At 39.5% G+C, this 288,358-nt stretch overlaps 2 protein-coding genes and 1 long non-coding RNA gene across 4 annotated transcripts in view; all 3 read left to right on the forward strand.

Annotated features, from left to right (window-relative positions):
* Positions 1-18,964: 18,964 nt before the first annotated feature.
* Positions 18,965-134,927, forward strand: VPS41 (VPS41 subunit of HOPS complex). Of its 2 annotated transcripts, none has more exons than XM_082754220.1 (29): positions 18,965-18,991; positions 23,092-23,130; positions 38,750-38,857; positions 41,705-41,782; positions 59,978-60,052; positions 65,770-65,832; positions 67,053-67,118; positions 76,442-76,561; positions 79,802-79,948; positions 81,133-81,199; positions 89,305-89,402; positions 91,762-91,891; positions 93,605-93,720; positions 95,335-95,391; positions 98,102-98,163; positions 98,908-98,989; positions 107,836-107,928; positions 108,418-108,545; positions 109,377-109,521; positions 110,805-110,846; positions 110,998-111,048; positions 112,254-112,391; positions 115,273-115,327; positions 116,518-116,658; positions 118,126-118,262; positions 124,841-124,940; positions 125,749-125,793; positions 126,112-126,191; positions 127,685-134,927. In XM_082754220.1, the coding sequence occupies exons 1-29, from the start codon at positions 18,971-18,973 to the stop codon at positions 127,763-127,765; spliced, it is 2,565 nt and encodes an 854-aa protein (XP_082610346.1). In that variant the 5' UTR covers positions 18,965-18,970; the 3' UTR covers positions 127,766-134,927. The 2 variants fall into 2 exon arrangements, with proteins under 2 accessions (XP_082610346.1, XP_082610345.1); XM_082754219.1 differs by lacking the exon at positions 18,965-18,991 and adding an exon at positions 19,482-19,575.
* Positions 134,928-153,170: 18,243 nt separating this feature from the next.
* On the forward strand, positions 153,171-155,684 carry LOC309875106. Its single transcript, XR_014316982.1, has 3 exons — positions 153,171-153,211; positions 153,857-153,924; positions 155,425-155,684. It is a non-coding gene; the product is annotated as an uncharacterized lncRNA (long non-coding RNA).
* An 882-nt stretch (positions 155,685-156,566) lies between these two features.
* The window catches only part of AMPH (amphiphysin), a gene marked incomplete at its 5' end in the record, with an annotated part of 132,346 nt that continues 554 nt past the window's right edge, over positions 156,567-288,358 (forward strand). The window contains 22 exons of the mRNA XM_082754800.1: positions 156,567-156,635; positions 213,832-213,912; positions 224,593-224,647; positions 231,724-231,818; positions 234,126-234,221; positions 235,748-235,855; positions 236,241-236,326; positions 238,048-238,123; positions 239,036-239,118; positions 241,954-242,092; positions 247,784-247,912; positions 254,072-254,179; positions 262,342-262,365; positions 263,979-264,002; positions 266,649-266,681; positions 268,098-268,148; positions 270,252-270,368; positions 277,625-277,681; positions 281,364-281,510; positions 283,415-283,681; positions 285,471-285,572; positions 288,318-288,358. The exon at positions 288,318-288,358 is cut by the window's right edge and continues 554 nt beyond it. Coding sequence (XP_082610926.1) covers positions 156,567-156,635; positions 213,832-213,912; positions 224,593-224,647; positions 231,724-231,818; positions 234,126-234,221; positions 235,748-235,855; positions 236,241-236,326; positions 238,048-238,123; positions 239,036-239,118; positions 241,954-242,092; positions 247,784-247,912; positions 254,072-254,179; positions 262,342-262,365; positions 263,979-264,002; positions 266,649-266,681; positions 268,098-268,148; positions 270,252-270,368; positions 277,625-277,681; positions 281,364-281,510; positions 283,415-283,681; positions 285,471-285,572; positions 288,318-288,358 — 1,988 coding nt within the window. The remainder of the gene's footprint in view (positions 156,636-213,831; positions 213,913-224,592; positions 224,648-231,723; positions 231,819-234,125; positions 234,222-235,747; positions 235,856-236,240; positions 236,327-238,047; positions 238,124-239,035; positions 239,119-241,953; positions 242,093-247,783; positions 247,913-254,071; positions 254,180-262,341; positions 262,366-263,978; positions 264,003-266,648; positions 266,682-268,097; positions 268,149-270,251; positions 270,369-277,624; positions 277,682-281,363; positions 281,511-283,414; positions 283,682-285,470; positions 285,573-288,317) is intronic.

Raw genomic sequence — 288,358 nt, forward strand, 5'->3', positions numbered from 1 at the left:
ACAGTGTATTTTTAACAGGCATCTCCATTAGGGTATTGACTAAGTGGCTCCCAAGTCTTCTGTCACAAGTCACTGAAACAACAAGATAGGTAAAATAGTTATTGATGTGTTCTACTGCCTGGGTAGCTAACACTATTCCCAACTATTTTTGGAAGTAGGAGGAAAAGGAGTATTAAAAAAAAAAAAAATAGAGTCACTTCAGAATCTATCTGCAGTCAATTAGAGCTACTTTCCAGTCCCCAAAAATTACTGTGGTGCACAAATGCAGTTTCCTGGCTATCAGACCTTCACAACTCATTGAATTCCTTAAAAGGGACTGAAGCTGCAGTGCCTGTGCCTTTGGGATGAATGATTTTTGAGGAATAATAGCGAATACATCAGAGTTCCTATAAACATTAATGTTTCCATGGAGTAAGGTCTCTTAAGGATGAGTCTCCGGAGGTATGAATTAAAGCAGGAGCTAGGCCAGCCACAGCTAAGAAGGGATAGAATAAAAGATTAAAACCATGCATAGGGGGACAACTCGAACACAGAGTGGATGGCCACTGTTGCTTACAATACACAAGCTCAAGAAAAGAAAAAGTGGTGTGATAGGATAACATTTCAAACACAGAGTGACTTTTTAAGGGAGTATGTAATTCAACTATGGAGGATTTATAAGTTAATTAAATGTTTTTTGTTTCTTTGTTTACCTTTATGCATATAATAGGACCCCTTTATATGTACCTTATTTTTACACTAGTTTGCTAAGCAACCACTGTGTGAAACGCCTGTAGTGTAAATGAGTATGACAACGATCATGTTCTTCAGGAAGGCAAAACGGCCTACAGGCCCCCACAAATGCAATTGCTGAGTCTCACAATCACTGTTTTTCCTTGAAATTCCAGTTCCATAAGTCTTTATTGCATGGTAATCTCAGTTTTCATCTAAAATCTTTAATTTCTAGTGCTTGTATACGTAGGGCAAGGAAAAAATATGAATTCATTGTGCAACATGGCCTAAAAAAATAAATAAAGCAGAGACAAAGTAAGTACTTTTCATTTCTGTAATTTAAACCAGTCTTATACTCCTGGCTCATGATTTCTGAACACTCTGGGGACTTGTAATTTTGCTCCTGCTTCAGACTTATCAGTACAGTGAATATATCCTATATGCAGAACTTTGTCAGAAAAAAAAAATATGAAACACATTTCCAGAAACTGGTTACAAAAAATACTGTGTTTTCTCTTTCAGATCTTCAAGTGTTGTCAAATTCACCAAGTACTCACGACTTATGTGAAAATCTGGTCTAGGATGCCTTGATGAAGAGCTTTGTGTATAACTATCCTCAGTTTTACTGTGTACCTTAAATACCAACAATCTTCCAACAGGCCAAGAAACACATAGATATTCAGTCTGAGCAGAAGCACAGAACTGTTCATTTAGAACCTGCAATGGTCTAGTGGACTTGTGGGCAGGCGGAGGGACAGGGAGAGGAACTCAGTCCTCGTTTCCTTAGCAAGATCTGTAACCTGTGTTGACAGCACTGCTAATATTAGTGGTCTGAAAGATGGGTTGCTAATGACTGAATTTTAAACACAGATGCTTTGTAAATCTCCTGGAGTAGAAATGAACTCTGACATGGCTCAGAAAAAAAGTCTGAAAGGGGTATGCCAGGGTTTTTGTTTGTTTGCATAACTTAAAACTTTGTAAGAAAACAAGGTTGAAGAGGACAGGCTTGGCATCATCTAAGAAACAGCAAGCCATGGCCCATCTTCTGACTGCTTTACAGGTGATTAAAAAAAAATAAAAATCAACATTTGATGTAGCAGAAAATAAAGAAGAACAGACGGTCTTTTGTAAAATTTCTCTTCCAGTACTGTCCTTGGTCAAAAGAAAGGGTTAAAAGAAATTGCAGTCTGGTTACTGTCCAAGACACCTCAACTGAAAGGTGGTATTTGTGATCACAATCAGTTGTGAACCAGTTAAAAACTTTAAATCTAATCACACCAGCTGCTTGGGAAAGATTTCACTAATACAAAAGCACAACACAAGTACAGTAAAATAGTATGTCCCTTGACTTTATATTGCTGGTTTGACAGGAGTGTTTTAGTATGAGCAGAAATACAGCAAAAGCAACAATTCAAAACCCGAAAGCATTACAGAAGTCTTAGAGTGAAAACATTAGGAGTTTGTTTTCTAATTCTTACCAGCATTAGTGAAATGTATTTTTTTCTGAATTGCAGGATTTTAACCTTCCTGAATGTAGAATTTATTTTATTTTGTTAAATTATTTGTGATTTTTTATTGACTTTCGGTGATTTTTTTTTTTTCATTCATGATCTTTAAGAGATCAAGTTTCTATGCTTGTGAGATAAAGTAATTATTTTTACCAAGGAAAGAGGTAAATGGCAGAGTGAAAAAATTTAATATTCTCTTTCTAAAGGAAGGACAACTATCTGATATAATTGCTTCTTACCTCTGTACCAGCTTAACAACAATAATCAGAATTTTAAATTAATTTATTTATTTTTCCTCCATTCTAGAATTAGCAGAAAACACTCTTATCTGCGGTATACCAGTTCTGTATTTAGTACAGAGTATACCACAGAAAAAGAAGATTATAAAATGGGTGTCTGAAGTCATATTGCAAGTGGATAGAAAGTTTTGTTGGCAACTCAGAAAAAAAATCATGATCTTTCCTGTCCTTTGAACAATACCTATTTATTTAGCTCTAAAACAGTCTTAGTTTAAGACCACCCAGGCTGCTTCTATAACATAATTGTGAATTATTTTGTAAAAATTGTGAAAATAACATTGTGAATTTCATTTTTTCACTTCTCATTTTCAGAATCTGAATTTTGGCTTTTCTGCTTCTGCTTCTGCATTTGTTTAGAATGTACAGACTACAGTCTGATCAATGCCATCCTACAATAAAACTATGTTTACAGATATAGAGGTATAAGACCCTCCCTTGTTTCACACGACCTTTGATTTTCATAGTTGATCACAACAGTGCAAGCACCAGGCCAGGTACAAGATCTCTAATATTTCATCATTTCTCACTGATTTTGAGTGTACCTCGTAAGGCTCTCAGCTGATATATCCTAAAGCTGCAGTCCGTGAAGGTCCAGCACCTCATGGCAGTACAGATCAATGCACCCAGCTAGCTGCCCAACCCCAGAGTTTTTGCTCAGACATGGCCTGTTAGAATCATGGTATATCACAAGTTGGAAGGGACCCACAAGGATCCAATCACAGCCATGTTTCATGAAGCTTTCTGAGCAATGAGCAGGGAAAGAATATATCTCCTGCTCCTCTGACAAGGAGAGAAAGAATGTCTCTGCCTTATGGGGACAACACTTTCCCCAAAGTCCTTCTGCATCTTGAACAGTGTGGTAAGGGCTCATGTTCCCGTAAAGTATACATTACTCAACATATGATACCACCATCTCACCTGCTGGCAAAAGCCAGCAGAGCTGGCTTGATGCAGAGCACAACAGATGGAGCACAGACTGCTACCAACAGGTGCCAGGACTGTGCTCTGGTTTTGTTGCAACTGAAAGGCAAAATAGAGTCCTCAGTTTAAAAATCTGTCTATAAAATGCTCAGAGATCTATGGGTAAAGAGTTCTGCAGAAATGCCTCTAGATTAATAACAGTGCTATTTTTAATTTAGCTGCCATTAGCTACCATCTGTTTTCATAATTCATCTGCACTGCAGTGTTACCCTAGTGAGACTCTCTGCTAGTCAGTATTGCTGCAGAGCTGTTCCTTCTCTCCAATCTAAAATGTCAAAGGGCCGAGATAATATGGCACTGGCAAAGGTACTTAAAATAAATTAACGACTGATGAATGCATTTTAGAAGCATTTCTATTTGTAATTCTGTAATTACAGCATTCTGTAAACTGCTGCATTTCTATGCCTTGAGTGCAATTGATAAAATTGCATTTTGCAATGGTGGAGAAAAGAATGCAGTGCTAAGAATGTTTTCTCAAAATCTACTTTAAGCAATTGAATTGGAAACTTTTGAGTGGGAGGAGAGAAGGGAGTCACAGAGAGCAAGAGATTTAATACATCTTTTAATTGTTTTCAGTCTTCTGTTTATTTTGTTTTAAAATTTAACAAGTTAAGCAGTAGTCAAAGCGAAACTGGATGGGGGTTGTTCCTTATTGACTTCAGTTGGCTTTAGATCAGACCCAAAGACTTGCCTTGCTGGTCTTACTTGGCTGATGAGTAGAAAATAAAAATAAATAAATAATTAAATGCCATGGCATGAGTTGGATGTAGGGCAGAGATTCTGGTCACTGATCAGCAAAAGCAAAAATCTTCTTGGGACTTTCATGTCTGACTGTTTCTGTGCTGAAGCACACACACCTGGGTTATGTTACTCTGGAACATAGTATTCCCTGTCCTTGTCAGACCTTGGCTGGAAGCTGGTGGAGGGAAGGGGTCCAAAGTGTCAGAAAGAAGCATCTCAGCACTCAGGTGGAAGGAGGCAGGCTGGATCCTCCAGAAGACCAGGAGATGGGGGATTTTTCTGCCATCAGAAAAGCAAAGAGAAATAGTTTTGTGGGCTGAAGTGACTTATGATTTTGCCTACATTTTCTTTTTATTTGTAAACCAAACTAAAAATACTGAAAAAAATTTGGCTACAGCACAAAACATTTCTCTGGCTCCTGAGCTCCCCAGCCCCCTCTCTTCAACCTCTTATGAATACACAGTTTTGTTCTGTGACAAAAAGATATTGATATAAAGGTCTTTAGAATAGCTATTCCTTAACATCTATTTCAGGAAATGTCCAAGTTTAGAAAAGCTATAGGGCTGTCTTCCTCTGAGGTCCAACTCCATGAGGTGCCAATGTCCCTTAACTGCTCAGCATGTCAGAAGGAGGCTCTTCATATGCATCTGCATTGCTCAGTCTCTGTTTAATGTACCGCCAAGGCACAGAAACAGCCTATAATTCCTGAGAAGCTGAAACAACAGAAGCTTCCTGTGGTCCTGTATTAATGCTTCAGAGGGAAAACCTGCAGGTGGATGTTCACTCATTGCAGATTCTCATTCTCCAGCATGTGCCTGTATCAGTTATCCTATATACCTTTGTCGGCTGGAGATTTCCTGCTATTGAACTTGACCTTGAAAGGTACTTTGAACACTGTTTTGCTTGGAAGAAAGGTCTTAGAAAAACACATAGATGTTAATCTCAGTAAACTTGTATCTTAGATATTCATTCACTAGCAGACATGATTTTGTGCTTTAGAAGAAAACGTCCAGTCAAAGGATAATCGTGTTGTTTATTATGAATTGCTGTGATTGGTTTGATACCGGAAGTAGTACTCTTTACATGAGAAGAAATAAATCAAGTAGGATACAGCAGAACAGCAGGAAAAAGAAAATCATTAGGTCTTCTGTTAATTGTTATGACTACTGCTATCATGGAATCTGTGATCACCTGGCTGACATCACCATGTGTTTGCAGCAGATGCAGTATAAATGGGAGGGAGACAGCCTGAGACAGAAAAACAGAGTTTGCTAGGACAATGCTGCAGAGTGCTTTGGAGTCTTCACCTTTCTAATGATAAGGGTCTTCGATTTGCATTTCCTGAGCCAGGTCTGTTACAAGACCAGAATCTTAATTTCTGAACCATTAATCATAACGCACCTACATTGTTTTGTCAGTATTGAAGGGAAGTGGCACTTGACACAGAAAGCACAGTAAGGATTCCAGAATTATTGTTTTCTGTAAACTTTAAGGAGCGTGAGGTTCACTGAGATATCTGCTGATTATGACATGCTTTCTCATCTATTTACTTGCCTAGGAGAACCTGTTCCACTACACCAGATATAATTATATTTTTATAAATCAAGAACTGTCATTACCAGTTTTTCCTTTCCTCAATCTAATGACGTGTCCACCGCACTATGAAAAAGAACAATACTGTACACTTTGCTAACAAAGCTATTCTGCTGCTGATGTGAACATTAGAGATACTTTCTTCCTGTCTGATGATTTATTCAAGCTCTAAAAAATTAAGCAACCTAAAGGGCCTGTAGAGTAAAAAACGAATCCAGAGAGTATTCTATTATATTCTGCTCCAATGCAATGTCAATTGACATTGATCTGAATGTTTCTAGTACTTCTTAATAGCATTGGATCATGTTCCTAAGCATAGAATGAAGTGTCAAAATCTTACATACAAACAATTCTGAAACAGAAATTTGAAGTGGAGAGGGCTGGCCCCTAGTCTGAACAACCTCAACTTGCAGAAAGAGTATGGCTCTAAAGTTGGAATGTCACATTCCAACATTTCTTCATGGAGCCTGGAATGTCCCCCTGTACTTCAGTCAGCTCAGATCTACCCAAAAGAAATGTAGTTCTTATACCATTAGTGAAACAAATGATTATAGAAATTGTGCATATTTAGAAGCAACATCCCCCACTTTGGAAAAGTTCCCCAAACTCATGAAATAAAATCAAAAAGAAAATTAAACATGAGAAAAAGAAAACAAACAAACAAACAAACAAAAAAATAACAAGCTTATAGCAGTTATGCCAGGAAAGGACCTCAACGATCAAGTCCAGCTTCATGATATCACCTACTATTATACCATGTTTTTCAATGCTTCTCATTGTTTCTTAATCCCATTTATACATTCATCTTCATTCTGCAATACTATTTCTGGACTTAGCTTGATTATTAATTAAAAGTGGGCCCAGGGCACTTAAGAGAATGACTACTTTTGCATGAGTGATCAAGTTAATGACATAAGTTCAAAAAAAGAGTGTATCCAAATACATGTGGGATAGGGAGTATAACATGTAGGAGGGGAGTGCTGAGTGCTGAGGGATGGAGGAAGAATGCACAGAGGGATCTGGTAACTTGGGAGTGGGATGAGAGAGAAGACTGAAATTTTACAAGCTTGCTGGAGTTATGCCCAGCAACTGGGCAAAAGCTGTCTAAGATTTTCCAAACAAAATAGGTGACAGGCATAGAAAAGAAAGTGATCATGATTTGCCATTTATTATAAAATCTTGCTTTTGGCTTGGTAATCAATTACAAAAGATAGCAAGAGAGATTTTATTGTAGGGTTTTTCAATAGCATCAGCAGTTTCAAACAGTGTTCATCATCCTGTTCTGGCCAGAGCTCGAGACATAATAAAACATCTAAGGCTGAGTTTTGATGTACAGTCTACATCTGGTTAGAGGGTATACATTCAAACACATTGACTCATCTTAGATCTGGAAGCAGGGCTCCAGGAAAAATAGCACTGGGCTAATTCCAACAGTTCTTGAACAGTCAAAGTCCTGATGTAAGTAAACTGGGCTCCTGAGAATTTACACTGCTTTGAGATGCAACCTAATGACTTAGCAGGAGTGGAGGAAAGAATTCCTTCTTGAGAGTGACTAGGTGGCATAGGGCTTATTAGATGTAAATTGTTTCGTATGCTCTTTGCATATTTTCTATTCTCAAAGTGAACAAATAAGAAAATTGAAGACTTAAATGATTTTTCATCACAAGAAGTCTAATAAAAATAAATTTAAAAGTTTCCACTAATCTCCAGGCTTCTCAAGTTGTTGAGAAAGATACATACATGTTCTTATGCTATTAATTCTTTTTAAAAGATACCTGAGCTGAAGCAGAAAGAAGCTAAATGACATACACAAGATGATGCAGGGAATATATGGCACGGCAAGAATGCAATGTGTATGTCTTGGATCTTTGACTGTAACCAGTGTGTGGATATTTCTGCTTTGCCAACAGCTAATTCTTTCCGCTCCCAATTATATATATACACACACATACATCCCAAAAACGTGATACGTTACAGAAAAAATGTGCTGAAGACAAGTAATGCCCCATCACAGTTAATAACCTTTGAAAGCTTTAATGTGAACAATAGCATGTGTCTGTTCTGCAGATTTTTCATTAAAGTACATAGACCAATTTTGAGGAAAAAAATTAAAAAGAGATTTGAGGAAGTAATAACCCAGAGGTTAAAAAAATATTGATTAGGAAAAATATTTTCTTCATAAAGATAATATTTCTCTTTTAGCAAAAAGAAGCTGCTTAGTCTCCAGAAAAAGCAAACAAAGTATGTTCTGAAGGCACCCATTTCATTTGTTGTGGGCTTTGTTGAATAATGAGCAGAACTGTCATTTGTCTTACAACCTTCCCTCACCTTACCCATCACACTGAAAGATTTAAAATTCTTCTGGAAAGTCTGTGCCACTTCGTTTATTATATTGAAAAAAAAAATTAAACACCAACTTTTAATTACTTTTTTAGCATTTTTTTTCCCCAATCTAACTGCCTGCCCTTTGGTGCCTAATATCTTCTTAGAAGATATGACCTGGAAATTTAGTATGGATTGCCACAGACTACATTTACTTCTAATGAGACATAGTTTCTCCTGATCTTTTTCATCTATCTTCAGAGAAGAAAGATAAAAAAAAAAGCTTGTTTCTGTCAGAGTTCGTTCTTTGGTGTCAAGGAAACATGCTGGGTTTTTCCTTCTCTATCTTCTAAGTTTTCACCTTGATCTTGTAAAATATTACAAATAATCCAAATGCATATATTGCTCTGCTGTTTTGTAAATTCAAACTGAATAGTCAAATAGTCAAAGATAATGATAATGATTACCTGAGATTATTTTTCCATCTTTGAGAAATGCATTGGGTGGTACATTTCCAAATTTCAGAAGACTGGTGGGTGACTTGCAGAGTAAGGCAAATGCAAATTATGAAAGCTGAATCAAGGGCCTTCTGAGGACTTCAAAGGGCTTTGGATCGGGCCTCAAGTTCTTGGGACTTTTCATCTCTAGATATCAAAATACTTCACAACAATCAGTACATTTCATTACTTCAATTTCATTGATGGGGAAACTGAGGTATAGAGGAGTGAAACGATTCTCCCCCCATCATTTAGTGAGCCAGTGGCACATCACAGGAGAGCATGCAGCTCCCATGATTTTCTCTTGCCACCATCTCAATCAAGTTTTCTCACAACTCCCTTACGAAGTAATAGTTAGGCTTGTTACTCAAATAATTTTGACCTCCATCTGATTAAACTCCAAAGTATCAGATTATGTAGAGCTTGACGGAGGAGATCTGTACACCGATCCCTCAGGACTACTGCTAGATGTGCTAGAAAACCTCCAACACCCCATCATGCTGTGCCTGCCACCACAAGCTCTCCTCACGGCAGCTCACTTGCATCTTTTCCTATCACCCTTTGATCCTGCCATCTCTTACTACTACCAGCTACTTCAAGGGACTAGATGGCATCCAAATGAGATCCAGTGTTGATTTAGAAGTCTGTTCTTTCAGACAGAAATTGTATCCCTTCATCTTCGTTCAAAAATAGGTAGCATGCTGTCGTCACAGCCACAATATAAATCGCTAATTATAATGAGGCAGACGCCCATAAAATAAATAACAAGGTCTTAGATTGCCCCGGTCCTGTTTCTTCTAAATCATATCATCTGTTGTACATGTTGGGGGCTGGACTGTCTGCATGATGTTAAATAGTTAAAGGGGAAGCCTGGCACTTTGTCACAGAGGAGCATTCTTAATAGCTGCTGTTTAACACATACCAGGGGAAAAAACAGTTCCGAGTGCCCATTGGATGCAACAGCAGTTAGCTAATAAATACTATTCCCAAGTGATTCACATACAATGAAGTAACCAAAAAGAGCCATGTTAATTTCTATCCTGTTTTCAAGCAAGAGAATAAAATCAATATTTGCTTAATGGAAAAAGGCAATACTCGAGGCAGCCCATGCAGGGAGGAAGGGCTGTCCTGTAGCCAAAGCATAAGGCTGGCAGTCAGGGCACAGAGATTTTCCTTTCAAATTGCTTAAAATGAGTGAGTATTGCTCTTTGACTCACTTTCCCTACCTGACTAATGGAAAGTTGTTCTTTGTGGAGGCTGCATGAGGCAAAGAGACGATTACACTTTTCAAGCACTATGGGTATTTGCTGGCCTGGCAGCAAACACTGCGGAGAAAAGTGTTGCAGGTGACCTGTCACTATGTGCTGACAGCAAACCAGGCACCAGTAGAATTGAGGCCGCTTCTTAACATTGTACTAAAAATCTACTTAAATGAAGTGGGAAGGCGAGAACAGGTGCTCTGCTTCTGCTCTGCCCACTTAGATTGCAGCAGGTATAGCCCCTCGATATCTGACCCAACAGGTCATAAAAGTGTTATTATCCACAAAATACCTTCTTGGGGGCTAAAGAATGAGAAGAATGGAAACAATTTATTTCAGATTCAAAAAATTGCTTTTGGGGAGGATATCATCCTATTATTGCTGCGTGGCAGCTGTATTTATCCATATCCATCGTTGAGAGCAATCATCTTGTTAACATTTTTATACTATAACCACAAGCTGCAGGAATGCTGTGGATTCCTCTGAAAGCTGTGTGGCCTTTTTTTCTATGGGATACTCATATCTTTTAAAACCTTCAGAGGTGAATCACTTCCTTTGTAAGGATCATTGACTTCAGCATGACTGTTAACATTTCATTAGTTCTGTTTCCGTGTCAGGGGTTGGTGGATTGTACAGCATTTTTTAAATCCAGACCCTTTGGATAACACAGTGTCAACAGGCTTACATTTGAATTTACTTAAACCTGTTGATACATTATGAGAGCTAGCTATGTTTCCTACATCAACATAAATCTCATTGACATTGTATTTGACTAAAAAGTTATTCCACTCCAGGGTGGAAGGAGGTAAGAGGAAATACTTAAATAGCCCATATATTACCTCAGGCACCACTCACAGGCACTACCCTGCACCCCAGGGAGGTGGATTTTGACTCTGACATTGCTTCATAATCAAGGATTGTCCCAGGGTGAACTGTCAGACTTCAGCTATGTGGTCTGGGGTCAGATCCTGAGGGGATGTAAGAGGATCGGAAGAGATGGTAAGGAAAACATAGCTGTGCAAAGGTGCAGGCTGATAGAGGCAGCTAAAGATGTAATGAAAGAAAGAATGAATTTTAAGAGTTGCTTTTTTTTTTTTTTTTTAACTAGTTTATGATTAGAACATCAGAAAACAGAACACACAGAGAAGATTGTACTTTCAGTAAATGGAGAGGTTGTCTCATAGGTACAAGAATGTGTGATTAAAAGGCCTGATGGTGATAAACTGATGTTTATAACTCATTCTCAGTTATGCTGAGGTCACTTTTATTTAGTTTCCTCTCAGTGTAAAAAGGGTCTGAAATGTAAATGGTTATTTGTGTGAATGTCATAAACAACTAGAAAAAGGGGGGAGTTCACTGAGACAATCAAAGGGTTATTCTGCTGGTCAGGATCCATTCTGCACCTCTGCTCAAACAGGGTAGCACATAGGTGTGGTGGTAGTGCCAGTCTAGAGGCCTACTAGATTCCCTTTGGTGCTCACAGGGCTGTGCAGGCACAGGGGACATTCAATTTAATACTTTGGGCTGCAGGAAAGTTAATCAAACTTCCCTCATGAGTGAAATTGCAGAATCTGTCCCCAGGGAAGATAGTTCAGTTATGTTGTCATACCTGGGAATGAAGGCAGCCTTACATAGTCAGAACATGTGAGCCAGCCGTGTGCCTCTAATTTCATATTCTCATAACTACTGAATGTTCAGACCTCACTTTAATCGGCAATATGGAATATCCGAGTGAAGCCTTAACCCCTTTTTGATGAACAGAAAAACTCATTGAATTCAGTAGAACCGGAATTTTATGTCAGAGTTGTCAAATGACAGTACCTGTAGTTACCTGCTTGGCAGGAGTATAATTGTGACTTTATATATTTATTTTGCTGTTTCTCCTCCATTTTCATGTTTTTAGTTATTTCTTTCCTTCTGCTCCCTGGATCTCAGTTAAACAGTATCACGAAATATATATACAAAGATGGCAAAGTTGAAAATTCACTTCAGAATGTTAGCGTAATGGCTATAACCAGAATATTATGCATGAAAAGCATACAGTTTTCCTGAGGTAGGAACTCTGATAACCTCATCAATCACTTCCTGTGAATTATATACACTACTTAAGTAAGTAGAAAACTAAGTATTTTTCCTTGAGGTTAAGTGTATGTCAAGAAGAAGAAGAAAAGTGTTTTTCACTGTAAATACAAAATAGATTTTCCAGTGATCTATTTAACATTGACTCCATTACAAACCTTCAATAACAGCAGATCAGAAGAAGTGAGGAAAAATAATTATCAGAAATAACACTTGTGAAGAAAAGGAATAGGAGAGAGTTTTACCAGGCTTGGGTGATTTGACTCCTGAGAGTTAAAGGCAAGATGCAACGCAGCTATAAGGGAAATTGAACTTTCTGTATCCAATGATACAGATGCCAATATTTAAAATATGTATTTCTTATACATTAATTATCTGAAGAACAATGGTGAGCTTTTCAAAAGAAGAAAATGTTGGTCTAAATCTTTTTCTACTGAAATCAATAACAAAGTTCCTATCAACTTCACTGGCAACAGGGATAAACAGCTACTTCTAAAAATATTGCTTTATAGGGCCTTTTTTGTGTGTGTGGAGGGAGAAGGCTATTTTTAAAATACGTATAATTTGGTAGGTTATACACCTTTAAATGGTAAAAAATATGAGAAGCTCAAAAGTATCATTTTTGTTTCAGGTGGAAAAGACTTATAAAAGAACTACAAAACTTTAATGGGGAGATATGGCATAAATAAAGTGATTTACTGTCTGCAAGACACAGCAAGAGAAGCAGCGCAAGGCAAATATAAGAGAAACTTCATAGTTCAATGACAATTCATTCATTCAATATATATATATATAAATATACCATATTATATTTTCTTCAGGATTTAATCTGATAAAAATTTTACTATTTAGGTAGCGATCTGCTCCTTCAATGTTTTTTTCAAAATTCTTGTCTAAGGTACTTGAACAAATGTTGCTACTGCTGACCCTTTTTGTGTTCATTTATGTCTCCCTCTTGAACATGACAAAACTCAGCACAGACAGAAACACTATTTCCACATCATTTCAGGTACTTAAAATAGGAAACTTACAAAAAAGGAATGGACTCAAGCCAGGCTGCACCAGTTACCTTGGGACCTGGGATTCTCTTGCTGGTGCAACCCGTAGCAAGAATATAGATAGAAGCGTCTCATCACTTCAGTAATACCAAGGAGTTCATTATGCCACATAATATATGACAAACAGTTGATCATACTGAATGTGATAAACAGTTCTGCTAAAGTCACACCATAAGCTAGATACATTCTAAAAGAGTATTGCAACCATGACTGAAGTTTTGGATATTGGGATTCTGGATTTTCAATTTCAAATTCCAGAAATGTTAATAAAATTAAAAAATCCTAGGTTCGAGATCTAGGATTATACATAGATGACCTAATCTGTATTTTATTTTATGAATTGGTCTCACTTGTAAAGATGGACAGCAGCTCTTGGCACAGAAAGGAAGTCCAATTTCCAAAATCTAATAAAACCTAAATAAGAACATTGGGATTAAATTTAAGCTAGTTCTAGAGACTCTTGGACCAAGCAGTATCTTAAGATTGCTAAAAACATTATGCATTAATTTTAAATTAGATCACTCTGAGTGTTTTCTTTGGTGAAAATGCTCATTACTCAAATTACATTTATGTTTGACAATAGAATATGTCTCTTATTAGAAACAAATGCAAATGCTGCTTTAAAAAAGATGAAACCAATGAATAATCAGCTAGGAGGAACATATAAATGAGAAGTAGGAGCTATAAAAAGAACACTTAGGACTCCACAACAAGATAAAAAACCCACAAAATATCCTTGAGGCAGAGTGAAAGCATCCATTATAAGTTTATACCTATAGGGTTTCATTTTTATGTTTTGTTTCAAAAAGAAAAAAGCAGTGGGAGTAACTGTAAATTTAAAGCTAAAATTCATAAAAATGCATATTATGGGAAGCAGAAAAAAAAAAATCAATGTTAGTAGAATTAAAGATAAGGACTGTTTTATTAGGAAGGAGAAAGAATCCTAAAAATGGAATTACAGGTAGAGTCATGGTATGACTTTGATGAGAATTGATGGTAGAGTTATTCACAACAATAAAATAAATGCAAGAGGGATGAGCATCTTGCATTAGTTCAACATTAATACAGTCATTCCAATAGGCACAAATCAAGAAAGATGTTAACAGTTCGGAGATATAGCAGACAGCAGTCACAAAAGTGATTTGCAGGATGTAAAACATCTTTTGTGAAAGACTAAGTGTCACCTTTATATTTAATTTTACAAATAATTAAGAAATGATTTCATATTAGGCTATGAGTACTCTCATGGGGAACAAAAAGCTGATAACAGTGAACTTTTGAAAGCTGCTGATGGGTGATGACATAATGAACATAACGGAGTGGGTCAAAGCTGACACTAGACAAAATTAAATTTAAATAGGGATAAAGAAAAATCATTATGTACCAGGTCCTGCAATATTAGAACTAAAGGGCACTTGCCAAAACTGATTGGATCCACAGGAGATCTGTAGCAGAGAAATTTAAAACAGAAAAACAAAACAAAACAAAATAAAACCTTCAAGCAGCAGGCGGAGAACTTCTGGGCTTCATTGCCTCAGGAGACTATGGAGGCAAGCAGTGTCAGCACATCCCCAAGAGACAAATTAATGGACGGTGGGTTCATTAACAGAAGTAGTCAGGGATGGCCCTTCTACCATCCATAATGACATGCTGGGGTAAAACAAGGGGAGTGGAGCTCAGCAGTTGGGCTCAAGTGCATTCCTGAATAGTACCTCTTATTGCTACTATTGGAGACCAAGTACTAAGCTAGGTGGACCACCGCAGTGACCTGGTAAGACATTTTTTTTGCATTCTTTATTCTTCTAGCAGTGCGTACAACTGCCCTTGAATGACTTATCGAAGTGCAGGGAGGTCTGCATAATTGGAAATGTTATGTCAAGGATATGTTTTATTTTTAAAAAATTAGCACAAAGAGAGGAATAAATTCAGGTAAATCTCATGGCCCATGTTAGGGAGGAGTTCAGATTAAATCATAGGGGTATTCCCATCTGGCTTCATAATCTATAGATCTATGAAATTTTCTTGTAGTATAATCATTTTTCAATTTCAGACTTGCCCCTTCTTGCCCAGACCCTTAATATTTTTAACTATAAGGTTTTTAAGAGGGTCCCTTACTACCTCTCCCTTTATATATACTGCTTGTTTATCTTTAATAAATGGATAATTGTACTGGCTTTATGTTGTTTACTGTTCTTCACACTTTTTCATCTTCTCTGTGTGCTCTACCCAGCACAAGAAGGTATCTTTCAATAAAGATTGCCTGAGAGTGGAGATGAAGAAAGGGAGCAGAAGAAACACAGGCAGGGAGAAAGGGTCAGAGGAAGAAAGAAAAGTCTAAGGGAAATGTTATTCCTGAAGGATTTTAAAATAATTCTCTATAATTTTGAAAAGTCTTTAAATGTCAGGGAACAGAGATCAACCATTTTAAAGAATTTGTAGTAATCTTTCTAATATCCTTACCACTCTCATTTTTATAAAAATGGCAGATTATTTACGTTTAATTATATTTGACACAGTGGTAGGACATAGAGGTAATGTGTACTTCCATTTCTTACCTTGCCTTTTTGGTGATATGGCAAATTGCACAGAGGTAATCTTTAGCTCCAACTAAAGAAGACAGTTACTATGATGTTCACATGGTGCTACTATGTTTAACAAAAAGGTATTTATTTATTCTTGTTAATGACTATGCTATGAAGATTTGCATATGAGTTTAGCTTTATAAGCATGGCTAATCAACTTCAAGTCATTAAAATATATTTATATGTTTTTTGCTTTATAATTAAAAGGGTTTTTGTAGTCATTGGTCTGATACTAATTTCATGAGGAAATTTCATAAAATAAATTTTAGATGTGGACTAAAAAGAAAAAAGTAAACATTTGCAAAACAATATAATGCTAGCAGGTGAAATAGGATCTTTTTTAAAGTACAAAGGGAAGCTATGGTACAAATTGAAAGTAGTTTCACATAAATAATTCTTTGATAGCGAGGGAAAAAAAAGAAAAGCCTCTGCAAGTTTCTTTGAAAAAACAAACAAACAGAAAGAGGAAAGCCTTTGAACTTCTATTGTTCTGACAACAATATTAGCTATGTTTTATCTAGCACAGTGTTTTTAAATGCTATTAAATTACAGACAACACCGCTTTATTCTTCTTTTTTTTTACTGAATAAGTGGTGGTGAGAGTGGAAAGAGATAACTCAGCTGAATATTTTGTTGGATGAATCAGTCCTACTTGAGAGCAACTGAGAGCTCTTGGAGCCTGAAATACAATCTTTACCAAATGGCATGGATACTTGCTACTTGTTATGTTTCGCAGTAGTCAGGGAGAAAGTGTGTTAAAGCAAGAAATAAAAATTCAAGCCAGCATTTGAAATCTGAGTAATGGTCAAGGTCCAAGTTTCAATGATAATTCCAATTTCTGTGGCAAAAGATAAATCAAAAACTCCTGACAGACTTGAATTTTAGAAAGCTTGATGGGGGTGTCAGCATTCTTTTTTACGTGTCCTGAAGTCCTGTCAACTGCATTAAAGAAGGCACTATGAACATTAAAATCATCATGGTATGGCTGAAATTGTTACTTAAAAAGACTTACGAAAAGTGTTATTTTAGGTGAATCAAGTTAAAGCTAAATTATGAGGTACAGCCAGACTATCGCTTGAGATGGATCTGAGCACAAATGCTCCACCTAAACTTAAAAGTGTTCATAGTCTTACCAGGGGACCCAAACCTCCCCCCACTTGTACAGTCTCTCATTTGTACAACCAATTTCACCAAAACTTCAGATCTATATGCTGGCAGGCAGTGACAGAGAACAACTTTTATGGCTAGGCTGGAACATTCACTTCCCTTAGGTGGTACTGTATTTTTCCATTTATGCTGAACTATTTTTAAGTGTTTTCTCTCTGACGGTTGACTGGGATGTTCTCAGGTCCAAGCCTGTCAGATGCTGAGTGTTTTGTGGGAAGTGCTGAAAGATTTTCAGACTCATAAATGTCATTGCAATCTGATGGCTGTCAGCACTTTTGGGGGATGGGTGTGGTAGGGGTAGCAGAATCGGATGTTAACATATTAAATTTTTCTGACACAATAAAAACCTATAATCATGGCACATTGAATTCATACCTTAAGCCTAAACAAGAAAAAATACAGTTTTGCCAGACATAAGGAGCATGCTGTAAGTAAATCACATTGTTTACACCACTTATTCTATATGCAGTGGAAACAAAAACAGCTGTTCTTTGACTGCTCTGTTTGGAACAAATGTGTCCCGTTAGGTGTTATAATAGCCAAGTTTACAGGATCTGCCATCCCTCCCTTACATTCTGTTTTTCTTGGCAATTATAAAGTCAGTTATTAATGCTTATTACATTTTAAAACATACTACAAAATGTCTTTGTTTAGGAAAAACAAAAATCCACAAAAATGAAAACCAAACCCCCTAATATTTTTTTTTCCTAAATGAGGAAAAAACAAACAAACAAACAAACAAACAAAACAAACAAACAAACAAACAAACAAAAACAGCAGGCAAAGTTTCCTTTCACTAGCTATACTCTGTCTTCAAGTACCAGATAAGACACATCCTGGCTCCATTGACAGCAACACGACTAAGATTCAAGGAGGTCAGAATGGGACTGGAATGAGTTTTCTATGTATAGATAACACAGATATCAGCAAACGTCTCTCACAGTCTCTTACAGAAGTTTATTAAGCCTCTTCTTGAAATTAGCTACGTTTCTTGCCAGCAAGGTTCTTCTGAGGACCCCACCTGTCTGATACATGGGAATCTACTTCTCATTTCCAGCTGAAATGCATCAGCTGTTTTCAAGCTGGCGACTATTTCATCTTGTACCTTTCATTTTAATAGCTCATTTTCTTCTTCAGCTCCCTATTATTTCTAGACTGGAGAAACCAATAAAACAGGCCCTAAATTTCTGTGATCATTTCAGATGTGCCCCCTTTCATCTTGAATTCATCTTTTTGGACCACAGGTGGCTTGAAATTCAGTTTTTCCCAGATGAGGTCTCAACAATATTTTGTACTATGGCAGCCAAACATCTTCTTTGTGGAGTCCCTTGGTGTGTATGACCAGGATGGCATTTATAAATTTCTTTGCTAGGGTATCCTGATAGGCCATAGACATCTGGTAATGGTTGAAAAAAGTAGTCATGATAGTTATATGTTCTTGTATTAATACTTTTGACTTGACAGCTCTCCCTCAGCCCAGTGTCAGCCCCTCAGTTTGTCTTTAAGGGACAGTTGCATTTCCTTTGTCAAAACCCAGGCTATTCCTATTTTTTTTCAGAAGCATAGAATGATATACCTGACTTCCAGTGCCATGGTAATACTCTCTGAATTTAATTTGCAATTCATGGCCTTATGGTCATTGGGTTCCAGCATAGCAGTCTAGATTTCACTTTAGTAGCCAAACTAAGCCATGTTTTAAATTCATTGACTGCAGCAGTAAGGACTTTGTACACAGTAGTTCCAGCTTAGATTTGAGCCCTCTCCACTGACAGAACTTGAGTGATACAAAGTGCAGCCTACTGCTTTTTAGCATTGGTTATGTTTTTAACATGTTGAAAAAGTAGCTTGGAAGTAAGCAAGGCATTTGGATCTGTTTTAAAAGAGAAAACACAGCAGCTCTTAGAACTGCAGAAAGAGATGCTGGCTTTGTAAGGCCCTTCTGGCCCTACAGCCCAAGCTCAGGCGGGCACCAATAAACGCGCCTTGCCCTCACGGACTGGCCGACACACTTGGGACCGGCCCTCGGCATCGTGTGGCTTAACAAGACGGACAGAAAGACGTCTTGTTAAGAAAGACGGACAGAATGCAGCAAAAACCTCCCCAAACTACATTTCCCAGGGTGCCTCCGCCCCACCGCCTTCCTGTCCCTCACATGACCGCCGCCGGCCGCGCCATGGCGGAAGCCGCGGAGAAGGTAGCGAGGGGCGGGCAGGGCGCTGCCCCGCCGCGGAGCCGGGGCAGGAGCCCCCGGGGAGCGGGGAGCGGGGCCGGGGAGGCCCCTGGAAGCGGCGGGGCAGGGTCCCCGAGGGGCCAGGGGGCGGCGGTCCGAGCCTTGCTGCGCCTGGGGTAGAGAGGGAGAGAAGGTGGAGGAGGGGGGAAGGTGTTTGGGTAGTCCCCGGGGGCTGGGTGTGAGGGTGGGTGGGTGGAAGGCAGCTGGCAGCCTCGTCGAGTCAAGGTTAGGGGGGTAAAGGGAGGGAAGGGTCCTTCTCAGCCCCAAAAGGGGCCCTAGATGGGGCTGAGAACCCTAAAAGGGGTAAGAAACTCGCTTGTGCCTTGTGGTGCAGGGAATGTGGGCGAGTGCATTTCAGCAGGGGAATCTTCCCAGGCAAACAGGGACAGTTTGGAACTTGTGATCCCCACCTCTCTGAAGTGAGTGGCCTCATAAAGCTCCCCTTTTCCAGATGGCTCCTTCCCAGGAAGACAAAATGCAAGCTAGCAATGAAGTTCCTCACTACTGTGAATACTTTCTCAGTTTCCTTTCCTTTTATTTTTGACAAGGTAACTTCTGTCTCTCTTAAAAGCCTTAGTGTGGCCGATCTTTAAAAATCTTCCAGGGAAGTTTCTCTTGTTTGGGAAAAGGCATTTGGTTTACGCATTTTCCGCTGTCAGGGGTTTTGTTTTAGGGGCTGGCTTCTCTTGGGGAGGCTTCATTGCCTGATATGGTGAATTTTTAACTGTAACAACACTGAAGAGAGCTCTCAGGATAAAACCAACCCTGATAAATCTTCTTACCTTCTACAATAACATAAGAGATTAAAGCAGTCTGTGTTTTGCAAACTTTCATTATTGTATCTTACTCGTTTCTGTTGATTTTCCGTGTAGAATATGCACAGGTGTACTGGAAGGAAGGTGTATATCGCTGTGTAGGTGGATGTTGGCACAGTTTCTTGGAAATCCAAGTTCATAATTTTCCCTTCCCAGCAGATCTAAGTTATGAGACTAAAAATATACTTGGTAACATCTGGTTTTGTAAGTGAAGGGAAAACTCTATACCCGTTTTATTAGATAGGAAAATCTATTGAAAGCTTATGTTGGATCTACTAAATGAGAGATTATAAGGGTCAGAGGTTACTTTGCATTTCTGTGGTGTCCTCATCCGTGTTGCCTTTCTCTATTCTTAGGCTGCTTGAGCACGAGCATTTGCCAGCTGACTGGAGTGCACCACTGATTTTCCCTTAGAGTATGAGACCTACCAGTGACAGTCATTCCTACATGATTTGAGATTCTGGCTATCTACAAATCCCTGTTGAGGGATTTCCTTTCCACAATTACAAGACTACTAAAAAGTAGAAGTGGAGTATAATCCTCTTGGTTCGTGCATTTGGTGGGAGGGGGAAGTAACCTGACAAAACCCCAGGGTAGTCGTAACTGCAGTTTGCTGTTCCAGTTTGCCTGTGCGAGTGGGAGAAGTCAAGCAGAAAGCTTTTCACAGAAAGTTGCTAGCGAAGTGAGTTGGTAGGTACGAGTCAATCCTAAATGCGTTCAGCTAAGTTGTTGTCAAGGAACAAATAGGAGGAAATTCTTCACTATGAGGGTGGTGAGGCCCTGGCCCAGGTTGCCCAGAGAAGCTGTGAATGCCCCATCCCTGGAGGTGCTCAAGGCCAGGCTGGATGGGGCTTTGGGCAACCTGGTCTGGTGGGAGGTGTCCCTACCCATGGCAGGGGGATTGGAACTGGGTAATCTTTAAGATCCCTTCCAAACTACTCTGTGATTTGTTTCCTATGCCAAGACTCCCTTTGAATTACTGAATGTCATTTTCCCTAGTTAATCATAAAGGCCACTAACTATTTTCTTGAATTTCAGTGCCAGTTATGAAACTTTGTAGCCACAATCGCAGTAGCTTTCAAATACAGCAGCGTTAACAGTATTTTAATATGGGACTGGTAGCAGTCCCAGATCAAAACACATTCATCATCTGAATCAACTTCTGGTGTGCCCTGATTTCGTAGGCCAATATTTTCCAAGGATGTCCTTTAACATAACAACTTAAAACAAGAAAGATTACACTAAATCTTAAGTGACTGGTGGATATAAGGATCAACAAGTGTAACAGTGGGCTTTGTTATTCCACTTGGGGTGTGTCTGTCTGTCTGGTGTTTACGTAGTGAACTCACCCTCTTGTCACTTTCTTCCCCTGCATGTGTTTTCCTGAATAGTCAAAACAATTAGGAACTGGGGAAAAAAATAAGTGTTATAGCAGCACTACTAGCAAGTCCTGTGTAACAGCAAAAATGTCACTTTTAGTTATTGCATGTTTTTTGGGGGGGGGAATAGATCTTTTTTTTTTTTTTTTCCCAAACAAATTCTTCTTTTGTTATCAACTATGAGAATTGTGTTAGAATATCAACATGGTATATCTAATGGTTTTGATGTATAAAGCGGTTGAGTATGCAACTCTTAGTGTCCCTGAAAAAAAAATAAAAAATTCTGTTAGGAATCTGGTGATCTTTTGCATTGGACTTTGTGTGTTATTGCTTGTCCTATAGGCCAGCAATGTTGCATCATGATATTTTAGTTCTTGTGTCATTTGGTTGTTATTGTTGAGTAGAATTTAAGATGCAGAGATTCTATATGACAAAATTGCTGTTTCCTGAGAAGTAACTGTGTTTAGTGAGTGGAGACAGTGAGAATGACAAAGAACTAGTGCTACACAAAACGTCAAACCCAGACTTGAAAAGATGCTTAGGTTTTAATCCCTCTTCATCTGTCCTTGACTCCCATATCCTTTCCAATTGGTGTTTCCCTATTCAAGTCATAAATACAGACTAGGCAAATAACCCTTCTGTGGGATACATGTTTTAGAGGTGGACATCACTGTGTTAAGTATGATGCAGGAAATGAGAGGGCAGCAGTCATGGTAACATCTTGTTTCAGGTAGGAAATAAAAATAGTGCTTGTCTTCTCCCCCATCCACATCTCTTCTGATCAGTTGTGATGGTCACTAAAGGCAAACCTCCTGTAATGCACTCGAGGCATTTGCATGCATTTGCTTTCTGCCTAGAGGTCACAAGCAGTGCCTTTTATAAATAAGGAAAATAAATAAAGGTAGCAAACTAAAGATGACACTGGTCAGTGGTGCATTAAATTTTCTTCCCCTTTCATTTCTCCTTAAGCCGTTGGTAATTGTCTCTTTTTTTTGCCTTCTCTTATGAAATTCCCTACCTATTTATTTTATTGTCCAGATATTATCTCATAGGCTTATAGGAAGTTGCTGCCTCCTCTCCCGCTCATTCTTTACTTATATCATATTTTGTTGTTAAAATGCTTACATTCACTGTCAGCGTATTAGCTGTAACCTTTTATTGCTATTGATAATGATAAATACGTTAAGTAAATCTTCATTTTGCTGACCTCTTTGAGGAGGCATTGCATCAGCAGATTTTATCAGTGGACAGGTGAGAGATTAGCAGAAGTCGACTTAAATTTTTTTGTAGGACAGTAAGATTCACTGTCTTGCCAGAGAGTGATGTTTTAAAGGTGCCGTTGCTTCAAAGGCAAGAGAAAGGCACTTGGTTTGCATTGATGTAAGATGGGAAGGAGAAAGTCATTCAATGCTGATTTCTATGGATAATGTCTTGAAGTTAATTTTAAAGTAAGTGAACTAATAGTTGAATACAAGAGCTAGTTGCTAGATAACCAGAGAATGCTGTTCTGCCGTGTGAGTCAAGGCATGAGGAGACATTGCAAAACTTACTGCTGCTTCTTAGGGGAGGGAAACTTCACAGATGATGCTGTTCACGCTCCCTTTTAGCCAGGTAACCAACTATAGTCACATAGTCAGCTGGTGCCACTGAGTGTCAGTGTGGCACTAGATTACATGTGCATGAATTGGGGATGAATGCAAAGGATAATTTCTGACGTGTTCAGAATCACTCTGAACTTTGAGTTGCTCCCAGTTTCCTCATGCCTCTTAATAAAGGTGTAAAAAGTACTTAGAAGGGGAACTGTTGCTCAGTTGTCAGCGTTATGTATGCACTTACCTAATTTTCTGTATTTTTTTTGCATTGTTTTCAGGAAAGTGGGTATAATGAAGAATCAACAGATGAATCTGAGGTAAGCCTGCTTAAAGTCCTTGGTATCTGAATCAGTATTAGTGCTGCTACTTTGTTGGTGTGAAAAAATACCATGCTTTTTGGTTTTTTTTTGGTATCTGCTTACTTAAAAGTTGTGCTGGTACTATATAGCAAGGGTGTTAAGCTGCACTTCAGGTATTTAAAAGGAGCTGTGATTTGCTAGTAAGTTCTTCCTTGTATTTAAAAAAAAAATACACAATCACCAAATTGTAGTAAAATGAATTAGGCTGAGAGAAAGATTCATGTGTATGCACTTTTGTTTGAAAATGAAACAAATGAAAAATTAATTGACAGTGTAATTATATATTCAGTGGTAATACATTAAAGTAGTTCCTGTGTTATTTAATAACTTCAAGGCCTGTATTTAATCATGCTCTGTAAAGTCTCTGTTCTTGAGATTGCATTTTGTCAAGAACTGTCTTGTGTTCGAGAGAGGTCTGTCTACCTGCTGGAAAAAGTGGACTAGGGTGAGGAGAGAAAGAGAACTACAGAGAACTCAAGAATTTGTCTGGGGGCAATACTGTAGTAACTCCAAAGCTGCAATCATTGAAGGGATCATAAGATATTTGACATGAGATACATGACTTCAGCGTGTTCTAGGGTGACTATAGGAAGGAAGAAGTTGAGCAGCTTCAGTTGAGACCACCAGCAAGAACAGATTTTAGAGCATGTTATTAGCTTGACTGAGCATTTTCACCCATTATGTATATAAATGAAAGTAGCTCCTAGGCTTCCAGAACTTTAAAGGATTTGCTGGTAGGAAGATTTTCTGTGCTTTTTCTAATGCCAAATCTTCATGCTTTCTATTTAAGTTCAAAGGAGGTTTAAATCCTAATTTCCAGAATGGTGGATTCTGCAGAGGCTGTGGTGGTGGCTTTTGAAAGAATCCTTGTGCAGAGGACAGTAGCTTTGATTGTGGGATAACTTATTCCTCTGCCTTTCATGAGTGGCTGTGGTGGCACTGTAGGGCGTTCCTAGTGATCAGCAAGGATTTCTTTGGCGTATTTCTTTTCCTGCGTGTTGCTGTTTGGGACAGCTGCTGGGACCAGACTCTTTTTGCCCAGCATGAAATGGTTTTGTTCTAGAGCTATGTTGGATGTGGGGGGGGGGGCTTAATGAGGTGAAATACACATTAACAGTGACTGGGCCAAGTACTCAGCATTTTGTAGAAAAATAATCTCCCAAGGGCTGATGTTCGCAGGATAGTGAGCATGGCTACCTGTCAAGATTTTTCTTCTTGAAAGTCGATTGCAAGGAGGAGCTTGGTTTAGTAGTACTTTAATAGCTTTTCAACACAGCCCATTACAAATTAAGTATTTACAGTGGTATTAGTATAATTAGGTTGCCAGATCACTGGCATTTTTTCTTTGTTTTCACTTCAAGAAATAATAGGCATCATACAGCTTTTGCAATATCAAAGGTGGTATAAAAACAGCGGTAGAACCACCAAGTCTGAATGTTGTTAGTGTGTGCTTATATTGTTTGAAGCACGGACAGAGATAAGATTGAACTGGTGGCTTTGCTCTTACTTCTTGTGATTGTAAAATTGTATGATGTTTTTTTTGGGTGGCTCATAGTTTGAATAATTGGGGATGAATCCTATGGTGATGGTACTAGAATCTGGGACTAATCCTTGCTGTCAGTGTTGTATGTGATCTATTTAAAATAGTATTTATGGCATAGATTTTGTTGAAGTCTTGCCATCACAATAATAAAGATTTTTACATATACAATTGGTTGCACTTAACTTCATTTAAATGCTTTCCATACAATTGAAAATTACTGCTGTTGGTTTCAGTAAATATGTGATGCGTATAAGTTATACTACAAGAATATTTTCTACTATGGAGGAAGATAAATTTTAAGTAACTTCTTTTGAGTAAATCACATCCCTGTCTGAACTGGATGCATAAGCAAAATATGGAATGTTTTTTTCAGTGCTTTTTATACTGCTTTGCCATTGCCTTAGTACAGAGTCAAACATGCAGTGATTCTTTTCGATGCAGCAACTCCTTTAGTGTGATTCCTTTATTAGCTCTTAGTAAATAACATGCTAATCCTAAGTTGCTACTTGCTTGATTTGATTTGAATGAAATGGTCTTTAACAAATGCCAGGATGCTCATTAGCACAGGCTGGAGGTAAAGCTTTACAATAGGCCTCAAATGGGAGAGTCTGTAAAAATGACTGTTTTGAATGTACATCAGCTAAGAGTCCCCTTTTTGTAAGTTTGGTTGCAACTTTTGCTTCTCAGGAAGTTGAGTTCTTAAGCCTGTTTAAATGGTTTTAATACTCGCCAGCTGTTTGCCAGAATGTGTAAAGTTCAGAGGTGTTAATTAGCAGAGGTGATGCGTATGTTCAGATGTTAAACAACTATCAGGATCCTCACACTGAGAAGCCTGATCATGTCAGCACTTACCAGGAAAGATCTACAGCATTTCTGTAACTACAGTACAACTTAGACTTTATTTCATATACTTACGTCTGATATGGGATTTTATAAACTTTATTTTCGTTTAGACAGACTCATATGATGAGGAAGCATCATATATTTTAATTCTGTATTTTAATTCTCAAGAGAAAAAACTGTATTTCTGCTGTGCTCTTGAAGCACAATCATTTTCTCTTTGTATCTTCTCCTTGTTTGTTTTTCCTCTTTGGTTAGTTTGTTTCAAATCATGCTTATTAAGTATACTTGCTTTACTTCCAACCCCATCATCAAATGGGCTGCATTTGGGGCTGAGCCTGAGCAGCTTTGTTTGGTTGAAAATTCCTAGCATAATTAGGTTTCATTAGCTTACTTAATTTTATTTTACAGCACCTGGAGCTGCATGTTTTGACTGTCACATATGATGAGACCTTAAAAACAGATAATAAAGAAATCTGACTTTTGCCTGTTCATAAACTGTGGAGAAAAAAAAATCTGCATAAATTATGTGTAGCCTGAGTCTGAATTTCTGTTTTGAAAATATTTTTCTTTTTTTGTAATGTGTCTGTTTCTTTAACATATTACTTTTCTTAGCTGAGCTGTTTTCTGTCAGGCAGATCCTTCTTAGATGTTGCCAGTGAAGCAGCAGAAGATGATGCTAATCAAACTAAGGAAGTACTTGAGATTTCTTCAGTAGCAGTGCAACATACTGGTAAAGTGAGATGCACAATAGTATTTTTCTTGTACTGAAGTTGCTGCTGCTACTTAGGCTGTAATTTGGTTTTAGAAGGCTTTTATTTTAATGAGAGAATTGTATTATATTACATAATGGACCATGATGGAGTGAATTAAAGACAATTTTATTTTACATGAAAACAAGTCTTTTTTTTTTTTTTTTAAACTTAAAATAAGGAATAGTTAGATTACAATAGCCCATACAGCACTATGTAAGGTGAAGTTAACCCATGAGTCATTTGCATTCTCTGAACAGAGTTCTTGTGTTTGTTAATTCAAACAAAAGCTTTCTAAAGAGTCAACTTTAGTCTTCCTGAAGTTCTTCTCTCTGAACCTCCGTGCTGTTCTGCACTGCATTGATGTATTGTGATGATTTGGTTTGTTGGTGCTGCACGATATGAAACTTAAAATTCACCATCTGACATGGTGAAATCTTATGAGATCAAGCAGATTTTATTTTTTGTCTTCACTGTATAGATAGAGCACAAAACATTCTCACTGAGAATTAATTTGTATTGATAAAGGCATATCATTTACGTTGCATCCTTGGAAATTGCTGGTCTGCATAAATTAGTAGCAGTTGTTCCATGTGTACCTTGCATGCAGAAGTGTTTTGAATCAGGTCTTTGAGTCCTGGGACCTTTGGCTCCTGTCTCAGCCTCAGACTTGGTGTACTGGCTTAATTATGCTTTTCCTCTTTCCTATCCTACCCCACTTATGAAATGGAGCAGTAGTTTCTTACCTCTGACAAGTTTCTTAGCTCATGAAACACTTGTTGTCAGTATGAGATTCTGATGAAATGAAATTTGGGAAGTATCAAAAACCAGAACCTTCCAACTTGATGAGGGAATTGAAGTTAACTTCCTGAAGTTTGGTTAGTCAGTCTTTAATGTTTTCTCTTCGTTTTTAATTTACTGGAGTAGATTGCCCTGGTCCAGTACTTATTTCCTTTACAGGAAGGACCTTTGCAAAAAGAAGTGTCAGTGGAATCATAAAACTAGTTCTTGTGCCTGTAAAACGATTCTATGATTATGTAAAGAATTACACTTGATTTTTGTATGGGCTGCACTGCATGGAGGGTAAACTCTTTGATTTGGATTCTTGACCTATTAAAGGAAACTACCAACTAAAATGGCAGATGCTTATGTTCTGCAAACAGTTTTGAAGAATAATAATTTGTTTTCTCAGAATTAAAATGCTGTGTAAATATGCGTATTTCTCTTTTTTTATTAGGTACTTCTGTTTGTTACGGTTCATGTCTCTCTTCTGTATAGCATTGTATGTTTCAGTTCTAGCACTTCCATTTTTATGTTCCCTAGTCTCAGTTTTCTGGCCTGTTTTCTGATCTTTGATCACTGCTACGTTGTGAAAGGGATATATTTGTTCATTAAATTTATTCTGTTAGCTATTTAAACACTATTAATGTATTAATAAATTCTAGGAGAATTTGTAGTGGGGAAGTATTTTAGAAATTCTTGTTTAACACAGTGTTCAAACAGTTTATGTTGGCTTACAACTGTCCCTCACCTTTACACTTTTTCCACTGAAATTGGTGGTGTTTTTGTTCTTTAAGGTTTTAAAAACTGTGATCTGAACTTGAGCGTAGTTAGGAAATACGTAAACGTTAACAGGAGGACAACTAAAAAGCCTTGATGTTTTCTTTTCCTTTTCAGTGCACGCCAGATCTAAGTCTTGTAGGCTAGGTCTGGATTAGGTCAAAGCAATTAAATCATTTCAAGTAAATAAAGCATCTGGTTAAAAAGGCTCCTTGTCATACTCTGTTTCCATCAAAATGCTCTCTTAACATGGAGGGTTGACCATTGGGCTGGAAGAGGTGAGCTCTTCTGCGGCTAGTAGTTTTTGAAGGAGCATCACCATTGCAACAGAAAATGAATGAGAAGTAGACTTGGCTACTGTAGCTCAGCCCAACCTGCATTTTTTTGTTTTCTGTCTGACCTTTGGTAAATCATTTCATGTCATCATCCTTCCTGTATTTATCATTGAATAGCTTTACATTATAGTTGCCATTTTTCTCTTCCTGTTGTTTTAAAAATATAAAATGGGAGGAAAATGCGCAAGAACGTTTCACATACCTGAGCAATCTGGAGAGAGATTGCTTCTCCCCGCATGGCTTTAAGTGAAATTGGCCTTTTAAGTAGGGAGAACGGAAGGAAAAGAGATATAAATTCTAAATAGAAAGTTATCCTCCTTATTAATGAGAAAATGTATCATGCAAATAATTTATCAATTTGAGTCAGTAGGATGAGCGTGGTGAATTATTTATTGAAGTTTAAATGGAATCTTTTCATACATTAATTTGAAAAACAAGTTTGCAGTGACTAGTAACTAACATTATAATATACATCGTTAGAGGATTGACTTGCAGGAAAAAAATGGATTATTGCTAAGTTCTTTTAATATCTTCTGGTTTTCAGTGAAAACTAGATACTTCCTTTAATGAGCTATTAATATTAACCAGAAGTGCCTGTTCTGTCTGTGTGTTGTGGAATACATAAAAAGTCAAAATGCTGCTGAGCATGTTACATAAATTAAATGCAATTGCAAAACTAGTGTGTTAACGGAGTATGCAGATGTGGCCTTTCCAAAATACTAAATGCATTCATCTGGGCGGAATAACACTTTGAGTGGAAAATTGAAAGTAGTGGGAAAACTCAGCTATTTCCTTTCAGCTTTCACTGTAGCGAGTGGGTAGAAGTAACTTTAAAAACTACTGTTCCCAAAACTGCACTGAAGGGTTTTCATGTGCAGTACATCACATGGTGGCAACCGGACTGCTCAAGTGGTGTTCATGGAGGAAACAAATGTTTGCCCAAGTTCCTTACTCAGCAAACGGAAAGTACAAGTAGAAATGTGTAGTTCCATTGAGATTTGAACTGCTTGGATTTTTCACTGCTGGAGTTGGCTTGAGACGTGGAAGATAAAACAGCCTGTCCTGTGCTGCCTCTGTGTACGGCGCAGTTGAAGCGGATGGACTGACCCTGTACTTTTGAGCACTGAAGTGGATTTAAAAGTTTTCGCGTACTCTTTGCTATGCACAAAATTACCAGTAAAATAAAAGAAACTTACAGGAGTTGTATTGAAACCAAATCACATGCTATATAGGCTTTACTACTTTTTTTTTTTTGTACATGTGATTTATGATGATTGCTCATCTGCAGTGTGTCATCTGCGTTATTTCTGCTTCACAAATTGGCTGATGCCCAGCTCCTTCAAACCTGTGCAAATGAATCCTCAGTTGGTGTTCCACAAATACAGTGTGACATTCTGCGTATCACAACGTTTTTGAGAAGAAATAAAATGCTCTCTGCTTTGCCTTTCATCTGTGTGTTATTTCATACTCTGAATGCAGCCCGTTTTGATACATATTCACTGGCAGAAGTATCATCGTAATTCCTTGCTCCTGGTGGATATCTGCATTTTCCCAAAGAGGCTGAGGGATTAAGTAAATCCCTGTAGAAAATGCATGGGGAGAACAGAAAACAGCTGTGTGAAATTTCAACATCGTAATCCATGTTTGCCAATTTTACAGCCAGATACTGGCAAGCTATTTGTGTATCTATTTGTGTAAGAGGAATCATAAAGGAACTGGATGGAAGGTTATTCACTCCACTTCTTTCACTGAGCTAGCATTACTGTATTTTCACCAGAGAACTAGAGGAAAATGTTTGTTAGCACCTCAAGGTACAAGCGTGACTTCATAGTTTAGAAATTTCAGTCTTTGTGTCTTTTTGTTTTGTGTAGCAATGGTTATGGAAGAGAAAGTAATTGTACAGCCAGGCAGCTGGATTTATGTATTTATTCTGAGTGATTTTAGCATTTATTCCAAACTAATTATCACAGAACCTGTGTTTAAATACTGTCAAAAGTGCACAGGCTGCTGCATTTTGCACTGTCACACAAGTGTTCCGCAAAAGTGAATAGCCAAGGTTTTATAAAGATAATTATGTACCCCTTGCCCACCTTAGTAATTTTTTTCTTTATTGATATTACTAACCAGTTTATCACTTCAGATCAGTAATTGTATAATTTGGCTCTTTTTTTTTAAAGGAAACTGTCTTTTCAGGTTTTGTTTGATTCAGCTTTTTGTGGGAACAAACTTTTCAGTATTGGAGTTCCAGAGTAAAAGAGGTTTGCATTTTCTCAGTCACTTTTAGCCTCCATGAAGTCTGGTTAAGCACACAGTATTTAAATTTGGCACAATAAATACGACGACAACGTGCAATGAAATCTTGTTCTAGTTCCTTTATTACCTAACAAACTGAGCTTTTGGGGGTTAAAGGCCTTACTCTGAGTTTTTCTTAGCATCCTTCTAGTGTTAGAGAGTTGATTGCACTGAGAGACATTGAGTCAGGATCCTAATCCTGAAAATAGCACGGGTAGTCTCTTTATCACCGAGACAGGAACAGGAGTCTGGAAATCATATCCTAGGGATGGAGAGAGTGAAGATGAAGCTTTACTATGCAATAGGTGTATATCTTCTAGTATAATTCTCTTTGTTGGCTCAATGTCACTTGTTTTTTCAGCACAAGTGGATATAGGTCCCCAAACAGCGAAGGATGGAGAGCTCTCTTCTGGTTTTGCTTTTGTGTTTGTTTCCTTTTTCTGTTAAAAAGAGGTAAAACGTAGAAATGAGCAGCTGGGAAGGTGATATTCGAGATGCTTCCTTGCAAATAAAGTGAAATGTTGCATCATTTCAGGACACAGGGATCTGTTTGAAAAGCAAATGTAGCCAGATCTACTTGAAGATCTTTAATTTATAACTTTGAGGTGTTACCTTCCTAGGAGTGAATGGGCTTCTGATTGGCAGTTTGTGTTTCTTTGTTATACCAAGTAGAGACACACTTCCGCTTTTACAATAATGAAACACAAATGTTAGAAACTATTTGTGTTGTGAATTTTCAGCTCTTTTTATTAGAAATAATGATTTTCCTTTAACAATTCTTCACAATAACTGGGACCTAAATACTGATTTTGAGAAGAAACCTGAGTTTGGGTATGGGCTTTTATCAGCAGTCCTGGCAATCGGGGGAGGTCCCAATCGACTGGCGGCTAGCAAACGTGACGCCCATCTACAAGAAGGGCCGGAGGGCAGACCCGGGAAACTACAGGCCTGTCAGTTTGACCTCAGTGCCAGGAAAGCTCATGGAGCAGATCCTCTTGAGAGTCATCATGCAGCACTTGCAGGGCAAGCAGGCGATCAGGCCCAGTCAGCATGGCTTTATGAAAGGCAGGTCATGCCTGACGAACCTGATCTCCTTCTATGACAAAGTGACGCGCTGGGTGGATGAGGGAAAGGCTGTGGATGTGGTCTGCCTTGACTTCAGCAAGGCTTTTGACACCGTCTCCCACAGCATTCTCCTCAAGAAACTGGCTGCCCTAGGCTTGGACTGGCACACGCTTCGTTGGGTTAGAAACTGGCTGGATAGCCGGGCCCAAAGAGTCGTGGTGAATGGAGCCAAGTCCGGTTGGAGGCCAGTCACTAGTGGTGTCCCCCAGGGCTCGGTGCTGGGGCCGGTCCTCTTTAATATCTTCATCGATGATCTGGACGAGGGCATCGAGTGCACCCTCAGTAAGTTCGCAGATGACACCAAGTTAGGTGCGTGTGTCGATCTGCTTGAGGGTAGGAAAGCTCTGCAGGAGGATCTGGATAGGCTGCACCGATGGGCTGAGGTCAACTGCATGAAGTTCAACAAGGCCAAGTGCCGGGTCCTGCACCTGGGGCGCAATAACCCCAAGCAGAGCTACAGGCTGGGAGAGGAATGGTTGGAGAGCTGCCAGGCAGAGAAGGACCTGGGAGTGATGGTGGATAGTCGGCTGAATATGAGCCAGCAGTGTGCTCAGGTGGCCAAGAAGGCCAACAGCATCCTGGCTTGTATCAGAAACAGTGTGACCAGCAGGGCTAGGGAGGTGATCGTCCCCCTGTACTCAGCGCTTGTGAGGCCGCACCTCGAGTACTGTGTTCAGTTTTGGGCCCCTCGCTACAAGAAGGACATGGAGGTGCTTGAGCGGGTACAGAGAAGAGCAACGACGCTGGTGAGGGGCCTGGAGAACAAGTCCTACGAGGAGCAGCTGAGGGAGCTGGGCTTGTTCAGCCTGGAGAAGAGGAGGCTCAGGGGCAACCTTATCACTCTCTATGGGTACCTCAAGGGAGGCTGTAGCGAGGTGGGGGTTGGCCTGTTCTCCCACGTGCCTGGTGACAGGACGAGGGGGAATGGGCTTAAGTTGCGCCAGGGGAGTTTTAGGTTAGATGTTAGGAAGAACTTCTTCACTGAAAGGGTTGTGAGGCACTGGAACAGGCTGCCCAGGGAAGTGGTGGAGTCACCATCCCTGGAAGTCTTCAAAAGACGTTTAGATGTAGAGCTTAGGGAAATGGTTTAGTGGGGACTGTTAGCGTTAGGTCAGAGGTTGGACTCGATGATCTTGAGGTCTCTTCCAACCTAGAAAATTCTGTGATTCTGTGATTCTGTGATTTTATGACTCCCATGACAGGAGTGGTGAAAATGTTTTTTTTGTGGGAGCCTTCCTTCAAATATTGTGGTGACAGAAACAAATACTAAAGAAGTCGGATGTTCCAACGGAAGAAGCCCGACTTATAAGACTTTCCAGACCAAACCTCCTTCCTCTTCCCATTTCTGACCAGAACTGGTCATGATTTTCAAATAAAGCGATCTTTCCAAATCATGAAGAAGAACAGGGCTTTGCTGGTATACATGCTGAGTGCCACCTGTGTTAATATCAGGTTGATTGGATTTACTGTAGGGAAAAAAAGCATGTTGGATTTTGGGGTAGAGGAAAGTGAACAACTTTCTAGAAATATTATTCGATCCCTTTTGATATCAAATAGATTATGCACCAATTCAGATCTAATATATGGATTCAAAGTTTTTACCTCTTACCTCTTGTCTTTAAAGTACAGGTAATAACTGGATACCAGCAGGCATAAAGTGAGAGTAGCATTTATGAAGACTGTTTTGTGCCCAGTAAATGGGAATATAATGGAGGAGGAAGGAAAAAGTTGATTTATCCCCATCACAATTATAACCAAGGTATTATCATACTTAAAATGATGAACATGATAAAACAAAACCCAAACCATTTGAAGAGGTCATCTGGGCTGGAAGTTGAAGGGATATACAAACTGTGTAAAATTACGATGTTATTCCATAAATCCATCAACAGACATTAGCGATTTGTTACAACTTGTCTTTTAATAATTTTGAAAACTGTTTTAAGAATATTAAACCTCGTGTGTGTGGTACATCATGTGCTGCTCCTGTGTGATGTGCTGACTTGCAGCAGTTTTTTGCTGGATTATTTAGTTCACTAGCCATCTTCCCATGTCTTGCAAATGGGTGGTTAGGGGAGGCTGGGTTTCCTTGGACTCATGAGGGCTCAGGACTCTGCTGTCTTAAAAGTGGTGCACTGGTGTAAATGCCCACTGATGGTGCACCTCTCAGAGACCTTCCAAAATTAAACTTGAAAATAAAAATCTAGCCCTCCAGTTAAGACAGCACTTCCATAAAAAGCTAACAGTTGGACATTTTTCTCTTCTGGATCAAGTCAAGAAGTTATTGAGAGAGCCTTGATTTATCTGCAAAGGTAATTGGTGATCTTGATAACGGAGTGCTGCTGGAAATGTTGCTGCACTTTGTGCTTCTTTACATTTAGAGAATTAAGTAATTCTCCATGGAGACTGTGCTCTGGGACTAAAAGTCTTTTTACGTATTTTATTTGTTTTTGTATTTCTTTAATAAATGAACCTACCATCAGTAACGAAAGAAGGATGCGTTTATTTTTTGCATAACAGAGGATGCTCTATGAACCTTAATTTCAATCCCAAAATAAATTGCATTAATTTCTTTGGTTCAACTCAAGATTTTTGCATAGTTCATCAATTAATTAATTCTGAAACTGTAACTAGTTTAATTTTTTTTTCTTCTGAGTGATAATTGTTTTTAGAAGGAAAAAATAATTTCTTAGTTGGTTCTACATGGCTTTCCACAGATCTGGCCTGCATTAAATGTCAAGAAATGTTGTTTTTGTACTTCGGCAGCAGAGCATTTTTAATGGCTTTTAAGCTGGGAGAAACTGAGCCAATTTAACAGTTTTCTTACAGTTTCTCAAACAGAGATGAATTTGAAATAAAGTATGAAAATGAGCTGGTGTTTTTCCTTTTTTCTCTTTTTTTTTTTCTTCCTTCATTTCTTCAAGACATGACCTCTTAAGACCAGTGACACCAGGGTTTGTTGCAGTAGGATGCGAGCGGAGCTCCCTTGAAATTCCGGGAGTGATTAGCTCAGGTATTTTTCCATTTGTGTTTAAATGCTTTGCAGGGTCAAAACTTGAAAGCATAAAGAACGCTGGGATGACCACCTCTGGTAATTGGGGCTCTATCTTGAACTGGACGGACAACATGCGAGCAAAGATGAAGGGCACTTGCCTTATAATGTATGCACCGTTTATTTCCATAAAGGCTTTGAAAAACTTAGAGGACAAATCGTGCAGGAAGGATGACACTTTGCTGTCAATGCCCGTAACATAATTAGAGTATCCACAATCAGTAGAGCATGTAGTTCATGTGACAGACTGTCCTGTGGGCAGATCCGCTGCTACAGGAGCAAATGTGGGCTAATGGAATAACTCCAGGAGCTGCCCACAGCTTCTTGCTGGAAATTGACTTTGCAAGGACCAATTTATGTGGATTGGTTTTCAACTCGTGATTTCACTGCAGTTGTGCCTGCTTCCAAACTAGGAAAGGCAGGGCCAGAATACCTGAAGAAGGCCACGAACTTGCATTTAGTAAGGCAGATGAGCTTCCTTGCAGTGAAACCGGCCTTTGGAGTGCGTATTGCATATTTGTAGTGCCCTTCGGTCAAGTTGGTCTCTTCCTGAGGAGGATGTGGTAGTGAGCTTAATCCCCTTGGGGTGGTAGGAGAAAGAAGGGGAGTTTGTGTTCATTTTGTGTTCATTTCAGGAGCTCAGCAGTGACAAACGAGAGCCCTCAATAGAAAGGGAAGTATATTGGTCTCCCTGGCTGGTTAGAATATGTCATTCAATTGGAAGCGTGCTTTCAGTGGGAAATATTTATGGATACCTGGAGCAAGTTCTTTGTTGTGTGTTTTGAGCAATTTTACTCTTGGCTTCAGCAGTAACAGGCAAAGAGAAAAATAAATGGAAAATGAGTTTCAAATTAGCATTCCTGTGGTTGAAAAGTGGTTATTTATTTTAAACCTACCCAAGGGTAGCTTCCTCTTGTCAGCTCTGTGGTCTTCTTCATTTTCAGAATTGAAAACCGCCATCTGCGCCATCTGTGGAGTACTTTAAACATCTTGTAGAGTATATATTTCTTTTTCTCTCAATACATTTGACAAGAATTTCAGAATTCAGTGGTTTTGTGTTGTGTTTTTTTTTTTTTAGGCAGGCTATATGGAAGGAAGTGTTGAGCAGTGGTACAAGAAGCAGTGCTAGAAAATTTATTTTCAAATGTTTAGATTCCTCTAGGATGGTTTAAAGGACTTCTCTTTAATTAAAAGTGCCATACACTTAGTAAAAATCCATGTTAGTTGAGAAATTGATTTTTATTTTTTTGTTTTCTTTTTTTTTTTTTTTTTTTAAAGGGAAGCTGTGAGTTTTCTTGTCTGGGGTAAATGTCACTCTGTTTATATCGCAGCTTTGCTGCGAGTCAGGACTTGTACAATTCCTCTAGGTTGTCATAGAAACGCAGCTAACTGTCATCTCAACTCAGGCTGCTGATGGTTTTATTTGTAGGTTTTCAGGATTATTAAAATTTAACAAAAATTATTGATTTGCTTTTTATTAACACTGGCTTGTGTTTACCTGAGAAGTTCAGACTGCATAACAGCTTTTCCTGATAGAAAAATACCTTGAAAATGATTAAACTCTGATACTCTGAAGAAGGGATCATCAAATGCATTTAGTGCATAAGGTAGGGTCTGAAGCAATAGGGAAATCTTGCAATTTTGCAAATCACCTTTTTCGTTTCACTTTGTTTACAGCAAAGTTTCCCCTTCCACACGCACATTTCAATTCACCTTTTAGCTTGACTTTTACTTAACATAAAAGATACCTGTCAAGAAAGCATGAAATGGGTACATCATTGTGCCTTATATTTGAAGTTTTCATTTTATTTACTTTTTCTTGAAGCCTGGCAGAATGCTTCAGTGCACTGACTTCTGAAAGTATATGTTTTTTGTATATGCATGTGCAGGCAAAATTACTTAGTTTTCACTCATAAGTAAGACAGGCAAAACTTATTTACAGTAACTTTATCTAATGGTCCATGGATGAATGCTTTTATGCAAAGTACTGAAGAGACTAGAATTAACTTTTCACGTTGGTTGCACATTTGATGTCCAGACTTTGGCAACATGTGGGATCTTATAAAAACTAGATGACTGGAGTTCAATTTTGACTTTTATGAATTTATTCACAGATTACCCATGCATTTCAAGTGTAAGCAATGTATAAAATGCAGTAATGCATTAATTGCTGTAAAATAGACGCATACTCCTTCTGCTCCCTATCCTCCTTTTTCTTTGACATTACCTCCTCCTGCTCCACTGCAGTCATTTATTAAGGATCTGTGGGCACAAGTAATTTGGCTGATTTATATACAGCCCTGTAATTTGACATTGTCATTCTGTCTAGTAACAACTTTGTTCAGTGTTGGGCTTTACTGAATAAAATTGTTTCTTGGTGGACATTTTGACACCCCACTTCAGGCTGCTACGTCATGGACTGCTGACATCCCTATATTAATCTCATTTGTATTCTGTCACAAAACTCTGGAATAACATATTAAAAGATCTTCTCTTTGCAATGTATTTCTATAAGCAGGGTGCCAAATATTGAACGTTTCCATTAGTCTATATGGCTTTTATATGGTTTGTATGAGGACATGTGTTTATTAACGTGCGTAGTGGTAGCACACATGGTAAATGGGAAAGACTGGCTTTGCTACTACTCCAAAGGCAACTTAAAATATTTTTATTAATGCGTCTCTTTTTCCACCTTTACTTTTCAGATCATTAGCTACAATAAGACATTGCACAAATAGACTTCTTTTGCCATAGGCCGGCACAGTGCATTTTCATTTTTTGTTCTAGAAACTTGAAACCAGTGGTTGGTGGGAAGTAAGGGATCTGCTTTCCTAAAGCACTCATTGCTGTATTTTGGTGGCTTAGGAATGAAAGAAATGTTTTGTGTGGAAAATACACTCAACGTTGATGCATTCATTAGAACTGGCAGTGTGTGTAGGAGATTATTAGGAAAGGTGTATACTGTTTCCCAGTGAGAACCAAGGGATATATGTGTGTTTTTTACGTCTAGGCATGTGTAGTATTAACTGAGGCTTATTGAAGGTTATGAAATCTCTCCCTGGCATTGTACCGCTGTAGACCATCTGTTACAGATAGATGCCAATGACCAGAGTCCTATTTTGCACCTTGGATTTCCTTTTCTTAGGAGATAAGCATGTTGGGTGTTGTGTGAGCAATGAGTTTGTTCCTTGTGGTTTTTAGCTCCGTCTCCTCTTTGTTCACAGTATGCCATTGTCTTTGCATCTTTCTAGTGATTGGTGATAATACCTAACATGTTTGGGGGAAAAAAGGAAAGCTTTGGGATTTACTGCAGATGATATAGGTGATCCATAACAACATGCTGTGTCTGGATCCTTTCCCCAGATAGTTTTGCAACAACATATTTATATTTCTTGCTTTGAACATAAACCCACTGGTATGTTTTGTACAATTAACTTATTCCTAGTGGATTCTGTTTATTTTTGTTCACAGTGTTTTGCCCCTACCCTTCCTACAGAGGTGCAGCATCTTGTAAAGGTCCTGAAGTTTTTTGTAACCTGCATGCTTCAGCTTAGAGTTAAATGTGGCTATAGCGGCACACTTTATTTTATCATCCATTTTTCCATATCATAGAATCATCACAGAATCATAGAATAGCTTGGGTTGGAAAGGACTTAACAATCATTCAGTTCCAACCCCCCTGCCATTTATATTTTTCTTATGAATTGGGAATGACTAACTTTATGTAACAAAGTACACATATACATTTTTTCCTGCTTTTTAGATATTAACTAAGTGCCTCTTACAATGCAGCTGAATTGATATGCTGTTAAACAGTCTTTCTTTGCACCCAGAACTTTGGAGTGAAAAGAGTAATCAACAATAAAAAAAAGCACAACCCAAAACTTCTGGAATGAGACAAAAATGTGAAAGTTTGGCTTTTGGTTGTAATGGCTGTTGTTAAGATATGATGGTGATCCATCTTCGCCTGTTGCTGTGTGACAGTTGTGGGGTATCTGTAAATTTCTTTCTATTTAAAATGAACTTCTAATTTTTGTTTTTGTTTGTTCATTCTTTCCTTATGCTTTTAAAAATATAGGAAGATGAGAGTGAAGAAGAGCCTAAGCTGAAGTATGAACGGCTTTCTAATGGAGTGACTGAAATTCTACAGAAGGATGCAGCCAGCTGCATGACAGTGCATGAAAAGGTATCATGCTGTTTTGAGGCAAAGATAGTACTTCTGCTTAGGTTTTATGTATTTTATCCGTGCTTATAATGCACCAGTATATTTCTATGTAGAAGTACTGCCAAATCTAGAGGTGCAGCGCAAGCCAACAATAATATAAACAAAATTCATGGTAAGCCTATGTTGAACAATCCCTCCTTTCTCAGTAGGAAAATGACGTGAGAATTCAAGGTGCCGTAATTTGTTAGATGCAATGTTTACATAAGCTACTGGGAAATGCTCACTAGCTTTTAATTATGGATAGTACCATGAACTACGTTTGAGATAAAGTCCCAAATTCCCTTTATCTCAGAAAAGAAATTGTCATATAATATGTCATATATTATGTTTATTTATATGTCCTGAATCCCTGAAAACTGACTTGATCATTCCAAGGGCCAGCTTAGTATTTATCCAGCTGTGGTAGATGGCTGAGTTTCTGTTAATACAGTGTGAAGGAAAGTAATTACAATGCTTTTTTAATCTTTTTTTTTTTTTTAATGGTTTAATACTATTAAAGTTTCAGATGTACAAGAATGAATGGGAGAATGAGATCGACAATGATGTGTAAATAAATTTTACTGTTTCTTTGTTCTTGCAGTGAAGAAACTTCATCTCTTTCTTTGATTGAAACAATTGTGTTTTCTTTTATAAATATTGGAGACCATTTTTTAAATACTGAAGAATTCTAACGAACATCTGAAAGTATGAGAGTTAATGATTTGTCAAATAACTATTAGTATGTAAAACATAATTGCTGTTTTCTGAATGTATAATCTTTCACAGCCAGTAATAGCTCCTTAACTGTTATTGTTGAGGCATCTATCTCTATTATTTGGCTATATTTTTAGATTGACTTGTGCTGTGTTTCTTTTACTCAAAGGACTGTTGCCATGGCTCAAGAGGCTCTTAAGATGAAGCTTGTATTTTAACTGTGGGAATGAAAACAATAAGTCTTTTTAAAATGTTTTTGGCAACTTAGAATTAAACAGATATTTTGAAAATTGGCAAGTATTTCGTCCTGGGCTGTGACCTGTTTGCATTAACCTTTCTGAGCTTCAGGTAAATTTTGAAAGCCAAGAAATAAACAGGATTTTTCTATAAGGGAATGCGTAGATACTGCTTTAACTGTAGTGTCACAAGGAGTGACAATATAGGAAAGCTGTTTAAGTATCCCAACACTTGTAGTTTTCCAGCAAACTAGATACACTATTTATAAGAAAGATCAATATGGTTAGAAGCTAGGTGCCAGAGTCTTTTAGGAATATGTCTCTTACAGCAGGGAGCTGAAGAATGAAGGTGGGTCATAGGTTTTGTGAGGGTATTCTTTGGTTAGATTTTTTGTTTGTTTTCCTGCTAAAACGGGAAAAGCCCTGCTAAAGACTAATAATTAACAAAATGACATAGTGCTATGTAAAATATGTCCCTGATTAATGCACTTTAACTGTGCTAGGAATCCTTATTCCGACTAATTTCCCCCCAGAATTATTATTATTTCCTTTTCTTTTCACTGCTAAAGCATCATATTTTCACCAGGCTTGCTGTCTGCACTGGATGACTAATCGTCATGGCACCTGGTGCATTCAAGCAGGCCTGTGCAGTGGAATAGTCATACCTAGTTATGTCTGCACACCTGATGTTTTATTAACCAGTATTGATTTTTTTACCCGGGGGACTTTTTTCTTCCTGAAAAAAGGCAACCTTGCAGGAGTGAAAGGCATTGCAGGGGATGAATTTCTAATGAACCCCTTCTTTCCCTTTTTTGGCTCCTTTTAATGTAGCTTCATATTTTAAGTGCCTGAACTGAAATTTCATTTTAAGCAATTCCATTTTGATAAATCCTTTTAAACCTTGACTTTCTGTAAGGTTATTTTTTAAAGATTGTGCTGCCTGACTGACACGCTTAGCAGTGCCTGTAAATTTGAGCATTTCATTATAGGTTGCAATGAAGCATGCTCACATGCAGTGAAATACAGAGAATTGAGGAACCTAGACTATTTAAGTAATGCTGAAAAGGAGGGGGGGAATAAAAGAAACCTCTGTCATAAATCAAACAGAAAAGGAAGAACTTCGGTACTCCTTAGTAGTAGTTCACATGGTTCAATTAACAGCAGATCTCTCAGAATCAATTGCACTCTTGTTTGTATCAAAATAAGTTTGTGATTGTATGTATTTGTGTGGAGATTTCTTTATTTTGTTACCTATTTTTAGAATGAAACCCCTGAGATTGCCAAGGAGAGGCATTATTTATCTTGAGAGTGTTCAACATAGAAGTGTTACTATGTGAAAGAAAGCAAACCCAGTGGTTATCTCTGTGCTTAAATGCAACCAGAGACCTTCTATAATCCATCAGTATTTTACCAGTGGCCTTTTCCTGTGTTTCAATGGTTTGTTTTTGTGTTAATGATGAAGGAAATTTTAAAATAAAGCCCAAAGGAAACCACTGCAATTGAAAGAAAGCTGCGGAAGGGAGTACAGAACTGTTTCAGATCTGTGTCTTAGTCCTTGCTTTCACACTGCATTTTTAATTTGCTGCCACAGTCCATCAGGCAGTGTGTACGGACTGCAGACACACCATTAGTTGTCAGTAGATGAGGGTCCTCATGACTCATTCTGACAGCTAACTTGCACTATCACAGTAATATGGGCTTGAAGCCCTGTTTTATTCTTTAGGTGCTAAAATAAGCTTTGTCTATAGAAGTTATTTTTTTTTTTTCTTCTGAGTGCTGCTAATCATTAATCTGCTAAACATCCTGAAGTTCATTTAGCATTGCTGTAGTTCTGGTTGTGGTGTCTTCTCTTTGTATAATCAATCTCTTTCTTTTACAGTTTTTGGCACTGGGAACACATTATGGCAAAGTTTATTTACTTGATGTCCAGGGGAACATCACACAGAAGTTTGACGTTGTAAGTATGACATTATTTAGAACACATCTACTGGGATGTAAAATGATGTGATGTACTGAGTAATAAATAAATTAATGCTTTTGCTACACCTGAAATTTTGCGAATGCATTTCATGAACTACCCCCCCGCCACCATCATCCCCACCCCCCCCCTCCCCCTCCCCCCCTCCCCCCCATAAAACAAGAGACATTTTGTGGTCCTTGAAAGAAGTTGCACTTGGGTGGTTTTGTGATGAGGACGTCTCAGTTTACATGTAATAAACTTTTGTTGTGAAGACAGAAGAGGAAATACATATTTATAATTGTTAATGGCTATTATTAATTATGGACCCCTGGAGGCTTGTGACTTCCATAAGGTTTGAGCCTGCTCATTAGGTGACTATTGTCAGTTGTTAGTGTGTACACTATCGTCTTATCTACTTGCCACAAGTAATTGAAAATTGATTGATTGCCTTGCTAGTTCAGTTTATCTACTGCAAATATATAACGCTAATATTTTATGTGAATGTTTTGAAGCTTGGACTCTTAAGGGAATGTATTGATTGAAAGAGAAGAGGCAGACATTTTTTTTTATTTTGGTTCCTGATATTAGAGGATGAATGAAATGCTCAATTTAAAATTATTTTTAAGAATGTTAAATGTTTCTTTTAATTGTGCATATTTGTTGATTTTTCTGTTCTTTTATTATTATTTATTATTTTTAATCTTTGATACTTCTTCTTCAATCTCCCCATTTTCCATGGGTTGGGAGGAAGGGGATTAGCAATTTTAAATTTTTATTTTTTATTCCCCATCTGGTGTTGTCACAAAATCTGGTAACCAAGCATCAGTTTTTCATCGCAATGTCAGCCCTTGTCAGAGTATCCATCGCAAGACGTTGGCATGTTTGCAGAGAGAACGTATGTTCTAAAGCTGACACAGCTAGCTGCATGGGAGGGGTGAAAGGTTTTGTTTATATTTTTGAAAAATCTAATTACACAGTTGTTGTGCAAAGGGAAAAAGTAGCAGCCAAAACCCAGCCTCCTAGGCACAACCTTTGGAGGAAATTTTATAGATAGCAACAGTCAGATTAACAGTGACCTTCCTGGGTATTAATAAAAGTCAAGCTAATGATGTTCTCCTATTTCTTTTAGCTTTTTATGTTCCTTGGCCCTGCAGAGGAGATGCTGACTGCATTTCAAAAGAGGAAAGGCTTTTGGTGTCTGTCTTATAGTACCAATTAGGTTTCATGTATACCACTTGCTAAAGATGCAGTTTCTTTCTCTGTAGAGTAATCTGTTTGGGAAAGACCAGAGTAAAGCATACACAAATTCTTTTCTTCTATTGCTGAAGTAAATGACTTGACTCAAAGACTTGCTCAAATGAAGTGGAGATTTTCTCTGGAGACAGGCATTAAATGTCTTAGACATGTATTCATTCCTCTCTAGGTCAGGCACTTGGAAGAGTTCATTTGTAGTACTGTCATCTTTCTTTTAGGTGCATGACCAAGGCCCTCTTCTTCCACACTGGTTCCTAAAGGTGAAATCCTCATCTTTCTGTGTAAAGATGTAGGGCATTGCCTAGGTGTATAGCAAGTCATAAGGGGTCTTAGTGTCTATTGAAAATTGTGAAACAAAATCCCTGCATCCTCTTTATACCATTCACTCTAATCTGCTATTCTTTGCTTTACTTTTCTTTATTATTGAAGTCCTACCAGTGGCTGCTGGGAGGGTGATTTCTTATGATGAAGTTAAGGTTAGGCCATATAAACCACTTTCTACTCTAAAGCTTTTATGTTGTTACATCTTTTCCAGACTTTTCCTGGCTTCAAGCTAAAGATTTTTGTGCTGCGCCACCTTATAGAGATGGCAATGATTTCTTTATTTAACTATATTTTTTAATTAAAAGCTGCTTTTTAAGATGAAGAATAGGAAGAAAATGTTTATTTCTGTCTATTCTTAGTATATCTTTTTTTTTTTTTGTAATGGCACAAGCCCTCTGTGCAACAAATAAATTATAACGTCGATCAGGTGGAAAGGGTGATTTATTTATTTATTTATTTATTTATTTATTTTACAATTTGAAGAAAATTTATTTTGATCAAGAAGCACTTGCCTTTTAAATAAAATCTTTTATTTGGATCTACTGGGTGTTGTTGAACCGAACAGTCTGTCTATGCATTAGAGCATTGCTGTGTGTTGAATCGCAAAGAAAACCTACATTTTTATTGAAAAGAAAGCAAGCTACTTCTTGAACTCTTATAGATGCAAAACATTCTCTTGTAAATTCTCTGTGACGAAGAGTATTTTCTCTGGTTACATGTTCTCTGATTCTTCATTGAGTCTGGAATGAGCAAGTTCCCTCTGAGAAGTGCTTCTACTGCTGAATAGCTAGTGTGATTCTACCTTGAAGTAGCAAATAGGAAAAAGATTTGAAGTCCGAAATAGGAGAAAGATTTCCAGAGAATTTCTGAAAATCAGTAGCGTTTAAAAATTGTTCCAACTAAATAAAATAGTTTCTTCTTAGAGAGTAGGCAACATTACCTCAAACACAGAAATCTTAAATTATTTGAAATAAACAGTATTCCTTGGGAGTGAGTTTTACAAGTTTTGCATTTTGAAAGATTCCATTTAGCAGATGCTTTCTGTCTTACGGGATGGCAGAAGTAACATGAAGCCTTCCATCTAGAAGAAATCAGTTATGTAATTCAAGGAATTGCTCTGCATTTGAGCCTTGCTCAGTTTTTGTTGTTTTTGTTTTGTTTTGTTTTGTTTTTTTTTAAGCCAAGTTGAGAAGATAAATTACTTTTCTATACATCTCAGTCTGTTAAATGTGTAAATAGGGAAAACAAACCTTACAAGTGAAACTTTAAATCACTAAATCCCAAATACTGTCAGTATGTGAAATAAACCAAAATTAAGAGAGTTTTTTTTGTTTGTTTGTTTTTGTTTTTATGGGTGATCTTAAGTGTTCCTTTTACACAGTGGTGTAGATATGTTTCATGTTTGAGTCTTGGTGATTTTGCTTCGGCCATAGTTAAGTAAAACTGTACCATAGAGAGGGAGACATAAGGATATTCCCCTTTCATCCCCCCAAAAAGTTACATATATGTAGAAAATACTACTTCTGTTTTAGTCTTCTCAATTTTCCATTTCTCTCTGTTAATCTCAAATAACCATGTTCAATAATTGAAGTGGGCTTGGAAGTTGAACAAATATGAATTTTGTTTTTATGAGAAGTCAGTTTTGTTTTATATTGTCTCACATTTGGATTTGATCCAAATTGTGACACAGAAATAGAGACTGATCTCAGAGGATTTACAGCATAATTAGTTTATCATGTCTTCAGTTCCTGTGAACTTTGAGAGCGAAAACTGACAGGTATGTTGCAGAATCTCTAACATGGTCAATTTCTGGATGATGACCTTCCTGTTGAAGTCTAAATTAATTTAAAAGCAAAAACAAATAAAAAACATTCTGCAAGAAACACTAAAATATAAAGCCTGGTAGCCATATAAGTTCTGCTACCTTAATACTTTGGTTATTTTTTCAATAAATCTTTTAGAACTTCATCCTGTAATGTCCTTAAAATACCCACATTGTTTTGATGTTGAATTACAAATACTGTTTCTAGTGTTGCAAAGATTTATTTGTGTGCTCTATTTTAACCCATAAAATTCACTGAGACTTCTGTGAAACTAACCTCAATGGCTAAGTCTTCAGAACAATCTTTCTTTCATCCTGCTCTTGAAATACCTGATGCTGGATCTGTACCAGGTGGACTACTAGTCTTTTCAGGTTTGCAACTCCTCTTACCAATAGAAGTGAAAATGTTTGTTTTGAAACTGTGTGGGAGATTCTTGGTTTGGGGAGAATTACAAGACAGGAATTTGTGGGGGTTGCCTTAGGTGGTGCTGGTATCTCAGTGGCCACACTTGCAATTCTTGCATGATCTCCTTTACTCCTTGCTTAGTGTGTTTTTAGCTCTCACCAGTGTAGCTGTCTTTGACAATGTCAGCCACCTAAGATTAACTGATATGCATCCTCAAATAACGTATGTTTGACAAACTGGTGTTCTGTTGTATTAGGGTTCAGTGCATTGAGTGAGATGAAATGTGTCAAACGTACTGAAAATTATTACTAAAAGGAAACAAGAAAGGGGGGGGGAAAGCCTACTAATGCCACTGAAAAGGATGATGCAGGACTGATTCACAGCATGTTAATTCCAAATGCCTTTCCATCTTTCTTTTCCTCTTAGACTGTCTACAATTTATTAATATAATTATTGCTTCGACTGACATGTTGTGGATTAAGGACTTGTAGGTATGAAGAAAGCTGTATAAACATGTTTAGTTAAGTAACAAATCAAAAACCTTCTAAAGGGCAAGAAAACCTGTCCCCGTTCTGGTCTTCTAATAAACATCAAACTTAAAGCAAAAACAGTAAGAAGTCTTGGCTGGTGCCAGTGATACTCTGTCAGGAGTGGAAATGCAGCCTATTTTACAAGTAGGGGACGATTTAAATGTTTAATGCATCAGAGGTGCTTCAAAGATGATGCATGAGCCTAGAAAACAAATGTAAATAGCATTTTAAAGCTTCTATTAGTGCAAAGAAGTTGTAGTAGTCTTTGCATGCAACATTCGTGAGCTGTTCAAGTGTGCTGGAATTTCAGAAAGAGAGAATGAAACAATTAAGTAGAGGTCCATTTTTTGTAGATTTCTTTTTCCCCCAAACTCTTTTTCTGCTTCCCATTGTGTAGTATTAATCATTTCTTTGTGTTTTTTTTTTTTTTTTTTTAATCAGAGTGTCAGTAATCCAAAGTCACCAGGTCCTTCCTGCTACCTTGAAAATTCAAAGGGGAGTTCCTTCAGTTGTAAGGTTATTGTCCTTAGACTTAAGAAAGTTACAGCACTTGCAGCCTCTGGAGCAAGAGTGTTGCTTGCTTAAAGATGAATCAATGGTCTGTTGGTGTTGCCGATACCTCAGAAAGTTGCAAACAAATGTCAGAGGTTTCTGTTGGCTTGACACACTTTTGAAAGAGTTTAATTGCTAACAAGAAAACCATATTTTCTAACGAAGCAGCAGCAGTTGCTGAGCACTGAATGCTGTTGCTGGAATTGATGCAAACTCCACTAACTGTTGAGAGAGATAATGCAGCATCTTTCAATGGGGGAGGTAACTTTTAGCATTTGATTGTATAATGAAGAAGTTGTTTTGAATGGAACTTTACATGAGAGTTTAAGACTAAGATGATATAAATGTCACTTATTTTGACAGGCTACTTAAAATTCCCTGTTTATTACTTTAACTACATCATTTTAGTTGTCACTGTCAGACTATGAAAAAAGACTTAGTCGGGAAATGAAACGAAGCAATGGAATTTAGAGTAAAGATCTGGGTAGCTCTGTGTTAGTATTTGCAGTGTGTCAGTGTGCCTGTTAAATTTGAAGCTGAAATCCTGCTATTTGTTTAAAAAAAAAAAAAAAAAAAAAAAGGCATGCTGCTATAAATGTGGGCTCCAATAAAATGAAGTAGAAAATTCATGTTCTGATAGGAAAGTGTGTTTATGCAGTGTGTTTGTCCTTCCCTTCTGTGGGGCCTATCAGCCATGTTGGTGGTGCCGTCCTATGGCTTCAGGGCTCTAAGTTTAACCCCTAGCTCAGCCCAGTGGGAAAACTGGAGAAAAGTGACATTCTGCAGTGTTTTGCTCTGAAGACTTTGATGTCGACACCCAATTTAATAGCCTTCCTTCTATTTCTGTCTACCTGTATTTTCATTTTAGCTGTAGATTATTTGGAAATTCAGAGCTTTCTACAGTAGTTGTGGGAGTCCAGAGGTTTTCTTTATAGTAGTTGTGGGAGTAACTCTCATGGCCTTTGGGTCTGTAATTTTGGATCTTATAAAGGGTTGGAAAGTGTGTATTATGATGCTTTCCTGTTATTGTGCCTACAAACGACTCCAGGTTGTTTGTAATCTGGAGTGTTTTCAATGGGAACTATGATGCTACTGAATATTAGGACCCTTCCTTAGCAGGTGTCATAGTGTACCCTGCACATGTCTGTCATTTGATGAGGAGTTATCTTGACTGGGTACTGTTGTGGCGTTAGAGCTGTTATTTTGTAGGTCTGTAAAAGTTTCTTGTATGACAAATCACAGAATACTCGGAGTTGGAAAGGACCCATGAGGATCATTGACTCCAAATCCTGGCTCCCCATGGTACTACCTAAAATCAAAATATATGCCTCAGAGCATTGTCCAAATGCTTCTTGAACTCCAGCAGGCTCGGTGCCATGACCACTTCCCTGGGGAGTCTGTTCCAGTGCCTGACCACCCTCTTTGTGAAGAACCTTTTCCAGATATCCAGCCTGACCCTCCCCTGTCCCAGCTCCATGCCGTTCCCTCGGGCCCTGTTGCTGTCCCCAGAGAGCAGAGCTCAGCACCTGCCCCTCCGCTCCCCTCATGAGGGAGCTGCAGGCCGCCATGAGGCCTCCCCTCAGCCTGCTCTGCTCGGGGCTGAGCAAACCAAGGGACCTCAGCTGCTCCTCATATGTCTTCCCTTCTAGACCTTTCACCATCATTGCTGCCCTTCTTCAGACACTCTCTAATAGTTTTATGTCCTTCTTATATTGTGGTACCAAAAACCTCATGCAGTGCTCAAAGTGAGGTTGCGTCAGCTCAGAGTGGGACATTCACTTCACTCAACAAGATTGAAACAAAAAGCCTCTTGTAGAAGTTTTGTACATCACCTTTTATCCACCGTATCCCTCTTACCTTGAATGGAGTGTTGGAAGAATTTTTATTTGAATAAATAGATCAGATTGATTTGGAAAGTATTTGTTATTAATAGATATATTGCTTGGTGTCTGGGTGAAATATGGAATATTCAGTCATGTCATGTACAGTTAATTTTTGTAAGCTCAAAACTGAAGGAAAGATGGCTATTACTTTCAATTATTCTTTCAAGCTTGTAACTTGTAATAGCTGTAGCTTAATGCAGAGTAATGTAGAAAGTTTAATTGGGAGTATAGGCTCGGCTACAGAAGATCTTGGGTGGTCCAGACACTTGTTTTTTAAATGAAGTTAGCTTGTACAAGTCAAACATAGGCTTGTGTAGTCACAAACAGTAATCTGTATGCTGTATATTTAATTTCTATCAAAATTATAAAGCTTGTGTACTTTATCAGCTGTTTCTGGGACTGCAGTCATTTCTTCCTTCTTTGACTTTTCACCAGCAGCTATGTTGTCCTTCTTTTGAAAAGGATGTCAACCCCATCCTTAGGCTGAATGTCTTTCTATAACTTCATTACTCTTAACATGCATGGGGTTTTTTGTTTGTTTGTTTGTTTTCTTGACATAGAAGCATAGGAAGAAGTTTTCTTTTTGTTCTTTAATATCCATCGCTTTTCTTCAGAGTGGATAGGGTATCTTACTGTCTGTCAGTTGTATGTCATGACCAACACTTAAGGTACTATGTTCAGGTACCTTAGAATCCCTCCTCAATGTCACTGATTTTAGAACGAGTTTGTTAATGTCACTCTTTAGTGAGGTACAGGGCTGTTACTAAATACTGTTTTGTCACAGTCATCTAGAGATAGCAAACAAGTCAGTTTCTGTTGATTTAGTAGGATTCTATCCTGCTCTGGGGCTTTCTCAAATAAATTTTTAATATCTGGAAAATTGTAGGTGAAAATACCGCATTATAGGAGAATGATAGACATTTAGAACATTAATTCTATAGCTTTTACTGTACCCTGTTGGTTAACCAAAGGGCAAAGTTTTCAATGTATTTTTTATTTTTTTTCATCAGACCTTGCGGGAGCTCTGAATCTATTTTTGTGAAAGATCAAATAGAAGACCTACTGTAATTCTGCTAAATATATTTACATGTGGCATTTTCAAACAAAATTACTTGTGACATTATGCAGAAACATCAAAAAAAAAAAGTTCTTTTTGTTTGGTTGTTTGTTTTTTTTTTTTCCCAAACTCTTTCACCATCCGGGTTTGGTAATATTTGTCGCTTGAATGTAAACTGCATCTTGTATCTTGTGGTTATTTAGAAAATTTATTTTCTTTGCAACTTTAATGGCTTTTTTTTTTTTGTTTTAAATTTCCTACACACCATAATTTGACAATTAAGCAACAAAGTTTATTTGCTTTTAAGAATAACACAGAAACATAGCTTCTAATTTGAAGGACATAACCGTGCACATAACTGTTAAAGAAACAACCATATACAGTATTATTTTTTCCTATCAGATTTAAACAGAGTATTATTTTACTAGAGTGTAATTGACACCTAAAAGAAACCCTCAGAAGAGTGCCAGTATATTTCAAACAACTGTTAATACAGGGTATTTATATTTTTCTGTTCCTTCCATTGGCTTTGTCCCTGGCAAGACTAGGTTGTTCTCTCTCTTGGAAGAAACCTCAGATTCTCAACCATTGGGGATGTCTGTGCCCTACTAGGAACTTGACCAAGTTTGACCAGGTGATTTTTACTGGCCAAAGGCATATTTTCAGTGCTTTGCCTGTTCCTTTTTCCAGTCATCTCAAAAGCATATTGTGCCACATCTGTCTCATACCCTCCCCAAGTCCTCTTTGTTGATATGCTGCTGGACTACTGGGCCAACTTGCTCTAGAGTTTTTATTACCAGCAATGAAACAGTAAGTTTCAGGTTACACAGATGTGTCTTCTAAATCCTTACAACCTTTAAAAGCATAGGAAGGATATGGGAAAGTTTGCCTTCGAAGAAGCTGGTATACTGCTGATTCCTAGAGCTGTTTTCCTTTTGTTAAATGGCATATTATACCTGAATGACATTTTTGTGTACACCGAAGGCAGGCACTTGCGTGCACGTATAAAAATAATAGCAGTTAGCTTGTCAGAATTATTCACAGTTCTGGCATTAATAAAATATTCTTTGCATTATTAAATGTTTTCGTAGTTAGAAAGTCCAAAGCAACTGAGTTCTGGAGGACAATGTTTTTTATATAAGTTGACATTAATGATAGAGCTGCAGCCCTTTGTTTCTGTTAACAATAAAAATGCAACACTACTTAAAACATAGAATGACATAACAGGGGCATAATATGATGAACAAAACATGAAGGCAAAACTAAGCCTTTTTTTCCCATAGGGGGTAAGATATTGTTGATAATGAACTTTGTAAATCTAATGAAGATGCACATCTAAAGGATGAGACCAACTTGCTTTAAAAGACATGACAGTGTATAGTAGTTTTTGTTGCCCTCCTGATGGACAGCAAAATATGGACAGTCCAGATTTCACTGGTCTTGGGTGTTAATATCCTCATATTGCTTGTTGACAAAAGTAGCTACTTAAAAGCTGATCATCTCTATTGTGACACTGCTGAGGAAGCTAGTTCCACTCACAGTCCTGTGGCACAGAGAAATAAGTAAAAGATTAAGAAATGATAGAAATCTGCTGGTTTTGTGTTTAGCATTGCAACCCCAACTCAGAACAGAAATCTGTAATTGCTACAGGCCTTGGCAGTTCTTGAAGATAGGAGCTTTGAAATGTGAGCAGTATAAAGATGGAAGAATGAATGGATCTGCTTGCGTTTTTGGATCTACATTAAATAAAGTTTATTATAAGCAAGGATATCTACACTTGCTGTTATTGAAATAGAGCCTCTTTATATGCAAATGCCTTGTGAAAGTTGCACAGGATCAATTCATCTTCACATTTAGCTTTCCCTGTCTTACTGCCACAGTAAGAATACTGCATGTGATTTGCCACTTATAGTAAGTTACAGTGCACTTCAAGATTAATGGTTTCTACTTGTGTGAGTACTCTCCTCCCTCTCCCCCCATCTTTTTGATTTGCAGATTTTTTAGGATCCTGTCAAGAATCCAAAACCTGAAATTGATCATTGTTGAGGATCTCTCTGCCAGGTTTGTGAGACTTGCTCAAATGACACAGTTGCAAATAAAAGAAGTTTCTGACTTGGTGTCCGAAGAGAACAGAATACTTTCAGTAGTCAAGAAATGTATTTATTCTTGCGGACAGCTCTGTGCAAGTGTTGATAACGGGATGTTATCAACATGGAAAAATGTCACTTCAGTTTTAGCTATTGGCTGAACTTCAGCATTGATCACCCAGTGTAATATTCAACAATACCAAGGATGTGACTAGCTATGTCTTTTTTTCAGCCAGGAAAGGGAGTTCTTCATTCATATGGGAGATCTTTTCACTGGTTGCAGTAGATACTGGACTGGGATCATCATCTATAGTAGAATGGTTGGCAGGCTAAAATAACTGGGGAAAAAATAGTGCAGTTTTTCATTGCAGGAGCTCATAGAAGGATGAAAACTGTGTAGCTGTGGCAAGGATAATAGCCTTGCAATGGGCATATGGAAAAGCAGGGATGCTGGGCGCCCTGTGGTCATGTCCTCTGTCCTGTGTTATGTCAGGGAGGGGGATTGTCATGGCTGTGGTGAAAACCTTCCTGAAAGTGATGCTGGCAAAACAATGAATGACCCCTGAAAAGGATAGTCAAAAGCCTCATTGCTTCTTTAAAAGTTGGTCAAAGCACCAATAAAATAATCTCTAAAGAAAACCTGTCCTGACAAGAACATGCACTGTATGACCTGGTTGGCCTCTCCCATCAGTCACTTCTTTCAACTGTGGTTTATCAAGAAATGGAGGAAAATCTCAAACTTCCCACTTCTAAATTCTACAAAATCCTGTTAAATGTGTTAATGACAGTGCTGGTGTTTTTCTATTAAAAACAGCCTGTGAAAGTGCCCCAGTAAGTTTGATCCTCAGAGTTCTATATACGTTTTTTGGTATTGTTCTCCAAGGCTCAATTTATAACATGGTAGCCTGTGTGGAAACTCATGTTCCGTGATGAGTTCTCCAAGTTCGCAGTGCTTGGGGAGCCATTCTGAAAAGAAAGCAGTTAGAGAAATCAGTGAGGTGAGCCTCCAGGTGGCCTGGAATAGTCTTCTCCCACCATGTGCTGCGTTTTCTGAGGCACATATACGTAGTTATCACCTGGAGCCCTTACTCGGCTCCCCAACATCAGCCCTTACTTCAGCCCTGCCCGTAAGTGTGTGCTGGGGAATATTGTTCCATATTCTCAGATGCTTTAATACAGAGATAGCAACAGTGAAGTAGAGGCATGCTTAGGACATTTCATCTTTGAGGCCTTGCAGTTACGCAGTGGATGGTGAAGGGGACCTGGGGAGAGAAGGGAAAGGGAGTAATTTGTTTGCCGTGGCACAAAGCTCCCAGAAGGAAACAGCTTTACACGCCAGTGTTTTAAGAGAAATGAGATTCTGTTTTGGATGTGTCAGGAATTAGCTAACAGTTAAATGCGGCTAGGAGGAGGTATAGGCTTTCAATATAGATTTGTTTTCAATCATAGCTTGGTCATTCCTAGACGAGCATTTTGATTATCTAGCAACTACTACAGGTTTAGGGAGATCCCTTGTTAATTTTTCTCTTTGGATGTATTTTTGCTTAGTCCCTGTAGTTGACAAACAAGATTAAGGGATTCACTGATGTGGAAAATATTGAAATCACTGTAGGCTTTTTGGTCTTTCTCACTTCCTTAGACCGTATATTAGAGATTCCTTGTCCTCATATTCCCTTACATTCCGACAAGCTTTTGAGATCTTTCTGTTTTGTAGGCAAGGTTTGCCTTCCCGCAGACAAAATAAAAGTTAATGTTGTTATTGTTCTGTGTCCCAGACCTTGTCACTCTCCCCAGCCTTCCCCCCTCCCTTTTTGTCTAACCAATATAATCTCCCATTTTTCATTTGGAGAATGACAGATTCAAGAGTGTTATAGGAAAAGCACTGGAGCAGGAATCCTCACTTATCAGAATACTACCAGTATTGCTGAACAAAACCTCTTTGGTGTGGATATTAGTACATTTTCATCAAATGAAAATTCATATTGTAAAGTCAGAATATGCTATTTCTATTGGAGACAGTGGCAAACAGCTTGTTCTGTAACTTTTAAAGCTGCCTTTTCAATTTAAACCTTCGTTTTGCTACGTTTCTCAGATGTGCATATGTACATAGATGTATATGTACTTATATGATGTTGTATGTAATCCATGATATAGCATCAAAATTTGCTTTTGTGGATTTTTTTTCACTCTATTGTGTTAGTAAGACTCAACAAATACGCAAACCATGCATAAGTCAGTACAGCACCATAATATTTTTTAAATATTGACGGTGTCTTCAACTGTTTGCTGTATTTCCTGTCACCTCCTCTCACTTCCCAAAATGAAAAGGCCTTAAAAAGTAGAAGTTGTTTTTTGGCCAGTTAGTTAAATTAGGCTTTCTTCTAGGTGGGCTGAGGTTATCATTTCAAATTGGAAAGACACCCCTGGAGAAAGAACGTTCAGTACTTGCCAAGTCCTCTCTTTTTTTTTTTCCCAGTAGTCTTAACAACATTGTTTTTCATTATTCAGTGGTGTATAGAACATCTAATAATATGGGTGCAAAAGCTGAAGAGTTGAGGCTTTATTTAGAGCAAGTTCCTTATTCTGCTAGTGCAAGGCTCGTATATAGAGAGCATCTTTGCTTAAATATGACAATAGCTAAGGCAGTTTGTTTACAAATCAGCATTTGACACCAGACCTCCATGGTAGAAGTAATCGCTTCCATTGGAAAGAAGTATTTCCACCATTTTAATGGTGGAAACAATACAAACAAAAAGGTAGTAACTCATATTCCCGTGGATTAACTTTTTAAAAAGTGGGGTTGTATTGCTGAACACTAGAGTTGTACATGTTTATGTGAATGTTGTGCAGATGGAAACACATGGGTAAGTGTAAAAGGGGAACTTTTAGGAGACAGGTTTGTTTAATTTTCTTATTACAGTTTAAACTCTAGTTTATATAGTTTTCCTGTAGTATGAAGAGCAGCTACAGAATGGTTAGGTAGATAACAATGTAATGCAGCAAAAAAGACTTAGAGATGATTGTGTCCTGTGGGTAAGTATACATGTATATGCATGCATGTGCATAGGTGGGTAATTAAGAATCTTTGGATTAATTTAAGGAAAGTTCTTGAAAATTCTTCTTAAAGAGTGGATGAAAATGCTGCATAAACGGCTTGTGTTAGCGTTGGGAACCTCTTGAAGTAGAACGAGCTTTGCAGCAAGTATGATCGAACACTGCTTTGCTTTTCACACTCTTAATGTGTTTGTTGCTTGCCTGCTAACCATGGCTAAAAGGCATGAAGTCACAGGCAACTATTAAAACGTTTAGATTCCTAGCTTGTAAATATTGCATTTCTCACAGAATTGGAGTGAAATCCAGTCTTATGTTTCTTGTTCATCCAGTTCATATCCATTGGGATGCAGCATTTGTGAAAGAATCAATTATCCATTTGTTAGTCAGAAGAGCTTTACAAATTATACATTAGCAGATTGATTTCTCAGGTTCACTGTTGGGGGACTGATAGTATAAGGTGGGTTGATGATGAGTGTCAGGGGAGAAGGAGTTGCCACAAAGAACACAATTAAAAGAAGCTTTCTGAGTGGCCGTGAATTTAGTCCTAATTGAAGAGCTGACATAATCCATACTAAGTGCATTTATTTCAAGCATTTTTACATTAGGTAATTGATTAGTGCATGAGGTACATTTGTTGGTAGATGCTCGATTTTCCTTTCCTTTAAATTTAGAGTTTTCCAAAAGCCTGTATTTAGATCTGTTTGAGCAAGATCCCTGCTAGCTCTTTTTCCTTCTCCTTAAACTTTTCTTTCTTCCATTAAGGTAACATTTTTTTTGTTCTGTAGTGTCAGCTTGACATTATTGATTTTGAACAGTCAAACTTACTTATGTTGTCGAGAATTCCAAACATGTCTCCATCAGAAAGAAAACTGCAGCTAATGGAAATTCAGCTGAAGACATTTCTTCCTCCTTTGCCAGAACTTCCACACTTTATGAAATTCAGAGGCTGTTCTCAGGTTAATCAGTTCAGTGTATCTCCCTTCCTAACTAGCAGGATCCTCCTTATTGCCGGACTTGAATCATTTCGATTTATAGATACTGTGTGTGTTACTGCTACTTATTCAGTCCTGTAAGTATCCTTGTGACTAAAAGAAGTTGGTGGTGGTTTTTTGGTTTGCTTGTGCTTTTTTTTTTTTTTTTTTTTTTCTTTCTTCCCCCCCCCCTTTTTTTTTTTATTTCCCTTAGTTGGCCTAAAGATAGTGGTCCTGATTAGGTTAAAAAAAAATATTGCCCAAAGTAGTGCTAATTAAATAATTGTTAGCAACTCAGAATTTTATACACAGGTGCCCAGGTTTTTATGGCATAGGATTTGAGATCAGTTCATATTTATTATTGAGTAATACGTGAGTAGGGTTTTCTTAAGTTGTGGATTAACACTTTTTGACCTTACTGTTGCAATTCTTTTTTTTTTTCTTTTTTTTTTTTTTTAATATGATGCCTATAAATTTGGAGGTTTTTCCTCCCCCTTTACTTCTGTCCCTCAAAAAAAAAAAAAAAGTTTAAAACAGCTAGCTGACCAAACCCCAGAGCATTTCCTAGTTCAGACTGTATCAAATGATCAGTCTTCCAGATGGCAGTGGCTTAGTGGCTCTGTGTCCTCTCTGACCTTCAGCGATTCTTCTTATTTTGTCAACCTGTGCAGGTAGATGCTGCAGGAGGGGTGCTTATGCTTTAAAAACCAAACCTATTCCTTTTGATAAACAAATTAAACTCTTCAGTTGGGACAGTTGGAATAAAGTTTAAAAAAAAATGTTTTTTTAGTAACATTTAATTTATATATATATACACACACTATATATATATATTTAATATCATACATATATATTTAATATATAAATAAAATAACTATATTAGAAAAAGGAAAGGGAGGGAAAGCCACAAAATTGTCTGTGCTTCTTTTTTCTGAAATCTCAAAATTATCCACAACCTGTTGATAGGATATAAGTATGACTAATTTTGAAATGGTAAGTACCTTTGCTGGCTGGCATGCAGACATGTATTTATAAAAATAACTAATCTGAATAGATGATTCTAGGAGAAACACCTTGGATTTAGATAGCACACTAATTTTATTGGTGGTCTCTTATTTCTGATTTTCGGGATAGCTTTATGTACATATCTTAAATGGCTTTACTGTGGAATATAATTCTGGAAATTATAGCTTTGTTGTTACTCAATGCCAAACTAGTTCCTGGCACTGGAGTTCTTCACCTTGCTAGAACTTTACTGTAAAATGCATTTAATATTCAGACTTGACCGTTATTGAGTTTGTGGTCTATCATCACTTTCTGAGTTGCATGGCAAGTTCTGACTGGTAAAGTCAGCAAGCAGGCTGGTAACCAACAGTGCCAATTCAGCATGAGCTATGGAAAAAAAAAGTATTTTTTTTTTTAATTTTTTTTTTCCGTGATTGCTTTACTTCGTGTATATCATCTAGCATAGTGTCTTCTGTTGGAAATTAGCTGAAAGTCTTTGTCAGTGAGCAGCTCTGCTTTTAGATGAATTTGTCTTCCCTGAGTGTCCTCTGCGTACAGTACAGACAACAGGGAAAAAATGCTGGGAAGGAAGTGAAAAAAGGAAAAGTTAAAAATAAATGATAGAAGTATTTGGCATTCAGAAGGCTTGAAACAAGTTGCCAGTTATATACAGTGTCATGAAATACCACATCTACTTGATTTCTTCCTAACAAATTTCTACTTAACAAACATTTCTGAAGTATCGTGTGCAATTTTCAATGTGAAAAACGCACATAATGTGAAATAATGTACGTGGTGAAGTTTTGCCTTGCTAGACACCATTTGGTTACCTGAGCACAATCACACATTTAATCTCCAAAGTGTGCTGTGCAGCCTCCAAACAGCAGTGTGATGGATCAAGTCCATCATCCTGCTCTTCTGCCTCATCTTTTATAGATAATTAACACAACCTTCCTTGCCTGCTTACCGCACTTTGTTTTTTGAGCATCAAACTTTATCCAAGCCATTTACCAGCACGGTGGGAACAGTGTGGACCTACAGGCTGAGCTGTTGGCTCTTCTGGCCTGTCTTTTGTTTCTTTTCATCTTGGGCTTTCTTGCCCCTTGAAGGAATGCCACTAAATCTGTTCTTGCTGTCCTGCAAGCACTGACAGCAGGTTTTAGGTGCTGGAGAGATGAGAAGGGTGGGGCTGACTGAACACAGGAACTTAGCGTATGGCCCTGTGTCTGGGTAGTGCTATTTCAGGGTGGACTTTCTGCCTTTCCAGTTGCAGAGTATTAAAAGATGAGAACCTCTGTGAGGAAGTTGTCGCAACGGCAACTTAGATACCACTGAGATACATGCTGTTTTTTTTGTGGGTGCCTGTCTGCCCACCTCCCTTCTCACCCCCCCACCACCCCCCCAGCAGAGACAAAAATCTTCTCTTGCACCTTTCTGAGCAAACCAGAAATTTAGAAAGGCATTTCCAAGGTATTAGCCAGGTGTGGGTGTAGCATCTGAGAATCAGAGCTTTCGTGAGGCCACTGACCACACCAGCAGGCCGGTGGACATGAGTTGTGCCCCTCAGTGGATGCCCCAGCTGTGGCAGGAGGAACAAGCACCAGCTGTCTGCACGATCAGGGCCGTGCTCACTTCTGGCTTTCAAACGCAGCGAGTCAGCATATCCACCCTGCGGCAGATGAAAATACAGCTGGAGCACATAAATCAAGGGAAGTTGGCTTGATGGCTTCCTTGGCAGTGCGCTTTTTGGCAGGCAACACAGGGTGGAAAGCCCGTGTTGTGATAGGCAGCAGCCGCGGTATTTCCATGCAGCGCTCCCTGATGACCAAGAGCGATGTCTTCTGCATGCAAGGAAACAGAAGAGCAAAGGCAGCATCCTTTCCCCAGCTGCAATGCAGCATGCAGTTGTTCAACCTTGATTAGAAAGAAGATTTTAGAGAATGAAAACGTAATTTATGCAAATGCTAGTGTTCTGTGGTTGTTTGTTTGTTTGTTTGTTTGTTTTTTCCCAAGGTGGAGGTGAGGAAAACTTCATTTTCCTGAGTTACATTTTGTGTTTGTGTGAAAGAAAAGGCGAAAAGTTTTGCAAAGACTCTGAGAAGACCTGAGTTTTATCCCCTATAGGATGTTCATCTGAACAGCGTGTTTTCATAAAACTTTTAATGGTGGTGTAATTCCACCTGCCATAGCATCTGTAAGGACTTGTGGTATTTTAGGCACACATCTGTAGCATCTAATGTGACCCCATGACTCTAGCACTCTTCCAGTGATGCTTTCTTTTCATACAAACCTATGATGAATTTCTCTTTTAAGATGCTCAGAATCACAGAGGTGATCTGTTTCATGGTGTCATCTGTTCAAAACTTTGTAAGGGTTTGAAAAGTTATTCTTAAATATCTAAGAGAGATTGACTTGGGTAAGGATCCTTCAGTGATGCTTGAAATGATGATATATTACGGAGGGTGAAATCAGGTTCATAGTACATAAGAAGGTTCTTGATATTTAATATAATTGAAAGTTGTTTTTTTATACGTGAGAGGATATGCACAGCATTACCCAAATAATGTTATGTTAGTCCTCAGTACTTAAGGACAGATGTTTAAGCTAAAGTAAACAGTAACAACTGTCTAACCCTGCAGGATAGAAGTAAAAGAATATCTTAAATGGATAGGAAAAATGAAAATTTATTAAATTGGTGCAGTCTTGAGGCTTTTCTCAATATTTCTCTGAGTACAACTATGTTGCACTTCAATACCTTCTAATACTAGCTTCTGAAAACACTATTAGAGGCAAAAATGAAAGCCAGAGAAGGGATTTGCAGGAAGAAATAATTACCAGTACAGCCATCAGACCAAACCAGAAGAATTTTCAGTTGCTTTGATGCCTGTGTTGTCAGCATGTTTTATGCTGAGTTTTGAGAGCAGGAGAGGTTCTTAATGAGTAGCCGTGGTGCATAGGCTCAGGTGCTCCAGTCCTGGGAGCCTGGCCCTTTGTGGGGGCTCTAGGCCTCTGAGGCAGGTAGCTACAAAAAATGTCAGGGTTCTGGGTCAGGCAAAAGGCTGGAAAGAAGGCTGTGTTTTGGCATTATTGGAAACAGACCTATTCTGTGATTTTTGGATTTGTGCAATTTAACATCGTACAACCTTTCATACATAAATCTCAGAAAGCGTAGAGGTCATTAAAGCATATGATTGCTGCTGCAACTTTAAATGTAACTTTAAAAGTCTTTTTTCTTTTCTTTCTCTAGAGCCCGGTGAAGATAAATCAGATCAGTCTGGATGAAAGTGGAGAACACATGGGTGTTTGCTCAGAAGATGGCAAGGTACAACTAACCCATTTGTGTATCTAACAAGGAAAAAGGCAGCCCTTCGTGTTAAACCTGTGATAATTGTGATACTTGTGGGGTTAATTCTTGCATTTAGCACCACTTTGCCCATCCATTTTGAGAACTGGGCTCGCCTTTGAATACTCAAAATTAAAGTCAAATATATTTTGCGCAAATGTGCTGTAGGAAAAGTAATTACAAGAATGTCAATAATGTAACTGGTATTAAGCTGATTAACAGCTGTGGCAGGAGGACACGTCACCTTAATCATTACTGCTGTGCCAGTTATACTTCAGTGACTAGTCTGCTGTTCCTGCAAGACAGTAGTTTAATGCCTTTCTGCTATAAATCCACAAAATTGGATTTTGTGGGCATGATTTCTGTGGGCTGGTGGTTTTCATTTTCACACACGTTATGAATGTTTCTCTTGAATTATAGAATCTTTTGATAAGCAATCATAGTTTATCAGAAGAATAAAGTGTCTTACAACAGCCACATTAAATAAATGTAAAATCAATATATGTACAGTTTCCTAAAAAACTGGCACCTACTTCCTTGACTGAGGACATACATCATTTGTGCAGTGTATAACTAACAATTATCAGTGCTTCTCTGGAATGTTGAGCTGTGACATTTAGTGGTTTTGGTGATTGATTTTCCACTTATAAGAATGTCTTTTTTGTTTTTAAGTCGATGGCAGTCTTTTCTAATGTTGGTTTGCAATGATAAAATTCTAATGCACAGGGTGTTTTTAAGCTTCTGTTTTGAATATGATGTTCATATACAAATGCAGTGCATTAAAAATAATTTAAATCATTTCTCAATTTCCACCTGACTTCCTGAGTAGAACATTTCTTATAGAGTAGATGTGGGGGGAGGAGGAGTGTTGGTGATCCTAATGGATTTATCCTATTCAGTGTAAGATGTATAAATGAAAACTAAAATTTAATCTTGCAATAGGCAAAATGGGGAAACAACCCCTTTAGACTGTATGAACTTTGATTTTTTCCCTTCCAAACAGGTAGTTTTTTTTCTGCAACAGGCAGAGAGCCACTTTATGTATCCAAGCTTTTTGTTTCTCAGAGATCTCTTGATGTCAGTATCTTGACACAGTAATTGGGATACTAGTGCCTATCAAAGTGGGTTGTAGAATTTTACAGCCTGTGAGAAACACAGCAACAGTATCCTAATTGTCTTAGCAAGATAAGGGAAGGGTCAGTAATTGTGCACAGTAATAAAAAATGTTGAGCTTGCATTGGTGGTTGGGGTGTTTTGAATGGTGAGGGGGAATGAGCACTTGCTGTAAGGACTCCTTAGATATGATCGTGAATTACTGACTTGAAATGTATATGTTGCAGTAAGGCTACAAGCCACGCTTTTTTTTTTCAATATAATACATTAATCTTAAATTATGTATTTGATTGCAGAAATATTCAGAAATTCATTATCCCTGTTCTGATGCGGCTGTGTTTGAAAAGGACAAAATTCTATTACTTTAAATGATGAATCTGCCTTCATTTAGTGAAATAGGTATTGTGGATCCAGTAGGTGACACTGTGCGCTATACAAGACAACCTAAACTTTGTTGCTAAAGCTAATTCAGATAATGCTTTTGACACAGGGTTGCAGTAACAAGTGCAATATGAACCACGCTTGTGTTCATGAAGTCCAGGGACATTGCAACCTCACCACACTGTACACTAAACACTTAAAAGATCTAACTACGTGTTGGACTAACTACAAGATTTAAATCCTCTTTTAACTCTATTGTGTTCTCTTTCTCTCCAGCCCCACTGTGTTTTAGAAGTTAAACTTTTGACTTTACTCAGAAATGTGTGTTTTTATAAAAGAATCCACCCAAGGAGCGGGTGAAAGCACATACCAGTATGTTGTGCTGCTGTATAATAAAAAGGCAGAAATTCCTGGCTAGATAATATAGCACTTCAACGTTCTTGGTCATAGGAAAAGTGTAACTTCACCCTCCATGTATCTCTCTTTCCTTACCTTGGTGAGTGTGCTTGTATTGTAAGAAGTTAAATGCTTGTTCAAGTGGTTGCAAGATTATCATTAACTCAAATAAATAAGCAGAAATAATGAACTGCTTGGAGGGAGGGAAGGGGGAGGAAAAGAAACAAGTTAATTTTGTTAACCGTGTTTCAAACAAACAAGAAGGATATGATAACAGCTGTGCATTTTGAGCTAACTAGGTTGATGTATGTATTTTCTACAAATCACTGAAGATGTGTCCCACAGGCCACTGCAAAAGCTTCTTGCAGTAGGCAGGGAGTGCATTTTCCCATATCAGAGTGAATCCAACATGAGGGAGATGGAAACCATTTGCCTCTCAAAGGAAGGCTTGAAGCCTTTTTCTTGTATCTGTTCTGCTGTATTCTGCATTTCATTTTACTGCTTTTTCTTTCTTTCCACACTCAAATTACATCTAGACTAACGATGTTGACTGAGGTTGGAATAGCAGCAAAGTGCAATTCTCTAATCGTTTTCTTGTCAGGCAGCATCCAGATGCAGTATCAACACCTGGCACATGCATGTCATACACTCCCAGTTGCTTTTGGGAGTCACTTTTTTTTTCCATACTTCAAGTTTTTTTCTTTGAAAATGTTCCTTGCCAGTGGACTCTCTGCAGCTGATCAACATCTCCATGGAAAGCAACAGAAGTCACCCCCCACACACCATTTCGGTATGGGCCAGGTGTTGAAATATGAGGGTATAAGAGGAAAGTGCTGGCACTGGAACAAATAGAAGGGGAAGCACACTTGCAGCTTCAGAGCTGTGTTTTTTTTATTTAGGTTAGATATTTGCTTGTATACTGTCTTGAAGGACCTTGGTCTGACTCCATGTTTTGCAAAAGTTCTCCTATGTCATTACAGTATGGTAATATAATTTGTATCTTCATTGACTTTGAGCTTCTTATACAAAGATGCGTAAAGAATATTGAAACCTCGTGTGTTTACATGTTTTAGTGTCATGTTTACTACAGCAAACTTTACATTAAGATTTATGAAGTATTGAATTCCACATTTTTCAAAAAAAAAAAAAAAAAATGGCTCAGATAGATTATGTGTGCATTTTGTGTTTTAACCACCAAAAGGTTGGCTGCTTCTTCCACCATGTGGAAGCAAAAAAAAAAAAACAAACAAAAAAAAAAAACAGCTCAGTCGGAACCACAGGAGTGGTGAATCTTGGGTATTTAAAATTGGAGAGGGCTGGCAAAATACAGCAGGCTCTCATCATGAAATCGTTTTTCCAGCTACCTAAAAATATCATGAGCTGAGTGGGGATAGAAAGTAGAAATAGATAAATCCAATATAGCTTTGTAATATCAAAAGAATCACTTTCTCTCTGAAGAATAAAAGACATTAAGAAGTAATAAACTGTTATATGGTGTCCCTAGAGTAAACATGATAACATGTATTTTATGCTGAGTTGTTTTATCCTCTTTAGTTAACTGGCTTCATTTTGTTTTCAAACTCTTAAAGAAACATCTTATTGCCGCATTCGATTCATTATTAGGAAAATGTTGAAGGCACCAATGTCAATATTAATTGTTTTTTATTGGAGAGATGTTTTTGAGAATGTTGCTTTCCTGGAATTTCTAGACTTGCGTGTTAACCATTTTTATTAGTTTTCTTCCTCCTTCCTTTCCTTGTATTTTCTCTTTCCTCTGCACCTTATTTTGTTTAGTCTGTTGCACTGGGTACACTGTGCCAACTGATGAAAACAAAAACACAGAAAACAAAATCCTCTAGACATCAGGCCGAAGGTTTTCTAGGCTCACAGCCAGGCCCAACTCAAACATAACCCTTTGGTTGGCTTACATAATCACAGCTTTGCGATGCATCTCACTGTCTGCAAATATTGATTTTCCAATCCTTTGGAGCAGTAGCTCAGCCCCACGCAGCGCATGCTGCAGTATTTGTAAAGCATGTTGTTAGAGACTGTATAGTCACTAATGAGTAATGGACAGAGCTGATAATGCTGCTTCGGAAATGTATCCAGGAGACGAGCTTGAAAGGGAGATGAGGTGCTGTGGGGTGGTTTTAGCTTACCACCACTGCCAAACTTCGAGCCAATCTGAGGATGGCTTAGTTCCTCTTGTAGTTTACCTGGGCTCTAATTTTTAACTCTGTCTCCTTGGTTGTCTGGGTTCTCATCCTCTGATAGCTGAATTGATCTTTTCGCAGAGCCATTAAGCTTTATTTCTGTGGCCCATTACTGGGACTTAGTGGCTTTGTTCTGCAAATCTTTCTCTAGTGATTTTTGATTTATATTTTTGCCTTTTTTTTTTTTTTGTAGCTGTCCTCCCACCCCTTCCAACTCAAGTAGTCGCAGTGGGGCTGGAGAGAAAGAGAACACAATAGAGTTAAAAGAGGATTTAAATCTTGTAGTTAGTCCAACACGTAGTTAGTCCAACTAGCTGAACATGTAGAGCAGAATTACTGAAGGGATTACCTCTCCCAGAAACTAAGGCTGAATGACCAAGCCTGTCCAGGAGCCTTCTAAAGTGGATTTGCTGTCAGATACAGTTTTCCATGGACTTGCTTCCTGGGATGCTGTTTTCCCTCCCTTCTCCCGCCAGCAGCTTCCATCCCTGCTGAGGCTTCTGGCAGTGGGTGCAAACCTCTTAAAATCATCATGTAAAAGCAAACCATTTATTATCCCTGTGGAAATAATAATTAGTATATCAATTACTAATCCCTAGCCATCAGTCTTCAGCCCTACTTTACTCCTGAGCTCTGGAGGAAATCAGCTGTCACCATTTCATGTGAGAATCAGGGAAAGGAATGGAGTGTTGCGTGACAAGACACTAGACCAAAAGAGCGTTGCACCTGCATAAAGTTTGAAGAAACCCTATTGTGGGGTCGTAGCATCTAAGTCTTTTTTTTTTTTTTTGTAATATATATACTTTATACCTCCATACCAATTCTGTAAATAAAGAGAAGAAAACATTTAAAAATCCGTTAATTCTCTTGACAGTACAAAAACACTTTTTTATTCATGTTGAGCCTTCTTGAGAAGAATTAATTCTGATAGATATTCTGATGGTCTACGGTTACAGCTCCAGTGCTGACTGTTAAATGTACTAAGACATCAACATAGATGAGAAGGGAGCAATCTTCAGAGAGACGTTCCCAGTGGTCATGGAATAAAACAAAGTAGCACTGAATGCACCTGGGAGGAGCAGAGGATGCCAAGAAACATATGGGACTTGGTTTTCAGGCTGGTTTTGCTTTATTGTCACAAATTTCTTTTTTCTTATGTAAAGCCTGTATTGCTTGGAGGGGAAAAAATATTCCGGTTCCTTCTCAGAAAGGAAGAGTTTTTAATTTATCTTCCCCTGAATGTTATTATGTTGCTCATACCTTACCTAGATCAGTATCTGTTAAACAGATTTGATCAGCCTAAAGCAAAAGGAACTTGTCATTTCTGTGTTTCTGTTTAGGGGAAAAAAAAAAAAAAAGATTCAAATAAGTCCTTTTGCACTGCTGAAAATATTTAGAGATAAGCCAAAATAGAAGTTGAAGATGTCTCAATTAACTGAATAGTTAAATATGACTTTTTACTTCAGGAAAATGCTGTAGCTGTTGGCATTCACGCTAATCTTCTACTTGTTAGTGTTTTACATTCACCTTTAATTGTCAAGTGGTTATTGGGTACATATTTTTGTTGCTTTTTTTTTTTTTTTTTCAAATTAGGTGCAGGTGTTTGGATTGTATTCAGCGGAAGAGTTTCATGAAACGTTTGACTGTCCTATTAAAGTAAGTGCTTGTTTTAATCTTTAGTAATTGTGTTGTTGTTGTCTTTAATAACAGAAAGGTCACATTGAATCTAAATGAGAGAGGAATACTGCTTCCTTGTAATGTTATTCAAGTCACTAGAAAATAGTTATCTATCTCAATATAAAAGCTTTTGATCTGGTTAGGCAGGAAGAAAGCTGATCTAGGTTTTGTAAGAAGTATTATTGAGTTTTTCAAATACAAAAGGCAAAGTGAAAGAGAAATTGTCCTGTTTCAGCTGTTACCTGTCTCAACTTATTTCTCTCTTTGTAGATGTGTGATATAAATTCCGAGGGTTCTGCTAACTGTGAGGTCAATATTTTGCAACCACTTCATATCCGTTAAGCCTATCCCAGGATAGAGCAATGGGTGGCGATGCTGATGTACTCTCTGTGGAGGGAAGAATTCAGTTTTACTCTGGTAGAGATAAGTGGCTGGCTGGCTGTTGAAAAAATGCCTCTATTAGACATATGGGAGGATCTAGCTTTCTTAGCAAGAAGCATTTCTTATGGGAGAAAAGGTGGTGTGTGCAAGTTACTGTGTTTTGCTGCTTGGGTTCTTCCATATTTGCATCCACACTTGGAGGAGAGAAAAAGAATGAGCTCATGAAGTTTTCACACACATTGGATGCAACTCACTTGGCTCCTACTGCTGTACTACTCTTACAGCTGTATCTCTTGACATGTAACACAAAAGCCCTTTTTTTTGCACTGTGATTCAACACACCAGACCCAGCTATCAGTTGGAACGTGAGCCTGATGCTTGGTGGGGCAAAGTAAGGAGGCTATTTAAGCTGTGTAACAACACACAAGATAGTTGTGTGGCAATGTCAAGCCTTGTCCTCTAGGTAGGTCCCAAAGAAGATTCGCTTAGAGGAATGCTTGCAGTGCTTATAATGGACCTTATTCTGCTGCCTGATATGGAAAAAAGTGGTTGTTCTGCCTATTGTGTCCCTCAGCATCTTGCATGTCACGTGCGCTACAATATGGAGAATTTTCTTTTTGTTCTAGGAAAAATGAGTGGGACTAAGAAACAGACTGAGATATCTGAAAGAACTGGTCTCTACTTTAGAGGCAGAACTCAGCTGTAATGTTTGATATTTGGCAAAGATCTATCCAGTTAAAAAAAAAAAAAAAGATACAATGTACCTTTTAAACTCTTATATGAGTCATAATCATCTTTTTTCTCCTGTTTATACTCAGATTGTTGCTGTTCATCCTCATTTTGTAAGATCTCACTTCAAGCAATTTGTAACAGGAGGAAAAAAGGTAAGCAGTCCCAGTGTAAAGAGCTATCTTTAAGCAGCTTTTAAAAACAGCTCAGAAGGCTTGTATCTGTGATTTTTTAACACCTAGAACAAAGAATTCATCTTTTTCTTTCTCTTCATGCATTGTATTGTACCACACTCTTAATTGAGATTGCAGGAAAAAATTAATGCACTAACTATGTTAAAAACATGTTGCAACAAGTAGAGCTTCAGAATCAAAATACTTCTGGCCTTCCAGCCTGGAAAAAAAAAATCGTTTGTATTTCCTAGGGTAGCCTTTCTACATTCGTTTACATTCATTTTATTTTGTTGAAGTGGGAGCACAAGTTAGACCTTAATACTGGTCTTTTATAATATACATTGTATATGTTGGTCTTTTGTAGTAATTCAGGAGAGCTCTGAATAGAGAAGAGCTCCCACTTTCTTTTTTTTATATACTCGTATCTGTGTAATCAAAGTCTTCTCTTTGAGGAGTTTGCTATTTTACATGCACATTATGACGTTTTATTGGTGTAGGATGTGATTCTGATTTTTCAGAGTACAGATGTTTCCAGGCTCTACAAGTATGATGCATCACATGGCATATTTTCAGTTAAAATTTGATAAGTTTGATTTGGACCAGTTTCTTGAATTCATGGAATTTTCCTGTTGCCTTCTCTAATTAAGGGTAAACAGTCCTCACCTGCAGATACATTAAACTGAATGTAAAACACTTGTGCTCCATACATCTAAATTTTCATAAACAGTTCAGTATGTTTCCAAGAATAGCTGTGGTTTTTGTTTTGTAAATAGCGTGCATGTTTGGCAGCTTTTGCAGGCTGGTTGGAGCTGGTGTTGCCCTTAAAAGAATGCATAGTCAGTGTGTGTCTTTGTCAGCCACCAGTTTGTGAAGCTTTTTAGTGCTGATAGAAGTGGTATGGAAAGAGGGAGGCAGGGAATTAATAGAACAGGGCTCCGTCAGGTGGTAAAAGAGCTTACATTCACCTGATGCTGAACAGAAAAAAACATCAGGGAGTTAACACATTCTCTTTGGTTATCTTTGATTACTTGACAGGTTGTTTTATATTCTGTCCTCTGGGGAATAGTATACTCATTTTTAATGCATTCATTTTTTGCTGAGGAACTTTCCTCTTCAGGAAAACTTTAATTGACATCTTAACATAAGGTATTTAGCATTGAAATAAATGTCCCTTGATGCCTGTAATTTGATTTTATTGATACATAAAACCAACAAATAAAACCTTTTAGCCGTGTGGTAGAAACCACTCCTCTTTTCTCCCTTCCTCCAAAAGGAGTGTATTTACTTGTATAATGGTGACAACAAAGTGCTCTGTAAAGATTCAGGAAATTAAATTTTGCCTACCTGTTTATCAAAGATACCTTTTTTTTTTTTTTTTTTTTTTTTTTTTCCTAAAAAGGCCTTGAAAAACATCTCTGCTCTTTATACCCCTCCTTAAGTCTGAAGCCAATGAGCTGTGTGGGGGGCATCAGGCAGTGGGAATTTGGTCCATGAGAGCCAGGAGCAGGGAGCCTGCAGCACGTCCCCTCGGGCTGTGGCCTGATGCCTGTAAGTTGTGCAGTTGTGCCAGCTCCTTCAGGCAGGAGACGCTCAACTCCTGAGGTCTCTCTGCTTTTCAAGCTTTTGTGTGGACACGGAGATTTCAGCTGCCTAATAGCTGGCAGTGGTGCGAGGCACACTGCTTGTCCTGCCCCACCTGCACAGAGGCGGTGAGGATGGAGCTGCAGTAAGACAGCTATTCAAGATTGTGGTGCTGCTGTGGAAATAAGGCTATCCTCATTTATATCAATCTTAAGAGAAAAGCTTTGCTTAAGGTTCTCATGCTATGCTCCTTGCCCGAGCTGCATTCACAAAAATAGTGTGAGGGATGTGAATTCTGTGCCCAAATGCTGTGGGGTCTATCATTGTTTTTTCTTACTTTGGGAGATGGTGACTTTACGTATATTACCCTTTTAATTTTGTTTTGTTTTTAATCATTTGCTAAGACCTTTAAAGCAGATAAAAGGAACAAGCCAGAAAGGAATTTGGTCGTGTACTCAAACCCCTCTAGTTGCATTATGAACGTTGTCACAGGATACGAGAAGGATGTTCTTGATTTCTTACTTGAATTTCAGGCTGACTTTGCTTTACAGCAAAATAAAACAGAGAAGCCAAACCACATCTGCACTCAGAAATCAAGAACTGTACTCACCTGCTAACTTTAATGCTGTGTTTGGTCTCAAATAAAGAAAGCACTTAAAGATCTGCTTAAATTTATTAATTCTATAGACAAGCATCTGCCTTAGTAGGATCCTTAATTATAGTACTTCTGTGAACAGGGTGGGGAGCTGTAATTGTAAGTTACCACCTCCTTAATTATTTTTTTGAGAAAAATACAGCTCATCATAATAATATGAAATGTATGCACAATAGGCATTCCAGTTCAAAGACCCACTGCAGAGCATTTTCCCAAGTTCATAGCAAGCTATGATGTCTTTAAAAAAAAATAAGTAGAAAAGAGGGTGAGGGAGAGGAGCAAAGCGATGTACTTCGGGGTCACGTGTTACAGCTGCTCGGTTCCAAAGGCAGGTGGGTGTTCGGGAGCAGTGTGAGCCATCGGGTGGTGCTAAGATTTGCTGTGGCTTAGAAGTGCAGCCTGACCTAAAGCTGACTTGAGAACGGTGCTCCCTGGGGTAACTGCTTAAATCATTACAGATTGCTGGAAGTTTAACTCTACCTGGCATATGTTTAACTAGGCACATGCTAGAGTCCTTTAAGAACATTTTTCCTAGACTGGATTATGAACTAATTAAACAATTTAAATTGTTTGCTTATTAAACACTTGTTTTTAAAAGTAAAGAACTTCCATTAAGTGTGTAATAGTACCATTGCCTTCTATTTTGGGCTGGAAAAGCATTTTTTGCTCTGTTTTTTCAATGAATGAGCATTATCTGTGCCTAGAATAAAGGCAGGTATTGCAGAAATGTTGATGGGAACTCAGTGAGAAGCAATAGGTACTATACTCAAAAGAAGCACTTCCTTGCTCCCCTTCCCGTTACCTCTGCAATTAACTTCGGCACCATTGTGGTGGCTTGGCAGAAGATGGTAACCCTGAAATAATAATACTGTATGTTGTAAATAACAGGGCATTCCTGTCCAGAGCAGACAGTAGAGCTTCAAAGCAAGGGAAAAGACAAATACTGTGCTATTGAAGGCCGTAACCTTCTACCTTTTAAAAAAGGGTCTAATCTTAAAAAATAACAGGGTAAAAGTCAACAAAATGAGGGTGGTAAAGCTGAAAACAAGGTGTTCTTTATTTAACTATTAGAATGCTGGTCTTTCCCAACACATCATCTAAATGAACATTATTGCAGAGTCGGAGTATCCATTTTATCCAGAGGGTTAAAGAGGCAGAACCACCAAAGAGAGAAGACTGAAGGCTATTGCAGTTCCAAAGTGAAGGTATTGCTTCTTGTGTAAAGATAACTTCGGAGAGCAGGACAATTGGAGGTTTCCTTCTTGGCAGAGGCATTGAAGACACTCCCTATTTGATGTTAATTAAGATCAATAACTAGACATGACAGATTTTTTAGTAAAGTTCATAGAAGAATGAATTCTCTAGAGTGATTAAGTCACTCTGCTGAATTTGTGCTATTAAAGTTTTGGGGGGATGGGTTCTACTCAGCATGGTGGTTGGGGACCGAGCACAATTCAGCAAATGAATCCTGAAGCCAGTAGGGGAGGAGGACATTCAGCAACTCAGAGGATGCATTCATAGGGTATTCATTTTTCATAATAATTGTTGATTTGAGTATCAGATCTGAAACAATTTCAGCTGGATTTTCAGAGCTAGGGAACCAAGATAGAACTAAAAATTTACCTGTCGACTGCAAGTAGTTACATCTTCATATCTATCTGTATGTGTATCATACATGTATATAAAATATGTATGGTGGAAATATTTAAAAGCATATCTTTAATGCAGTCTGTGTTTCTTTTGCTGGAGAGAATACATTGTAAGAACTGGTTTTCAAATGCAGATACTTATGTCAACATACTGAAGTCCAATTTATCCTCTCAGAATTAGCATCTGAGCATATAGATGCCCATGGTTGAACATCAGACTCTTTTCTTTGTCTGTTATAAAAGCAGAGAGAATTTAGTGTTGCCTGGGGCAAATATCTCATTTAAAAAAAAAAAAACAGATATAAAATTTCAGTGTTAGAAGCCTGGGCTGGACCCACATTGTCTCCTGTCTGAGAGGCAAAACAAGATGATCTAAATTCCTTTTTTACTCCAGGTAAAGCAATGCTGTACACAGAAGAAGAATAGCAATTGCAAACAATGCACAAACAGGAAGAGAAACAGCATTCTTGTGGAACGGCAACTGCTCTTACGGATAGTTGAATTTGTATGTTAAAGTCAAGTCTGCCAGGGAATGTCTCAGATTTTTTTTTTCTTTTAATTGTCTGCTTTTTAGTGTCAGCAGAAGCACTTTGCTTTGTGAGTAAGTAGATGACCTTTACCTCTGAACCCTATGATAGGTACTTCATAATAACTGGTTGGACTACTTTGACAAATTATTAAATTGTCAGGATGCTGTTTGCAGCACAGTCCATTTTTAGAAAGCAGATAGTCAGCTGTTTGGCATTATGTTGGGTGGAAGAGTATCAGACAAGAAAGGCAGATTGCTTTGTAAGCTATAAAATGTCAGTCAGTAAATACTCAAAGGTCTGGTTTAAGTGAAGAAGGAGTAAATACTATGGCAATTTCTGTCCATGCATTGGATAATTTACCATAAACAGGAAGCAAACTGTAGCAGCAAGCAAGCAAGCCACAATAGTACAGGTCTGACATTTGCGTGCTGTGATGTATGGTGCCTAGATGTATCCTGTATTATTCAACAGATGAGACTTGGAGATGTAGTGCTATGAAGTCTGATTTACTTAATAAGCAGCTTATTTTGTCCTTAACTGAGGCTGGGTTTTCACAATGAAGAAGAAGAGAAACATTCATCATGTGCTGTAATGGACTGATTTTGTTTGTGGAAATTGAGAAGAGATCGCCTGTAGTCCTGCGTGTGGGTAGTCTATAGTAGTGTGTTGTGCAAAAGTCTGTGTAAAAAACTTTGTTGTTGTTGCCTGAGGTGGCAAGCAAAGAGGATCTAAATACATGAAATGTGGGAGAACTTGTGGCTCTGCCTGCAAGGCTGCAGGACTTGCTTCCAAGGGTGTTAAGGTCTGTAGCTATTTGTGAATAGGCGACAGCTGGAATCTAGTGCCTGAGTTATTAACAATGTAGCCTACTAGAAGTCCCGTGTCATTATTTTTGAATTGAACTCTTCAAGATTTCTAGCTTCTCTGCCCGTGAACTGTACAGCAGAAGCTCCCGTGTTGCATCTCACCATTGCCATCACTTCCCAGAGCTGTGTCTGCCTCTGCCTTCGTGTTCGGTTTCCCCAGACTCCCAGTGCTGCTTCCCTCTACCCACACTGCAGCCCCTTGTACAACAGTGATTGGTAATGATATTTTGAGAACCTATCTTCAGCTGAAAACTTGAGGGTTACAATATTCTCTGCCTCGTTTGAACTCATCCAGCCCGTTGCAGCTCCACACAGAAGTGATAATTTTTTATTGTGGCTATATATTTTCCTAGGGATGCACGATTAAACAGTAAGTCTTCATGTGGCGTGCTGTTCTGTGCTACTCCCAGATACCTGTTAATCTCGGCTGTGCCTGTAAATGTTGTTTTTATGCTTAAAACAAGAAATATCTATTGTGATCAGTTGCATCCATGGCAGTAGCATTTTAGGTTTTTGTGATCTTGCCTGGCTGAGGAGAGAGCTGGCGAAGCAGGTGCCAAAACCCAGAACAAATGCCACAGGTAGGCATGTAGTCACACTTGGGCAAAGAACAGGACAAGGACAATATTTTTCCTGGTATTTATTTCGTTGAATGTTAAAACTAATCCAGCAGGGCTGCTGTAGGAAAAGGAAGGGTGGCACTTCAGTTACATATTGAAGTCTCAGCCTTTTGCTTCAGCAAAGTCCTACAGCTCTTTACAGAGAAGGCACTGTTGAAACAAAGCAATTGTGTGGAGTAGAAGAGAGATGTTCTTCACACATGATGCTGTGCACAGTGCTACAGGAAAAGTCTTGTACTTTGAAACTTTTAATGGTGTGAGAATAGACATCTTTGATTTCAGCAATTTCCAATTTGGTAGTGGGATGAAGTTAAATTGAATTATTTCACTGTATTGATATGACCAAAACTGCAGTCATTGTCCTCTATTCAGAAGACTGAGAATTTCTGTGCGTAGTTTAAAAGCTGGGATTACATGCAATTAGTGTTAATGCTAATTGCATGATAGGCTCCATTAAACTCAGGCACTAGTCTATTCTCTTTAGTGGATGCACAGTACAAATAGAGTTTTGAGCTCTCAGAGGAGTTTAATCTCATGGTAGTGAAAGATACAGAGAGATGTAGTCACTAATCCAAGAGAATTTTAAAATTATTTTGACTTGTCCTTAAAACTAAAAAGAACCAAGACCTGCACCATCCTCGTCTCACACATTTCCATATGTCTTTTTTCTCAATAATCAGTAGATAAGCATAAGCAGTTAAGACCAACAGAAAAATTAGTAGAGAGATACAGGAAGATTTCAATGTACCATGAAGGAATGTGGGTGGGGACCCTTGCAGTCGAAGTTAATTTTATTTTGTTTTAGCTGTATTATCGTGTTCTGGTACGTGCGAGAGGTGCTGGAAGTGCATTCTAAGCACTACTGGATTGTAACAAAGAACTTGAAAGATTTACCAGAGCAAATCAAAAAGAGGAAAGTATAAACTCTATTGCACAGAATGCAAGAAAGTGATTTTGTGGCTGCTGTTGAAATATAAGTACTGGGAATGCTGACTGCCAAAATAGGGGATTTATGGGAAATAAAGTCCTAAAATATTTTCACCTCCCAAAAAGAGTGGGAGGTGATAGAAGGAACCCCTTCAGGAATGGTGGATTTTTGTTATGTGTCTAGCTGCTATTGAAGTTTTAAATGGCCTTCTGGTGCAGTAAATATTTCATTATAAAGACAGAAAGGAAGACTGAGAAATAAATTAGTCTGCTTATTTTGAGAGGGCTGCGTTCAGTGGATAGCAGTTCCAAAGCAAGTAGCAAAGTTGTATGTTCAGTATTTCAGTTTCCAGGTGTCGCTGTAGGAAATAATAAATAAATCACATATCAGTAAAAGGGAGATAATTCCACTGCAGGTAAAGTAGTAAAGTGTGTTTGGAGATGAAAATGGTTTTGTCTTGAAGCAATAATGTTGCGTATCCTTTCACTTATATTGCACTTTGTGATGTGAGTTGGGGAATTTGGGGTGCTGCAGTTATTCAGATTCACTTTCCATCTTTTACAGGCATGATCAGCCTGGTGTCTTCTATAGTCCTTGGTTTGAGAATTTAATTAAGCATGTGTAAAGTTGAGCATAGGCTGAAGCAGGATTTTGTTTTAATTTTCTCCTCACCACTTTCAGGTCAGTTGTTTTTTTCAGTTTCATACTCAGGTAGAAAGGCATGAAAAAAGCGTGATGTTCACAAGCAAAGAACAGAAACAAAACAGCTGGAAAATGTCATTGCAAGTGTTTCATTGCATGAAACAGCTGGATTCTGTAGGCTAAATAAACATAAATCACACATAAGTCATAAGCAGAACAAAGATTGGTTACTGTAACTTATATCAGCCAGTTTTACTTCACGTCATCCACATCATTTTTCGCAACCTTGTGCAGAAAGTCCAGGTGAAAATGCTATGTATTTGCTGCTGTCTCCACTGGATTGTATTGAAAGAAACATCTGAGTGGCTTCCCCTTAGAAGTTTGTGAACTGGAAGAAACTAATTTTAAAGTCAGAATCAGCATGGTACTCAGTTTTAAGTAACATCCTCAGCTTCTGAGGGGAGCTGATTAGTTTGGGTTTTGTTTCATTGCATAGCCTTTTCACGGGTGGAAAAATCCCTGAGACTGTCTAAAAGAGAGTCCTTCACATGAGCTGTGGGAAAGGCACTGGGTCATTTCAGGTGGGGTTAAGGTGGCCAGGTGTGCTCTGATGTCTGCTGTGTGCTCCATGCAAAAGTGTGAGACAGACCTGGATAGTGACTACTTCAAACTTTTGGAGAAAATCTTTGTCTTTTGGTGCCATCTTGTGGCTGTGGGAGAGATGAGCAGTCAGTATAATTACCATCAAAAGTCCTTTACTTCATTAAAAGATGTTATTTTAAACAGTTCGTGTCTTATCATTGTTTATGCAAATAGAGGTGGAGGAGACAAGCCTGGTGTAAAAAAGCATATATGAACAGTAGCAACATAGTCACTCAAATTAGGTCCTTGCAGTTTGTAATTTTACATTTCTTAATGGTTCTTCTGCATTTTATGAGCTAGGGTTCACATTGTACGCATCTCCATTTGTGTGTATTGTGGCAACAGTTGTCAGGACTGGTACCTTACTCCTGTTCCCCTCCAAGCACTGGGCTTTGCGTTGCTTGAAGTGTCATTTAATCCTGTTAAATAACTCCCTGAAACCACACAGGAACGCTAAAGAAGTTGGACTGTCACACAGACTGTCTGCATGTAGTAGTGCTTTTCTTTGCTGTGCAAGATATTACAAAAAATAGTCTGTGCTTTCTAGATACTGTAAAATCCTTCCATATTTGCAGAACCTGGGATCCCCCATCACACAAGTCTTACAATCAGCAGTGCTTGTTGTGAATGCAGTTGCATGAGTGGGACCGTGCAGCATCTCTAGAGCCCTACTGAAGGCTGTGTAGTTCCATATGGGGCCGAGTGAAAGGCTTCAGGCTTGGAGGTCTTCAATAATTTTGACTAGCACAAGCATAAGAGATGTTTTTTACTATCTCCTGCTTTTTTGGAGAGAAGAAAGCCTATCAACAGATCAGTGGATAGGTGTAAGACAGCCTGGTTTCTTTATTAGGTTTCTTAACTCTTGTCACAAGTGCTGTTAGGTTCTCAAATGCCTTACATGCTTTATCTTTCAAATGGAAAGAAATATATTTACTATTATTTGAAAAAAACTTGATAGGAAGGCTGCTGATTAATGTAATCGTGAAAGTCACTTGATTTTTTAGTATGTAGGATTGTCAGTGTAAATGTACTATATGAAAGTGTTTGATTGTGTTTGCTTTTGTTTTGTCATAGCTGTGTATTTCTCCCTACCCTCAAATGCAAGTGGAGTAAGAGATAAGGAAGGAAAAAACTCCTTTGTTTGCATATAGCACTGTGTCACAGAAATATTTCTTGTTGCACTTCTTCACAGTTGCTGCTATATGAGAGAGGCTGGATGAATAGATGGAAGCCTTCGGTTTTACATGAAGGGGAAGGAAACATAAGAAACATAAAATGGAGAGGACATTTAATTGCTTGGGCCAATAATATGGTAAGTTTTTGTCACCTCTCTTGAATGAGCAGAAATACTGCTGATTTACACTGATATTTGAAATGTTTTTAAAATGGTGTTAATTGCTAAAATATTCCTTTGAAAACTGGTACGTTAGAAGAATCCAGTACATGAAGCACTGAAGTGCTTTACATATGATTTCTTCATAGAGAGCCGTGCTGTTTGCATTTATTGCTGTCTGTTCAGTGTTCTCCATGTGACTTGCAGTTTCTGAAGGAATTTAGAAAAGCAGCTCTACATACATACAAATGCTAGGGGTAGTCACAGCTGTACCCTATTGTATATCGGAGTTTCGGCCAGTGAGATTTGTTGAAGCAAATTGCTTGAGGAAGGAATGCTAATGTGAACTCTTCTTTGTAAGTATAAAATCCTCCTAATCCCTCTTCCCCCCTTTCCCCCCCCCCCCCAAAAAAAAAAAAAAAAAGCCTAAATTTTGAAATTTGTATTGAACTAACAGCATAATACATATTCCTAATGTAGCAGATTATAAAAAATGATAGTAATAATTCCTTATTTTGGTAAGCTACTTGAAAAGGCTAGACTTAAGAGAAAACAAGCCCTTTTTGCTATAAGTGTAATTCATATTTTAAAGGGAACTCCTGCTTTCATGCTGAGTGTTGTATTTCACCTAACAGTGTATATGTAATTGATGGGTCAAGGTCTGTGTTTCAAAGCTCAGCAGAGAGGGATACATTTTTAAGTATGTATCATGTCTAAATTCCAGATTTTTCTTTTAAAATGTGGTGAAGATATTCCTGAAAGCATTTGCTTTCTCCCTTCTTTTTTCCCTCCTGGAAGGAAGCATTTATTAAAATATTTTAAAGCCGTTGTTCTTTTATTCCATTTAAAAACAGCTTGATATGAAATTGTTAGCGGTGTTCTTTGTGTTTATTTGCTCTCCTTTAATGACTATATATTAGCACTATAACTTAAGGAAGTGCTTGATTTTCGTAACATTAACCTTTGGAAGGTTTTGTTTTTTTTTCAGAGCCATACAATTAAAATATATATTCTAGGTGAATCTGCAGGGAATAGATAGGACAGTTGAGGAGAGCTATCCCTAGAGATGATGTGTCACATCAGAACACAGAATACTAATAAAATGTTGAGAGCCATCTGTCAGAGACAAAAAGCCATGGTCAGGGCCTATCTTTCAATGAGAAATGAAATGACACTTGCCCTCCAAAAGATTAATATATTTGGTTATTGGCCTTTTCCCGTCCCTTCCCCCTTTACCTTTTTAAAAATTTCTCCATCCTCAAGCAAGGTATTTGTTCCTTTTTTTTTTTTTTCTTTCAAAGTAAGTCAGAGAAAATCATTTACAGCCTTGCCATTTACTGTCTGTATCTAGTTCTTATTTTCTCATGTGTTTTTGTTTTTTTTATTGCACACTGTCTGCATGCTTGCTAGACATTGGACATTCCAAGATGGGCTTCCAATTAATTAGGCAGGGTCTGATTCTGCTCCCATGCTTGCCACTTTTCTCTCTTCTCCTTCTTCCATGACAAAGAGTACAAGTCTTACGGACTGAGACACCTGAGGACCAAATCCTTAGCAGCATTAACTTGCCTAACTCTCACAAAAACACATTTTAGGCTCCTTCATGACAGGAAATTGAGACTGGAAGTCCTTTCAGTTACAGCGCAAATGGCATGCTTTAACTATAGAGGATTCTACTGTGCTGGTTGGAGAGCCACTTTAAATGTAAGCTTGTCTGCCCCATATAGAATTCAATTTGCTGCCTTGTTGAAAAACAGGAGATGTGATATGGGTCACTAATTTGGAAATCATACTTAAAGACAAAGTGGTGAGATTAATAAAAGACAGCTTTATTAAAATGCAGTTCAAACAAGATTGCAAACGTTATGAGATGAGTTTAGAAAACACAAAGCATAAGCTCCTTCTTTATGCCATCCTGAGATCTGGGCTCTGTATGTTGCAGATGACATGTACAAGTTTTTGTTGCTTTGTTTTTATGTTTCTTTTTGGCTTTTTTGTTTGTTTTGAAACCTTGATGATTGATGACCTTTAACCTAAAAGATGCCAATAGGAGTCTTTCTGTTCACCTCCATACTACTTACTGCTCCTTGTGATTTAAAGATTTACAGAATCACAGAAATTTAAGGAGTTTGATTTTCTTTTTTAAGAAAAGGAGAGGGTGGGGAGGAGGGAAAACCAAGCTTCTAGCTTAGATCTGGCTTAGATCATGACCCTTGTGTTTAGATTCTTTTACTTAAAAACAGTTGAACTGGTATAGCTGGGGACACAGAAACTTGAGGGGTTGAGAGCAGGCATGGCAGAAACAAGCAGGGGAATCTTTTGAATCAGTTTTGTAACTGCAAAAATCCAAACGTGGAATGGCATCCTGGATGCTGACCTTTCAAGGTCCTTTCCATCCCTTTTTTGTGATCATGAGATGTGGTTTTCTGCTCACCAAGCTTAAGGGAAATATCTACTTAAATGCTTGGTTTTATGTTGGCAACTTTTGTTTTTAAATCACAAAGAAAGAAGTTATTATTTAACATGAAATTAATCTCCATTTTGCTACTAGAAAGGTTATAGCTCACATTTTCTAAATGGTATGGAAAAATTCAATCGATGTCTCTTCCCCCTCTCCCTCCCTCTAAAATGACTTTAATCTTCCTGTCTTTAAACTTTTTGTTGTGTTAGTTTGAGATATTTCCTGAGGAGGCAGTGAAAAATCACACCATATAAAACCAAGCATCATTTAAGTATGTTTCCTTTTTTTCTTTCAACATAAGAGTATAAATACATTTTTATAGAAGCACAGATTGTCTTCATTTACCTTAATTTGTTGTTACTTCATCTTTTCGGTTTTTTTCTGAGGTGGAAATTTCTGTTTCTTGATGGGGAATGTTTTGGAAGATGCTTTTGCTTCTCCACTAGTAGCACCAGCCTAAACAAGCTGGTCTGGTTCATGACTGGAATTGCTAATCTGTCACTTGTTGACTCATGAAATCTTTGTATTTAGCATGCATATTTACAATATTTAACTCACTCTAATCTCATCGTTTCTCCTGTCGCCTCCTGGGTGAGATTGGTCTTTGTATCAACAGCTATTTGTGTTGGCACTTTCATCCCTACCCTGCAACTTGTGCCATAAGCTGCTATGACTGTCTTACTGTGCAAAATAAAATGGGCTCTGGTGGGTAAGAGTTTTTCATACTGAATGAAGTTCTCTTGTATTTAAACTTTCAGGGCGTGAAGATACTTGACATGATTTCCAAGCAACGAATTACCAACGTGCCTCGAGATGACATAAGCCTTCGCCCCGATATGTATCCCTGCAGCCTTTGCTGGAAGGATAATTTAACGCTGATTATTGGCTGGGGAAATTCAGTAAAGGTGCAATTACCTGTCTTTGTAATAAATGCTTACTGTTATCAAAGACAAACAGAGGATTATTTCTGAAAAGCAAAGACAATCAAAAAAAAATAGAGTTTGGTTTGACTACAGTCTGCAGAATGCCTGCTGCCATAGAAATGTCATTGGACTGACCCTCGTGAGGAGGAGGAGGAGTGATAAGACACCCAGCGGTCAGACAGATTTCTGTGTGTGAGCATGCAGCAAGTGTAATCCTCAGGGACACTTCTCTCCTCTGTGTCTTCAAGAGCTTTCCTCTTTTGAAAGCTTTTAGAGGGGCTGTTGAATTCATTTCTTTTGATTAGCATTAAGGAAGGACAACTTATCATGAGTTATTTTTGGAGAGACTTATTTTGGGGGCTGAGGAGTTCATCGTTGCTAATACAAACACAGAATTTCAGTCAGCCAAGGGGAAAGAAAAAAGGGGGTGGGGGACAGGTTGCTTCGGACTTTGCTTCGCTTTCAGCAGGGAACTGGCATTTCGAACTTGTGCACAGCAGACTGATTTGTACAGATCAGCACCTGACAGGAGTTTGTTAGAGCCTGTTAGATGTTTTCTAATAACAGCTTGCTACATCATTGCACAGTGGGAAATTAAAGTGCTTGGTAGGAGTAGATGGAGAGGGAGGGTGAAGTGAGGTAGGTGAAGCATAAAAACCTTTTGGAGCATTAAACTTAGAGTTTTACAAATGAGGAGGTTTGTCATAAGTTTGGCATCTGTCTTTCCCCTTGTATTACATGTGCTTCACAACATTTGGGTGTCTGCATTTCTTTATACATATGTGCTCTCCTCCTGTTACTTGGAGTTGCAGTAGCATGTGCTTACTGAAATAGTAAGGTAATGAGACACTAAGTGTGAGAAGATAGCAAAACCAAACTCATATGCTGCTCTAAGAAATGGTAGTGAGCATGTGCTTTCAGATTTCTTTCTGTCTGGTGGCCCATCTTCTCCTCTCCCAGCATATTTATAAGGCTGTGGGCTACAGTCACAACTTTCCTGTTGGGTTTTCTTCCTCAGTGATGCATCATCACTGTTCTAAAGCCAGTGTTTTTCAAAGCAGAGAATTGCCTGTCTAAGAACACCTCAGTAAGAAAGTTTCTGGGGAAAGTTAGCGTAATTTTAGGAATGTGTATTCATCATAATGATCCAAATATCTGTTTCCTAGATTTGCTCAGTAAAGGAGCGGCATGCCAGTGAAATGCGTGACCTTCCAAACCGCTACGTGGAAATAGGTATGGTTGTGTGAACATGTAACTTTTCACAATCAGATAAGCTTTCAAAGGTTTGTTTTCACATTCAGCCTGAAAAGGTGTTAGAGTTCAGAGACAACATGTAACATAAATGTCTCCTCGTTTTTACTTGATGAGGTTGTCATGATGTCCTGCATATTTGTTTATTTTTTGTAATCATAAGGTCTTAAATTCTGTGCTCTCCCAAAATCAGAGAGCCTTGTGTAAAGAAAGAGCGGATGTCTCAACTTTCCTTTCAGGCAGAAAGTTTTACAGAGAACTTGGGTTTTCGTCTTGGTTAAATGATGATGGGGTGTAGTGATATAAGGAGAAAACAGACACGAGCTTAATCAATTACTCGTTGTTTAGCTACCCTGCTCATAACTTTTTTTTTTTTTTCTGAGCATCTCTTCAGTATAGCTCTAGAAAGTTGATTTGAATTTCTTGTTGTTGCTTTTTTTGCTTCTGCATTTTGTACTTTGCTTTCATGTTTCTTCTGGTGATGTGAATAATTTTGTTATTGGTGATTAATGGAAAAGGTCTTGACAAAAAATGTCAAGAAATTCAAACAAAATTTGAGGGGCGGGGGGCAAACAAAAACTATTCTGTTCCCAGAAGAAGCTTCTGATGAGGAAAGATCTATGAAGAGGTAACACTGCCAAGATAAGCAGGCCCTCTGGGACTCTGCAGTGCAGAATAGACAACTGTTTGTAAAGTTTTGTGCTTCCTTGTCTTGACTGTGATGACATGAGACTGTAAACAAGAGTGTTCAAACAAAATCCTGACTCAGGTGAGCATGCTGACCAGAGTGGTACATGACATATGCGTACTGCAGATGCATACTGCTTTATGATTTCAGAAAAGAACTGTTCTAAAGTAGCTTTTGAAAATCAGCGAGGATGTTCTGACATTAAATTCTTTAGGAATTCTGGATACTGAGTGAAGGCATGCCTGACCATTAACTGAGACTTCTTGAAAGCTATTTGTTGGTAAAGAATATATAGTCCCAAAAGAATAATTAACCAATTAACCATGGAATTCTAGGATTTTTGAGAGAATTATGTCAAGGAAAAGTTCAGCCTTGAGTTTTACCTTCAGAACACCTATATAAATCTTTTCTGTACGTCTAAGTAGCTTTTAGGAAATAAATGAGGTGAGTTACATAGTGTTAAGTGAACAGAGGGAACTTCTACAACTTCAGTTGTAGTATGTTAACAGGGAGGGAGCTAGCCTTACAAGACTGTCTATTGGAACTTCATTGAAAAATGATAAAAAGCTGTCATCAAACTATTTAGGTGCAATTTTGAAGGTTAGAGATTTTTGCAGAACTTACTTTTACATATTTTTATGCAATTTTTAGCCTAAATTTCTTCTCTGTATTCTTGAGGACTGCAGTTTTATCTCACTTAGCCTGTTAATGATGTGCTTGACATTTTTATTTCCGGTTTCATGTCAAAGCACTGAAATGGCTCTGCCAAATTCTGCCAGTACTACTCATTGGAACGTGGATTGTATGCTGGGAGGGAAAAGTGAGATATTTGTTCAAGTCTCGATAGACAATACAGTAGCTTTTGATGTAATCACACAGAAGGTCTTTGAGAGTTATGTTATTCCACAGCATCTTTTTCAATTTTACTATAATTTAAACTTTTACTTCTCAAATGCATAGCTGTAAGGTCTGAAATTATTATTGGGCAGACTGACCAGCAGCCTGTATAGTTTTTTTGCAAGAGTATTAATATCCTAAGTGGGTGTGTAAGCTGATTTACTCTCATAATGTAAAGAATTTACACAAGACAAGAATATCTGAAGGATATTCAGCTACCCTGCCATACATATCCTTTTGGCTTATAACATCTTGGCATCAGCTCATCAGGGTAATATGTATGGATCCTATGACAATATGGTGATTTCTCATATCTCAGCAGTTTCAGATTTGTGTTTTTAGAGACATTCTGAAGACCTCAAAGTTCTACAATAACACAATAGCAAACTTTGGTGGCATCAGTAGACTGTAAATATTTCTTCAGTGGCTTGTAGCCCAGTGAATAAGGAAGCAGAGTATCTCCAGCCTTGCAAGTTAGGTCCACAGGATCCTGTGGTGCAAGGATTTTATCTTGACACGCAGCCATATTTGCTCTGAGGCAGAAAGTAAATATGGTACCTACTCAAATTCTAAACCAGATGGCCCATGGTGTGGGAAAGTACCACCACTGAGCAGTTGTGGATGTTGTACTTCAAAGAAGATAATGCTGTGGTAGCACGCAAGAGAAATTAAAAAAAATAGAGAGTTCTCATGCATTGAGATCTGTATGATATTACCAGGTTTATTTGTACATCTTGGTGTATTAATGGTGCTTTTCTTTATTAATCTGTTCTGTTGTCCCTGGTTCCATGTTACAGTTCATTGCTTACATGAGTCTCCATTCAGTGTCAAAGATAAACTCCGGTGAAATGTTTCTATTTAGTTTTAAATGTATGTTAGCTGAGCAGATCCTATCAGTTTAGCTCTGTCAGCTACCACCATGAAGTAGCGTATTGATTAGAAAGTATTGGTATTGAATTACAGGCTTAACGTGGACTAAATGCCATTGTGATCGTTCTTAAAGATTGCTTGACCTCTCTGCTTGCTCCGTCTACATGTACAAAAGCTGTAATGCTGGACAACTTCTGTTCTAAACAGGGAGCCCTACTCAAATGTAGCCTGCTAGAAGGCTGCTTCCTAATGAACTAATTAGCACTTTGCAGCTAATGCAATTCCTTTTCAAAGTGAAACTGTGCATCTTACAAGCATGAAGTAGTCCTCAGGTGACTTTATCAGGCAGCTCAAGTTTATGGATCCTTCGTGAGTTGCTTTACCTATGCTGCAGTTTGGCTCTCTAATGATAGCGGAAAATAAAAATTAACATTGAAAGTCAGTAAAAGACTCGAAGTAGATTAGAGACTTCCTATTCAATTCATGTTAGTGCAGATTTTATCTGAGGAATCTCAGCTTAATTCCAGGCTCCAAGTAGCCAGCAGTGCCTTGAGCACTTGTCTCCCATGTGCATTCCCCCGCATTCCTGACAAAGCAGACTTCTGGTATAAGAATTGCACGTGGATATTCTTGTTACAACACATCTTCATGTTTTGTGAGGGAATAGCTGTACCGCTGCATGCCTAGTTACCATCAAGTACTGAGATCACACACTTTTATCTGAAAAGAAAACATGGGAATATTTATTTCTTGGTTTGTAAAGTGAGATACTGGGATCTACCATAGCAGCTTATTTGTCTTTACATAGACAGAGCTTAAAGCTTGCTTAACAAATAGGGTGAGCAGTAAATCAATGATGAATAAATGTCATCAATTTTATATGCTGATTTATGCAAACATTTAATTGGACTATGTCTGACTACATTCTGAAAAGCAAACTGCCAAAAAAAAAGAAAGGAAAAAAAATCCATTTGTATAACTGAATCCACTTAGACTTCTGTTCGTCATCTTTTGTCATGAGACAAAACTGATCATTTGTAAATTCCTTGATTAAAAAAAAATATTTCAGACTATCAAACTAATTACTATCAAACTATTGGATATTTTCCCTGTTTGTTGATAAAGTCTTTTCAGTTCAGTCTGTAATGGAAAAAAATAGTTTTTCAGAAAATCAACTTCGAAGCTTTGAAACTTAAGGTTCTGACTTTCCGGCTGTCATCAAGGTTTCTATGGGATTTGCTTAAAGGTTGCAGGTGCTTCTGTCTGCAGAACTGTAAAGACAATTGCCATATTTCTGAAGATGATTTTATTGTTGTGGGGGAAAAAATAGGGGTAAGAGGATTTCAGCCCCAGTGTAGCACTGCCATTTCACGAAGCCTGACTGCAAGTAAGACAGCAAGTTGTGGCACTGCTTACAGTACACAAAACATTTGCTAATTTAATTGAAAGAGCAGAATGCCCCAGATAGATGATTACTGGCATGACCAAACAGTTGTTCTGTTTGTTTGTTGTTCTTTTTTTTTCTTGATGTTTCTAATTCGTGTGATACTGTAGTTGAGATAAATTATATTCAGTAGCAAAATTCTCGCTTATTTCCATTTTGTGCTGGTAGCTAGTAAGGCAACAACTTTCAGCTATAGAGGTTTTACAGACTTTTCACCGATTTTAAGCTTTTTTTTTTTTTCTGTCATCATATTAAATTTTACAATATCATTTATAGTGCCCTGATTTATTTCAGTGAAAATGCTCATCCTCTTTGCTCTGTGGCATTTGAGGTTATCTTAAGAATGATTAATTGATCACTATTAATTTTTCTCTTAAAGCCTTTCCAAACTTTCTGCCATCAAAAATAAATTTGAAGATCACACTTTTTCTAATATATTATTTTTAAATGAAGAGTGAAGGCTATGAATTGTGATTTTGGGAGCATAAACTGAGGAATTCTGTTTTTGTAATCATTGTTGTATAGGTCCTACCACTGATAAGCGTCCTACCCTACTGCTCTTCCTACTGAAGGGAACAGTCCATTAAAATGTCATTGCAACATGTATATGGTTAGGTAAATAGTTGCTTAATTTTCACTTATATGGGGAGAAAAATTGCAGGCAATTGTAAGGATACTTGAGCACAAATAAAGGACGCTCACGTGGTTACTTCACTGGTCCTCCCCAGAAATTTCTGTTTCCTTTTGAGTTGTGGCTGACATTTCATTAACTGGGCACATCTTGAGCTTTCTGCTCAGGTTCCTAGTCTACCCTGGAAATCTGAATTTATGAGGACTGTTGTGGAGCCTAGCAGGAGAGAGAAACCATCTGAGTACAGAAAAACTCAAATGCTGATGCAGGTATTAATATATAATGATTTTCAAAGAAAATTATGAATATTAGAAAATTATTAATATTAGATATGTGAGGTTTGTATTCAAGGTTTATGTTGATAACACATCTAAAAGTAGTAGTATTCTTTTATTTCTTTAAAAGTAAACTGTGTATATGTAATTTGCCTGTATGCACCTCAAGACAACTTAAATAATGATAATGTAGGACAAAAGCCTTTGCTGGTCCTGTAATTGGAACTGAATGCATACACTGTGGGGCAAAAATTATATCAAATGCAACTGCGTGAACCTGATAGTAATAGTTAATCGAAGCATGCCATTTAGTATACTATTTGTTTTGCATAAACAACCTAGCTCAGTAAAAACACTGGTGTTGGAGACGCTACCTTTAGAACACTTAAGGGTATGTTATACTGCAGCCAGCAGAAATAACTGCAAAATTTGCAGATGTGCTTGAAGTAGCTGGTGAAAAGGTAGTTTGGGAGTGCATACTGACATCACCCCAGCAGGTAGCAGTGCACCGGAATTCATGGTAGGTTTCTCTCATACATCATATGGAATTAAAAAAATAAAATAAAATAAAATAAAATTCAATAACAAGACTTCTTTTCATCTGCACATTAAGTTTCACGTTCATTCTATGCAGCTTCCTGGCTACTTTCTCAAAAGATAACATGGAAACCTTGGCCCTGTTGAAATTAATGGCAAAACCTTCTGATATCACTGTAAACAAAATTTCACATGCTAAATCTGCAGTGGAGAAGCAGGGACTGTTTTTTTGAGATTTGATTAAACAGAACAGACTTTTTTAGTTTCAGTCTACTGCTTGTGTATCTTTAAAACACAGAGAAAGAAGTTTTATTTGGGTAAACAAGGTAGCATGTACTGTATTGTGTATTTTGTACATTTCATTTAATGAGCAAGGTGGTTTACAGGTTTTGTCTTTGTGCTTCCTAGTAATTTGTTTGACAGTTGTATATAGCTGGTGAACATAAAGTAGATCCACTGTCAGCATATCTTCTGTCCTTTCTTATGACAGGCATAAACATGCATGACAAATGGTAATACCGCTTTCATTTCCATTTACTTCAGTGATACACCTGGTTTAATTGTTTTGGATCTTTTTCAAATTAGCAGCATTTCTGCAATACCTCCGTGTTGGATTTCCCCCCACCTTTTTCACAACACACTGTCCAGAGAATAAGTCAAATTAACCTCGTAGTGTTCTGTACAGCTATAACTGCTGTAATTTTTCAGTAAAACTGTTTTTGATGAGCTGCCTCAAAGGTTTCTGCTAGGTCAAGAAGCACTGTCTGTGCCAGGTGGTCTTTGTTCAAGGCTGTCGTAGCAGAGCTGGAGCATTGTGTTTCCACAAGGCCTCTTGAGGAGGATGAGCTGAGAGAAAGCTGAAAGTGAAACCAAGGAAACTAAACTCTATTAAAAAACAAAGCTTCAAGTGATTTTCTTTTTTGTCTTGCTGAACAGCAGTGCTGCTTTATCCTAAATACACCATTACAGGGGTGTTACAATCGTTTTTAGCAGTGCCTCCCTGGCTAAGGAACTGAAGCTCCAGTGCAGGTCAAACATGGGATTTTTGAAAACTGCCCCTATAATCTTTATAAAGATACCATTCACCACCCTGTTTTTCTCTCCAAATTCAAATGACAATATTTTAGATGCCTCTAAAACCTTCTCTTGTCATTTTTTAAGCTGTCAACAAATATTTCTTTGCTGTCCTTCTACCTACTGCTTTGGATTTCACTTCATTTTAGTTTTCTGTGTTCTTGTGTCTGGCTCACATGTTTTTGTAGAATGCCAAATATTAGGTAGTAAACTGGGAATAAGATTTATTACATAGACGTTCTTAACATGGTTGGTTTAAAGCCACCATTCAGAGCACTATGTTGGTGCAGTACAAGTAATCTCATCAGTCTTGCAGGATAGAACAAAAAAAATTGCATTCAGGATTACAAACATGAACCTATTCTTTCCTAGAATAGATTGTGTTTTACCCTTATGCCATGCTTTGGTCCCCCAGTGATCTCAAAGTGTCAACGGTCATTAAGAGAAAAACAGCATTTGCTTATTCAGGGAAAGACAGATGTCAAATCTTTATTCTATTTGTCAGTATTTTTTTTCTTCTTTTGCAGGATGATGATTATTTCTCTTGTTTCTTCTTATTACCATAGCTGAAGAAAATTAACTCTATATTTACTGTCATTATACTGTATTTTCTATTTTCTTTATTAAAATAATTAGTACCTATTTCAATGAACGATAGGTAATAGTAATGTAGCTTGCTAATTAGAAAGCAAGGAGACATTTATTTTCTACTTATACTTAGATTTTCCTGAAGCCATTTATTGGGAGAAAGTTACGGTGGATCTGATATACCTTATTTTACAAGAATAAGTTTGCTAATACAAATACTAATTAATGAAAACACTTGGTCTTGGTACTTCATCAAATTCCCAATGTTGTGTTTGGGCTCCATGAGAGAGTCACCCAGAAAAAAGAGAGCCCCAGATGTTTAATGCCTGTTCTGTTAAACCCATACATAATAAAAATTAAATAGTTATATCTGTGGAAGACATGTGCTTCAATGGGCCTTTTTGTAAATACAGTTCAAATCTTTTTCTTTTTATCTCAAAATAATCCACACTTAAATTGGTCTTGAAATAAGACAGTTTAGGAAATTACATTTTCAGTTTTAAGAACAAGCAAAGCCACTATTTAACTGTATCTTTTCTTAGTAACGAGTGTATCTGTAAATCTTCTCATGATGATAAATTAATAATGAGCTTTGTGTTTTCATTTATCATACATATCATATCAGATGTAGCAAGATCATATCAGATGTAGCAAGCGTGATTCTCTTAAGGCAACATGACTTGCTGCAAATATGCAAACCTACAAAGATGTTTCATACGTTACCTATTTTACTGAGTTTTGGTGATGTTTTTTTCTTTAGTCCTCCCAGCCCAACCCCCCCAGCGCAGTTACTGAAAGTCTAGCTGACCATTCATTTAATATATTTCATCTCTGGCATGTCCTGGAGCACAAACATTTCTTCTTGCAAGCCTTAATGGAATTTAATCTGTTAAATGTAATTTTTCATCATCTTGCTGATCCAACTGGGAGGACTGTAGGTTTGTTATATGTATCACGTCTTCGTTTCTCTGAACTGATACTGGGTGCCAGTGGTTGTCTCTGAAAAATCAGTTGTGTTTTTTTCTTAGGGAGCAGTTCATACATTTGTTTGCCTAACAACCTGTTTTCTTTCCTGTGTTTCAGTTTTCCAGTTTGACACTGAGTTTTATATCAGTGGGCTCGCACCTCTTTGTGACCAGCTTGTTATACTTTCATATGTAAAGGAGATTTCAGAAAAAACGGTAATTGTTTTTACGTTACAATTTCATCACAGTGCCAAGCCACGTCTGGTGAGTTAGGGCTTGCACCAGTCACACAGATCTGATTACCCATGAAAGAGTTTGTAGTCAGCTTGTAGTGAGCAGTGCTTGAGACTTCTCTGACCTATCAAATCAGGGCAGTGGAGGTCACGCTGAAGACTAATGGATTTACCTTTTAAAAGTCCTGTCTGGGTTCCTTTGTTTCCTGCAGGAAATGGAGAAGGTCCCTAGGTAGTCTTGCTTTTTTTCTTCCTTTTTCCCCTCCCTCTCTCTTTTCCTCTCCTTTTCTCTCATTCTTTCTGCTATTTCTGCACCAAAAGAACTGAAGGATCCTTATAGCCGAAGAAGCACCTTGCTGACACTGCGCCTCAGAAGTAATGAGAGCAGTGAAGCTGATGAACTCAGACAATAGGAGTCATGGTGCTGGGTGGGATGCGTTGGTGCAAGCCAAGTAGCATTGTTGCTCACCTCACCTCCAAGACCTTAGCTGTGTTGCACCAAGATCCGCGCATAGATAGCTAAAAATTAGGATTTGTGTCAGCTGTTCCTACAGTGAGCGGGTGCGCATGGCGGCTGGCTCCGACATTTATTTCATACTGCCGAATGAAAGGCGAGGTAGCAGAGGAAACCCTTGAAGTCGCAGTGTGAGAGTGGCAGATGCTCTTGATCATCTCTTTGATAGCACGTCTGCATTAGGCACCCATCGCCATAGTAACCTCGAGCAACTGGGTGCACAAGTTGCTAGGCGATGAAATGCTGTAGGTTCAAACAAACGCTCGAGCCTGCCGAAATCAATAGGGTTAGCTTCCAGCTCTGCTGCAGGATGTCAGATTATTATTTCTTTATTTATACAAAGGAGAAAAATAATGTCACAGCACAGTTTCCCCAGAGAGCTGGCGTAGTAGTCCTCTAGTGTGTGAGAGTCAGCGAAAGAAAAGGAGGCAAACAAATGGGATGAGAAGGGGGAGGAAAAGGCGGGCTGGAACGCAAGGAAGCAAGGAAATGGGGAAGTTGTCAGTAACGAAGAAGGGAGCTAGTGGAAAGCCAGTAGTGACTGAGAAAGGTGAAACTCATTCTGGCTGCTTTAGGGAAGAAGGATGAAAAGAGCATGTCAGGTAGTACAATGGTAATAGAACATAGGAAAGAAATTTCTCATGCGTTTGCCTTTAATTAGCCTTTTAAGCAAACAGCAAACTGCAAGCTGGACTTTGATAGCCTCCCAGTCCCCTGAGTACCTATAGCAAGGAGACAAAAGGACTTCTTCCCAGCACTGTGCTGTGACCTGGCCTGATGGGAGCCCCCTGCTTACCACCTCAGCTCCGCGGAGCGCAGGCTGGTTGAGCTGATCACTCACTATGGATGCTGCTGGGTTGTGAGGAACACTGTTCTTGCTACGCTTGATTTCACAGCTTTCAAATAACAACTTCTTAGTTGTTACAAATTGCATCTGAGTTGAACTCATGGCTGTGTTTCATTTTTCACTTGCTCTGGAACAGTTAAATCAGGGAAAGACCCAAGTGATGCTGCAGCCAAATGCATAGGCTGGAGCTGTGTAAATCCACTTCTTGTATTGCTCTGTTCTCGCACTCTGTATTTTGCTACTATTCATAGCTAGAAATATGAAATAATGCATTATCTTGGACCTTAACCTAATTAAAAATAAAGCTAGCTGAAGCCAGTGATTTCCCTGTGTTGTCATCTTACCTTAACCACCTACTTTGCACTGCCAAAGTTCACATTACTGAATATCACCAGCACAGCAAAAGTTTTAGTTTATTCTCAACCTAATTTTAGCTCTGTTGCTGTTGGATGCTTAGAAGTGCAAACTTCTTTAAAAAACAAAGAAACAAACAAAACACCTCAAAAAAAGTTAATCTTTGTACTGGAATAACATTGTTTTTTTAGAGCTCTGTCCTCCAGGGCCTGAGCCCAGCTGACAAGTCTCTGAAATTGTTCCATTGTTTATTGAACACAGTGGTTGATGATCATCTTTGATAGCTCTGGAAACTTCTGTGACCAAGAGTAGAAAAATAATGGTCAGACTCGGGGTAGAATTTAGAAATTTAGACCTGTGTCTTGGCTGAATCTCCTTTTCAAGGGAAGCAAGCCAAGAGTTGGGATAACTTTCCTTTGTGTTCCAGATGCAATTACAGCTCCTCAGTAGGTCACGTTTTTACAACTCATGGTTCGAAACTGAGTACCTAGTGCCAAGAGAATACTGATACTGCATCTTTGGGAATGGCTGCAGTTGTTGAATTTCAACCTTATTCATAGGTGACCATCAGCTGGTATTGCTAAGTAAATTGTATAGGATGCAGCTAAGACATTTGTGTTTTTCTAGGAGGTGGAGTGTTGTGCGCGGCCCAGGCTGGACATTGTACAGCCCCTGCCTGAGTCTTGTGAGGAGATTTCTTCTGATGCGCTAACAGTACGAGGATTTCAGGAAAATGAATGTAGAGATTATCATTTAGGTAGGTGTCCTTAATATTGTTTTGTTGTGGTTTTGGAAGTGAATTAAAATGACCTGATTTGGAAATACTTTGAGCCTCCTTTTTCATTTTTGCTATCTCCTTGAATAACAGTCTGGAACTGCTTATGACACTGAAGTGTACACTGAAGTCCACAAGAACAAGTCAGATGAAAAAACACAAACATGCTTTATTTGCAAAGGGGTGTATTTACACATGATTTTCAATGCCATTTATTAAACCACACATAGTGTGGTAGGGAGAAATTTAGATCTTGTGTAATGTGCAGTGTCATGGAAAGAATTATCTTTGATAGAGCCTCAACATGATCTTTAGGAGCTCTTCCATATCATTGGGCAAACCTAGAAGGGCTTCAGGAATACTGAAATGAATGAAACAGTGTCTGGAAAAGCTATGTTAAAGCCCAAGATGGAATAAACATGATTTCAGCAGTAAGATCAGCTTAAAAGGTTCACTTTAGTATTTATTTAGCTTTTCTGTGCTGATAAAGCTTCCAGCATATGACAGACCTTAAAGTGGTAAAATGAGTAGAAACTGGAGTTTGGCTAGTTCAGCCTTGAAGATGGGTTTAATTATGTAACAGGCAAGGAGAATAAACTCTGGCACAGCATATACCAGTTTTTTAAATAAGCCAGTGTGATTTTCTGATATATGTATTGTAGTTCAGGAAGATGCATGGCACAGCTGATGCAGAAATCCTTGGTGAAGATGATATAGCCAGTGTTAAACAGAAACATACCTTCTGGCTTTTAAAATCCATGAATCTGATTATTAAACAACTTCTCTGGCAGCACAGTTCAAATCATAGGCTTGGCAGGCCTCTGTGTTCATCAGTGCCCTTAAGCCACTAGAAATAAACTATATCTCCTCCTGATCTCCAGAACATCTCTGCTGCTATCAGTGGAATTGAGATTACTTTATACCTGTCCAAAAGCAGAACACTGATGCCCACAGTTCTACTTTTATGCTTAATGAATATTCTAGTTAACCTGACAAGTCTAGATTTTTTTAGATGGCTTTAAAACAAGCAGTATTTTGTGGATTGCTTATAGGTTCGGGACTGTATTTGTATGCATGCATAGATACAGCTACAGGCTGGGGGATGGGCTTCTTTCCCATACCCACAAAATATAGTGATTCTTCATGAGTTCTCTGCAAATAGTAATTATTCTGAACAGCAGTCTTCTGTGCTTGGTTTTACCTTTAAGTACATTTTTACTTTGGGCTTACTCAAAAATAAAGACTTATGGTATAAGCAAATGCATTATACATACAACCTTAACTTACAGCATTGCAAATGCATTGCTGTAATGATGTGCTGTGTCCCCAGGGGTTATGGCATCTATCATTTATGTTTTTGATGGCCTTGACCTTGATGGGGAGGATAAGTTTATTGCAGGCTATGTGGTGTAATAGTCCTCTAAAAGTATAATAATGTGTTCTAAACCATCATAAAGTTTACACGTAGTGGATGAATCAGAATTTGCAATAAGCTGTAGTGATTTTTTTTTTAAAGCTATTTTGCCATTTAAACCAGTTCTAATTTATTGGAGAATCCAGCTTCCCAAAGAAGCATGTTCTGCTGGAGTAGCTTTGCTGGCTTCCTTTTCTTAAATTCCCCTCAAGGGTGTACTAAAAAGCAGAGCTTTACTTAAGGAAAATATAATAATAATAAAATCGTGTATGTATTTGCAGAGTATTCGGAAGGTGAATCACTTTTTTATATCATCAGCCCAAGAGACGTGGTTGTGGCTAAAGAGCGGGACCAAGATGACCACATTGACTGGCTTCTGGAAAAGAAGAAATATGAAGTAATTTTTACAACAGTCTTTCCTTCAGACTTACCTGGTTTTGAAGTTGTGGTGGGGTGATGAACTTAGCTAGATCATTTGGATTAAATATTTTCTGTTCCTTCAGTCATTGTCTAAATGATTGTGAGGGCAGGTGATGACCATACATCTCTGCATTGCCTCTGTGGAGAGTTAGACTTCTTACTGGAAAAACTCGTCAGAATTGCACCCAAATGACGTGGATGAATTAAATGCTGTGAATACTGCCCTCAGCATCAGATATGATGTTACTAAACAGCTGTTATTAATTTAGCTGTTATTAAATTATCTGTTACTAAAAATTATTAAAGCTGGTTTTTGACTTTAAAGCAGCAGAACAGTTGACTACTGAGCAGTGTGGGTGTTTTTCTAGATCTCTTCTGACTAAAGAGGGAAGGAAAATGGACATAGTGAGGGATATTAGATTTTCCCATTCTATATTGCTTTCAATATAGAACAAAAATGGTGTTAGGGCATTGCGTGTTGTTCCATGTTACTTACCTTCAACACTGAAGTTTTTAAAAGTAAAATAATATGGGTTCCAAGTGTAGGTGTTGGTGCTGAAAGCAGTATTATTCGCCAAAAAAAAACAGAGCCAATATTGAAAAACAAGGATATATAACTCCCTTTGAAAAAGCAGCTCAGCAGTTAGTTTTCTAAATATTAGTGTTTTTAAGCATTTGTATCTTAACACCTAAAACGATATTAAATTCTTACAGACAATCTCAACATGCACCCAGTGTTCTGGATTCTGCTGTCCTGCAGCCAGTGATTTAAAAACACTTGCTACTGTGCATGAAGTAACTTTCAAATCCTTATTTACGTGTTATTCATTGGATGCCCATTAAAAGAAAAAATTGCTGTTCAGCGCTTGCTCCTTCCGTTACTGCTGTCATGATATTCCTCATGCAGATTTGTTTAAATCCTTGAGGATGATTTTGCATCTGAATAAAAAACTCACATGATGAACACAGTTATGCCGTTTATGTAAATCACAGCATTTGGTCCCTGAAGACTCCAGTAATTTGCAAGTGACAGCTGTGTGCGTGTCTTTGTGAAAGCTATTCAAGGTAGCAGATAGCTTGTGTGTTATGATGTATGTTAAAGGTTTCATTTTGTTTGTAAAAGTGCCAGCTTTGTTTCTATGCACTTGAAGGAGGGAGAGGAACTGCAAATGACACTTAAATATAAATCATACTGATTGGAGAAGGCTTTTGGGGTACAAAAGAGAAAAGCATACCCTTCCCCCAATGTCATCCTGATGATTTTTTTCACAGGTTTTGGTAGTGAAGGGTTCTCATTTGAAAATGATCCAATGGGATTGCATTGTCTGTTTCGTTGTAATCTTGAGATTTGATCCTAATATAGTAATGTGGAGTGAACCCAGATGGAAACAAAAGTAGTTTTCTCTTTGGTTGACTGCTTTTGTTTGAGTATGAATTCAAAGCTGTTCATTCAGCCATGGCATTAAAAATTCTACTGCTTCAAACACCCTGCTCTGAAAAAGAAATAGTTGATTTATGCAGTTCTAGAGCTTTCTGTATTGAAAGTTTGTGTATTTGGCTAGTATCTCAGTTTTCTACTTTTTGAATATAGGAAGCTTTGATGGCAGCTGAGATCAGTCAGAAAACCATAAAAAAGCACAAGATTTTGGTAAGTCTCAAAACTTCTATTCAAAACAAAATATCTGATTTCTTTTAGAGCACTGTGAGATGCTACAAATACATTCCCTGTTCTGTGTCACACCAGACAATAGCTGTCAGGCATACTCTGACTAGCATTCGATTTCCTGGTTTCAGCTGCAGAACAGGAATGTTAGTGTGTGAAACACAAAAGGATGTGGATTTTATGAAGGTGCTATTGACATTAAAAAGAAGAGAATTGCACTTCTCTGATTGCTCATGGGGTTTTTGTTTGCTTTTGCTTTTGTTTTAAATTTTCTGTTGTTTCAAGTAACACAGTATTACAATATTAGAGATTGGGTTGGGGGGTGACACATTTCTCTAACTTTTACCTTGTATGTTTGACAGGGTTTTGGCAGGAGTTTCAAAGGTGCCGTTGGAAGACCTTTTAAATGCTATTGAAATTCAGTTGCAGTTTCACATCTAGCTCTCTCATGTTGCTTTGCAATTCTCATTATTTTACATAGTTAAGCTTCTTTTCCCCTGTATAGTTATTTCCCATGTTTATAGTTCCTTCAGAGCACAAAAAAGGATATTGTTGTTATAGACAAAAGAGTGAGGGAGATAATATAACAGCCACAAAAGCATCACTAATTTTCACTTATTTTATTTTTAAATTGACCTCAGTATGAACACATTGGTATTTTGTTAATACTGGTGTTTCTTTAATGGAAGTGTTCTTTTCAGGTACAAAGTGTTTGAAGAGGTGTTTAATTTTTAGCCAGATTATTTCTACAATATGCACATTGCATATAAATACATCTTAAAAATTCTTTTCTTCTGATGCCGTCCAAAAGTTGAATCAAGTCCTAATGGCATGCCATCACCTATCACAGCTTGCGTGATTTAGCTGCTTCATGACCCTTGCAGAAGATGTAAAAATTCTTAGAGGACATCCTGACAATACATTAGAATATATATATATTTATGCTTTTCTCTTGGTTTGCAAAAATTTATTCCACTAGGTTTCAACTCATTGTGGGTATACACAAGCACAGTCATTGAGTGTTTGGCCCCTAACGCAAAACCTAAGGGAAAAATTGTTGATATCAAGCTCTAAGTAAAGTCTTGGTGGTACAGGGATTTACAACAAATCATGTTCTCAGTGCCTATCAGTGATCAGACCAATGACACCACAGTTGCACCACCTGCCAAGTCAGGTGGATGTCTTGGGCCTTTTATAGTTTGCAGGAATGAGCATGCCCCTCTGTACCTCCCCAGCAGAGTGCACGGATCTTATACAACTGCAGCCCTTTCCTTACACTGTCTTCTCTGCTTGCTGGGAGACTGGCCTACAGGAGAGAGGCTGCCAGCAATCTTCATTCTCAGGAATGGTGAAGTTGAAAATACAGAGATGGTTCATGTAGTAGCATGAAATCCAAAAGTCTGGAGTGTATTTATGGCTTTTCTTTTTTCCAGCTTTGTAATAGATTGACTGATCGAAGCTATTGGATATCTCCATTCACATTCTGCTGTTCTCAGTACTGTCTTTGATTTTGATGATAAAAAAATATGTTCTGTCTGAGAAGACCTTCCCAAATGTCTGTCTTTTCAGGAAACAAGGACTTCTTTCATTTTACAGCCCTCTTTGTGGCTGGAAAAAATGCGTTTTTAGCAATATGACTCTTCCATTATGCAGTGAATACACTGGTCTATGTTGACCTTGACACTACCACGGGGATTACAATATAAGGCATGGTGGTTTGACTTAATGTATTAAATGCCTACCAAATTACTTTACAGTTGACCTATGTGATAAACTCTTGAGAAGATGAATTTAGTATGTTATTACTGAGAACTTTGTGAGATTATTATATATAATTTCTTTACTTTATGAAGCAGCAGGAAAACTTCATTAGGATTGGAGAGCTGGAGTACCTCCCCTGTGAAGACAGAGTTGGGGTTGTTCAGCCTGGGGAAGAGAAGGCTCCAGGGAGAGCTTATAGTGGCCTTTCAGTAGCTAAAGGAGGCCTCACAGGGAAGATGGGGAGGGACTCTTTGTGTAGTGACAGGATAAGAAGTAATGGCTTAAAACTAAAAGAGGCTAGATTTAGATCAGATATAAAGTAAAAATTGTTTACGATGAGGATTGTGAGGCACTGGAACAGGTTTCCCAGAGAAGTTGTAGATATTCTATCCCTGGAAGTGTTTAAGGCCAGGCTAGATGGGGCTTTTGGCAACCTGGTCTAGTGGGAGGTGTCCCTTCCCATGGCAGGGGGGTTGGAACTGGATGATCTTTAAGGTCCCTTCCAACCCAACCCATTCTGTAATTTACATTCTCCACCAACATTTTTCTTGAATGCAAACTTTGTGTTGACAGAGAAGGTGTCTCAGACAGTGGTTGATGTTCTTATTTTTGAGATAAATAATGCAAGTACTGAATGATCAGCTATGTTTTTTGAACCGTCCTTAACATACAGAAGTGGTACACTCTTCTCAGTGTCAATGAGATTATGAAAATTATTTAAAAGAGCATCTTAATTTGAGTCCTTTAGTGATCTAGGCAAACATTTTGTGTTGACTATTCCATGGGCCCTACATCTAAAGAACTGGGGGTATTCACTTAGGGCCTGGTGCTTAACCTAACAACAAGGCCTACAGCTGAAATGGTAGTTATTGTAGCAGTAAAGTACTTGATTTCCAAACTTTTATAACTAACTCCTTATTTTTGCTCCCTTTAGGACATTGGCTTAGCCTATATAAATCACCTAGTAGAGAAAGGAGAGTATGATCTGGCTGCTCGGTAAGATATTAAGAGATCATCTTTGCTGGCTAAAATGTGTCAGTGAGAAAAATTGGAAGCAATTAATGATTTTGAAATATTTTGAAATGTTGATCTTCCTTGTGTTGTGGAGTCTCTAAGGTATCAAAACATATAGATATGTTACTGTGTTCTATATTTTGTTGCCTGTAGTGACCCAAAAGTTACTGGAATCTTAAGTTTAATTGTAATTGGGACATACATGTTTTTGAAAATAAGCCGTGATTTTTTTGAAACCACACTAGATTTTCAACATCGAAGTTTTCTTTGGATGTTGATCTTATTACTGTGTCAATGCATGTAAGATCTTCAGAAGATAATTTGTGTTTCCATGCATGTAACCAAAATGTCAAATTTGGTTATCTGAAGCATAAGAAATCACCTGAGATTTGTATTTTCATATGTATGTGTATGTACATCTTTAAGCACTTAATTTTATTTAGCTGAAACTTAAATTTTTCACTCATTAAGCTAATGCGTTCCTAATCAATAAGACCGAACGCATAGTAAGCAGTCAGGTTCTCCTGAATGCAATGAAATTGTAAGCCCTTACAGGAGGAGTTACCTGGCATACTCTGCTTGAAGCAGTGCTTGCCAAAATTAGTGACCTTTGAAAGAGCTCTGATAAGGGAGAAGAGAGGAGGAAAGAATCATGCAGTAATGCTGTCACATTTGTATTATTCTGTGTATTTATAATTTATTCTCTCCCTTTCATCTTCCTTCCAGAAAGTGCCAGAAAATTCTTGGCAAAAACACAGAACTCTGGGAATTTGAAGTTTACAAGTTTAAAGAAATAGGTCAGCTTAAGGTAAGTTAATTTGTATCTCTGAAGGGAATTATTTGGCATGCTCTGTTTCCTCTATGTTTTGACCGAGTATCTAAAGGTTTGACATGTAATGGCTCTAATGTGGCAGCACAAGACAGCACTGCCTTTAAATTTCCTGGGCCAGACCTCTTGTCATACAGTTGTCATTAAGGTTGATATGTATATGTTAACAAGCCTCCAAACAGGGTTGGAGGCAGACCACACCCAGGTACTCAGCTACCTATTTTTAGCTTTTTGACAGCCCACAAGTAAAAGACCCACCCCCAGGGCCTTTACTTTCACAGATGCTTACAGTTAAATACATCATTTCATTTACTTTCCACTTCCTTCCAATATCTCCTGAAAATTCCTGCCCCAACTCTTAAGGAAAAGAGCCTCTTTGGTGTCAACCTTTCCTGAAAATCCAAGTCTCTTGCAACAGAGACACAGCTGTAATTGCAAAAAAAAAAATGGCAAAGTAATTTAGGGAAAATATATGCTCTGTGCTAGAAATGGTGGCAAAAGAGGAGCAGCCTGCTCTGTCTTGTGTTTTCCCTCCTAGGAAACTAACTACCATAATGGTACATGCTTAGTGTGAGATTCTCAGTTAATAAATTGCCTAGGACATAAGGCTATATAGTGCTGTCACTGCCAAACTGGTAGAAAACATTATGCACACTCCCTTCAGTAACGCATGTACGTTTATTTCTGAATTTTATGTCTTCCTATTCAAACTCAATGAGCCAAAAAGGACATATTATAAAGATCTCACAGCATGCAGTCCATAGCTGGTCTTGAGCTGTTTAATTCTGTTCAAAGAGCGAAAATGTTCCAGCATTACTGTTTTTAGAAATGCCTGGCTTTTGTTTTAGAGTCACACCAGTGCAAGAACAGCCTTGCCTTTTATATGAGTTCTTAGTGGTCTGGTGCACTCTTTGCCACACTGGAAGATGAAATCTCATGTTTCTGTCTCTTTATTTCAATCCAATAAAAGGCCTGAGTGCAGGTGCAGGTGAAATTTTGATACACTGCTTCTTCATCCTCTTGGTTTTATTTTGTTTTTAGATGCAAGCGTCTGGAATGGATGTTTTTCTTGACTCCACTTATGTCATCCAGCAGACTGTAAAATATAAAAATATTTGCAGGTTTGCTGCAAAAACATCTCTGCTAAATTACTGCCTTTCTAAACTGTTGGTTGTTTTCAGCCCATTGAAAGTGGACTTAGAAAAACATAAGATGCAGTACATTATTCAGTTTCAAGCTGCAGTTCTAGAAGATGCTTTGCTTATTTTACTATTGCAATGACAAGTAAGTTTTCCCAAGTTACTAAAGATACCAGACTATAGATACTAAAGATACCAGATACCAGGCTTAACTTAGTTTATCCTTTGTGAGTTCTTGAAATGCCGTGGGTTTCTTTTATGTTATTTGGAATTTTTACCTATTTACTCAACAAGCAGCTACTACACAAAAGTGTAACTGCTGTAATGTCTTTTAGCACTGATGAGGGGACTGTACTTGAGATTTGGAGACAAAGTGTTTTCTAGCATCAAGAAATGAAATTACAAGAACTTTGGATGCTGGGTACTTAGCTTTGGAGCTACACTGTCCCTCTTCAGATTACTTGTGCCTTTAAAAAGGGAATTTTCTTTAAGAATTTTTGCTGCATCTATTAGCTGTAGCCTGAAATCTTATATTTTTCAGTATAATGTGATTTGCCAATAACTAACTTGTAGGTTTAGTTTTGTGTGTGTGTGTTCTGCACTAAAAGGTCCTATTTGACTACCAAAGGCTGCATTTTGGTATCTTGGTGTCTGTTGAGGCTTCAGTTGAATGTACTCTAGCAAACTTTGTTTCAAGATTTTTGAGCCTTGAGTCGATCTGCCCCACTCCTCCCCAAGCAGCTGTGGTTTGGTGGAGTTAACGTGCTTGTGCATGAGTCACTTCAGTGTAACATCCAGGGACTCGGCTCCAACAACTGAGGAAGGTGGATTTGAAGGAAGAGGCCAAACTCTGTGAGTGCTGTTGGTTGTGGCATGAGGCATATGCTGTGTTATTTTGACTCTGCTGTGGCAGCACTGACTTTCAGCAGGGGTGCAGGATGATCAGCTAGCAGCAGGAATGTTTTAATGACCAAAATGTTGGCTAGGGGACACATCAAAAACTTCACCTGACTATGGTGGGCTTAGCACTGAGCAGCGTTATTCAAACAGCCTGTTTCAGCTCACAGGTATCCTCTGAGGAATACGTATTTGTGTTTTGGGCTTCTTGGTGAGATGTTTTAGGCTATCTCATGTCACCTTCTATATGGTTTCTTGTGTATACCCTGCTTTTATTGATCAGAAGTCTGAAAGCACGTCTGAAGAATAAAGAAGGAAAGGAAATGTTTCTGTGTATAGTATCTTCTTTTCATTTAAAGTCACTTTGCCAACATGGCTCAGGAATTGATACAAAGGCATCCCAATTCTGGAGCTTTTTGTCGGTCTGACCTCACTCTTTAACTACTGCATAAAAATAAAATAGGAAGAGTTTGTAACCTCCAGTATGTCTTGGTTCAGCTTTATGCCTAGGCTCAAAAATAGCTTGGATATTTTTCTGTCTTTGCTGGGCAGTTTGGCAACTGCAGGAGGTGGCTGTGATTTTCCTTTGTAGCAGTGGGACTTTGGGCAGGAGTGATTTCCTTCCCACATTATCCTGGCCCCATGTAATGAGGCAGCTGCCCTGCTCTGCAGTGAGCTGTGCTGGCAAACTGGAGCCGAGAGTTGCAGCAAAGCCTGTTGGATGAAGCTGTTTGCCTAGGAGGTGGCAGGAAGACAAAAGTGATATGAAAACAGCAGTTTAGAATTGCCCTCTTCTTCAAGTCTCCAGATGATATTCCAGCTTTCTTACCGTGTGGTTGTTGAAAGAAGGCTTTTTATTTGTGTTTAGGCATTTGGTTCCCTGGGGCAGCTGGCAGGAGCGTGCCCCAAGTTAGCTGTTGAATTCTGTGACAGATGGTGAGAGCTGATGTTGGCAGCATGCTACACTTCAAAGACTGGCCGAGCTCAAACTGTGAGGGAGAGGAGAGATGTCCTGTGAGCAATGAACTTCTAATTTTTGCAAAGTCATTAACAATTCCTTTTTTGTCAATGTTTTCTTTTAACCTCCTTTTTTTCCTGCAGACAGAAGACTATCATGAAATCTGTAACTTAAGCAATTGTTGAGTTAAATATTGGGAGGAATTATTGTGAATAGTCATTGCTGTTTGTAAAACTGGAAGGAAAAAAAACAACAACCTATGTTATAGTGAGCTGTTATTTTTCCAGCTTTGTTCAAGCAACCTCAATAACAAAATGCTACTGTAACATGTACTGTTAGTGGGCAACAGGCAACATCACTGAGTGTTTGGAGGAATTTCATCAGTGCTGGGCCTTCAGCTACAAACCCAGGAGTACCAGCATGGCTGATAGTGATGGGGATTATTTTGGCAAGCTGTAATAGCCTTGGCCTCTTGGTGCATGGAATAATAGTGCTAATAAGATACTGTGCTGAAATTCAATGGCATGAGCTGAGTAATTATAGCAGGTTCTTGCTTCCTGACTGCCAGCATGCAGTTTCTTTACAAGTCCTATAGAGCAACAGATCACACTCATTCAATGTTTCCTTGGAGAGGTATATTCTCAAATTAATTTTTATTTGGATCTGTAAAAATATCTGGTGAAACAGAACTCTTCAAAAATGTAGTGGCCTCACAGTAAGTCACAAATTAGAATACAATACAATATCCAGAGTTGGAAGGGACCCACAAGGGTCTTTGGGTCCAACTCCTGGCACCACACAGTTCTACCCAAAAACTGAGACCATGTGACTGAGAGCATAGTCCAAATGCTGCTTAAACTCTGACAGTCTTGGTGCCATAACTGTGTCACCTGTTCCAGTGCAAGACCACCCTCTCACTGAAGAACCTCTTCCTGATATCCAGTCTGAACCTCCCCTGTTGCAGCTTGACACCATTCCCGTGGGTCCTATCACTGATCACTAAAGAGAACTGATTGGCACCTGCCCCTTCATTCCCCTGTGGTGGTTCCACTCGAGTGGGCAGCCGAGCTCCACCACAACTGCTCTCTCACTCTCCCTCCTCAAAGAGGAACGGGGAGAAAATACAATGAAAAGGGCTCAAAGGTTGAGATAAGGACAAGGAGATCACGCAGTAATTACTGTAACGGGCAAAACAGACTCGGCATAGGGAGACAGTAAGATTTATTGCTCATTACTAAAAAGCTAGAGAAGTGAGAAACAAAGGAAAGAAACCAAAAGCACCTTCTCCCCCCATCCACCCTCTTCCACTCCCTCCCCCCGAGTGGCACAGGGGAACAGGGGAATGGGGGTTATGGTCAGTCTACAGCACTTCTTCTCTGCCGCTCCTTCTCGGTCACTCTCGTCCCCTGTGCTGTGGGGTCCCTCCCACGGGATACAGTCCTTGATGAACTGATCCGGTGTGGGCTTCCCACAGGCAGCAGCTCTTCCAGAACTGCTCCAGATATGGGTCTGTACCACGGGGTCCGTCCCTCAGGAGCAAACTGCTCCAACCTGGCTCCCCTACGGGCAGCAGCTCCTGCCAGGTCACCTGCTCCTGCGTGGGCTCCTCTCCACGGGCTACAGGTCCGGCCCGGAATCTGCTCCGGCAGGGGTCTTCCACAGGCGGCAGCCTCCGTCGGTGCAGGGCCACCTGCTCCACCATGGTCTCGTCCACAGGCTGCAGCGTGGCACTCTGCTCCACCGTGGTACTCCATGGGCTGCAGGGGGACATCCTGCTTCACCATGGTCCTCCACCACAGGCTGCAGGGGACTTCTGCTCCAGCGCCTGGAGCACCTCTCCCCCTCCTTCTTCACTGCCGTTGGCGCCTGCAAGGCTTTTCCTCACTCCTCTCACTCTCCCAGCTCCTGTGTGACACAGCATTTTTTTCCCCTGTCTTAAATATGCTCTCACAGAGGCGTAAAGCAACATCGCTTATTGGCTCTGCTCTGGTCAGCAGTGGGGCCCTTACCAAACATGGGGCAGCTTCTAGATCTTTCTCACAGAAGCCACCCCTATGGCCCCCTGCTACCAAAACCTTGCCACATAAACCCACTACATCCTCCCTGTACAAGGAATGTGTAGACCGCAATGAGGTCTCCCCTCAGCCTCCTCTTTTCCAGGCTGAACAGGCCAAGTGACTTCAGCCGCTCCTCATACATCTTCCCCTCTAGGCCCTTCACCATCTTTATAGCCCTCCTCTGGACACTCTCAAATAGTTCCACGTCCTTTTTGTACTATGGTGCCCAGAACTGCACACAGTACTCGAGGTGAGGCTGCACCACTGCAGAGTAGAGTGGGACAGTCCTTTCCCTCAACCGACTAGCAATGCTATGCCTGATGCACCCCAGGATACAGTTGGCCCTCCTGGCTGCCAGGGCACACTGCTGGCTCATATTCAGCTTGCTATCAACAAAAAACCCCAGATCCCTCTCTGCAGGGCTGCTCTCCAGAGTCTCGTCCCCCAAATGTGTATAAATATCTGAGGGAAGGGTGGCAAGAGGATGGAACTGGTCTCTTCTCAGTTGTGCCCAGTGACAGGACAAAAGGCGGTGGGCACAAACAGAAGCACAGGAGGTACTGGCTGAATATGAGAGGGTACTTCTTTACAGTGGAGGTGACAGAGCACTGGCACAGGCTGTCCAGAGAGGTTGTGGAGTCTCCTTCTCTGGAGATACTCAAAACCCACATGGATGCCATCCTGTGCCATGTGCTTTAGGTAATCCTGCTTGGTAGGGGCATTGGACTTGATCTTCAAAGGTCCCTTCCAACCTCAACCATTCTGTGGTTCATTGATGATTCTACGATGACACCACCACAATCAGGAAACCAGGAGATGCTGTTCATTTCTACCATCCTCCTTGGATAGCCAATAGCTGACCATGTTCCTGATATTCTTAAAACATCTCTTTATTTCTCATGCACATTGCCACTTTCTTGGGCCAATTTCCTTATGCCCAGGCTCTTTTTCACCTTCCCAGGTGATGACTTGGTCCCCCAATTCTTGTTGTGTCCTCCTAAATGGTCTCTTCAGGATATCTCCACTGCTCAGATGTCCAGCTGCACGTCAAGGCTCTGGCTCTGAGGCACAGTTTCCAGACCAAGAGAGAGCTCTTGCCCTGGACCCCAGCCTGGCAGACGTTACTCCTGACAGTGTGGAGCAGCCATTTCATGTCAGCATTTTCTCACAACAGTCGCGTTACCTCTGTTAGTGCTGCCATCAGGGGCACACCAAGTGATGTCACCCCAGAGTCTCTGCCACCCTCCAGCATCACAAAAGGCAGGTGGCTATAAGTGCCCTGAGTGTCCAGCCTGTGTTCAGTCCAGTTGGTGGCACTCAAGAGGTTGAGGTTTCACTGCTGGAACGTGAGAGGTGAAGGTGTTACTGGTGGAACGTGAGACGAGACGTCGAAGTTCTTCTTGTGGCACAAGAGACGTCGAGGTGCTTCTGTGTGGCAGGTGAGGCATACGGGTCCTTCTGCTGGAACCCAAGATGTCGACAACCTTTTGCTGGAACACGAGCCATTGATGTCCTTCTGGGGGCATGTGAGATGCTGAGATCCCTCTGGTTGCAGGCAACGCATCGAGGTTCTTCTGGTGGAGTGCAAGTCATTGAGGTGCTGCTGGTGGGCTGCGAGTCTTTGAGATTCTGCTAGCAACCCCCGAGGGAGGTGCTGAGGACCAGAGACACTTGATACCCACTTGATATCAGAGCAGCGTCCCGGGAACAACAAGCATCTCCACACCGGAGGAGCCGCAGACGCCATGAGCCAGCCACGCCAGGAGCAGCCAGCGGAGGCCCCCGTAGAAGAGAGCTGCGCCATCTGCCAGGGCCCGCTGGCTGATGCAGCTCATGTGGACCCCTGCGGGCACTGCTTTTGCAGAGTGCATCCAGCCCTGGGCTGCACACAGAGCCACCTGTCCGCTCTGCCGCCAGCCCATCATTGCCATCGTGAGGCTGGTGCCGGCCTGCCAGCCCCAGGGAAGGTTCCAGCACAACATGGGGCTGGTGCGGCGGCGACGACAGTGACGGCAGAGCCCCTACAGCTACCGGTCCCGCAGCGTCTCGCCCAGGCGCAGGGACCACAGCCCCGCCATGCCACGACAGCTCGTCCGCAGCTTCTCCTGGCACTGGGAGCAGGATGGGCGCAGGCGGCCCCGGTCCCCACTGAACATCAACCCCGAGGATCCATCTTGGCTGCGCAGGGCTCGGCAGGAGGAGCTGGGGGTTGGTGACCATGGGGGCCGCCAGGCTGGGCCCGGCATTTAAGAAAAAAATAAATCCTAAAAAGCAACCCAGATGGAAGTCATTTTGGGGATGGGAAATTATCATGGTGTTGTAACACTGGGTGTGGGGAGCAGCTATAAAGGTGACCATGCCCTAACAGGAAAAAGGCTGACAGAAGAAGTCTCCTGAACCTGGGGCAGCAGAAAATGCCTGCCGGCCTGAGAAGTGCCGGCCCAGTATCTGTGTGGGCAGACAGACCTTGCCTGGGGCCGGGATGGTGGCATCAGCCACACTTTCAACCAGAATAAATTCCATTTTTAAATTTAATTTCCATTTCACAAAGCCTCTGTCTGCAGACACAAATTGGTTTGGGGATGTCGGCTGCAGCTTGGAGGGGACGGAGGGAAGGGGAATGGCTACATGTGGTGTGCACCTGTGGGAAATGTGGGGATGGGAAGTCATGAGGGGAATGGGAAAGTGTGGGTGGTCAGAGGAGCCATAAAGGTGACCATGCTCTAGTGGGAAAAAGGCTGACAGAAAGTCTCCCGAACCTGGGGCAGAAGAAAATGCCTGTCGGCCTGAAAAGTGCCAGCCTGGGAGCTGTACCACAGGGTGCAGTCCTTCAGGAGCCGCCTGCTCAAGCATGGGTTCCTCTCCACGGAGCAGCACAGGAAGCTTCTCAGACGAAAGGAGCTCTGTTTGGGGTGAAAATCAGGCCTGTTTTATACCATTTATAAATGTTATGCCTAAGAAAGCATAGGACACCACCACTTCAGGAAACCAGGAGATGCTATTTGTTTCTCCCATACTCCTGGGACAGCCAAGAGCTGACGATGTTCCTCATACTTTTTAAACATCTCTTTATTTCTCATGCACATTGCTGCTTTCTTGGGCCAATTTCCTTATGCCCAGGCTCTTTTTCACCTTCGCAACTTGAGGAACAAGTTGTTCCTCAGATTCTTGTTGTTTCCTTATTGATGGTCTCTTCAGGATGTCTCTGGTGCTCAGGTGTCCAGCTGCATGTCAAGGACATCCCTGGCTCCCAGGCTGATTCCAAGCTCCCCGCCTGGACCCCAGCCTGGCAGACGTTGCTCCTGTCAGTGTGGAGCAACCATTTCAGTAAAAGTTTTTCAGCTAACGACTGCTCATACTTTTTTACCATATTTAATATCAAGGCTGGATAAAATGGATTTTGATAACTTTCATCTTCTGAGGGGTCTTGTGTATGTTTTATTTTCTAATGACTGTCAGTAAATATTCACACCTCGGTAAGTCCAGTGGCTGATTAGCCGATTCCACCAACTAGTATCTTACTGCTGTCTTTCTAATGAAAATTCCTTCAGGGTAAGTAATAAGATTCTGATGTGTGCCATCTTAAAGCAAGTAATATTACAATGCTACTTACAAATATGATTATACAATGCTTCCAATGTTTATCAAGTGTTTATTAGTATTTTGTACATGGTTTTATTGTTTGGTTCACAATAATTCTTTTTCATATAATTGAAGTACTGGGATATTACTTATCATGCTCCTTCTTACTCTTTGTTCTCTTTGTTCCTATAGGCAATTAGTCGTTACTTGCCCAGACGGGATCCAGTTTTGAAACCTCTTATCTATGAGATGGTCCTGCATGAGTTTTTGGAGAGTGACTACGAGGTACTGCAGCCTGACATGTCCACATGTAGTAGCTATTGCCAGCCAAATACCCTCAGCAACATAGAATTCCGATTACAAATTCTCCACTGTGTTCAAACAGGTTGCCAGTGGACAACTTCATGATAGCGCAAAAATAAAAAGACAGATTTTGTTTGTTTTCAGAAGAATAAGTAGGATGTTCTTCAGAGCACACAAGTTTTGTGAGATTGTTTACTTATTATGAATACTTCTATTTTTAGTTTGTTTAATACAGCACAAGTGGTCCAGGTGCTGCACAAAGCGTACAGCACCTGAAAGGGACCCAGCTTCATGAATCTTGATAACATTGCCCTAAGAAGGAAAATCTGTGCTCTACACTGTGCAGGTCTCTGGGCACGTAAAAGTTGCTTAGAGGTGAAGCACAGCAGGTATCATCTCAGAGGCTTTGATGTTTTGAAATGTTCCTTAGGCAGTTCTTTCTGTTTCTGTTACAATCTCTTATACTTTTAGGGGTTTGCAACACTGATAAAAGAGTGGCCTGGAGATCTCTACAACAACACAATCATAGTTCAAGCTGTAGTAGATCACCTGAAGAAAGATCCACAGAACAGGACTTTGCTAAGAACACTTGCAGAACTGTGAGTACAATTTCAAACTCCTATTACAAAAAGTAAGCTTGAGATAGTATACTGTAGGTTATAAATAACCTAACTCTCTTAACAGAAATACTTGCTTTTCTGCAGTTTTGCAGTGTATGAAGGCAAAGAGTTGCATATGAGATCGCTTTTGCTACTTTTCTTCCAAAACAAATAGCATACTTCATTGTGCTGTCAGAGGAAGCCTCTTTTGTGAGGCGTGTGTTTCAGAATTATCCACGGGAAAATAAACAGTTGTTTTTTTCCCTCTTTTTCAAAAGTAGTATATGAAGTTTGCTGCATGGCTGGAAATATGTGACTGAAAAATGTGTTAAAACTGGTATGGTTTTAGGCTACTTCTTCCAAGGATAAGTTCTTCATTTTTCTCAGCCACAGTCTTATATTAAGTTCTTTCCATACTGCCTCTTTGAAGAAAGCAAACCTACTACTGTCTGTTCCTCTGTTAAAGCCCATCCCAAAGTTTTAAGAGAATAATGTTTTCTTAGCTCTGAAGTGACTTCCAGTTAGCTTCCAAAAATAGAAAATTTAATGTTTTGTGTAGCTTCCCCTGTGGTTTGAAAACAGAGGATAGTGAAAACTCAGAGAACCACATAACAGCCACATATTTGTGTTCTGTTCTGTAAACAGAATTGAAAATAACATTGCCCAGTGTTAGTTCCCCATCAACAAAAGTGAATCATGGCAACTATTCAAACATTCCTCAAATTAAGCAGCATCCCAATAAGTTTCACATCCTAGGGTATATTTATTTTTTCCCCTCGGGTAATTTTCCTACAATTAGATCAAGTAAATTATAACATTGCTTTTTATCAGGTATACTTATGACCAGCGCTATGGCAGAGCCCTAGAAATTTACCTAACTCTGAGACACAAAGATGTCTTCCAGTTGATCCACAAGCACAATCTCTTCAGTTCCATCAGAGATAAAATTGTTCTGCTCATGGATTTTGATTCAGAGGTACGGTGATTTTAATGATTTTATATTCACTTTCAGCTAGAGATATTTTAACAGATGAAAAATAAATGAGCTAAAGATACTGCTGAGGCAGGAAGTGTGTTTGCTATGTTTGTATACTTTCTGAGATAAGGAGATGTTTGCCTAGACTAATTGACCTAAGGATGAAATTTTATTTTGTATTTCCATACAAATTATTGTTCACAGTGAGAAGAGTGCTGTATCTGAGATTGTTGTGATTCTCAGGTAGACTTTCATGATATTCTTTCTGCGTTTTTGATCAAATAATACTATTAATGAGCCACAGAAAGTAAACAGTTAATTTATTGTGAGGCAGACTTTAAATGTACTTTCCACTTTTCTTTCATTGCAATTGATTAATCTACCTCTCAAACGTTGCAAGATTATTGAGTTAAATCCCCCAAATCAAGAAGTATGCATATTGTATTGAATTCATCCTTCTTTCTTCCCATCTGGCTAAAACCTCAGCAAATGAGCTTTAGTGGAAAAGTGTGAGCTTTGGGGAAAGAACCTATAGGGTCCTTGGGGAAACAATCTGCATATGATCCTTGGGAGAAGACCCAGTAGATTGCTATTACAGTGCAGCTCTTGTTGCAGCACTGGGACTATACCAAAGATGACCATCTCTGGTATGCTCCTTGTAAACTATGTATGACAAATACTGTATAGTTCTTTTTTTAATAAATTAAGGAAAAAAAAAAAAAAAGTTGTATCACAGGCATCTGTGATTTTTTTCTTTTTAATGTGAAGCAAATTTTGCTTTTAAGAGGAAGCAGAAAAGGAACCCTGGTGGCCACTCTGCTTTACATGATCATGTTTGTTTGTGTTGCTGTGTCAGTGTACAGGTAGGCTGGAGGAATCTAGTTGTGAGGCAAGTTATGCTGTGTGTTTCCTATGTGGTCGTCACCCTAAAATCCCCTTTTGCAATGGGGTAAATAGTATTTGTACAGCATTTGCCAGTAGGCTTCTGTGACCCATGATTCAATAGGCATACTTTACCTGCAATGTGAGTGTATAGAATTGATTGGTGATAATGTGGAAACTTAGGAGAGGTGTTCTGGAAGAACATGCGATGTGTTTACCTGTAGTGCTCTGCTGTCAGAGAGTGCTGATGTTATGCAAACTACTCTCTGAATTAATGCTGTTGGAAAGAGTAGGTCTGCAGTGTCCTTTGGATACCAAGAAGTGAACAAGTATAATACTGTATCAAAAGTGAGAAATTGTGCAAACTTATTCCATAACGGGGTTTTCTTTCTTTACTTTAGAAAGCAGTAGACATGCTTTTGGACAATGAAGATAAAATTTCCGTAAGTATAACAAGTTCATGGCATGGTAATTCCAGTGCTTGCTTGCCTTTTCCGTCTTGCTTTCAGTCCAGTGAATGCAATGTTCTTCACAAGTTTGCTGATCTCTTGGTTTTCATTTGGTTTTTTTTTTTTTTTTTTTTTTTTTTTTCAGATCGACAGAGTTGTTGAAGAGTTAGAAAACAGACCCGAACTACAGCATGTGGTACCTGAACTACAGCATTTCTATATTCTGCTAGTTTCACTTTGAGCTGAATATGATCTTTGCAGGATACATCTTTTATAGATACACTGTCAGTGTGCATGTGACACTGAAATTGCATATATAATCCACTTTTTACCATGTCAATAGCATTTTGGCAGTAGTAAAATAATCTTAAAGTGATTAATTTGTGAGAACTTGATAACATACTGCTTACTACTTAACATCGTCTGGGGTATTCCTTATTCACGTTGTGGATGCTTGTCTTCTCTGGTCAATTACTTCTTGTTTGCATCCTTCTTCTTCCCCTACACTAAAACGGCATTGGATGGTGGTTGCAACTCTGAAGAGCATTTTGCTGTTCCAAGCAGTAAACTGCTTGTCTTTCTAGAGCACTAACTTCCATACACTTCAGGATTGTTCTGGTTCGTGCAGAATTACGATATCACAGGAAGCTCCACATTGCTATTCCAACAGCACCAGTTGGAATGTGCTGTCAGTGGAATGCGTAACGTGTAACTGCAGTCTTGGGCTCTATTAGGGAGGGAAGTTTAACTTGCTGCTGTGTGCTGGCTGGGGTTCAGTGCATCGATCTGCTAGAGAGCGTGGGTTTATATTTTAGAGATCTGATTATAGCAAACAGCTTTATGAAGTGTGCAGCCTGCAGCCCAAGTGCTTTACAAAGACTGGCCGTCAGTTTATGGAGAAAGTGTATTAGTTTCAAAGTGTGAGCCTGCTTCCCTTTGGGTAAAAGGAACCATCCAGATTATTCTTATGACTTGTTTGTGCTCATCAAGAGAGAAGGAGCTTTGCCTCACTATTTACAGTATGAGTACTTCAGTTAAAATATTTCATAATCTTTGCTTATCCATAATGGCCAAACATATCTATATAACCAAAATGTTTTGTATGACATATTTCTCCAAAGTTTTCTATTAAATTCAAAATTCAGTAGTTTTCTTGAAAGTTAAAGACATTTACTCGAGTGTTGCTGAAAACCTATTTAACAGAGTTGGTTTACAGAGACTGCTGTGATGAGGGTACTTCAGAAAAATGTAAAATTAGTCTTCTGAATCGGTATTTAATCTCTGTGCATTTTAGTATGTACTATTATATTCCTGAGGAAATTTGGATGACATTTTTATACAGCAGAGTCCAAATAATGTTATAAGAGTTTTTAGTTCCAATTCTTTTTTTCTTATTCCTAGTATTTGCACAAGCTTTTCAAAAGAGATCACCATAAAGGACAACGATATCATGAGAAACAGATCAGTCTTTATGCTGAATACGATCGTCCAAATTTACTACCATTTCTCAGAGACAGCACACACTGTCCACTAGAGAAGGTAAGCCCCCCAAGATGTAAAAACAAGTCTTTCATTTTTATGTCATTTGTAGTCTGGTAAATTTGTAAATGTGTCTGGTACTGCCCTCTACTGCCAAAAGGAGGAATCCCTTGAATTTGTGATCACCTGCAGAAGTGATGCACCCACAGCTGGCTGATAGCTGAGACCTCTTAGCTCAGAAGGCAGAAATTGTGGTTATTTTTAATGCAAAATTCCCAGATTTGCACTTGTTGCATACCTAAAGCATATCCATGCATCAGTACCTGACCTGATTAAACAGTGGGTTGTGGTTGCAAGAAATCAAGGCTTGTTTTGAAGAACCTAAAGCTACTCAGTGTCAGATCTTGAAAAATGAATAACTGTAACTGGACTTTGTGTTCTAAAGTCCTAAGTTGCTTTCCAGTAGTTTACACAATGTAACAGTCACTAAACTATCAGAGCAAAAAGTGTTTTGGCATTGTACTTCTGCTAGTAGACTTGGAATTTTACAAAGTATGGTGTTGCCACCTTCTTTAACCTTTTTATGTTTTCCCCTCCGTGATCTTTCTCATCAGACAAAAGCTAAACAAACTGATGATGGTCATATTTCGACTGTGTGTTTTTTGTTTTTGTTTGTTTTGTTTGTTTTGTTTTTGTTCTTGGTTTTTTGTTTTGTTTTGTTTTGTTTTTTACCCTTCTAGTATTAAGGTGAGCAGAATGGAAATTTGAGTTTTCCTCTTCAGTTGGGTCATTCTTTTATTATTTGTGGTTTTGCTGTTAAGCTCTGCTCTGCTCAGCCATTCTGAAATGTTTCCTCTCTGTGTGCAATATAATGATGATACCAGTGGAATAGTTTAAATGTAGTATCAAATATTGCATTTTACATGGTTAACACTCTAAACAGAACCAGTAGCATTCTTAGCACTTTCTCTTATTTTGCTTGCTTTTTGTAAACTGTCAGTCGTCTTTTCTGCAATAGGAACACTGGAAAATACTGTGTTATCCTTGCAGCCTTGGTCTTTGAAAATATCCAAAAGCCTAGGTTGTCTCAGTGATCTTTCTAGACAATGAGCCTGAGAGGTTTCCAGCTAGAGACTTTTGTCAGTGATGCTTGCTTTTTTAACAGTGATTCTCTCTAGCTTTTGTCTACCGTATAATTTGCATAATCATGGTTTTATGTATCAAAACTTACCTGCACTAATTTTTCTTTTTGATGCAAACTAATTTTAGTTATTCCAGATCCAATCACCTATATTCAGTGATGGGTGATACAGAAAAGTGTAGTGCATAAATGAAGATAGCACACGATATTAGAAAAAGAGTTACTTTAACCTTATGTTAAAACATGAATATGTTTCAGTAAGAAAGAAGCTAAGGAAGAGAGGAAGGATACCAACAAAGTACAAATCTTAACTGAATTTACTTTTGCTGATAATCTATAATTATACTTCTTACCCTATATATCATATAATAATGCTTTTTGCCACATACAAATCTTTGCTCCAAGGAAATAAAAGGGGAAAAATTATTTTCCAGGTGCCCATATCTTCAATTCCTGTTAAGCAGATTCCAGCGCTGTGTAAAAATTGACAAAAGAAAAAAAAAAAAAAAAAAGAATAAAAAAAAACACTTTATAATGAACAAATTCACACTTACTGTTGTCATAAATAAATGATAAACCACGCAAAAATAAATCATTGTTGTTCTATAAAAGTAAGTCACTGTTATTCAAGTTTAGTTTAGCAACTGTTTTATAAAACAAACTGAAAGAGAAGTATGGTTGTTCCCTATTTTCCTCTAGAGGGAGCATGACAGTCAGTAAATGTGCAGCTCCTGGAAATACTGAATACCTGATACTTCGTACTTTAACCTCTAAGCGGAGAGAAAAAAAGATTGTCAGATGTGTTTATAATATATTCATTACTAGTTATGGATAGCTACAAAGCCTCCAAAGTATCTAGTTGAGAAATCATTACCCCTGCTCTGAAGTTCATTGTGTGTTTCTTTAATTTGTGGAGTAACTCATCTGAAACAATTTGAGAATGGAAGGAAGAGTCAATTCCTACCTATATCTTCAGCTGTAGCTGTATCTTATCAACTTACATTTTTTATTTCCAAGTATAACTGTCTTTATTGGTGAACGTTTGTAGCAACGCCATCAATCTTGAGTTTGCTTTCTGCTACAAGATTGGAAACAGACATGGCATCATTTATAGCATATCCAGCCCTTCAGTTACTAAAAACTCTTTGGTAATCAGTTTGGTAATTTTAGTAATTGTGGTTTTGGTCAACTATGCACAAGTTTTGTAACTGCTCATGGCATTGGCTCGGACGTCTTTAAACCAAATTTACAATAAATGCTTTCATTCTTGGATTAGATTGTTTTTTGTTTTGTTGTCTTTGAGGTTGTTCACAAAAAAATTTGAGGTTTCTCTCCCCAAGCCATTCTGGTTACCCTGTGGGTATGTACAGATCTACATTCATTGTGTTAACAATGAATGTCAAGTAGACCTCCATCACTAGAAACCTCATAAGTCCACCTGCAGGAAAAAAGTCTTGCCAGTAGATAACCTTAATGCTTTTGGATTAGCCAACTTCTGGAAGCAGAAAGAAGTTGCCAGTAGATTTAAAGCTAGGGATTGACAAAATCCAGACTCAAATGCGCATCCTGTCTCCAGACTTATTTTAGAGAAAAATCAAAAAATGCTATGGAGTTTCTCCTTTTAATTAATGCCAGAGGACCTGACAGTACTTATTAAGGGAGCTCTATTCCTGTCAAAATGAGTAATGCAACTTCATGGAAAAGTATCCTTTAGTCTCTTGTAGCATTGATGATCAATAAAATATCATGTTACATGGTTCCCTGTTTTCTCTTTCCCTCCTCCCTTCTCTTAAATTCAAGGCTCTAGAGATCTGCCAACAGAGGAACTTTGTAGAAGAGACAGTCTATCTTCTGAGTAAGTAACTTTTGCTGTGATAAAATATAACATGCATTTAATCTTGTTATAAAGTTTAACCTGTGAAAATATGTGAGGTATTGTCTACGGTCATTTAACTTGCTTTCCCAAAGACAAAGCTGGTATATAGTCAATAGAACCAGATAACATGCTTTAGAAAATAAAACAAAGCACTGGATTATTTGTATGATGTCTTACATTCATGTATTGTGTTATTGTGTTTCTGGTTTGTTGTTTTTCTGTTTGTTTGTTTTTTTGTTGCTCTTTTTGTGTTTTTTGTTTGTTTGTTTGTTTTGAAGTTTTGTGTTGGTGTGTTCTGGAGAGAAAGGTTATGGGGGCAGGAATTGTTTATTTTTGTGATGATCTGCAAGATCATCAGTAAAGTAATCCTATCTGTTTGAAGGGAGGGGACAAATAAAACAGATGTTTTGCTCTGTATGCATCTCAGAAGCTTAGTATTATCTTTCGCTGAGGTGGAAGATTTGCTTATGTTGCTTTTTTTGTGTTTTGTTGGTTTTTTTTTTTTTTTTTTTTTTTTTAATAAAGTTAAACTGTTTAAATTTAAATTTAGATTGTTAGCTTCCTCAGCAGGACAAGGTATCTGCATCTAAATGGGAGACATTGTATGACTCTAAGATTTTTATGTGTTAGTCACAAAAAGAATGGAAAACATTTATTATTGACATAATCAATTTTTGTTTAAATAAGAAAGTTCTGTGGACCATTTGAAAACAGAGTAGGATTTACTTAAAGAACAGTTCAGAGTTTATACTACTGCTTCCTCTTTCTGTCATTTTTCATGGGTGTAGGCTGCACTATACTTAGGGCAAGTTAAGTGTGTCCATGGAGGCTCTTAACAGGGGGTAACTCATGTTAGAGTTTACATGCACACATACACACGCACACTCGACCTTATATCAGATGTTGCTGACATTTAGAACCCCTGATATCCTTAAGAAAGTCTCTGGGTCCCAGCCCAGCAAAGTATTTGAGCCCATGTTCAGGTTATACTGACTGCTCTGGGATTAGCATACCTTTCGTCAAATTAGATTAGATTAGGTCTTGAATTCATCTGAGGCAACTTCACACTTACAAAATTTGTATGGAAAGAGCACTACAAGCTTCTTAAGTGCTTATCAATGCTTAGTACTTTAGGATTTATAATCTCTTTACTTATTCTATTCTTCTAGGTAGAATGGGCAATAGCCGCAGTGCCTTGAAGATGATAATGGAAGAACTGCAAGATGTAGATAAAGCTATTGAATTTGCCAAGGAACAAGATGATGGAGAACTTTGGGAAGATCTAATTTTATATTCTATTGACAAACCACGTAAGCAGAATAGTTTCTTAGCAGCCTTGCATTTGTATTTTTTGTGAAATGCTATTGCAGGTAAAGGATTGAATTATCCACACGTGTTAACAAAGGTGTTTATGGATAGCCAGGGAGGTGTTTTGGTTTGTGGAGCATGCCATAGCTGTCCTGGGCACAAAAATGTCCAGTAAGGCAGCATGTAGGCATGCTACAGAATGAGTACTTAGGGATTTAACACTTGACTAAGCTCTGCATAGTTATGTCCTTACATCAAGTTAAGGAGAGAATGGTGCTTTTAATTTGGCAGTATATGAAGCTTTATTTTTAGACACGTTCAAAACATAGTCAGCAGGCTTGATGAGGATGTTGTGTAGTCTGTTTATTACAGCTGCTTCCCTTTGAAATTCTGAAAATGAAGAGCGTACACCTGTCTGCCCCTCAATAAAATAACTATGTTGTTTTGTTTCGGTGGTGCAAAGATAAGATCTGCAATAACAAGAGTATTTTTGCTCTTCATGATATGGATGTCTACTCTACTTTAAAGTTCAGATGGAATCAGAATCTGTCAGAATCTCCTAAACAGCAATCAGTTTTGTTTAGGAGGGAGATTCAGAATTCTTATGACTGGGAAAATAGAAAACTGTTTTAACTATCCTGCTAGTTTTACAACCTCTTCTGGTGCTTTAAATTAAGACTGTGAAATCTCTGTTGGGATCTCTTTATCTAAAGGATCGCATGTCTTATAGAATTAATATCAGAATAAATATCTTTTCATCACTTGACCACTAATTCTGACAAGCAACAGCGAACAAAATCTGTTATTCCTTTAGAATAATAGCCTCTCGTGGCACAGCTTTGTGGCATTCCCACACATACTGTCATCGGTTACCAGGGAGAAGAGACCAGCACCTCCCTCTCCACTTCTGCTGCTCAGAAAGTTGTAGCAAGCAATAAGGTTGCCTCTTAGTCTGTTTTGAAGTTCATCCTTCCAGTGTTCCATTTAGCCAGTTGCACTTCAAAAAATTAGACTTTTGCATCACACTTTTCACTGCTGAGAAACACGTTCCCTAGGAGTTAGGTTAAATACTTACAAATATGTTTTTTAACCCTGTAATTAAGTATGGAATATTCAAATAATGAAGTTAATTTTCTGTTTACACAAGTGCCATTTTTATTGAATTGAAATGTGTTATTTAGTCGTGTTTTTGATGACTTGAGCTGGATACTCTAGTATCTCTTTTCCAGATAGCCTAGGAGTTCTGTGAATTGCCAAACTCTTGTGTCTTCCTCTTCCCCAAAGGCCTATTTTCAAGTGAATAAAACTGCAAGAAAGATGTAAAGGCTATATAAAAGAGGCTTAATGCTATCTCTCAGTATAGAACTATCATAGAAACAATCAAAGCCTCTAGCTGTCACTGAAACATCCTTTGATCAAGTGTTTGCCTGGATTTTTATCTTAATTTACTTGTATCTTGGTTTTCACAGCTTTTATTACTGGTTTGTTGAACAATATTGGAACACATGTTGATCCCATTCTTTTGATCCACCGCATTAAGGAAGGCATGGAGATTCCTAATTTGAGAGACTCTCTAGTGAAAATTCTTCAGGATTACAACTTGCAGGTAAATGTTGCATTCTTACTGTGATAATCATTTTCAAAAAGACAAAAAAAAAAAAAGAAAAGAAAAGAAAAGAAAAAAAAAAACACTTCGCTACCGAGTAGCATGATAAATGGTTATCCTGAAGGCTTGTTCATTTTGTTCGGACGTCTGCCATTACCAATGTGAGTTGGTATGAAACTTTGACAGAAGGGGTAGGAATTAGTCAGAATGAATACTCTTTTCTCTAGATAGCTTCTGGCTCTTCTAAATCTCTTATACTGTTATAAGCCTTGTGGGTAAGTAGAAATGTTGAAACCTTGGATGATATAGGTATTTCTTTTAGATCATGACTTTGAGTATTTCAAAGAAGCATTTTAAGTGTCTTGTTCCCCTACACATCTGTAATGTGCAAGGAGGTACTCCGGATAGACAGGTACACGTCTGTATGTACTGCATGTTGTAGCATTATTTACAGGTTTTTCATTGACTTCATTAGATACTACTATTCTTCCAAAACAATGCTAAATTACATTCTGCGTTTAAACAGTTGCATGTTAATCTTGTTGCTGTCAGTACCCTGCTGCTTGCAGTGCTGATGCCACTGTTGCTGCATTCTGTGGAAATCAAAATGGAACATTTTGTACGTCTGCACACAGTGATTTTGCCTATATGTGGAGTATGTTGGTGGCTTCATACAAGACTAATGAAGTTGGTGACATTTTGGGGAGGAAAGAATCTTTTTTATCTACAGATAGCTTTTAACAAAATTACTTTGGGATTAAAAGGATCTATTTAACCTCTAGAGCAGTATCTAAAATTATTTGCTCTTAGCATTGAAACGCTTTATGGATTTTAAGTTAAATTCATTTTAAAGTAGATTTGGATAGCTCTGGGGCTAAAATTTATACCTCTTAGGAGTAATAGAAATCAGGGAAGCTTAAAGTAAATTGTGCTTGGCTTGCTTGTACAATAGCAAAACAATATAGCAAAAAAAAAAAAAAAAAAGAGAAGGAAGGAAATTAAAGTGACTATTTTTCTTTACAGAAATTAAAGCTATAGCTTAAAATAAGACTGCTCCTGAAGTGTTACAGGAATGTAAAGTGCACCGTTACAAACAGATGGTGTGTCTACACTGAAATTTAAAGATGCAATCGCAGCTCTTGAACATGCTCACCTAAGTATCTTTATGTTGGCAAGCTCAGTTTTTGATAGCAGAACCATTTTTGCATTAAGCATGTGCTTCATGATACGGCTAGACCTTCATATAAATGTCTTAAGCAGCCTTTCCTAGCAGAGGGCAATTCCACCCTCACTTCATCATTACTACTGCTGCCTCATTAGCTGTTTCAAAGCTAGTCTTTGGTGTGTTGGCATGATGCCTGGTCACACCTCTTTGCATCATGTTTTGTAGGTTCCTGCTGTGGAATGTATGTCCTCTATTCTGGCCTGAGACAACTCCTTTCAAATTCCTGATTTGTATTACCTAATGTACCAGCCACTTCAAACTTGTATAGTGATCCAAATTTTTTTGGTTAGGACTTTGTGTGATTTCATCTCTTCAGATCACCAGTTTTGTACATGCGCGAGTCTCATCTTTCCCATTTTCAAAGGCAAAAAGGAAAATCTTGTGCCAAGAACCACAAAGCAGGAGAATAAGTGAAGTTAGAACCCATTGCTTGGTTTGCAAGTCACTGCCAAATGTGAAAACTGTGCTGATCTTGTCATAACATCAGCTCCCAAAAGGTATTGCAGCTGTGCCTTTCTATTATTTAATTGTGACCTCCTTTTGCAAGCCCTGGTAAGATTGTTTTATGCAAAACTGTACTTACGCAAGTATTCAGGTACAAATTTCCTATTATGCTCCTAAATTTCTGTAGCAGTAAACATTTCATTAGATGTGATTTGAAATGTAGGTATGAGCTAAAAGCAGTGCTTTAGACAGACTTTCTCCCTTTGAAAACAATTATTTACATGACAACAAAATTAAGTGAATCAAATTGAATGGCTGCCAAATCATGCCATATGTAGCTTGCACTGTGCATTAGCAAATCCAGTAAGGAAGTCTAGTAATGCAATAAAATTTGTTGTAACTTCTTTTTTAATCCGGCATCTTCCCTGAATAATGTAAGTTTTTATTAAAGTTAGTATATTGCAGATTGATCAGTTCAGTTTAACATTTTATCGCCCATTAGAGGAACTGCTGCAACTGTTTTATGTAGGTATTCTAATATTACTTCCCCTCCACCCCAGTTTTAAAATCTAAAATCAATTCATTTAGATTCATTACCTCTAGGTTTTATGGATTAGCCATTTTACTCAAATGTTTACTCAAATGATACCTACCGTAAGTTCACCTCAGCTCTAAAGTAATGTGGATAACTTACACCTGTGTGAAGGAGCTAATGTTTGCTGCCAAACAAACATGGCACTAAGATAGGATTAGGTATTCTATCGGATAAAAATAAGATGCTAATCATGTGAGACTTTGATCTTAGACCATAAGTTCAAATAAGTATCACTAATTTACTTCTGCTGTGGAGCTACAGCTCTGCTTTACAAGTAGGGGTCTATCAGCTACCTTATTATTTTTATCAGAATGCCCATTTTTATTTTCCCATTTCAGGAAATGCAGTTTTGCACAACCTAAAGCTGAGCATAGGCCTGAGTATTTTCCTAAACAGTGTCAGACTTAAGCACTTCATTCAAGTGTTTTTCTGAACTGGGAATAAAACTACAGATAGTTATTGTCTTTATTTCCCCTTCCCTTCCTAAGGATCATTTTTTATGTTTTCTATTTGTCATCTTCAAAGTTAATGTATTAAAACAACAACAGATAATTGGGTGCCACTGATATTTTATAGTGATTAAGTTTACTGACTGCTGAAACAATAGCAATTTTAGTGTTCTTGTACAGTAACATTGACAAAGTTATGAAGACATAGTAAAAACAAAGTTACAGTTGTCTGCATTTCAACAGGAGTAGTTACTAAGAGTAGTCTAAAACTTTTTTTTTTATTTAACTCCTGCAATCTAGTTCTTCAGTGCCATAAATTTGTAGATAAAATAGGCCATGGACTACTTCCTTTTAATTTATAAACTTCAGAAGATATGTTCTCTTAAGTAGGGATATGCATAATTAGTAGAAATAACATGTACCTAGTTCATTTTTTTAACAGTCAACATTTCCAACATAACTAAATACCATTCAAATCTCTGACAGGCTAACTGTATTGAGCCAAGACATATTGATATCCTGGCAAAAGCTTAATACTTTTCATCTTTATTGTTTGCATTTAAAAGGGCTTTCAAAGGCAAAGAATCAAAACTTAGATATCTCCGTACAATTGAAAAGTTGTCAAGATAAAGTTGTGGTTTTAAGAACTGACTTTTGTATTTCATATATCATATATATCAGAACGCCAGCCAGCTGTATTGTCTTTTTTATCCAACAGTCCTTAAATTCTTTAAATCTGCAAGTTCGTTTTTCCTACTGAAAGTCAGGATTCAGTCAGAATCATTTTTTTTTTACAGTCTTCTGGAGTCAAACTCTATTTAACTGGACCTCCTATATAAGAACACCTTCACTGGGGGAAAAAATAAAACAAAATTACAAAAAAAAAAAAAAAAAAGGTTTTGAGACTCAATAAGTTATAATACTCTTCGTCAACAGTGAAATATTTGAATGTGGGAGGAATGCTTTCTCCTGGGATATCCAACTTGTCTTCAGTCTGTAATGTGTAAACTCTTGTCAAAAGGCATTTCGTAGACACAGATTTTTAGTCTGGTGCCTGTTTTTCTATTTCACATTCCAAGGTATCATTAGTAAGAACAGGTCAGGATCTGCTGATAGTGATTTAGGCTTCTAAATGAGGGATGGACAGCCAGCTTCATGCTCTTGCAGCCCAAAGCTCTGCAGTTTGAAGACCATCCTGAAAATGCAGGTAGTTTGCTACTTGCTTTTAAGTAAGCATGGTATTTGCCTGTTTTGAGCCCCTTGAATGAAATGGATGCATACAGCTTAGGCTTGATCAGCACCAAAAGATATCATTGTTCTGGTGTAATCTACTTTCCACACTTAGTGATGGTACTTTTCTTAGACTCATACATGTCCTCTGTTCCCATTAGGACTTCACCAGTACAATTATTTTTTAAAGATCCCTTAGCCAACAGAGTGAGGTCAGTATTGCTTTTATGTGAAAATTGTAGCAAAATTGATGTTTACTAGGATTTCTGTGGAAAGCAAAAATTCTTTTTTTTTTTTTCTCAATGAAACTAGTGCTATTGGTTTTGTTTTATTTTTCTATATACATCATTTTTGGACAGAAATTAATCAGTATTACAGTGATTTAGTCGTAACAAAGAGTTTCTCTCTCTAATGTGTAGTCAATCTTTGTATTTGCCTTTATTATTCACTTCTCTGGGAATTAAATTGGAAAGGAATATGAAACTGTTCCTGTGTTCAAGTCTCTGCTATCTGATCTCACAGTGGTTTTAACTTAGCAATTAGGAATCTGGGAAACTTTCTTAAAGTAAATCATGTAATCATGCTCCAGGTCTGTAGTTTCTATAGTTGCTCTATCACACTTCTCTCTCACAGAGAAGGCTGATATAAGAAGTCCCTTATCTGTACACTGGTGTGTTAGCCGTAACTCTGTTACATTTTCTGAATTTATAAAATAAGAATCTTTTCAGCTTCTGTCTATACCTGAGTGAAATATGCAAAAAGCTTGTATTGTTGGAAGAGATGCAAACACCTCCCTCATTTCAGAACAATATGCCTAATTTCTGAACCTTTTTTGACAATTTTTAGAAAAAGACTTCAAAATATGTAGGTATTCTAATATTACTTCCCCTCCACCCCAGTTTTAAAATATAAAATCAATTCATAGGTTTTATGGATTAGCCATTTTACTCAAATGTTATTAGTTTAAACATGGATTAAACCTGCAGTAACTCTCTGATGTATAACTGGGGCTGTCCATCCATAATTCTTCCATTCGTATCATTCATGTCTGTCCATTCACAACAGAGGTTATGAACTAACAGACATCATTGATAATCTGATGAACACTGATTGAAAGAGCATCTGGAAAAGCTGTTAGGCTGTTCTGAATACAAATAAGCTGCTGTTCAGACACCTCGGAGGCACTAGGGGGCAGATGGCAGCTTGCGCAGTGGGATGCCTGCTTCTTGGTCATAATGACTAAAAATAACACACTTTTGATTGGTTTGTGACGCATTTTGGAAGCAATTAAGTAATTGTCCTTGAGAAACTTGGGTTTGGTTGAGAGCTAAGCTGAATCAAGGCCTGAATGTATTTCTTGTGCTTCAGGTATACCCTTCTGCATACTGCAATGGTTTCCTTTAAAGATAATATTAGACATATGTAAATCAGGACTTTCTAAATTTTCATGGCTTGTGGTTTTCATTCTGCAGTAGCACCTTCTCTAGCATAGCCAGAAAATCAGATTCTTTACCTCAATAAATGATTTGGTTGCAGATGTTTTCATTAATTTAGTGAAGTAATATATCCACTTAAAACCTCTTCATTCTCTAGCCTTAACATATTGTCCTAATTGTGTTTATGGTCCTATGCTTTTTTAAGGGTAAAATATTTCATTTTCATAATACTTTTTTCCAAAGTCTCCTGTAGTACAAATAATCAGGAGAAACAGATGAACTGTTTATAACACTTTATGACACTTTATAACACTTTTTAACACCTCTTTATAACACTTTTTTTTTTTTTTTTAGATTTGCTCAGATTAAAATTGATTGTGAACCTTTTTGAAAACATTTTTCAGAACAATTACAGTCTTGGAAAACAAATTTCCAAACATCAATTTAGTATGTGGTGGATGGAAGAAAACTTTCACAAGTTTTAATTTGGGTTTGTCATATTTTCATGAACTTTCCTTACTATGCATTGGGAAATAATGCTCTATATAATTTTGATGCCCTTTTTGTGTTTCACAACATTGACAGACAATGACATGTCAATCTAATGTAAAATACTGAATAAGTTTAAAAAAAAAAAAAAAAAAAAAAAGGAATTTAAGACTTTTGCTAAGGAGGAACAAACTCCAGATCTTACATTAATTGCTTGGGCTTTTTTAATATGGTTGACTAAATGACACCTCAGTAGGAAATACAGATGAACAAAATATATTTGGAATTACTGTTTTTTGGAAAGGTTTTATGTTTAGTAAATGCCTTTCCTAAGGTAAGTAGGGAAGGTTTGGGTGGAGAAAGTTTTGAAGTGGTTTAGAGACCATTCCTGAGGGACAATGTAAAAAAACGTCTCTCAGTTTTATTTTCTTAAGAGCAGTTCACTGGAAGACTGTCGTAATTTACAACAGTAGTATGTTTGCAAAGGATTTTATATTTATTTAAATGTGTTTTTTTCATTGAAATAGAGGTGGTCATAGCAGGAGGTTCCTCTTTTCCTCCTTTCCTTTTTGCCTCCACTGCTAAAGATATAATTGCTTGAACATTTCTTGTGCTTTCTATAACAGCAAAACCCCATAGGTGACTTGCCAAAGTAGTTGCTATGCCCATCTACTCAATAACTGCTGTATTTTGTGTTCTTTGCACAATAGATCTTGCTGCGGGAAGGTTGCAAGAAGATACTTGTTGCCGACTCTCTTTCTTTGTTGAAGAAAATGCATCGAACTCAAATGAAGGGTGTTCTAGTGGATGGTGGGTACAGAAGAAACGTGGTGACTTTCAAGGTTTTCAAGTCTTTTACTTGGTTTATAAACCTAAGCCACATGACAGTCCATTTGGAAGCTGACAGAAATGCCTGAGTATTATACCTTATTTGTAGAGTGCAGTAGGGTGCTAGCTGCTTTCCCTTTCACAAAGAAAGCACTTGTATTGCAAAAACAGGACCCAGCATGCAGCTTTTCACTTTCTTAGTCTCAGCATAGCCAGTAATACATTGTGTCCTGAAGTCTGTAACAATGGAAAATGCTGTTCAGTGCCAAAACAGTCAGGTAATAATAAGCTGCAACAAGATAGTTTTTAGAAATAGTTGAAAATGTTTTACAGGGTGCTAATTGTGTACGCAAAAAGTTCTGTGATTCATGCAAGATGTGTGTTAATGCCATGAGGCAAAAGCTTACAGAAACACAGAAGACCGGAGCTTCTGCTAGAAAGCACTGCAGAGAAGTCAGGAACCCATCTTGTGCTGCTTTTTTTTTTTGGAGTTTGCCTTGTGCCTCTACAGCCCTGTTATTAGTCTAGCTCCTGCACTTCTGCCTGCACCAAAATCATAGGAATGAAACATTTTAATAGAAATACTGCTTTAGTACTGCTATTTAATTTTTAATAATCTGTGGTAGGTATCTTAAGGAAATACTTTAAGATCAAGATCCATTTCTGTAATAGCAATATATTAATGCCCGCTTTATTAAAAGGAGAAAAAAAAAGTAAACATGGAGTATGTTAATAAAGTTGTTACAAATGTATACAATTTATTTATTTATTTATTTATTTTTTTCCCCAGAAGAGAATATCTGTGAGTCATGCCTTTCTCCAATACTTCCTTCAGGTAGGATGCTTTTCTGGAAGAGTAAGAAACCCATCTATTTTTATATTCGAAGAGGAGCTACTGTTTGCTGTTATTCATAGAAACGTGTAATACTCTTCCCTTGGTAATCACTGTGTAAATTTCAGTCTCCTGTGCAAACCTTGCTGTTGAATTCCAGTGTGGGAATAGAGTGTAATTTGAACATTTTTGTTGTAGTAATGTAGACATGACTTGATGTATACACCGTGTGTATAATGGAATGGGGGTGTGTACAGCTACAGTCACTGAATTCTTTGTTTCATTGTCCTCTTGTAATGGATTTACTTTTCTTTTTCCCAGATGCATCCAAGTCCTTCAATGTGGTAGTGTTCCACTGCAGACACATGTTTCACAAAGAGTGTCTCCCAGTATCTAACACAGTAAGGAACTAGCTTACTATCTCTGTCACCTTTGCCAAAGACAAAAGGACAAATCATATCTCCTTTTCTCATTTGTGGAGAAGGGCATGGCTCTATCAGGAATTATAATACAATTACAGTAATTATTTATGATGGTACGTTATAATAGAATGTGAATAGGGAAAAGATGTGTTGGGCCACTGCAACCCATGTGCAATTTAAGTATGTGCAATTTAAAAAGAAATTACTGCTGTTTGAGAAGTACATTATCAATTTCTTCAGTCTGAATGGGCAACACAACTTTGAGTCATACAGAAAATATGACATGGTTGAATTTTTATTAGTTCTTTTCTATTGCAACAGCTTAAGTATGTTTAATTAAAGAAAAGAATAAGATATTTTTTCAGGTGATTTTTATTATATGATCCCGATCCCAATTTGTGTTTCAGAAAGCAAATATTTAAATATCTTTGCAATTATTTTTATGCTTAGAATGTTTTTCTTCAGTAGGGAAATATTTTTTTTTCCAATGAAAACAAAGTAATTTCTAGATATAACCATGTTGGAATTTAGAAATGAAAGCATCAGAATAGTACTAAAATCAAAAAGGAAATGGGATTTAAGATTTGCTGATTCTGTTTCTCTCTGAAAATGAGCATCTATTTAAGTCACTTTGAGTCACCACAAAGTGACCAAGCAGAGTGCTTATAGCCATAGCTTGTATACTTAAATTGTTATTATAACTTTAATGAATATTAGATAGCTTGCACAAGAAAGCCCACCAACTATTATCTATTCAAATAATATTTACCACAAATGCGACTATCTCACAAATAATCTAAAATTTATCTAGCAATCACAGTAGGCTGAGACAGGGATGGGACTGGGTAACTCATCAAATGTGATTTTTTAAATGTGACATATTACATAGTATTTATTTTACATATTAATATAAAGGTATCTGTCCATATCTGAAACAAATTCGCCACTGCTACAGTATTTCTTGGCCTTAGACAGCCAGTTGTGTTACTGATACTTGGTTACTGGTGATGTAGGAAAAGGAAAGTAGTACATGCATAAAGCATCACAGAGGGCTAAACGCAGCAGTAAAAATGAGCGCTTATTTGATAGTAAATGGAAAGGTGTTCAGGTGTGACTGTGACTAAGACAACCAGTGGTCAGTGGAGCCAACTAAGTGACTTAGTCTCTTCTTCATCTATGAAGATAATTAGCGACATCTTGAGTCTGTATTTTTCATCTTTGTTGTGGAGAGAATTTGACTTACTCGCCTGGATAGTGGTGGTAATACAAGTGGCATGAGTGGTGTACGGCCCTCTGACTCCAAAACAACCTGTTTTGCCATGCTCCACTACGTCACCTTCCTAAATCTATCCATTAGTAGTATTTGTAGGGAACAGCCTGACAGTGAATAGTGATACTGGGACAAACATTGGCAATTTTCATTCATCTTCCCACATTCTCTAAGAGGCTCTTGATTTCTTTTTTGTTTCCAGGTATCTTCTGTCCAGTTCTGCAACATATGCAGTGCCAAACACCGAGGACCAGGAAGTGCAATCCTGGAGATGAAGAAATAGCAGTCCCCTTGTTCTACATGCCAGTCTGTGACACCAAATCTGTTAGGACCATGCAGAGCTACTGTAGTTTTTGTTTAGTTGTCACTTCTGTATATAATTCTGAATGTGATTTAAAACTGGTTTCTTTAAGTTATCCTGCTTACCAAGTACTTTCTGGAAAGAGGAGATGTGAAAATCTTTACTTAGGAACTCCTTGTTCTATAGTTCATATTCACTGTTCCTCTGCTCAGCTTGTTCATTACTTGACTCTGGAACAGAAAAAGGAAATAAAAAGGGGGAAAAAAAGTTTGGAGATTTGTGTTTGGTATCAGTTAAAGTGCTTCACATATTGGAAACATATCATGGTCATGTAAAGAAAGATGAATCACTGTGAATTCAGCTCACCAAACTACTGTAATCCAGATTTACTCTATTAGTGAACTGTTTAACTTCGGTGAGACCCATGAGGAGTCTTACTGCTTTCCATGGAGCTGCTTCAGGACTTGAAGGACTTGCTGACTGTGTACTGAATCATATATTAAATTAACAAACTTGTTAATTGTTAATTCCATGCATTGAGAACGTACCCTTTTTGCATGGCAACACATTCATTTTGTTATAAACTGGTTATTTACTCAGTCTTCACAGTGCAGTAGTTTATGCAGTTATGTTTTTCTAGTATTAAACCCATCCAGAGACTTTATATTTTAATGTCAGCAGTAGGTCTTTACACTTATAAAGTAAGTGTAAATGTAGTATATGACTTCATTTAAATACAGAAAAAAATGCGACCTTTCAAAAATGAGATATCCAAGATTTTCTTTTGTCCTTAGGAGCTCAAAAGAGGTAAGTTAAATAAGTCTCTTTGGATATGAACAAAAACACATTTATTTTTAATTTCATCATCCAAAAGAAGTGATTTTTCAGAGTACATTATCACAGAATGTAATCTCTTCATAATGTTCTCTGATGAAATTAAGTAACACAAACATCCCTGTGAAAAGTTATTTTCAGAACTCCAAATATTTTTCCTCCATTTAGTCACTGAAGTTTGAAAGTAAACGTACATTGCTTCACCAACTAGTTGTGGAGTTTAAACAAGTAGTTAATATCTGAAGTTTTGAAAGAACACTGTAGTGATACTGCAGTGTATCTGTAAAACTGGAAAACATAATACCTCTAAGTTCTTCCATACCTTATTAGCATGTAGGTACACCTTAATCTATATTAAAAAAAAAATAAAAAAGGATTTCTAGTTTATGTAAATTCACAATACTCTCTTGCTATCCTCCAGGCAGTTGGCTGAGCTTCTCTACCAATCTGATGTGTGATTTTGTCCACAATGTGGTTTTGTATAGTACCAGGCTACAATTTTAAGTGTATTATAAATGCTGTAACTTTGCATAGTTACATATGACAGAACTATCGGTAAAAGGATAGATCCCTCAAAACATAGCAATAATATTGTATGGTGATAATACAAATTGCTGAAGGGAAAACAAAAAATGGTGCAGGTTATTTGTGGACGAGCAATAGATGAAGTAATGGAAGGTTAGGAACTTGGTAGTACAGAGCATGGTCTGCAAACATCAAACTTCACCCACAAGAATTACTGCCTGGCTCTGTAGCCATTCATTTTCAGTGGCTAGTACACATTCTCAGGTATATTGTGCGCTTAACCCTTCTTTGCTATGCTGATCAGCAATGTTGCTTAGGTTCCTTGTAAACAAAATGGTCCAGTAAGCTCAAGGTCTGTTTCGTCATGATATTTGAGCTCTTGCATGCCAGTGAACAAGTTTAAAAACTTTTTTTAAAACCTTTTCCTCGGTAGCCGTAAGCAGCTTTTCCATGTTATACCCTAAGAATGAACTGTGCAGCACCATAAGCTGTCAGCTTACAGGAGGAAAGAAGTCAAATTGCTCTTGCGCAGTTATGCCACAAGGTGTTCTGTAGTTCACTTATGTGATAATTTAAAGCAAGTATGTTGTTTACTTCAGCTTGGCCTTAAATTCCCTGAAGCATTTGAGCAGTTGGTGACAGCTTGCCATCACTGGCAACCATGGTGCATTATACCCTGGCATATTCTTTGCATTATGCAAGTAATTTTAAATCAGTGTGTGAAAATCTAATCAGAATCTTCTCTGAATCCAAAGCTTCTTTCGTTTGGGCTTCAGGGACTACCCTTTTCATGTTCTTGAATTCCAAATCCCCTCTTTAAGCTTTCAGCAAGAAGCACATGTTCCTGACTTTGATTCACTTTTCTTCCTAAGAAACGTTCACATCATAGAAAAAGTCTGAGGCTGGAGTCTAAAATATTCAGCTACCCAAGAGCTTTTCTTTTCGAGAACAGTTCTGCCTAATAAGTAGCTGTAAAGTTGCATAGCCCTTCAGGAAAGCACAGAACAGTACCTACCCAGTTTCACCAGAGCTTATTTAATAGGTCGATCCATTTATCACAGTGCTTGTGCTTCAAACTGAGGTAAACCTAAGGTAAATTTAACGAGGGATTTTTGTTTTTTTCTTCACTGATCCATTCCATTCTGTATGATTTCTTCAGCTGTAACCAATTGTAGCTGCAAGGATATGTGATGGGCCAAGTAGGAATGTATTTGTCTGCCATATCAATGAGACAAAAGTCATAATGAGTCTTAGGATTATTTATTTTTAAATCAAAACAATTGTTTGAAACCCACAATAGGCGTGTGTGATAGGTTTGGTGTCAATATTAGGCCACACTGAAATTTTGTCAGTCCCAGGTGAGGAGTGGCTGTTGTTCTCTCTTTGGGGTTTTATTGGGTGTTCTTTTATGGCTGACAGTGTCTGAAAGGGGACAGGGACAACCTCTGCAGATCTTTTGGGACTTACTGACGTTGAAAAGCATGATTGGTTTTTGCATCTCCTCCTACAGCTGTGTTTGCAGGCTGGAAGCTATGTCTCAGTGGGCTTGAAGCAGCTCCTGAAACATCGATGTATTGAATCAGCTGTGCTTGGTGCGTGGGCAGGAACCTGCTGTCCCGCATTACACGTGTCAGTGGGTCAGTTAATCCTTCGAGGAGTCATGCCACATACAAGGTATGTCCATGTGTCCTCCAGCTGCATCTGACAGGCACGCTCCTCCGGGGAACCTGAAGGCAAGGGCTCTCCTGTGCAGGAACAGGAATAAGTTGTTAGGTCTCTGACAGATGCTTAATGCTTTGTAGGGCTGGGGAGCTGAGCGTTTCAGGCAAGTTTTACCACTGAATTTAGTAGGAGTAGTGTTTCACCACAGAACTGGAGTATATGGAGGGTGCTTAGCTGTACAGCAGCAGCAGCAGGACATGTTCCTACAGCTATTGCTTCGCAGCAACTCTGGTGTCACATCAAAAACTGCTGGTTTTGTAGCTGCCATTTCTGGCCTCCCTAGGCTTTTCTATTCCACACTCAAAATTAAAGGCATATATGGTCCTTGGGTAACTGTGCTTTTTGTATGCCTTAGGTTAGGTAGACCCTTCAGGTTTTAACCTTATGCACAACTATGTCAGTATGCAAGAGGGAAGTCACGTGCTGCTCTTTTGGCTAAGTGACAAAAGGACAGAAGTTGGACAGGTTAACCTGGACTGCTAAGGGCAGCGGCTTAGTGCTGAGGCACAGGAATGAAGGAATTGTCTTGTGTTACAGAGTCAGAGCAACACAGAATGGGTTGTTTCTGTTTTTAGATCCGCATCATGTTTCTAGTTGAAAAACCTATTTGAAATTCATGGACAGTTGCTGCTACTGGCTTGACTACAGAATCAAGTCAAGTACTACTATAAAGCAAAGAAAATTTCCATTTGTCTGCAATGTTTTGTAACTAGTGTTTTTAGTAGGAAATCGTTGCAACATCTTTTTCTAAATTTTGGCTGATAGGTGGGTAGTCACTGTCAATACTCTGTATAGACTGCACAGGCTGGCTTATCAAGTTTTCATCTTTGGAACTTTATTCACTTTCCATTTTAAAGTTAATGGTTATTGAGCTAGAGTCTTCCCATTTCTGATCTGATTTAGCATTCAAGTTTTACGTGTCTCGGTCACCTTGGAAAATACAGTGTCATCTTGGCAGGTTGGTTGGATCAGTCCTTGCATGTGTCATTTGATAGTAGTTTGAAAAGAACTTGCAAGAAAGTTCTTACCTAATGCTGAATGAGGGCCTTTATCTGAGGAAAGGCTCAGTGAGAAGACTTTTCTCTTTCCTGTTGTGGGGTGCACTTTTGACTTCATATCCATGCATCATTACTTTTACCTGTGTTTACAAATACTAGATACAACATCATTCTCTAGAACTTCTCCCCCAAACAGGTTTTCACCAAATACTAGTTTTAAATCAATTGCTGTACTCTCAAAACAATTTAAACAAAACTTCTAAGTAAAGAGTCATTCCCACATCTAGGGAGTAACTCTGTAATTACCTACTTTGGGGACTGAATTTTTACTCCACTGTGCCATGAAAGATTGATTTTGTCTTGGCATTAGAGAAATCCCTAGATGATCCTTTTCTCCAAGACAACACATGCTTTCTTTTACTATAATCAAATATTAAATTATGCTGAAAAGAGGATATCTGAAGTGTCTGAGGTATCAAACACACAGGAAAGCAGAATGTATGAGAAGTTCTAAGAGAAGGCAGTGAGTCATGGTGGAAACAACCTAAATTTAGTCTTAAATTTAATTTCAGGGGGATCATAATAAGCTTTTGCAACAGAGGAGGTCTTAGAGACCTTTATGTGTTCAGGCTGAGACTTTCCCCCAGGAGCTTGCAATCTGAATGGACAAGGTGCCAGTGGCTTCTGCTGCTGAGTTGTGTTCATGAGGAGTTGTGGTGCTGCAGCACAACATAAACAGTTGTGATGGGCTTTTTTTAAAAATCAGATTAAGGGGAAATGTTTTTAGAAATGAGCGACCATCCACATAAAATGCCATGCCTTGCACACAGTAAAGAAGTAGCACTGAAAGGTGAAGGTGGCAATAGTGTTTTTACTCTGCAGGATCTGTTGAACAGGAGCTCTTCGCACATGCTAGCACAAGCATCACTGAAGCATGTTACAGGGTCCATCACCAGCTATTAAGAGTCCTCATCTGGAATTTCTGCAAAGTAATGGAGATCTTTAGTTAAACAGAGTGGAGTTAATTGACCCCTGGAGTACACCACTAGCGACTTGCCTCCATCTGGACTTTGTGCTGCCGATCACGACCCTCTGGGCCTAGCTGTTCAGCCAGTTTTCAGTCTACCTGAAGACTTAATCAACTTCTACTTCATCAGCTTAACCTATGAGTATGTTACAGTAGATAGCCTCAAAAGCCTTGCTAAAGTCAAGATAAACAGTATTTTCTGTTTTCCACTCATCTACCAAGCTAGTTACCTCATTGTGGAAGGCAGTAAGTTTTGTAAAGCATGATTTTCCCTTTGTAAATCCATGCTGACTGTTCCTGATCACCTTCTTCACCTTCATGTGTCTAGAAATGATTTCCATAATTCATTGCTCCACTCAGGGACTGAGGTATGTTGATGAGCCTGCAGTTCCCCAGATTCTATGTTTTGCCCTTCCTACAGATGATGGTATCCCAGAGGATCAGTTAAAATAAAGACTAGGGCCTTGAAAAGTGACATTTGCTTTCTTCCAGCCTTCAGTTACCTCTTCTGATTGTCATGACTGTTAAAAGATAATCAAGAGTGATTTCTTCATGCTGAAGGCTTGTGCTTGGGCATTTTATAACACTGCAGCCCAGTCCAGAGATGAAAACAGTATAAATAACCACTGGGTTAGATCAGGATTCCCAAGGAAAGAGCAGATGTTCCTAAGCACCTGCACTTGGCAGAAATGTTATTCAGTCTTTACAATCTTTATCCACTGAAACAGTGCCAGCTTACTTAGCCTTGGTAAAAACACAGTGCATTTGAGCATGTTTCTGGCAACAGATCTTCCTTTTCTGCCTTTTTCCTCCACAGGAAGCTGCTGCTCTTGTCTTGCTCACTCACATAGCCAACAACTGCGCTTGCAGCTCTCGCTGACTGGGAATTGCAGTGGAAATCCTCTCTTCCTCCATTTTTTGTACCAAGGAACTGTGCCAGGCTGGTCTGTAGATGCGCATCTTTGTATAAACACTTTGTATGTGGTAGAAAGAGGAAAAAAATGGCAGGCACTTTTTTGGAGGAGGGAGGAAGAAAATTTGTTCCTTTAGCAGGATAGCTATAGAGGTTTAGGTACTTATTTCACTTAAAAAACAGTTGTTTTGGTAAGCTATGCATAAAGCAGGGTGTAACACATATGCTAGGGGTCAGAGATCAGAGGTGATGAGCTGAGGGCAGTCATCAGCATATACAAAATCCTCTGCAGCTGTTTTAGAGGTTAATGAAAGTTCTGCTTTTATAGAGTGCTTTTATTCACTGATGCTCTCTTTGGTTTACTTCTCATGATAGGACCCGCTCACCTTTAAAAGACTGAAAAAAAGGCAGCCTGGATGTGCGTTCTCCTTCTTGCTAGTTTGTATTATGAATGAACGCCATAAAATTGATTTGATCTGGAGCTTTTCTTTTTGAGCAGGTTTTGATAGTCTGTAACTGCACAGATGCATGTAGTACAAAATTATTTTAATAGTAGAGCTTCATGGTCATCTATAGGATTCATGGCAGAAGAGGTTTATGAGTGTCATTTACCGTTCTAGGAAGCAGTGAAAAACACTTTAATTAATAATGTGTACTTCCAAAACCACATTAAAACAAAATTATAAACACATTTAAAGAGGTTATACCTTCAGCTGCTCCTGTGAAATATGACTATATTGATGGTTATAGTTGTTTTTACACGCTTGTTTCCGTATGCTGCATTGCAGTGTTATACTGGAAAGGCAAATGCTCTTGGATCTGAAGAATGAAAATTAGTTTTGTTGCACAGTGAGGTTAGGTAAAGAAATTAAATCATCAGGCTTTCTTAAGGAGATTTTGCTGGATATTGAATCCTTCCTCTCTCCTTTTGTGCTCTGCTGCAGCCTGTTCTTTCATGACTGCAACCAGATTTTATGTTGAATTGAATCTAACTATGTCCCTGAATGGGCTGCCTTACTATTCATGCAGTGGCAAGAGAAATGAGATGATTTTATGTATTTTGCTGGGGTTGAATCCCAGCAAATAAAAATTCAAACTGGCCACAGATTTCTAGTATGATGTTGTGCTTATCATTTAATTCTGGTCTAAAGCAAATTTCTTTTTGAGGGGAGGAACCAACACTTTTTTTTTTTTTTTTTTTGACCATTGTGATTGTGGATGCATTGTCTCAAGAGTATTCATAGTAACTGTTGTCAGCACATGATCATATAAGAGAAATAACCTAAAATGGGCTAAGAATATAAAACAGTTAAAAGATGAAATTAAAATCCTCATGGTAACACTTCTGAAATATTCCCAGTCACTGAAACATGAAACATAGAAAGGCAGAGTCCCAAAATATATTCAAGAAAATAGCATGGTGAAAGGGAATTTAAGGTTATAATGAAGTGGGTTCCACCTAAACCAGTATGAAACAAAGTTCCTGGAACTGAAATAAGTCAGAGGTGTTTTAAACCAAAGACTAACATGGAAGTTGGTTACTCTTTGCCCAGAAGACTCCAAATATAAAGTTACAAAAATTATATTTTCAATAAAGCAAAAAGATTTAAATATATTTGAGGAACCGTAAGAAGAAAAAATAACAAAAGGAAACCCCCAAACTTGTAATCAGGGCACATAAAATTCAAAGGAAAACATACTGTGTATCATAGAAATGCTGTTTGAAAGGGATCTCTGTAGTCAGGCTTTCATTTAAGGGTTTGCTGAGAAGAACGTGTTGCTAAGACACCTTGATACCGAGGTTCAAATTCTGTAAAAGAAGTATCAGAGAAAATCTTGAGGGAAAGACAGGCAATATATGTTTAGGAAAATATAGAATCAAAGGAGGGAGATAAATGAATACCATCAACAGGTAACACAGTCATTAATGATTTGAAATTTTATGTCTACATATAAAGCATAGTATTACTATGGTAGCATGGATAGTGAAGAGTCAAGGAGAACAGGAGGAGCAATAACAATGTCAGACTTCAGCCATTCCCAGGTTGGCTGTGAAAGTCGGGATTAGGCATCATGAGAAAAATACTTTTTCAGTGCTGCAAATGACTAACTCTCAAAACACCTAATCAGAGAGCACAAAAGGGGAAGCAGTCCTTGATTTTTGCTCTGGGAACTGCAGAGAACCTGAATGCTACAACTGACAAGCTGCTCAAGAAGAGAGTTCTTAATAGGATCAAAGTCAATATCCTTGTAAGACACAGCAGCAAAAAGAAGAAGTAATCTGTCACAGAAAAGGTTAACTCTTTAAAGAGAGAGAGAAAAAAAAAATTTAAAAAAAATAAAAGCAGCAAATTAAAAGCAGTAAATTGCTTATGAGTGGTACGAAAACTGCCAAATTCATCATAGTGGACTTTTAGAAGCATCTCTCCAAAGCAAGCTTTGATAGGCAGCAGAGAGAAGAGCCTGCCTAGATATAAACAGATCTCCTTCAAAAAATGCAAAATGTGTCAAGGAAAATGGAAGAACATCACATTCCGGCAGTTTGTATCCAGCCACAATAGTATAGGCCAAAAGAGTCAATCAGAGGCAACATGATGAAACTGAAAGCTAAGGCTAAAAATTTTATTGGTAAACTACGGAGGGATAAGGCCACCTGTATAAAATTGAATCAAAAAAGGATTTCAGCAAAGAGTCCCTAGCAGGAAAAGTAAATGAGTTCCTTGAAGATGTATTTATTATGAAAGTGCTCAAGGAAAGCCTAGAGTGGAGCCTTTTTTAACAAAGAAACTTCTGAAGTTAAGCTGTTGATAGGAAATGGGGGGGGGGTTGGGAACAATAAATAGTATCAAACCACATGCATCAGTAGGTATTCACCTAAAATTCTGATGGATCTCAAGACAGAATAATGCTACATGATTACCTGTTGTATGTAAGCTGTGTTATAAGTATTATAAGAGGAATGAAAAGTAGTAAATATGCCACTAATATTTTCTAAAAAGGTCCAAGATGAATCCATAAAAGTAGACCATTCAGTGGAGATATCAATAGAAGCACCATTAAAAAGAGATTAACATATCTATTTTATATCACATACTAGGGAAAAGTGAGCATGGATTATGGAGATTGAAGGTATCCCACACATTTATCTGAGTTTCTGGAAGGACCTGATGAACTTGTCAGTAACTGATTCAGATGTTCAGAAGTGTTTTTACACGTACAGACAAAAACTCATGTTAAAGTCCTTCTACAGGTGCTTTAAAGAGAGAGAGAGAGAGAAAGTTAATTATCAACCTTGAAACAAGAAGCAAAAGTTTTCTATAGAAGATTTATATCAATTTAAAATGAGATATTTTGTGGGATAACAAGGAAGGAACAATTGCTGGTAAAATTTCACAGGGATAAGCACTGAGACTCTGGCTGTTCAACCTAATTATGGATGGTGTGGTAGAGGAGTGGAAGGGGAAAAAAACATATTTGCTAAACACATAAAAGTTTTCAGAATCAACAGAGAAAGTTGACTGAGAACATGTCCTAAAGGATCTTGCCCAGTGACTGGGCAAGATTGTATTCAATTGTCACTTAATCTCATTAACAAAAGAGAAAAAAATAGCAATTCAAAGGCAATGATAGATTTTAAATTAGCTATTGTCACTGAGGAGAGAGACCCAGAAGCCGCTACATTTCTACAAAAATGTCACCCAAACAGCTGGTGGCAGCCAAAAGGCAAGCAGAATGTGGGAAATACTAGGAAAAGTATAGTGCATTAGGAAAAAAATTGCATATTTCTTTGGTGTCTCCACTTGCTGAGTTCTACAAGAAATCCCAATACCCATCGCTTTCATCTCAAAAGGCTGGAATACATTTTAAAAAGGCTTCATGGACCTGATCCAGTGTGGTAAGTTAGTTTAGGAAGGAAAAAGAAACAAAAGGCAAAGTCTTCCCTATTTTTAATGTCATTTTTTGAGATGTGGGAAGCATCTTTCCAAAAATACTATGTTTGTGACCAAAATATTTCTTTGCCAAAACTTACAGCAATTTAGAGATGAAGGAACTTTAAATTACTTAATCCTTTCTGCCACTGAAGAATTACTCCCAACAGGACTAGGATGTTGTCTAGATGTCTTTGTAATTTAGTTTTATGCATGTCCAAGCAGCACCACATCCTACAGGTCCCTTGAAAGTCTGCATGTAAGGTCCAATAGATGTTGCCATTAAAGGCATTACTGAGCTTGTGAATGCCTTTTATTTTCTTTTGCTTCTTGCCTGACACAAAAACAGTTGTTCCAGAAAAGGTTGAGCTCTGCAACTGATATTGCTGTGGACAAGAGATAGCTACAGCATTTACTTCTTCGAACTAGTAGCATCGAGCCTACTTGAGGGAGCCGCCAGGACCCGGCAGCCCTCGTGAGGGAGGCTGACGAGGCGAAGGCGGAGCCAGCAGCGCCCCCTCCCCAGCCGTTCAAAGGCTGCCCCTAGGGAGCGCGGCGACCAGGGCGGGCAAACAGGGCGTGGCGCGGCAGAAGGGAGTGGCGCGGCAGTTCGCGCAGGCAGGGCGCGCAGGAAGGGCAGAGCGCTCCCCCTACACACAAACAACACCTCGTTAACAACAGCCGTAGCTAGGCGATAATGGTCTCCACCAGGCATGGTGCGCTCTCCAGGAAGTCGGTACACACCCAGACCGACTACCCGTTAAAAAATGCAGCCGTTCAGGTCACCGGATGCAAGGAGTGTCTGAGCCTGTTGCTGCCATCGGCGGGAGGCAGAGAAACTGCGTGCGTGAGGTGCGAGCAGGTGGATGACCTGGTCCGCATGGTGGCGGAGCTCAAGGAGGAGGTGGAGAGGTTGAGGGCCATCAGGGAGTGCGAGCGGGAGATAGACTTCTGGAGTAACTCCCAGCAGGGCCTCAAGGGGAGGTACCGAGGTGAGACTCCTCAAATGGGGTGGACCCCCTGCCCTATCCCCGTCGGGCAGAGGGAGGGGATCTGGGAGTTCAGGAGGAATGGAAACAGGTCCCTGCTCGACATTGCAGGCGACGCCCTCCCCTTCCGGCCCTGCATTCCCAGGTGCCCTTACACAACAGGTTTGAGGCCCTGGAGCTCGACAGACCAGTAGCTGAGGAAGAGGTAGCAAGTGTTCCCAGGAGGATGCCTAGGGCGAGGAGGTCGACTCCACACCTCAGGACTGCCTCCACCAAGAAAGACAGGAGGGTTATTGTTGTTGGAGACTCTATTCTTAGGGGAACAGAGGGCCCTATTTGTCGGCCTGACCCTACCCGTAGGGAAGTCTGCTGCCTCCCTGGGGCCAGGGTCAGGGACGTTGCCAGGAAGCTTCCCAACCTGGTACGCCCCTCTGACTATTACCCTCTTTTGATAGTCCAGGCAGGTAGTGATGACATTGAAGGGAGAAGCCTGAAGGCTATCAAACGAGACTTTAGGGGACTGGGACGGTTTGTGGATGGAGCGGGAGTGCAGGTAGTGTTTTTGTCCATCCCTACGGTGGCAGAGAGGGGTTCAGAGAGGACACGGAAAGCCCACCTGTTAAACATGTGGCTCTGGGGCTGGTGCCAACGCAGAAATCTTGGGTTTTTCGATCATGGGGCACTTTACTCAGCACCTGGCCTGATGGCCGCAGACGGGTCCCTATCTTTTAGGGGAAAAAGGATCCTGGGCCAGGAGCTGGCAGGGCTCATTGAGAGGGCTTTAAACTAGGTAGGAAGGGGGATGGGGCTGAGGCTAGGATTGTTGGGGCTGTGCAGGGGGGAACAATGGCAAGGCTGGAGGATAAGGCAATGGCCCAGCTGAAGTGCATCTACACCAATGCACGCAGCATGGGTAACAAACAGGAGGAGCTGGAAGCTATCGTGCAGCAGGCAGGCTACGACTTGGTTGCCATCACGGAGACGTGGTGGGACCAGTCTTATGACTGGAGTACTGCAATGCCTGGCTATAAGCTCTTCAGAAGGGACAGGCAGCACAGAAGGGGTGGTGGTGTGGCTCTCTATATTAGAGAGTCTTTCGAGGTTGTAGAACTCGAGGCTGGGAAGGACAAGGTTGAGTCCCTTTGGGTTAGGATCGGCAGGGACAACAAGGCTAGTGTCCTGGTTGGGGTCTGCTATAGACCACCGAACCAGGATGAGGAGACGGATGAGGAATTCTACAGGCAGCTGACAGAAGTTGTGAAATCTTCAGCGCTTGTTCTCGTGGGGGACTTCAACTTCCCTGACATATCCTGGAAGCACAACACAGCCCTGAGAAAGCAGTCTAGGAGGTTTCTGGAGAGCGTGGAAGATAGCTTCCTGACGCAGCTGGTTAGTGAACCTACCAGGGGTGGTGCCCTGCTAGACCTTCTCTTCACAAACAGAGAAGGACTGGTGGAGGATGTGATTGTCGGGAGCTGTCTTGGGCAGAGTGACCACGAAATGGTGGAGTTCACTATTCTTGGCGAGGCCAGGAAGGGGACCAGTAAAACCGCTGTATTGGACTTTCAGAGGGCTGACTTTGAGCTGCTCAGGACACTGGTTGGTGGAGTCCCTTGGGAGGTGGTTCTGAAGGGCAGAGGGGTCCAGGAAGGCTGGGCGCTCTTCAAGAGGGAAATCTTAATGGCGCAGGAACGGTCTGTCCCCACATGCCCAAAGACGAGCTGGCGGGGAAGAAGACTGGCCTGGCTCAACAGAGAATTGTGGCTTGATCTTAGGAGGAAAAAGAGGGTTTATAATCTTTGGAAAAGTGGGCAGGCCACTAGGGAGGACTATAAGGATGTAGCGAGGCTGTGCAGGGACAAAATTAGGAAGGTCAAAGCTCATCTGGAGCTCAATCTGGCTACTGCCATTAAAGATAACAAAAAATGTTTCTATAAATACATCAACACAAAAAGGAGGACTAAGGAGAATCTCCATCTTTTACTGGATGCGGGGGGAAACTTAGTTACAAGAGATGAGGAAAAGGCGGAGGTGCTCAATGCCTTCTTTGCCTCAGTCTTTAGCGGCAATACCGGTTGTTCTCTAGATACTCAGTACCCTGAGCTGGTGGAAGGGGATGGGGAGCAGGATGTGGCCCTCACTATCCATGAAGAACTGTTTGGTGACCTGTTACGGCACTTGGATGTGCACAAGTCGATGGGGCCGGATGGGATCCACCCAAGGGTACTGAGAGAACTGGCAGAGGAGCTGGCCAAGCCACTATCCATCATTTATCAGCAGTCCTGGCGATCAGGGGAGGTCCCAGTTGACTGGCGGCTAGCAAATGTGACGCCCATCTACAAGAAGGGCCAGAGGGCAGACCTGGGAAACTACAGGCCTGTCAGTTTGACCTCAGTGCCAGGGAAGCTCATGGAGCAGATCCTCCTGAGAGTCATCACGCAGCACTTGCAGGGCAAGCAGGCGATCAGGCCCAGTCAGCATGGGTTTATGAAAGGCAGATCCTGCTTGACGAACCTGATCTCCTTCTATGACAAAGTGACGCACTGGGTGGACGAGGGAAAGGCTGTGGATGTGGTCTACCTTGACTTCAGCAAAGCTTTTGACACCGTCTCTCACAGCATTCTCCTCAAGAAACTGGCTGCTCTTGGCTTGGACTGGCGCACTCTTCGTTGGGTTAGAAACTGGCTGGATAGCCGGGCCCAAAGAGTCGTGGTGAATGGAGCCAAGTCCAGTTGGAGGCCAGTCACTAGTGGCATCCCCCAGGGCTCGGTGCTGGGGCCGGTCCTCTTTAATATCTTCATCGATTATCTGGATGAGGGCACTGAGTGCACCCTCAGTAAGTTCGCAGATGACACCAAGTTAAGTGTGTGTGTCGATCTGCATGAGGGTAGGAAGGCTCTGCAGGAGGATCTGGATAGGCTGCACCGATGGGCTGAGGTCAACTGCATGAAGTTCAACAAGGCCAAGTGCCGGGTCCTGCACCTGGGGCGCAATAACCCCAAGCAGGCTGGGAGATGAGTGGTTGGAGAGCTGCCAGGCAGAGAAGGACCTGGGAGTGATGGTGGATAGTCGGCTGAATATGAGCCAGCAGCGTGCTCAGGTGGCCAAGAAGGCCAACGGCATCCTGGCTTGTATCAGGAACAGCGTGACCAGCAGGGCTAGGGAGGTGATCGTCCCCCTGTACTCAGCTCTGGTGAGGCCGCACCTCGAGTACTGTGTTCAGTTTTGGGCCCCTCGCTACAAGAAGGACATGGAGGTGCTTGAGCGGGTGCAGAGAAGGGCTGTGAAGCTGGTGAGGGGCCTGGAGAACAAGTCCTACGAGGAGCGGCTGAGGGAGCTGGGCTTGTTCAGCCTGGAGAAAAGGAGGCTCAGGGGTGACCTTATTGCTCTTTACAGATACCTTAAAGGAGGCTGTAGCGAGGTGGGGATTGGTCTGTTCTCCCATGTGCCTGGTGACAGGACGAGGGGGAATGGGCTAAAGTTGAGCCAGGGGAGTTTTAGGTTAGATGTTAGGAAGAACTTCTTTACTGAAAGGGTTGTTAGGCATTGGAACAGGCTGCCCAGGGAAGTGGTGGAGTCACCATCCCTGGAAGTCTTTAAAAGACGTTTAGATGTAGAGCTTAGGGATATGGTTTAGTGGGGACTGCTAGCGTTAGGTCAGAGGTTGGACTCGATGATCTTGAGGTCTCTTCCAACCTAGAAATTCTGTGATTCTGTGAACTGTAACCTTCTTTTTATTATTATTATTACTATTCTAGTGCTCCTCTACCACTGCTGCTTCCCACAGAAATTGTCTGCTAACTTTAATACAAGTTTCACAAAGCAATGATGCTGGGATTACATGTATAATGGCTCCATGCAAATATTCATTCCATCCTTGCTGAATCTCTTCTGTTGCTTGTTGATCAGGTCCACAGTCACTTTTCACGTGATCCCTACAATGGGAGGAAGAGGTCTACAGAATAATGAAAGAGAGATTTTTCCTCTCAAATCAATTCTGAGGTGGCAAATCTATTTTGAAGCTGCTCTCAAGCCAGTTAAAATGTTTTGCAGAAGTGATTTCTCCTGTGGGCAAGTGTCCAGTGTCCAGCCATGGAGCCCGCCAGGTTCACTCTGTGGGAACTGCCAAGGGCAGCTTGGTGTGGCAGCAGAAACCTGTGTTTGTGCCTTTCTCTGTCAGGTTCTGTGTCAACACACTGTAACAGGCTCCCTTGTCCTCCCCCTAATGTCAGGTGCTGTCCCACCTGCTGTGGTGGCAGATCACAGGGGAGGTGCCCCAGCTCACCACTTCATCTGCTTCATTTGGCACAGGCTGGGCCGGGATGCTAGACTCTCCCTGGTGAAGGAGCCAGTGAAACGGTCCAGCATTCCTGCTGTAAGTGTGAAGAAGTAAAATGGGACCCTTATTTCATTTGTTCCATGTAGAAAATCTGGATCCTTCTTTCTCTCAAGCATGGCCTTGTCCCAGGGTTCCTCTCCTTTCTCCCCTTCCTCTGCACCTCACCATAGCAGACTGCTGGATGGCTGGTGCTCGGGATTTGGCATGGTGAGAGGAGGTGCCTTACAGGGAGGGAGCTTCACAGTCCTTCAGAGGCAGCAGTCATTGCTCTGCTGTTATTAATTTTTCTTAAAAGGGACATTGGCAGGAAAGCAAGTGGAACAATTGCTTTTACTCAGCTAAAATCTGTCACTGAGAAAGTCACGCTGCAACACTTTCAGCTGCTCGGGCTACTGAATAGCACAACAGAAGCCTGTACCATTGGAGAAGGTGATGGTTCAACTCCTACTTCTTTTGAGATGGTCAGTAAACCTCACTGAATAGCAGACAGTGAGGTTTTTGAAGGACAGCAAAGGAGAAAAATCATAACCGAAATTGCTGGGCACCACAATGACTGGGTACATGCATAAAAGTCAAGATGACCTTGTAAATGCGAATGAGATGACTTCTTTTATAGGCTAAAATAAACAAATCCTTGAGAAGGTGCACCAGGTTGAGCCAGTCTGTAGGTTTCCTTTATGTCTTTTTCACAAGGTTTTTGCAAAGAAGTGAACATAATCCTTTGTAACTTCTTTTTGTGTGTTGTGACTCTTTCTATCGTGATAAAAACTATAACAAACAACAGCACCACCCAACCAATGCAAAACCTTCCTGTGATGAAAGCAAAATCTCTGTCTCACATGCTGGACTTGGTGCAATCTTATTAGACAGAAGCAGGACAAATTCACATTCCCAAATGGTTTATTGGTTTTGAAAAACATCTCTATGATGGCACCAGCAAGCAGCACGGTGCAAGAGGAGCCAGGCTGTGGAGCAAAGCAACTCGTGCTGAGGTTTCAGTATCTGCATTATGGATGATTATTTGCTCCAGGCAAAGCCTAGTTTGGTCCAGGGGGTTATGCACCCGCAGGCAACTGCAGCAAACAAGATCAGTTCTGAGAGCCAGTTTTGGGGTTTAGTTTCTTTCAAAAGGAATCTGCTTTGCACTCTGGGGCTACTCTGGGGCGTGAATCAAAAAGCCCAGTGAGTGAGGATGGTTCAGGAGTGGTCTGACCCATAAGGCCAGTCCAGGTGAGTGCTGCTCTGTGATTGTGATCTTAATCTGCGAGAACTGGATAACAACGCTCAGCCTGAATTGCATGGAAACTTGCACTGGCAGATTTTTCATGGCATTTATGAACAAAAAGGTAAAAGTAGTCTTACTCTGTATGTAATAACATTGTTAATTTGGCTTTTACAGACACTGTCCCTCACGTGTTCAGATTTACGTCTACAATTTGCTGTTATTTTGACTCTGTTTGGATCAACTGTGTAAAGCAAGAATTATAAAAGCAGAGCCTCAGCACAGTGGTAGTCAAAATCACTGTGACAATTTTAATTATACTCAAACATTCATCTTTCTTTGCAACACAGTATTTAAGGCTAAATAAACTATAAAAGACAACAGCAAAAAAATGGCACTGTCTTATTTAACACATACTCTGGTTGTTTGTTCTCAGATGTATATTTTAAGAAGCAAGAGGGTGGTGCATAACCAGCTTCAGAACCTCCTCCTAATGTTGCGTTAATCTGTTTATAAGATTGCTTCTTTATGTCGGCAAAAGACACGAGCTGCTGGTAAGTACTGTGCCAGGCTGTGGAAATAATCCTGCTTTGCAAACTAAACCAGTCTCACTTGCATTTTTAAAGAGCATCTTGGAGGAAAAAAAAGTCAAAGGAAAAATGTTCTAGTTAGACATCATTTATATGATGCATTTTGAGGTGCTTATAAAACTTTTTGTCATTTAATCACTTTTGAACTTTGTAAGTGAAGCAGGAATATGTGAGGAAAAAAAATACATAGTACAGGCATGATCTTTTTTTCCAGAGTCTTAATTTTATTTTATATTTTTTGATGCTTAGTAAAACTTGGAATGAAGCCAAATGCCGAAACATCCTGATCCTCCAGGATCACACCAGACAGATCCTCCCTGAAATGATGCTTCTAACTTCTGCAGTTTTAGCTCCTGGCATTGATGAACGTATAATGTGCTCTTTTAAGATCAAATGGCTTATTGCAAGGTAGACCTGTTTTTCTCTATCTTATCCTGTCATTAGCAATGCCTCCTTTGTTACCTGATGCTGAGTATTATACACTAAGGATATTCCCAGCACTAGCCATTAACACCACGTGTACTGTGCCCTCATCTGCACACTACTCAAAAACCTTCCTGGATTATGGACTTTGACACATAGATCATACAATATGGTTGAAAGAGTCTCATTGCCCTCAACAAATTTTGAATCAGACCAAATTCACACAATTCTGGCTTGCTAATATAACATCCTTGTGATAGTTGACCTTTTCAATTTCTCCATACGCAGATGAACTAGCAAAGACTAGTAAGAAGATTTTCCTAATCAAGTTAATTATGCACTTTAGAAGGATCTCTGTAGGTGTAGGAAAAAACAGTGTTGTTCTGCTTGCTGCCTTTTGTTGTTGTTTGTTTGGAAGTTATGTCAGCTCTCGGGCAGCTGCCTTTCCTTGCTTGGTGGTTCACAGCATCTCTTAGGATTAATAAATGACTATTCCTAATACATTCCTCTCATGACAAATGTTCCAGCAGAGTCGTAAAGTGTATGGCCTGATTTATTAAGATATTGCAGTAAAATATTGGGAATGCTTCTATGAACGCCTCGCAAGGGATGTACATCTGGATTTTATGAATGTAGCAGTGTAAATGTCCTGCATGTGATGGATCACCAATGTAAAAATTATGGCATCAAAATGATGTTGTGATGCAGTTAGGTGGGACAGGAGAAATACATTATAAGAAAATGTAAAACTTCTGAACCGATGGTCCTTAGTGATCTTTGTATAGTTTCACAATGACACCAGCATCACTTCTGCTTCCATTACAATTCATCTGCCAAATGTCTTTAAATATTCATTGTGGCCATCTGCCTGACCCAGGCTGGTTGAACAAGATACCACAGCATCATTAGATATGCATCCCAACCTCTTCTCCTTCTCCCCTTTCCAGCCTCTGGCCTTTCAGGCAATGAGCAGCATCTACCTGGTTAAACTTCTGCTTCAATCTTCCCACTCACTTTTCTCGGTGGTGGTTTTGATTCATCAATACAAACTTTATCTACCTTAAAATGTTAGCTCTAAATTCCGTATCATGTAGGCCATACGTAATTGCTGTCATTTGTCTTAGGAGGAGAGTGCTTCCATCCATTTGTCTAAATAGAGCCTAATTTCTACTCAAAAGTTGAACTTGTAGAGGGCTGCAGGGAGAGGAGATGAATCTTGCCCTTAACAATTACTGTAAAGTCTTAAAATGGAATTTGATTTCCTTAACTTCTTATAAGATGGCCTCGTGCTTTAATTTTGTTGGCTCTAGGGTGCAATACCATTAGAGGGCTTAGCAACAGAGACGTGAAATAAAGTGGAAAAGCCTTCCATTTCAAAAGGAGCATGTTTTCACTTTCACTTAATGGCACTAGCTCACCACAAAAAATGTGTGCCTTAAAACTCACATTAAAAACAAATTAAAAGTAACAGCTGCCATGAAAAGTCAAAGCAAAGCTGTTCATTGTCTTTGTGTAGGCAATTGCACGTTAAGGTTGAATAGTACCAAAGCTTACATTACAATTAATGTTGCATTGTGTTGCAGAGCCACCATATGTGGATATGTGCATCCTCTGCCTCAGAATAGGAAATCCTAAATCAAGATTATTAAAGTCAAACCAAAGTTTTTTTATTGATTTTGATAGGACAGGCCTTGAAGCCCTGGTACTTCAAAGTATCTTTGTAGTTCACTATGACTGTAATTAAAAATCCATGAAAAATGTAAGCAATTCCACCTGGTGTTCTACCAAGAGGTGTTTCTTCATCACATCAGATTACATTAAATTGGCATTGATCTATTTGTGAGAACTGGGCAATAGGCTTGAGACTGTTATGCTCATTCCTGTAGTTCTTTATTTCTCACTTCCAGTAAAATACAGAAAGCTTTTGTCCAAGTTATTTCCCTCTCTTTTTGCTCTCTTCTAAAACTATTTTCATGGTGCACCTAAGTTAGCTGTGTTATAACTCAGTTATAAAGACAACGATCACTATGTGTCATGGTTTTAGCTGAGATAAAACTAATTTGCACAGGAAGCTGGGAGGGAACACAACCAAGACAGCTGACCCAAACTGGCCAAAGGGATATGCAATGCCATATGGCATCATGATCAACAACAAAAGCTGGGGTAAAGAAGAAGGAAGAGGGGGACATTTAGACTTTGTCTTCCCAAATAGCCATTACGCAAAATGAGCCCTGCTTTCATGGGAGTGGCAGAACACCTGCCTGCCGATGGGAAGCAGTGAATGAATTCCTGGGTTTGCTTTGCCTGCGTGTATGGCTTTTGCTTTACGTAGTAAGCTGTCTTTATATCAAGCCACCAGTTCTTGCACTTTTACCTTTACAATTCTCACCCCCATTGCACCTGGGGAGAGTGAGCGAGCTGCTGTGTGGCACTTGTCTGCCTGCTGAGTTAAACCACTATGCTATGGAAAGTGGATACTTTTCATTTGCATTATGGTATGCTTCAATATGAGCATAGACAACTTCTCCCCTTCTTCTGCTAAGTGTTGTTTACCTCTTCTGAAGTCTTTATATCTAGGAGTTTTAAAAATATATGAATACTGCAAAAGATGGTGCCAAAAAAGGGGTCTTGCTGTTTGCATTGCTGTATGATCCTAATCTTGCTGCCCTTCTGATATCTGCAGGCTAATTTTGGAGCCCAGGATTTGGTATCACTGCTCTTTTGGATCAAGGTTTTAAATTATATCTCAATGCGTGTGGAAATGTGTCATGTAAACTCTTTGTTTTAAGTAATATTTTGATGAGGCATGTAATTTAAAGCCTGACTTAAAATATCTTTTCACATCTATGTGACAACAATCTGCCTCAGTCTGCTTCTGCTTATCTTTATCAGGTCCCATTGCTCCCTATTCACCCCTACATCTCCATATGCTCCAATGTGCATTTCCATATGCATATTGCCTCTCATCTCCTACTTAGGTCATCAGACAGAGATGCAAATAAAAAGTTCAGTCTTTCAAAGCCTAAACTTCATTGCAAAGCTGGGTCTAGAGGGGCTGAGATAGTTTCCAAAGTTTCCTGAGTTCTGAGGAAGGAAGAGGAAGCCTCCATGGCAGTTTGACCTAGACTCTCAGACGTTGTTCAGACATCTACCATGTGCAGCTGGAAACTAAATGCAGGGTTTACACAGTATATTACCAATATATAGGACTTGTAATGGCAAAGCAGTTCAGTATTGTCTCCCAGCTAAGACTGGTAAGATGCTAGTCTAATATGCCACCACCCCAGCAAGGCACTGGATAAATCCCATCCCTCCTCTCAACAGGGTGGAACCTTCTCATTGCTATTCCGATTCCTTGTTTTACCTTTATAGTTAAATTCTTTTTCAGGCCACCATTCTTCCTCTGAAATTCTCCGTTTGCTGTCTATAGCAGACTCAGCAAACTTGCCTCAGACTGCAGTTTTACTTTCCGTGCTTTATACGGCTCTAGCCAACTTGCTTTCTCACAGCTTCTCCTCACATCTTAGCCGCTATCTCAGGAGCCTGAGCCTGGGTTGTGCATGCATCAAAACCAGCCCTTGGCTCACAACTCCGACTGCAGGGATGCCTCTGCCAGTTGCTCTGAAATGCTCAACACAGGGATATTTTTCTCACGTGAACGTAGGTGTAGCTAGGCATCTTTGTGAAAGTGGTACTCAGCACCTGATGCTGTTCAGTGCCTTAAATCATGATTTTTCTTCTCTGGGTAGGAAGGGTAGGAGGTGAGATTGTTACCATCCGCTCGTCTACTAATAGTCTGGCATTCAGAGTGTCTACTCTGCAAAGGGAGAAGTAGGTTTTGTGCCTTGCTCCTTAAGCTTTACTTTACCTTTCTCATTCTGTGATGGGCACCTGCCTTGATGGGACTGCTCCAGCAGTGTTCAGGAATGGCTTTGTAGCAGCTCAGACCATGGCATGATTCCCTGTGGGTCTCCTGACATGAGATGGAGCTTGCTTCCCTGCAGTCACAGTGAAACCCTACAAACAGACCAAAAATGTGTGTCCCCATACACAGCCATGCTGGGACTTTTAGGCAGAAATGAAGAGAAGGATCAGAAGAAACTCGTTTCTCACTTGACATATGGAAGCAGTGGGGGCTTCAGAGATTTGTTCATGGGTAGGTATCAGCTACACTGAGATAACTAGTGTTGTGTGTATCACTGTTCTTACTCATGCCTCTGTACCATTTCTTAGCTGCCCCCGTGAGCTCCTTGTTGAGGTGTGTGACAGCTGGTTACCATCCCATTTGCTCTCCATTGTAGTGAAACTACTGACACTAACACTTATGCCTTTAACACTCTTAAATTTATTTAATGCTCATTTACTATTTCACTAGCCTTGCTCAGAAATTATTTCTTTGATTTCAGGGGGTATATGAGTGGGTCTTCCCCTTTAAAATTCTTGGTCAGATTAAAATATATATATATTAGAGTGTCTGAAAATACCAGTTTTGAACAATACTGTATTGAGCTGAAGAGAAACGAGTATTCAATGGAAAATACTCACCACCAGGTTCTGCTCACTCCTTTTCTGCAAATTGTGGCCACAATGAAGAAAAAATTTTATTCTAGTAATGCACCAAGGGGCCTGAACCTTCAACCTGCCACAGATCTGCTCTCTGACCCTGTTCCTCAATTTTCTTAGGATGACAGATTTTATTTTTTCTGCCTGTTTTACAGGTGTTCAGGGAATACAGAGAAGTATAATAAGTCCATGACCTCTCTCTACAGAGCAAAGCATTCATAATTGATTACACAAACTGTATTGGTCTAAAGGCATTTTCTTTTGTTTTGTTTTCAATTAATTGATATGTAATAGTAATGCATTAGTGATAAAGATTTACTAATTATTTTTTTCTTTAAAAATCACTGTTTTTAACAGACATACAGTTAGAAAATATCATTTCTGTGTAGTTCTGTGTGGATACATCAAGGAGAACAGTAGCAATGTGTGAACAGTTCTCAATACCATTTAGAAGAGGGGGAAGGGAAGGGAGAAGGTGTTAAAATTTAATTTGGATGATGTATAACTTAAACTTTTACCAAGGCTGCCACAGATGAAAGATGCAAAAAATATGTAAAAATATGCTTCTAAAATAAGACCAGCATAACATTATTAGCTATAGACTTTTTTTTTTTTTTTTTTTTTTGTTTCCACACAGTGTGAGAAAAATCACTGTCTCACATGCCAAGGACTAGGAAGCCTGCAACAGTTTCAGAGTTTGGTTCCTATAGTGACTGCTAGTATTTAAAGTGTCTTTTCATCTAATTATTGAAGTAGTTCAGAAAAATGTCCTTCCAGAGACAGTGGCTGGATGAGTGGAGTATTTATTGTCATGTATACATCTATAATAAGGTGATACAGATCAGAAATGGCTTTTAGGAAAAGGCCAAAAAAGTTTTGCTGGGTGTCTGGATGTAGGGATAACAGATCTCCAGTCCCTGCTATTTGTTTATAACTCTTGCATATGCTGCAAAGATATATTCTGGGGAGGGGAGAATAGAAAATAACATAAACATGGTACTTAACTTTTCAAATATACTGAAAAATACGCTAACCACAGCTAAACAGTCTGTTAAACTAGCCAGACATTTACAGGTAGGACTGCTTTATTTAACTCCAGGGGCTTATGGCAAGAAACTGAAGTCAGGACCAGCCTAGCTGAATTAAGGACAATCTACAAATTAAGAAGGAAGAAAGGAGAAATTTGAATAAGGATCCTTGTTAATCAAAAGCTAGCAGTGAGATCTTGAGTCCATGGGTTTCTTAAGACTCCACAATTAAAAGCAATAGATGCTACAATTGGATGTGTCTTGAGAAAGGATGCCTTCCTGAAGTTTGGATTAATCCTTTGCTATACTCTGTGGAACTCACTGCTAAAATGCCTCTCTTGTGGCCAGAGGTCACACCATTCCCGGCAGATGTTAGTGTTTTGGGACATGTCTGGTGGGTCTAGTGCTAGTAGTGAGAGCATGGCATCTCCTTTCACAGGTGATCTTCTGCACCTTCAGAAGCAGATCCTGGTTGCTCTAAATTTGTTTTGTTTCACTGAAATCACCAAGTGTCAAGACAAGAACTGGTGCAGCACAGGAGGTTTCCAACCTCCATAGCCCAGCTCCACAGGACTAAGAGGAAAAATCTGCTGATATTTAGTAAACACTGTGTCAGAGACTGAACTAACACAATTAGCTTACATACATGTGCCTTCTTGAAAAATAAAACTTGTGACCTTCATGAGATAATAAACGTACCCTTTGAATTTCATGGCCTTTCTAAATTAAGGCACACACAATCAGAATAGTTGCAGCTCTGAAATGGAGCAGCTTGATAGATGTTCTTTTTTAGCCATCTTTCTCTTCACATGAAATTTAAAGGATTAGGATTACACAGCTTTGCACCCCACTCTTCATCCTAGCCTATGTGAATTTGTGGATTGATGGCACTGTGTAAATGTTCATTACCACTAGGAATAAAAATGGAGAAGATAGGTGATGATATGATGTGCTCAGAACGTAATTGTCCTCTGGTTCATGAGCAAGAGTCATTTATGGAATCAACCTGATATCATGCAGCTGCTCCCTTTACAAGTGCCTGGTTTGTGTGAAGAACTTACCTCTGGTGAGGAGTTCACCAAGGAAGGGAAGATTTGTGGTATAATTTGTTCAAAAAACAGAGACATAAAACGTTACGATATTCATTATTGCCGTTATCTCGATGAAAGGTGTTTTTTCTAGATTCTCACTGTAAATATCAGGAATATCATAAATATATTTGATGGGAAAGAGACGAGGAGAGGTATGGAAATGTGTGTAATGGGGGAATACACTTTCTAAGCAAAGAGATTATTTTTTCTTTCAGGAGAGATCCAAAGGGTACCCAACAGAAAGTGTTTCCATCTTTTTTAGCTGCCAGATAAAAGGCATGTATTTCTGTTTGTGGCCTCTGACCTTATGATTCTATGACTGAGAGCATGAAATGTGTCAAGAACATCTATCTATATGCAGACTTTTCACAAGCAATTTTGAATGACTTCTGAATGCTCACCTCATAGACTAAGGAAGCCTGAATTTAGGCCATGAGTGGTTGCTACTTCTCGGAAAAATTACATTCTTTCAAAGGGTTGGAGTTTGGGAGCCTCGAGTTTTTTTTTTTAAATCACATCATGGGAGTTTTTCTGCTTAGATGCAAGAGCTAGTATGTTGTACACATGATTTTCTGAAGTCCTTCTTCTGAACCGTTTCCAGTGTTTTTCATATAAAGCCTGACATATCAGGATAAGGCCAAACAGAGCATGTGTCTCCTATTCAGGAAGCATACCTAACGCTTGAATTAACAATGTATGTGCTCCTATCACGACCCTATTGCTGTCTAAATGACACAACGTAAAGCCAATTTTTGTTGTGCGTCTCCTTTTGCAGCAGGGTCCAGATTGGCAGTTACCCTCACTAGGGGAGGGAGCTGTCGATTCCAGGAGCTCTAGCAATGCAGAAGCCTATTCTTGGATGTCCAAAATGCTTGTCCTTATCATTTTAGTCTTTTCCCCCAACTATGTATTTTATTGACACTTCAACTGTGTACAAAGAAAAGTAATATTTAGTATAGAACTGAGTGATGCTTAATTCCTTACTCCTACTCCCACCTCCTAGTCCTAATGAATTTTGGATCTCTTGTCATGTCTACTTATCTACTTGAGCAGCCTCAAACCTGGGAAGACTCCCCCAAAGGCAGTGATAATTCCAGGCATTCTCTCACTAACGTGATATTAAATGCTGTTTTTGAAGCATTTCTCTAATTCCTTCTTTTTCAGGGAAGAAGATTTGGAAAGGGCAAGGAACGCACCCCCTGCTGAAGTCCAACACAAATATCTGTGCTTCACAGGTGTTACCCAGGACTGAATTTCACAGACACTGGTGCTCATTCTGTGAGCGAGTTCTGCAGGCCCTGATTAGTGCTGCTTTCCAACCTAAGGCTCATTTTCAGGGGGTTCAGGGCCTGGGGTGTCATCCCAACTGTTTGCTGACAGAAATCAGTGGCAGGACAGGCATCCAGAGGAAAAATGCGAGGCTGTTGCCAAGCACATCTTCCCAGTGTGTAGCTCTGTGAAATCAGACAGGTTCAAAAAATTAAGCTGAAATCAAAGAGCACTTCCACCTCTCAGATAAAATGCTTCCCAGTGATGAAACTGGTGTTCTGTGCCAGAATGTAAGTATAGATTCAATGTATGTTAGCACGTTAATACTGAAAGAGAAGTCTTAATCTGAAGTTACAACAGTGATGAAAAATATAAAAATAAAATAAAATCTGCATTTGGCTTTAACTATAACAATTTTAATTAAAAGTAAATGCCTATGTCTTTGAATATAGAACATATATATTTTATTAAAACCAGATTTTATTATTTTTCTTTTCTGGAGTAGATTTTTGCAGGGTTTGGCACCACATTTGTTTTATGAAGATACTTTTTTCTTCTGACACGGTATCTTCCACGGTGTTCATTACCTTCCTTGTCTCGTGATTTGACAGATAGCTCGCCTCTCCATGACCCACAACCAAAGAGCAGTGAGACATAACAGAACTTGTCTGATAGCTTAGTAAGTCTTTCTCTGCCTATTATATCCTGACCTAAACTTCTAAAAGAATACCAAGCAGGCATTGTTTATATAAAACCGTTTAAAACTCAGATCCATTAAATTTGAAGTTATTTAACTTCTCACTTTCATTTTCTATTGCTAATCTGTTTGTCCTGACTGGTGCTGAATTTGTGTACAGGTATTCTGCCTTCCAAAATACCCAGTTACTGTGTGATTTCAACTGCAGCTTTATTTGGATAGTCTTCATTTCCCACGCTACTTTGCCACTGCTCTGACCTGTTAAATAGCTCACTTATGATTGAAATGTCTTTTATCTACCATATCTGGCTTATGCGTTGTAAGTCTCTGTTACTGTTTGTACAGTTCCATGAGGTAGAAATCTCTGTGTTACTCCTAAACAGTTGACAGCTATATCGGAATTATCATTCCAGTGGAAATGGCTGTAAGACACTTGCCTTTTTTTTTTTTGTCTTATTGACATTGTAAAATTGACTCCAACCGACCAGTCTCTTCTCATTTTATTGCTTTACATGAAATAAGAGTGCTCAGAAAAGCAGAAGTGATTAGAAACCTTGTTGTGGATGAGTCAGAAGAGATGTAGATTTGCTCCTTCTCTAAGATTTTGGGTGAACCAGAATAAAAACCTGGCAAAAGTGGTGACGTAGCAATAGTAGTAACATTTACCTCCACCCTGCCCCTTACAGATTTTACATTTAAAAGTAGACACCCCACTAGGAACATTTTTCTATGAATGACTGGTCATCCCTGCTATTCAAGCGTGAAACTGAAGTGTCAATTTAAATAAAACCAAATAAACAACACCATAACAAATATAAAGAATAAACAACCAGGGCAAAGTGTAGTAAATAATTCTTCATTTTGAAACATTGTTTATTTCCAACTAGGGTATCAGCAACACAGAGGAAGAAATTTCCTTTAAAACATATTTTAATAGGGAAGTTTTAAGATAGATTTACAATAAGTGTTAAAAATGACAGATAGATTTTGTTAGCATAGGGAATATGGATCTATTAGCCTGATCATTTGCTGTTACTTACTTTCCAAAATTTAGATGATGTAGAGCACCATGCACATTCATAAACTGATCAGTGAAAAAGCCATTCCTTGCTGTTGTCCAAGGCCATTAAATGGGGCAAAACCAGTGCAGATTGACTGACTGAGGAGGAAAAAACTGGGTGTATGACTGATTACAGCTGACACATCTTCATGCTCCTCATCCATCAGCATGAAAATACATTTTGGGGCTTGACACTGTGGGATCCACTATCACTAGATTAGACAGACAGACAGGGACAAAAGTGTCTGAAAGTGTTTTCCCTAGTAGCTTGCATGCATCCCTGTAACCAAATATAATCTGATGCTGCTATGTGCTGTGTTGATTATCTTTTGATGAAAAAAATTCATAAGTAATCAAAGTTAAGACAATCTTTTTGAAGATTTTTATTATTATTATTAAAGTCACACATCCTTTTGGAATAGACACCCACCTGGCCAGAAGGAAAAACTCTGAAGAAGCTGTTAAAACTTACTTCAAAGAATTTGGAGCCACAGGCACACTGGGATTTTGTTTTGATCTTTCATCAGTTTAACAACGGTATAAGAGACTCTGCCTGCTTTTTTTTTTTTTTTTTTTTTTTAAATGCTTTCCTTGGTTGCTATGATGCACTTTCTTTGTATTTCTGCATTTGTTTCGTATTTTTCTCTTTTTAAAAGTTGTTTATGTAATAATTAGTAAGCACCTCCCATAGGTCGAAAGTTCATTAAGCACTGTTACCTCTGCAGTCAGTACATTTATTCTGCTTCCTAATGTTTCAGGAAAACATATAATGCAGGTCTGTGACTGGACAGGTATCAGAAATGTAAGGTCTCATGAAACACAGTTGGACTTTCTAGCTGTAGGAGATGTTTCCTTTTGGCAGGTACAAGTGATGACCTTCTGGCTTGCGTTTTGCACCGATCTGAAAAATCAATGGAAAACATTGCACATCTAGAACAGCTCCCTGTAGAAGAACACAGGCTCAGAGCCTAGAGCTCCACTGTGCTTTGCTTTGCGGTGCTTGTTTCTGCTCTCTGGGATCAGGGCACTCTGTGCTTGGCCCAGGAGCAGGAATAAATACCAGCAGTGAATTTGGGGCTACCTATGAAGGCAGATTTCAGACGCAGTGCCACTGGCAGCCACACTTGCGCACAGCCCTGGGTGCAGGTCCCCGACACCTCGTCCCCCAGATGTCACCCAGAGCTGACCCGAGAGCGCAGGCAGAGCTTGGAGGCCGGGAGCCACCGGCGGGTCTCGGCCATCATCACCCCCGCACTGGCAGCTTCGGGCAACCTTTGTGTGCTCCCCGCAGCCTGCATCTCCCCGGATTTTGTGTTATTTATTTACAGCGTGGGAGAATCACCTCGCGGGGGCGAGGAGACGATACCCCCCGGCGGGGGGCCGCGGCTCACCTGAGGCTCGGGCGGCCCCGCCTCTCCCGGCCGTGTCTTTAAGGCCCTCCTCCTCTTCCTCCTCCTCCTCTTCCTCGCCCTCCTTCCCTCCCTCCATCCCTCCATCCCTGCCTTGCTCGCCGCCGCCGGGCTCTGCTTCGCCCGCCTCCCCCCCGCTCCCCCCGCCGCCAGCCATGGCCGACATGAAGACGGGCATCTTCGCCAAAAACGTCCAGAAACGCCTCAACCGCGCCCAGGAGAAGGTGCTGGCCGGGGGCAGCAAGCCGGGAGGGGGCCGGGGAGAGGCAGCAGCATTGCCTGGAGGGAGCGGGGGAGAAACGGGGGACAGCGGGTCCCCGCTGCCCGGCGGCGGCCGCTCTTATATAACCGCCCCACTTAGCGGGTCGGGCGTTGTGAGGGGCCGGTGGGGCTCGGCTCTGCTCGGCCGGGCTTGGCACGGCTTCACCCGGCTGTACCCGGGGGCGATGACACCTCAGGCCCGGCCCAGCTGCCCCCTGTTTGCTCGCAGCTCGGGTGGGCGCAGGGTGGGTGCACCTGCTGGCCCCTTCTCTAAGAGGATTGCCTTGCCTTGCCTTGCCTTTAATATCCGCGCCGGCTCATCCCCGGCTGCCAGCGGCCTGGCCACGACCGCGGGGCTACCCCGGTGTGGGGTCGGTAGTGCACCGAGAGCAGCCCGAGCGGGGCTTTCCGCGGCCGTGGGTGTCTCTGGTGGATGTCGTGATGTCGGTCGAAGCATCGCGATTTGTGTTTGTCGCTGAGAAAAGCCGGTGCCGGTTGGTGTGAGGTTCTAGCTGAACAAGCAGCAAAGTCAGGGAGAATTTGTGGGAGTTTCTGATAAAGGATCGTCGCTACCAAAAGCCAAGAGATGTAAATGCTGCACGTAAATAACCCACATTTGGCTGCGCTGCGCCTCAACACTGGACCACAGGCATCAAATCAAGCAATGAAAGCATTCGTTTGTGGCTGTGTGCAGCATCCGTATCAGCTATCGGTGTGGTTTGTTATAAAGCTGTTCTCAGTGAGAATTTGAGTCTAGGGGGTCACCAAGTGCTATGTGTCACTGTCCCTTCTGAGGGCTGACAAAGCCTCGATACCCCTCTGGCAGGTACTCTGTGCTCCCGCGTGTCGGTGTCACGGGGCTCAGGAGAACGAGATTACTGTATGCCCGCTGCTTCTCATATCTCGCTGCCGCGGAGTCCCCGCTGCCTTTGTGCCGTGCAGTGAACTCTGCAGTGCTCTAAGGGAATAAAAATCACAACTTTGATGTAGAAAAGTCCCATGTATAATCATGCCGTTATTTATGCATCTAACGGTGGAGACCATCACAGGCAGGTGATGGATTTTGTCTTTCAGAAGCTCATATCTGGCCCACAAGGTCATAAAGCATTGGACTTTTCAATACCAAACTCATGATGCATTTCCATTCTTTCAGGTTTCGATTGTAACTGCTTTTAAATTAAATAATAAATTCTTTAATATTTTGAGGGGATCTGGAGACTTTATGGTGTGACTTGAGCTGGGTTGGTAGCTGGAGTAGAGGTCTACAAATACTGTTTGTTTCCTGGCATCTCGGTCAGTGCTATTTGCTGGTGTTGTTACTGTTAACTGTCCAGTGAATCACAGGTTAAGACAAAATCACATGTACTGCTTCCGAGTGTGTCTGCTCAGCCAGGGGAGGCCAGCAGAAATGCATGGGCATTCCAGAGCACACCTGGTCCTGGTCTTGTGGCAAAGGCAGCTCACGCACTGGCCCTGGAGCAGCACCCTGGGAACGACTGGGGTGTGTTAGTGGGCTCTGATGGCTGGGCTGCTCTGCCTGCTCCTTGGTGGTTTGCTGTGGTCATGAGGGGAAAAATGGGCTGGATTGGCCTGCATGTATTGGCATCGTCGTGGCATCTGTGGTGGCTGGTCCTTATTGTGTCCCTGGGTCTAAATGTTGCATATTTACAGGTAATAAAAGCTGCCGGTGGTCTGACGCAGCAGAGTGCACTGTGCGGTTCAGTTTCCCTGCTTCTTTCTCCATGGCATGCATATGGAGTTACTGTGTGAGCTGTGCCCACCTGTTCTCTCATCCCTATGCTTCTGGTCAGTCTTGAATTCATCTGTGGTTGCACAACGTAAGATGCAAAATCCTTCATTATTCTTGCTAAAACACCGTGGATTTCTTGTTTGTTTTCAAATAGATAAATAAAAGCCCAGAAGCCCCACTTCCCCCAATGGGCATGACACATAATTACTGTTTTTTATTTATTTATAGGGTGACTGTCATTGAGTAGGTTAAATTTTAAGAGCTAAAAGTCTAGGAATTAACAGTCTGGTATTTGATGGTGTGAACAGGATGGATCTCCGATGGGTGTGTAATAACACATTGGCCTAGAGGGATTTTAAACACATTCTGAGTTGTTTTATCTTGTTGCCTACTTTGGATTTGAGCACCTGCAGTTTTCTTAATGTGTCTCTATAGTCAACTGGCTTTATAACACATTTGTAAATAGTTTTCTATTATTTATTACTGGTGTGGCAGCTGTATTAAAAGCATGGAATGGCTATAAAGCATAAAGCTTTATAGAAATTGTCTTTCTAATGATGCGATCATTTCTTTGCAGTCTAGGAGAAATTTTAGTTTCATGGTCTAGGTAGTGTATATGCCTATATACATGTGACTGCTCCTTATTTATATGACAACACAGGAAATATCTCATTGGATAAATCCAGTTGTCTTGCATTAGAAGTGCTTAATCCAAGAGTTTCATAGGTACATCCTTTGATACTTTTTTCATAGTTTAAACAAAAATGATGATGATTATTATGTGATACGGTAGACTCTTGATATTTGTGTATTAGGCTTGATAACATCAATAATGTTTTATTTTCTTATAATAGTCTATAAATACTTGTAAATTACTTCATACTGGGGAAACGTCATTGACACATTACAAAATATCCTATGGCTAAATGAGGGTAAGGATCTAATTGTCCAAAGTGGGCTGGACCAAGCTAGTTCTCAAAATGAAACAGGAATTTAAATGACCGGAAATAATTATTGGTCAGTCCGTTTTTAATGTCATGCAAAAAATGGCACTCTCAGTAGCATGTGTGCCCTGACACCCTGACTTTAATTCTAGTGTCCAATGTACCAAACTGTGCTGTTCTCCACTGCCTTTCTTCAATGACTTTTTCCCAATATTCAGGCAGCATGGATGTGCTGAGCTTGCAGCATCTGCTGGAAGCTGCCAACAGTCAGCTGAATGATCTGGATTAAAGTTTTAAATGCATCAGAGCATTTTAGGAGCCTACATCCCAGTCATAAAAGTAAACGAAACACTGACATTCTTAAATATCTGCTTATACTGAAAACTGAACAGATGTATTTGTAACTCAGGCTGGCTCAGGCAGTCCTGAGGACAAGATTACTTGGATGAAAACACTGAGTTTGTGTCCCTAGATTCCTCTGAAAACTTGAACTAAAGCTGTCAGCCCAATTTACAACACTAGTTACCTCCCTGTTCTCCCCTTTGTATCCTAGCACCTTTAACTGCACAGACTGGGTGTTGTCACAACACTTCTGAAACAGTAAGGCAGCTTCTGGGAGTTTTAAGTGGCTTTTGAAAATGCAACTCATGCTTTTTTGAACGTTCAGCTTCCAGTTAGTAGTATATTTGGTTCCATTCAAAAGGTACGGCATTAAATTCTCTAGGTCATGAGAACTTTGCAGGAGTAACTAGTGGTTAAAGATGTAAATACAACCCCCAAGAAGGGAAACTGATAGTTCTGTACCCACCACATGCTCTGATGAAGTAGATAGTATGCGTTTGGGATATATTCATGAAAGACATGTTACATGTATTCCATCTGCCTGCAAGTGCGACGATAGGGTTCTAGCAATCTCAGGTTCATAAAAGCAAATTACTGTCTAGTGGTTCAAAACATTGGCCCCGTGTATGTTCTAAACACTGAACCCATGATAGTGCTACAACAGACCCCAACACTTGGGACCATGCTGCTGCAGACACATGCAAGGTAGAGGCGCTTCCACCTCTGAAGAGCTAATTGTTAATCTCCGAGTAGACAAACAAAACCAACCAGAAGTCAATAATTTCTTGCGTGAATGGTATGGTCTGAACTATGTAGCCCAGATTCTTCTAGCTTTAGGTTCTAGTATGAAAACCTTGCACTTGCCTTTTTTTTTTTCCTTTTTCTTTTTTTTTCCTTTTCCTCCCCTCCCCTCTCATAGAAATCATAGTCATTCTTCCAAACGCAAGTGGAATCAGCTGAACTTACGTTGTTCCATAGGAATGCTTTCCTTGCCTGCTTTTGAAAGTATTTCATGGTGGAGATTTTGCAGTTTTGCTAAAATGATTTGATGCCGCTTAGGCACTTCCAGTCAGAAAGTTCTCTTCTTGCTTAATATAAATGGCTTTAAAAAAGACCTGTATTCCCTGCTCTTTCTTTCCTTTATGTTTTCTCTTTTTGCCTCCAAATTTACAAGTGATTTTTCTTTATACAGGGCTTTTTTTTTGTCAGCATGACCTCTGATCTAACTGGAGTTACTGCATGACCCTCCCAAGCAGGCCAAAGAGTAGCTGCTAGTAAAATATTGATTGGTTTTGACTTTTTTAATTTCTGATATGTAAAATATAGTGGTAGATTTTGATCATCTGGCTGCCGAGTATGTAAAAAAGGGGAGAGGAAACACTTAGGACTCCTGCCTGTTAGGTTCTTGTGTAACACTTTCCTTCCTGCAGGAGGGAAGGGAATCAGTTTTTCTGTTTCCAGTTCTCTCCCCATATACAGTAACAGCCAAGATACTGTGATGCCTTCCTCATTGTCACTTAGCTTCCATCAAGTCATGAAAGTGCTGTTTCCTTGGTTTTATGGGGATTGATATCTCCACATTCACTGACCAAAGTTTCGTCAATACCAAGGTGACCTCTTCCTCTGTTCTTCCTTGACAATTATGTTTTTCAGTTTGTTTTTTTTCTTCCATCTCCTCTTTTAGTTCTTGGTTGTCCATCTGTTCTTCTACCTTTCTCTCTACAAAGCAGTCTCCTGAAATTTAACTGTCTCTATGCATTTCACATTTCACTTATATATGTATATATATTTTTTAAATTATTATTTTATTTTATATATATAAATATATTTACTTTTTAGAAAGGATCTGCTGCTAATTTGTTGGGCTTGGGTCTGGACAATCTTCTTTGCTATACCTTGCCCCTCCAGAAGACCCTTTCTTCCTTGCCTTTTTGTGTCGCCTAAAACTCGGTGCTTCTGAACCAAGGTCTGCCCCTTGCTAGTGCTCAGAGGGGCTGCTATGAGTGGTCCCCAGCTGCTCCACTGCACAATCCTGCCTTCATGCTGTGGCACGAGTAGGTGTCAGACTTTCAGGGTGTGTATTGGAGAGATGCTGGGGTTCCCGGTAGCTTTGGCATCTCCCTCTGCTTCTCCAGTCTTGCAAAGAAATGAGGGAATGTCTTGCTGTGCGTCCAAGCAGCAAATAGATTTGAAACCTCCGGTTAATGCATGCAGTTTCCCCGAGGAAGAGGACCACAGCTCACTGAACTCACCTGCAGATAGCAGGGGGATTCTTCCACCTTCCCAAAATACACACGGTGGTGGGGGGGTTCACCCCCACCAAAACCTTTGCAGGAGTTGCTGCCTGCTCTGCCAGTCCTCCTACTTACCTCAGGGACTGAGGAGTGGTGGGGGAAAAGGGGTAGCAGATGGCTCTACTGCTTCAATGAGGAGAGCATTTTCCTTGGGGAGCTGTTGTCTGGTTTGGTTCACTGGGCTCGGCTGCAAACTCAGCTGTTTGGAGCCTCCAGTCCCGAATGCGTCAAATGCTGGGTCTCGCTTCCCTCCACAGCGTCTGTGCTGCATGGTGCTGAGCCTTTGCTGTTCTTGGATATGAGATAATTTGATCCTGCCCTAATGAACAGCTAGTTTGTCAGTAGTTGCCAGAATCTTAAACCAATGAGCAACTTGGAAAAGTAATCGTATACCTGCTAACTGAAGTTCATTAATCAGTTTGAGTGTAAGCTAAATCATAGGCCTTTGGTAAAGAAACGTGTAACGTGTTTCCAAAGTTCCATTTGTGCTAGGAGAAAGCTAAGGTAGGAAACAGCCTGTTCCTCTTCTCAGCCTTTTCTTGTTTTCTTAGTAATATTCTTTATCTGTAGGACAGGAGCAATTGTAAGACACTGGAGCTGGGGACTGGTGTGGACAAGCACTTGGTACAGTTCTGTTCAGGTGTTTTCTAACTAAGAAGGTTGGCAGGGCAGTGGGAGAGTTCAGAGGCCTTTCTTTGGGCAGGGGCCCAGAGATGTCAGGGGATGGACCATATTTCAAGTCTCTGACTCCCTGTGCCCCACTACTACTTCTCAGTTATTTCTTTTGTTCCTTCTTTTTCAACCCCCCTTATTTTTATGACAAAAAGCTCCTGCTTACTTCCAGATAAGATCCTCCGCTTTGTTCTGCCTGCCTCTGTAGTAGATTAATTCCTTTGATGCTCCCTTGAATTCTCAGCTTGGAGTCTTTCATCCCACTTTTTTGCACCTACAAGATTGTTAAATCTGTAGTTTATGGTGATACCGAGCCCAGTGATACAGCCTGTGAGCTGCAATCAATCCTCTTTATCTATGATACAAAAGACAAGAGGAATGCTTGCCAAATCCCTGAGTTGTCGCTAAAACAAATCATTTGAAAAATAATGTAAAGTCTAGATTAACAAATGGAAACTCTTACTATTTTTCCAGAAACATTTCACAAAATGCTGTTGTTGTGACATACACATATGCTCACATGTGTGTCTGCACACACTGAGAACTCTCAGTCCAGCTTTGTTTGAAAAATACTAGATTAATAGACTGATACCTTATTTTCTCAAACCTGCATTTTGTTAAAAATTAAAAACTGCCTAAAGAACACAGAGAATCTGAATTTCTTTTTCCAGATTGTGATTGTCAGTAAACATTTGCTTTTACAGAAGTATAAGGGTTTGGTGTGTAGCAGAGGTAGATGATGGTCTGCAGTGCTATGGGAACACAGTTATTTCTACTGATGATTCACACTTCAGGTTTCAGCAAAGCCTAATTAAGTGACCCACCTGCATGACGGTTAATATGTGTAAGCACAAAGATAAAACACTGCATATAGAGAAGTTTAATTGAATAAAGATGATGCATTTTCTGTGAAGAATAATCAGTCTCTAAGATCTGCGAAAATACACTGATTTTTCACATAAAATTCATATGCTCAGTTTAGATTCAGGGAGTTGTTTAAAGACTTGCATGTGGGACATATAGAGAAGTAGATAAAAATGTGGTATTTTTATTAAACCTGTGCAGTTCTGTGTGTGGATGCCATTATCAGCTTAATCTGCTTTTAGCTTTGTTTATGTGGGTGGAACAGTGTTGTCTTTTCATGCTGCTCTAGCCACTGTACAGAGTTTGGATGAATTTTAAAATACATAAGATTATACTGCTGAAACAGATCGGCTATGATCATGAAATCATTTTGCCAAAATAAAATGATCAACAATTTTAAGTATAGGACAAATTTTGTTCCTTATTTTTACATAAGGAACAGTTAATATGCTAATCAGATGGGAAATAAATTAATTGACTGCTTCGTGTTTTCCAGGTCTGTACTAAACACGTTTGTATCACAAGAGTGATAGAACGGCTAAAGTCAAAGGCAGACCAAAGAAAAAGTGAAAAGTCAAGGGTAAGCTCAGGCCTGAAGAGAGGAAAGGAGCAGGTTGGCCCAGTCTTGGCTTAGGGCAGCAGTCTCTGAAGCTGACCTTGGTAAGGCAAGAAAAACAGAGGAAGAAAAGCATAAAATGTTAAATGAAGGAGCTCCAGGCAGGGCATGGCTGGATGCTGCAACCACAGCACTGTCACTGTGGGACTGCATTCAGGAAGCGTTAAAGGAGCAGACTCATTACATGGGGAACAGTGAGTGGAAAACAACCACAGCAGAATGAGGTCAATGTCCAGGTGAGAAGATGCCTGGATGAGGTCCAGAAATTAATCTGATGTTTTCAGATGAGATATGAATTCAAAATAAGGAATTTGGGTTTCAAGAAATGTGGAAGTATAACAATACAAGGAAATCCTTTTGATTTTAAAAAATACTACAACCCTCCCTCTATGTTCTGCAATGCCTTCTGGATTTAAAAAGGAAAAAAAAAAAAAAAAAAAAAAAAAAACATATTCCCTATAGTGTGACAGTCTTGCGAACTGCCAAAAATGTGACTTGCTCATCTCTAAGTGTTGTCCTACTTAATTCTCAGCAAAAATGTGAGCAGAATTAGTATCAGCACAGTTGCATATTCTTTCATGTTTGTTCATCTCCAGTCTCTCCCTTCCTCTGTTCTTTTAGAGCTACCTGAACAAATTACTGCAAAGTTAACCACCAAAGCAATTTACAAAAAAAAAAATAAAAATTAAAATTAAAAAAATAAAAAATCAACTTTTGTTGCAGCATCTGGTTCCTTCAGAGGTGAGCACAGCTACACTCTTCAAAGATGATTGCATGTTTAAAAATCAGTATCAAACCTTCAAACACTGCAAGCTTTCTACTGAAAGGTAATTTTGTTATATTTGCCCTCTGTTTTGTAGAAGAGGTGAGGCAGACAGAGTGGAACCTGGCTATTCACTTGGCATCTGTAGGGCTAACCAAGGTCCTCCCAGTGATGGGAAGCTAGGAATAAAGTGACAGCACCCCACATAGGCAAGACTGGGGAAAAGATGAAAGACAGAGAAGGTGAAATGGAGAGCAAAGTTAACTAGCAGTTAAGACACCAGTGCATAAAAGCAAATGCGTAAGCTGAAGCAGTCTGCAGTGGGCTATATTCACAAACTTTATTTTTGTAGGAAGCTCCAGCTGAGTCCACAGGAATTTCACCCAGCTGGTTGCCTTAGGATGTAGCCCGACAGTTCTGTATCTCCACATTCAGTGGAGTCAAGGTGCTTTGTGTGCCCCATGGCTTTTGAGCTTACTTCTGCCGGCTGCTCCTGTTGTATTTCAAGTCCAACAACAAAAGAAAAACAGCCTCCTATGAAATCTCTAGTTCCAGGCAGGGTCTAAAAAGCATGCTTCAGAGAAGGCAAACCTTGCAGATGTTTTACACGGCTGAAGAATATTTTATTCTTAATACCACCCTAGCATTATGTTTGCCTGTAGCACTAGTCCAAGATTATATTTGTTGCAAGCATAGTGCCAGTGTTTTTTGCCCAAAGTTGCATATGAGGGTAAAAATAAATAGTAATTCACAAGTTGGCTGAGAATCCAGGTCGATTTGACAGCCAAACTGAAAAACAAATCCGGAAGGAATTTAGGCAACTGTTAGCTGACAAACACACCTGCCTTTTGTATGGCATCTTACCCAGTCAGATCTCCAAGAGTCATGACATAGCAACATGGCAGGACAGAGAGGAACAAGCTCTAACTGACAAATATTTTAGAACACGCATTCGCAGGCTGCAGAATGAATGACAAGTTTGAGTATGGTGTTTTTCTGTCAATGTTTCAACTTGTACTGTGCTGTTCAGTTTTTTGTTTGTTTATTTTTAGTGAAGGAAGCTTTCTGTATATAGTGACTCTGTGGATGAAGCTGTACCCCTTCCCTCTGAAAAGTATATTTTAAAGGAGGCACTATGCAGCACCAAGGCTGTGAAGTCACTTTTCAGGAGGATCTATTTATGTGAGCAATAAATTGTGTGTTTGTTGTTGTTTTGGTTTGTGTTTTTTTTTCTCCCCACTCTAGAATCCAATTTTCAGTTTGACTATGAAGTACACTATTTAATAGAGTTGTTGGGTTGCTCATTAGTATCTGGTATGGGAAGTGTTTTAAGGATTGAAGAAGTGATATAAACCCAGCACAGACTTTTCACTTCTCTGGCTGAAAGAAGGATTTTTTTCTTACACTGTCTTATGTAAGAAGATTCCTGATTTGCATGAAAGGAGTCACCAATCAAGCAAAATTTATTACACATTAATACTTCTTGGAATATTTGCACATTTAACGGACCTGGTAAAAAAAAAAAAAAAGGCAGTGAAAAAACAGTCTCAAATGCAAATCAGTTGTCATTCCTCTTCTCTCTCTCTCTCTGCAGTTCAGGGTATTCTCAATTCTACTTCTGGGAAGCTATTGTCATTAAGTGTTGACCAAAAAATAATAGAAAACCTCAGGGGGATTGTGATGAATTCCTGTCTTTTTTATTGTCTAACAATAAATAAGCAAAATAAGTGGAAATAGCAGCAGAAAAATGGAGAAAGGCTTTCTAAAAAGGGTCACAAACTCCTTTCCATTCTAAGATCTGTATACCAACAGGTTTCCCTTTTTAAACCAGCTTTAGCTATGGCAGTAGTGAGCCAGGTGCTTTCCTGTCAAGTCAAAGTTACCTGCTGCACTACTAGGAAGAGTTAAACAAAGAGCATGTTTCATTCAAAATTTTAAGCTCTGGTACTTTTGAAGAGGCTCAGCTCCTCCTGACCTTCCTCGCTTCATTTAGGGTTGTTGGAACTCAATTCCTTATTCCTGAACTTCCTTATCTGTGCAGCTCATGCCTGACTGTGTGATATGGAGGGTTTCCACTCTCCACCCCTCAAATGTCTGGAAATAGAGACTCCAGGCAGATACAGTAGTTGGAGGCAGTAATGCTTTTGGTTATCCCATGAAAGCACAATGCATTATCTACAACTTCATCTCCATCCAGCATCTGCCCTAGCAAGATACGAGTTTTCTAAGCTTTTACTTGGTCAGGCAAGAAGCAAAGTGTAAAGCCCTGTGCCTGGGCAGGGGTGTATCTCTGTGTACTGCAGAAGGGAGAAATTGCATTTGTGTTCTCAGTGAGCTAGGAAAAAATGCAGTTCACATCCTAAACACAGTTTATCTGGTTTTCTTATCCCTAAACTAATGCTTTTGAGAGAAAGAGAAGAATTTAAGATCAGATTAGTTTGCTGCACAACAGCAGAACTGTTGAACAATTAAAAAATAGACAAGTAAAAGGCATACACTTGACACTGATACATGGCTGGACTGGACCTCCACTGAAGTAAACGAGAATAATCAGCGGGAATCCTTGAGTTCACTGAAATGAACACTGGACTGCCACAGGATGCTGGTTACAATGGGTCGCTGGTAGGCAGCCAATGTCTGTATTGAGATAAAAAAAGCCACTAGGTAAGTTCCCTTGCTTTACCACATTTACTGCAAGGGTCTATCTGTTCAGAATGGGGTACAATAGATTTTCTTTGTAGATGTTCTTCAATGAAATGCAACTGTTTGAAGAGAAGGCATGGTATTTTCCTCCATCCTTTTCCATAATTCTTAGGAACTAAGATTAAAAAAAAAATTGTCTTTCACATATGCCATCTTAAAGAATTTTGTCATAACTTCATGTCGATATGGCAAGCAAACACACTCATGTGTTAATATAATTTGAACCCAAACAGATGGCTGCATTACTTTTATATAATCTATGATGCTATGAGAATTAAATAACTCAGTCTTAAAGCATTTGGAGTTTAGTAAACACTGAAGTAGCTGGGTCCAATACCCACTAGATAGTACCAATATAAGAAGGAAGTGATACAATGCTCAATGGTTAAGGCCAGCACCTCCTGATGTGAATTTGAGTTTTAGTGGGGCTAGCTATTTAAAATTAAAGGGAAAATTAGCAACTTCTTAATATCTTTGCATATACTGAAAAATAAGAAAATAGGACTAGAAGTTTAAATATGGACAAAAATCAGCACTGATGTGTCTGGCATAATATATTTTAATAGAAGTATTATAAAAATCATTAATAGCTAAGATTTACAATTAATATCTCATATCTTCCAGAAGAGTGTACGTGTAGAGAATAAAATCCAGTTACTCTTTGTATTAGGTAAATCTGACATATAGTAAAGAGCGTAATTTCAAAAACAAATCCTGGATGTGTAGACACGTATCGTTGCTTGGTCCATAAAATCTGCAGTAGCTAATTTTACCAGAGACATGAGAAAATGCCTGTACTCCCATCTGGCATCTGACTGATCCTTTAGTCTCTGACAAGTGTAGGAGTGATAAAATTCTTCCTTTCTTGCCCCCTTCATCAGGAAAGGCAATGATTTATATGTATTGGATAAATCAGGGAAGGGTCTTTCATCAGCACAAGCTCTTCTGTAATTCATCCTCATGCCAAAAGACGTCTTACTCTATTGGTAATCTCACTGAAATGTAGTGGACTATCATATAGCAGAAAGAAACGTGCAGAAAGCAATGTCAGCTAGCTTTCTATCCAGGCTACGTTTATTCGCATTGTCTTTTTCTTTTTTTATTTTTTTTTCCAATGTTTTGAGCTGTTTTAATACAAAACCTGATCTTTAATTGGATTGTGTAGGAGTTTAGTCTGAATAAAGAATTCCAATCAGAGCCACGCATTGAGAAACACCGATTATATCCATCACAGTATTTAGTCTTTATGCCTATTACAAATTGTGATAATTTGGTATCAAATCATGGTAGTACCCATTCTTTAAAGGTTTTCATGTTCAGGATGATTTTATTGGCAGCAGGATGAGGCTCTGTTGGTTAAATGTAATTCAGTTCACTATGCTAGCACAAGATTATTGCCACATGGTCTCCGTACTGGCTCTGCGTGGGACTGAATTTAGTCATAGCTAGATGCATGGTTTTCTGCAAATTACATCTGGTAATGTGTATACATATATTCTAGTGTAAGGGGAATCTTACTTTGAGTATCCCTTCAATATCAGAAGCCATGTTTCTCCTTGCTTTTAGGGAATCTGTCTGGCAACGTCAGCAGCAAATCTGGCCTGTGATCATAAAATTCCTGGTTGACCTTTCCTTGTTGATCTAGCCATGGTCTGCATAAACTGATACTTCTGTTTTGCTGACACTATAAGTTTTGTGGCTAATTGTAACTGTTTCAGAAAATTTAAACAAACCTGCATGCTAACAACTGGAGGGAAGTGCCTGACACTGACTTCATGCTAAAATTTTGCAAGCGTGCATGCATATTCACTTGCTCAAGCCTTTTGCTTGCTACCCTTGCAATAAACACCTACGCACAAATACAGAGGGCTTAATAGATCAGTCTGGGACCGTCTGGCACTGTTTTTAATCCTGCTAATTTTTCCTTGCCTGTTTGTACCAATCAGTTGATGATACTTGGAATATGCGTGCAGTTTGATTGCTCCCTTTTCATTTTGCACACGTCTTACACTGTATTTTGTCTTGCTTCATTTGAGGCCTGAAAGTGTAAAAAGTTCAGACTGGTCCCAAAAAATTACTGACCTAAAATGTAGTCTGTTTTTCACCTCCTTTGATTTTTCAGAGTAACTTCACAAGAAACAGGGTAGGACAGTGTATCAGGCTGGATTTATCATATTTTGGAAAAATAAGGGCTTTTTTTCTTCTATCTTATGAACGACTTTAGCATGGATTTACTGAAAATGGGAGCAAGACAGTCTTCCTTTTTTCCCTGTGATTAGCATTTCTCAGTGCATTTCTTAATCACATACACAGGCTGTGGAGTGTCCATTACTGCCTCTTCCTCTCTTTCAGTCAGGCCTGTGATGGATCTTTCATTTGTTTGGATTTAGAATCACAGAATAATTTGGGCTGGAATAGACTTGTGGATGCCATTCAGTCTGCTTCCAGCTCAGAGCAGGGACATCCTCAAAGCTAGGTCAGGTTACTCAAGACTGTGTCCACGCATGCCTTGAATATCTCCAAGGACAGAGATTGCCCAGACTCTCTGGGCAGCCTGTTGCAGTGCTGTACCATCTCATGATGAATTTTCATTGCTCTATTTTTCTTTCCGTGCTCCTCTGAGTAGCCTGGCTCAGTCTTCTCTATCATGGCCAGTTTTAGAGACATTTAGAGACAGAAAACAGAGCAAGGTAATTTTCTAGCCTTAGTTCTGTCTTTTCCTGGCTGAACAAGCCCAGCTCCCTTCTTATGCCAAGCTCCAGCCCTGTGCATCCCAGTGGCCCTCCACTGGCCTCTCTCTCATTTTCCCACATATTTCTTTCAACGTGTAGCCCAGAAGTGGATGTTGCAATGCTCCTGGTGCAGCCTTATGAACACCAAACAGTGAAAAAGAATCACTGCCTTTGACCTGAGTCTACGCTGCTGTCTTGGCTTTTGTCTACGCGAAGGAGATCAGCTGGATTTTGGGGTGCAGGTACTCAATAGTATAGATCAGCAGCAGTTTTCTCATGTAAGAAGAACTGAGAGTTACAGAGAATGGGGAGGAGGGAAAAAGCTTTTAGGTACCTTGATATCTATTGTTATTGATGGATTTCATGATAACTTTGTGAGATTGATGGAATGAACTAATGACATTCAACACCTCTTCATCTCCTTTGCCACTGTTGTGTTTTGCCAGCCTATACAGAAGACAGGCGTTGCATTGCAGGAGCAAGGTACTGCCTGCCCCGAAGTGGAAACCAACCTCTAGAAAAATGCGGAAATTCATTCCACATGGATAAATTAAACTCTGGATTAGAGTCTGTCTTTGACTCATGTAGGTGAATCTGCAGGAATCAATGGAAGTATATGTGGTGTAGCTGAGAACATCTTTTAAAACATGTTGATTCATCTTCAGCTTTTGTTTAATTAAAGCCTGGGTTGCTCCTCTTGCTTTATTTTATGGGTTTGTGAAAGGTTCTGTTGAGCAGCAAAGCAATGGCAATGCCTCTCTGCAGAAGTTCAGGATTCAGTCCAAGGTGATTTATTAGCTTATGTACCAAATCTCTAATTGAAGGGACCACAGGGAGTGAGTGGATCTGTAAGTGTAGGAGCCCTACTTTGCAGACTGACTAGATGAACTCGGGAATTACTTCAGAATATTTAGCTCCAGCCTATCTTTGTGATACACTTTGTGATGAGTGCCATTCTATCTCCTAAACTTTTTCAGTACACAGCAGCAGCCAAAATATCATAATTTCATCATAATCATAATTGCAGCACCTATCAGCTTTGTGATATCTGTGCTCTGCTGATAACTTGCTCCCGTAATGTTTCTGGGGAGTCCAATAACATCAAATAAAATCTTTCAGCAAATGATTTACCAGGTGGAATTGTTCTTGTTTCTCATTACAGGGAAGAAAGTCTCTCCCCAGACATTCTTCCTTTTCCACACAGATACACTTTATGTAGAGAGTTTGAGGTTTTTTGCATTTCATCCAACACTTCCCATATGCATTTACTGCGTGGGACTAGTTTCAGGCATGTTTTGCAAGTGTGCTGTGTGGTTGCTTGATATAAGTGCATGCCGTATCAATGCAGACATCGGAGCACGTACATTTCTGCCTTGGGACTCTTGTCCTGGCAAGGGTGTTTCTTCACATATTCACATTACCTGTTGTGATGCTGGATTTTTGCTATGGAAACCTCTGACACAGGATATATATAGAAATAAAATAATTACTAATTTGAAGATAACTTGCTGTTATCTGAAGTGGACATACAGAGGTATATTCTCAAGTGCTCTATACGCTCACCTAAATCTGCTGACTTCACTGGCTTTGTGTTTTTTATTTTACATCAGGTGAAAAATCTCTGACTGCTGGTGGTTTTATCTACATTAATTTTAATGTTCCTACTGTGGGAAACTGTGGCCTAGGAAAACCCCATGGACATGCAGAGCCTTATTGAAAATATATTTAAGGATCACACATACAAATAGAGCAAGTATCATTATACATATGACAGATTTTACCTGTTTGCTGAAGATTATGCTCCCCTCTGAGGCAGACAGAGATGTTCAATTAATGGAGGCAAGATCCTCCCATGATCCCAAAAGCACTGAAAAAGTGTGAAATGGAAAAAAGTAGGCATCAAAACTCCATCTTTAATTACCGTTTTGGTGGTGTCCCAGCTGTCAGGGCCCTGAGGGCACCAACAGCCCTCACTATCCCAGCCCAGCCAGGCCGTGGGCCTCTCCCCACCTTTATCCGTGGGTCCAAGACCCCATTTCAGCTGCCCATTGATCCATCTAGGCAGGGCATGCAATGTTACTTTATGGTCCAAACAGTATATTGTGGCTGCTATAGGTATGTCTGTAGCCTATTGCTACTTTTAAACAAGTCCTCTCTGGAAGCCGCTGATCTAGGAAGGGCTTTGGACTCTTAATCTTCATCTTAACCCTTGTGAATATTTCCCCCCCTCCTCCCCCCCCCCCCACCCCCCCCGAGGTTTTTTTTGGAGGGGGGGGAATATACCCCACTTAGGGGTGCAACACACACCTGGCCAGTCTCAGCTTTAAATGCCTCTCTGGAGAGCAGTTTCCAGCGGCATAATGAAGAGCAGGCATTGAGCAGCCAGAGCAGCCATTTGAGGTTTCTTCTTGTGTTCATCCCCATACGTATGTTACTGTTGCTACCTGTCCCAAATTCTGTGAAACACAGGTTTTTGTCCTCTCTTGTCCTGTGGAGTCATTCACATTGCTGTAAGATCCAGGTAAATCAGTCAGGAAGGGGTACGAGCAGCTCTCTAAGTCAAAGGCAGTGGAGAACGTAGAGCTTTCTGTTGCAGTATAATGAACTTGGCAAACGTGGACTTTTTCCTAATGGCATCTGTCATACAAGGCAACTGAGAGGTAACATGTAAAGCACTAGGTATTTCAAGTATCATTGCAGGTACCTGCTTCAAAGAGGTTGCAATACAAGAGCAGCACTGCAACTGCTACCAATATTGGGCAGTGGTTTGGGTCTAGCTGTGGCCAACAGGTGATTGCTTAGGAGAGGGAATTAAGAAATGGGTAAGCCTGCAACATTGTTTCCACCATTCCCCTTTGTCAGAAATTATAACTGCATATTTAGTAGCCTTTGATAGATTTTTGATTATGTATTTATTTAGATGTTGCAAAAGTATAAATATATTCAAAATGTTTTGCTCTCAGTTCTTTTTTTTTTTTTTTTTTTTCCTGACAAGGCAGATATCTTGAAGTATAGGATAGACCACAAATATTCTTTACCTAATAATTTTTTGCTAACTCATTTTGCAGGCAGTGTGTGTTTCATAGTTTCCAGTCTGTATATAATATGCAGTTAATATATTGAAAGCAAAAATGCAGACTGAATATAAATCCAGTGGTAAAACTCTGTTCTGCTGAAGACAAGAGACCCAGAAATCTCCATTAAATAGTCTAGTATCCTTTCACCTTTAGGATGTGTACATGTAAAAATGTCTGTGTCATCTCTGAAACCGTTCAAAAGATTTGTGAACTACTGGTGTATTTTGCAATATTAAGTGGATGCAATATATATTTTTATCCCTTCAATAAAAGCACAAAATAAAGTGTAGCGTTTCTTTTATTTTTCCCAGATTGCTCATATGGTCATGTTTATTTATTTTTTTCTTTTACTTTTAAGAAACATCCTCCACCTCTCACCCTTTAAGTATGTGGGGATGGGAGGGAGTGGGAAAGGTGTGGGCACAAAACTGTTAATTGCCAGGGCAGCTCAGAATGCAACATTTTAGATTTTTTCATATCTTCTGATACGTAATGCCAATGATAGCTCCTTGAAATTTCTTTCTAAAAGATCAGGTTGAGTCCACTGACTGTCAAGAAATACCTCTGATACTGTGTGCCTGCATGCAGTTTTCATTAGAGGTCATTGTTTTTCTCTGCGGACAGAACAAAAGAGGCTGTAGAAATCATCTGTTAACCTGAAACAGCCCAGATGATAAAAATCTAGTGCCAGTAGTTTTGTCCTTACAGTGGAAGGATGTCATAAAATCTTTAGATCTCACCAGCTTTAAAAAGTTTTTCATCTTAACACTTCCCTAATTTTACTAGCACTGATCCTTTTGTTGCAATGTTCTGTTAGGTCACCTTTGAGGACATGGGAAACTTTTCTGTTTATTATTTTGAATTGCCTTTGCAAATCAAAGCACAGTGACAAAGCAATTTGAATATTCTACAAGCGATTCCTCTGGTATAAACTGTGAAGAAGATAAATACAATTATTACAGCTGGTAGAAGTTTTCCCATTAAAATTCTTCTCTGAGTTGAGAACAAAATGAAGTTTCTGCTGAAAAATGCCCCATAGTGCAATAAACGTTGAGTATTTTTTGTTTATCAATTACTTTCATCATGGCCTTAAATTATTTTCATTGAATTCACAGCAAAACAAACAAGTAATTATACTTCTTTCTGTTCCAAAAACCCCTTATTAAAAAGTTAGAGACTCCACCATAAAGTCAGGTCATCTAATTTTCTTCATTTTAGTAAACATTTCTGCTGGAAGTTCATTTTCCATTTAACCTCTATGAATTAAAGATTTTTTGTTGGCAGCCTAATTGTCATAAAACCAGAATAACATCCATTTTCAAAACTAACAAGAATACTAGTTTTTCCCTATAAAGTCAGAAAATTTTGGGGAAAAGCTTCTGATTTCTTTCTTTTTTTTTCTTCTTTTTTTTTTTTTTTAATTGAGTAAGATACATTTTTAGTAAGTTGTTGAAGCTTAACTTATTAACTGCTTTAAAGCTGCTTCTCCCTTCTTTGATATCTTAAGTGCTACTCTTAAGTGTTACTGTGAAATTGGTCTGCAGTTCTTGCCATGTAGACTTCTTTATTTCCTTGCTTTTTTCATGAAAATTTCCTTTTTTTCTTTTCGGTGAGCTCTTTAGTGTTTACTTTAGTCTTTACTTGTTGTATGACAGTTCCAATGACGCATTGGAGTACTTAGCTCAAGAGATAGATTTTAATAACCATCTTCAGACAGAAAACTTGTTCATCACAGCTTTACTATGGAGGAATCCAGTTAGAACCTCAAGGGAAGTTCATAAAAGGTCTAGATACGATGAGGGATTTTCAGGCAGAAAAACAGACTACCTATATGCTGAGCTGCAATGTAGTGAATCAGACAAATGACTTAATGTATGTCAGGTTGGACTGCATACATGTTGATAAGGTATCTTGGGCAACAACATGTGCTTCTCCTAGAGCACTTTTGTCATGAATTCCTAGAAAACAACTTTACATGACCTCAAGTTTATGCATTACTGGGAAGACGTGAGAGGGAGTTGTGGAGAACAGAACCTGAATAGTCAGTCTGGTGTCTCTGAATTCCATGTATATATAGAAGTGTTGAAAATACCTCAAAACAGCTGACCAAGAAGTTGGGTCTGTGTAAATGCAACATTCAATGAGAGAAGCAAACAGAACACTTCCAACACTTTCTTGTGAAAAGGACTCCTAAAAGAATAGATGAAAGTGTGATGGTTTCTGGATTGGTAGAGAAGTGTGTTACAGGATGGAGGCTAAACATAGGGATGGTAGAAAATCCTGGTTTTAGAAGGAAGAGAGTGAGCAGAATTAAGGAGGGCGTCTGTTTCTGTGTTTTGTTTTGTTTTGTTTTGTTTTGTTTTGTTTTGTTTTCTCTTGTCTTAAGGACTGTCCAAACAAGAGGTTGTTTGAACCTAACGTCCTGGCTAACGTCCCCAGCATCACACAAACTTGGACCTGTGGCTATCACTGCCTGTTGGAATAGATGATGTATTTGGGCTGACTTCAGACTCTTGCAGGTTTCCCAAGGCAGGACAAAGGATGGGATGATAATCCAAAGCAATCTAGCATGCAAAATCAACAATCTGAAAATTTGTAAAAATGAACAAGAGTCAACAATACAAGGCCAGTCCAAGAAAGGAGAACTCAATTTAGGAGTTATTAGAGCTAGTGGAGAAGAGTAGTGGTTGATGAAAATGGCAGAGGTAACCTATTCGCTCAAGCCAGCTACATTAAGATATAAGCTGCCATCTGTTGTATAGTTTGGGGCAAAAATTCATTGAAAAATAGATATTAGAGGTACACTGAGGTTGAGGGAAAAAAAATGACATGCAACAAAGAGTTGAGAAAATTTACTGTTCTTAGTCTAGATTAGGAAACACTAAGTCCAGAGGTGATAAGTCTTATATGTGAAACTACTTGCTATTGCTTTCCTTTAGAGATGATGATGTTCAACTGTCCTTTGTCAACTGGATACATGACAAAATGCAAAGAGCTTAAAGTGAAAACAAAGAAAGAGTTGGGCTGCTTATTAGAAAAAAATGTTGACTTTAATGATAATGAAGCAATGAAACTGGCTACCAAGTCACTAAATCTACTGCTACTACTAGTTGGTCATTCCATGCTTTATTTTATTTACTTGTATTTTATAGGATAGGTCAGACCAACATGTTCCAGAGTTGGTGAGGATATGCATACCCTGTTTCAGCATGGGAGAATAGAAAAATGATGTCTTAATGTTTGCTACTCCTTACGGCTATGAAGTACAAATGAATCTTTACCTAACTGATGGGAGAAGTCAAAATGTAGTCATGGTAATATAAGTCTTTTCACAGCTCTGAGCTGTTTAATTTAGAACACCAAACCTTTATTATGGCCTGTCAAGCTAGATCAAGCTCCCTATATAGGAAGATAGATTAGAAGCTCTTTCAAAGGGAGTACCACTAAAGGCTTGAACCCACGAAATAGTATTAAGGATAGAGAAACAAATCTGAAATAAAACCTGATTCTTTATACTTGCTGAGGGTAAGCAAATTGGGCTAGTATTCAGTACTTAACATGAGGGATGGCAGATACTGTTGCATGCTGCCTTAATTCAGAACAAGATTTAGGGAGTGGTTCAGAGGCTTTGAGTTCTATAGGTAATCATAATTTTATTTAGGAAAGAAATTTTTAGTTGTTCAAGTATTTATCTTGCTGCCTTTAATGGGTCTTGTGCTTTACTTGAAATCTCTGTATTGGTCACTCTTGCGAAAACAGTTGTGGAGCCAACTCACACTCTAGGACAGATGTACTCTGGCAGTCTGCTATTTTATTTTCTCGAAAGCAGCATAGCTGCAAACTCTGAGCCACTTAGAAGACATAAAAGTAAAGTGAGATACTTATTACTGGGCATGATGTATGAACAGTTCATTAAATTGTAGATAGTTTAAAAAAAAAAAATTAATTCTGTTCTAACTGAAACCAGGACACCTAGGAAGGGAAAATTGACTGGAAATGATGCACCTGGAAAAGCAGGGAAAGAGGCATTATAATGTCAGGAGGGTAAAACTAACCATTTAGGGGGTTTTAGCTTCAGATGTGTTAGTCATAATTCCACAGATGGAATCTTGCACTGGTGGCTCCTCAGCTCTGTGCACACATCATATGCTTAAATAGGTATGTAGCCAGAGGAGAACTTTATGAAAGAATGACTTCTTTTGTTTCTTGAGATAACTATTACAAAATCTAATTGTATACTAGTTATTGTCTAACAGCATATAGTGTGGTAATAATAAATCCAGGAGATCAGAGCTGCATAGTGAGTTTCTAATGGCTGTGGAAACGTAATTTTCATGGTAAAATTTTCATTGGGCATGTAAGGTCTCATGATCACAAGAAATACTGAAACCTGTTTTCCAGTGGGACCATGTCTCTTGCTCTGGTGCATTGGTATGTGCTGCGATTCAAAGAGGGCTCTTGTCAAAATCTAGTTCACCAGAAAACCTTCAATTGCACCATCAGGGACACCAGAGAGACCAACCACATGGGGGAAAATAACTTGACTGAGAAAGAAGTTGTCTAAGTATGACCCCTGGCTGGATTTGCAATCAAGGCATCAATAACAATACTTTTTAACATGAGTGCCAATTCTCTTCTATTTCTAAGAATGCTAGCATGTGGTCTTTACTCCATCATGAGTGCTGTAAAGTTTGTCTTCTGTGACCTGTGATGTGGGAGAATTGTGTAACCTGGTAATGAGGAGTTTGGAAATACTTTCATTTTACAAGTATTTTTGGTGAATGTACTTTCTCAGAACTTTTCTGGTTTTAGTCCCCAAAACAATTTTTAAATCAGAACAAAAACTACAGACCCAAAGTTTGGAACCTTGACTATACACTTTTTATGTGCTTAGTTGGGATGGCTAAAGAGACCTTGGTGTCTTCTACTAATAGAATCTCTTTTCTAGGCTGTAATTTCCTTGAAAGCATATATGTAAAATCTCACCATCACACCATTTCAAAGGTTTGGCCCATGAAACGTGGCTTGACTTTGAGGGTATCTGTATAAGATTTGTGAATTCACTAAGAAGATTTTAAATTGGAAGTAATAAAATCTTGCCAACACAAAGCTAGAGGAAGATAGAAGTTCATCCCAAAACATGAACAGTTGTGTGAATTGGGTGTATTTAAAATGCAGCCTAGAACAACTTCCATGTTAATGGAAAGGGCATTTGTGTATCTTCTGCAGCTTTAGATTTTCCTTTCCCTAAACTGCTGTTATGGTTTGCTAATGAAGGTCTGCACTAGAATATGACAAATCGCAAAAAGCTACTCAGTAAATATTTATCTTCCATAGTCTTGAATCCGAATGCTGGCATGAACTTGTTTATGAACAAGATTAATTTTTTTTTTACTGCTTTTAGGTGAAGTATGAGCCACTGGAATCATTAATGCCTGCAGGGAAACCTTATCAAGAATTTTTAAGTTCTCTAACTTTTGCTGAGCTGATGATCTTTTTGTATACTTTTTCCTGCTAGAGCAGATTTGTGAGCATCCACAGGGATGTAGCTTCCCCTGCTAATGTGGAGAAGAGAGGGATAAAACAACAGCATAAAATACTCTACCATTTAGGAATCTCTGTCATTTACAGACAGAGTGTAATAACATGTATTTCTCCCTAAATTTTGCTCTGATGGCAATATTACTGTGTCTCACTATTTGTCACTATGAAAAGCTAGAGAACGTGTCACAGAATCTGATCTGTTGTGACATGGCAAAATAATGAAGTCGAGATTTGACTTTTGGGACCCCTTTAGGACACTGGGAGGCTTCAAATGGAAATTTCCAGTCTTAAGATGTCATTTGCTAGGAGTGATATCTCCAGTTACAGACCAGCCTGGGTAATTTGCAGGTGGAGTGTCCTTCATTTCCTTTTTCACAAAGCAGAGCAAGTCTTGCACCGCTAATAGCAGTTGCTTTGCAGCATCTGTATTGTGAGATTCTAGCTATGGATCAGTTACAAAAAGGAAATAAACAAAAAAGGGGGCAAATTATTCAAGCCCAATGTTGTCTTGTCCTGCTCTGATAGTCCTTTGGGGGCTGCAGGTTGCACCAGGCTTGGTGCTTCAGCTGTAGGCTATTCCCAGTATAGGACTCTACCTCAAAAGCACACTACAGCTCTTAATTATTTATTTCAAGCATGAATTATTTCTTGACTTTCAGAATTGAACACTATTGTCTTCTGCCAAGGCTGGAATGACTTAATGTGTTGATTGCTCACAGTTTTGCTCTCAAGCCTCAATTGTGAAGTCGGAATCCAGGGAACATATTTTAATCCTGCTGAATCCAGAAAGCAGTGTGTAGGCATCAGGAACAGGATGCACCTCAATGTGTAAGCCGTAGACACAGCCAGCTGGGTGAGGCATCTCTTGAGCAAATACTCCCTTTGTTGTAGAGACCATGAAACAAGCTGAGGAAAACTGTGTGATAGGTTAATAAATACATGCCTGTAACGAGCCTCACATTGCTCTGAAGTATGTACCTATGTCACTGATGTGGTTATGAGTGGCCAGCCTAGCAAGCTGATGTCCCCATGTTGAAAGACAATTAATGACTGTGATCTCCACTAACAGAAGTGCTCCATACATTAAACTAAAATATTTTCCCAGTACCAGCTTGATCAGGGGCTAGGTGTGCTCACAGGTGACTCTGATATGATCTTGGAAACTCATGCACCCTACAAAACAGGTTCATTTCACACATCCCTGTTACTTACAAAATACTTCTAGCATTCCAGCATTTCTATTGACCTCTCTCTGAATGGGGAAAAAGATTGAATAAAGATGCCATAATAAAAATCAGATGGCAATAATAAACATAATCAGGAAAATTGCAAAGAATAGATTATGTATGAACAATGGCTTGTATGGAAACACTATGAGTCTTATGTTACTGTGGGGTGAAATATAATCAGAAGTGTTAATTTACACCATGGATTACAGTACTTGTTGCTTTCTCCTCATCCCATTTCTTCATAACATCAAAGGGAAGTGAATCAAACTGTAAGAGGTCCTCTGAATAAATGAAATCTTGAAACAATTATCTACATAGATATTTTCAAATTAAGATTTGTTATGGTCAGATTAGCATGGTGGGATTCCGTCCCTTCTGAGCTGAGAGAATTTGCCATCAGTTTGGGGAATGTTGGATGTCTCCTCAAATGTCAAGGTTTTTATTCATTTGGTTTATCTGAGTTTTCTTTCTGTTTTCAACAAAAGCCACACAGACTTCAATAGAATATAAACAAAAGTATCAGATGCAATTTAAGGTGCAATTAATGCAATTAATATGGACTCATGTCAGCACAGAGCCTCCAGTGAGTGCTGACTGGGGTGTCTGGCTCTACCTGGTGTGTATTATTCCTCTCTTGTCCCTGAAATTAGAGGTGTAAAACACCAAAACTATAGTTACTGTCTGTGGAGATGAGCAGAAAAGGAGAGTGTCACCTTCCAAACTTTACTGAAGAACACTGGGAATGTCAGATACTCTCTGGCATCATGGAATTATACCAGGCAACACAGAGTTGAAGCATCTGGCACCTTTCCATCAGTATTTTTTCAGAAGCTTTAAAACTTCCAAGGTTCTACATGTGTCGAAGCATCTCTAATAGGTTTGCAGTTGGAAATGCATCTTTTGTAACCATATTCAGATAACTTCACAGCAGTCTTTGTTCAATACCCTTGTGCTTACTTATTTCCAGAACAATGGGTGGTCCAAGGTGGGCCTTGGTGACCTTTGTGGCACCAGTCACTGGAGTGCCAGTGTGGTATTTCAGGAATGCCTTCCTATTACCTATTTGGACTCGCATTTCAGTTTTTTTTTTGTTGTTGTTGTTTGTTTGTTGTTTTTTCATTTTGTTAAGCCTTTTAATGAGTTGTTTGTTGTTTGCTGAGTTTTAATCCCAAACAGTGGTTTTTAGTTCAAGTTTTCTTATGAGGAAGCACTCTGCATTGGGAGAGCGAGTGAACTGAGCCATTTGGGTCACGTTGTGCACAATTCACACTGTGTGGAATGGCGTGGTGGTATGCAGCTCTCTGAGCAAGTGTCTGGGAACCTGGAGTGTATGCTCTGTTAGCATCCTCTTTGGTCTGCTTAGCCTTGTTGCAGAAAGTGTGATATTTGAGTTGGCAATACGCTGTGGTGATGACACTCCATGCTTGTGCTCTGTGGGTTTGCTGAAATAGTTCTGCAGGGGTTTCTGCATCGTGCCTGGTAGCTGGACCCTTTGGGTACAGAGGAAACATGCTGTTAGGCCAATAGGAAGATTCAAAAAGAGGAAAATCCCTTCTTAGAATCTCAGGCTGAACAGATCAGAGCTGAGTTATGTGGCCATTGGAAGTTCCTGGTTAGTTAATCTTTCTCTACTGGGAAGAAGCTTACATTTTTACAGTACTGGCTCATACCATGTATAAACTCCCAGAGAGCAATGCTATTATCTGAAAATACATAAATTTGAACAATGGTTCTCATTGTCTTCTGTACCCTCTCCTGCACGCTGCCTCAAAGCTTCAGACTGTGATATGTGCTATCCTGTGAGACACTCCTCTCACCTTGCTGTGCTCCTGTTGAACAGTTTTTTAAAAAAATTTTGGCTTACATGAAGGAAAAAAACATGTCTAAGAACTGCAAATGCATTTCTCCTAAAAGATTGATCACTTATATCCTAATTATATGTAAGGTATTTAAAAAATATAATGGATGAAAGGGTAATACAAAGATAAACTGTTCATGTTATGAGCTTTAAAGAACAGTAATATTTTTATATTCTATTTTAAATAGGTTTAGATATTATTTGGTGTTTGGGTTGCAATTATATTTAAGAAAAAGCTTTTTGAGGAGTGACCTAGGCTATTAAATAGAGAGAGAATAAAATTTCGAGATAAACAAGAATTGAGGTAAGCTAATTGGAGGATTTTTTTTTTAATCATGAGTGATTTTTTTCCTAGCTGTTACTGATTTGTACACTGCTAATAAGCATTTCATGTGATTAACTAGCAATTTGTGCTTCTTAACTTGTTAATGAAGAGTAGAAGCTGTATGTTGCCACGGACCGTTTGGAAGTGTGATGAACAGACGGCACTGATCAGTCTGAGGTCTGCTAAGTTCAGATAAAGAGCTCCAAGGTATGATATTATTTAATCATAACCCCATCTTCAGAGGAGGGAAGAAAAGAAGAGAAAAGAAGAGAAAAGAAAAGAAGAGAAAAGAATTATGCAAGAAATAAAAAATACTGCAAGTCAAGTCAATTTTTTATTCACATTTTTCACCACAGTTTGTAAAGTCATTTTCAGATCAGGCAGTTTGTGGTGGTGTTATTTGCTGCTGTTAGGAATAACAGGGGTATTGTGTTTGGAGGTACTGAAGCCATTTTCTTATAGTTGTTTTCCTGGTCCTATCCCAAAATCTAGGGGTTGTTTGCCCATATGGCGAGATGCACAGCAAGAAAGGCACTAAAACAAGATCTTCCTTCTCAAAGTTAACCAGAAGAAATGGTAACAAGCTATTCTTGAAAAAATATGATCCTCCTGGGACTTACTCCCAGGAGAGTCCTTACAAATAGAAAACTGTTTACCTCTGTTGCATAAACATGGGAGTGCTTCCCAGCCCTAAGAGGCTGGCTAGCGCTGCTGTGACTGCGCAAGGAGATCTGGAGCTTGGAGATGATGATACCAAAGTGTGAGCAGGTGTCCAGATACAGTGAAATTAATTATTCTGGTGGAAATAATGTATACTTCTGCATCTAATCCGATTATCTTCCTGTATGGTATTTTTGAACAGACTGCAGTTTCTTTGAGTTATTATTGCTCCAGTGCACTTTTTAAATAGCTCTTTCATTTTTTCATTTTATTTTTTTCCCTTCAGGGTTGCTAACTTCCAACTGTCATTTCTCATGGTTGTTGTATACATTGGACACTTTCTGGCTTGTCTATAACTGGCTGCAGTGTTTAAAACTGATTTCTGTATTTTTTAATCGTTGAACTACTTATGCAATTTAAAAAAATACTATCATGTGGTTTAAATGAATTATTAGAAAAGCAAATGTACTTGCTTTAAATTGTAAAGAAAATTTCATCAAGCTAAATGTGTAACTATGAGCTTAAAAATTAAGTGTCTAGTCCTGAGCAAAGCTTCTGTTTAATTGAGGCAATTCATCTTCAATGTGGTGTCAAAGACAGAGTGTGTGGTAAGGTTTTTAGTTGGAGGTCAAAAGCACCTATCCTAAAAGAAAATGAGATTACAAAAGAGGTGAGCTAAGGTGAAAACTCCTTGAGAGAGATGGAAAAGAAAGAGGTGGTGGACTAAGGTCAGAGATCAAGAACCCAGAAACATTGAAGATGCTGTTACAGAATAAAACAGACAAACAAAACAATTTGAAAGGAAACCAGTGATGATAGTGAAGCTGCAGGTGGAGAAAAAGAGAGAGAGAGCAGAGATGGTTGCACATCTCTGATTAATATTTGCGTGCGTGTTTAATTTGGGAGAATAACAGTTGTTTTCCCTCAGAAAAGCTGTGTTGCTTTCTTGTTTCCTCTCCTGACATACCTTGGGGACTTGATGCACTTCCACTCTTGCACAGGAGTATTTAGAGAACAGAAAACCCTGAAGCAGCTCTGTCCGCTGCCTGTTTTGTAGTCAATGGCATTTCTTACATGAAGCCATGATTCACAGAAGCAATTTGGCTGTGCATTGTACTGTTAAGGGCTTCTCGAAAGAGGGCTTCCTGGGTTAGCAAAGGTTACTTCACTAAAAGCCCAGTCATTATTTTCTTAAACCTGTTATAGCACAAAAAACTGCAATACATTTCCCCAAGTATTTCATATCTGGGTAAGGTTGCCCCTGTTTGTATGACAACCCTTCATTTCTTTACGTGCTTCTGTAGCTAACAGTTGAGCAAATTTGTTACCAAGTGCACTGATATGGTAGAATAAAATGCAGCACAGTGCAGTGATACCAAAACTATGGCTCCAAGAGCTGTGCAGCCATGGTGGCATGCCCACCAGAACTGGAGTTTTATTAGCCAAGATGAAGCTGCTAGGCTAGAGAAGCCAGGCAAGCCCACCCAAGCCTGGGATCTCTGCACACCCCTACACTTATGTTTTTTGATAAACCATCTGGTATTCATTTAGCTTTTGTATCTGCCTCCTTCCTTTGCTGCAACAGCTTCCAAATCCTTTAAGTCAAACAACAACTTTTAGACATTTGACAGCAGGATAATTAAAATATCAAATTATACGATTTTTTTTTTACATTGAGATCTTTTTGGATTGCAAATTTCTGCAGCAATCTGGTCTTGCAATAGCAGAAATGATTTTTTAATTTTTATTTTTTAAAGTAAGAAGACCCAGTGTTCAGTTAATGGGTGAGTATAAACTGAATACTGCATATGCTAACAGTACTGCCAGTACTTTTTTTTTTTTTTTCCCCATCCAAGGAAGAAAACGCTCTATGTTCTTGCCAGAAGTCAGTGTGCATGTTCCACCCCATGGGTCACTGGTGAGCATATGTGCATGGAGGCTATGAACAAATGTGTTTCCTGGTGCTCCCCTGTGCTATATTAGATAAAACTAAGCAGGTAACTTTCAGTGAGGGCTTCCAGCTAAGCTCAGCTGCTCATACGTTTACTTTCTGGCACACTCCACCTTCCCACAGTTTTCTCATGGAATGACAATAAATGTACATTTTCATTCTCGTGCTCAGTGTTTTCCTGAGCTGGCAGCGACAGTATTCACCTTGCCCAGGGACTCGGTGAGTCAGCAAAACATCTTGCACGGAGGAGCAGAAGCAGAGCAACATCCCTGGGGAGCATGCTTGTGAAAAATATTTGTTTACAAAAAGCCCTTTTTTTTTTTTTTTTTTTCAGGAGGATGAAAACAACTGAACAGATGCTCAGTCCCACAAAATTTATTTTCCAGTAGTATATTTTTCCTGACAGAAGTGACAGCATCTTCCTAGCAGACACTATATAATCATCTGGGAAACATTTATCTGATCTCTAAGGAAAAGAGTAAGAAAATTAAGATGCACTGTTCTGATACCAGCTCAACCACTACAGAAATATTACAGGAGCCTTTTAATCTAGAGAATTCAATCAAGGTCATGTAAATTACCCAGTAAATGTATACATCTGCATAATGTAGTGTTTTGTTTTTTTTCCAGATATACTTTCAGTTTTTCAGTAGTATTTTCCTACATCTATTTTTTCCATTCTAATGGTAAAAAAAAAAAAAACACTCAAGTTTGGAATAGCTTGGAGAAGAAAGAAATTGTAGAAATGGCAGTTCTTCACCATACTTCTCAAGAACAAAGCTTCTCAATTTACGGTTAAATAAAAAAAATCTCTGATCTGATAGCTTGGCATACATAGCCCAAAATACCGGAATTAAGTTCTCACTGTCATAGTCATTGATGATAAAACAGTTTTTTTTTTCAATCAGAATTTCTTTTTCAAAGTTTGTGGGTGAACTTAATGTAAAATATAATCCAATTCTCTATTGGCACAGCAGGTCTAACAGAGAGGTATAATAATTGCATTTTAAAGGCCAACATAAATAGAAACTTCTTGAAAGGCATTGGAGATTTTTCTGCTAAGTAAGGAGATAGTTTTATAATGGGTTTTAATCACACAGGGGCTGGACTTGCTCACTAAACAGTCAGCTTAAGGAGAATTGGATTTCAAAAGGACAAACATTATAGATACACAAGCAAAAACTAATTCTCAGGTTTGAATGGGGAATTTAGATTGTCCTTGGTTAGGGACTCTTGCTCAACTTCTTGCATAGGTTACTAAGCTGTGTGAAAATGGTTGACTGAGCAAATTAGTTGTTCTCAGAAGAATTTCATCTCTGGATTGCTCAGCTCTCACCTCAAGTTGCAGCTAAAGTTTGAAGATGCCAATGTATTGACCTCCTTGTGCAGCATACAATGCTCTGACTCTCCAGATCCCACAGAAAAAGATGAGTACCAACAAGCAATGAAGCAGCATGGGTTGGGTCTGCAGGGCAGCACCGTGTCCATCATGCCTCCTTCACTTAAATGCAAATTGTTCCATCCTTCTGTTCTGGAGACAGGAGAAGGGGTTTGGGCTACGATTTGCTTGATATGTGATAGCTTGTTTATAGTGCCTGTGGTAGCCCTTCACAAAATGAGAAATGAGGAATTGTGACTGCAAAAGAAAAATCTAGGACCTGCAAGCTAGGGAGAAATCTCTGCACCATCTAAGCATGCAGGGCAAGCTCAAAGTGCTGATTGTATGTCCCTTGTTGCTCTCTCTTGACGTGGAGCTTATCTGCTCTCTTGAGGAATATATGTTTCCTTTAAGTTATGCAAGGTACAAGGCAGTAACTCTGAAAACCTGAATTCACTTTAATATAACAGATACTGCTAAGGCTCTTCAGGTATTTGAAAGCTGTGTGTGAATTTCCAGGCTTGTTATATTGAATGATATAGTACAGAGCGAAGGTTTCTCAAATAGTAGTTTTGTTGTTGTTGTTTATTTGTTTGTTTTGTTTTTCCTGAAGAAAGTGCTTAAAAGGCCCTACAAAGTTCACATTGACTCTTTCTAAAAGTTGTGCTCATAGGCTATTGATTATTTTTTTTTTCCATATTTGGTTATTAACAGTTAGTTTTGCTGCAGAAGATTCTAAACTGAAACTGAAAAATCCTTTTGAGGATCATTTACCTCATGACCTAGAAAACTGGCAAAAGATTTTATGGGTTTTGGAGGTGTTAAAGGGTTCTGGCTTATTCAAAGATTATATATTTTTTTTTCCTGTCTTTAACTAGACACTGAAATACCTTGAAATTTCATTCCTAAATATTTATTAATACAACTTAACTTAGAGCCATTGAACTTTGGCCATATGAGTATCTATTTATCTTCCTTATCAGTCCTCATCTCTCTCTGTTGGCATCTTTACTCAATTGGCATCTTTTTTGGAATGTAAAATCTGCTCAGGGGAGAAATAATTGCATTAATATTAACTGGCAGTGATTGCATGGCTGTTTGGTGAGAAATTAGATTCCTTAGGTTTATGGGTAAAATGCTATAAAGTTAAAGCCATGCATTTTGTGGCATATTATGGAAAACACATCACATGCTTTTTTTTCACTTGTGTAGGAATCCATCCAATGCTTCCTGTGCTTTCTATTAGGAACAGGATAACATGATAAATCCCACTGTGGCTACTTCAAATTCTCATCAAAATTATCCTGGCAGCAGAGTTAGATGCTGCATCCTTATTCTTTCTGAGTACTTGATTAATTCCCTTCTGATATCCCTTCAATTGAATAGTGATGGCTTTTCAAATTGTCCTTAGTTACAGATGAAATTTTCCAGGCTCCTATCTATGCCAAAAATTTGTTGGTGGTTGGTGGTTTGTTTATTTTATTTTTTTAATTTTGCTTTAAATTTGAACACTTTTTTTGTTGTTGTTTTCTACAAGAATGGAAGGACTAACAGCTATGAAAATCCAAATATTCTTAACCTTTTTTTTTTTGCTATCAGATGTACATCAAAATAAGAAGATCTAGGAATCAAGAGCGTTGAACATACACTGCTTACTGGCAAGGGATGGTGTAGGCGAGAGGAGAAAATCTGCTCTGACCATAGATTAGCAGATTTCCCAGGGGTTATTCATCTATTCATATTCATCTATTCATATATCCCTGCATATGCCCAGCACTTTACGTCTGCCCAGCAGTTGTCCCTGAGATAGGACAGTAGCTCTTTCTGTCCAGAAAGAGCCCCTCTGGGGGCAGAACTCACGCTCTGTTCTTGTTCACTGTTTCTCAATTCCTGTGATTTACTTGTGGTGATGTTATGCAGTTGCACAGTCAAGAGTTCTTCATTTGTCCAAGAGTTCAGCATATTTTATTTTATTTTATTTTTTTAATAAAAATGAATGGAAGCAGCAGCCCTTGGGATCTTCTCTGTATCTCTGGTGGTTGTTCCACTGATCCTATCTCTTGTATCAGGCTGTTAATATCTCCTGCCAGGTGCTGCTGTTGTGAGGCTGCTCTGATCAGCGCGGTGGGGACAAGCAGCTTGTTGTGGGAAGGTTGCTGGTTGCTGGCACACAGTGGTGGGAGCCGGCACTGATCTGCAAGAAGCCAAGCTAACTGACTCCAGCTAGGTGAGTGAGGAGCATGGAGTTGTGCTTGGAATTGCCTGCAGCAGCAATGAAACCTTTCTGTGACCTGACAGCATCTTCCCATGGTACGGACAGCTGGGTGATTCATAAGGTGGTCCTAAGAAGCAATAGTGCTTTGGGCAACCACACCTGCCTCCTGTTAGGGAAAAGGGTTTTTTAGGTTACTACTCTGAGCAGTGTACAGCCAATTGCTTGATTTCTGAACACCCGAGCTGAATTCTTCCCTGTCTGGCTTCAGGGATTGAGAAATTCTTCATCTCTTCTGTGGAATTTTAATAGTTTTCATCTACTTCCAAATACTACTTTCATACATAATAAAAGCATTTTTTGTCCATATTCATAAGGAGTGTTGTATCACTGTGGTAAATAAAACTCTTTTTTCTCTTAACCAAATGTGACCCCAGAATCTCTGAAACATTTATTTTTAGAGCAGTGCTGTAATCTACACGCAGCAATTTCCCCTGGAATCAGCCACTGTGACAATGAGAGAGATCTTTAAACATTCACAGATGCATATTTATTCTGAAGCAAAATAGTAAATGGCTGAAGGTTAGGAAAAGAAATGCTGTACCAACATGGTACTTTGAATCTGAAAAATGCTTTAAATAGCATCATCCTAATTTTGGAACAAATTTAGACTCAATTAAGTTAATTACGGAAAGAGAAAACAGAGGGCTAATGTGTTGTAGCGCTGTTAATCACACTGACTTGCACTTAATCATATCGCCTTACATTAATCACATAGCTGTGTATTTATATTGCTTTATCATCTGTGAGGACCACAATGTTTTATGCAGAAACCATTTCAGGCACTACTGAAATTCAGTTTTCTTCTTGAAGGATGTGGCAAGTGTTTTACAGTGCATAGCAATGCTGACAACAGCTGAGACCAGGAAGAGAAGAACATATCAAATGCAAAATGGAGGAAAAAGTTGAGAGGTGGAATATAAGAACTAGAATGGTTTTATTCTTCTTGCTGTGAAAAACATGCTGTGATCCATGTCTGCAGCTAACAGGATTTAGCTTCAGTACTTCTATGAAAATGTAGCAGCTCTAATGGCCTCCTAGCAACCTGCTCTGAAGTACTGGGATTAATTTAAATTTGAGGAAACAATGGCATCTACTGAATAGCTAATAAAATTTCTTGCACCATCCAGCATTTCCATTGCAGTTATCCATCATAGTATATATCTACTGCATAAAACTCAGCACCTGAAAAAAGAAAAAAAAATAATAATTTATTCTTAATTTGTGCCTTTTAATATTTCCTCTGTCCTGCTATTACCTTGCATATTACAAGATTTTGATATAGAGTCTTTAGTCTCTATAAGCAGGAGCACGTGGGTAGCAAAAGAACTATCCTGGCAGGAGTAGCATCATTCTTTAGGCAATCTTTCATTTAAGTTGTATTTTGTGAACTTTCTTTGCCTTAACACTGTGTCACAGTCTGGGAGTACCTTGTATAATTACCTACGTTTATTTTCATTCCCTTACCTGCAGGGCGACAGGAGCCATGGCAGTCAAGAGCATCACATGGATAAATTAGCATGAGTCACATTGAAATTACAATGGAGGGGACATAAAGAGACCAGGGGTGCTGAATAGAAGTCATCTTGTCCTAAAATTTTATCACTCAGCTTGACATAAAATCTGATGCTTGTTTTAGATTTCTGTGTGTGTTTGCAGTTTCAATTGAAATAAGATAGGTCATAAGACAACTCAGGGTTTCTGTCTCCTACCTCTGGGATAGTTATTAAGAAGTAGGACATTACATTTGTAAAATTACACTCACTAACATTTGATTCCTTGAGTTTATGATGTGTATTAAATAAAGCTTTTCCTGCTTTATTTTCCCACAATGTTCTCATTTATTAATGGAGTCAGAAGAGGTTTGTGCGTGGTACTTGATGTTAAATTTCCTTAACACTTTAGTTCAGATTTCACTCCAAATGGAGTTCTTCACATTGTAGGAGGAAGTGTTGAGAACTTGAGAAAAGTAGACAGATTTTCAAAACATATTTTTGCTCAATTTAGTATATTGACTGGCACTTTATATTTATATATTGATGGATTTTTTTTCAGAAGTAAGAATAATTTTCATGGAAATTTGAAAGGGTTGTCTTAAGATTAAAATGATATCTTGAATTATGAAATATTATTTTTTGTTTGTTTTTATGTGAACTCTTTCACATCAGTTCAAGCAGAAAGTATGAGTAAGAAAAATACTGTTCTGTAAAATCTTAAAAACAGGGGAACAGAAAAACTGGTTATGTGGTTTGTATTCATCCAAGATTTCTTAATGCTTTAAAAACAAACAACCCCCAAATTAGACATTCCTGGAGTACATGAGATGTGAATGGGCTTATACGTTATAGTTGTAGCAGAAGTACTATATTAGTTGGTATTAGTTTATGCCCAATTACCTAGATGTCCACCTGAAGGAGACTTGGTGATTTAAGAGGCCATATCAGTTTCCTGGAGACCAGGACAAGAAGGGCTGTGTCTATGTTATCAAGGAATGAGAACTGATAGGGGGCTATCTCTAAATCCAAACAGCAGGTGTGGAGGACCTGGTTTCCTCTGTATTTATTTATTTTTATAAATTGCATTAACTCTAATCCCGTGGATTGACTAGCTGTCTGGGGCTGGAGCATACCAGCTGTGCTACCAGAGTGCCCCCACAGCTTTGGTTCCTCTAGAATAACCATCAGTGGAGATGACCAGGAGATTCACTTCAGAAGTGCCATCTTGGTCCCAGCTACAAAAATACAATGAGTGTATATGTGTGCATACATATGTACTGCAATAAAAATGTCTATATACACACCTAAGTATATATATGTATTTTTGTATGTCTGTATGTATGTGCTCATGGGTGCCTCATTGCCTGCGCTCCCTGCAGGCTTGTAGCCTTGCAGTTAAAATGGGCATCGCTTTAGGTCAGAATAGTGGTGATATTAATAGCTTGCTCTAGAATTAAGCCTTACACTAAAGTTTAGACTTATAAAAGTCAGCTGTTTAATGTTAAACTGCTCCTGTGACTGAAAATCAATGTAATGTCTCTACTTTAATGTTTGCAAAGACAAACATTTTAGTATCACTAAAATACTTGTTGTTCTGCTGAGGGGAAAATACAGTCTCTGCTTAAAGGCAGTGGATGCTGCTTGTTTAGAAGTAAACTAGGAGCCAGACTACTGCTGCAATAGTTCCAATTCATGAACAAGGCAGGGATTAGTTAAATTCGGGAAGTCCAATCTAATTACAACACTAATGATTCAGAACATTTTCCCCCACAGGGAAAAAGCTGAACTGACAGCTTTTTCAAATCTCTGCTCCACAGTCTAAGGATATAATCCATGTGCAGAAATTGCGGGGACCTGGAGGGCCTTTTTCACTATAAACACAACTGCCATGATCCTATTGACTGATTGATAGCTTGGGAAAGCCTTTAAATGCCTATTTTTTTCTTCTAAAAATTCACAGATGTATGCACCATTATTTTTTTTCCTTTTCCAGTCTCCACAGAGAACTGTAGTTGTTTTTAGCACTTTCAGCAATCTCACTGTCTACACAGAGATTAGTATTAGGCAAAATATAATGGAATGAATCTTGCAGCGTGTAATTTAACACTTAGAGATTAATTACAAAAGAAGCAAAGTATTGAACAACTCTCACAACTTCTAGATGTGACATTATGAGTATTATTGGTATTATGAGCCTTTTGCTGTGAACTATGTTAAATCTTTCATTTAGTGTATTTTGTTACTGCTGTGGTAGATGAGAAGGTTCTGGAAATAGTCATCTATTTCCCTGGAAACCATAGTCTTCCTGGGAGCTTCTGCCTTTTAGTAACATCCTAGTACCAGCATGCAAGGAGCTGGAATTCGGCAATAGGAAGGTGCTGACACTCAAACTGAAGTTTTTACTTACTGCTTTGCTAGGCATGTTGGATTGAGAGGAAGTCTATAATATTCCTCTCCTGTCTTATAACACTGTAGCATGACATGCAGAAAAAAAGTTTGCCCACCTCAGACCAGGGTACATCTCCCTTCACAGACTTGTCATAGCTGTCCTTTCTGCATACCTTGGTAGCCAGCCATCAGTACTTTCTACTGTTGAGCAGAAAGCTTCCAGGACAAGTCTGATGATCACCTATGGTGTATACTTTGCTGCTGGAAACAATGTCACTATACATTTAAATAACAAGGCCAATATTTTTAAAGACATCTGAGAGTATCATGTGTTTCCTGAAGTACTTCTAACATCTTTCGATACCTATGAGCGACAAATACATCTGTATTCCTAGAAATACTCCTTTATATTCCTATAAATGAACAAAACGTTACGAATTTCTAATCTGGTGGTAGCAGCCAGAGGTTTGATTTATATTTATAAATGCTTACAGTTCTGCTTGCCTTTTAAAGTCATCATGGTTTGTTATGTGAAAAGCGTTCCTTATGAAAGCTTACAATCAACATCATTTTAAAAATGTCTTTGTTAACAAATTACTTGCTGCAGAAGCTATTTTACACAGTTGAAAATTTCAAGGAATATATTTGATTACTAAATAAATAAATATAATCATGCCATACACTTACAAAAGTATTCACAGCAAGGTTTGATTTACTTATATTTGCACCGCTATCATTAAACTGACTTTTAACTTTTTGCTGTAAGAAAAACAGCTTGAGTACAGCTTGAGTAGTAGGTAGGAAAGACAATATTAAACAATTGTTGCCATATGTATATATTTGTTGTCGACAGAAGGAAGACAGAGACGCTCAATATGAGTGAACAATGAACTTCAACTTTAATGGATAGCTCAGTCGCCTTTTATCTAGTTCGAACATAATCAACTCATACATATTGCAAAAACTAAGCTCAGGATTGGCTAACATTTCCTGCTCTTTTCAGGTAGTTCCTCCTTCTTTTAGCCACTGTCCCGCCTCAGGGACTTTCCCAATGGCTCAAGGGCATCGTGTCCTTGAGCCTGATTGGCTCTCAGCCAGCTGCGTACATGCCCAGACTCATGTGAGTTGAGTACGGTACTTCACTAGCCCATTGCCTCTTAACTGCCCAACATCCACATGTCCTATTTCACTTAACCATTCCTCCAAATATATTTTTTTCTGTATGTGATAGAGAAACTAATCCAGCTTGTTTTTCTCACACATTCAGATTCCCAAATCTAATGACACCAGTAAAATAACCAAAATGTGGCCCTTTTTATATATCTATGTGTACACATACTTTTTCAGTTCTTTGTGTTTCTCAGTTGTTTTTGAGAGAGAATTACGTACACAGGCATGGTGTTGAAGCACAACATCCGAGCATTCATTTAAAAAGTCTCCTGTTGCTATATTGCATGGTTAGCTACAGGCTGGGATTAATCAATTAATCAATCTGCTTAACTGATTCCTGTTCCTCAGTTTCTTGCCCCTTGAAATTGAGGTATTATAATCCAATCCCAGGGTGATTTTAAGAGGTGCTGGGGATTAACTATACTGTGGTGATCATGGCGGATAGGAGTATTTAAACTAACAGTAGGTTTCAGCTCCAAATGGAGTGAGACACTCAGAAACAGGTATCTTTTTGATGAGAAATGTGCAAAATGCTTTTATTCTTAGGATTTAGTCCTGAATATCTTTTTTTTTTAATTTTAAATCTCCTTTGCTGATTTTTTGTCTGATGCCATTTTTGGATCTATTTTCACGTTAAGCTGATTTTTTTTTTTAGTGATTAACACATTTCTTTCTACCACTGATTTATAATACATGAAGTGTTTTTCTAATTATTTTCCTACCTATGACTGATTTTTAAAGGTGTGAGAATGAAGGGAAATTCAAGAACTTTGAACAATTCAGGGAAACTCTCAATGAGATGTACTATTACTAGAGAAGAAAATTGCCTACAGACTGGAGAGAATCCACAGAAAAGTCAAGAAGATACTGGAAAACTACCATGAGGGAAGGTTGAAGTCAAGGCTTCTTTACAAAAATAATAGAGTAGACTGAATGCAGGAATGACAAGTTTTCCATTTAATTTTTTATAAACTACTTTAAGCTGAACAGTGCTCAATTTTTCCACCTTTGCCATTGGATGGAAGACATCAGCAGAGCTAATCTGCAAAAGGAAGAAGAGAGCCATTTACCCCTGTCCCGTGCTGTGACAAGATACCTAAGGTATGAAGACTGTTAATGTAGTGCCCTGTTACATCCAGATGTCAGCTGGTCAGCTATGTACCACATTCCTGGTGATTTTCAATAATAGCCTGTCCATGCCCATTTCCTGTGGAAGAAGGTTCTTCTGCCTTATCTGCAATGATGAAGACTTCTGCTGAGCTGTTCACTGAAGCATTGCTTCAGCCTCAATGCATATAATTTGTTTTTGTAGAGTTTGAAAGGTCTCACAGCATAGAACTTGCTAATGAGTCATTCCAGCTCACCTTTGGTACTGCTTTTCATCCAGCATGCTTTGGTGACCACACTATTAGGTTACATGGCCACAACATCCCACTATTCTGTTTTATCCCAGTTCTGGAAGTGTAATTTTCTAAATTTACTAGCTCATAGTTTGTGATATTTTTCTTATATGTCTTAACCCTCTCTCTGTATTGAACCTGTCCTTTGATCAGTTCCTGAGTTCTTTCATGTTAATCATGCTTCCACAGCGGTCCATTCCTCTGACTCAGTGTTTGTACATGTCAAAACCACTAAAAGGTGTCAGAACATGACTCCTGATAAGCAGTGACCCCAGAAGGACATAGCATCTCCTGCTGTAATAGGTTTGGAAAAACAGAGTTCACATACCACTTCTTTTCCAGCATCAGCAGATATGTTCCTTTTCCTGACACCTTTTTTGCATGGAAACTGTAGCCATTAGAGAGCTCTTATATATATTGTTTTTGCAGAGCAGGACTTCTGTTTGCTTGGGAAAGAAAGGACTTCACTGAAAAGTAGACCATACCTGTGCTCTGGATGTTGCTGATCCAAGCAAACTGTATCTATTTCCATGTTCAGCAGCTGAGCTGTTAGAGAAAGGGCTGATTGTGGAGTATCATCCCCAAACCCTGTAGGAGAGGATAGAGCCCTATTTGCCTGCAACATCTCATGCAAAATCTAGATGTCAGATCTGGAGCTTGACACTACCACAGCTGGTAGACCTTGCTAACACTAGTGTCAGTTCAGAGCTTTCCTTTTCTTTTGCCTATCATCCTAAAGTCCTGTTTCATTTGTATTATTCCCCCAACCTGCATGGGTATGGTTATTTTTTTCTCTGGTTTTGAAATAATTTCTAAATATTTCCTTCAGTTACCAAAAAGCCATGACTTGGGGTGAATATGAAGAAATGATGCACACAAACTCCTGAGAAGAGGCAAGCTTAACCTCAGCAGCAATTAATGAGGAAACTAGAAATACGCTATGTTAGCTGAGCATCTTCAGAATACTTTGATGTTGTGAGGTATTGATTGACCTTCAGTAATGCAAAAATGTTGAGTAGTTCTAAAAAGCAATGAGGTGGAAAATGGTAACTTTCTTCAGAAGTATCTGGCTAGCATCATGTGCTAGTCAAAGTTACCATATTATGGTAGCTTAATTATTCCTTTATAAATCTTGTCTTGGGATATTTGTGATTGTTATGAGGTTATGCCTTCACAGATTCTTTTGGTAAATCTGAAATAAATCTCTCATGGATCAGTGAACATTTTAAAAAGCTATTTTGAAAGAGAGAAAGAGAGAAAGAGAGAAAGAGAGAAATGCCTGGGTGACATCAATGATTTCCTGAGTTTTTAAGTTAATTGAACAAGTATGTATACCCTACCTAATTTTTCATGCTGCTGGGACATAATTTCCTTAATTATTTGAAACAGAGACTTAATTATCATGCCATCTACAGGGGACTGAATTCGTCTGAAGGTGTTATGTCAGTTTCTCTTCCTCTGGATGAGGAGAGAGGAGAAAGCTCTGGAGCACCTGAAGGTGAAGAACAGCTCATTATCAGATGCTGCCGTGTCAGGCACATCATTGATATTTGGTGTGCAATATATTCATGATCTATGAAGAAACAGTAAATTCCTCCACAGATGAACATCAATCTGGCAAATGTTTTGCAAAGTACTAGGCAAAGTTATCTTCATGTTCTGCATTGCTACGTGTGGTGTGACATGAGACTGCCAAACAGGTGGTGCAATATTCTGTTGGCACTCCATCAAACCACACTGGAAACTTTTGGGTTTGCTTCATCAGGGCAGTACTATAAGTCCTGTAATGAAGGTTACCCTGAGTCTGCATAGAGAAATTCTGTCCTGGCTGAGCATTAAGGAGCCTCAGGGTAGGTAGGATCCGCACCCCTATGCATATTGGACTAAATGTGAGGGTTTCTTTCAAGCCTCAACCAACACCTTTCTCAAGGAGGAAGAATATCTGTGAAAATGTCAGAGCTCAGTCTGGAGGAGGCAGTCAGGATTAGGCAGCTGTATTGCTACATTGAGCATATGGATTAATTTAGAAGCCAAACGGCTAAGACACAAAACCAGTGGTAGCCTGCCTTGTAGATGTAATGGTGAAACGAAAGGAAAGTGTATTCACCTGTTAAATCTTCAAGGCTGCGCAATGAGAAGTGTGTGAGGTCTGTTACTACTCATATCAGGAATAGCTGAACTCCTGTCTCTGCCATCATCACCACAGTTAGTGCTGTAGCTGAAATGTTGGGGTCTAAGAATGTGGATTGTAATCTTATTGCAGAGCTAAAACTGGAGCAGTTCCCCTGGACCTTGCAGATAGCTGATAGAAAAGTATATTATATCAAACTGAAATATCTCTTTTAGGTCACATTTTGATTTCCTTCCTCTCCCATGAAAATCCTGATTTGTTCTGAAAGTTTTTATCTGTCTTTCTTCCAGGCTTCAGAAGTTACTTTGTTTTGTAAATTGCCCTTTATTTGCCTTTTTTGATTAGAAGTTACCTGGAGATGGCTATGATGCTATCAAATTGGACTTACCAACTTCATATAAATCTATTGTAGGGACATTGTATTTAACACTAACACTCTTCATTTATTTAGTGCCAAAATCCATTTCTGTTCTTACAAATTGTGTCAGTTTGGTGAGTTTAATCCAGACTGAAAGAAATTATTGTGTCTGGATCTCAGAACTGAGTACAGAAAATCAGGTGCTGCAATGTGAATGTAATGGGAAATAACCTGAAAAGCATCATTACTTAAATTTATTTTTTTTTTCCTAAGTTCTTTGATCCACTGAAAGCATACTGACAGAGGTTAATAAAATAAAACAGGATTCTGCTATATGTCCTTCATCAAACTGGATACTGGGTGAATACATGCACTTTTAAATTCAAGTCTGTTACATTGAATGTGATCTTTATTTTGGCTTTGTGGCTGAAAAGCTTTTTGCTTGATTGTTTTTTGTTTGACTGCCATCAGGCAGAAGGAACATCACATACTTGCTGTGATGAATCCAGAAAGACAGTCTGTAATGGACAAAGTTTACTTTTTCCAGGTAGAATTTAAATGTTTAATTAAGATAGTAAAACTATGCTATCCACAGATAAATTAGTTTTATCTTTCTTCTCGGCCAAGGAAAAACTTGGTTAATTTAGAGATAACAGAAGGCCTGTCAGGTATCACTGCTGAGGACTACAGTAGGATAAATTAATTAGGTTCCTTGTGTGCAAGGATGATCTTTAGTGGTCTTATTGTGCAGGAGACAGGTTTGTTTATTGTATAGAGGCTGTTTCCAGCTTGAAAGATTTTTATCTTAAATGTCACTAGTTGACTTCAATGTTCTATTTACAGGAGTCAGAGATTAGTTTTGAAAATAAGTATATATGCAATCTACTATTTTTTGATAATTGCTCAAATCCAATTTGGATTTTTTTTTTTGAATAGTAATTATTTTATAACTGGTTTTCTGCCTCTTTTTATGATTTGAAAATGTGGTGATCGAGTGTTTTGAACAGCTGCTTTAGTTTTCTTTTCCCCATAGCTTTGAAGTACTAGGAGTAGCAAGTAATTAGCAAAGGAACTAGCTGGTCACTAGGTTAATTTAAACATAAGAAATGAAGTTATTATTAATCACAAATCACAGCTTTTTGAGTAGGATCTTCAAGCAAATCAAGATGATGGTCCCCTTGCCTTCAGTACTGTAAATGGATAAAGGATTAGATGGTTTCTGCTTTGAAGAGCTTGCAGCCCAAATAGGGCAAAAAAATGAAGAGAAGATTGGATAAATAAAATTATAATATGGGCTAAGTGAGTTGTTATCAGGGTAGAAAATAATCTATTTCTCATTAGTATATTTTGTAGGGAGTGGTATTATGGAAAGTATCTGCTCAATAGAAAGTGTAGAAGATAAACCAAAAGGGAGTAGGGAGGTGGAGGAGCTAGTTAGAAAGAGGTAAATAAAAAGTGATGAGTAGAGCGTAACCAAGCTTGGGTGCACAGCCAGTTTCTACAAGGCTGAGACACTCTGCTCCAAGTACTTTCCAGGCAAATGAGTAAGTTTAGGCAGAAGCAATAGCAAATGACAGGAATTTTTATTAATTCAGCAGAGTAGTTTTTTGATTTATTTGGGATGCAGTAAAGGACACAGAAATTCATCCAAGGATGTTACTGCTAATTGTGCTGGCAGTTAAATTTAGCTGCTCTTCAATGAAAAGAAGTAATCAATCATTTTAAGAAATAAGAGATCATCACTAGCTAGAAAAGGGCAAACGGATTGTCTTTCCAATCTTTAAGATGCCTTTTTGTTCACTCTTTCTCTTTTGTTCTGTATAACACTAATGCAAACAATCTGTACACAGCAGATTTCTGTATGCTGCATCTCCTTTTTACAGAAGGATGGCCTAGAGATTAAGACATGAGTGTAGAAAAATCAGATCTGGTACCCTGCTTGTGATTAACTTCTGAAGTTGGCACAGAAGTTACTTGTCTTTACTGTAGCTTGTTTCCTCAATGGTAAAGTGAAAAAAAAAAGGAGGTAGTAGTGCATTAATAGACTTTGTGAGGAAAAATAATACTCAAAAGTATGTGAGGATTGTAAATAGTGCTACGATATTAATAGCTCAGTTCTGCTGCCCACACATAGGCTGTTGGAGTCATGTCCTGCCTTACCTCAAGCTGCTGTTCCAGGAGAAACCTCCACATGTCATGTTTGCCACCTGCACAGTGGTGTTTGAGGGATCCTGTGCTATCTGAGTTGCCTATGGGCAGACAAATGAATCAAACTCAGTTTCTCAAAGCTGATTCTTTGCTTTTAGGTTGGTCCTTATTATCTTACTAATTTTTCTTCCTTTTTATTCTTTGGTTTCCCACTTGTTTTTTCCTCCCTTCAAGCTTGAGCTTGGTCTATGTTGTTTCTCCTTTCTCTCTACTTTGTTTTCCTCTTTAAAATGCATCCCTTTCAAATCACCTATCTGGATGCCCTTCCCTATTATATACAGGCTAATCACACAGAGCAGACTGGTGAAAATAGCTTGCCTCTCTGTAGTTTATTTTTTTGAAGTACACTGCGGTTCTTTGAAGCTGTGCTAGGCTTTCACTTTCAGTGAGGATAAGCACCCTTCAGAATACATGCAGAGACCAATGAGCCACCCTACCAGGTGAGAGGGCTGTAGCATTAAACTCCATGCAAGCTGTCAGAGACAAGCAGGAGAAGTCCCTACCAATACGTTGCCACAGCTGTTAGCATCCATTCTCTTCTCACCAGCAAAACAAGACCTCATGAACTCCAGGTTCATCCTCAAGTCTCCTTAAATTCTCCATAAATTCTACTGGCCAGCTAAGCTTTACGGCTGGACCTCTTAAAATCACACTTAAGCGGAACAATAGCCAACTGTTATTATGTTAAATTTTTCAAGTGTGCCAATTTACAGTAGAGAAAATTTTCTGGATGTTACAAGGGAAGGGTGAGTAATGGTCTAGCATTGTGCTGCTCTGCAACGTGCAAGTCAGTAGTCTCTCTAATGTACTTTCTGGCTTTAACCAAATGACCAAGGACTAATGTAGGAGTTTGTGGCTTCATTGTGAGAGGAATCATAATGTTGTTTATTTTGTGGATCTCTCTAGAGCATTTTAACATCATCTGGGCCATGATGTACAATTAGATTCTGTAATTTGAAGAAAGGTTATTATAATCATCTCTCATAGCATAATGTTCATATTTGTCATTTAGACTGCGTAGAAAGAGCACATTTCTCTCTTTCAATTTTGATTAAGAGAACATATCTTACCATAGGATTTTATGCTTGTCTGACTATTGTTTAGCTCTCTTCTCATTTGTTACATAACTGTTCCCATGCATTGTGGTATTTTACAACACTCGAAGTGCGAGCAAAAAAAGCTGACATTAAATTAACAAAAGAAAAGCATCCATGAGAAAAGTGAACCTTCATGCTTCTTGAAACAGCAAGTACCTCACCTGAGCTCAGCAATAACAGGACTGTCCATCAATGAGAAAAATCCATCGTGAATTTAAAATATGACAATGCCACATTGAGAAATCATTGAAATGCAGTTTGTTAGAGTCTGGGAGGGAGTTCTGGAGAAGTGCCACTGCATACTTGCCTTGTAGCTCCCCTTGGCATCTTCTCTTGGGGAGAGGCTGGTAGATCAAATAGACACAGTCTGACCTGTAAAGTAGTTTTTATGCTCTTGCATCCTAGAGGATGCACTTGGTTCATAGCAGCTACCATCTTCCATCACTTGGAACATATTTTGTGCATTAATGCAGTCCAAGGTATGAATTTTATTTCCTTGTGACCCTGTACAGGAGATACCACCTCTGACATATTAAGGCAGTGTTTGTGAACTTGCAGTCCTCCATTAAACATAAGTTCCCAAATTAAAGTTTGCTTTGAACATTTTCTCCTTGTATATAATCTATGGTGGCAGACTTCAGCAATGAAATTCAACTGTAAATGGTGGGCAAATAAGGATTATTGTGCCAATATAAGATAAGAGCTGAACGGGAGGCTGAGGACCAAATGGAAGTGCAATAATAGAGATAGAAGATACATTGTGTAGCAATGAGGATTGACTGCAATTTGTTGAATGATCAGGAATTTTCTATATCATTAATACTGAAAGTGTGCACAACAAAACGGAGTGATAACTACAGATTAGCTAGTGTTGACCTGGAAACTTGAGCTAAGTTTAATAATATCTTAAGATCAGTAATGGAAATGATCCAAGCTGCAGGTGTTCAAGATGAGGAAAAAGAGTGGTCAGAGGAGGATGAGAGCATGGGTGTTTTGGAAATCTTCTGTTTGCTTCTTTGTCTTACCGAGATCTTGTAAATTTATTGGCCATCTCCACCACAGTTATTTCTAATTAAATAACTAAATAAATGAGGAAAGTCATTTGTGTTTTAGGTTGGAGAGTCATTGTTTGCTCCTTAATGACTTCAGGCATGTTTTGTTAATGATCATTGCTACCATTGGATCTTCTTGAGACTTCAAAAACAGCCTGGAGCATCACCCTTCCTGGCTTGGCTCCCGTGTTCAGCAGCAGGTCTCGGGATGCCTGGACTGGTTTTGCTATAAACCAGCACCACATGAAGCAACTGCTTATCAGTCAATATCTTTATTGTAGCATCTTTCTATGTTTTCTGTACTAGTCATAGTAAAATGCCCAGTGTTCTGTTTAAAACAGGTTTTTGAGCTTTTGATATTCTCTCAATAACAAAGGGACTTTATCACAAAAGTTGAGTAAATATTAACAAAAACTGAGGCTTGCACAAATATTGGTCACTCTCAGCTGTTGTTTCTGCTGGATTGCAAGGGTGGAAAAGCAGTTTTACAAAGGTGAGCCATAGATATTGGAAAATTTACAGCTGTACAGTGCAGAAAGTATGAAATTCAGTCCACCTCTTGGAAAAGAGGAGTGATGGAGCCTGTTACACAGGGGCCATAGTGAGACCAAAATCTCAGCAGAATTGTAACTGAGCAATACTCTGTTAATTCAGAAATCTTTATTTTTACTCAGTGCTAAAATGTTAATTTATACTTACTGGGTATGTGTGGTTGCTGATCTCCTTATTTTACTAAATCCTGATAATGTTATATATGGTATGGTTTCTGGCTAGATAAAACAAACAAACAAACAAAAAACTAATTTGTGAAATGCCTACCTTGTAACTCAGTTTCCATAGCTCAGATAATAATAATCACTTTGCACAGATACCCTGAGACTTTAACTCATATTCTGTGTAAATTAATTTCTGCAGAAATAAATACAATACTTCATATTTCTTGTATATAATGCTAATTTTGCTTAAAAAAATCTGATAGACCATGAAGAATAGGACTGGAAAAAAAAATTAACAAGTTTCTAAGGAATCTTTGATTTATTTATTTGCTAATTAGAAAATTCCATCTAATACCTGTGAAATACATTGTGCATAGTTTTATGTTATTATGTGATAATCTTAAAACTTATCTCTGCCCGTCTTCTTTTTCTGACCATCTTTTGATGTGTCTGCTGGTGTGAAATGGAGGCAGAATAAGTCTCCAGACTTTGACATCATGATAAAATAAGATATACATTTTTTTTTCTTTTTTTTTTAATGCCACCCCAAGAGATTTTGAGTAGTTAAATATGAATGTGACCTCTTTGGAGAGAAGACTTTTCATTAGTTGGACTGATGTTTAGGTACATCAGTTTAACACTCAGATATCTGTAATCCAATTCACATTCTTCCTTTGCCCCCCTTTGCAGGGGAATAACTGAGGAGCATCCTTGTACTAATTCCCTCTCTGGTTTTGCTTCAGCTACCCATGTGCTAATGGTGAGGAGGTGGGAATCTCATGTGGCTTCGGCAGGTCTTGAGTATTTGTTCAGTTTCTTGGGTTTAACACCCTGCTCTAACACTCGAGTGAGAGTCAGTGGATATGTTTTGCATTAGTTCTGTTCCAGATTTCATACTTTGATATGTTGTCTTCCAAGCTAGCTTTTATTTCTGGAACAAACAGGGTTTCTTCAACTTTGTTCCTACACTTCCCAAATACCAGCTGGGTATCATGGATCGTGCTTAGCTTTTTTAATTTGACACTTTTTTTTTAACATTTTTATGACATTGAATGCTTTATATATCATCCCATCATGTGAAAAAATTTTGTCTTAACATTTTAAATTTGGAGATGTGTGTTCATTTTCTGTTTGTTTCCTGTTTGGTTCCATCTGAAATTCCTGTCAGGCTGTGGTAAGCTGGGGTTCAGCTCTGGGGCCCCCAACATAAGAAGGACATGACCTGTTGAAGTGAGTCCAGGCCCATGAGGATGCTTAGGGGGCTGGAGAACCTCTCATTGGCTGGAGATAGGCCAAGACAGTTGGGGTTGTTCAGCCTCGAGAAGAGAAGTCTACAGGGAGGCCTTAGAGCAGCCTTCCAGTACCTAAAGGGGGCCTACAAGAAAGCTGGGAAGGAACTCTGTCAGGGAGTATAGTGATAGGACAAGGGGGAATGGTTTTAACTAAAAGAGGGGAGATTTAGATTAGATATTAGGAAGAAATTATTTACTGTAAGGGTAATGAGGCACAGACACAGGCTGCCCAGATAAGCTGTGGATGCTCACACCCAGGAACCAGGAGGTTCAAGGCCAGGCTGGATGGGACCCTGGGCAACCTGGTCTAGTGGCAGGGGTTTGTGGAAACGGGTGATCTTTTAGGTCCCTTCCAACCCAAACCATTCCATGATTCTGTATTTTCTCCTTATGACTTGTCATATACTATTTTGTGGCTGGGTAAGTTGAAATATATTAACACTTACTTTGAACTTATCCTACTGTATTTGTTTTTTTTTCTCTTTTATTTTTCAGATAAGTGTTCTTGTCATGTGCCTCATAAGACACTTCTTTCAAATCTTGTATTTTATATTGAGCAAATACTTTTTTCAGCTTTCTGAGCATATGCTGAAATCGTTATGACAATCTACACATAGGTGACTCTCATATGGTTTCTTCTGAATGGTCTGTTTTCATTTTAATCAATTTCTGCCCAGAATTACCGTCCTGAAACTACTTTGGGAATCTGCATAAATTATTTTTGCATTCTGAGTTTTTCTTTTACAGGTTGTAGAAGAAAAAAATGGTTTTATTTTAAAAAGTGTTGTAGAACAATGTAGTAGGTGCATGAGTTTGCATCTGCTAAGGTCCTGAGCACTTTGCTGTTCTCTAAAGATTTAAGGTAGTGACTTCATGGCAATGGTTTTTGACTCTCAAAAGTGTTTGTTTTGCTCTTCATCCTGGAATTACTCTGTAATAGCCTTAATTAATGCTTCCTGTGGTAGGTTAGATTTCAATGTGTTAAGTCTTTGTGAATTTATGATAAAGTTTTGCCCTGGGTATTCCTCTCTGAGCAATCCTGTATTCCTGCCTTGAGTGATTTTGGTTGCGTTTGTTATTCTTTAAGAATATGTATGTATAACTGGGGGTGATGTATGTGGGGGTGTCTGATGAGGCTACTAGTGGTTCCTGTTCATTCTGCTACTGATGTGCAGGGAGCTGAGCTGCTCCTGAGGCAACTCGTGGTTTTCTGTGATTTAGATCGGAGAATCAGTTTCTTTCTCTCTCTCTTTTTTTTTTTATTATTATTATCATTTTTTTTTTTTTCCCTTGAATTACCATAGTTTGGGAAACTATTTTAGGGAAAGATGGATAGGCCCATCCTGGTCACTGCCTCAACCACTATTATAACACTGTCATCCTTACCACAAGACATAAGTTTTCAATATAACCAAGCTTACTCAATCTTATCTCTTTCGTTTTGTTTCTATTATATTAATTTCCTTTCTTTGGTATATTGCAGACACTTAACTTCATAGTAATTGTACAATTGATCATTTTAATTCAAGATAAGCAAATTATTGACTCTTTCTTCCTAACAGTTAAAATCCACACTTATCTGAAATGTATTATTTTTGGTAAATGAAAGTGCTTAAATGACTTAAAATAGGAAGTGCTCAGTCTTATGTCCTTCAAAATGGTTATTGAAAATGCAACATCCCCAAATGGAAATATGACATTTATGAACGATATCAGACAGTGCTTGATGTCCTTCCCCAAATTTTATGTTTGGGTCAAATCTGTCATTTATCTCAGTACTGCATTACCAGACAGACAGTTTATCTGTACATGTATTCACTCAACAGAATTGAGGTTTACCATCAGATCAAATTTAGCTTTTACTTCATTCTCTTAATAACTGGACTTAATTATTTAGTTTATATATTTTTAGCAGCAAGCTGGTTCAATACTGGTATTTGTTTTAGATCCTTAGCATAATTCAGTGCATTAAGCAGACTGTACAGTATCACATTTGGAGATCACAGTTAAATCAGAAAAAAAAAAAATCTGTTTCAAGTGATTATTATTTTTTTAATGTTATTTTAACAGAACACATACTGGTAGTTGATTTAGGCTAATTAAATGAAATATAGGGTAGTTTTTTTGCCTTTTTTTTTTTTTTTTGGGTAGGGTGAACATGTTCACCAAATATTTTTTGCTGTCTTCAGAAAACTACAGAGTACATGACTTTAGAATGTTTCTTGAATGCATTCTACATTCTATGTCTGCTTCATCATTTTTTCTATGTAATTTAAATAAAAATTTAAATGGTATAGGCTGTTCATACACATTGATGGATGTTCCTAAACCTAATCCCAAACATTATTTCTCTGTGTGGGGATGCTAAGAATATATATTATTATATTATTATATTGTTATATTATTATATTGTCATATTATCATATCATTAATTATGTTATGATATTATGATATTATATATTATATATATATACTAGCTACCTGCCCTCTTTGAGTCCAGGATGTATTCTAGCTCTATGGGCCATGAGATGCTCAGCAATAGCTTTGCTTCATTTGCCTTTCCTTTTCTTAATGCCTGAATCCAAATCCACAATATGGGTAAGTGACCACACAGAGCTAAAATAAAATATTAGCTACTTAACTGTCCAGATCTCCTTTCTTTGGCACATTGTAGAGCACTTCAGTGCTGTTGTAAAGCACTATTTACTCGCCCTTCTCCTGTCCTCAAGGGCCACCAATAAACTGAGCTATTCCTGTTACTAAATCTAATCCTTGTATAGAAGGGTGGTTGAACTAAGGCTTCAGAGAGAGGTTAGGCACTTGCTGCTCCTGTGCACAGCCTTCCTTTTACCTTTTAGGACCATCGGATGCATTCTGGTGACCTGAACACTTAAACCAGCTTTCTCTTGACCAATATATAAGCCTAATGCTAGTAGGCTGATGAAAGAGGTGATCACGTAGGAAACAAATAAAGTGTTAGGTCCATGCCATATCCTAATTTTTCAGGGTGCTGGGTATTTACTACTAACCCGGAGCTGTCTACTTTGCTTTTCGTAGCCATAGCCCTAGCCCTAACCTAGACCCTAACTCTAATTTTGATGCAAGATCTCCATATAACAAGATGAAAGATGCGTCTGAAATTTATTTCAGCCTGTCCACAGGGAGCTTGGAGTTAGAAGAATCCATGTGTATTGTAGATAAGCCTTCATCTAGCCTTCACTCTGTCCAAAGACAACATATAAATACGTGACCAATCTGGGTCATAATAATAACTGAACTACAAACTATAGACTTTTGACTTCTACTTTAAGACAGAACTGCACAAATAAGTGCTGAAAGTTTCAGCAGAGATCAGTTTGAGACTTGCCCTCAGTCTTGTGTCCTCTCTGATTATTGGTAAGTTATAATTACAGTCAGGAAAGGGTTGGTTGTAAAAGGCTGTGCTATTCATTCAGTGGTCGATGTGGCTAGGTGAAGGATAGGAGCTAAAGAGACCTCTGAGGAATGGCTTATTCCAGCTTCAGTCTGCTCAGCTGTCTCTCTATGGGGTCATGGGGTTAGTGTTAGGGTTAGGATTGCATTTAGGAAAACAGCGAGTGAGCCCTAGTTGTCTGTGTGTATTGCATGGGCTACAGGACTTCAGTGAGGGCAAGGATCACAAGTATCGTCAGCTAATACCAAGCCACTGGCCAGTATTTTGAGTTCCAAATGTGTGATACACCTGTAGTGAGCATTTACATTCTGGTTTGGGTTAGGATTAGGAAGGCTGGGAAGCTGTCATTGTATGTTTTTAACCCTGAATTAAAATTAGAGTTGTCATTCACAGAAGACAAGTTCAAACACTGCCTCGTTAACAACAGCCGTAACTAGGCGATAATGGTCGCCACCAGGCACGGCGCGCTCTCCAGAAAGTCGGTACACACGCAGACCGACTACCCGTTAAAAAATGCCGCAGTTCAGGTCACCGGATGCAAGGAGTGTCTGAGCCTGTTGCTGCCATCGGCGGGAGGCAGAGAAACTGTGTGCGTGAGGTGCGAGCAGGTGGATGATCTGGTCCACATGGTGGCGGAGCTCAAGGAGGAGGTGGAGAGGTTGAGGGCCATCAGGGAGTGTGAGTGGGAGATAGACTTGTGGAGTAACTCCCTGCAGGGCCTCAAGGGGAGGTGCCGAGGTGAGACTCCTCAAATGGGGGCGGACCCCCCGCCCTGTCCCTGTCGGGCAGAGGGAGGGGATCTGGGAGCTGAGGAGGAATGGAAACAGGTCCCTGCTCGACATCGCAGGCGATGCTCTCCCCTTCCGGCCCCACCTTCCCAGGTGCCCTTACACAACAGGTTTGAGGCCCTAGAGATTGAGAGGCCGGTGTGTGAGGAAGAGGTAGCAAATGTTCCCAGGAGGATGCCTGGGGCGAGGAGGTCGACTCCGCGCCTCAGGACTGCCTCCACCAAGAAAGACAGGAGGGTTATTGTTGTTGGTGACTCGATTCTTAGGGGAACAGAGGGCCCTATTTGTCGGCCTGACCCTACCCGTAGGGAAGTCTGCTGCCTCCCTGGGGCCAGGGTCAGGGACATTGCCAGGAAGCTTCCTAACCTGGTACGCCCCTCTGACTATTACCCCCTTTTGATAGTCCAGGCGGGCAGTGATAACATCGAAGAGAGAAGCCTCAAGGCTATCAAAAGGGACTTTAGGGGACTGGGTCGGTTAGTGGATGGAGCGGGAGTGCAGGTGGTGTTTTCGTCCATCCCTATGGTGGCAGGGAGGGGTTCAGAGAGGACACGGAAAGCCCACCTGTTAAACACGTGGCTCCGGGGCTGGTGCCAACGCAGAAATCTTGTTTTTTTTGATCATGGGGCACTTTACTCAGCACCTGGCCTGATGGCCGCAGACGGGTCCCTATCTTTTAGGGGAAAAAGGATCCTGGGCCAGGAACTGGCAGGGCTCATTGAGAGGGCTTTAAACTAGGTAGGAAGGGGGATGGGGCTGAGGCTAGGATTGTTGGGGCTGTGCTAGGGGGAACAATGGCAAGGCTGGAGGATAAGGCAATGGCCCAGCTGAAGTGCATCTACATCAATGCACGCAGCATGGGTAACAAACAGGAGGAGCTGGAAGCCATCGTGCGGCAGGCAGGCTACGACTTGGTTGCCATCACAGAGACGTGGTGGGACCAGTCTCATGACTGGAGTGCTGCAATGCCTGGCTATAAGCTCTATAGAAGGGACAGGCAGCATAGAAGGGGTGGTGGTGTGGCTCTCTATATTAGAGAGTCTTTCGAGGTTGTAGAACTCGAGGTTGGGAATGACAAGGTCGAGTCCCTTTGGGTTAGGATCGGCAGGGACAACAAGGCTAGTGTCCTGGTTGGGGTCTACTATAGACCGCCGAACCAGGATGAGGAGACGGATGAGGAATTCTACAGGCAGCTGACAGAGGTTGCAAAATCGTCAGCTCTTGTACTCTTGGGGGACTTCAACTTCCCTGACATATCCTGGAAGCACAACACAGCCCTGAGAAAGCAGTCTAGGAGGTTTCTGGAGAGCGTGGAAGATAGCTTCCTGACGCAGCTGGTTAGTGAACCTACCAGGGGTGGTGCCCCGCTAGACCTTCTCTTCACAAACAGAGAAGGACTGGTGGAGGATGTGATTGTCGGGAGCTGTCTTGGGCAGAGTGACCACGCAATGGTGGAGTTCACTATTCTTGGCGAGGCCAGGAAGGGGACCAGTAAAACCGCTGTATTGGACTTTCGGAGGGCTGACTTTGAGCTGCTCAGGACACTAGTTGGTGGAGTCCCTTGGGAGGTGGTTCTGAAGGGCAGAGGGGTCCAGGAAGGCTGGGCGCTCTTCAAGAGGGAAGTCTTAATGGCGCAGGAACGGTCTGTCCCCACGTGCCCAAAGACGAGCTGGTGGGGAAGAAGACCGGCCTGGCTCAACAGAGAATTGGCTTGATCTTAGGAGGAAAAAGAGGGTTTATAATCTTTGGAAAAGTGGGCAGGCCACTAAGGAGGACTTTAAAGAAGTAGCGAGGCTGTGCAGGGACAAAATTAGGAAGGCCAAAGCTCATCTGGAGCTCAATCTGGCTACTGCCGTTAAAGATAACAAAAAACATTTCTATAAATACATCAACACAAAAAGGAGGACTAAGGAGAATCTCCATCCTTTACTGGATGCGGGGGGAAACTTAGTTACAAGAGATGAGGAAAAGGCGGAGGTGCTCAATGCCTTCTTTGCCTCAGTCTTTAGCGGCAATACCGGATGTTCTCTGGATACTCAGTACCCTGAGCTGGTGGAAGGGGATGGGGAGCAGGATGTGGCCCTCATTATCCATGAAGAACTGGTTGGTGACCTGTTACGGCACTTGGATGTGCACAAGTCGATGGGGCCGGATGGGATCCACCCAAGGGTACTGAGGGAACTGGCAGAGGAGCTGCCCAAGCCACTATCCATCATTTATCAACAGTCCTGGCTATCAGGGGAGGTCCCAATCGACTGGCGGCTAGCAAACGTGACGCCCATCTACAAGAAGGGCCGGAGGGCAGACCCGGGAAACTACAGGCCTGTCAGTTTGACCTCAGTGCCAGGGAAGCTCATGGAGCAGATCCTCCTGAGAGTCATCACGCAACACTTGCAGGGGAAGCAGGCGATCAGGCCCAGTCAGCATGGCTTTATGAAAGGCAGGTCATGCCTGACGAACCTGATCTCCTTCTATGACAGAGTGACGCGCTGGGTGGATGAGGGAAAGGCTGTGGATGTGGTCTACCTTGACTTCAGCAAGGCTTTTGACACCGTCTCTCACAGCATTCTCCTCAAGAAACTGGCTGCTCTTGGCTTGGACTAGCGCACTCTTCGTTGGGTTAGAAACTGGCTGGATAGCTGGGCCCAAAGAGTCGTGGTGAATGGAGCCAAGTCCAGCTGGAGGCCAGTCACTAGTGGCGTCCCCCAGGGCTCGGTGCTGGGGTCGGTCCTCTTTAATATCTTCATCGATGATCTGGATGAGGGCATCGAGTGCACCCTCAGTAAGTTCACAGATGACACCAAGTTAGGTGCGTGTGTCGATCTGCTTGAGGGTAGGAAAGCTCTGCAGGAGGATCTGGATAGGCTGCACCGATGGGCTGAGGTCAACTGCATGAAGTTCAACAAGGCCAAGTGCCGGGTCCTGCACCTGGGGCGCAATAACCCCAAGCAGAGCTACAGACTGGGAGAGGAATGGTTGGAAAGCTGCCAGGCAGAGAAGGACCTGGGAGTGATGGTGGATAGTCGGCTAAATATGAGCCAGCAGTGTGCTCAGGTGGCCAAGAAGGCCAACGGCATCCTGGCTTGTATCAGGAACAGCGTGACCAGCAGGGCTAGGGAGGTGATCGTCCCCCTGTACTCAGCTCTGGTGAGGCCGCACCTCGAGTACTGTGTTCAGTTTTGGGCCCCTCGCTACAAGAAGGACATCGAGGTGCTTGAGCGGGTGCAGAGAAGGGCTGTGAAGCTGGTGAGGGGCCTGGAGAACAAGTCCTACGAGGAGCGGCTGAGGGAGCTGGGCTTGTTCAGCCTGGAGAAGAGGAGGCTCAGGGGTGACCTTATCGCTCTTTTTAGGTACCTCAAGGGAGGCTGTAGCGAGGTGGGGGTTGGCCTGTTCTCCCACGTGCCTGGTGACAGGATGAGGGGGAATGGGCTTAAGTTGAGCCAGGGGAGTTTTAGGTTAGATGTTAGGAAGAACTTCTTCACTGAAAGGGTTGTTAGGCATTGGAACAGGCTGCCCAGGGAAGTGGTGGAGTCACCATCCCTGGAAGTGTTCAAAAGACGCTTAGATGTAGAGCTTAGGGATATGGTTTAGTGGAGGGCTGTTAGTGTTAGGTTGGAGGTTGGACTCGATGACCTTGAGGTCTCTTCCAACCTAGAAATTCTGTGATTCTCTTAGTCTCAGTTAAGAAAAATACATGAAGAGAATTTAAAAGTAGCAGATAGGATTAAAAAACAAACAAGAAAAAAGTTGAGGTGCTATAAGAGTTGCTCCCTTCTGAACCTGAGCATGCATCTGGAGACATGGATGTGTGCCATTAATATCTCAGGAAAGAGGAAAGAGTTTTTCATGACAACTTTTTTTGCCCTGTTTTGTTACTTGTGTTATGGATCTTTCTGACTCTAATTAATGTGCCTGCACTTGTTCCTGTGAACACAACTCGAATGAATTGCCTTGGCGAGGAGGCTTACCTGGCAGCTGGCTCTTTGAAAAGGAAATGTTGGATTTTCAGAGAGAAAGCCTGGTGCAGATCAAAGCCATGCTGCAGCTGGGGGCAGGCTCATTGGTGACAGGGAGCAATGTGAAGTCCTGTGATGATTTGAAATGTTAAATTAAATGATTCCTCTGTAAAGCCATCTGTGATACTTTTTTAATATTTTATGAAGAGATCAGTGATGAGAGGACACGAGATCTTTGGGAATTAAATGCAACCCAGAATGCCCAACTGAGCCAGGGGAATGAAAAGTTAAAACATAGCGACAGGCAAGAAAAGCCTTTCTTTTTCTTTTTTTTTTTTTTTTTTCTTTTTCTTTTTCTTCTTTTTCTTTCCCTCCCTCTCAGATGTCATTCTTTCTGTCTTTCTGCTGTAAATATGTCAAAACTTCCCTGAAGTTTCACATGTCAGTTACATGGGTAGTGTTGCATCACCTTTGTGATCATCTTTATTCCTGGTTTCCACTGTGGCAGTGATCTCTGCCCCTTTGTTCACCCTAGTTTTTGTGGCTCCAAGCTGGTTGGGGTTGAGAGGCAAATGGTCTGAATCAGAATATGCCAGGACTGGGACTGTGTTTATATATGTTTTTATACTTGGACTGCTGATGTGTTTATTCATGGCATCAGTTACTTTTTTTTTTTTTTTTTTTTTTGGGGGGGGGGATGGAGGGGAGGGAGAAGGGAAGGGAGGAGGTGATTTTTTTATGTGTTTGTTTTTTGCTTTTCCTGTGAAAATTGAAAGTTTGTTTTTTTCGCCTTGGGAGAACAAACAAAATATCACTCCCCGATATGTTTTATCCCTCTAACAGTATCCTATAAAGTTTTTGGGGGTGTTTGACTAGAAAGGTAAAGCCTAATTGCTCCTACATGTAAGCCTTCAATGTTAAAATGTACTGATAATGCTTTGATTTAATAACAGAATGCATTTGTTGTAGTTAACAGAGTGTGAAGTGTAGCAATATCCAATTACTTTTGAGATTACTATCACATGAATAGCCCTTCTGCTGACATATTGCAGTATATTTATTACCTAGTATGACAATCCACTTCAGAATTAACTAAGGGGGAGAGAAGGAGGGGGAAGGAGGCAAATATGAAACAGTAAAAGTTTTAAATAAGCATTAGCTCTACCAATTTCTCATACAGCCTTAAATTTTTTCATTCTCATTTTGTGTTGAAAATCATGAAGATAATGTTAATATCATTGGACATAATAAGCCATAAACAGTAGAAAAATGTAGAAGAATTTGATTTTTTGCTCTGTTTGAATGGGAAGAGAACTTGCTTGCATTTCCAGCAAATTTTATTTCATTCTTCCTTGTTTTGAGACCCTGGGAGTCTCTGCTAAAAGAAAATTTGCTTCATTAAAACAAACAAACAAAACACACACACACGCCCCTCCCAGGAACTCTATACTTTGAAGTAGATTTACACACACCATGCTTCTGCCCATGCACACAAATTGCTTCTCATTGTCTATAGTCATCCTTTTTAATTTTTGACAAAATTGTTTCCCTTATAAACTTTGGAAACAGTAGTGAATGCAACACTCCAAAAATAAAATACTATTTAAGCCTAACAGCAAGAACAAGTGTTAAAAGTAACAGCATTTTTGTTTTGTGACACTAACATTAATCCTTTTTTTTTTTTTTTTTTCCCAATATAGGTACTTCAAAAACTAGGAAAAGCAGATGAAACAAAAGATGAACAATTTGAAGAATATGTACAAAATTTCAAAAGACAAGAGGTCAGTTACTTTTTCACTTTCTTTAATTGTCTCTTAAGAAGAATGCAGTGTATTTTAACTTTTGATTTTGAAGAAGGTGTTTCAGGAGGTAAAAGAAAATGTTTTGAACCATATTGGTGTAAGATTTTGTTCAATAGTTTTCAAATAGAAAAGAATGATTGGATTTATTGCATGCAAATATGTAAGATGTGCATTTAGATTAAATAACTGTATTCTAATAACGTACAATGCTGTCATGCCAGAACTCCTTGGGATCAATGAAGTGTACGCACATTTTCAACAGTATAATTGAGAACAAAACCCAAACCCAATGTGATATAGCTTTGTAGTTGCCTTGTTACAATGAAATAATTTATTTCCTTGGTTTCATTTTGTGGGTTGTTTTCATCAATGGTGTATAATAATGCTAGTTTTATATGAAGTGAACAGCAGAATAGTTTTAGACTGCTGTGTGTTGTTATGTTCCCTGTTAGTGCAGGGATGATGAGATCTGCGGTGGCAGTGCTGATGAATCACTCCTGGGGAGCAGGGTTCAATTACAAACACACATATGAAAACAAAGGTGCCCTTAAGAGTTTATAATCTACTCCCAATGCAATGTTAAATTCTAACCTCTATTACTCCTCACTTTGTTGGACAGACTTTTCAGCTACAAGTTGATTAATTGCAATTAATTATATAGCAGCTTTCTAGTACAAATTAATGCCTACCATGAGCTGTAGTAATGCCATCAAGAAAATAATCTCATGTAAGTGTGAACTGAGGTTATCGGTAGCCGTCCTGAGCTATCTTTTAGAGCTCATATGTAAAGGTACTGAAGGGTGAGAACTACTTCCACACACTCTACGTGATGTAAAAATTTGTTCATGTTGGGGTTTTCAGTTCCTACCCTGAGTCAGTCCTGTCTACCACATGCATTTCTGTCCTTTCCACATAAACACAAATCATGCACTCTGATTTGCTAGGGCACTGATTAACTCTTTCATATCTTATGGTGACTTAGCCATTATTTTTCACTGTCTGTCTAGAGAAAGAGAGGGCGGTTTGGGGAGTAACTGGGCTGGGTATATGTCCATTCTTCCCCCAAAATGATGATGATGGGAAGTAAAGAATCTGTTTCTCTAACAAGGGTGATTCCTTCCTCAAGGTCAGGAAGATGATGGGATGTAATAGAGCTGAAAAAAAACACTGAGAAGCTTGGAAGCCCTGTAGAGTTGTCATATTTTCCTTTTTCTTCCCATCCTCTTTTCCAAATATGCTGAGATATCAACTGGGTATTTCTTTCTTTCTGATTTTCCTTATATTGCTTCTTATCCTTGTTTTCAATATCACAGCTGTATGCACAGCTAGGAACTGTGTTACTAGAAATGAGGTGCATCTGTAAGGCTGTTATTGGGTGGGAAAGGAGCAGCTGGAGCATCCCCATGAAGAAAGAGAATTCAGTGAAATGTATTTTTAGCTAAAAATTCTGAGTCAATTAAAAATGAAGAGAGATGAAAGAGAAAAACCTTTTTTTTTTTTTTTTTTCAGCAAAATTATGTCTCAAGTGTTTGTTTCTTCCAAGGGCTAAGGAGGATCTTAACATTCCTTCATTTTTATTTCATTCTCCTTTGATGTACTTAGAGACAGTAACAAGCAGTCAAGGACTCTACAGGAACTGAAAGGTATTAAATCGATGCAAATGTGACTTGGGGCTACAGGAGGAACTGGATGAGGAGGAGTGAGCACTGAGGGAAATACTACAACTCTTTTGAGTGGCACATGCAGTTTAGGTTAGGTCCACTGGCATACCAAATGAGAGAGATCATTCATGCTTTTAAGAAACTAATCAGGTATGCCATGTTCTGCTGGTCTTGTTCTCAGAGAATTCTGTTTTGCACAATTCTTCAAGTACAAGGAGGAAAAATGATGCAAAAGCACTGCTGCTGCCACGTGCACAAATAAGAAGGATATAAATTGCTTAAATTTTCTTAGTTTCTTCCATGCTTTAATCTACAACTGACTAGGAAGGCAAAGATTTGAAACATTACAATGTGCATCTAAATTTATCACTTATATTGATCAACACCTTGCAGAAATTCTGTCTTCTGTGTACTCCTTTTCTTCTTGGTTTACATTCAATCTTGCTTCCAAGATTATCTCTGCAACTCTAGAGCCTTTAGAAAAATAAAAATTAAATTCAAGGTACTAAAGAGTAAAAAGGCATCTGGGGTGATTGATCATTGTGTTCAGGTCCACAGAATAGCTGGTGTGGGCCATTCAGGTGGCTTCCCAGCCAGGTTTTCCTATGACAGAAGCAGTTTGAGAGAAAGTTCAAATGTTGTTGTCTCACTTAGCAGTGATTTGTCTCTGTTTCCTGGTCATCTCACTTACCTACACTTGTTTTTGTGGAAGACCGTTACTTCAGATCTGTGTCTTTCTATGTTGTTTGTAGCAGCTGGTGCCATTCAGGCTTTGGGTAAGTTGAAAGCTGTGAAAATGGACTGTTCTTGTTTCCCTACCTTATTTAACCTGTGTCACTTGGGAGGTCAACGGGCCTTATGGATAGAATTATCCTTTTATTGATGCTCTCCAAAGATCATAAATGAGGGCTCCCAGTTCAGCTCAGGGAAAGCAGAGAAAGAGCATAGTGGTCATAACCCAGGAAGCAGGTAATGCAAAAACTGAGATCTTAACAATTTTTGCCTGCATAACAGGTAGGATGATGGGTATGCACCAAACTGAGCAGGCAGTTCAGTGTAAGGATACATCCAATCTTCCTTTCTGTAAGAAAATATCATTAAGCCTCCCCAGCAGTCTATTCCCATCACTTTCTGAATACAGCTGGATAAGGTTGCCTTTTGGACATGAAGCACAGAGCTAAATTATCAGATGAATCACCATGGAGAAACTGAGTCATTCCATGTCTGGAGAGAACACTGCACAGTGGCCTTGCAAAGCCTCTGGATTTTCCTGTCAGAAGCAGTAAGCTGCTGCAGCTGAAACCAGCAATAAAACATTTTGACTTTTAGCAGTGAATAAAATTGTTATTCACCTTCCACTTAAGTTGTAAACAGGAAATTGCCACTGTAAAACAAAACTCATGGACCTTATATAAATTCATATGTGACACAGATTTTCAGTGTACTGCAAGAATTTTCCTAAGGCTTAGACCTTTCTTGCTAATTGTGGATGTGCCCAGCCCCTTAATTGACCCTGAAGTTCAGGAAAAAATAAAAATAAAAAAAAATCCTGCATATTTCTCTCTGCTGTGGAAATATCATCAAGCCTTAAATTTCTGTATCTCTATTCTGATGTTCAAGCAATTGTATTTAACACTTTTTTTATCAGGAAGTTAAGTAGCAATTCCCTTATCCCCTGCTATATTTTAATGACTCAGCACTTGCTCCATTTTTGTAAGATATTAATATTCTATTTCATGTCTGTGCATATTTACCTCTCACTGCTTTTCCATATGTAGTTAAGAGACTTATTTTACAGATGGCAATTAAAATATATTTTAGTATTTAAATAAATTATGTATTTTATATGTACACACAGAGATATACCAGTTGCAGCTATGTAAGCAGCTGCCTGTGAAGTGTTCTCAAAATAAAATAAAATGTCAAGTACTGTTGTTGCTTGTTTATAGAATTAGGTGAAAGTCAAGAACCTTTTGTTGTTGTTGAGTGAACAGAAGCTGTCGTCTGCTTTACTTGATGTTGCCTCTCAGTAAGAGCTGCTCCTTGGGTGAAATTGTTAACAGTTGAAAAGTTGTGTCCTGGCTAAATCTTCATTTCACACAAGTGTGCTTATTTACCTGACAGCTATGGCATGGCATTAACTTAAAGCTCTTTCGTGGAACAATTAACATATATGGAAGTATTCTTTTTTGCGTCAGACATGCCACTGACTTTTTACAACACATTAATGACCTAAAACACCAAAGATGAAATTCATGGATTATGCATAGGCACCAGATGTGCCTCTGTGGTCCTGTCAAGCACCAGACATGTATTTTGGCAGCCGAACTCTGCTCCTGGAGGCTTATCAGTTTCCAGATTGTGACACCTGAACATAGGTGTCTCCATTTGAGTTAACTTGTGTTGAACCAGGCAGTGTGGTCAGGCGGGCCCAGACAGCAGCCCATCAGGCCCCTGTGGGCATCCATGGCCTTAATGGCCCTGATTTGACTGTTTTAACTTCAGGATTTTTCAATTGCTCTTCTGACTCCACAGATTGCACTGAAGAGGTGGGTATTGCCTTACAGAGGAGAGGCACCCACCTCATGAGTACACTGTCACGGGTGTTTTAATCTGGAGTCAAATGGAGGCTGTGATGAAGAACATTTCACATGAAATTCAATCTATTTTGTAAGACTTTCTTTCCTTTTGGAGCTATTAGACATCCCGTAAATCTATTTGAACATCTTTAAATCCACCTCATGTCCTCCCCTCAAGCCCCTCATTTTATGGATCTTGTGCATAGGCTTGAGATGGAGGAAAGAATCCAGGCAATAAAGGAAAAGTGCAAGCTTTGAAATTACTTTAACTGTGAGACAGTGTTTTCCCCATAGCTGGAACTCAGGTTTCCTTAGTTGTCTGCAAAGTCCCATACTAAACTTGAGGGGTTTCTTGGTTAATGTGCAACATACAGTGGATTGATACTGCTCTCCCCCTAGGAGGCTCCTTTGCTAAACAAAGTTGATGCCAAATGCTGTTCCTGACTGATACTCCAAAGTAAGCTAGACACATAAAAATGTGATCCAGACTAGTGGACGGGAGCTTTTATTTCTCCAAGCCATGAAGTATTTGCAAACTGTATTCACAGATTTCATCTGACAGACATCTTTTGAGGGGCCATGCCAAAGTCTACTTCACATACTGAATGACCACTAAGTCAAATACAAGCAATACAATGTGCAGATAATTTGGGTGTCTGTGGGAGGATGTTCTCTGATGATTGCCATTTCATCCTAAAATGTATGTCTAATAATTATCTTACTACTGAGAGGGCATTTTTTTCCAAGACAAGAAGACACTGTGCAGTTTAATCACAAGCTCACTGACTTCCAGTCAGTCAGGATTCATAGGAAGGTGAGGCTCTATGTTTTACGCTACAAAATTATCTCAGCAGGAGCAGGGCAGACCCTTTCCAACTAATTCCTCACTTCCAAGGAGAATGTGCTTGATCTGATGTTTTGCTTTTTTGATTCTGCCTGTTGATTGCTCCAAATCTGAAGTCTAAACTGCAGTCATGCTGGGCTGCCTTTGATTGCCCCTGGATATAACCTGCTATGCCTCTGCAGCTTTAGAAAGTGTGCTAATTGTTTTCTCCCAGAATGTGAAATTGAACAATCAAGTTATTTGTGACTATTTTTTAAAGCAGACTGGTAAATGTTTCTTCGGGAATTCTTTATAATAACTGACCCTGGAGACAGCTCACACAGCTGAGCTCTGGACTGTAATGCATTTACTGAACATGACCCAGTTCACAATAAACAGTTCTGAACAGTTTTCTACTAAAACTTTTAATACATAGCTTATACATGCTAATTGTGAATATAGTTATGAATATGCAGCTATAGGCATAGACAGGCTACATATATATTCAGAAAGTCTAGTTTTCAGAAAATCTGTATGTATAGATAACTTTTAGCCATATACTTGTAGATTCTGCACTTGCTGACCTTGCACACAAGTGACATGCTAGACAAATAATTCAAACCCCAAGTCTCTCACAGCTGGTAGAAATAGAAACGAAGAAATGTGTTTCTTTAAGGAAAAAAAAAAAAAAAAAAAAAAAAAGGTCCAAATTTGGAGGACAGTTCTAGGGAGTATAAGAGAGAGAATGGTTAAATGGGATATTGTAGCATACTGATGAACTTCATACTGAATTAAGGCTGCATCCCAATAGCCTATTTTATTGTTCAACTTCACTTAATGAAGTTGTCCTTTGCATTCATACTTCTGAGGTCCCTTAAGGACTATCATGTAAATTCTACCTAGCTGTTTGCAAACAGAGCAACAGCCTTGCTTTACATTGCAGCTAAAAAGTGCACATTACGATAGAAGGCATTTGCCAGGTGGAAAATATTTCATATTTTCCATATGAAAATGCTTTCATATGAATTATTTCCCCTAAATTCCAGTATTAGACTCAGAGCTGTATTAATAATTAGCTTTTCTACATTTGTGTGGGGCAGGTTAGTAAGTAACCTATGCTCTAGGCTCAGCATTACGCAGAGCTTTCGACTCTTGCTCAAATGGAGTGATTCATTTGTTTTTGGTATCAAGCGCATGCTGTGCTGACCTTTCCAGTAAAGATGCATTGTGTTTACATCCTGTATGTGACATGATAGAAAAATCAATAGAAAAATCAAACTCTTCTGGTCTGCCTGGAAAGCTGTGAATAAATGAGCCTGGCAAATAGGTCATCCAATTCCACCTTTTGTGGAGGCATAGTGGCCTGCCTTTAGTTTCTGGGTGGAAGAAATGATTTTTTTGGTTCATCAGAAAGCAAAAGCTAGTAAGACACAAACCATGTGTTTTATCATTTTAGTCATTAAAACTTTTTGGAGGTCTCTTCAGGCTTCTGGTCTCTGGTGGCTGTGTTATGGCTTTCGTAATTCCAGTGCTAAGGCATATCTAAATACTATTCTTTAAAGAAACAAGGCCAAAAATAAATGTACACAGAAATCAGTATTGCCAAAAAGGCTTAATGCTTCTGAAAAGGTCTCTAAGACCTATGACTGTAGATGACAGACAATCCTAAAACACTGAGCCTCCTTGCCTCATTGAGAACATGTGTTTCTACCAGCTACATAAGATACTGCCCATGTAATAAGACCAGAGAGTAGCAAAAGGCATCTGACAGCAGCACTGACCCTCTGCTACAAAGTGCAAAATACCAAATTGTTGTTTGAGATGTGACTGTAGAGAACTTTATCAATTTTCCTAGTGAGATGTTGTTTTGGGTGGTCAGTATGCCCACTTGCTCATATGCACAGTTCAACACGATTGCCTGACAGACTTGTGGTACTTTGTATGTTGAGTTTGACCAGGTGAGCTAAGAACACCAATTTCTAGAGTTGGAATCTGGTGAGAACATGTCTGCTGTTATCAAACCACCAGATTATGAGAGGTGTGCTATTACGTATGCTACTGAGATATCTCCCTTGAGTTTTCTTGCATATTATGATACTCTGACTCATTTTGCTACCTTATGTAAAATAACTAAAACAGATTATGAAATGTTAAAGGAAGCATCAGTGCTCTCTTGGGAAATTTCATTTCAGAGGAGCACAGCATCTGCAAAATGACACCTATTTTTCATTCCCCTTCAAGAAGCTGCATCTCAATTAATGAAATTGATGGCCTTAATGAAGACAACTGGAGCAGTAGTTTCAGAGCCACCAGCTGCTTTCATGTGAGAGACCAAAAAGGAGAAAGTGTGTGTATCAATAAGGAGAAAATTTAGCTATACAGTAATCTTAAAAACAGTGCTTTTTCTAATCAGTATGTGATGGTTTGCAAAGTGTGTGGAGCCATCAATGCAATATTTTCATTCTGTGAATAATGATTACTGTGTTAGGTGATAAAAGTGAATTAACCTTCACTAATAGGGAGTTGCAAAATGTGTAGATGCATGTTTTGCAGAATTCACAGATTTAAGAATTTCCAATGCAAAGTTGTATTTCTGGTATTTTCTAGAAGGGTCTAATTCTGTTACCACTGAAATCGAGGGATTTACTCTCAAATTTAATGGAAGCAGGTGCTTTAACATCATATTTCATACAATATTTGCTAAAGAAGGATAATTCACGTGGCTCTGTGCTGCCTAGATGTTTCAATAGCTTTGTGACCTATTAATAAGCTAGACTGAGGGAGATTTGTGTTAAAAAATATTCTTTTGAATGAGTTGTCAGAATTTATAACAGCACATATGGCAAAACATTTGCATTGTGGTTTACTGCTTTGACTTTTTCTTAAATATTTTCCAGAGAAGTGGTTGCTGATGACTCCTGACACTAACCAACCACAACAGATCTCCCAGTGGTTTAGGATACCAGGAGTAAAACTATGCAATAGTCCAGTTATAAGCATAATGTTTGAGTAATGTGTGTCCATTACATGCTATTTATTCTAATAAGCAAGTTAATAATGAGTAAGCTAGTTATTCTTTGTGACAAAATGCCATGCATATGATTAAATACAGGACTTTTACTGACAGTGAGGGTAGCTAACAGAGTTGAGAGGCTTCCAGCTGCAGTTTACTGGTTCAAAAACATCAGAAATTCCTTTCATAACAAAAAATTGTTGCCATATGGCTAACAGAGGATCATAAAGTTGCTGTGAGTATCTACTTCCAATTTTCTTCACAAGCCAAGAGGTTATACTGTTGTTCATGCCAGGGAAAATATGAATTGGGAAGATAATTTCAGTACATTCACACGGCTTCTGAGTACAAGGAGATCCCAGAAGGAGACTGAAATGAACAAAACCCTATATATGCATATAACCCTAATGGCAGAGCTAACCCTAACCCTAAACCCTAACCCCTGACCCTAAACTCTAACCCTAACCTGAGCTTACCCTGACCCTTACCCTAATGACCCTGAACTTAACCCTGACTGAGACCATAACCCTGACCCTAACCCTAAGGGCGGAGCTAACCCTAACCCCTAACACTAAAAACCCTAAAGCCCAAAAGCCCTAACCCTAATAACACTCAAGTCCTAACCCTAAAAACACTAAAGCCTTAAAGCCCTAACTCTACGAGGCTAACCAAACAAAACAAACAAAACAAACAAACAAACAAACAAAAAAAGCCTAAAGCCTGAACCCTAAAAACCTTAAAGTCCTAAAAACCCTAACCCTACAATCCTAACCAAAATAATAAAACCCTAAAACCCTAACCGTAAGAACCCTAAAACCCTAACCCTAAAACCCTAAAAACAAAACAAAACAAAAACGTTAAAATCCCTAAAAGCCTAAGCCTAAAACTCCTAAAACCCTAACAAAAAAAAATAGAACCCTAAAACCCTAACCCTAAAGACCTTAAAATCATATAAAACCATAATGACCCTAATCTAAAAAAAAAATTAAGACCTTAAAATCCTAACCCTAAATACCTGACCAAAAAACAAACAAACAAACAAAAGCCCTAACCCTAAAAACCCTATCAACACTAATCCCCCCCCCCCCCCCCAAAAAAAAACCTAAAACCCTAATACGCTATCCCCCAAGCCCTTAAAACCCTAACCATTAAAACCCCAACCCTAAAAACCTTAAAATCCTAACCCTAAACCCCGAAAACCCTAATCCGGAAACCCAACCCTAGTGCCCTAGCCCTGAAACCTTAAAACCCTAACACCTTTTGAGAAACACACTGTAGCCAATAACACAGGCAAGGATCTCAGCGAAGTAGCATTTTTACTTGCAACTGCAGTGGTGGGCGTCCCATGAGTAGGAGCGCGCCTGCTGGTTCCAGAACACAGTTTATATACTTCTACAAGCAGGCCCCAAACCGCCCCCAGACACAGGCTCTAACCCTCCTCTCCCCAGACGCAGGCCCCAACGGTGTACACTGGCATCAGAAGTCCTTGGAGTTCAGTGGAGTTACGACTGCTTATACCATCTGAGACTGTCTCCTGAAGTGTTCACACACGCACTGTTTGGTGGTTCAACTATCATGTGAAAAATATGAGAACAAATCCAAAGCAGTCACTCATATTTTGCAGCTGATTTTTCCATATGGTAGAGCTGGATGTGAGAAAATGTGATTGCAAGCTGATGTTCCTGTAGTTTCCAAGCACTTAAATAAGTACCTTGAAGGATATTGGGAACCAATAAGCACAGAGGGTTTCCATAATCTTCAGGCTACTGAAAGTGTCCTGAAGAACAGCTTTTTTTAGCAATAAAGTATGTACTATCATGTAGTACAGATTTTATTGCAAATCCTAGGAACTGTGAAGTCCAAGTTGTGCTACAGTCAGAAATAAAGTAAAGCAACCTGATTTCTTCTGTTTAGTCTGAGGTTTTAAAAGTCTGTTGCTATAAGATAAGAAAGATCACATTGATTCATTCATGTGCTTATGAAACAGCTGAAAGTTCACAGCAGACTGCGAGATGCAGTAGCCAAACTAAACAAAATAACTGATGTTATTGTTTTTTAGGAATTATGTGCTTGCAAAATATTTCAATGTTTGCAAAAGTAGTAAGCCATTCATGTAGGGGCATGGATTTTTTGCAAGTCTAGGCTGCCATCAATTTTGAGTGTTTTCAAAAGGGTGTGCAGGATATGCAGCATTCTTAATGATACTTCTTTGTGTTTGAGGTTAATGCATGGGCCAGGCTGACTTGAACTGGACCATGGCTGTGAAATATACATGTCTTTCTTTGACTGAAATTCTTCCCTGTCTAAGTGGTTGATAAAACTACAAATTTTAGCCTAGAGAGTACACTATACATAGCATCTTGGGCAGACCACCTTTTCTGTATGAACATGTATATGCTTACAGGATGTAACATTATTCAGCAGGTAACTCAATTCAACTTATGAAATTGCTCTTATTAAATTTGACACAGTGTATGTACATTCTAAGGCATAAAATATAACTGCAATGTGATTGCAATAATATAATTGAAATGTCTTTTTACTTACATACTTTTTTTCTTTTTTTTTTTTTTTATTTTCCAGGCAGAGGGTTCCAGGCTCCAGAGAGAATTGAGAGCATATTTAGCAGCCATCAAAGGTGATTTTTAAGTCATGTTTTCATAAAACAAACTTTTGATAAAAATTGAGGCAAGTAGGCTTATTTAAGGTATATAAAGGCAAATACAAGTAATGGCTGCTTTAGTGAATAGTCCACTTTCCTGGTTTGGATCCATCTCAAGCCCTTTAATCTATTGCTAGATTTTTTGCAGCTTTGTTGTCAACTCATGTGCACAGTCCTGCATGCATGGTTTATCTTCAGCTGTCCTTTGTGTGCAGAACTGCTGCAAAGAGCACCCACAAAATCTGCACATGTTGTTACTTGTCTTTGCAAATGCTAGAATACAAAATACTCTATGCAAGATGAGAGACCCTTTACAGGTTTCCAAGTTTCATTACATTTCCAGGTATTTGATAGTTGAATGATAGATCTTCTCCCTCTGAAATCATGCTCCCTAAGACGTTGTGATTTCTCTTTTGTTTCTGAGTGCTGAATTTATTTTATTTTATTGTTTTTAAGTTTGAAAATAGTATGTGATCGCTTTGTACTAAAGATCCAAATAGCAGAAGCTCACTGGTCAGTGATTAAATATCAGAGAATAAGTAAACAGCTATTTAAAGACTAGCGGACATTCGTAAATCTAGCACAGTCACCTTTGTGCTATATACAGAGATTATTCTCTTTTATCCCACTTGTCTTCTGAGAAGTTGGAGATGAGGTCCTTAAAGGGAAGGGAATGGAAGTTGGTGACCATCACAGAAGTATTAACAGCTTCTTGAGATAAATAAATAGAATTCTTATATGTATTTTTAACCTGTCTCCAGTCCAGTAGAAAATAAAAATATTATAAACCAGTATCGACATTCCTGGAAATCACTGTGTCATAACAAAGCTTCAGCAGCTGTTGTCAGGCAGAGAAGCTCCTTTTGATGGGAAGTGTAAGATGGAGAGCAAAGCAGTAGCTTACTGTCTTTGATTGACTGCTATTTGCTAGAAGGACTGGGCAGGGAAAGTCCTATACCAGACAAGAGGGAAATCTTCTTTTAGAGATTTGTACTATGTCTTTGTGGTTTTTTTTTTTTTTTTTTTTTTTTTTTTTTTTTTTTAATGAATTTCAGCATCTTTCTTTTTGGGGGGACCCATTGGATGCTGATTTTACGTTCTGGTATTTCAGTCATTCCTTCCCCACACACATTATCAGCTGTATGCATAGCCAGAAGCAGTGTGATGAGGCTGTTTGGCCAGATGGCTTCTCTGTCACATAGGCTGACTGTTTACATGCCGCTTTGATTTCCGTATTGGTGACAACAATCCTCCTCTCCATGTTTCATTTTCTTTCTCTCTCTCTTCCTTTCCTTTTACTTTGTGCATTAGTGGTCCTTTTGTTGCTTTACTGTCTAGTGGGCCATTCTTTGCACCAAGTTTTGCCTTTAACTTTGTGTGAAATTTTTCATTGTGCAAGTTTTGCCTTTTTTGCTGTGCTTTTCTGTTCTGCATCTTTCTCTTGTTGCAGCCTATAAGTCCATATTTGAAAGTAACTTGGATTGACTTTCTCCCTGGGAATGTAAAGTGTTTGCTAATACCTTGTTATCTTCATGTCTTTAAAAAGATCCAATCATAAGCAGCTCACAAAAGCATAAAAAAACATTATTCTCCAAAGCCAACAAGCCAGCAGTGGGCATCCTTGGTACATGTGTTGGCACACATTCCTTCTGAGGATTGGGACAGTGGCCAAGAGCAGTAGTCCAAGATACGCAACTCTGGGTCTTCCCCAAAGCTGATGAGCTCAGCAGTGGCCAAAGCCCCTCCAGATTTCAGGTAGCAGAAGGATATTTGGCAACTGCTACAAGCTCTGTGTTGCTGTTCTTTGAAAGACAGCCATAATTAAAAATTTTGGGGTGGCTATGCAGAGAAGCATGGGAACCTCCACTATGGGTATTTAGGCACTGGAGTGGGATTCCAGTATGTAAGACATCTAGGCTTTGGAGGCATGCTGCGCTCAAGGGTTCATTTTGAACGGGAAAAGGCTGATCATATAAATGCGCCTGATATCCTTGTATTCTTAGAGTGAGAGAAAAGCAGTTCACTTTACAGGGTTAATTTTAAAGGGTTTCAGGAATCAGCAGGATAGATAATTTTAACTAAATGCAATTTATGAAGCTGGAATGTTGTCAGTTCAAGTAGTTGTCATTTGGCTGCATGACTTTTGAGTGACTGAATATTGAAAGCTGAAGTATGAGATTTGGGCACAATTTAAGCAAGGAATGGTCAAAGGATCCTTCTTATCACCATTCATCCCTTCATTTTAATATACTCAATGTTTTCTGAGGTTTAGTATCACACATTCTTCAAGTAATAGAATTTTTGATGTATTCAGACGCCTTCCCTAATTCAGAGGTGCTTCTTAGTCTCAGCTGGATCCTTACCTTTACTGCTGGTTACTCAAAGACCCAGAGGAACCATATCATAAAGCTATTGTAAATTTGAATGGTTTTTATGTGCTACTTTATTTCACCTGCCTGGTAGTTCCATGTCTGCTATGCACTGCCAATGGTTGTACTGCCAATGCTGCGTACTGTCTCCCACAGCTGTAGTCATCTCATGCCTTGGGTCTTTTGTCTCCTCGTGTCTCCTTGGCAACGTGTATCTGGATTCTCTACTCCATGATATTTTCTTCGAGCTTTTGAGAGCTGTAAGTGACTTAAAAGGTTTTATGGGCCAATTGTTAAAGAAACTCTAAATCAGCGTCCTATTTTCTACCCTGAGCTCTTTGCAAGTATAAGTACAGATGGGGAGATATATACCTGGATTTGCATGAAGGTGACAGAGGTGAAAAGAATCCTGCATCATAAAAAAATATTTATCATGTGGCTTAACATAGTGAGAAATAGTAACTGGTCTATAGGAAGAGAAATTGAGGTTCGGAGGGGCTGTAAGCAGATTTACTACCTAATTGTCAGTACGTGGCTGACAGAATTGCACGTATCCTTCAGGTACACAAGTCTTAAAATCAATCATTTAATTTCTTAGAAGAAAGAAAACCCTTTGCCATCTTTCTGTAAAATTTAGCAATGAATTATGAAACAGTTGAGTTGTTCTAGTGGAAACTAATAGGCAATAATAAATACACCCCATGTGGCAGGAGAACCTCTCAATTCCCTGGAGAACCTTACATGAAGTTCTCTTTCCCCACTCAATCTTCCAACCTAAATGATCTGATGATTCTAAGAAATAATAAAATATTAAGAGCCAGACCAAGGTGCCTCACTTAATTGAGAAGATAGAATTTTCTCCATGATTCTGCCTAGATTTCCCTGTCAGGGCATGAGGAAACTGAGGAAACCCCAGTATGTGGGTCCTGAGGTCGACATGGAGTCCCAGACTGGTCTCAATGTCCATGTGAGTTTCAGTACATGAGAAATGTGATGGTAAAGAGTAACTTACTCTCTGTCATCCATAGGGCTCTGTAATGGTAATGTCTCTGCACACCCCCTCTGAGGGTCCCTAGTGCATGTGTGCCTTTGGGAATCCTTTAGGGTTCCAGGTACAGGATCTCTTTCCCAAAGAAAGAGGGATGATTTCATGTGAGAGCCTCAGACTTCAGTGAACATCATTTTTTCTAAGCAATCCAATTATTTCGGCATTTATAGTTATTAAATAAGTGACCCAATTACCAAGAATAAATGGTACTTAATGAAACAGTTAATATTAAATATACATTTCTGACTGTTCATCATCAATAAAAAATATTTTCAAATTTCATAATGCTTTCATGACTTGCTTTAAACAATTTATCGTTCTTAGCTATAGCAGCTGAAAGCAGCAGAGGCAGCTTGCAGTCTATGGATGATGCTAATCCTCTTAACTTAAGTGCTGAATAACACACAAAAAATATCAGTATATAAGAAAAATATCTATGTGAAAAACAGCCAAATAAAAATAAATAAAGAGAGAAATCTGTGGACATTGTAAATTCATGCTGTGGTCATGAAAAAGATTGTGAAGCCACCAGATTAGTATTTACTTATGCACTCATTTGAGGTACTGCAGTAAATATGGTATAGATACAGCAGGAAAAGAGTAGCCTTGGTGGTCTTGTCCTGTGGGAATTTCCTGCTGAAGCCTTCTGACCAAGGTAGCCAAATGTTATAATGCCCCTTGCCTCACACCACAGCTGGATTTGACTGATGCTTTTTGCAGGGATTGTGATTGAATAAGATTACCAGATTCTCAGGGCTGAAAAACGTGTAAAAGTTGGCATGCATCGGTATGCCTTGAGTGTGGGATTTTAAGGGTCTTTTACTTACTCTCTTAAGCAGGTACATGTCTGAATTCTGTAGTATTTAACAACAACAACAAAAAAATCTATGTAGGTAAAGGTGCTTTCCCAGAGACTAGTCTGTGGCTGAGCTGAATGCAGACTGCAGGAGAGATTAGAGAGAAGCTGTGTTCATATGCTGCCGCGAGAATTTAGGTTGCAGGTTTAGTGCGCAGTGTCCTCGAGGGCAGGAGTTCAGGTATCAGAAAGGATCAAACGTGAGCAGGGATTTGCACCCCAACTGGACAGAATACAGCCTTCTTAAGCATGGTGACACTGCTGGTTTTGCCTCACCTCCAGAGTTTATTCATATGCAGTGTCATGAAAGAAGATTTTAAACGAGTCCTACCTGGAAAAATGTATAAAGATCATCTATATTTTACTATAATCTGGCATATTATAGACAAAACAAACAAACAAACAAACAAATACAACCTCTGTTCAGTAACTCTTTCTTAACCAGATACATAACCACGAAGGAGAGAAGGAAGAAAAGCATCTTAAATCCTTATGCTATACAAATTCTTCGAGCTGAGCGCTGTCATTTAGAAGTACCCCCAAGACAATCCCCGAAGAAATCAAATACTCTGTTTTGGCAAGCACCTTTTGATTAAAGGGTGAAAGCTTGATATTATTCCTAAATCCAGCCAGTTAAATCTGAAAATCACACCAGAGATATTTTCAAGACAGCATAGACATGCTGCAGCAGGCAGACTTTGGCTGGAGAAAAAATGAGGTTTGTTTTGTTTGTCTGTTTGTTTTAAGTTAATGCAGGTCAAACATATTTTTAGCAGTTAATGTTGTTCAGATTTTGCAAAGAAGTTGAAATACATTTGGCATTTTAAAATTACTGATTCTGAACTTAGTGTCTTATGTGAGATCAGTTTTTTTTTATCTGTTTCCAAACCATATTCAACATCTAATGTATTCATGCACCACCCAGACAGAAAGGCAAACCCCAGTGCCATCACTGAGGGCAGCAATTTATTCACTGCAGACAGATTTAGGCTCTTTCTTGGAATATAATGGAAGCTACTTTACATTTAATCCAGATCTTCTTTGTATTACAGAGTCATAATGATAAATAGTCCCTGTTGTTGTTTCATCTGAAGTGGCAAGAGCTCCAAAGGTGACTGATGCTGTTAGGTTCAGTGCACTTCTTTGTGGACACCACCCCACTGCAAGTGTAAATAAGCAGTGGGCTCCACATACAACTACATGTAGTGGGTTGGCATAAAGGATAATTGTTCTTCATAAAGCCAGCTCCATTGCAACACACTCCCCAGGTTCAGACATGGCTTTTCCCTCAGCTTGCAGACACTGCCTCAGCTCTTGCCAGTCCTTTGCTTCATTACTTGCATACCTTTAGGTCACTATCATTATTACAGGCACAAGAATAACAAACTTTTCTTAATCAGTCTCACTTTACATATGAAAGCTCTTGAAACTTAAAAAAAAAAAACAAAAAAAAAAAACTTTGAAAACAAGGAAACAAAGAAGTCCTGAGATACATTTTGCCTTCTTTGAGAAGGACCTGGGAGTGATGGTTGATAGTCAGCTGAATATGAGCCAGCAGTGTGCTCAGGTGGCCAAGAAGGCCAACAGCATCCTGGCTTGCATAAGAAACAGTGTGGCCAGCAGGGCTAGGGAGGTGATCGTCCCCCTGTACTCAGCTCTGGTGAGGCCGCACCTCGAGTACTGTGTTCAGTTTTGGGCCCCTCGCTACAAGAAGGACATCGAGGTGCTTGAGCGGGTGCAGAGAAGGGCGACGAAGCTGGTGAGGGGACTGGAGAACAAGTCCTACGAGGAGCTGCTGAGGGAGCTGGGCTTGTTCAGCCTGGAGAAGAGGAGGCTCAGGGGTGACCTTATTGCTCTTTACAGATACCTTAAAGGAGGCTGTAGCGAGGTGGGGGTTCTTCCACGTGCCTGGTGACAGGACGAGGGGGAATGGGCTTAAGTTGCACCAGGGGAATTTTAGGTTGGATGTTAGGAAGAACTTCTTTACCGAAAGGGTTGTTAGACATTGGAACGGGCTGCCCAGGGAAGTGGTGGAGTCACCATCCCTGGAAGTCTTTAAGAGATGTTTAGATGTAGAGCTTAAGGATATGGTTTAGTGGGGACTGTTAGCGTTAGGTCAGAGGTTGGACTCGATGATCTTGAGGTCTCTTCCAACCTAGAAATTCTGTGATTCTGTGATTTGTACAACCTCTTCTATTCCAGGGAGCACTTTTGTTCAGGGTGGAACCCTTCTAACTTTTCTCCTATGTCCATTTCATAGACAGCAATTCCCAGAATCTCTGCCATTTTAACCACCTCACCCTGGAGATACCTCCTTTTGCACACAGGCAGGCATGGTACTCATTATGGACAAACTAGGAAGCTATTCTATAGGAAGGCAGAGATGAGAATAAACAAAGTCAAGCTGTTTGTTTGGCTTCTGAGTGATAGTGTTTTGATGAAGGTATTAAATGTCTCTAGTGAGCAGGACTACCCTCAGAGTTGTTTTTGTGTTCAGATACGTTTAGTTCAGAATAGCAAATGAAATTCCAAATTTGATAGGAATTTTTTTCATGTATATAAATATGGGTTAATTCTACTATGGGAGACATTTCTTATTAATCTGGGAGAGCTGGCTGAATATAATGCTTTTGTTTCAGCTCTTGAAAATTATGTTCTAAACATGGCAGAGGGAAGTGGGGTACACATTGGCTGAAATAAAGATATTTATTAACTGTCTCTTGTAGTTCCTTTTTCCTTTTGTTCCTTCAACTTCCTATGTTCCTTTTTCTAATTACAGGCATGCAAGATGCCTCAAAGAAGCTTACAGAGTCTCTCCATGAAGTCTATGAGCCAGATTGGTATGGACGAGAAGATGTGAAGATGATTGGAGAGGTAAGATGCATGGCAAGAAGAAAAAAGTAGTATTTTGGTTGCAAATGGATTAATCTGAGCTATTTAGGAAAAGTGTACATGATGCAGTTTTACAGTCAGGATTCTCAAAGCAATTGAATATTGAAAATTATTCAATCTGCTTATTCTTGTGTGCTGTTTAATAACTACAAAGCCTGTAACACTAAGCAAAGTACCTGTTGGAGCACTTGTCTCTCTCTGGCAAGAATTTAGACTTTAAGTCCAAATTAAGTTGCAGGGTGCTGTTCACTTCAGCCTTTACTAGGTTCCTTCAGTGATTAGAGAAATACAGGCTTTTCTAGAAGGTACAGTGGGAGTCTGGCTTGAGGTACTTGAGGTGCCTAAGTAAACATCCTTAAATCTGGGGAATTCTGTCAGCAAAATTGCTGGTGGTGACAAGAAGGTGTAAACTGTTATCAACGCAGCTTTTAACCACCTGGGATTCAATGTGCAGGGCCTTCTGGATAGTATCATTAACAAGAAATTGGAAGACAGAGCGGTCTTCCCAAATCAGCCTAATGATTGCTTTCTTCCCTATGGTTGCCTTCCTCTACACTTACCTGCTGCTGAAGGCATGACATGTTTTTGATTTTAAAAGCATTCAACTTCCAAACAGTGTAAGTTACTATACCATACCATTTATATCCTTTTAGGTTAAATGGCTGGAAAACCTGCTGCTATATCTTGCTGTTGCACCTCACCTTGTATTTATAGGCTATTAAATTGTACACTCAGAATTTGTAATTGTGCATACAAGGACCAAGATTTGACCCTTACTCTTTATTAGGTATAGAAACAAGTGTTAGGTGTGTGCTCTTAATCAGAGACTCATGTGGGCAACATTACTAAATCACTGCTCCTATTTTTGTCCCAATATGACACAAGTGTAGATTTATGCATCCACCAACCTGCAACTCAAAAGAATGGTTTGTTTGTGCTGTCCAAGATATAAATTATCCTTCCAAAAAGGGTACATCAAAGTGACCTACTTCTGCGTGGCAGGAAAGATGATGTCTTAAAGGACTCTTCAGTGTTGGTTTTGGTCCCATTAGCTTAGAAAACCTCCATGATCTAAAATTGTCCAACATGTACATCAAATGCACAGGACAGGCAGTTGCTTGCTGTGATCTAATGCTCTGTTAACCACTGTGATTAAATGTTATCTTAATAAATGAGGTATTTTATAAACATGATTAATAGATTATAATAATCCATTAGGGGCTCTGCTAGGGTAGCAAATGAATGAATTGAACGCTGACATCACACAGCATTTACAATATGTCCTATAGTAGCTTGTGGTAAAGTAAACACTAGGGAGTAGCTTTCTGGACTTAACAGCCCCGTTAGTAACCTTCCCATCTAAGGAAATTCAGACATTTTGAAATGTGCAAAGGGGGAACAGGATGTTTAACATGTGCTAATTCCTTGCTCAGCTGAAAATCCAGGACCTCAAGCACTATGTCACTATGCAGCAGGATTTTGCTTTTGGCAAAGACTGGCACCCTGTTCCTTGTAACATCAGCTACATTAACATGTTCTTAAAAACCTTAAAGCTGCAAAGATTGCTGCCCACAAGCTACAAAGAGGACTGGGGAAGACCACAGTAGCTTCTGGAATTAATTTTTTTTATTTTGCCTATTTAAGTTGGCAAGTTTCAGATCTGGAATCCTAGTTCTCTAGCAGTGCAAGGTGGAGTTTGGTCTGTAAGCCAGCAATTTCATCACATACATCTTAATGGCACAAAAATTATGAGGGGAAGGATAGACCTTTCTTAGGGAGGACCTCCACAGGTTTTATTTGAAAAATGACAAAGCAAAACTAAGCTTACAGATCCTTGTGATAGCTGGAAAAGCCACCTTTTTTTTTTTTTTCCCTTTATTTATTATTTTTCATTGTTGGCTGTACATCTCTGTAAGGAAGGTTCATCATCAGTGAGCATACTCTATGCTAGACCTGCTTCAGATTCTGCATTGGTCACCCTCAGGAATCTGAAACCCTGAGGAAGACTTTGAATCCATGATATTATTATATTCACACAGCACTTACTAGCTGAATGAATGAAAAAAAAACTAATTATTAAACTGAAACTTCGTTTGTTGTTAATTAAAGCTTGCAATGTCAAAGTGTTCTTTTTAATTTAGTTTATAACTGCATTCTGATTTATTGACATAAAGAAGATTTTAAAACCTCAGAAAGATTAATCTTTACCATTTACATTTGTATTTCCCCTAGGTTTGATGTGGAATTAAACTATTAAGTGCATTTTTCTCTTTCCATCTGCCTTTACAGAAATGTGATGAACTTTGGGAAGACTTCCATCAAAAACTGGTGGATGGGTCGTTGTTGACCTTGGATACGTATCTAGGACAATTTCCTGATATCAAAGTACAGTAATGTTTCCCTATAAAGGACAGTTTGTAAAAATCACCAATTAATGTTGAGTCATAATATAAACATAAAATTAAATTTCACACACGCAAAAAAAAAAAAAAAAAAAAAAAAAAGTAAAAAGATTGGGGTGGTGTCTTTCTCTTCTGTAGGTCTGTAAACTAATCCTTGACATCAGGCTGCACTAATTTTCCAAAATAATTTTCATGCTGTAGTACTTGGATGTAAATTAGCCTTTATTCATAAAACTTTTACAATGCTTTTTCCTGCTTCAATTTTATATGATAAGAGAAAATTCTCATTGACTTCAAAAAGGATGGATTAAGCTCTACAGCTGTTAAACTGCCAGATAATTTCAAGATGAAAAGCAGGCCTTTTGTTATTAGCCAGATGCACCTGTGGTTATCTAAATGTCTTTCTCTTAACTAAACCATGTTTCCTGTCTTTTAATTAGTTATAGTAAGACTTTGTAGTAGACATGAGGAGAGACTGTTACGCAGATTCTAGCTTCTCCCAGGTCTCTCTTGGTGTACAGTTCAGGGAGGTGTTTGCTAAATGAAATGCATGGGGATAAAGAATGGTTAAAAGAGAGAAGTAGATACTTTAATATTTGGATGTGGCTATACAAACATAGCTGGAAATTCTTTGTGATGATTTAGAATTGAATAGGTATCATACAGCCATCTCCTTTGACATTTACGTCAGGAACTAATATAAAAAAAAATCCCAACATCACTGATATTCAGTCTCAAATTTGATACAAAGTCAAACTGTGCTTATGTCTGCTTCTGCATGTGAAATTCAGATATAATGTAGAGCTTTGTAAAGTCAATATATATATCAAAGGACTTTTGCAGTTAAATTTAAAAGCCTATTTGATGTTCATTGTTCCTAATATATTATATCTAAGTTATGTGTCAGAGCCATACTGAGAATTATGTTTTAAGCTTTTTTTCTACTCTAAAAAAAATGAGTTAATTATTCACTAAATTTGCACATTATGTGTAAGGTAAAAGCACAGTGTTACCATGAGTTTAGCAGGTCCACTTATTCTGGAAAATGAGACAAGTCTTGCATAACATTGATATCTCACTACACCCACAAAAAAAGTCTTACAAGCAATCTGTAAATAGATTTCTCTTCTCTTCTCTTCTCTTCTCTTCTCTTCTCTTCTCTTCTCTTCTCTTCTCTTCTCTTCTCTTCTCTTCTCTTCTCTTCTCTTCTCTTCTCTTCTCTTCTCTTCTCTTCTCTTCTCTTCTCTTCTCTTCTCTTCTCTTCTCTTCTCTTTTCTCTTCTCTTCTCTTCTCTTCTCTTCTCTTCTCCCTTTTCTTTAAAAAAAGGTGATTAGTATGTCTCTTTTTCCATCCATGCCCATGCTCCTTTATGTTGTTATAGTCAGTCAGCATGAATGGCAAATGAGGGAGAATGAAACATGTAAAAAACTTGAAGAACTACATAGGTAAAATAATTAAAAAAAAAAAAAAGTGTCAATTGTGCTGACTTTCCTTTTTACCTCTGTGTAGACTCGGATTGCAAAACGAAGCAGAAAGCTAGTGGACTATGACAGTGCAAGACATCATCTAGAAGCCCTGCAGAGCTCAAAAAGAAAAGATGAAGGAAGGATTACCAAGGTAGCACATTTGGAAGGATGTTGACCGATGACTTTGGGATCTCCATTTCTGTGCAGAGACCTAGAGCAAAGCTTCTTTTCTCTTTCCACTTTAAGAAGTAGAACTAGTGATAGATATCCTTAAGGATATATGCATATTAAATATTTTGGTGTATGGTGAGGATATGCTTAGCCAATTTTAGGAGTGAGTCCCATCTGAGATCTAACTTTCTCTCTTAACGAGATATAGGGCACAGCAAATCCTGTGTTGGCCTTTTTTGTTTGGGACTAAGTCACATACTTTGTTAAAAATTTAAATACAGACACAAAAACAAACGCAAACACAGCTTTGTCAGGTTTTGCTATGTCTTAAAGTGATAGGAGAAGTCATCCTGTTTTTGTTTTAGGCAGAAGAAGAGTTTCAGAAAGCACAGAAAGTGTTTGAAGAGTTTAACACTGATTTGCAAGAAGAGTTGCCATCTCTGTGGTCACGGTAAGCCTAGACAGATATTGTCTAAAGGGCCTAAAGGGAGACTAATGAAGGGAAACCAGGAGATTTTAATGAGCTGATAGAAAGTCCTTGAAATCTGGTCCGTCATCTTTTTGAAACAGTGAAAGGGAAAATGCCTGATAATAATACAAAGTTATACTTAAGTAAATATATTTATACTTATTTCTTTCAGCATACCTTGCCACTTAAGACACTTCTTTATCATGTCTTCATTAAAAGGTGCAAGAATGTCTCCACTTAATGGATAAAGACCTATGGCAGAGCACAGAATGGCAGATTTTGACTAGAGCCCACTGCTTGTATCACCTTTCTCAGAAACTTTAATGGTGGATACCTGATCCTTTTGAGAAAAAAACAAACAAGCAAAAACAACAACAACAAACAAACAAACAAAAACTATCGATAAAAAGGTTCAAATATTTCCACTGTCGAGTAACTGTATAGAGCAGCCACATACTGTTCTAGAAGATTTGCAATGGATCTATTTATAGGTCATTTTTCTCTAAAAGGTATAGAAGCAAAGAACTTTACAAAAGTATAATTGTTGTTTTCAAGTTCCTATAAAATAACACCAAAGCAATATAAGAAAGTAAAAAATAGTATGTAATTATGATTACGTCAGAATACACATTTCATTGTTTTACACTGACTGTGTTTGTACTGTAAAGACATTTGATGGAATAGATCATTTATTTAGGATGTATAACTATGGATGGTGTTTATACAGAAAATGAGCAGGAGAAAAAAAGCAGTAGAAAAATAAGCATCTCATTAGTGTGCTACGTTTCTTTAACAAATGACAGTCTGGACTGAAAGTGCGTTGTGAGTCACTGAAGTATGCTTTGTCTCCTCTGCCTTCTGAACTAACTCCTATGAAATTTGAGATCAATATTTTTTTTTTTGCTGTGTTTTTGTCTGTTTCAGTTGGAAGGTTTCTTAGCATTCCAATATATTTGTTTTATGGGTTTACTAAAAGTAAAACTGCACGTTAATGATCTAGAGTAAGGACCCTTTTATTTCAATATGTGTGTTGCCTGTCTCAGTGAAAGATAAAATTTAATTCGAGCAATAGTCATAGACTGGAAACTGTGTTTTAGGAAGCAAATGCTTGCAGAGTCCTATTTTTAGTTATTACAATTCTTCAGAAGGAAAATGATCCATAGAGTTGACATTTTGCAAGCTTATTCTTAAGCCAAAGATGATTTTGGTTAATGGAAGTTAAGAGAAATTACATACGAGAGTTTTAAACAGGGAAAAAGAATAATTCAAAAACTAAGAAAACACCTCTTGCTGTTAAAGTGTGTGAAAGGCACGTAATCACTCACCCCAAGCAAGCAGATTTTTGAAGGCATGTGCAAAAATGTTTGTTCTATATTAGAAATTATTTTCTTTCATACGCCTGAATTTCAGGATTGTTTCATTAGGGAAGGCTGAGTACTCAGGCTGAGTACTCTAAGCTGTGAATGTATGTGAATGTATGTTCCTCCTGTGCAGAGTGAAATGTGATGGTTCTTAACAGAAACAGAAATAGTCATGAGCAAATGAGTTTGAAGTTTTGATATTCACTCAAATTATTTGCTTTGCACAGAATAGTAGTCAAGAATGTTGCTTGTGGTCTGGAAAAACTTAATTCATTTTCCTTTGTGGCCATCCTACCCCCATCCTTTATTCTCTTTCTCCTTTCCCTGTGCCATCTTCCATAGGCGAGTTGGCTTCTATGTGAACACCTTCAAAAATGTATCCAGTCTTGAAGCCAAGTTTCACAAGGAGATAGCTTTAGTGAGTAAAATTAGTATCTCATGTATAATGGATTATATGATGTATTTGTTTACATAACAGCAAATAAATGTCTTGTAACACAATAGTAAAAATCAAGCAGCAGCACAGATGAGAATTTGCCCTAGGTTCAAATTTGCACTATAATTCTCATATTGGTTTCTATTTGCCATTTTTGTACTCTCCTTAAGAAAAAGGTAGTCCATACAACCCTGGATTATGATGCATTATCAGTTATAGCATTAATTTCACTTTTCATGTTAATATTTTCTCTATTCTTCTGAACACTCTTTTGCCTTCAGTATTTTTTCTATGTCCAACTGCTAAGCACCACATTGCTTTAAACAAGAGAATGTGTGTCAACCACAGCCTTTGAGATCATTACATGCATTGTCGGCAATGCAATATTAGATCTGTCACTATTAGGTAAATACAGTAATTTCAGTAAGGACCTTTTGAATGTGCTAAACACCTAGTTGGAATTCTGTTATCTATAGTAACTTATTAACTTATAGAAACCAAAATGACACAGAAAACTTGCTTGACCAAAGTCCCACTTGAGTTGGGATCAGGTTTTTGAAGGGGTAACATGAATCTTCTCTGCTGTGCATGTTGCTTCAAACTTCAGGTGACTCCCTCCATCAGAGAGCAGACAGCAGTAAGTCATATTTATAAAGTTGTTCTATTAAAACCATTTTTTTTTTTTGAACTGCTGTTATCTTTGACAATGTTTCTATTTGATTCTGAAAGGTTTCCACTTAGACTTTTTATATAAGCAGCACTGCTTATCTGTGGAAAGAGCTATTTACAATTTTAAAGAAATCAGAGCAGTTACCAAACATGATTTATCACCTGTGTTTTTAATCATCACTGTAGCATTTCATGTAAGCTCAGACAATTTTTTTGTTTTCTTAGCTATGCCACAAACTCTATGAAGTAATGACGAAGCTGGGAGATCAGCATGCAGACAAGGCCTTCACCATTCAAGGGGCACCAAGGTGATCTTATTTCTTATTTTAATGAATTGTGTTGCAGTCAGTTTCAGGACAAGTAGTAATCACCTACACCATATATAGCGATCACTGCACTACCCAGTCACCAAGTTTGTTCATTCAGGAGGACAGAAGTTCGTCTCAACATGAGTAGAGGTGCAAAGCTTCCTTCATTACATACTTATTTTTCCTTTGGAAATAAAATAAAACAAAACAAAACAAAACAAAACAAAATAAAATAAAATAAAATAAAATAAAATAAAATAAAATAAAATAAAATAAAATAAAATAAAATAAAATAAAATAAATAAAATAGGGACAGATTTTCAGCTGCTGCAATTTAGTCTAGTTCACTGTAGACTATTACAGCAATTTGCACCAGCTAAGTATATAGCCCATTTATTCATAGGTTATTGGTCTACAGCAATGTTGCTAAATTTCAGAATATTTTTAAAAGCCTTGAATTATAGCATGTGTTTTTAGTTCCAAAAGGCATATAATTAGGTGAGAATCCTGACCTTTTTAAGTCATGTTTTATCTCCCATGCTCATGGAAAAAAGTCAGGAAATGGGATCGGAGTGTATCATAAAATCTGAAAAGGTGAAGTAAAAAAGAATGTCACAAAATGCCATATTTTTAATGACTTCCAAGAGAAATCTTGTCATAAAATAAACACAAAACCAAAAATGCATAAAAATCAGATGGTGCTTTCTTAAGGTCACTAGATGCTAATACACTATTTCTGACTTTTTACTTGCCTTTCTCAAACAAAGCCTTTCTGACAGAATTTGATCTCAGTACTGTAATATTGATAAGAAAAGGTTGAAATTATAAAACAGTGGCACTTATTTCAAACACAATGATAATTAGAGTGAATACATAAATGCTGAATTTTCAGCCAATCCCAGCTCATCAAGAAGCAATCAGAACAATGTTATGGCTACTGCTAATTTGCCTTCAAGCCATGCTCAGATTAGCAACAATTAAGATTTACCAAGCAGCGTAACATCTGCCTCAAACATATGGCTGACATTTCTACATTTCCTTTGATCTCACTTTGGAAGGACAAAAAATAGAATACTGGAGCTTCTAACCTAATGCAAAATTCAGAACAGTTTTATTAAGAATGTGTCCAAAATTTTAGTTTCTGAGTCAGACTATATTTCTCACTGACCATTTGTAAAATATTTTTCTGGGATGAAATAAAATGCTGTGTGAGAAAATTTGAAGTAGTTTTTGTAATAAACAAGTATTTAGGCCACCTGTATCTACTAGACCATCCCAAGCATGCACACATTCTCATTCCCATGGAATTTTGCTTTCCATCAGTAAGAGAGAAAAATAATAGGATTAGCTACAAATTAGCCGGCATAAGTTAATGCTGTGTGATGTTCTAAACTTATTTTAATGATGCTTTTTAAAAAAATGATTTATTATTATCATTTTTTTAAATTACCATGTTGCTCTCTTCTTTGAGATCTACTATATTCAAAGTGAAAGAGATTTTAGTTATAGGTCATCAATTTTGAGTGTTTTTGTTGTTGTTTTTTTTTTTTTTTTTTTTTTTTTGGTTCAGCTTTCTGTAAGCATAACAGCTTATACACAGTATATTTTTGCTATACTGTTCACAGAGACTTATGTGAAATTCTGGATAGATTTTGAGTTTTTACTATTAGTTATTGTGCTCTGAAACCTTACTCGGGAATGGGTCTTTGTAAGATAAAACAGTTTTCCTTTTTAGATACATAACAAGTAGATAATAGACAAATATATTATTTAATATTTCCTTTAAAGAACTATATTTTTTAAAAATTTAAACTTGTATATGCTATTGAATATTCTATCCTGAAGGCAAATATTTTACCTGGGAAATAAATTTCTTAATAACTGCCTTTTTTTTTTTTTCTTTTTTAATATTTCCACAGAAAGAGGTGGTGAGTGTGAGCTAAGTCTGTCCTTTCCAAGGAACTAATTTTTCTTGCATTAGCATTAGGAACATGTTTATGGTGTGGTCTTCTCAATCATGTAGTGCTTCTGTTCTCCCTGAAGATGTGTAGGACTCGTTATTCTCTTACCAAGTGCCATGGTTGTTGAATGTTGTAGTTTATAGCTTTCCTGAGTTGTAAGCTTTCAGCATTTCTAGGTAGCTTGAATATGTCCCAGTGTTTATAGCAGGTCCCTTCACAGGAAGGGCAGATCCCTTTTCAGGACTTCATCAGATCTTTTCTTAATATCAGCAGAGCTCTGCTGAAGTCACTTGACTACTGCTTGTTTATAGTTGTGGTGAGTCGTCCTTCTAAATAGTTATACCTGTACAATCATCTTAGTTGTGTTTTATTGTATTGATATCTTTCTGAAGTTGCTGAGCTTTTAAAATTATTTGCATTATTCATTGTTATGTCTTCTTCTGGAATTTTTAACTTTATAACCTTTTATTTTGAGAGCAACGTGAAATGAAGACAGTAATTCAAACTACCATTTTATGATAGTTACAAACTTATACATAAAACATTTCAAATACGGAAGCTGAAAGAAATGCAGGTATTCTGTTTACCTCAAATTATAATGATCAGGTAAACAGACACCGCAGATGTTCTAAAAATAAAAATCACTCAAAAATTAAAACTTCGTTCAACACAATAGATTGGTGAATTTTGATTGTATTTAATTACAGTTTTGATTTTAATCATTATTTTACGGTTCAGTTCATCCGCAGTGTATAGTGCCTTTTGAGGTCACTAGCATTACATACAAGATGCAGTTCAACTATTGCATCAAATTTTCGAGGTAATAAATCAGCATGATGTGTATGTCCTGACCATTGCTTTTATTCTTGTCTAGTGATTCAGGTCCACTCCGCATTGCAAAAACACCGTCACCACCAGAGGAGGCCTCTCCCCTGCCTAGCCCTACTGCTAGTCCCAATCATATGCTGGCACCAGCATCTCCGGCACCAGCCCGGCCTAAATCACCCACACAGGTAAGCAGAAATCTGGTGAAGGAAACTGGCCAGTTGTGCAGTAAAAGATAGCTGAAATACTACATATGGTAATATTTTTCATCTGGGCATAGACTAAGAAACAACAGGGAGGTCACTGCCTCTGTTGTGCTCAATACTGGTAATTGCTTGTTCACCTCTGTGTCACAAGCATGGGTGGAAAATGTTTGTTTTTTATTTTTTATCAGGAAGAATGAGGAAAATTTAAAGTAGCTTGTGAACCAGGAGGACTTGTGGTAACTAAGCAAAACACACCTTAAAAAGTAACATAGATTCTGAAAACCTGTATCTCAGCAGAGATAATCTTAAAAAAAACATTGCTAAAACTACCTCATGAATTTCAATACATTATATGTTGCTCATCACCACTCTGGTCACACCCAGACCGACTACCCGTTAAAAAATGCCGCAGTTCAGGTCACCGGATGCAAGGAGTATCTGAGCCTGTTGCTGCCATTGGCGGGAGGCAGAGAAACTGCGTGCGTGAGGTGCGAGCAGGTGGATGACCTGGTCCGCATGGTGGCGGAGCTCAAGGAGGAGGTGGAGAGGTTGAGGGCCATCAGGGAGTGTGAGCGAGAGATAGACTTGTGGAGTAACTCCCTGCAGGGCCTCAAGGGGAGGTACCGAGGTGAGACTCCTCAAATGGGGGTGGACCCCCTGCCCTATCCCCGTCGGGCAGAGGGAGGGGATCTGGGAGTTCAGGAGGAATGGAAACAGGTCCCTGCTCGACATCGCAGGCGACGCCCTCCCCTTCCGGCCCTGCATTCCCAGGTGCCCTTACACAACAGGTTTGAGGCCCTGGAGCTCGACAGACCAGTAGCTGAGGAAGAGGTAGCAAGTGTTCCCAGGAGGATGCCTAGGGCGAGGAGGTCGACTCCACACCTCAGGACTGCCTCCACCAAGAAAGACAGGAGGGTTATTGTTGTTGGAGACTCTATTCTTAGGGGAACAGAGGGCCCTATTTGTCGGCCTGACCCTACCCGTAGGGAAGTCTGCTGCCTCCCTGGGGCCAGGGTCAGGGACGTTGCCAGGAAGCTTCCCAACCTGGTACGCCCCTCTGACTATTACCCTCTTTTGATAGTCCAGGCGGGCAGTGACAACATTGAAGAGAGAAGCCTGAAGGCTATCACAAGAGACTGTAGGGGGCTGGGTCGGTTTGTGGATGGAGCAGGAGTGCAGGTAGTGTTTTCGTCCATCCCTACGGTGGCAGGGAGGGGTTCAGAGAGGACACGGAAAGCCCACCTGTTAAACACGTGGCTCTGGGGCTGGTGCCAACGCAGAAATCTTGTTTTTTTTTGATCATGGGGCACTTTACTCAGCACCTGGCCTGATGGCCGCAGACGGGTCCCTATCTTTTAGGGGAAAAAGGATCCTGGGCCAGGAGCTGGCAGGGCTCATTGAGAGGGCTTTAAACTAGGTAGGAAGGGGGATGGGGCTGAAGCTAGGATTGTTGGGGCTGTGCAGTGGGGAACAATGGCAAGGCTGGAGGATAAGGCAATGGCCCAGCTGAAGTGCATCTACACCAATGCACGCAGCATGGGTAACAAACAGGAGGAGCTGGAAGCCATCGTGCAGCAGGCAGGCTACGACTTGGTTGCCATCACGGAGACATGGTGGGACCAGTCTCATGACTGGAGTACTGCAATGCCTGGCTATAAGCTCTTTAGAAGGGACAGGCAGCACAGAAGGGGTGGTGGTGTGGCTCTCTATATTAGAGAGTCTTTCGAGGTTGTAGAACTCGAGGCTGGGAAGGACAAGGTCGAGACCCTTTGGGTTAGGATCGGCAGGGACAACAAGGCTAGTGTCCTGGTCGGGGTCTGCTATAGACCGCCGAACCAGGATGAGGAGACGGATGAGGAGTTCTACAGGCAGCTGACAGAAGTTGCAAAATCGTCAGCTCTTGTACTCTTGGGGGACTTCAACTTCCCTGACATATCCTGGAAGCACAACACAGCCCTGAGAAAGCAGTCTAGGAGGTTTCTGGAGAGCGTGGAAGATAGCTTCCTGACGCAGCTGGTTAGTGAACCTACCAGGGGTGGTGCCCCGCTAGACCTTCTCTTCACAAACAGAGAAGGACTGGTGGAGGATGTGATTGTCGGGAGCTGTCTTGGGCAGAGTGACCACGAAATGGTGGAGTTCACTATTCTGGGCGAGGCCAGGAAGGGGACCAGTAAAACCGCTGTATTGGACTTTCGGAGGGCTGACTTTGAGCTGCTCAGGACACTGGTTGGTGGAGTCCCTTGGGAGGCGGTTCTGAAGGGTAGAGGGGTCCAGGAAGGCTGGGCGCTCTTCAAGAAGGAAATCTTAATGGCGCAGGAACGGTCTGTCCCCACGCGCCCAAAGACGAGCTGGCGGGGAAGAATACCAGCCTGGCTGAACAGAGAATTGTGGCTTGATCTTAGGAGAAAAAAGAGGGTTTATAATCTTTGGAAAAGTGGGCAGGCCACTAGGGAGGACTATAAGAATGTAGCGAGGCTGTGCAGGGACAAAATTAGGAAGGTCAAAGCTTATCTGGAGCTCAATCTGGCTACTGCCGTTAAAGATAACAAAAAATGTTTTTTAAATACATCAACACAAAAAGGAGGACTAAGGAGAATCTCCATCCTTTACTGGATGCGGGGGGAAACTTAGTTACAAGAGATGAGGAAAAGGTGGAGGTTTAGGCTTAATGCCTTCTTTGCCTCAGTCTTTAGCGGCAATACCGGTTTTTCTCTGGATACTCAGTACCCTGAGCTGGTGGAAGGGGATGGGGAGCAGGATGTGGCCCTCACTATCCATGAAGAACTGGTTGGTGACCTGTTACGGCACTTGGATGTGCACAAGTCGATGGGGCCGGATGGGATCCACCCAAGGGTACTGAGAGAACTGGCAGAGGAGCTGGCCAAGCCACTGTCCATCATTTATCAGCAGTCCTGGCTATCGGGGGAGGTCCCAGTTGACTGGCGGCTAGCAAATGTGACGCCCATCTACAAGAAGGGCCGGAGGGCAGACCCGGGAAACTACAGGCCTGTCAGTTTGACCTCAGTGCCAGGGAAGCTCATGGAGCAGATCCCCCTGAGAGTCATCACGCAGCACTTGCAGGGCAAGCAGGCGATCAGGCCCAGTCAGCATGGGTTTATGAAAGGCAGATCCTGCTTGATGAACCTGATCTCCTTCTATGACAAAGTGACGCACTGGGTGGATGAGGGAAAGGCTGTGGATGTGGTCTACCTTGACTTCAGCAAGGCTTTTGACACCGTCTCTCACAGCATTCTCCTCAAGAAACTGGCTGCTCTTGGCTTGGACTAGCGCACTCTTCGTTGGGTTAGAAACTGGCTGGATAGCCGGGCCCAAAGAGTCGTGGTGAATGGAGCCAAGTCCAGTTGGAGGCCAGTCACTAGTGGCGTCCCCCAGGGCTCGGTGCTGGGGCCGGTCCTCTTTAACATCTTCATTGATGATCTGGACGAGGGCATTGAGTGCACCCTCAGTAAGTTTGCAGATGACACCAAGTTAGGTGCGTGTGTCGATCTGCTTGAGGGTAGGAAAGCTCTGCAGGAGGATCTGGATAGGCTGCACCGATGGGCTGAGGTCAACTGCATGAAGTTCAACAAGGCCAAGTGCCGGGTCCTGCACCTGGGGCGCAATAACCCCAAGCAGAGCTACAGGCTGGGAGAGGAATGGTTGGAGAGCTGCCAGGCAGAGAAGGACCTGGGAGTGATGGTGGATAGTCAGCTGAATATGAGCCAGCAGTGTGCTCAGGTGGCCAAGAAGGCCAACGGCATCCTGGCTTGTATCAGGAACAGCGTGACCAGCAGGGCTAGGGAGGTGATCGTCCCCCTGTACTCAGCTCTGGTGAGGCCGCACCTCGAGTACTGTGTTCAGTTTTGGGCCCCTCGCTACAAGAAGGACATCGAGGTGCTTGAGCGGGTACAGAGAAGGGCTGTAAAGCTGGTGAGGGGCCTGGAGAACAAGTCCTACGAGGAGCGGCTGAGGGAGCTTGGCTTGTTCAGCCCGGAGAAGAGGAGGTTCAGGGGCAACCTTATCGCTCTCTATAGGTACCTCAAGGGAGGCTGTAGCGAGGTGGGGGTTGGTCTATTCTCCCATGTGCCTGGTGACAGGACGAGGGGGAATGGGCTTAAGTTGAGCCAGGGGAGTTTTAGGTTAGATGTTAGGAAGAACTTCTTTACTGAAAGGGTTCTTAGACATTGGAACAGGCTGCCCAGGGAAGTGGTGGAGTCACCATCCCTGGAAGTTCTCAAAAGACGTTTAGATGTAGAGCTTAGGGATATGGTTTAGTGGGGACTGTTAGTGTTAGGTCAGAGGTTGGACTCGATGATCTTGAGGTCTCTTCCAACCACAAATTCTGTGTGATTCTGTGTGATTCTTGTTCAAATTCATACTTACAGTGGAAAAAAATTAGTCTTGGAGTATCACTGGTCTGTCAACATGGATTTCCCTCTAAAACAGAAAATAACAGTATAAGTACTGCTGTGATATATCTACCGATAACTGAAGGCTTATTAGTTGTTATCAACACTGGATTGAGAAGTTTGATGTTTCTAGAGTCATTTTTATTCCCACCAGTATTAGAGAAATAAGAATCAGTTTCATGAAAGGCATCACCTGTAACATGAGAATTGTCGGTGATACTCTGTGAACATATCAAAGACACGAAAAGATTTGTGTTGATGTTACTGATGTTTTCAAAATGGGGTGTAGCTTCTGTGCTGATTGCTTTTTCTACACATCGGAAGGAATTTTATTTTCCAGTTAATTACATGTGAGCACACCTGTTGTCTTTGGTCTCATAAATGGTGACAACCCAGAGCCTGAATGCTGATCTGATACAAGTCGGTTTAGTCTTATTAGTGCCAATAGTGTTACATCACCTGAAGAATTTTTTTGATTTTTTTCATTTTATTTTGATGGAATTTAAAAATTAGGAATTAGTAATATTCATAGTATAGTAATTAGCGTATTCAAAGTATATTAGTAATTAGTACTATTCAAAGCAATAAGCTTATCATGATTATGTGAATCTCTGGAGATCGGGGCGAATTAGTGACCTAAATACCTTTGAGGTGTTATGGTTCACAGAGATGATATGTTCTTAGCATTAAGTAGGATTTATGAGATAGCAACACGTAGGCATAGACAAAATACCAAAGATACACTGAAGTGATCTGAAGAAGGCAAAAAGCTGTGAAAAGGCCTGTTCTATGAAACACTGCTCTTCCAACTGTGTGTTGCATAGGAAAGGAAGTACCCTGCATTGTGTTTCCATCAGAGAAATTTCAACCAAGAAATGATGTTCTAAGAGGGTTTTGTGTGTGTGTGTTTGGTTTTTGTTTTTTTTTGAAAGTCAGTACATGAAGGTTTCTTTTGAGTCCATTGAAATGTTATTAACACATTTTTTGTGTGTGTGCCATCTTTTACAATTAAGACAAATATAGGACACTTAAAACTTAGGACATGTAAAACTTGAATTGGAATGAATTTGAAACATAGCCTTGCAAGGCTTCCATCAAGGCATCTGATGATGAGCAACCAAAAAGTTCATTTGGCTCCATGGCTTATTCCTACATTTAACGTGAAGCAGCAGAGAGAAAAACCCATCTCAAGCTATTTAGACCTAGCTTAAAGCACTTTATTTTATCTCTGAACTAGTCTGTGATATTTTCGCTGTCTCCCTAGCTGAGGAAAGGTCCGCCAGTCCCACCACTACCTAAGCTCACACCCACAAAGGAGTTGCAACAGGAGAACATCATTAACCTATTTGATGACAACTTTGTCCCAGAAATCAGTGTGACAACTCCATCACAGGTAAGCTTCAGCGGATGGTGAACCATCCAACCTTGCAATCACCTGAAGTTCTCCAAGACTATGGACTTAAGGCTGATCTCAGTGGGGAGGGAGGTGACGGGTTTTTATATTATCTTGAAAGAGTCACATACATAGTATTTTATCTTTGAATAGGTCATGTATGATCATACAAAAGGGCTAGCATTGCTAGCATATAGGAAACATGATTTTTCAAATGAGAGATGAGATTTCCCGGTGAGAAACCTAACTAAAAATACTATAAATTGCATCCATGTTTGACATTTAAGTGAATTCAGGTTTCATGATAAACAGAAAGCTCATCTAAGATGCTTCTTCTCTAATTCCAAGTGTCTCAAGAGGTATTTTGCAGTGGTCCTTGGTTGTTCCTGTTTCCTTCATCAAAATCATATGATATATACCTTTTCTTTTTTGAGTGATTTTTTTTTAAGGAGCTTCGCTGTCTTAATCAACTCTTTGCAGGTGTAAAAGGCTACTCCAGCTAGATTAATCATTTGTTTGGTTTTGATTAACAGAAACATTAGTTGCATAGCAGAGATGAGATCATAATGACTTTTTATCTCATTATTGTGAAATTTAAAATAATTGCATAGAACAAACAAAAACCAGAGTTGTATAAAATAAATCTGTATAATTTGCATTCAGTTATTCAGATTTCATGCAGTTAGGGTAACTGCTGGTTGTTTAATAATGGACCATTTCTATTATGGTAATTACAGCTCTGAAAATTGAGCCTGTGACTGGTAGACTGTGAAGAAATATTGCAGATCTGAACCTTATGCAGAATGTTTATGAATATTTGTTTTCATGTGAATTATTGTTTTTGTACTAGTTCTTTTGACATCACAGGAGAATGTAGGCACAGCAGTGAAAAAGATATTTTAGAGAATTTGAACATGTGATGTTTTGTTTTCTTGCAGAGGGGAGAAAAATGTGTTGCCTCTTTTCCACAGGGATCTTTTCCATAGAGTTTTGCAAGAGGAAAGAGTTATTCATAGTTAAGCTCTCACACAATTAAAGAATTAATGGCAACTCCCACACTGGGAAGCAGGTACACAGCTGCTGCAGGGCCCTTGCAGTAAGGGGATTGGAGATGGGTTGCCTCATTGTTTCCAGACTTCACAGGAGTTACCACTCTGGCAGTGTAAGGCTTGACATCTGTGGCCAGAGCCAGTGTAACCTGTGCTAGATGTGGCTGCCTGCATTAAATGCTGTATCTACCTAACCTTCAGCTGTCAAGCCAGCTATGGAAGCAGAAATGGAAGCAATTTGCTTTTCCATCAAGAGCTGACACCAGAATAGAGCTTTAAACGAATATAAGTCACATTTCCAAATTTTTTACAGCATTTCTACAAGGGATTGGTATAAAAATGTAATGGCATAATAAAGGTGGGGCATGCTCTTGAGAAAAGAAATCTTTCCCTGGTCTTTCAAAGAAAAAATTGATCTCCCTTCAGTGAGTGATCTATGTCCCTCCCTCCTCCCCAGTCACTGACCTGTGAATGACCTAAGTTATTCCCTGGCCACCTTCTCTTAAATGATCTGCCCTTCTCCCTCCACAACATCCATCCCCATCACTAAAGCAGCCTTACTGTATCTGAGACATATGAATGTGTACAAGAACACACAAATAGTGTGATACAGTAGGTTTTATATCCTCCTATAAGAGAACCAATAATTAAAAATATATTGCACATAAACCACAACAAACGCAGACATTCCTCTTGGTGCTTATGGCATCTCCTGTACAGCCAGAGATCTTTTTTTTTTTTTTTTTTTTTTGGGGGGGGGGGGGGGGGAGGGGGAGGCAGTACAGAGGAAGCTGTCAAATTTGCGTATCTCCTTAATGGTTCGGGACTTCTCAAGGGACCACTGCTGGTGTCCATGGTACTGTCCTCATGCAGAGACACAAAACCAACAAGCTGATGAATAGCACTTTGCTGCTTTGATTCATCTTTCAGAGAAGATTATGAATAGGCCCAAACACTTTTCTTCTCTGGAACACAGAAAGCAAATAGCCTGTAACTGTTTTTCATCTTTCTTTACCGAGCAGCAGTAATACATTTGGTGCTGTACAAGATGCTGAACAAAAGACAGTTCTGCTTGATGCTGTTGAGTATTCAGCTCAGATTCAATAAAGCAGCTCACACTTCCAGTTTATTAATTTTCAAGACTGGATTTAATTACTGCTAAGTAAATGATATGAGAAGATGTGATATCTGGGCAACCAGATGAGAAGATTGTTTAGAAGTGAGTGTTCCTTGCTTTATTTCTTGTTTTTTTCTCCTGTCCCATCACATTACTGCCATGTGTTTGCTATGCTGAGGTGCTGAGACACAGTGTGGATGTCTTTGCAGCTTTGGCTACTAAATTAAAAATCAGATAGCAATTTTCGTGGTTAATCAAGTTACTCGTTTTGGACAGCTGCTTAAAAAAATTTTGCTAGTGTTCCAATTACTAGAGTTCACTAGCTTGGACACTGTAGGACTTTATAAAATGGTCTCCACCAGGTGTCTGTGTCCAGAAGTCCTGAAGTGACTAACACATAGCTGAAGCTATTTTAAAGCTTGTACAAAGTCTGTATGGAGAGGGGATGGCAGTTCTGGCAGTGCTTACAGTTTTTTATGCCTTCTCCATCCCTTGTACGTACATATCCATTCAGGGATGCAGCCTTTCCTCTACAACAGCTGTCTCTTTCAAGTATGGTATTTATCCATGCTTTGTAATGCAGTGGTGGAATTAACACAGGGCGATTGCCAGGTGTTCCTGTAATGGCTTTGTCCTTTATGGAAGGATTTCCTGAGGTTCCTCATTTTCCTAAATCTCAGTCTAACTTACACTATCTCACTTACACTATAACTTTGCTTGGGCCTTTGTTCTTAAAGTAACAAGAAGCGTTCTGTTTGTTTTGATCTGAGGGTAACTGATAACAGTAATTTTTGCAGTCAGTGATCAGTAAACAATCACAACAGATCCCTTAGTTGCCATCTTGCAGGACCTAATCAAGACTCCAATTCTATTGATTCAGTCCTCATAAATAACATCTTCATTCCTGAACCTCACTGAGAGTTAACTAACTTCTCCATCTCCGTCCATTTCTGATTATATACTAGCTAATGCTGTGTTATTTCATCAAGCTGTATGACCATATGAGTACTAGTACCTCGAGGGTATATGTGATAAAATCTAAATGTATCAGCTGAAAGACAAAACTGAATGAATGTAATGATGGCCACTGGTGGGGAAGGGTGTTTTGGTTTTGACCTTTTCAAGTGTGAGAACATAACACAGCTTCAGTGGGTCAGACCAGTTATCTGTCATCCCCAAGTGTCCAAAAGCAGAGGTCAAGGAAGAATATAAATTAAGGCGAGCAAAGCTGATTCTCCTTATATTCCTCTCTCCTGAAGTCTTCTTGCCTACAGCCAGTTGCACTCAGGGGTTTCCTGAACATGGTTTCTGCATGTTTAATCATTCTCAACGAACTGCTTATGCACAGATTTTTCTGTTCAGCCTTTCAACACATGTAGGTTTTTTGCATTCACAGTACAGGCAAGGACTCCCCTAGCTGAACTCTGTGCCACATGAAGCAACATCACCTTTTCTTTATTCCACATCTGCCCCTGACAACTTCCCAGCTACCTTCCTTCTTGCTTTGGGGATGTCATAGAGCAGTCAGCCCCTGTGCCTCTCACAATAGCGTAAACCCTGCCTATGTTGCCCAGCTACCAAACTGAAGAATTCCTGGCTACTCCGTTGTTCTCAGCATGGGAGCCTTTAAAGAAGTTATTTTGACCCTGTTCCCAGGTGGCTTGTGGCTTACGGAAGCCATTAATTATCTGCAGTTGGAGGTTAATTACCTACAGTTGTTGAACATTTGTTTACAGATAGTAATACTAATTGGGAAAGTTTACATTCTTAAATGTTTTAACAATACATGTAGAACAGCTTTGTTGATTTATTGTCATCTTGCTGTTCTTATGACCGTCCTCTTCTTGTAGACTTCCCCTGCTGTACACTTTTATCAGGGGCAGAAGTTTGAACTGTGTGCACTTTTGGTCTTACCCTGTGTTACTGTTCTTATGTAAGATTATATATGAATGTATGTGTAAAAAAAAAAACAGTATTCCAATGATACCGTTTCCAAAATAGCACTCTAATTCTTTACTACCTATATATTCTATATATTGAAAGACAAGCTTCTCTCGCTGTTCAATAAACACTGAACAACTAGAAAAAGAACAATTAGAAGATTAGGTTCATCTAAGAAGGTACATCTGAAGGTGCACAAGTCCATGGGACCTAATGAGATACACCCCCAGCTCCTGAGGGAACTGGCGGATGTAGTTGCTAAGCCTTTATCCATCACATTTGAGATGTTGTGGCAGTCAAGTTCCCACTGACTGTAAGAGGGGAAACATAACCCCCATTTTTAACAAAAGGAAAAAGGAAAACCCAGGGAACTATAGGCCAGTCATTCTCACCTTTGTGCCTGGCAAGATCATGGAGCAGATCCTCCTGGAAAATATGCCAAGGGACATGGAAAACAAGAAGGTGATTGGTGACATCCAACATTGCTTCTTTAAAGGTGAATTGTGCCTAGAAAATTTTGTGGCCTTCTGTGATGGGGTTACAGCATCGGTGGATAGGGAAAGAGCAACTGATGTCATCTACCTGCAGTTCTGCAAAGCATTCAAGACTGTTCCATACGACAAGCTTCTCTCTAAATCAGAGAGATGTGGATTTGATGGATGGATCACTTGAATGGCCAGAAGGTCAAGGGAGGTGTACTCTGCTTTTGTGAGGCCCCACCTGGAGTACTGCTTTCAGCTCTGGAGTCCCCAGTGTAAGAAAGACAGGGACCTGTTGGAGCAGGTCCAGAGGAGGGCCATAACGATGATCAAAGGACTGGAGCACCTCTTCTAGGAAGACCGGCTGAGGGAGTTGGGGTTGTTCAGACTGGAGAAGAGAAGGCTCTGAGACTTTATAGTGGCCTTCCAGTACCTAAAGGGGGCCTGCAGGAAAGCTGGAGAGGGACAGTTTATCAGAGTGTGTAGTGATTGAACAAGGGATGATGGCTTTAAACTAAAAGAGGGGAGATTTAGATTAGATATAAGGAATAAATTAGTTACTACACAGCACTAGAACAGGTTGCCCAGGGAAGCTGTGGATGCCCCATCCTTGGAGGTGTTCAAGGCCAGGCTGGATGGGGCCTTGGGCAACCCGGTCTGGTGGGAGGTGTCCCTGCCCATGGCAGGGGGGTTGGAACTGGGGTCCCTTCCAACCCAAACCATTGTATGATTCTATGAACTAGCAGTGGACAGTACTAAACTTGTTACTAAAACTGAGATGCTTGCCTAGAGTATTTATCATTAGAGTATTAAATCTCAGCAATGGACTCACACTAATTAAAAATTACATTTCCTGTTGAGGGATGGTAATTATTTGCTCATGTTAATTTACAGAGAGAAGGATTTCTAGTGCACTGAAACAATATAGATATTTACAGTGACCTCATAGGCCTTGGCTAATTCATTAATTGAAAACAGAAAAAAAGCTCTAATGTGTAATCCAGTTTTGTAAGAGTAGATCAGGTTACCAAGATTTAGTTAGAGTTACATAAGACATTTCCTAAAGTTTAGTGCTAAGTGCAGCATTAAATGTGAATTGTTATTCTTGTTCAGAAATGAAATTTAATTTAAATGCATTTATGTCCTCCTATGTTGACATATTACTAATGTTTGTGTTTGGGGAGAGATTTACTTGTTAGAATGTGTGGACGCTGGGCACAATTTATACAGTTTTTTAATTTTGGTGTCCACCTCAGAGCACTTAGAAACGTGTTCAGAGTCAAACAGTGAACACTCGACACTTTTTCAAGAGGGTTGCAATTTGTTTAGCCTGAAAAGGAATAAGTCCACTACGCAGAAAACAAAGTCATCATAAAAGTGAAGCTCATAAAAATAAGATTAAAAGCTACACTAAACCTCAGGAAAGTCTTCGGAGCTTCCTCCCGTCCTGGATTGTACTGCAGCTTGAAAATGTGACCTTTTTTTGTTTGTTTGTTTTTGTTTTTGTTTGTTTGTTTTTTGTTTTTGTTTTTGAGAGATGAGTTTTTCAACAGTTATGTTTCTCTTCTAACAGAATGAAGTTCCTGAAGCTAAGAAAGAAGAATCTTTGCTAGATCTGGACTTTGACCCTTTCAAGCCAGAAGCTGTATCAACAGGAGTAACTCATTCACCCATGTCTCAGGTATCTCTTTGCTTTTGAGGAAAGCACGCAAATGCAAAGTACTGTCTATGGTAGGAAAGGTTTGCCTCATGTACTAATGAGCAGTGTATTGGCAGTGTCTGAAACACTTGATCTTCCTGAGCAGCTCTTGTCAAACATATATCTTTCCCCTTTAGTAACCTCATACTTGCTGATATACTGGAGGAAGAGGAAGTTGTCAGGTGGTAAAATGAGTTGTCTGCCAGTGAGAATGGTTGCTGGTACCTTGGCCTTGACTTTGGCATGTTGTTATCTTCCTTCTTTAGAACATCTCCTAATGCTAACATTATAATCCTCCACCACCTGTTTTTCTGACAATGTTTCTGACCTAGCTTTGACTTTTCATGTCTGGAAACAGGTGTAATGGGGCCTAGGTCTTATGGAGTCAGCATGCAATTGTTTTGCTGTGATAGAGTTTCCGTACCAAGCAGGGGATATGATCTGAGTGGTTTTGGTTTCATAAATTCATTTTAGACATAATCTCAAGGAAAGCGAGAGGATGGAATAGCATACTCCTTTGCAGGATGTTGTGTTAAAGAATTTTATCATAGAATCATAGAATCATAGAATATCCTGAGTTGGAAGGGACCCTTAAGGATCATCAAGTCCAACTCTTGACACCGCACAGGTCTACCCAAAAGTTCAGACCATGTGACTAAGTGCACAGTCCAATCTCTTCTTAAATTCAGACAGGCTCGGTGCAGTGACCACTTCCCTGGGGAGCCTGTTCCAGTGTGCAACCACCCTCTCTGTGAAGAACCCCCTCCTGATGTCAAGCCTAAATTTCCCCTGCCTCAGCTTAACCCCGTTCCCACGGGTCCTGTCACTGGTGTTAACGGAGAAAAGGTCTCCTGCCTCTCGACACCCCCTTACGAGGAAGTTGTAGACTGTGATGAGGTCTCCCCTCAGCCTCCTCTTCTCCAGGCTGAACAGGCCCAGTGACCTCAGCCGTTCTTCGTACGTCTTCCCCTCCAGGCCTTTCACCATCTTCGTAGCCCTCCTCTGGACACTTTCCAACAGTTTCATGTCCTTTTTATACTGTGGTGCCCAGAACTGCACACAGTACTCGAGGTGAGACCGCACCAGCGCAGAGTAGAACGGGACAATCACCTCCCTTGACCTACTAGCGATGCCGTGCTTGATGCACCCCAGGACACGGTTGGCCCTCCTGGCTGCCACGGCACACTGCTGGCTCATGTTCAACTTGCTGTCTACCACAACCCCCAGATCCCTCTCTTCTAGGCTGCTCTCCAGCGTCTCATCGCCCAGTCTGTACGTGCAGCCAGGGTTTCCCCGTCCCAGGTGCAGGACCCAGGACTTGCTCTTATTGAACTTCATGCGGTTGGTGATCGCCCAGCTCTCCAACCTATCCAGATCCCTCTGCAAGGCCTTTCCACACTCATTCGAGTCCACAACTCCTCCAAGTTTGGTGTCATCAGCAAACTTGCTCAAAATACCTTCTATTCCTACATCCAGATCGTTTATAAAAATATTGAAAAGTACCGGCCCTAAAATGGAGCCTTGAGGGACCCCACTGGTGACCGCCCGCCAGCCTGACGCAGCCCCATTTACCATAACCCTTTGGGCCCTGCCCGTTAGCCAATTGCTCACCCATCGTATGATGTTTTTATTTAGCTGTATGGTGGACATTTTATCCAGTAGGATCCTACGGGAAACCGTGTCAAAAGCCTTGCTGAAGTCCAAAAAAATCACATCAGCTGGTTTCCCTTGGTCCACTATACGGGTGATCTTATCATAAAAGGAAATCAGGTTAGTTAGGCAGGACCTACCCTTCACAAACCCATGCTGGCTGGGACCAATGACTGCTTTGTCCCCCAGGTGCGCCTCAATAAGTTCGAGAACCATCTTCTCCATGATTTTACCAGGCACTGACGTGAGACTGACAGGCCTGTAATTGCTAGGGTCTTCTTTCTGACCCTTCTTGAAAATCGGCACAACATTTGCCAGCTTCCAGTCTACCGGGACCTCTCCAAATTCCCAGGATCGTTGAAAAATAATTGAGAGAGGTTCCGCGATGACGTCCGCCAGCTCTTTCAGCACCCGGGGATGAATCCCATCCGGACCCATGGACTTGTAGGGATCCAGGTGGAGTAGCAAATCCCGCACACGTTCAGGGTCGGTTGGGAGTTTGTCATCCCCACCGTCCCAGTCCTCCAGCTCAGGGCACCCTGGGTCCCGAAGCCCATCATCGGCATTGAAGACAGAGGCAAAGAAGGCGTTAAGTGTCTCTGCTTTGCCTATGTCATTGTCTGTGAGGAGACCTTCCCTATCAAGGAGTGGCCCTATGTATTCTTTAGTTCTCCTTTTTCCATTCACATATCTAAAAAAACCCTTTTTATTTTCTCTCACAGACACAGCCAGCTTCAACTCTAGGTGTGCTTTGGCCACACGAATTTTCTCCCTACAAACACGAACATCATCCCTGTATTCTTTCCATGGCACCTGGCCCTCCTTCCAGTAGTGAAACACTCTCTGTTTCTGCCTAATCTTCATTAGAATGTTCCTGGTCAGCCATGCCGGCCTCCTGCCCCGCCTGCCTGACTTGCGATATTTAGGAATTGCCTGATCTTGTGCTTCTAGGAGGCATCGCTTAAAGAATGACCAGCACTGGTGGACATCGAGGCCTTCAAGAGCAGTTTCCCAGGGGACCTTGCTGACTAGTTCCCTGAGCAGCCTGAAGTCTGCTTTCCCCATATCTAGGGATGAGGTTTTGGTGGCACTTTTCCTTCTGTCACCGTAAATTTTGAACTCAACCACTTCATGGTCGCTATGACCAAGGCAGCCACCAATCACCACATCTCCCACCAGACCCTCTCTGTTTTCTAGCAACAGGTCTAGGAGGGCTCCTTTCCTAGTTGGCTCCGTTAGCACCTGCACCAAGAAGTTATCATCTAGGTGCTTCATGAACCTCCTGGACTTGCTCGTGTCAGCCGTGTGGCACTCCCAGTTAATGTCTGGCAAGTTGAAGTCCCCCATAAGGACAAGGGGAGTTAATCTCGAGGCCTCTCTTAGTTCTGTAAAGAATAATTTATCGGCGCTATCGTCCTGGCCAGGCGGTCTGTAATAGACTCCCACAACGACATCCCCTTGATTCGTTCGTCCCTTGATCCTTATCCAGAGGCTCTCAACTTTGCCATTGCCAACCTGAAGTTCCACACAGTCCAGCCCCTGCTTCACATACATCGCCACCCCACCACCTCGCCTACCCTGCCTGTCCCTCCTGAAGAGCCTGTAACCATCTATCGCAACACCCCAGTCACAGGACTCATCCCACCAGGTTTCGCTTATGCCGATGATGTCGTAGTTGTGGGACTGGGCCAGGACTTCTAGCTCATGCATTTTATTCCTCATACTGCGTGCGTTCGTGTAGAAGCACTTCAGGTGCGTCTCCTTACACTCAGCACCTTGTGGATCTGACCGAAGGACCTCACTGGCACACAGCCCCTCTGATTCTAGCATACCATCCCTTAGGTCTTCACCGGCGTGCCTGGTTTTAGCCCCTTCCCCCTTCGACTCTAGTTTAAAGCCCTATCTATCAGCCCTGCCAACTCCTGACCAAAGATCCTTACCCCTCTCCGAGAGAGGCGCATCCCATCCGGTGCCATCAGGCCCGGTGTAGCATAGACCTTCCCGTGATCAAAGAACCCAAAGTTCTGCTGGTCACACCAGTCTCGAAGCCACGAGTTTATGTGAGCAGCACGCCTTTCAGCTTCAATCCCCCCTATCGGAAGGACAGAGGCAAACACAACCTGCGCCCCTGATCCTCTAAGTAGTTGCCCCAAATCCCTAAAGTCTCTTTTGATCGCCTTCGGACTTCTCGTTGCTACTTCATCGCTACCAGCCTGAAAGACCAGTAGTGGGTAGTAGTCAGTGGGCCGTACCAGGCGCTTGACTTTCTTGGCAAAGTCTCTCACCCGAGCCCCAGGGAGGCAACAGACTTCTCTGCGGGTTGGGTCTGGTCGGCATATCGGTCCCTCTGTCCCTTTCAGAAGGGAGCCCCCCCATAACAATAGCCCTTCTTTCTTTTTTGAAGGATGATGTGGCAATGCGATGTGTAGGTCACCTTGTCTTAGGCGCCCCCTCCAACTGGGACGGGTTTTTATCTACTTTGTCATTCAGATTGTCTTGTTCTAGTCCTTCATATCAATTATTTAAGGGTAGATGAGAAGGTGAGGTGGGCAGAGAGAGGGCTCGCCTACCACCCCGAATAGGCACCTGCCTCCATTCCCCCCCTTGATCTAGGTCTCCTCCCACTGCCTGGCAGGAGGAGGGAACCTCCGTCTTCTGCATAACAGGAGACGCCTGTGCTGTGGCAGGCTCGTGAGCCTGCCTCAGAGAGGGTAGAGTGCACCTCCACCGGTCAATTTCCATCTCTGATTCCCTAATGCTCCTGAGCCTGTTCACCTCCTCCCGGAGCTCCGCTACCTGGCTGAGCAGTTCTTCAACCTGGGCACACCTCCCACAGGCACACCCACCACTGCTGTCGGAGACCGACAGAAGGCTGGGGCACACTCTGCAGCCCAGGACCTGGACGGCTGCGTGTTTCCCCGAGCCCTCGTCTGAGTAGCCACACTGGTGACCGTGGCTGGAGATGCCGCACGAGATGCGGAGGCCACGGTTTTCTGCCTGGTTGATACCATGGTCAGGTTCTACGCAAGCAGGTTACAAGCACCGAAGGGAGAGGCAGCTGCAACAGAGCGACGATGGGCCCCCCGCTCGCCCTGCCCGCGCGAACTGCCGCGCCACGCCCTGTTTGCCCGTCCTGTTCGCCGCGCTCCCTAGGGGCAACTTTTAAACAGCCTGGGAGGGGGCGCTGCTGGCTCCGCCCGCGCCTCGTCAGCCTCCCTCGCGAGGACTGCCGGGTCCCGGCGGCTCCCCCGAGTGGCCTCGATGCCGGACAAAAAGCCCTGCCCGCCTCGGTCCCCTGCTCCGCTGCAGAACACGTCTGCCCCGGAGCCGATCGCCTCAGCAAATTTTGTGTTCTACAGTAATATTTGCCATGTTTTTTTTTTTTCGGTTTGCCTTCAAGCACCTACTATTTTAAGATCCAGAACTTGCCCTCACTACCCCTAGGGCTGATAGTAAGATACAGTACTTCCCCTGTACAGCAGAGCTAGAGCTCAGTGTTATACATAGACAAGGAACCAATATTAGCACACTGTTAGCAAAACCTATTATCCCTGTGACTATCACTAACCTGCCTTGTACTATGAGACATGAGAGGACTAATCAGCTGTTCAGGAATGCAACACTGGGAAAGGAGTGAGCAGATAAGAAGCTTTAAGGCTGAGACAGTCCTTGATCTTGGTTAATTAATTTCTTATTTGGTGTGGAGTCCTCATTATATAATGAGATCTGTACTGATTTCTGATGGGTTATGCACTGTCAGAAAAACAGTGCAGTGTCAGCACTCTGAACAGCAACTGAAGTTTCTCATTGTGGTTTGCTAGGAGTGTTTATTTATAATAGAGGCCTTGTGCATTTTGTTATTTTTCTTGCTTCCTGGAAACAAGAAAAGGAAAGTAATCACTTGGCACTCAGCAGTGACAGAAAATTCTGGCTGTGACTTTGCTAACTGTCCCCTTTCAGCTTGTCATGTAATAATTCTGATGAGAGCAGTGGGATCATTAAAACAAAAACATGTAACCTCACAGACAGACCATGTTTGTCCTGACATCATACTGTACAGTGTGACTGGAGTATATTTTATTACTTTAATGAAAATAGTTGTTTTAAATTTAACTGTACCATGAGATAGAGAATATAATTCTGTGTAGAAAAGTACATTGTAAGTTTTCGTCTAGGTACACAGGAAGAATTAACTGAGCACCTTCCATCTCTTCTCCTTCACCTCTCATCCCACCAAATATACATGTTAAAAATGGTCCACATCCACAGGCATGTGTGGAAGAGTGTGCTGTATTTTTAGAAGAAGGAAGAATAGCTCTGCAGTCAAGTTTCAGTCTCACTGGATGTGACAGCGTCATTCATATGGGAGCACAGACAGAATTAAATCTGTGACTGCAGTATTTGGAGACCCATATGCTATTTTGCAGGGAATTAGGAAGACAGCCTGAAGTGGTCTTTCTATATCTGTACTGGTTTTGCCTCAGTTATGGATATTTTCCCTTCAGCAAACTGTGCTGAAGGAGTGAAATGAAGACAGGAGTAATCTGTATTTTGATGCCTTGAGAGGCCAGACGTGACTTCCCTATTGATCATTTAATTACCTCCCCCCACTACTCAGCCACTGTGATCAGATTACAGTAAGTGAGCCCTAGTCCGCCCTTCCTCACTTGCTTTTCTGTATTGTTGTGGTTTAACCTGACCGGCAGCTCAGCACCACACAGCCGTTTGCTCACCCTCCCTTCCCCAGTGTGATGGGGGAGAGAATCGGAAAAAAAAAGTAAAAGCTTGTGGGTAGAGATAAAGACAGTTTATTAGGGCAGTTTATTAGGACAGAAAATAAATATTAATATTAATAATAATGATAATAATAATTATAAGGTGTACAAAACAAGTGATGCATAATGCAGTTGCTCACCACCCGCTGACCAATGCCAAGCCTGTCCCCAAACAGTGGTTCCCCCGATCCCGGCCAGTCACCCCATAATAATAGCTCAGTATGACACCACAAGGAATGGGACATCCCTTTGGCCAGTTTGGGTCAGCTGTCCTAGTTCTGTCCCCTCCCAGCTCCTGTTGAACTCCCAGCCCCCTCACTGACAGGAAACTGAAAAAAGCAAGAAGCTGAAAAAAGCAAGAAGCTGAAAAGCCCTTGGCTTAGTGTAAGCGCTTCTCTGTAAGAACTAAAACAACAGCATGTTACCAACATTATTCCCATCCTAAATCCAAAACACAGCACCATACTAGCTACTAGGAGGAAAATTAGCTCTATCCTAGGTGAAACCAGGACATGTTTCTACACCTGCTTCTGAGGTGGCCTTTCTAAATGTACCTGGCCCTCAACTCCTTTTGCTAGCTGTGCTCTGTCTTGCTTTTTCCTCAGTATGTTCTCTTCACCTTGTGCACAAAATCTTGTGAGAAATGAAAGAATAAGAAACAAAAATGAGCAATACCCTTCCATGGAAATCAGTAGGATGTCTGGGGGTTGCACCAGTTAGGGCTAGTAGAAGAGACCTATCATTTTTCCTTTGAAGTTTCAATGTTCAGCTAATAAGGTTACACCAGAATGAGCATATACACTTGTGAGTTACACCTGCAGAGGACACACACCGCTGGACTTAAAATTAAACCGATTGATTTTGTGGTTATAAAAAAGAAGCAGGCAAGAAAAGAAGCCAAATGCAGCAATTCTTTCTCATGGGCAAGTCTGAGGTCACATTTAACATTTGTAAATATTTCAGGAAGAGTTTTATGTTTTACTTTATGAATATCTCATGTTTTCATTTTTCATGGACTTTAACTTAGGTGTGAATATAATAGATGTGTTTCAAAATACCTCCGATAGAATTTGAGTCCAATTAAAGGAGTTTCTTCTCATGTGGGGGCTATTAATATTAGGCTGAAGTCTGTTTCTCTTCTTTCATTTGTCCACTCGGCTCCTTTGTTGAGAGGTCACTAACAGTTATTGCTTCACAAACTGGAAAACACAATTAAAGGTCAACTTTCTAGTTTTCTTTTCCTAAAAGCATGTTTATGTTTCCCTTTGTTGTGTTGAAGTTGTAAGAAAACTCACTTGTTTTCAGTGGGTAGCTGAATCATTTCCTGCCTCAAAATCCTGACCTACATAAGCTTCTTAAAGGTTACACCTTGCAGAGGCACCTGTATGCACCTGTTGAAGGTCATTCAGAGTCAGCAGTTCAGAATCTAGTTGTTACTCAAGTATGCAGCAGTATGAGTTCACTGGAAAACAATTGCTACTAGGAAGTGGGAAATACCACAGTCCACCACTTAGTGCTCATCCTGCTTAACCAAAAGGGACATATTATGCAGATATGTACACACACACATATTCAGATTTAAAATACATACATATTATAAACATGTTTTTTTATAATTTCTCTCACGTTAGTTAATGCATGCAGTTATGTAGCATGTTGAACATACAGTAAATGAACAATGTTTTTCTGAGAGTGTCTTTTTCCTCTCCTTTTTTTCAGACATTGCCATGGGATCTATGGACGGTAAGACTGACTGACATTTATCATTGTGAATTGGGATGTTTTTGTGCGTATGATTTTTAACACCCTCAACTCAGATTTATACTGCTTTCCCCAGAAGCAAGATACAGAATTTATAGACCATGACAAACACTTTAAAGTATATGAAACCACCTGGGATTTTTTTAAAACCAACAGGGAAAAAAAAATATCTCTCTTGCTTGGCCTACAAAACCTAAATGATGCCAGAAATCTAGGCTAATAAGATTCACGATCATTACAGCTAAATGTTTGCTGCTTTTATTCTCATCTGCTGTATAGTTTTCCGAAGGTAGGAATGGATGCTAGTCACTTCTCTTAATTGTCTGAAGATATATTTCCTTTAACTTGTAGGATTTTAACAGAATGGGCACCTATTTTCTCACGCTTCAGGAGTGAAGAGAAAATTTAACTTGTTCTTTTAATAGTGAGCATACAGTGAACTGGATTTATTCACAAAAGCAGCTGCTGCTTTAGAAAGCTGCAGAGATCTTTCTTTACACCTCCTCGTGTCAAATCAGATACAATGATCTGCAGGAAGAAAACAGCTTGTTTTCGTAGGTTTTCTTTCAATTTTTGTCATGGAGATAGCTGAGTTGATTTGACATGCAGCCTGGAACACCCATTTTTTGACCTTTTTCAGATTCAGCCAGCACAGAAATCTGTGAATGTTTCTTGTGCATTCAGATTTGTAGCACTATTTTGTGAACACATGGCTTATATGATGTATATTAAACACTCATTTCTTTCTACTGGGAAAGGTTAAATAAAGTCTGGAAAAAGTCACATAGGCATACTAGCCAAAATTGCAAGGTTACCAGTATCTAGACCAGCTAAAATAACCCAGAAATATTTCAGATTTATAGCTTTAAACTAATAGTAGATATCTTTGCCATTGTCTTTTTTTTTTCCGCAGTTTTATTTATAGCTCATTAATGTTATGTATGTATTGTGTATTATAATTAATTCCCTCCTTGCTTTAGTTTAAAAAAAAAAAAAAAAAAAAAAAAAGCAAGTAATGAGCTTCACAGTTAAATGTTTGAAATTAGGACTACTCGACCTTTATGGAGTTCCTCTTCATACTGAGTGCAGAGTAGTTGTTGATCTTCCTTGCAGAATTTGTATCTGTTCAAAGTAGTGGTATAGACAGCTGGCTTTGTGTCTTGATGCCTTACTGTGTGTGGATGCAAATGCCTCTTCATGGTGCAGTGATGGATTATCAAAGCTGCACACTGATACCAATTTGGTTACCTCCTTTGTGTTTGCTGTATCAGAGTGATTCTTCCCTTCAATTGAGATGTAATAGGGTACCCATGATAAAAATGTCAGTGGGTCTCAGAGGAAGGCAAGGCATGAGAAATATTCAGTGTACCTGTAGAACTTCTTTTCTCATACAGTCCAGTGGCTAAAAGCGTGGCTTAAAATCAGGGGCCTGTGATTAGTCTTCAATAGAGTGACTCTGCTGCTTCTCCACACCAGTTTTGTAACTGCTGCTGGTTAGGTAATAATAATTAATGAACTTGTGCTCTAACAACAGAAAACAACAACAACAATCTTGTTTTCTATGCTTTATATATACTTTTTTTTTTTCTATACAGACAAGCAGCGAATTGGTGCAGCCGGTAAGCAAACCTCCCCCCAAAATCGCAACCACTCCAGATATATGCTTTATTCAATGTGGTATAATGTATAGTTTTCTGTTTTGTCTATCAGTGCCGCTCTTCTAGATTGCAATCTACTGCCTCCAAATGTTGCAAGCCACAAAGCTTTTCCTTAAACTGCTAATTTAGTTACTTTCATTCTTTAAATTAAAACTGCTATAGTAAAATATAAATTTTGTGTTTTTTCATCAAGTCCGCCTTTATCTTTTTCATCTTGTGTTTTTTCTTTGCTTTTCTGTCTGCTTAAAGCCTGACTCTTCAAAAAGTCTTTCCCTGTGTAACCTGGTCATGGAGGAAACCCCAAACATTGGGTCATCAGAAGATATTAACAGAACCCAAACTGATCTAGGTTCTCCCAACTGGGGCCTAGATGTTAGCACACCCAGTGTCAGCCAGGAAATTACTGCAGGCAGTTCTTTGCTTTTCCCTGGTGCAGAGCAAACCTCAAGCGAATCCGTGGGTATGCTGCCTGCTAGTATTTGGCCTGCTGTAGGTGAGCAGGAGGATGCTGCACCAGGGTCTGCTTCAGTAGCTGAAAACCAGAGGACTTCACTGGAGGACCTATTGGATGCTAAAAATGTCCCATGGGAAGATGTGGTGACCAATCAGCCTTTAGAGAACATAACCAGTTTTGAGACACCCGTCCTAGGAACTGATAGCTTGTTGGATAAACCCCTCCCATGTGATGTGCAAATGTCAGAGGAAGAGCATGAGGAAGAAGAGCCTCTGTGGGTAGGCGACAAGTCAAGTGAAAAGGTAGGGACCAGAGCTGTTAACTACAAGGAGTTAGAAGGTACAGAGGAAATGGAAGAGCAAGGTTGTGAAACAAAAGGAAATACTGAGGCAGAGCTTCATAAGGGTTTAGCAAATTCAGAGTGTGAAAGCTTAGTCAGCACAGAGGCAGAAAATTTACATGAGTTGGAAGATAACAATGGTGAAGCTGGGAGAGCTAGTGTTGCTAACCTAGAAAATCCCGAGGGAAAAGAATTCAAAGAGGTAAATATCATTAATGTTGTTGAAGAGGTAGATGGAGAAAAAGCATTGCTGAGCACAGGATTGGAAGATGGGGACAAAGTAGTAGTGGATGACTATAAAACTACAGAAAGCACTAACACTGAACCTGAGAGAGTCTTTGGTGTTTGGACTCAGGACCATGAAAGGATGTTTGAGGATGGCTTAGACCAAAATGACAATGTTACTGGAGAGAATCCATCCATGGAGTGTATAAACAGGACAGAGCACATTGACTTAGAGGTAACTGACCACACAGAAAAGGACCCTACAAATACTGGAAATGTTCTGTGTGACACTGAATTGTTCAGTGCAGAAGAGTCTGGTAAAGGACCTGAAGACAGTAGCATCAGCCTCCTTCCAAACGGTAGTGCTGCTGATGAAGGCCAAGCTACTCCTGAAAAACTGCGGGCATTGATGCCTGAGACACATGATGCTGCTAGCACAAACTGCAGTAATCTTTGCCTGGATAATACAGAAGACCAAGTGACAGGTAGGGCAGAAGCAGCAGTCACTGAAGAGCATCCTAGTCACAGTGGTATTTCTGAAGTCTTGGAAACAGACCCCTGGCTGGCAAACTGGGATCCAACAGTTACTAATGACTCCTGGGGTTTTTCTAACCTGTCAGATGGCCAAGCCAATGGACTGGATAATTGGCCCTTTTTCCCCCAGCAGCAAGGCGCAGAGGAAGGTAACATGGAAAATGCTTGGTTAGGCATTAGTGATAAATGGTCTACACAGGACCTGGGAGGGACTGATAACAGCTGGGGAGAAGTAGGTGTAAGCACAAGCAATAAAAGTCAGGAGGAACCAGTAAAACAAGGCTTGCCTGGGGAGCAAGCAAGTGCTAACAATCCCGGACCCAGCAAGGAAATAGCTAGACCCTTGGCTCTGTTTCAAATGGGAAATTCCCGAAATGCTAGCACCGAGAGTTCAACTAGTCCTAAAGACAATGAGACCAACAGCTCAGATTTATCTGAAGATGAAATTGCTAACCGGAGATATGGATTGTTGTACCAGGAAATTGAGGCTGATAAAGAAGAGGTACCTACCCCAGTGTGTAGCCTAGTCTAGACAAAGAGTTCCTTAGGCCATGCATAACCTTGTTGTTTCAAAACAATCCATTTGTGTGTTTCCCAGTACCCCTCCTAAGCCCTTGCTATTCTTTTTCGAAAAATTGTCATGCAACTGTTCATAGTGTGGTGCCCTTCAGCCATGTAATGAAACAGGCTGACAAAAATGCATTTCAAAAAGGTGAATGAAGCTTCACACTTTGAAGGCACGTGGTGTCTCACAGCTTCTGTATTTCATACATATAATTTTAAATGCATCTACAGCCTTTTTTTTTTTTTTAGTATATAAAAATACTTGCTCTCTCTTTTTTTTTTCTTTTTATTTTGGTGTCTTCTTTAAGCGTGTGAAACCTGTTATCAAATAGCACTTTCATATATCTTGCTGCCTTGCCCTTCCTTTTGTTCTTTTTTAATTTACTTTTTTTTGGTCTGGCTTATTTTTGTTTTGCAAATAGAAATATTTTACTCATGTTCTCCTCTAGTAAACAAATGATAATTTGTTCTGATCTTCACTTCTACTTAGGCATCCAGCACTGCATTTAATGGATTTGCACAGGTAAGAAATAAACAAGTTTTGAGATTTTATTTTTTTCTGTGCTGTTGAGAAGAGATTAGGACTAGCTGTACAGTTTTGGAAAATCTGTTCTTCAGACTAGCTGTACAATAATGTCATAGTGACCCAAATCCTAAACTTGTCTGTTCTCAGAAAGTATTTGTAGATGTTACCAGGATGCTACTACTCTTGGCCTGATTGAATTTAGTTGGAAAATTCCCATGGCCTTAGCAAGACTGAATTTCTTTTCTCAGAAATGAACTGGTTTAGCATTTTCATTGTGGGGATATTTGTTTGTTTTTATTTTATTTTGTTTTTCTCACTACCCTCAAACCTTGTAAAGCATGGCTTCCTCATGGCTTTTGCATACTTTCAGTAACTGTATATATATATATATATAAAATGTAATTTATCTATTTCTGCAACTTTATTTTCATTTAAAATATATCTGAAAGTTAAGCCCTAGTGTTTACTGGTCTGCTGTTGGTGAGATTGCATTATGCATTGCAGCAGTGCAGCATGTGAAGATCCCATACTTATGCTCTCAAATTCCAGGGCAGTGCCTAAGTCTCAATTTGTAATGCAGATGATCTAGGGCTTTGTTAAGTTCCAGCAACTTTTCAAAGAATGGCATATCCACAGAACACTCTGTACACCATTTTTCAGCACATACAAAAAAGCTGAGCATCTACAAGGCTGGAAATGAGCCTTTCAGTGCTTATTTATTTTACTCCAGGTCTTTTAATTTAGTAAAAGATCTATAAGAAAAGGCAAAAACATAAGTCTTCCATCCCATTTCACTGAGGCAAAATGTTTGCCCCAAGGAAATAAAAATTTTACGCCTACACCCTCACAGTAGGACTGGGACCCATCAATGTTTTTCATATTAAACATTTCTGAATAAGGTATTGAAAAAATTTGTTCTCCACTTTTGTACATTCTTAATGCATGTAGAACTTTGTATCTCTAATTACTTGGCACTATAGCTGCTATTCAAATAAAAGACCAGGATCACAAGGAAGTGAAAGTAGCTCAGAGTTAGTGTACTCCCCATGCACATGTACATGCAGTCTGAAAGAAAAAAAAAATTGGACTTTCTCCACTTTGAAGTGCAGTGTGACTGAAACAAAGTCCTTGTCATTCTCATGTATTTAATGAAGGGTTCTTCACTGCTTTAATAATTTAGCACAGCTTAGAATCGTGGAATATACACTTGAAAAGAATAGTGTCTTTAATATTAATATTGCTTATCTAGTAACAAATACTAATAACTATCTAGATGATCTATTTGCCAACTTATTCTAGGTGAAGTTATAGATGATTTTGCCTGAATAAGCTATAAAATATCAGGTCTTTTTTAGACAGCTGCAAAGATTCCATGTCAAATATTGTCTCATTGATTTTCATTTTTATATCTAGGATGCCGGTGCATTTACAGTGCAATCAAACGAGAATGTGACAGAGACTTTGGTAAGTGGTAGCTTTTGCTGCCTTAAAAATGATCTATAAAAAGAATAACATTTTTAATTTGTGCCAAAATATCTGCTCTTTGTTCGTGTTTTCCATCCTCCAATTCACAAAACCTTAACCTGAAAGAGTAAGTGAGAGTATCACTGTAGTTGTAAATCTTTACTCACTGAAAGCCTTTCACAAGGATAGCACAGCATAAAAGAAAAGAAAAACAGGCTTCCTCATATACTTTTATTTTTCAAAGGTATAGTCAAACAGTTTCCTCACTGATTGCAGTTAAGAAATGACAAGAATGGGAACTATGGTTTAGTGTACATCAAGGAAGTGATGGTACATGATGGATGTTTACATACCCCAATATTACTGTAGCTTTATCTCTCCTCCACATTATTAATAGTAGGCATAATAAAGGGGTGGGGAATATTTTTGGCAATGATAATACTTTGGCAGTTTCTTAGTTTCTGTTAGTCCTTGGTTAGCCTGGAGTATGAATGTGGAATAGCAGCATTGCTGCGCAAGTGCTATAGCTACAAAAGAACAGCAGCATGATACTGAATAGTATTTAATGTGGCTTTCATATAATGCCTGTGGTGGTGCTTATGTTCTGAATGGTTACTGAGTACAATGAGAACATTTTTAGTATTTTTACTTGTTGTTCAAATGTGGTAAATAGTCTGAAGACTGCTTGCCCATGTCACTAGAAGCACATCAACAGAATCTGCATTATAACATTTTGCCCTTGGTTTTAAGCCTGAAAGTTTTTACCAGCATTAAACCTCAGGAAACTCATTAGTCATCTTACCTGCAATAAATCTGTCTTGAGTTTCTCATTTCAGTCCCGTTTCTTCTTTGTGAAATTCCCTAGAGCTGGTATTAACACACTTCCGAGAGAGATTTCTGCACAGTGTGGTATAATATAATGAATGTTTCTTTATTCTGTGCCAAATCCTGAAGGTCTTGTTTAGGCAGACTTCTCTGTACCACATTAAAAACCCAGTCTGCTTAAGGAATATGTGGGAAAAGAAGTGAAAGGCCATGTTGTTTTGTTTCATTTTGTGTTCCTGAAAAATATCAGGGGGGAGAAGATTTTACTATTTTTTTAAGCATTTCATGGAAGCTGTCTCTTCATCACAGGAGACCTTCTATCCAGCTGTATGTTATCAACTCCAAAGCAGCTAAATAGCTTTCGAGCTTCTTATTATGCTGAGCAATTTGTTCATGGCAAATTAATCTACTGGGGTTATTTTAAATGGTTGAGTCAGCCATCTTTATAAATGGAATATGCTGAGCACAGCTTGCAGCTCTCCCCTTGTATGTGTGCGTATTTGCAAGGTGACAGCACCAACGGAGACTGTGATTTTGCTGTGAGCTATTTTATTACAGGACTGAATGTGTTGCAGGGCTGGTGATGTTTACTATATCTACTTGCTAAAAAATAAAAAATAAAAATCCTATCCCAGATTTTAAAAGGGTAGGAATCCCAATAGTGTTAATTGATAAATGGATGCCTTGTAGGTGATTGAGAGCTTAAGTGCTTAAGTTAAAAATAAACCAGGGATGACTTTCACATTTCCAGAATTCAGTGTGAAGCAGTCAGTGTGTATGTAAAAACTGTTAGGGTCTCTGCTAATTCCTTCCCCCCTTTACTGGAGAAGGAGTCTGAGAACTGACAGAACTACAGAATGGGGGATAATTTTAAAAACTCATATTTGAAGCTATAGGTTGGAACACGCATGGCCTTGCCATCACTTTCTGGAGCATTTTTGAGCAAACTGGCTACTTTTCCCTCGTTTTCACTGCCACTTTCAGTAACTCAGTAAAGTAGTGCTCTCTTTCTTTACAAGTGAGGTATATAGGTCTGGCTCAGTTTACATATAGGACGTTGAGGATGCAGATGCCCTGTAGATGCTAAGCAGTAACAAGGTGTTGTAATGCCAAGCATTGCCATCTTCTCCCTGGCAAAGTCCTGCAAACACAGAGCCTGCCAGGAGTGAAGCAACACTGTGGTGCCAGGCAGAGTTCCCATTCCCTTCCTCTCACCCCACTATTACATGCTCCTCAACACTTTTTCCACTGTCTACTTAAAAATCAATAAAACAAAAGACTGAGGCCGAAGAAGCTCCACCTGGAGAACCCAAGATCGAAGAAACCCCTGCTGCTGCTGCTGGGGAAAAGGAGGCCATCCCTGCTGAACCTGCCAAGCCAGCAGAGCAGGCTGCGGTGAGTGACCTGTCCCCCGTGTCCACTCCACCGGCCTCATCTGAGCCACCTCTCATCATGGTGAACGTGCCTGCTGCATTTCAGCCATCCTTTCCATTATTCACTGCCCATCTGTGGTTGGTTTCTCCAGCACCTGACTGCATCACAGCATGTCTCTCCAGCAATGCATGCTGCTTTGGGCCCTAAAATGTCATACTTTTTAAGACTGGCATTTTAGACTGAAGTTCAGCTGAAATATTGTGGTTTTATCTGTTCTGTTTGATTCCAGATGAACTTCAGAAGGGGAAAGAATCGATGCCATTTATAAATGACCTTATTAGCAGTTTTCTCATTTTATTTTAAGCTGAGCTGTAAGCATTAAGACAATGTACATCTTGTGTGGCCCTTGCCAGAGCATGAAAGTACCAGCAAAATGTGATTGTAATATAAAGATCTATAAGTCTTACGGTTTTATAAGCTAGCCACAATCCAAGGAGGAAACTCCAAAGCACCTGTATGGGAGGAAATATGTAGGTGTCAGTATTTGGGGAAAAGAGGGAGGAGAAAAAAATAACAGCTCTGCAAGAAGAGCAAAGCAGGGTACTTGGTATCTCTACAAAATGAGAGGTGGTCTGAGATGATACGTGTAGGGGTAGCATCCTTTTTACAACAGGTATCCCAGTGAATACCCTTTCTGTCAAATTAAGGTTCCTCTTCTACATACTACTTTCAAGATGTCTTGGAGGTGGGTGGTACCCACTGGCTAACAAGCCCCCCAAAAGAAATGCACCAGTTTTTGTAGGCTGCCAGTCTGACAGTACTGATGCTGTCCTCGATTCAATAACTGTTCAAAGTCTGAACAGAAATCTACTGGACCAGAAGCTGACTAGGTATGAAGTTGTACAGTGCTACAGTAAAACTGTACAACAGGAAGTTGTACAGTACAGTTATACTGCAGAATGCTGGTTTTGGGGGATCTGAGTTGATATACTCAGAGACACCCTCTCTGATGCAGGAAAGGCCAATCATTCCTTTTTATAGTGAATAAAATGACCCCCAAATATTTTGTTTTCCCTCACATTCCATGTTGCTGAGTAAAAATGTGAGGGCTGAACCTGAGCACCATTGCAAATTCCTGCTGAAAATCTGGGCAGAAATAGTGGAAATTTTCTGGGTCAGTTCCTTTGCCACAGAAGCCAGTGGAAGTTTCATAGCTGTGTTCATTGACCATCAAGCACATTTCAGTGCAGTAAATGTTCACAGAGGAACTGGGTTCAGCTTGCTGAACCTGCTGTTGGCTTTGGGCAAGTCCCTGTGTATCTTTATCTATGAAGTAGAAATGGTGATGCCCTCCTTATCATAAAAGTAGGCATTTTTTCAGTAAAGCATTTGATATTTTGCCATTTGGGAAACAATATTAAGCAGGGTGCAAATCAACTGAAGAAAGTAGAAGTATCTGGCACCTGCAGACAAGTCAGTGCAGAGCATCGACTTATCAGATATGCAGAGACATGTACTGTCTCGCGGGTCTGTCTGTGGAGTTGATCATATTTAACATTTCTGATAACTGCAATGGCCCAGACACCACAAGCCTGATGGTGACTTTTATTGATGACTACAGGCTGGCTAATGTCACTAACACAAGGGGACAGTGTTAGGAGAGCATACAAACACAACTGAGGGCTGGCTTGAAAGTGTTATGAAGCTCTACCCACCAGTGAGAGGCTGGTTATCTGCTAATGGTGTTGGACCATACAAAAGTCACATGTGATGCTATGCAAACTCTCTTCATCAGAAAGGAGGAAATACTAGTGTCCGTGTGCAAGGCTCTGGAGTATCACACATTAACGACATTAATGACCTTCTCAAAAAAAGATTGATGAGTTTACCTGAGTGGTTACAACTGTTCATACCATGGGATTAAAAAATGGTATGCAATGTGAATGATATGAAGAGGCAGGGATGAGGTTTAGTTGCAGCACCTACCTAATAATCATTCCTCCCTTGCTCCCATCTTTCTAACAAAGAAAAAAAGAAAAAATCATGGATCGTGGATGGAAGGGAGCACAATACTGCTCTAGAGGACTTTGGGGGAGAGGGAAGATAATCCCTGATTTTGTTCAATCCTTCCCATTCTTTGTGGACTCCTAGGTGTGGCAGCAGCATGGCAATGGAGGGAAAGCAATCCCAGTGTGTTTCCTAGAATTATGAATAGGATTCAATTCTGATTACACTTGCATGAATTTTGAGTATGTTTCAATTTTTTTAATTCACTTCTTGTTCATATCCGTAGCAAACACTGGAGCAAGTAATCTCAACATCATCTCCCTACGATAACATACACAAAGTAAGGAGGCCCCACAGTCTGCAGAGACCAGGCTCTTCCCCCATATGTGTTTTCTTTTGAGTTGATATAAATCACAGTAATAACTTGTCAACTCTATAGTAAGGCAAACAATGAGACTGCCTGTCTGAGGCACATTGTTCTGTCAAACTCCTGTCTAAAATGTCTCACATCTAGTCAGAGTAAATTTGATAGTTTGGAATAAAGAAGGAGGGAGGGAAAGTGAAGAGAGGAGGGATGGGCAATCAGTATTGGTCAGGAGTCCTTTTCTGGTAAATGAATGGCAGGAAATAATGTAGAAGAACAAATGTCAATGCAGCTTTGAAGGTTGTTTCTAGATGGCTTTATCTTGTTTTTCTGTAAGGATTTAATGAAGAAAAAAATGTGATGGAAATGTCTTTTTTTTTTTTTCTCTCTCTGAAGGGAAGTCTTGTCCTTTTTTTTGTGCACTAAGATGAATTTCGAAAATCTGTTGTATGTCTGAAGTGCAAATTAAGTGACAGGCTGTGGTCATTCACCGCTCCTTCACTCATCAGCTGGCATGACCTTTTCAGGCATTTTGCTGCCTGACCATCACTGAGAAGTGTATTACATATACAATAATAATAATAATACTTGGTCCGTGTCCTTCCAGTAGGTGCTGCAAAGGACTGCAGAGCTATTGGGAGTGGGGAGTGGCAGTTTAGTAGTAATCCAGGAGGATGGTCATAGGCATTAAACAGAAGTTAAACAGTTTTGATTAGGTTTGTGCTTGGTGGGTTTTTGTTTGTTTTTTTTTTTTTTGTGTGTGTGTGTTTGTTTTCTTTTGTTATTTATGAAGTTGTCCTTACTAATTTGGGAGAGATATCTGGGAAAATAAGTTAAAGCATTTATTTAAAAAAAAAAAAGTCATTCTTCATTTGGCTCTGAGGGGTTGTTATTTCAAGCAGTGCTTTCCAGGACTCACAAAAAAGAGCTCTGAAGGTTAGAATTAACAACAAATGTGATCAAAGCTAAGGAAAAGTACAGTGTTTCAAAAGATGAAAACATGTCATTTCTCAATAGCAGTTCCACATTCATTTACTTAATGAGTGATGGTTTACTTATAAATTGGAGTTGTAAAATATTAATAGATGTTTTCCTGATAGGAATCTTTTATTGGTCTTAGTAATTTCCAGACTGTAGTCACAGCCACTAATCAGTTTAATTTTTCTGTAGCAAATTTTCTGTCAAATCACATTAACCCATAGAACTTATGGCATGCATTGTTTGTTGTAAGAACTTTGTAGTAAATTTATTGGTAGGGCTTTAATTTAAATTGAAGAGAGGGTAGTCTAGGGGATAAGGTACCATTCCCTGCTCAGGATTTGGTTTCCTTTACTTTCTGTTTCGTAGTCTGCCCAAACAATATTGCCAAAACTCTTACAAGAGTTCATCAGAGTTGCTGTATGAGGTATTATTACATGTTCTTGTTCCTTTAGAACAAATACCATTTCTATTAGTTAATGGCAACAGTTGATCCTTATTTTGGTGGGGGGGACAAAATGGTAGGTAACTAAAGGACCAGAAGCACCGTGTGCACCAGAACAACTGAAGCCAGCCATAGTAAAAAGTTCTTCTTGCATGGACTTTTGCACGCATTTGCACACATTTCCTTATTTCCACTGTATCCCCAAAGGCAGACATAAAATCCAAAGGATAAAGGATATAATGCATTAACCGCAGATTGATTTCTTTTCAAATAATAATACCCGTATCACCACATCAATTTTTTACATTCAAACAAAGATGGTAAGTGTACGGTATAACAAAGAGAAAGATTAGCAAGTCTTGTTATTTCCCTTTCTTATTCTCATTCATGGGAAACTCAACACCCGGAGTTCACAGCTCTGCTCAGAGATCAGCTTTTTTATTTCCTTATGCTCATTAGTTTGGAAAGAGCCTTTCTGTGCTTTGAGTCTGATGCTTGTCTGGACTCTGATGTTCTCCCATTAAAGCACTCAGACACTCAGCTAAATACTGTGGTTTTCAAATCTGTGTGTAGGCACATACGAAACTGCCTTCTGATAAATTCTTTGCAGGCACTGAAAAAGTACAGCACAGGCCCAGAAAGAGTCTCCAGCTTAGAGGGTATCCAGTTATGGTTGAATCCCACTCTAGGTACAATTTGTGGAACCCAAATGGCAGAGCATGTAATTTGGGAGAGCAGTCCAATGGTCAGATATAGAAGAGTGCTCATCTGTGTCCAAATTCGGAGCTTGCAGCTAAGTACATGTACAAGATTGGCGTGTGAGGCCATTGAAAAATATATGGCCTCCAAAAATGAGAGGGAACTGATGTAGAACAGTGTTCTTCTTTTGAGATGTGCAGAAGCAGATTTTACTCTATTAAGGGAATTGGGGTGTTACTTACCTCAGACTTTTTTTTAGTCTTCCTATTTACTAGGCTGTCATGCCTTAAAAATGGCACAGTTCCTGCTACCATGCCTCCCTTTTCTAACTCCCAGCTTACAGCTAATCAAAAGAGCAATGAAGCTAATTTGACAAGTGCAAAATAATCCTTAGAAAGCAGGGCAATTCCCCTTACTTTTCCTTTTCCTACCATAACTGCATTCAGTTATCCTGAAAAACAGTTGTCATTTGAAAATACAGGTATGTACGTGTCAGATTTTACGAAGAAGCCCAAAGTACTGCTCTGAGCTTGGCTGATGGGATTCTTACAAGAGAATACCACTAGGTTATTATTAAGAGAAGGACAGGGACTGGCACATTCTTGATAATAAAGTGCAGAATGATGCTCATTTCTGAAGGCAAATTGACTTGTAAATACAGATGATGGGAAAAATTCAGCACTTTTTTTTGTAGCAAAAATAGGGAAAGTGTTTATCTATCAACTTCCCATTGGACATATGGCTTTTATGGGCAATAGAAACATATGTGTATGTATCTTCTGTAAAAAAAAAAGAAAGAAAAAAAAAAGGAAAGAAAAGAAAAAAAAGAGCAAGACTTCTGTGGGTAATTATATGCATTCATGCATTGCTAGTAAGAAATATGTATTTTGCAGTTGATATATATATATATTTTTTTTTAAGACCCTCTATAATCTCTTTCAAACTTACTGCAAAAAACAGGACTTTGTGGCAGAGGTTTGACAGCTTCAAACAAAAATTAATGATTTGGAAAAAAAAAAAAGTTATATAACAGTGTAATTTTAACAGGATAAAGCTATGAGAGGTTTCCATGGTAACGTTGCTGTCAGCAGCTGCCTTGCCCTGGCATCTGGACACGGTTGGGGTTTATGAGGTGACTGCAGGCAATACTAGAAGATTAGATTAGAAAAAACATGAGTGATGTGAAGTTTGGATGTAACTCAGCATCCTCTTATTAAAAAAGGAACATGTAAGCATTTCAGCTGAAACTTCTAGAAATGTTGGAGTGACCATTGCAGGCATGTGGAGGCAGTTGGCTGAAGCCTGAATACTTGAGGTCTAACTAATTTCTGATCACTAAAGTGAGTCCAAGCAGTTCAAGTTACTGTGTTCTCACATAGGTTTGCATAATTTGTCTTCACCCTTACAGGTCTTCTGAAAAATCTGACATAGCTGTGTTTGCAAAACAGCCTCAAAATTTATTAGCAAAGTAGATTTCTCTAAGGCGGCTTTGATCTACTTCTCCTTAGAAAAGCATCTTTAGAAATCAGTCCTGAATTTTAGCAATTTTGATAGTTTGTTGACCTTACTAGACCTACACTTGTTGATCTAGGTGGAATAATAGCCAAAACTGAATCCAAGCCCAAGCAGAAGAAGCGTTGTTGCTGGTTAAATCCCTACATGCTGCAGTAGAATTGGAAACCAGCAAGGTCACAGCTGTCCCACAGAGTTTGGGAATAATAGTGCCTGTTTTTCCTCATTTCCGAAACTTGGAACTCATGCAGTTTTACGGCTTCTCTGAGAAGGAACCTGATGTTAGATACCATCTGTGCTGTAAAAAGCATTATTTGGGGGGAGCCCATTACTGCTCAGTGCAGCTGTGATCCCTTGAACATCTACATGGGTGTCAGATTTAGAAAGCCACTGACACATGTCTAATTTTTGGATGTCAGGCACCTACTGTATGTATCACTTAATATGGACCAAAAGAAAGGCAATTCTGAAAAAAAAAAAGATGAACTTTGTGACCCATCTTTTGAGCAATCCCTTTAAATGAGTTGCAGTCCAACATATGTAGAAGAAGTGCTTTAGAAAGTTTACCTGGGAAGTCTGGTGAGTTTCAGGGGAAGCACCAGGTTATAATGAGAACAGTGTGACTCTTGGGTGAGAGAAATTTGAGGCTGATGGAAAACTGCAAGGTCAGCCGTGTTGTGGGTTGCTGGTTATTAAAAATTCTTCCAAAATACAAATACTGATAACAAAAATAAATTAAATTGTCTTTAGCACTTCCAGCACAGTGGCAATGATATAAGTAAAAGGCTTTATTTCTTTTTTTCTTTTTCTTTTTCTTTTTCTTTTTCTTTTTCTTTTTCTTTTTCTTTTTCTTTTTCTTTTTCTTTTTCTTTTTCTTTTTCTTTTTCTTTCTCTTTCTCTTTCTCTTTCTCTTTCTCTTTCTCTTTTTCTTTTTCTTTTTCTTTTTCTTTTTTTTTTTCTTTTTCTTTTTCTTTTTCTTTTTTTCTTTTTCTTTTTCTTTTTCTTTTTCTTTTTCTTTTTCTTTTTCTTTTTCTTTTTCTTTTTCTTTTTCTTTTTCTTTTTTTTTTTAGCCTACAGCTACTTTTAATTCAGATGATATCTGACAGCAAGAATCTTTCTACTTGCTGTATTCTATCCCATATTTAGTTCCCACCATTCATTTCATTGCATCCCATACATGCTATGCCTTCATTGAGCTTGATTAATGCCTATTTCTCTGCAGCCATTCCCTCAGCATGAGTAAGGTGATGACCATATTTCCTCTTTATGCAGGACAGTGTGGAGGCAGGGGATAAAGAGACAACTGGAGTTGCTGAGAAAGAGAGCGAGGTACATATGAAGAACATCAGGAGTGTGGCTGTGCTTTAATATCTTCAAGAGAAGTGTGGCAAAAATATATATTTGTCATTTGCATGTTATCAGTATGCAGCCAATACAATGCAACTGTGACCCAGCTGTGGCATCAGAACAACTCTCACTCAGAGCAGGACCTACCTTACAAACTGCTTGTTGCAGCAGTATAGAATGATAAATATCTCAGGACAGCTTTATGAAAGACTCTATGACATACTGAATTTCTCTGTAGCTGGGCATGCATGAAATCTAATGGTTGCGTTTTGCTTGTACTTCTTCAGAGGTGATAAAACAAGTCACTCTGAAGCCTTTTACACTAAAGCAATTCAATAACATGTTCAAATGTACACAGAGAGCAGCACAGGAGGAAGGCTACATACTAAATGCAGGAAGAGAAGTAGAGTTTGAGAAAGAAATCTGGCATTAGCCCTGCTGGAATCTCGTATATTTATGTGGCTCCAGGCTCCCCCAGTGTTACTGGGAAGTGAGGCTTGCTGCCAGCAGCTGTCCCTCCCGAGCAGCACAGTTCTGAGTCAGGATGAGGCCCTACTGCCAGGGGCTGGCTTTTCCCCAGTGACCCGCAACACTGACTCACTGGTACTGTACTCCTCGCAGTCCTGACGCACCCACGTAGAAATCAGTAGAATTACTCTGGCAGGAATGTACGGGACAGAGGTGGTAGGTCAAGCCCAGTTGCTGTGGCTCTTGGTGTGGACACAGTGCAAGAGTGTCTGCATTGCTTCTCTAGCATTGGCTTATTGCTCCCAACAGCTCTGGTCCCAGACGAAATTCCTTGCCATCCCTTGATCACCAAGGCTAAGTCTTTGAAATGTATCTCTCCCCAGTTTTCCAATGCACTTCCTTGTAAAGTCAAGAAAGTCAAGGTCTTTTCTCTGGTAAGTTTGACCCTGTGTGCTGTTTGAAGGAGCAGTATTGCTGAATGCAGAAGAGCTCCTGTCAGGCATCAAGCTATTTGCTAAACTGATATCCTGGCTCCAGTGGAGGATGGTCCCTCTGATGATGTACCTTTCATAACTGATTCTTTGGTATTCCCCAGAAAGTCTTCCAAGGGTTTGCAAGCAATTGATATGTTCCCTAAAGCATGATGACTAGTTCTTCTTGGCTTTATGTTAGCTGGCTTAGCTGTAATTATGACTAATTGTCATAAAAATTACCCGGTCCTTTTCTGAACCCAGCCATGGAGTTAGATCTTCAGCTTTGGAAAATCAGCATTGCTCAGTGAGCTCCTCCCACAGCCCCCCAGCTGCAGACTTGGTAGCCCTCCTTCTCCTCTTCCTGGCCTCATTCTTGCTGCTGCCAAATCTGTGGCATTGTACTGAGCTGACAGTGCTGTTAATTAGTGGAAATCCAACTGCATGGATCAGCTACTTGTTGGGTAAAGAAGCATTCACTTTTACTGCAGTTAAATCCAAGTGGTTCTTTTATCACAGCCCTCATTATGTTAGATGGCCCCTTCTTTTTCTCCTTTGTAATGGGGAAACTCTCCAAGTGTCGATAATACTGCTAGAAATAACTAGTTTGGAACACTGTTAGACTGTGTAATGTTATGTAAAACAGGTTTGTGGGGTTGGTTCTCAATATGAAGTTAAGTAAGATTGATAACTATATCCACAAGTGCGTGTTTCACCATAGCTGTGTGTGGGATGCCAGCTGTCCTGAATTCTGTGGACTGAATCGCCTCTTTTTCCTTTTTCCTTTCTTTTAATATTAATCAAAAATATTTGAGGCTGATAGTGAGTTTCATTCTGTGTTAGTACACATGAGATTTTGTAAAAGCTTCTTCTAATCATCTAGCTGGCTTTGTTTTTGTATTCTAAGGCACAAGAATTAATGATTGCGCAGTTGTGAGCTGTGGTATGCATTCAGCGTGTTACAGCTACAGGCTGTGAGAGTGTCACCCTCTTGGTGCAGACTATTTGAGAGCTGATTCATGTAAATTAGAATTCTCCTCCTTTGTGAAATAAAACGGGCTATACAAATCCAATAAATAAAAAAGAAGCATTGATCCTAATCACAACAGACAGCAAGATCGATTTCTGCAGCATGCTGTTAGAAGTGCATGGTATAAAATCAATCTGACATGCACTCTGTTCTCCCTGTTACATACTAGTCTCTTCCAGGGCTTTCACATCGACCGTTTATTTGAATATCTTCCTGGGTCAAGACTGCTAAAATTGGCAATACTATGAGAGACAGGCTTGCATACCTTACAAGTCACAGGAGATGCCAATGTTTGCCCCTGTCTTTCGATGTTACTTCTGTTTATGACAGAGCATCCTTCACCAGCAGACTTCCTAGTTCAAGCTAAAAGCTGGTCTGGTAATTTCTACAAAACACTGTAGTATTTTCTGCCTTCAAGGACTCCAGAAGAATTTGTCACATTAATTAATAGCAATCAATAGGAGTGGTGCTCAATATTAGGTATTGCTAAAAAAAACAATGTCTGAAGAATGCCCATGAACAATTGCAGGCAGTTCAAGTTCAGTTCAGGTAGCTGAATTAGTCTCATCCATGAAGGGAAGATCAAGCTGAAGAAACAAGGAGCAGCAGACTGTTAACTGAAGATTGGAGACATTTCTGCTAAATGTAGATTGACATAGGTACCTAGAAAACAGTTTTTCTTCAGTGTTAAAAATTCCATACTGAAGTTAACTGGATTAACAGAATGTGTTTCATACTTTACCTTCACCCTCCAACCTCTAGAATGAATCCAGTATAAATACACTTCCAATACTGTTAACATATGCCAGTATGTACCAATACAAATGTTAGGTTGATAAACAAATTACAGCAATAGTATCTGCTGGATGATGGATTTAACACTGATCTACAGGAAGGTACTTTTCTATCCACCTTTCAACAACTGGAACGAAACACATTCACTTTTCGGCATGGACTCATGACAAATGATTCAGTCATATCCAACCTGCTTGGGCCTTTATTCATGTTTGGTTTTGTTTTATACTGACCTGTATACAGATATGTACAGTTATTTTTTCTCATATCTGATGACATCTGAAGATTTCTGATCTTTATCCATCTGTAGAATATATTTGCTTCTGCTTATGTAGCCCAAATTGCAAGTAGAAAGGAGTCTATAATTAAGGCAATGTTCTCGAAGCCAGCCCAGGTCTAGAGGTAGGTGATAGCAGCTGGAGAAGACTTGTAGCCTGTTCCTAAGAACATGCTTTTCTTACAGAATGTAGCTTGGAAGCAATTAAGCCTTGAGATTGCAGTCACATAACTGTTTCAGAGGATAATGGAAGGAGCATGTTTTATTTGCATATCTTATCAGATAGAAGATCTGATAAGAAAAATACAAGTCTTGACAAACTTTAACTACACTAATAGCACCTGTGGACTCTGCTAAATGTTCACAGTGAGGTTTCTTAAATGTCTCTCTCCCACTTGTTAATCAACCTCACTGTACATACAAGCTTACCCTTATGCTCCCTGCACAGCACATCAGGCACGGGATGGCAGCCTCCCACACTGCTTTCCCCCATACGTCAGGGGAAACCCCATGGAACCAAAGCCATGGGTTGGCAATGCCAAAGGAGGTCACAGAGCAGGGGATATCTCCAGCTGATATCCACAACTTGTGTCCTGAAAGGTTTCTCCTTCCTGTTATTCACAGGTGGTAACTGCAGTGAAAGGGACAGCAGCAGCAGAAGACAGTCTGACAGTGGCAGCAGGAGCTGGTGACGGTGCTGTCACTGAAAAGGAGGCTGTTGCTGAAGGTGAAGAACCTCAGGGAGAAGAAAAGGAGGCTGATGCATCTCAGGTAACTCATGCTGCTACATGGGAGAGTGTTAGAGGAATTGGCCCAGATCCAGCATCCTGACACAGGCAAGGCTGTTGCAGCTCTGTACGTCCAGATCCAATGAGTAGTGAGGCTGAGCATGTATTCCTCGTCAGTACACAGACAGAGCACACATATACACCACGTATATACTTGTGTACACCACCAGCCACAGAAATTGCAGATATGCACAGAGTACAAATACGAATGGAACTGGCAGTCTCATCCTGCTCCCCTCACCAGCTGAGCAGGGTGGAGGCCTACCAGGGAGAAGATGTATATATTCTCATATACATGCTGCTTTTGGATCCCACTCTCACCACTTGCTTTCATCTGGGTGTTCAATCCCTCAAGGCAGCAACCCTGCTCCAGTTGCTGGTACACACCTTTGCACATGGACATAAATACACGTGTCCACAGATGGAGCTGGCCAGGACTCCTCTGGTCACCAGTAACCAACTGGTCACTGGCACAGTGGCTGTGACACCAATACATGGATATTACAGAGCCTTCGCCCTGGAGAAGAGTTAGCATGGAATTTAATGAGAAGATACAACAAACCATGTTCATCAGGTACAGGGCACAGCCACACATTCAAACCATCCACTATTTACATGCATGTCCCACACTAATTCTTCCCTAGATCACCTAGATCCACCCCTTTCCCCGACTTTGCTTTCTCCCCTAAATATACCATAGGAAGTCTTGTGCAATAATATGTTCCCCATATTATTGTCACACCTGGATACTCAGGCTGAGGCTGCCATTGGACAGATCCCTTCTGAGTCCTCAATTTGTGCTCCCACCTGTCCTGGTGCCCCTGTGCTTCTCTGGGAGATGGACCCTCAGTGGGTTGACGACTCCTGTAATAGGCCTGAAAGCAGCCTGTGCAAAGTATTATTTGGGTTCCCCCTCTTGGTATTGATTCTGTGCTCCTCTGTGAGCATGTGGATAAGCTTTATCACGTAGCCTAATGGTGTTCAGGGCTTTCTTTGGAAAAACAGAGAAAGTTATGGACTTTTTTTTTGTTATTTTTTGTCTCCCAGTGTCAGGTCCTATCAGTAGAATTACTTTGGTTTTGGTAAATCAAGGTGGTCAAAATATGTATCTGCATCTGTCTTGGTGTTTTTTCTTATTTGATCTCTGAGGAGCTGGGGAACAGCTACTAGAGCAGACCCTGCAGCTGGGCAGACAATTGCCACCTTCTGTCATCTCACGTTGTATTTCTTCTGTGCACCAGAGAAAGATATCTCACAGAAGAGTAGTGAACATATACTTCTCAGCTTGGATGCTCCAAAAAGTTTCATTAAATGCTTTTTGTCCTAAGCTGCATTATTGGTCAGATGCTAGCTTTCTCTGCTTCCCATTATATTGCTGTAAAGCAGAAGAAATCCCCTCAGTCCATCAAAGTAAAAGGTCATGTTTTCCTCTTTCACCACCTTTATATCACTATTATCCTGCTGATTTGAATTTCAGAAAAAAACATAGGACAGTGACTCAAGGAAATGGTGGCATTATCCAAGCACACCTAAAGAACAGGCACAAAGAGAAAGTTCTGATAATTTCAGTGCACATTGAAAATGAAACCCAAACTACCTGCAGAGAGTTTTTATTATTTTCCACAACAATTTATATTAATACAGCAAGTAGACTTAGGAGAAATAAGGGGAGATGGTGAAAATTAAAGAGAAAGGATATACTCCTTTGTATTTCTGCATAAGTGCGGTTTTCTGTCTTTATGTAAGAATCCACTCTACAGTGAAGAAAGAAATCCCCCTATTTGCTCTCTGCAATAGGTAAACAACTGTGTTTTCCAACTTGAAATAAAGTAATAAATACTCTACTGTTGCCTTTTGTTGTTATTTTCTTTGTTTGTTTTTCCCTAGGAAAAGGTCAGCAGCATCCCTTCAGTAGTAATAGAGCCAGCATCAAACAATGAAGGGGAGGGAGAAGAACACGAAGTTGTCATGAATGAGTCCAAAGATGTTTCAGCAGAGTTAGACACTCAGGGCACTGACAGTTCTCCCAGTGAAACTTCTCAAGTTGGAAGTGAGCAGAAACCCACTGAAGAAATCCAGGCTGCACCTTCTCAAGATCAGGTTGTTTCATCAGAAGACGCAGCTTCTGCCATGCCACCCGGCTTTCTCTTTAAGGTCAGCTTGTTCATTCTTCTTTTAGACATCCCTTCAGATCTAGCTTCTGTATCTGAAAGTGCAAACATTGTGATGTTTTTCTGAGGCCAAAAGATGCTTAGTTTCCCAGCCACATGTATGCACATACACACACACAGACAAACACAACTTTTTGGTTGTGTTGTCTCCATATGAAAAATTTGAGAAAATATATTTTCTGCACACATTTTTTTGGGGGTATTTCATTATGTAGCTGTAGGATGTGCAGGAGTACTCCTTTCATCTCACCAAATTACTACTGTCAGCGAATATATTGAGTAAAAGTCCATTGCTACAGATTTATTCAGCACTATTGCATGATCATATGTTAATTATATCAGAAAAGGCATTTTTTTTCCTGACTGAGAATCTATAATAGAAGTTCTGGCTCTGTTGAAATCTATGGGACTTCTATAAATCATTGTAATGAAGCTAAAGTGTAATTTTATGACTTTAGTAATATTATACTTATAAACTGTTAGGGTAATCAAACAAAAGTTTAATGAGGCATGAGAGAAATTCTCTCCTTAGCTGGCAAGACCCACAGGGTTTCCTGGTTCACAAGGTTCTTTGATAATTCTTCTCACTTCAGCATCACTAAGCAGGAGGAAAGCTCCTTGAGGATGGATGAACTTTACATGCTTCCTATTATCTTTGCATACTTCAGACTAATTAGTCCCATAGCACTACAACAGTATGCTATTCTTCCTTATCTATTCTCATTGCTCAGTGTTTTCAGCAAACTTTGAGAATAGCATTAAGGTTAGGGTGACCAGTATTGTGCAGTTTTGACTCAAACATGCTGACATAGTTCATCTTTTGTTTTTCATCACACTCCCTTGGGTCAGGCATAAATAAGGAGAAGCAGAATATATGCCTGCCATCTGGTTCTTGATGCCATTTCCTTTCATTATTGCAGAGCTGCTATGGAACTGGTCGTGCCTTTGAGAAAACTAGGGTAGCATTTCTCTTAAGGAGGTACTATAGAACTATTTAGTTAAAAGGATCTGTTCTCAACAGCGTAATGACCCCACCAATGTATTCATAATCACCGCTTTGAAAGACAGATAGTTTTGGTATTCCCATCTGCCAGTTAATGGGAGTTCTTTCCAGGACAAACATAAGGTAGGGTTCCCACTACTCGCCTCTTTAATTGTCTATTGAAATTGGTGCCATACCTCTCACTCCAGTTTCCACGGATGTTTATGGCAAGAATAATATCTAGTGGCCAGAACAAGTGAGGGGCTGAAATAATAGTACCAGGGAGTCTTTTCCAAGCTTATTAGCAAAATCCTGACATCTTTCTCTCAGACCTAGTGATGATAGTGAGGAATGTTCCTTACACAGAAGTTCCTTACACAGAAGGAGTAAGGTCACAGGACTTGTCCAAGAGGCAGTACTTGTGGGGTTTCGCAGTATCATCTGTCCCTGAGATATACTATGACCTTGTGAAAGGATGTCAGATATCTCTCAGGAAGATTTACCTAAGCTTCCTTCATCTGTTTCTGAAATTATGAATAGAAACTTTAATGTGAAATGATGTTAACATTAACAATACCTATCATACCTATTTATGGCCATGCTTCCATAAAGAATGGGGAGTTAAAAAATAAATATTATTATTTATTTATTGAGGGGTTATTAGTTATTTACTTATTGGGGAGTTAAAAAAATAAATAAATGAAAGAGTGCATTAATCCTCCTTTTTTTTTTTCTTTTCCCACTGTCTCCGTTTTGATCATGTCTATGTGTTTGGTATTATTTTCTTTAGGTTGAAGTTCTACATGATTTTGAGGCAGCTAACAGTGATGAACTTAATTTAAAACGAGGAGATATAGTACTAGTAATTCCTTCTGAGACCACAGCTGATCAGGTAAAAACATGATTATTTCACTTATTTATGTTTTTCTTTTTTTTTTTTTTTTTTTTCTCACAGATTATAGTTGATAGGAAATGTTAATTCAAAATGTCACTGCTGTTAGAAAACATGAACATTCTAATTTTGTTTTTGTACTTAGTTTCATTTGAGACTAACCAGTATAGATGACTATGGTTAAAGTCCCAGATACAGAACATGGTCCAACCACAACATATTTTTGCTAGGGCTTTTTTATGCTACTTTGTAGCAAATTTTATACAGGCATACATGCACACATAGACTTAAAACAGAAGGTGACTTATGAATTGTGCATTGTGTTGCTATCATCTTGTCTTAATGTTGAAGCAGAACTGGTTAGATGGTCCCCACATATTCAGACTGTTTATGTGGGGCTTTGGATAAATAATACACATTTGCCCAAAGACTGGCCACTGAGACTGCTACAACTGTGCTGTCCTTCAGCCAAGTTACAGGGAGGTGCTCCTCTCTGTGCTCTGTACCTCCAAAGCTAATTCTGGAAACCTCACACAGAAGTGTTCTTGAACTGCATTGGTGATCACCTTGTCTTTGATAAAAGAACCCAACGGTTTAATTTCAATTAAGTAATTCCATTTTGTTTTAACCATGCATTTCCAGTGAATTTTTAAACAATTTCATTCCACATATTGAACTGAATTGCAGTGAATTGATTTTTGACTACTGCTTTAAAAGAAGACCATCCACTTAGTACCAGCCACTCCATGGGCATCTGCTTGTGCCAGAAGTGTCATTGAAGTCTCCCACTGAACTGGGGACTGGAAGGTAGGGTACTGAACCCTGCTTGCTGAGGTAGCTAAGAGCTCTGCTCTGAATGAAGAACATTTCTTAAAAGAGGTTTAAATACTAACTCCACAAGCACATATTTGGAGAGCTGGAGAGTGTATTTGAAATTGGTTTGATGCCTGATGATGTGAAAAGGTAGGTTATAACCAGTGTTCAGGTTCTCAGCTGAGCTTTCTTCTGATACAAGAGACAAATAATTGTTTTGTTTTAGTTTGTTTTAATTTCTGAATAAAAGATAAAGATTTTTTCTTTCAGTAGGGTGCTCTGTTCTTCTATAGGGGTAGATTCTGTTATCCTTACACAAATTATGCTGCACAGTACCACATGGGCAGTTCAACTGATTTAATTATCAGTATCTGCAGAATAGAACACTGCAGGATAAGGATATCAGAATCTTTTTCTTTATCTTCAAGCATTTTTTCTTGGGATGTTTTGTATTAATTGTGCTTAATCTTCACTTAGTGAATCCATTAAGTATCTTTTTCTCTTGTGGTGTGCATCCAAATCCCATTAGCATTAATTGGAGTAATTGTGTTCAGTGATGAAGAAAATAAACCTTTATGCATTCATGTTTCTGAGACCATTCTGTTCCTATCTTTATTACTTAGTACATATTTGCCCTTCATGTTTAACATCACCATAAAACTCAATATTTTTGTCTTTTACCAAATACTTTGTTGATTCATATGTAGTATTTTTATCTTATTCTTTTTTTCTCCTATAAAATTGACCTGTCTAAAACCATAATTCTTATATAGCTGGTGACATCAGCATTCCCTGCTCAAAACTAACCAGTCCCACCCGGTGGCTTCAATTTTTCCATTATTATTGAGTTGGAATTATTATCCATTAAAACTGTGCAGTCCTTAGTAGAATGTACTCTGGCCATGCTAGAAAACTGTAGTTCCTCTCTCTCAGATAATCTGTGTGCTTTAAAAACATGTCCCCAGTTATTCCATCTCCTTGTGTACTTTCTGTACATTAGTAATATGGCAGCATTATAAATTTCCTGCTAATCATCACTTTGCTCTGGCTCCTGTTCTTAAAATGAACAAAGCATGGAGTCAGTGTGATGAAAATAGAATCATAGAATCATAGAATATCCTGAGTTGGAAGAGACCCGTAAGGATCATCAAGACCAACTCCTGGCACCGCACAGGTCTGCCCAAAAGTTTAGACCATGTGACTAAGTGCACTAAATAGGTTGATCACTTCATAAAAATACTGAATGGATTTTATTCCAGGTAAAATTGATAGCATGTCAGAGAACCCAGCACTCTCCAATAAGAAATCTCTCTTTAAATTGATGATGATTTGGATTGCAATTTTGCATGTCAAGTTCTGGTTTAGGCTGAAGTTTACAGGAATTTTTGGAAAAGCAGTTGAGTATCAACTGATTTTGAGTTTCTAGGGACAGTAATAGCAGAAGATACAAGAATTGTTATTTCTTCTGACTGCCAATATATGAATGAGACAAAAGAACCCTCAAGGAAAATGAAAGTCAAATTTAAAACTTCATTTTCCCCTTGATCTGTCTCATTATATAATGGTTCTAGGCCACTGCTATGCTCTTATTGTGTAAGTATGCCAATATTGTTGTGATAACTTCAAAAAATCTCCATATCCATTTGCCCAAATGCTGATCTGTTTCAATACTGAATGACCCAGAAGGCTGATTATTCAACTTTGAGTTCAGCTAAGGGTTAGATGGGCTAAAGGCCATACAGTACACTCACAATCACTCAATAACACTGGTCTGGCAGAATCAAGAAAACAATCTGTGCAAAATCAGAGGCTGCTATTTAACCAAAGCACCACATCTTTTAGCCAGGTGACTCTAAAACCTCTTCAGGTCTGAAGCACGTAAAAAAGAAAGTGGGGAGACCTGAAATTTAAGACTCTGTCTTTTTCTTACAGGAGGCTGGCTGGTTGACAGGCATTAAGGAATCTGAGTGGCT

Source organism: Aythya marila (assembly GCF_965140915.1).
Source record: "Aythya marila genome assembly, chromosome: 2".
Lineage (NCBI taxonomy): Eukaryota > Metazoa > Chordata > Aves > Anseriformes > Anatidae > Aythya > Aythya marila.

Bases quoted from the DNA above. Each gene is read 5' to 3' on its own strand.
- VPS41 (XM_082754219.1), top strand. From the start codon at position 19,516: ATGAAGTTCCTCACTACTGTGAATACTTTCTCAGTTTCCTTTCCTTTT. The intron at 38,858-41,704 runs GTATCATGCTGT...TTTCTTTTACAG, and splicing joins GCATGACAGTGCATGAAAAG to TTTTTGGCACTGGGAACACA. The intron at 41,783-59,977 runs GTAAGTATGACA...TTCTTTCTCTAG, and splicing joins TCACACAGAAGTTTGACGTT to AGCCCGGTGAAGATAAATCA.